Raw genomic sequence first — 243,793 nt, forward strand, 5'->3', positions numbered from 1 at the left:
TATGTGTTCGTATTGTTCTAAAATTGTGTTTAAAGACCTTCAAGAATGGTCAAGTACCATAAATTATATTAAAACTTGACTAGTGTGTATTTAAAAAGGTATTTCTACATTTAAATTATTGTGTGTTGGGGGGTGGGGGGGTCTGAAATGTTACCCCCACCCTCGAAGGAGGTTAGAATTTTGTATTCCTACATAGTTTGGGGACCTCGATTTTGAGGTGTGGGTCAAACTGTGGGTCAAAATGAAAATAAGAAGTGGTTGGCAGAGGTCAGGGTAGCAACCTTTGACCCTTAAACTCTTCTATGATTTCCACTTCAATGTAAAGAGAAAATTGAAAGAATTGATTCAGTAACATGTCTTACACAGTATATTTTGGACTACGTTTTACTTATTTGAAGTGAAAATCTGTACAAGAATTAAAAGCACATGCTCTGTTTTGATTGACACTGTGCACAAAGTCGTACTTGAACAATTCGATTGCAATTTGCATTGGCCTAACAGCACTGCATGCTACTGAAAGATTGTAACATCTTTGTGACCTTGTTGTGAGTCAAAATGTTGTAATATTAGACACAGCTCTTAATGATGAATGTCAACTCAAACAGCAATACTTGAAAAGGCCGAATTTGGTTGTTGATTAGACTATGCCAGTGCACAGTGCAGTCCTCAAACTGCATCCATATATTTGCGACACACGTTTTTTGGGTAGCCCGTGGCTTCGAACATCAAACTCAAGCCCCCTGGGTTTGATTTTGAATTGGCTCAATTATTTTAAACTAGCAATTTAAATAATCATAGCAACAAAATGTTTATTAAACATTATTAAACATTATGTAATGTGATGGGCCATGTATTAGGGTTCCCATTGAATATAGTATTTGGTAAGGGACAAGAAGCTAAGCGTGTGCATAAACAGACATAATGGGTGGCCATAATAATAATTATATATATATATATATATATATATATATATGTATTTTTTATTTTATTTTTTTTAAGCATCTTCCAGCAGCCTTTTAACAGACTCTTCTTGGCTCTTGAGAAAAGCAACAACAAATGCCAAATGTTTTTACCACATAATAATTCACTATTCAAAGTGTTCCTAAAAAGAAAACAATTAATCAATGTTTCATTTTAAATGTCATTAGCTCTGTTTTCGGCTACATAAGATAAGCTGCATGTTTTTGTTTTTTTTTGCATTTTCTTCACTTAACTAGCTGACTTGAAGAGACAAGAAAAATCGAGGGTGTCTTCATTTTTGATTTGCACTCTAATTGACCCAAATAAAGACCTAACAGAGCCAGCGGGGGCTTCGGGGACGGGCCTGTACAGTAGCAAGTTACAGTCACTGCAACGAGACGGTGACTCGCCTTTCCTGGGAAAAGCCCATTTGCTATTGTGCTCGTCCAATCACTGGATGGCCCCCAGTGCTTGCCGAGCGCGCGACTGCACCTTTCACTGTACTGGAGCAGTGCTTCCGTCGCTCTGTCCCTGCAGTAACTCCCCGAGCACAGCTAGAGCAGCGATGCGTCACATGCCTGCTTGGACTTTTTGGACGTTGTTTTAACGCTAAATGGAGACGGGATTGGTTTGATTATTGTTTTTCCTTGGCGAAATCCGGAAAACATGCAGCAGAAGATGACGGACAAACAGACTCCTCTGTTGTCATCAACGAGGGCGTCGTCTTTTTTCATCGAGAACCTACTTGCTTCGGGGCCACACGAGCGGGATTCCCGTTTCGAAAAGAGCCGATGTGGAGCAGCTCCGCGCGGCGTCATATACGCGCCGGCGCCCGGTGGCTGCAGCCGAGTCTCGTCCCTGTGCACGGAGCCGCTGGTCAACTGGTACGCCACCGGGAACACTGGTTTGCTGTCCGCAGCTTTGGATGCGCCCGGCAGTGAGTATCATTCAATTCACCCTTACAGAAATATAGCAGATTGAATATGAGGTTGGAGGTTCTAACATAAAGTAGATTTACTTTTCAAGGATAAAGCTGTGCAATCGGATATTGAATGGAAATTAGATTTTTATTTTAATCGTTTTGTGTTTACATCTCAAGAAAAAATAGCCAATCAATACACTCCCATATACATTTCATGTCCAACTATTTTTTGTATCCAATAAAGTGCACGTTGATAATACGATGGAGGTTCACGCGTGCGCCAGGGTGAGATTTATACAAATCGTTGCATTTTGATCTTCTATCAGGTCCATCTGTTCACACGAGGTCCGAGGACAACTGCTGCTCGGTGTCGACCAGTGACAGAAGTTCCCCCGCCGTATCGGAACCGATTACAGACGACAGCTACGAGTCGGACAGGAAATTAAGCGACGGCAACCTGATTGATGACCACGACGATGCTCAGGGTGGCTTTGACGCACCGTCTGACTCGAACCCGACCCGGAAGAAGAAAACCCGGACTGTGTTCAGCCGCAGCCAGGTGTTCCAACTGGAGTCCACCTTCGACGTGAAACGGTACCTGAGCAGTTCGGAAAGGGCAGGCCTGGCCGCGTCACTCCACCTGACAGAGACCCAAGTCAAGATCTGGTTCCAGAACCGGAGGAATAAATGGAAGAGACAACTGGTGGCGGATCTGGAGGCTGTACATATTCCCAACCCCAGTCAGAGGGTGGTCAGAGTCCCCATTTTGTATCACGACGGACCTGGAGCCGGTTCGGCACTGGCTTTCAACTTGAACGGACATCAGGTCTTCTCCAACTCCATCGCGTACCCCCTCTCCTCCTTGGCCCACTCCATGAGCATACTGAGGTCGCAGATGAGCGGCTTGGTGTAAAAACATATCAAAGTCTATTTTGTCATTGAATACAGTGCAATAACACGCAATCGTTGATAACATCCAAAGGAAACATTTGCCACAGAGTGAAGTCATATTTGTGTATTATCTTCTTCGTTTGCTCCTGTTAGCATAAAATAATCTATAAACCGCGAGTGCAGTGTGTACTCAGTTTGATAAGCAACTATTTTTCGCCAAACTTTTATACAATAGCCTATTTAAAAAAAAAAATTAAAAAAAAGCGCGCACACACAAGTTTTCAATATTACCATTTTTCCACTCAATAAATGGATACAAATACTGACTCGTTTTTTTTCTGTGTATGTCCAATGAGTAAAATATACACAATTTATAGTGTAAATATAAAAAATGTGGGGATAACTTTGAAGCAAAAATATGCTGTTGTTGTTGTTTAATGCTTAAGTAGGGATAATTGTTTTCCATTCATCTTTTTTTGGCTGCAGAATTAAAATTAATTACATTTATGCAAATTGCCTACTGGTAACAAATTACACAAATACGCCTCTGCATTGTTTTAAATAGACTAAGTGTTCTGATTGTTATGAATTAGGCTCAAATATATTCTTGTTAAACGTAAATATGTTTATTTAAAGCTGCAGTAACCTATGTATTGAGTATCTGGAGGTGCAGGCAAATCATTTTTGGGGTCAAAAAATAATAATCAAGCATTACAAAAAGAAAAAAAGAAAAACAATATTACTCGATTTTATAATATATATATATATATATATATATATATATAAATCTTGTTAGAAATTTTCTTTTTGGGGGGGGTGTTATGCCTTTAGTTTGAGAGAAAAAAAAGCACTCTATGCAAATCTCATTTTCAAAAATCAAACATATCGTATCCCAATAATTATATCTGCACTTATGGCATCGTTTGTGAAAAATGTATCAGATGTCACCAGAATAATAATGCAGTTTTGATTATCACCACCAGAGTCATGTGAATTTAATGATGTTTATTAATGTATTTTGCATAGACCTATAGCATTTTTCCCATAAGCTATTTTCAGTTATTTATTTTGAAGAGTTGTGCAAGTAGCCGGTACACAATTGCAAGCACAGCACGTGCAAATGCTTTTTTTTTCTAATTCTCCCCAGCAAAATCCGTCTGTGGAGAATTTTAGGGCGTGGAAGTCTAAAACAACTTACGTAACCGTCTGGTCTAAAATGGAAGGCCAATTAAGTTTATGCGCACATGTGCACCAGTGTGAAATGACACGTTAGCGAATAGCAGGTTTGGATGGAGAAGATGTAGCTTGAAGAGAGTAGTGGAGCTAGAAAACAACGCTCTCCTTCTTGTCGCATCCCTTCGCTGTGATTGGCCCACACCGCTCGCTGATTGGACCAATCAGCGAGGACCTAGCTCGCCCCATCCAACGTGATGTGAGCGCTGAGATTACACACCGAGCCTCTCCAGCCAAGCAGTGTGTGCTCAGTGGATGCTGCTATGGTGTGTGCACCATCGACACCTTTGTGGTGACCGCTTTGCGTTTATCGAAGAGGAGAAGTCAACAAAGGGCGATTTTACGCATTGGAGAATATGAGTAAAGTGGACGCAGCATGTCGTCCCAGCGCCTCTCTCAAGTTCACCATTGACAACATCCTCAACCTGAAAACAAGCGGGCGCGCCAGTGACAGCCGTCACCCCCACGGAGATCGAGATGGAGAGCGCCATGTGTCGGCCACCGCGACGTGTCAAGGCCGCATCCTGCAAAGCGATTTGGACGGTCCCGGAGCCACACACAAGCACGAATCGGACGAAAGTGGTAAGGGTGCGTCACGATGACGCATAACGCACAACTTCGGGTGACACATTGTGAGAGGAGATTCAAGCAATTGTCGTTTTATTGCAGACTTTCCCCGAGAGAATAACCAGGCCAGCGATGTTAACCGTCGTGCTGCGGAGGCGCGCTTCGAGAGCGGGGACAGCAGCTGCGACGACTGCAGCTCCACCACCACGACCACGGAGCCTCTTAAAGCGGACAATCCCACCAAGAAGAGTAAAATGATCACGAAAAAGAAAACGCGCACCATTTTTTCCAAGAGACAGATCTTCCAGTTGGAGTCTACGTTCGACATGAAGCGCTACCTGAGCAGCGCCGAGCGCGCCTGCCTCGCCAGCTCCCTGCAGCTCACCGAAACGCAGGTGAAAATTTGGTTCCAGAACCGCAGGAATAAGTTGAAACGACAAATCTCGAGTGAAATCGACGGACCTGTGAGCGACTTCCCGGAGACGGTGAAGCCGGTGGTAGTGGGTCAGCTCCCCGCCTTGTACAAGGAGAGCAGCCTGCTGGGGAGGTGCCTGATGCCCATGCCGTTGCCCGTCGTGTACCCGGGTTCGAACACGCCTTACCTCTGTTTCTCCAATACCAGCAAGTACTTCAGCCTCTATGATGGGGACGTATGACGCTGCCAGCAAGCCTGCTTGTGTAAACAGACACTTTTGTTAGTGCCAACTGGAGCATTTATGGCGTTACGCCTTTACAGTTCAAAGGGCCGGACACTGCTGTCCCTTTAGTGTTTAAAAGAAGGCTGCAAGTAGGAACATATCACATTCAAATGAGCTGTTCTGGGTATTATTTATTTATTAGCCTGGCTTTTGTGTAGGCCTAACACTTAACACCGGAAAAGAGAAAATAGCAGGCCTAGCAAATGGTAGCCTGCTTGGCCGCGAATGGCCTACATCTTTTTGTTTACATGATATAGTCCATTATCATTGTTATTATCATTCTTATTATTATTCTCAACAACAGCCTATGCCACCAAAGAAATTAATATACCTTGCATGCATTTATAATATCATATACGACTTTTGGATTACAGAAATTATATGTATTTAAATGAATGTCATTAACATTTTATTCACGCATGTCTATTTTTTGTCCTTACGTATCTTACACTTACGTTATTCTTACATTCGCCTTTTAGGCTCATTACAGCATTTACTGCAACTGTAATTAAAAACTCTTTATTCAAGAAAACCTTTACAACTGATTCAATAATTTCACGTGACTTGTTGTATTACGTTTTGGATTTTACATGACGATACAGACTAGAACGACAAATTCAGTATTTCAACAAAAACAGTCAACGGACAAAAACAATTGCAATATATATCTTTTTTTGTTCTGTAATTTATAACAGTAGTGCACGCGCACTTATGAAACTGGCATATATAGGCCTACTGTAAATAAGAAAGAAAATGTTGAAGTAGGTACAAAAATAACATAATAATAAGTAATATTTAAATATTAAAAAATTGACTCATAACATCAACTTTTATTAACCTTACATGTTAAATAACTTGTAACCACTGTCTTTTATTTTCACGCATTTTAAAGAAAAATAAAGGCCAAAGTTGTTACAGTTCTATAGTTGGAATAAATTATTGAAATAAAAATGTAAGCATCATCACTGATAAAATAATAATAATAATAATAATAATAATAATAATAATAATAATAATAATTATTATTATAATAATTATAATAATAATCATACATATTTACTCCAACTAAGCCTTATTGAAAAAGCACTTTTTAAGTGTCTTGGAAATAATAATAATAATAATTATTATTATTATTATTATTATTACATGTTTAAAAATGCTGGATCAAAAATTGGACCAACACAGTTTCTTGGGTCAAGTTTACCCAACTTTGATGACCCAATTTTGGTTGCTTTGTACAAAAAATAAAATTAAAATTAAAATTAAAAACCCACAATGAGCAAAAAAGTCAAATAAAGTTACTGTATTTTGAACTCAGAAAGTTGGGTCAAATTGATCCAAGTTAGCAGGTGGGTCCAATTTTTGACCCAAATTGGGTTGTTTTTAACCCAGCTAGCAGTTTAAAGAGTTATTATCATTATCATTATTATTATTATGCAGACAGATTAACCTCCTCAATATCTCTTAGACCCGTCCTCTCTGTTTTTGTCTCATATTCAATCATCCAGGTAATCTTCGCAGACATACTGCCCCAAAGCCAACATAATATAAATACGTGACCTTTGACTCTAATGAGAGGCCATTCAGTAGGGAAAATATATGAATGGAGCTGAAATACTTTGGGCAGTAGCCTTGCTTAGCCAACAAGGCTTCTATATACATTAGTATAAGGATACAATTCAAACTGTAATTTGTAGCCTAGCAAATACAGTATAAAGTATTATCTTTAACATATTATGGCAACAGAATATTTTTTCTGAACATAAAAAAAAAACATCAAAGTACTTGATATTTTTTTTCCGAAGACCTCCTGCCTTGACATGGAAGTCAGTTGACCCCATCAGTGATGTCCTTTGACCTCCAGTGCACTTTGCCACAACAGTCACACTCCACATGTGCCACATAAGATAGTTCCACTCTATTCTATTGAATATGCAATCAATAGGCAACAAGCACGCAAGTAATATAAATCATGCTATTTATACCATGAAAAGATTGTATCCTGCATTTAAAAAATATAAGTCACATACAGTATAGTGTGTAAATCAATCATTTGTTTTATGTTGATCAACTGCATCCATACATGAAGTGACAGTATGACCAAAACATAACACTACCTTAACGTTGAAGTAAACAAAGCTAAAGTAACAGTTATGAAGGAGAAAAAAGTGCCAAGTGTGTACAAATATGTGTGTGTGTGTGTTAAGTGGAAAAAAGGAGGTCGGCTATGTCCGGCAGGCTGTCTCGAGTTTAAGAGCTGCAATGCTCACTACCCACAATCCTTTGAGGCTATCCACTCAGACAGAAAAAAAAAATAACTTTTAAGGGGGAAAAAATACTTCTGCATTCTAATATACACGCGACTACATTATGATAATTGGCTATACCTGGCTTTTGTGAGCTCTACTAAATTCCAATTAAAATACCACCAAAATACAATATTTAGTCACGACATCCTTTTAATCCCAGTTTGTTTTCGTGAAGTGTGCTCAGAGCCCTAATTTCATATGTACTTTATGACTGAATGCGAGAAAAAAAAAAGAAGCGTAAAAGGGAGGGGGAGCTCAGTCAGAACCATTTGATGAGTGTGTGTTTGTGTTGGAAATAGTACGATCCCGTTTGTATTCCTGCACGGGTCTGCGCCCCTGTAAAGCTGAGGTCTGGCTTTTCACAGGCAAGGAAGTGCTGTTCCTAATGGTTGCAGAGTGTATCCAAGAGTGACCAATTCTCTGTGTGTGTGTGTGAGAGTGTGCACATTATGTCTATGTAAAAGTTTCTGGCAGCCTCTTTCTGCATGACTAGATGGGGGCCCCACTCTCAGCTCGGCCGTTTCTTTAACCTCTGTTGACCTCTTCTAGTCATCTGACAAAGGTCGTCACCCAAGACAAATGGAGAGATTGTTCCCTAACATATGTCTGACAGGCAATAATATTCTCACCACAACCCTACATTGGGCAAGCCAAACCAAACCAAGCCTAACCTTTACGACACACTCCACAACAATGGCAAGTCTTGTCGCAACACACCGTACTGTACTAACATGGTGGACGCGATGCAGTGAAAACATTTGGCTTAACCTCTGACGTCAAACACAATCTCTTCGGGGACGCTGGTTCAATCTCATATCCATCCACATATTTTTATTTGAATTTTGGATTATTTTTATTTCGATAAAAGTCACAAAAAATGGCAGCGGATGATGAAGTAAGTTATTATTGGGGGAACAAAGGAATTGAAATATTTCTGGAATTAATAATAGAAGTGAACATAAATAATCTGAGACGCTCACATATGACATCATTTCATGGAGCAATCTCCTCCTCTCAATATTTGAAAAAATGATAACAAATGGAAACGTGCATAAGTGCAGAGATGGGAAAAGTACTGACATTCTCTACTTGAGAAAAAAGTATAATTACTTGTGTAAAAAAAACTTTGGTAAAAGTAAAAGTACTCACTCAAAAGTACTCACTCAATTACTCAAGTAAAAGTACAAAAGTATAGGCTCTGAAACGTACTTGACGAGTAAAAGTAAAAAGTATTATTACTTTATTACCCTATGTCAATTTGAACGATATTAGCTCAAATGGAGCAAAAATGGGGATACATCGGTCAATTGATTCTCTAACTTAACTCAAGTTTAAATGATCCTCTGTAGTGGTGGCGCGCATTGGCCTCATATTTAGGGGTTGTTGTAATCTAGCCAAATGCACGTCATGTGATCGCGTGTTGTAGAGCCAATCACAAACTGGGATGTAGGGGGCCGTGTGAAACGCTTCATATGATTGGCGGAGCCTGGAGTCATTGGCGCTGCTTTTTCTTCCAGGTCAAGTTTTCACTTTTAACCGTTTTCATGCATTTAATAACAAAAGTAACGACCTTGTTTTGAAAATGTTTGAAGTAAAAAGTACAGATAAGACAATGTAATCATGTTAAAATGTAATGGATAAAAGTAAAATGTAGTCCAAAAAAACTACTCAGGAAAGTACAAAGTGCTGAAAAAAACTACTCAAGTAAAGTAAGTAAATAAAGTTCCCATCTCTGCATACTGTAAGTGGCATGTTCGTTTTGCACATTTTTACTAAACTCGCTTAAAAATGTCAAAACATTTGGATAGAAACTAGAAATTAGAGTTTCACACATTTTTGTGAGCCAAGGGACACATTTTACATGAGAGGAATCTCACACCGCATCACCAAACAAAACGATCCCCAAAAAAATATATGTTCTGAAATGATTGATAGATACTGTAGATGGATATTTCATTGTCATATACAAGATGGCGTTAATACAACCAGTTTTTTAGCCATATGTATTCCTCCTCTTTAAGCACACCCGATTCTAAAGATTAGGATTGTCATCAGGCAAGAAAAACAAAAAAAAAACACTAAACTCATTGTCCGCTTAACCAAACTTCTGCAGTAGAAGGCAGAAGGTTGTTGAGTGTAGACCAAAGCCCCCCCCCCCCCCCCCCCCCCCCCACACACACTCACACACGTCTTACCATCTTCACTCCTCGCACCTGACTTGCGCATTCAATCACAAATCCGGCAGCAAAGTGCTACATTTGTGATTGACAGTTAGTGGGTGTAGATTGATCACATAGATAGAAACTAGGACTAAACACAGCATCAAAACCAGTAGAACCTTTGGCAAGATATCAGCGGAACAAAACTAAGCGTACAACCGCCATTTTGTATTTTGTCAGCACATTGACGGACGGCCCCATACGCTAACCACTGTTGTGCCAGCTGACTTTCCCAAAACAAAAGGCTGCTTCACAGAGTGGCGGCACTTGGCATAATCACTTTGACTCCTACGCGTTGCCGTGCAGTCAAATGCTCATTCGCTGTTTTTCAGTGGACTGCACCGCTCCAGTAATTCATCGACATCATTATGATCATTGTTGACATACTGTATATGTACACATTCTGTACATTGTGTACTTACCTGCAAGCTGTTTTTAGCAGACCAGATTTTCCCAAGAAATGGTGGTCAAATTTTGAATTGCATGACTTTGGCGGCATTCAACTTTACAGGTTTTACTGTACAATACTTAACTCTTTCTTTGACTGCCAGACGTTTTCAGAAAAGGGATGCTGTCAGTGCCAGCCGATTTAAGCATTTTGACTGATCTTTCAAGGTCCACAGAAAATTTTGTGTTTTATGGAAACACACATACTACCAAATGAAAGATTGAACTCTCATCTTTCATCAGAAAAAAGTTTGTTGATTCAAGTTTGTGAAAACGCATTTAAAATGACAAAACACACAAATTTACAACTTATCCAATATAAAATTATTCACAGAACATACATTACTCAATATATGATGAAGAAAATGGGACTCTCAGACTCCGACATTTGTCTCCAATGTTTACAAAACACTACAGACACTTATGTTCATGCTTTATGGTTATGTACGCCGGTTATGTATTTCTGGACTAAAGTCTTAGAAAAACTTTCCGCTATCTTGGACTGTAGGACACCTTTATCTCCAAACTTGTGTTTGCTAGGTGACCTAACAACAACTGACTTACCACATAAACAATTTCAATCTACACTTGTAGCCCTTACTATCGCTAAAAAAACAATTCTTGTTAACTGGAAAAATAAACAAACGAATATCAACCAATGGTCTAACCTCCTCATAAATCACATTTTAATGGAAAAAATATCTGCCTCAAATAAAAACCAAATATCAAAATTTATAGAAACATGCTCTATGTATATAGAATTTTTTAACCTAATTCTGGTTACTTAATTCTGTCTGTTAGCGAGAGCCACTACATCGTGATAACTTACATTGATGTTTCTGCATTTGGCAATTTATTATTATATTATATTATTAGTATGGGATTTTTTTTAATGGGCTTTAGGTGAACTGATGAATACACACACGCTCGCACGCACGCGCGCACACACACACACGCACATACACATACTCACCCATATACAAAAAAAGTGTATATATATATATATATATATATGTGTGTGTATATGTATATATATGTATATATATTTAAAAAAAAAACCTTTTTTTTTAAAAAAAATAAAAATAAAAAAGGAGAGCAATGATGATGTCAAATCGAATGAACAATACTGAGCTCTCCTTAGAGAGAAAAAAAAGTTTGTTTCTACCTTATTCCGTTTTTCAGTAATCAACAATAGAAAATGGTTAGTTTCACCCAAATGCTCTGTTTTGAAATAAAAAACGGAGAAATCAAGCTTTTTGTGAAACGATATTATTTCATGCACTCTAGTGAATTTGACACCTTTTTTTTTTTCCATGAATGATGCCACAAACACCTAAACAGTGCTTTACTTCTGTAAAACACTACCACCAACAATGAAAAAGTGTTTTTTGATAGCAAAATACGTTTATTTACATTCAACAGTGTAACAATTTGACAAAACAATTTGGCAAACTATTTACAAATGTGTGCAACTGTGGTACTATTTACAATTGTGTGGATGTTTCAAATACAGTTTTTCTTTTTGTAACACTCCCCTGCGTGCAAGTGGACGCAGCAGGATTTGCACAACAGATTAGTTTCACTGCGATGGCTCCTTCGCGTGCAGACGATACACTTTCTTGCCGGCCTTTTTTTCCGGGGAATAGCAAGTATATACTGCAGTGTGTGTTTGGCCATGTTGCCATCAAGTCTACTCTCAGGATCATGATACGGTGACGTTACGGTGGTGTTACGTCTGGCTTCCTCATTGTCCTTCAGTTCCTATACCGGGTGGTTGATCCATCTTATCCGCTCCATTCATGGTGGCATCGTAGTCCATAACCAGTGTCTTCTCCGTGATCAGACTGTACCCACTCCTCCGATGAATATGCATTGGACTCGGGGCACTCTTCGTCGTCCGATTGAACGTGCGCCTGAGCGTGCTCGGTTGTGCTCCGCGTTTTCCGGCGTTAGCATTGCTAGCCGGTGAGGCTTTATGACGTGATCATAGCCGTCGCGTCAACGCTTCCAACTTCGGCGTCAACCTCGGAGTCACCATCATCATCATCGTCGTCATCAATGTGCTCTTTAGCATTAGTCGATGCATTTCGTCTTTGAAAAAAATGCTCAAGCGTGAGCTGCTTGCAACCGGTCGCCATTATGGCTTCCTCAGCCATTGTCCCCTCAACACTCTACCTCCGCCTCACGTCTTCTACTGACGCCTACCCAATCTTGTCCAAAGAGAGTCATCGCTGCCATCTAGGGGCCAAAAATAGGCATTATACTAACTAGATCTGCTTGATACTTTCAGCACAGCTGGCCAAGGCTTTCCTCCACCCGTTTCCAAAAAAAACAAAAAAAAACTTGGTGAACGTCTTTTAACGTCTTTGGCGCTCCTCCGTAGGTTTTTACTAAACGTTATTTAACGTTTTTGGCAGTCAAAGAGTTAAATAATAAAAAAATAAATAAAATATTTGTTGGAGTTAGATAACGTAATTCTTGTGAATTTAATTAATGATACAATACATGGATTGTCTTCTCAGCAATTATTGTGCATAAGATATGTTCAGCAAACTAAAAAGAAATATATCTCATAATCACTAACAACCAAGGATCCATTGAATGGATTCCCCGGCGTGTCCCAATACACCAGAGGGCGACCCGAGAACAAAACTACGAGACACAGCATATTGTAAAGTAAACAACAAGGCTATTAGTTAGAGGAGGAAACCTGACACAGGAGCTGCGCGTATGTGTCACACTTAAAGAGTGTTTGATGGCCTATTGATCTGCTGATTTATGCCCCCCCCCTTCTCCATAATGCAAACTACTGGAGGAAATTGAAAGATAGCAGAGGGGATGGATTTGGATGAAAGCAGAGTGATACAGAGACGGGCTTGGACCATGGCCAAATGCTAATTGCTGAGAAAGCTAAGTGAGGAAATTAAGGTACATACATTTCAAATGGAAGTCAACCTTGAACATTTTCTTGACAATAATATGTTATATGTGAGTAGTCTTAACATGACATTCTGATTAACATTATTTGTGGAATATGAGTTACGAAGCAAAATGCAGCCGTTTTTATCCATCTCAGGGGCGGCCATTTTGCCACTTGGTGTCGACTGGAGATGACATCACTGTTGCTCAGGGGTTTAGGCAACGACCAATCACAGCTCACCTGTTTTCTGAAGCTGTGCTGTGATTGGTAGTTACCGAAGACCTAAGCAACTGTGATGTCATTTTCACTCGACAGCAAGTGGCAAAATGGCCGCCTTCTAATATTGATAAAAACTGTTGGATTTAGCTGTTTAAGTCTTATTCTACTAATGCAATATTAACCAGAACACCGTATTTAGACTAATATTCTCAAGAAATTTTTGGGGGGGTTGACTTTCCCTAACTAAAAGTAGAGTTATACATTTTCCAATAATAATTTAAAGAGAAAGTGCATTTTTCTTAAAGGGACAGTGAGATATTTTTAGTTTCAGTTGATTATGGTTAACTTCCACATTTCTTGAGCGATTCCAGTGGTTTAAATTTTAAACTGTTCAGCTCATTTACAAGAGTCAGCAGTCCCATTCAAAATTTCCGCGGGAATTTTTCTAGTTTAAAGATTTTATCACTAGGTCCAATGTTAATAAGTTTGATTGTATGCACACAGTTATTTGAATTCCACTACATAATTCCCTAGAAAGGGAGTTTATAGGAAATACATTTGCTAAAAAAAAGAATAATTATTATTAGTTAACATTTTTTGTTTTTAAATACCGTACATTATAATTGAAGCCCATTCAAAATAAGTAGAATTAACAATGTATTTTGCCATTTAATTTCCTGTCTCAGTGTCAGTGACGCACATGCGCATGCATACACACACCAAAGTTGCATATCAATTAAACAGCATCGTGTCCAATGCCCTCCCTCATGTCCTGTCCCCTCAGACACCCTTGTCAGGATAATGTGCCATTAATCTACCACTGAAAACACATTATTGGCCAATCAATAGGTGATATGGGGGGAAAGGGAACAGAGGAAAGAGGAGAAGCAAGGAGATGGACAGGAGGCAGGGGAGGAATGCTCTAAGTCTGGGGGGAGGCGTACCAGCTCCACTATGCAGACACGGAATACTCAGTGCGGTTTCATGCTGAATGTCAATATAGGTCCATTAACAACAGATAGCGCCGTCGAAGTGCCCGAACTCTTACAAGGAGTGGAGACAGGTGGAGCAAAGATCATTAAAACTAGGGGTGGGAATCTTTGAATGTCTCACGATTTGATTCCGGTTTTTTTCAATTCGGAATTGATTTTCGATTACGAACGATTGTTGTAATGTAATTGTAATGATCTACTCCAGTCTGACTCGCTAATGCTATTCAGCGTGCTACTCGCGGCGCTTTTATCACTCAAAAGATCGACTCCACGCGGCAAAAAAACTTTTATTTGAATAACTTGATCGGGACTTTTTCCTTCTACTCTCTAATCTGGCTACAACTTAACAGTGTATTAGACCGTGTGGAACCACACTGCCCCTCAGTGGCCAAACCGGGTACAACATGAACAGCACTCCAAATAAAGGCACACACAGACAAAAGGCAAGACAGTATAAAATAATTTAAATAAAATCGATTTTGGGACATTTAAAATCGATTCTGAATCATGAGAATCGCGATTCTAATGAGAATCAATTTTTGGCCACACACCTAATTAAAACCACTAGATGGATCCGTTTTTGTAATAACTAACAAACTAGGAGATAAAAAGATATTTTTTGTTCAGATGTAGAGTATGTCAGAAGAGTGCCAGAACTCATGACGAAATAGATATATTTCAAATCCAAAATGAGTTTTCCTCTTCAATGTAATCACCAGGATCATTTATAACTATGACCACACCACCACCCGGAGACCAAATGCCAAAGTCTTCAGCGGATGAGTCCAATGTCACCAAGGCTGAAGAAAGCAAGACAGTCAAAGTCATGTTGCTGGGACATCGTCCACTTTGAGTTTTTGCCACAAGGCCAGATGATCATCCAGCAGGTCAACAAAGAGATCCTGCTGGTTGCTTCATTCAGTGTACGAGAAGAGGCGACAGATGTGGAAAGACAACTCGTGGCTGCTTCACCATGATAATGTGCCTGCTCACAATGACCTGAGCATCTGACAGTTCCTGGCTGAGAAGTCATGAAGATGGCTGTGACAATGGCGGAAGAATCCTTCCAGGTGTGCATCAAGGTTTGGCAGAGAAGGCTGGGAAATAGGGCTGGAACAGTTTTTGAAAACCATTAAAACCGATCGGTTAAATAGTCTCGGTCCGTTATCTCATGTTTTTATTTATATAAAGATGACATGACTTGACTTGTTATAAAAAAAAACATAAAATAAATCTCAACAATAAAACCAATATATTAAAGAACAGCAGACAATAAAACCTTTTTTTTTTTTTTTTTTTTTTAACACTATAAATAAGATAAAACAGTCATAAAAATCACAGTTGATAGGTCTTTAAATTCTTTCTGTAAAAAAAAATCCACTGTCTGAGGGGCCCTAAGGTGGTCCGGAGGGGCGTTCCACAGATGAGGTGCAGCTTCAAAGGCCCTATCGCCCATCGTTTTGAGCCGTGTCCTGGGCGAGACCAGACGGCGCTGTTGGGCTGACCGGGTCCGAGAAGAGGTGTGTGGTGTGAGTAGTTCAGTGAGATAGGTGCAGACAGTGGTGGGTATGTAGAAGAAACTTGTATTCTATACGGGCGTGAATGAGGAGCCAGTGCACAGTGCAAAGGATGGGAGTGATGTGCTCATGTTTCCCCAACCTCATCAAATAAGACTTATTTAATAATTTAATCTAATAATTCTAATAGTATAATTCTAATTTGCGGCCGAGTGTGAAGCGGTTGGGATGAAAATCAGTCTGCAGTAATGCAGACTCTGTATCGGTCCGTTGTGGTAAAGAAGGATCTGAGCCGAAAGGCAAAGCTCTTGATTTACCGGTCGATCTACGTTCCTGCCCTCACCTATGGTCACAAGCTGTGGGTCGTCATCGAAAGAACAAGATCCCGGATACAAGCGGCCGAAATGAGTTTCCTCCGCAGGGTGTCCCTTAGAGATAGGGTGAGAAGCTCGGTCATCCGGGAGGGACTCAGTGTCGTGCCGCTACTCCTCCGCGTTGAGAGGAACCAGTTGAGGTGGCTCGGGCATCTGGTTTGGATGCCTCCTGAACGCCTCCTTGGGGAGGTGTTCCAGGCATGTCTGTCCCACCGGCGGGAGGCCCCAGGGACGACCCAGGACGTGCTGGAGAGACTACGTCTCTCGGCTGGCCTGGGAACGTCTTGGGATAACGTCGGAGGAGCTGGCTGAAGTGGCTGGGAAGAGGGAAGTCTGTGGTTCCCTGCTAAAGCTGCTGCCCCCGCGACCCGACCCCGGATAATCGGTAGATGATGGATGGATGGATAATTAAAATAATTTGATCTGAGAAAGAGTAATTTTTAGATCAGTGTTTGAGACAGTGTTTTAATAATAATAATAATAATAATAATAATAATAATAATAATAATAATAATAATAATAATAATAATAATAATAATAATAATGCATTTTATTTATAATGCAATTTATAAAATAAACCTCAAAGTGGACAGTACAGGCAACAATAAAAGTAATGAAAGCACACAGTAAAAAAAACAAAAAAACAAACGGTCATTTAAAAATAACAGTAAAAATAAAAATTAAAAATAAAAATCAACACAAAGCTGATATTTTTGCAGGTAAGCATGACTTACAGACGAATACACACAGGTTGGTTTTACCTTTTGCCATCCAATTTAAGAGCAGTTATTTGTTACGCATGGCTCTATATGTCACTGGCATAAATATAATAATAATAATTTAAATTATATTACAATAACAAAAATGATAATTAGCTGTGAACAATATACAATTTCACTTTTAACTCCAAGACATAATTTGATTTTTCTAATAGTCACTGCATACCGAACTGAATTGAAAACCGAACCGAACCGTGGATTTTGTGAACCATTCCACCCCTACTAGGAAAGTGTGTTAAACTCCAGGGAGATTACTTTGTAGGAGAAAACCTGTATAGTATTTTGGATTTCAAATATATAATTTGTGACACCAGTCCCGGAACTTTCAAATATTATTTTAAGTACTATTAACTCATTCACTGCCATTGACGGCTATAGACGTCAAAAATTAATTTGAACTATATTAGTTTAAAAAAAAATTCCCCACGTTTATTAACAAGAGTATGAAAACCTATAATTTTTGTTATTGTGCATTTATGACATATATTACATTTGTGATTAATCGATTAATTACAATTTAAAAAATTTAATCATCTGACGGCCCTAATTTTTTATAATCTTTTCTTCTTTTTTTAATTAGGGGGATCAGGTGATTAAAAATTTTCATTGGAATTAATCACATGGCTTCACTAGTTAACTCAAGATTAATCACAAATTTTATATCTGTTCTAAATGTACAATACAAATTTCCTAGGTTTTCATACTCCTGTTAACAAAAGTGGAAAAAAATGTGAATCAAATAGTTCAAATTCATTTTTGACGTCTTTAGCTGTCAATGGCAGTGAATGAGTTAAGTGAAAGCAACCTTAATTTTTGTCCCAAATTAAAAATAAAAAAAATTATGTTGGACCATAAATATAAAGTAGTGCCTGATTTAATGTTCAGTGCATTTTGCAGATGCTAACCAGCCTACAAAAGATACAAAACTACTTTGAGAAGACTTCTACACACAGAATTTTTCTTAATACAAAAAAACTGAAGCGCTGCTTGTTCTTATTGGCCAACTCGCACTCTCTCGATTTCCGAAATTGTTTGCCGATCAATAAAAGTGACATCAAGCAAACCACTAAAAGCTATCTCAGAGACCACATGCTTGTAAACACAAACATGCACACAAAGACGGCAACATACAACTTACAGAACCACAATTTACTTAGCCAACACACCTCGACAGTCATGTACCACAGGACTCGGTCATCCAAAGATAAGGAGGGCAAAGCAAGTAATGTGCATGTTTCTCAGCTGACCTGCATGCGACAAACTGCAACACTCAATGGCTCCTGTTGCAAAACAAGATGTAGTGAGACCGAGTGACCAAACTGTGTGCTGACCCATGAAAGGGGTGCCAGACACTACCAAAAAACAATCATCTTAAATTGATCACAATTGGTCACTAAGATTAACCAAGTGCATATTACAGTAACTATATTATCTCCCCTAGGACATGCTGAAGTACGCTTGAGCAAGAAAATGAGCCTCTAATTGCTCTTGATGAGCTCCACAGGGCTCAGATGGACAGCAGAAGGATCAAGGCAGCAGCATTTTGGCAGTAGGGTCTTGTGAAACCCAGGAGACTAACTGATGGTAAACCTAGTGGTGTTATTGGTTGCCCAACTAGTAGCTTATGAGAGACCACGTTTAGTCCAAATATGGGTGGAACGTTCCTTTCACATTTGTGATTTTGGCTACAGGCTGGGGGGGATCGTTGTATCAATGTTTTTAAAGCTAGTATCCTTACTTCCATGATGAGTTGCTCATGTAAACAGATTTACTGTAAGTAGTAGTGATCAGATATGCTATTAACTCATTCACTGCCATTGACGGCTATAGATGTCAAAAATTAATTTGAACTATTTCTATTAGTTGATCATTTTGTTTCCACTTTTGTTAACAAGAGTATGAAAACCTAGAGAGAGAAAATATTGTACATTTAGAACAGATATAAAATGTGTGATTAATCATGAGTTAACTAGTGAAGTCATGCGATTAATTACGACTAAAAAATGCAATCGCCTGACGCCCCTAATTTTTAATAATCTCTTTTATTGTATTTTATTTAAATAAATAAAAAGATAAAAGAAAAAAAGATTATTAAAAATTAGGGGCGTCAGGCGATTAATTTTTTTAGTTGTAGTTAATCGTATGACTTCACTAGTTAATATTTTTTATTAATTAAAAAAAATAAGAAAAGATTTTAAAAAAGAAAAAAATATTTAAAAATTAGGGGTCTCATGCGATTACATTTTTTAGTTGTAATTAATCGCATGACTTCACTAGTTAATTAAAAAAAAAAAGATTAAAAAAGACAATAATTTGTGTTTTTTAATTAGGGGCGTCAGGCGATTAAAATTTTGATTGTAATTAATTGCACGACTTCACTAGTTAACTCACGATTAATCACAAATTTTATGTGTTCTAAATGTACAATAAAAAATGCTAGGTTTTCATTCTCTTGTTAGCAAAGTGGAAAAACAATTTAACTAATAGAAATAGTTAAGTGAATTTATGGCAATGAATGATTTAATTGAATGAATGAATGAATGATGAATGAATGAATGAATGAATGAATGAATGAATGAATGAAACTTTACTGTCATTGCACATGTATAGATAACAAAATTGACTTAACAGGCACAACTCGACCAAGAAACATGAAAAACAATGACCAACAGAGAAGAAAAAAAGACAAGGTTTGAACCATGCTTCCAAAGGGGAGCATAGTGTGAGCCTGGAAAAAAAAACCTCACACATTCAAAACATTAAGAGAGAAAAAAAAGCACTAATACAAAATCTCACTAAGCATTTCATGGTAAAGCCCTACTGTATGTACAACGCACTGCATGTTGCACTCTTAATCTTGTGTTTAGCTAAAGCAATTTACAGATTAACTTCGGATTCAGATCAACCAGGAGTTACCAGATGAAACAACTACCCACAAAACCCACATAACCGTTAGTTAACCTTTAAAATGACAACTTGATTCGACCACCAGTCAATGTAATGCTTAAATTCTAAATTAACAGCACTACCTTTGTACTGTACGTACTGTACATATGTGCGTATAAGCTTTTTAACCAACCATCCATTTTCTAAACCGCTTAGCCGCTATCCCGGCGGATTTTGGGTGAGAGAAGGGAGACACCCTGGGGTGGTCGCCAAAAGGTTTCAGTGCCTTGCATTCCCAGGCAGTCTCACATCCAAGTATTAAGTAGACACGACCCCGCTGAGCTTCTAAGACAAGACAGGAGCACGATCTCTCAGGTAAGTATGGCTAAAAGGCACCCCTTCAAGCAGTATTTAATACTGTTGATAGTGATGGATTTTTCAAAATGACTGCCCACCACCCTAAATTGGCTTATAAAAGGGGCATTAAAATAAAAAAAAATAAAATAAAAAAAAATAAAAATAAAAAATATAAAAATAATAAAATAAAATAAAATAAAGCATTTCCTCATAGCGGATGGCCTTTTCTCATTTTTAAAACAGCTAATTTAATTATTTTTTGTTGTCGTCATAAACTTCGAGTCAGACCTCACCTGTGAAGCTAAACCATCTAAGAAAAGTGCAAAGACTTGATGAAAAAGTATTCATTCAACAAGACAGGACCCATTTTGAGAGGAACTTGTGCAAAAGCATAACAGAATTCATAATTACGCTTTATTTTAGTTTGCTCTCTCACGCCGTAAGGTGTGCGTGTTTTTTTTCCACACACTTCCTCATACACAACAAACACACCTTTTAGCCCTGAAGTGAGTGGATCTCTCGAGGATTGTGTTCCCCTCTGGCCAGTTCTAGGGATGCTCTAAGTGCTCTGTAATAGCCAGCAATCAGCGCTGATGGATAGAAACCAACGTCCAGCCCTCAGGAAAGAAATATAAATAAGTAAGATGAATAAATAAAAGCCTCGTGTCCTCACAACCGCATATTGCATTGGGCATGTGTTTTATAATGAATATAGATTGAGAGGTTGAAATATTTATAGTTCAGGGGCGGTGTGTGCGCATGTGTTTGTGCATCCGTGTGGTAGTCGGGTGTGAACTGACATCCTAAGTGGACAGGAATGAATAAGGAAAATTCTTCCTGCGGAAGCTACCGAGCAATGTTCGTTTGTGATCGTCAGTTGGGACATGTTGTGAGCATGTTCAAGTTTTCCAACCATTCTGAAACCCTCCATGATGATATCCTTTCTGGTTTTCGCTTGAAGTTTGTCGTTCACCTCGAATGACGCCGTATATAGTTTAAGTTCTCGGCCGGTCAAATGAGAAGTGTCTGGCTAGTCATGAACTATGGAAGACCAAAGCTGACAAAATTCAAAATAAATAAATGACTAAAAGTAAAGATAAAAATGGATATAAAAAATATAAATCGAAAATTTAATCCCAAAAAGTAAATATAAATTGAAATAAAAACAACAATATGTCAAATGATGTCAAGCAACTCAAGTCACAAGTTGTTGTGACAGTGGACAAGATAGTCGTCCATTGCTGGAGTTCTCCAATGCAAGCCTGCGAGACTTCCTTGTTCGCGACCCGCCCACTCAACCATTGAAAGGCAGTTTGCAATGGCGGAGTCCAACACATAACACGCTTAAGACTGCCCCCTCATTTCAATAACATTTCGTCCTGGTATGGACCAAAACTGCCAAAATTAAAAATAAATAAATGACTAAATAAATAAATATGATAAATATAAATAAAAATGACTCTAAAAAATATAATTAAAAAATTCTATACAAAAGTATTTATTTCTGTATATATATATATATATATATATATATATTATGTTTATATATATATATATATATATATATATTTGTTGTTTATATTTCCATTTATATATTTTTGGGGGGATTTTCAAATTATATTTTTAATATCCATTTTTATTTTCACTTTTAGTCACTTATTAATTAATTTAGTTATTCATTTATTTAAAATTTTAGCAGTTTTGGTCCTCCATAATGAACAGCGTTGTTGAAGAATAACTCTGAAGACCACAACAACGTTTTTTCGACTATTAATGCAACCTATAACCTGCACAATTCAATTGAAAATAAAATAAAAATATTTTTTGCTAAGGCAAGTACAAATAAGAAACCGGGATAATGTGGTTGCACTTAATTGCACACACTCTCCTATAGTTATAACTGGAGATTTGGTTGTGTTCAGAATTAACCAATCACATTCAAATTGATGTTAAATGGGAGTCATCACACACCTGCCACCATTTAAAGTGCCTTTGATTAACCACAAATAAAGTTCAGATGTTGTAGTTTGCCTTTCGTGACATTTGTTAGGTCACATCTTACACCACAAGCACTGGTCTGTAAATGCCTTCCACACCATTAGACGGATTCTCATTGTTTAATGGTATCAGTCTGGTGAAGACTAGAAAATATTTTCCAAGGCATTAAATATCGTAAAATCCTGTGAATGAAACAACGCACCAGTATAAATCATTCAACTGCAATTCAACTTCAATTTATTACATAAGCATTCCCCAAGCATTCATCTTAAATTCGCATTCAGCTTTCAGCATTCACACGTAATCTCCAGAAATTGCACTTTGTGGAGTTTTAGTAAGCTGTTTTTTATTTCTTTACTTTTCTTTTAAATCTCTTTAACTCTGTAACTAGTAACAAATACGAATTGCACTTCAAATCAGTGATTTATTATTATTTTATTTTTATTATTTTTTACAATTCCAGGTAAGTACTGGTAAACATCTAAACAACGTGAACATTTATGTTTCTTTTTACGCTATATACTGTACACTCCCATCGATTTGGGATGCCCCCCCCCCCCCCCCCACACACACACACACACACCACCCCTCCGCCAAGTGTTATCCGCAGGATTTTACAGTATACCATGGAACAGAGTGAAGACAATAACAATATCAAATGGACAAATATGGCACAACAGTGACATTACCAAAAACTGGATGTGGCTCCAAAATTTATGAAAATTTAAAACGTGAAGAAAACAGCTCAGCGAGTCTGAGAACAGACCAACAACCAGCATTGAAGTGTGACAACCATCTCGTGTGTTCTTCATACTGTACATGTGATGAGTGTGCTTTGGGTTGGGTCACTGGATTTATAGGTGACTGTGTTTCTGTTTTGGGTCATGGGGTCATTGTGCTACGGGTGTATTATGCTTTTGTCAGTTACTATGTCCCTAATGATGGGTTATTATGCTCATGAATATTAGGGGATCATTGTTATAGATTTATTATCATTATGCAGTTACTATGTGCCTTATGACAATAATGTGGTGGTGGTGATGATGATGATGATGATGATGTTTTAGCCATATTAGCCACTCTTAGTTAGAAAATTGGTATGCAGTTACTATGTTCCTTATGATGATAATGTGGTCAGTTGCTATGCAGTTGCTATGTGCTTATCTTAGTATGTCCAATCACTCGTTTTATCCTATAAGCCTTCACTCAGTCATATAGTATTGTGCATTACTCTAGCGAGAGTTACTGAATGACAATTTTGTCAGTACATTGAGGTTCCTTAGTCAAGGTTTCTCAGCACGTTGAGGTTCCCTATCCCTACTTTTCCACGTAAGCGGTTCTTGCATGTGTTCAAGGTTCTCAATCGAGGTCCCTCTGCATCCGGCCTGCTCAAGGTTCTTAGCCAAGGTTTTCATCAAGGCCATCAGAATACAGCCCTGCTCTCTGTTGTTACTTTGTATTTTGGTATATAAAGACTCTCTGTTCGCCAACTCCTTGTCTACATTTAGAGCCTAATTCCACATGTCACGTGACAGTATGTCCAGGCTATGGGGTAGAGTGGCAAGTTGTAAGACTTACCTCACAAAGAAAAACTTCCAAGTTTACCTATCTAGCAAAAACACACTTGAGAGCTACTAATATGTGCATGGTCTAATGAAACCCAAGTTCAACTAATTTAGCTATAGTCTCTTTTGGTGCAAACCCAACACCAAACAACACCATAGCTACAGTGAAGCATGGTGCTGGCAGCATTATCCCCTGGGGCTGTTTTTAGTAGTAGCCAAGGGGGGGTATTATGAACTGTTCCAAATCAGCATCAGCACAAAACCATTTGTCTTCTGTTAGAAATAAAAAATAAAAAATAAAATAGGGCAGGAAAAGCCTACTAGAACATCTGAAATGTGTTTGTGGTTAAATGGTGGCATGGATGTGATTTTACTGTTCGCTAACCTTAAATCCCAACTGTTTGTTTTACTTGGGGCAGCTTGCTCATCGCCTATCCCAGAGGTTGTGGGTTCGATCCCATGCCATTGTGACCACATCGAAGTATCCTTGAGCAAGATACTGAACTCCCAGTTGCTCCTGATGCTCCGTCGTGAGTAGTAAAGCACTTTGAGGGCCTTGTAAGGTGGAAAAGCAAAAGTGCCATTTACTAATTAATCCAAACATCAATTCAGATACGCTTATAGTAGGACCTTGCACAAAACCTGGACCTTTCATAACCTTTTCACTTCCAAAGCAACCTGAAGCGCAATTTTCATTGAGATCTAAGTTGACGTTAACAACTTTTTACCCTGAAGCATTGAGATTGTGTTTCAATAATAACGTGCATCACTCATGAAAGCTACTTGCTCTTGTGGCAATGACAAAAGAGCACATCGTATGAGATCTCTCTTTTTTCAAGGCTGTACAACTCCCGGCGCTTTATCTACTTAAGAGGAATAAAGCTGGCTTGTTGTCACATAGGAAAAAAGAAATGCCTGTCGCGAAGTAAATATTTTGTCCCGCATTTGGGGCCAGTTTCAAGACTAAGTGTTTTAAAGTGCCGTTTGGGGTTAGGGGCCTTAAATGAGTGCTAGAGAATATTTCAAAGTGGCAACTTCTGGCGGCAAGTGGAATAAAAAGTTGATAGTCTGTTGGGAGGGTTTAATAATGAAAGGAGAACATGTGGAGTTGCCGGAGTTAAGTACACTTAGGAGTGCACTCAGAAGTGTTGTGGAAGAGATAACAGATGACAAGATGGAATGAGGAGGTGCCAGGATGATGGTTAACAAACCTTTGAATCTGGGTCGTCTCTTGGTCAAAGTAACAGATTTGCTGTCAGTGAAATTAAAAGTCCGGATGCTAAGACACAATTAAGCGCAAGGCTTTTGTACGACTACATCAAAAAAAAAAAAATCCTAGAGGCACTTTTAATGTGAATGTATTACTTTCATGAGGTTACAGACAGAGCAAGTGTCTGGTTGTGACAATGCAGCAGACTGAACAATGCGCTCAAGTGCATTCCCCTTATTTGTGTCTGAACATGAATGCGTGTGTGTGTTTTTGCATGCATTTGTGTGTTTGAGCGCATGGATATGTAGTCCCGCTCTCTCTGCCATCAGGAGGTTTTAATAGAGTAGAATATTCCTTTGCATTTTACATGACTTTAGGGCAAGCTACTCTCGCCTGTCTGCTTTGCTCAGATCAGATGCTAAAATGGGAACACAGAGTGGACTGCAAGTCTTCATATCTTGCTTTGCAATCTTTGTGTGTGCCTCGATGATATATTCTGTATAATTATACACTTACAAACTCATGCCGTGTTTGTCAACAATGTCACAGAGCTCATTATTTAGGTTGGGTGGGTAGTAGTGCACTATTAAGTGAACAATATGTTTGACCTTCTATGTGTGTTAAAAGTGATGATGAAAACTATACTATATTGCCGCCATATTAGCAAAATGTATAGTTTAGCTCAGGGATGGTGGACAGGCCACAATTTTTTTTCATCAATGCTGCTGGGAGCCACACAGGACCACACACTTCCTATACAGATGCATCACAAAAATGCTATTTTATATATGTACATAATATGTGCTTGCATTACATTTTTCAATGTATGAATAAGAAAAATCTACTTTCCAAACCTAACAACAAAAGGTTTGAAGCAAACAAAATAACCACATAATGTGCCCCCCCACCCCATGTAAAGGGTTCTCTTGCATTAAAACAATCATTCAAAAATTTCTCAAAACCGCTGAAGAAACCAACATTATGTGCCACAACTCATTTTGTAATTTTTTTTTTTTTTTTTACAAAAACCAACCAACTCAATATAGGTACTACAACATTTTTGCCCTGCATATCATTCCAAATCTGCAAAAAAAAAAGAACAACAATATTATGCCTACTCACATAGTATATAGTATAGTATATAGTATATAGACCATCTAGTGGTGAATAGTAATATTACAACTCAAAACTACAGTTGACACATAATGCATATTCGGATCTGAGAAATCAATATGAGAATATGAGAAAATCAAAGTCTACTGCTGCTTTTACACGACAGGGCATGATGCCTAATTCAGATTTGTGTGTGTGTGTGTGTTGAATTTGATCTGTGGTCATTCACATAATTTAAAAAAAGAAAATAATACAATTTCTAATGTGAACAGAATGCATCGGTAAAGTGACACGCATGCACAAAAAATTGGACTTCACGTGGCACAGTGTTTACAGAAGTTTTTTTTACCGCCCTCTCGTATACAGGGCAAAGTGTTATTTTTCACCCGTTACTTAAAGGGATACTTGGCTCATTGAGCCATTTTCAGCAGTAAAAAGTTAAATATTTTGTCCAGAATAAATTTGGTAACTTCATTGTTTTACATGTACAATTAATACCTAAAAATACAAATTTTTCCACTTGCTGTCGACTGATGACATCACCTGTGCTGAGGAAGTCAGTAACGGCCAATCATGGCTCAGTTTGCTGACCAAACCCATAAAACAGGTGAGCCATGATTGGACGTCACCTAATTCCTCAGCACAGGTGATGTCATCTTCAGGCGACAGCAAGTGGATACATTTGTTATTAACTCATTCACTGCCATTGACGGCTATAGACGTCAAAAATTAATTTGAACTATTTCTATAAGTTTAACATTTTTCCCACTTTTGTTAACAAGAGTATGAAAACCTAGAATGTTTTTATTGTATTAGAACAGATATAAAATTTGTGATTAATCGTGAGTTATCTAGTGAAGTCATGCAATTAATTACGATAAAAAATTGTAATCGCCTGGCGCCCCTAATTTTTAATAATCTTTTCTTAAAAAAAAAAAAAAAGATTATTCAAAATCAAACAGAAAGAAAAAAATATTAAAAATTAGGAGCATCAGGCGATTAAAATTTGTAATTGTAATTAATCACATGACTTCACTAGTTAACTCATGATTAATCATAAATTTTATATGTGTTCTAAATGTACAAAAAACATTTCTAGGTTTTCATACTCTTGTTAAAAAAAATGGGGAAAAAATGTTAAACTAATAGAAATAGTTCAAATGATTTTTTTAAAGTCTATAGCTGTCAATGGCAGTGAATGAGTTAAAGTTATTAATTGTATAAGAAAAGTAATGAAGTTATCAAATTAATTCTGGTCAAAATATTACCTTTTTACTGCTAAAAATGGCTCAATGAGTCAAGTTTCTCTTTAATAGAAAAATACATATTCATTTCTTCAATTTCATCAACAGGCTAGTCTTGGATCTACAGAGACATCTACAGAGACAGGGAAAATGTCAAGTTGTGCCTCGCATGATGAGACTTACACTTCTTTACAAAGCACCTTTGTTGCTTGACTACAGCATTGTCAAACACGGCATCCAACAAAAAAAACTTCCTCCAGAAGACATGCACATCGGGACCTGTAAACATGAGATTAAATAAAATCAAATAGATGACAACCAGCACTTGTCAGTTTGGAAAAGTGAACACTTAACGGATGCGTGTTGACGAGAACAGTTGCCAGGTTCAAAATATTTTTGAGTATTCCTTGCCTAAAAACAAAGTTGCAGCATCAGTAGAAGCTCAGAAAAGACCTAAAAATATCACAGGCACAATCGCACAAAACTCTCCATCCTCTGCATCTTCACACTAAATTGAGATGGCGACCCCAACTCCACTCAATTCACAGACTCAAAGTAGGCTGATAAATATTGGATGGGTTACTTTTATTTCAAGAAGCTTGTCGTGTTTGTTGTTGCTTACACAGCAAACCGCGGAGACAGAGGAAAAGGGAGGTACTAGTGAAGATACAAAACACACAAACAGATAAACAGTTAGAGGAACACGCAACAACAAGAAGAAAACAAAATGCTTTCTGGATTTCACCTGAAGCAACCAAAGGAGTGTTTTCCATTTTGTAGCTCCAAAGACCCGATGTTGTGGAATCTTCTGCTACAATCAATATTTCAAGGGTGTTATGGGGATAGATAAATAAATAAGTAAATAAAACACATTTGGAGTCTGAAATGCTCTTATTGTCGGAATGTTTCCATGTATGCCCTCTGGCCAAGTAGGAGAAGAACATGTGTCCTGTCAAAGAGTTGTAACGCACTGAGTAGACAAACCCGCAGAAAACTTTCAATAGATGTCAATACCAACAATATTTATACTGCGACATTATACTTTCATACGGTTAGAGCTCTAGATTTATCACAATTACACCAATTTCTTCTTTCTGAGCATTAAGGTACACTTAAGCGGATATTTCCACACCTGGATCACACACTCAACTTTGAACTTAGAAGCACCATATGTAAAAAACACAACATTTTTCATGTTAGCCAAAGCATAGGAATAGATAGACTTAAAGGGGAAGTCAACCCCAAAATTTTCTTTATAATATGAGAACCACTCCAGGAAAAGCATCCACATGTTGGCGGGATGTTTAACAAGTTAGACACGAAAATATACAGTTTGCACGAAAATGTCGATTTTAAGATTTCTCCACAAATAGCCTCCTGGAGGTCTCTAGTTTCATTTCAAAAAGGTCCGACATGTAATAGAAGTGTATGAAAATAAGCAATTATTAGACACTATGCATCATAACTAGTTGGAGTGTTTTTAGCCTCGCTGTTAGCTTGCACCGCGTCAGGCAACTGTTTATTTAAAATCAACCCCGTATTTCCTGCCCCAAACATCATTCACAAATGATTTATATAAATGTTGTGAGGATAAGAGGTTGTGATAATGAATGACTGGATGGACTTAGCAACCAAAAAAAGTCAAAGTCAACCATAATCAACGTATGAATGAATGACTCGCACGTCATAACACACCGTCATACCTTGTCGTAGAAACGCGTCGGCGGTCCGTTTATCGTGCTTTGTAATAAGGGATCATTTTCCTAATGAATCGATTTCGAGTTTTAATCCAAATGTCTACATTCACACTAGTCTAAGGCATGTCCGCTGACGAGGTGCAAGCAAGGAGCAGTCAAGCACATTGACTCGCGGTCACTACTGACATTCTGTTGAACCATTTATTTCCTTTATGTGACCAAAAAGCATTTAATTTGAGACATACTTCTTACTTGTCACAGGACACACCAAATCGCTAATAATCTTTTAATTCACACAAAATTATTCAATCAAATTTCCCACTGCGGCATTATGACCTCATTTAAACAAGGAAATACCACAAGGAGCAACAATAAAATTGTGTCTGATGCCTCAGAAGCTGAATGTGATCTTCAAAGTTGAGGCAGATTTTATCTGTTGAGAGGTCAAATTTCTAAAACAAAACTTACTTGCGATTGGAATTGACTTTCCACTGATATTTTAACAGTTCCTGAGAATTTCAGGTTCATATCTTTTTCCTAAGGTACTGCTTGCTATGGACATTTGAAAGATGAACGTACCAAAATTTGAAACCCGATTTTCTCAAAACTAGGGATTTCAACCTTCCAACATTAAAACTGCTGTAACTATTTTTGAGGTACCACCATGTATTATATATAATTGTAAAGGAAATTAAGTGCAGAATTCGAATATATCAATATCTCAACTTGCACATGCCCTTTGCCAGAGGTCACATTATGTTCTATGCAGCCCCACTAGTGTATACACAGTATTGTGATGAATATTGTGTAAGTGAAATATAAGTTAAAGGTATATTTGACTTATTTAGCCATTTTCAGTATTTTGTCTATATTTCATTTGATAACTTTATAATTTTCCATGTACAATTAATACCTTTAAAAAGAAAATTTTCCACTTGCTGTCGACTGAAAATGACATCACAGGTGCGCAGAGTTCAGGTAACGATTAATCACAGCTCACCTGTTTTCTGGGTTTGGTCATGTGACGCTCGCAATCTAAGCCACGATTGGGTCTTTACATGAGCCCTGAGCACACACAATGTCATTTTCAGTCGACAGCAAGTGGCAAAATGTGTTTTTAAGTGTATGCTCAAGTAAATGTGCACATTAATATGTATGTGAATCGTTGTCTGTCACTTTGTGCCCTGTGATTAAAAGGTGATCAGCCTGATTGTGTTTCTCCTGTGAATTGGATAAAGAGCCTTTTGGCTTATTGGCCAGTGGTCATCTGAGTCAGCGTTTTTTGCGGTTCAGACATGTTATTTCCTAAAATTAAAATAATTCTACTACTTAGGTCATTTTTTAGTATAGCAGTTGTTTTACACATACTTCATTGTGTAAGTAACTGCGGTTACTTGTCAGCACGTTTAATACAACTCAAACTTCACATTGGGAGTCTTTATTCTACGCACACAAGCACAGGCGTGCGTGCGTGCGGGCGGGCTGGCGATCCTGCATGTGCGCCAAAGACAGCACGTATGAGCCTAATAGAGAGGTTAAATGTGTGTGCATGTTGATTTATGAAGCTTTATTGGTAATCAATACGTTCTTTTTGGTCATTTGGATGCAGTGATTGATACTTGGAGTGGTCAGCATATGGCTTTGGAACTCGAGCCGCGCGTCTGACCATTCCCATATGGGTAACACTATCTGCACTACAGCAAATACATGTATTGTTTTGTGTTCAAGCAAATTAATAAGAAATGAAAAAGAAAAGAAAAAGAAAAAATGTTATTCCTATGCTGGGGTTGAAACTAGTTTAGTTTTTGCTAATGTTATTCAACTGAGCTTCATAGTAGATGGTAGGAGATGTTTCTTGTCTCTCCATCATGTGCAGCTTAATTTGACAGGAGGGCAGATGAAGATAAGAAGAAACAAAGCCCTCTCTTTGCTTGTCTGTCAGCAAAAGGAGACAAGAATCCCTACCATCTTTTTGATTGGTTGATTGATCTTTGATTAAATCCTGTTAACAATGCAGAGAACAGGTCCGAGCCTTTTCTAAAGAAGTTAGACTACCAAGAAATCCACCTTTTGCAATTTTTGTTAACCCCCACCCAAAAAAAAAAGACTAGTTTCTGCATCAGCATCGTTTTTTTCTGCAAGATTAAACAAAATTAACTGCATTATGCAATGTATTTAAGAAAAAACAGACTTTTAACAATTACTTCATAGATTCTCAATCGGTTTGAGATCAGTGAGTGTTGGTGGTCACACCATTTATTTTTTATTTTTTATTCCTTTCTAAGACATTTATTACATCATGTTCCATGTGCAATTACAACTCTGTCATATAACTTAGATTTTCTCTACAGTATTTGATTAATATTGCTATTATTATTTTTCCTCAAATTATATATTTTTTCTTGTCAACTTATTCTGCTTAGTTTTTTTTTTCGCATTAACCTCCTGTTTATAATCTAATTATATTGCCCATAATGCATACCTGTTGTGTCCAGTGAATGTAAATCATGCAGTGAGAATAAAATTCTACTTAGATACAAAGTCAGACATTAATAGCTTTACTTCAGATCACAATTACTGTAAATAAATAAAAAATAAATACAAAGGATGCAATTGGTGGGGGTTGTTGTTGAGGCTTTTTTTTTAATATGTGTGTATATATATATTTATTTATTTACCTATGTGTAGTGTATATATAAGTTGAACCCTTGAGAAGTGCAGTCCACGTCATTCATAAAACATGAAAAGTTGAAGTGCCGCAGAATTGTTTGTATTTTGTTGTAATCTATTTTATGACTTACTGATTTATGTGCTTCATGATGACTATGTATGTAAAAAAGAATACTTTTCTTCTTCTTTTTAATTAGTTGCAATAAATCAACATTAAATAGACATTATCCATTGTAATACAGGTTAATGTGTTTTGCTTGTGTCTGTTCAAATATACATGGGAAGAGGACCTTGACAAAAATCAATCACATATTAAATCACAGTAATCGGGAAAAAAGCTAAATCACCATTAAATCATTATTATTTTTCAAATCGTTCAGCCATAAATGCAAGTCTCAAATTTGCTCTACGTTGCCTCACGCAATTCTATTTGGTCTTCTGAAGAGCCTCTGAGGTCGATCCAAAGTATTAGGAAAGAATGTTTCATCTGAAGTGATGAGAGAATTCACCTACTCTCGTCTTATCAGCTCTTGATGATTTGGGCGGAACATAAAGGATCAGGCAGGATATTATAATGCCAGGCCTCAGCAGACGCCACATTCAGACGCACACAATCACGCACACACACAAATTACTCCCCAATAAGATGATGACAGACTAAATAAGCCTGAGGAGAGCGCATCTACCACATAATGAATCTGTTGATTTTAAAAATGTCTCCAGTTGAGTGATGGCTTCTGATTTACATTGCGCTTAACAATCGTCAATATGGCATTGGGATTGAAAGGTTGTTGTTTTTTTTTTATATGAAGACGTCCTAAACACAGAGCTTGACTGCAGCCACAGAATAAACAAACACGTTTTATTTGATCTATTAGGATTGATCAATATTTTAAGCATGATAGGAAAAACTTAGCTTTACACGTTAACATGCAACGATTGATGCTCCTGTTTAAACTGTACCTTTGTATACCTGATTTTAGATGGAAAAAAAGTTATGCAACACAAAGAAATCATAATTTCCTAAATAATTATAGTTTTGATTATACATTACCTTTAAAATTCCAAATGTTGTCATATACACACAGCTTCTTTCTCTGTCGCTCTCGCGCACACACCCCTCAGCCGTGTGTATTTCAAATCCAGTGCTGCCCTGATTGCAATAGGTTTCAGATGAGGATCAACGAGGACGACATGACCTGAGGGCAGAAAGATGTAAAAACAAGGAGACCGAAAGATGGATAGTGAGGGACCCAAAAAAAAAGTGTGCATAAATAGCACAGAATGGAGAAAGAGTTGAGAGAAGCAAAGAATATTAGACGGATGAAAATCCGCTGGTCTGCTTGTTATGTCTGCATGTAATAGGAGTCACATTAAATCATATAAATAGCCCTGACACATTCACGCCTGCTTGTGTGTGCAATCGAAGAAAGATGTATTCATTACTTAGCGTTCATAATCCAATCTGTGACTGATTTAGCTGTCTGCTGCCCAGGAGCCAGGCAGGCGCGATGGGATACCCCATCCAGCACTCCATTTTCCCACACCGGGAGAGCAGGACACTGGGATACCCCCACGGGGCCACAACTGGGTCTGAGCGGACCGATCACCTTAGTCTAAACTGACACGTCTGCTTAACACACACGCATGCACACTCCAGGTAGCGTGCAGCACAGAGATTTGGCGGCACTACAACATTAGGAAAGATATGCGTTTTGGTCTCTGGTATAGAATATCATCCCTGAGGGGGCTCGCAATGTGTTTGTTTGATCTGCTCAATGTAGATCCTCTGACTACGTGAAATTGACCATTATGTATTTTGGCATGATCCCAGCATGTAACAGAGACAGAGAAGAATATACTAACTGTAACAAGCGGCATGTAGACCCACATACACACACTTGCACACACTTTATGTATATATATATATATATATATATATATATATATATATATATGAACACACACACACACAAAATATTTTGTAATTAATTAAATTAGGCTAATGACCCAGTGGCCAGAAAAAGTCACAATCAAATATGTGGTTATCAGTGTTGGGAACGTTACTTTATAAAAGTAATTAATTCTAGTTACTCATTATTTGCTCAGTAATTGAATTACTTCATAATGAAAATAACTTGTTAACTGGTAAAGTAACTATTTTCACTGCTTTGAAAAAAAATAAAATAATTAGAATTAAAATACATATTTATTATCATATTTATATTATTATTATATTATTATATTTGTATTTTTATACAAGGAATTCAATTTTTTTCCAGGCTAGGTTTTCATTGATTTTTGTGAAAATCTATGTCACACAAATGTTTCACCCCATAATGACAGATACCATACCCTCTTAAATAATTGTAATAAATAATAGTCTTTTTTTTGCAATTTTTTTGCATTTTTTTTTCCAAAATCATCTTCTCATGATGCAAATGGTTCAATTTTTTGTTTCCTAAAAAATCTGAAAAAATTGACTTAGGTGATTATGTTAAGAATGTGTCAGTATGATCTCCCACTGCCAATTACTACAGAAATCAGAATATAAATAAACAAATAAACAAATAAATATACTGGACATAAGGTAATTTGTGGCACATACATCACCTGTTTCATTAGTGTGTCACTTACCTTTTCTTTATAGCTGTCATTGTGCTTGTTAAGTCGCAAAGTCCCGTAATGGTTCTTGCTGGAACAGAATTGTCAGCGAATCCGTCCTCATGGCGGCCGTTTTTCGGCAGATCTCCAACAATGTTATTTTGATCAACGTCAGTCTTCTCAAACGAACCCCGGATCAGTTCCAGGCTAGGGATGCGGATTCTTGCTAGAACGCTAGCATGATCATTGTAAAGGAAGACATGTCGTGACACGCTTCACGCGGCACCTACAAAATAAAAGTCACTCCACATTCCAGCTGTCAAGGCACCTTTATTGTGACAAGGTGCGACAACAACAGTGTCTCTAACTGTGCGCAAATTGCATTTTTTTGAATGGACCTGGAGCAAGCTTCCCGGAAACTTATTTTGAAACTAATAAATCTATTCTAACGTAGCGCATTTAACATACAATAACAATAATGGCAGCGCCTTTGTTTTTTCTTTGCGTCCCTCAAGATCCTCCACTTTTCAAGAGCCAATCAGATGGCCACTGGATGTGCCAAATATGTTAGCTAATGCTAAACACTATTGCTAGGTTGGTAGTTGAACAACTGTAAACAAGTAAATAAGCAACACTTACCTAGTCAATTGGCAATCCCGCAGTCAATTGGCTGCCGCGAGGCGACGTGCAAATAAAGTTGTTTTTTTCAAATGATTTTTAATGACGTCTTTCAAATGTTCTTGGCTGTTTCTGCACATTCCTTTTATACAGTAGTAGCTGTCACACAGTGTTGGATATTTTAAATAATCACTCTTCCGAATCCCGTGAGACCAAAACTGTACGGAATGATTGAATTGTCATTCAAGGTCTGGAAAGCTAACCACCAAAAACCAATAGAAAAACATCCCGTGTCTAGAGGTCACGGTAACTAAGCGGGAATTGTTGTTCCCGAGATCTCTTGCCTTCTGCCCTCCGTAATGAATACGCAAAGACTAATAGACCCCGAGTCTGACCTCCAATAAGTGCTCCACACTTAGAAACATGAATTGCTGTCTTCAAAGCAGAGCCACTTCCTGAATGTTGGCCTTTCATTAAACATGTAGCGTGAAAAGCGAGTGTGTGAGAACTTCAGCGTACTTGAAACCAGTGCCGAAAGGTGACTGGCCCCTCTAGCAGTGAGGAGAACCAGGGGAATTCAGACACAAACGCACACACATTTCAACGGTCACAATTATTCATAATTGCAGAGGAACTGGGTCTGTGAGTGTGTGTGCAAAAATATGTGTATATATACATGTGTGCATGAAGAGAAAGTTCAGAGTCCCACAAACTGACAAACTCAATGAAAGGCTTTGAAGAAGTTGGGCAAAATTGCGGGAAAATACTGAAAGCAAGATGGTGACATTCTGAAGTTTGGCAAAAAAAAGTTAAAACACAAATGTCAGTTCCCACTTGCTGGAACTTTTACAAAATAAACTATATTTATTTAATGAGGAGTAAAACGCATACACATCATATGACAGAAATGATAATGATGCCCTAATTAAAGTGATACATATTTGGCTACAAATCATAACCAAAAGCATACAAAAAACAGAAGCCCTCAGTGAGTGAATGGCTCGTATTGTAAAAGCTTAAAAAAAACAGTGACGTTTGACAGGTAAGAGCATATTGCTGCCGTTGAGCCCAATCATTTTATCTGCAAATTCATCGCTTTTCAAGAGATCCCAAAAACGGTGCATTTGTTCAACCATTAACGTTACATCATCGTCAAAGAGAGTTTTTTCATTTTACACTTTATTTTTCACTTCATATACATTTTTCAGAATAACAATAGAGGTATTTTTTTTTATATTGATGATTTATGTATGCCATTATCAACAATCAGACATCCCCAAAAATAATAATCAGCAAGTGAAAATTGACAAGCTTAACACAAACACCAACGAAAAAGACAAACAATTGCTAATAAAAACAATCTCCTATTAGTGAAGGTAGAACTTAATGTGCTTCATTTTAAGCCTGACTTAATTTAAGCATGTACTTTTGCAGGCTTCCTCAAACAGGACACAAGCAAAGGCAATTAATCTGATCAATGGAATGTTAAATGGCGTACAGGATATGCCGCGGCAATACTAAGAGCCCTCAAGGCCCATCGAGGATATTCGACCTGATGGAGAAAAACCATGTTCCCGGCTCCTTAGGGGGCTAAATCTCTCCCATGTTAGATAAATTAGTCTGGCTTAGTACCTGGACTTCCTATAGTCAGCTCGCAACCTTTTGATCTCTAACCACGGCAAAATGGATCCAGGCTGATGAATTTGTATTCCCCGGTTATGATTGATTATGCGGGTGCTCGGGACCGAAAGGGCTGTTTGCCACTTGAGTGAAAGTGGGTTTCTTTTCGTTTTGGAGGATTTGGAAAGAATTTCATTGGGAGAGAGGAAAAGAATGAAGCCGTAAAGGGAAATAAAAGCAAAAACAAACAAAAGGGGCTGATCATATGTCGTCATTTCTGGATGTCCATGCTGTGTCTGACTGATGAACCAAAGTGAACAAGACAGACATCTAATGAATCAGGCCTGTAATAATCTCGGTTCCCATACAGGCCAGGGGAAGAGAGGCGAGCTGGAGGCCATCACACACGCTCAAAACAGAAACATATGGTGAGTGTGTACATGGTGGGACACACAAGAGAGCATGCACACAAAATGACTTCACACCCACCAGTCACCGCTGGACTCCTTTTTACTCTCAGGAATTAACACCAAACAGCAGTATGTTGCCTCCTATCTTGCAGTATCATCTTATCTTCACAAATGAGCAAGTTTTAGGGTCAAAACATAACTCGTGAATAAATCATAATGTATGATTCGCAGAACTCATCATAAATACAGTACATGCAGATACATGTATTATTTGGTATATGGTTGTTTCTTACATGATGCTACACATTGTCTCACATTTCTGGCATTTATTTGACATTAATTCAAATCCTGTGGATTGTGAACAGAAGTAGATTTCAACAAACCTTTTGTTCATAAAAGACATGCCAAGTGTCGGGCATGATACTGTTTCCTGCCAGTGTGTCACAAATCTCTTTGAAACACTAAAAAATAAATTAATTAATTAAAAAATTTAAAAAAAAAATTTTTTTTAAACATACTCCTAGTGCATTTTAAAAGATGAACTATAGACAAACTGAAAACAAAAGATAGGCATACAGTATGATGCTGTCTTTATATGTCCTACACCAGGGGTGTCAAACGTAGGGCCACGAAGGGGTTTAATCCAGCAAATGAGATGATCTTGTAAAGTAAAAAAAAAAGAGAGTAATATTGGACCAATCAATCAGACAGCCAAAATCAAAACATATAAATTAATTAATTTCACAAGCAATCCTCAAATGAGCAATGCAACTTGTAAATGGAATTAACCAGGATGTCATTATTTTCACACAAACTTAAAGTTACGGTTTATTTAAAAAAAAAATTGAAAAACATCCATCCAATAATTTTCTTAACCGCTTATTTCTCACAAGGATCACAGGGGGTGCTGGAGCCTATCCCAGCTGGCTTCGGGCAGTAGGCGGGGTAAACCCTGAACTGGTTGCCAGCCAATCGCAGGGCACAGAGGGATGAATAACCAGCCACACCTATGGACAATTCAGAGCATCCAATTAACCTGCCATGCATTATCTTTGGAATGTGGGAGGAAACCGGAGTACCCGGAGAAAATCCACGCAGTCACAGGAAGAACATGCAAACTCCACACAGGAAGGCCGAAGCCCGGACTCACGTCCTCTGCACTGGGAGGCGGACGTGCTAACCAGTCATCCACCGTGCCACCCAAAATATAAATAAAAAACAGAGACCAACATAAATCAAACATACACGTGCAGAATATGACACACATCCAGCTACTGGTAGCACAAACACATATGTATGACATTAACATTATGTTTCGGTTCTGTTTGTTTTTTGTTTATTTTAGGTTTTGTGTTCTTGGTGACTTTTGTGATCAGTGTTTTGTTATATATTCCTTAGCCGTTTCTCAATCTGCATTCTTACGTCCTTGTGACGTCTTGAAACATCATCAGTCGCAGCTCAAGTACTGTTCCAATTGCAAGTACGCAAAAGGCCATAAGGGTTGAGCAAAGAACTAATGGAATACCCGGATATTATGCTTCCTGATTCTGACGCATTGCCGTAATATGTTAAAGAAGTATCATTTGAAATTATACACGGGATTTATCCAATTTAGGGTTATATTTGGGGAAAAAAAAGTTCTGGAAAGACACCGATGTGAGTTGCAGGTTTTGATGTGATTCTCCTGAAATTGTGGTACATCTATAAAAATTATCTTTGAATGTGTAGTAAATCATATTTTATATATTATTATATATAATATTGTAAATTGCAGCTGTTTAATTAAGTTGTGTTAAAAAAAAAAGGACTAGATTTAATAAAGTTGTAAATTACATGTTAAATATTTTTTTATTATTTACACGCTCATAAAAGGGGAGGAAGAAGAACAAATGTGAAGTACAAAATGCATCTTGGGATATTTTCTCAGCCAAGCCTTCACCAAGCAACAAGCGATGGATCCTTGGTTTAAGCTAGCTAAAGAAGAAGGACATCTGGGAATTCCGTGTGGTCTTGGTTAATGCATACTTCTGATTGGAACAGTACTGATGACGTCTCACAAAATCACAAGGACATAAGTAAGATTTTTAAAACCCGTGTATCTTGTACAAACGTAAAAATACGTCAGCGAGATATGCGTACTTGATGTTGTGTAATTAGTGTGTGTGTATTTAGTCCCCAGTTTAGTTTTGTCCTTGTGGGTCCATTGTGTGTTCTTGTTGTCAGATCTTGTCGCTGCCTCATGTCCTGCTGTCACCTCATCTAGTTTCTTGCTTAGTTCATTGTTTTTGATTGCGACCTTTAACCTCCCCATTTTTGTTTAATTGAAGAAATCTCCTTGGACTTAATCCCTGCCTCCCTGCCTTGCTTCCCTGCACTTGGGTCTACCTTCCCTCAATCCTCGCTACAAATTTAACATTAGCATCCTATAACTTCATTAATTGTGCCACGCAATGCATTCTGGGAAAAAAATATATGCTAAACAGGTAGATATACGTACGGGCAAAGTGTTGCATTTGTGTTATTTTTTGGAACAATTTATTTACAACTGAACCCCGCTATTTAGGGTTGGCCTCCAAATAGTGAAAACCTGTGTATAACCGAACCATTTGTTTTTAAATTATACTGGTACACCACGATTCTACTGGTCCGGCCCACTTGGTAATATATTTTCCTCCATATGGCCCCTGAGCTTATATGAGTTTGACACCCCTGACATACCCATTATATAAGTTAACATTTCATTTACCTTATTTGTTGCAAAAGTTATATTTGAAAAACATACAGAATTAGCAAACACATTTTAATCCAGGATGCTGGTAAACTGATTAATTCTTTCCATTGTAAATAATGGAAATTGAACTAATCCGTTCCAGGCTCAAGATGTACTCTGAGCCAGTTTTGCTATGTAGTCATCTGAGCTGTCGTATAAAACCCTTTATAATGTATATATTTCATATAAATTAAATATTTCCTCATTTCATTTTCTATACTCTATATGGATAAACTCAGTGTCAAGATCAGCTCCTTTTAGATATGAATGTGGTCTATTTTATTCTGCTTGAATACGATCAAACCTTCACAAGAATATGAATCTGACAGCCAACTTTTGGTATAAATAAAAGGCGAATGTGTTATGCACAATAATGGATAGAAATTGTTTTGCATAATCTGGGGTCCACATACTCTAAGTGGTGTGCAAATGTGTATGCAGACTGAAACTATTTTAAAAACACACCAGATTCAAGTCTGTAATTGCATACCAAAGATCTCACAGTAAGGAATTTAAAATAGTCCAGATTTTCTTGGTTTAATTATTTAAGGGAAGAATTGAAATGTTTTTATTGCTCGTGGTTTACCCGTTTTTTGTTTAGTTTTTTGTCTTTGCAGCGGTACACGTTGAATCGTTTGGTTAGTGGAATTGTTCAAAAGGTGCTCTGAGGTAGGGTGGCTCTCAAAACACGGATATTCTTGCGTCTTCTGCACTTTCGGCTTTTATTGTTTGCTATGTGCATTTATCAATAGTGAATTCGAGGTGAAAAATCTCGGGTTAGCTAGTTTCCCGACCGCGCTAGCTACGCTAGCTGTGCTAGCACAAAAACAACATTGTTGATTCATCAGTTATTTTTCGTACACTTTAACAACAATTTCAACTTTTGGGCTGCTGGTAAAGGAAAATAAGAGATCTTAAGGAGGGTATTTGGAAAGATCTCAAAATCGAACATCTTGACCACCAGATCTTTTTTTAGCCAGAGCTAGCTCACATGTACCACGATCGCATTATGGTAAAAGCATTTTTACCATCTTACAAAGACACCTTAATCAAAATGGTCAAAACACACGTTGGTAGAATTTGCCGGTTGGAAATCCTTTTGATGTATTTTGCAATTCCGGACACTTCTTTGTCGTTCCCATTCGACATTCCATTGACCGGCACACAAGGTGGGGCAAATGACCCGGCATGTGAATATTATCTGGAAGTTTCATTTCACATCTTTGTTTGCCCAATTTGGCACCCGTGAGCGGCACACGTGTGCACCATTGTGAAGCGGTTCATGACAATCCGGAATGAATGAACAAATGAATGAATCAAAGTAACTTGTAGTAAACATCACGAGCTCTCCTCAGCATTTGGTTGCGTTGTCGCGCTGGATGTTTGCCCCACGAAAGGCCTGCTGGATCGATAGGTCGGGGTCGGTGATGTCATGTGAATACTATGTATTGGCTCTGGATGATGTGGAACTGTCCTGGTTGACACGCCTCTGCAACATCGCATGGACTTCAAAGACAGTGATTCTAGTTTGGCTGACTGGGGTGATGGTCTTGGTTTTGAAAAAGTTCAACCAGAGGGTGTGTTCCAGCTATTGGATGTCCCAACTGCTTATCCTCCCTGGTAAGGTCTATTCAAGGGTTCTGGGGAGCAGAGTCCCTTGGGAAGTCGAAACTCTGATTCAGGAAGAGCCATGTGGTTTTCGCTCTGGTTTTTGGAACAGTGGAACAGCTCTACACCCTTGGTAGGGTTCTAGAGGGTTTATGCGAGTTCGCTAGTCTACATGTGCTTTGTGGACTTGGAGAAGGAATTCAGAAATGTTTTTGTGGTGGGGGTGCTCTGAGTGTATGGGGTATCGGACCCCCTAATATGGACCCACAATTTAGAGTCTTCAATTAACCTATAATTAGCACGTTATTGAATGTCCACAGTAGATCGGATTCAAACCCACGACCTTTGCACTGTGAGTCGGACGTGGTAACCAGTCGCCCACCGCGTCGGCTTTGGTAAAATTATTTAACACTCGCTGTATATCTCCTCATCTCGTTCGATTGTACAACCCATCTCTGATCAAACAACACGTGACGACTTTCAAGTATGAGATCATTTTCTGACATTTGTTTGGCTCGAAGAATGAAAAAATGGTTGGCTAATGGTTCAGCCTGTGTGACCCACAGGCACTATTAAAGACATACAGTAAGTAGAAAGTCAATGTTGGACAAGGTGCTGTGGTACCAGAGGTCGATTTAGGAGTGTCAGAGTACCAAAGACCAGTTGTCTCCATGGACAACAGTTTCCTTTATAGCCCTTTTGACTCTGAATTGTGAAGGCAAAAGTTAATGGCTCTTCTTGTATGTGTCAGTATGTTATTGTTTTGTTTTTTTACTCCACTATATGTGCGCTGGCATCGACCGATATCCTATAACTGAGTTGGATGTAGATTCAAGTGGAATCCACTCATATGGGAGTCAGTCAGGAGCACATGAACAGTGTGTGTGTGTGTGCGTGTGTGTGCACATGCGAATGAGCAAATCTCAGGTCTGTTTCAATGACTACACCTTTTCATCTTTCTATCTTTGAGCCTTCTTCCCTGCCCCACTAATGTTACCATGGAGATGACCAAATGCATATCATATGCATGCATGAGCTTGTGTAGCTTTTGCGCTCAGGGCTGGGCGGCAAGCAGAGGGGGAGGCTGAAGCAGCGCACGACACACAAATGTGTTCTACATAAAATGCTAATTTTACATATTTAATGCCACGGAGCAATTTCTATTGGGAGCTGAGCAGAGAAGCACTGAAGCAAAAGGTGAAAGGAGAGAGCACTTATTGCATACACTCGGCTGTCCGAAGGGAGGGGGGATGACAGCACAAACTCCCTCCTCTCCACTTAACTCATTTATTTATCCGTTTGTACCCTCGTCTATCTCCCACCGTCATAGTGTTATGAGCTTTCTTATATAATGCACAGACTTCGAACGAAGAGCGAACGAAGAGCGAACGAAGAGCGAACGCGACGATTTGCTGACACCATTTGGTGTAAGAAAAGAAAGCATTTTTTTTGACTTGGGCCACATAAGTGGAAGCATTACGACTAAAAGGAAACAATGTAATCATTTCTTACAAACTGTAATTATTGATGATAATGTAGATAAATGTATTCACCAATTGCAACAAACATATTCAAGTGTTGACATCACAGATCAAACTTTTGAACATTAGTTCAATGTCGTCGTGCTCTCTTAAGGTCTCTTACCGTTGTTCTCTCTGACCTCAAGTGTGGTTTCATGGTTGATTTCAGTTGTTTCTGCCATAATCCTGTGTTGTTTTTGGGGCTAAAGGTAAAACCAGATTAACTCCACTTTGGATATGTGAACTCAGCTGGAAGGCCGGAGGGTCAGTTCTCATGGAGAGAAAATGGAAGGAAACGCACACACACACACACACGCCTGACCACACGGTATGCACATCAACACGAATAAATGAGAAGCCGACATAAGCTTCATTATTAAAGTGGAAGTCAACCTTAAACATTTCTTGACAATAATATCTTATATGTGACCTCACTAGTCTAAACATGACATTCTGATTAATATTACATTTGTGGAATATGAGTTATGAAGCAAAATCCAGCCGTTTTTATCCATCTCGGGGGTGGCCATTTTGCCACTTGCTGTCGACTGAAGATGACATCACAGTTGCTTTTCTGAAGCTAAACCGTGATTGATTGTTACCTGAGACCAGAGCAACTGTGATGTCATTTTCCCTCGACAGGAAGTGGCAAAATGGCCGCCTTCTGATGTTGATAAAAACTGTTGGATTTTGCTGCTTAAGTCTTATTCTACTAACCCAATATACACCGGAACACCGTATTTAGACTAGTGGGGCGATAAATGACAACGACAAGTATCAGCATGATTTCAAAAGATAATCCTGTCATTTTATAACGAACTGATACAAATGGAGATATAACCAATGCCAACAGTTTGGGCCAATTAGAACTACTCCTAGTTGAATTAGTTCCAGATGATGAGACAGCAGGATCATTCATTTTTGTTTTTGTTTTTGTGAAAATTAATCCACAGTTTTTTGTTGTTTTCCACATTTGCATAAAGTTCTCATTTCTATATTTTCCTCCATCTATATCGCCCAAAATACCATCTCAAATTGAACCATTCCCTCGAAATTTGTCGTCTGATCTCTGAACACCAGAAGCCTTCTACATCATGCGGAAACGTTGCTGCTTTTCATAAACTCAGCGGAGTCTCGGAGTCCTTGTTCTAAAAGTTGATGATACCCATGGCTGGCTAGAGCTATTGACGATCCCCTTTACCGACAGCCTCCCATTAGTGTGTGCACTTCATTTGACTCAGTCATCTGACAATTTCCAAAGTGTTTTGTGTGAAGATGTGTGGTTATTTTAACCCTAAAGCCCCCATCACTTGGACGTTGACTCTGGAGAGGGGGTGGTCTTTCCTGGTTAAATACTGAGTCAAGTTAAAAGACGGGCCACATACAGTGGATATTAAAAAAAAACAACTGTGCGCTAAGATGTAAATAAAGTGAATATGCACACACGACTATCATCTTATTAGGAGCTTGTGGCGTTATTTCCAAAGAGTGTATTAGCGACTGAATAAGATACATTTAAGCTATGCACCGTTTTATAGGGCTGGGTTTTAAAAAATCGAATAATCGATATTTAATTGATTTTCCTTTTCGAGCTCGATATCGATCCATAAAACCATCAATCGATTATTTTAATATCTCGTTTTCCCATGAATTCATAAGCAATAAAAGAAAAGAACATTTTAAGGCCATTTTGGGGGGGTATCTAACTGTTTTCTTGAAATTTACTGTTCACATAAATTAAAAAGTATTATCTCACATTTATGAAAGACCTGACTTATTGCACTTTAGGACAATTCAGAATCTTTTTAACTCATATTTACAATTATTGAATTTCAATTATGAAAATATTTTCGTCTCATTCTTTCTGATGTCAATTTGTAACACTTGAAAGGGATACTTGACCTAATGAGCCATTTTCAGCAGTAAAAAGTTTGTATTTTGTCCGGAATGAATTTGTTACCTACATTATTTTTGGTATACAATTAAAAATAATTTTTTCCACTATCTGTCGACTAAAGATGACATCACCTGTGCTGAGGAAGTAAGTAACGACCAATCATGGCTCACCTGTTTTCTGGGTTTGGTTAGCAAACTGAGCCATGATTGGTCATTACCTACTTCCTCAGCACAGGTGATGTCATCTTCAGTCGACAGCAAGTGGAATAAATAGTTTTTAAAGGTATTAATGCTGCATTCGAGGATGGTCAGAAGTCAAATAGATCCGAGATGTTTTTTCCCAGTTCCGACCTGAAAGCGTTTGAGGCGAAAGTAAACAACCAAAATGGCGCATAGTGATAAATAGTTTTTTATTTTGGTCCTCAAAACTAATTTGGACCTCCAGCAAACTTTCTTTTTTGCAATTTTGCTTCATTTATTGTTTTTATCTTATTTCATAAGCATTCCATACAGTTGAGTAGTTCACCGTATAATTTCATGCAGGGAGATAGCGACATAGTGTCAGGTACGTTGTCTTAAATGAAATTATGAATGAAGAAAGCTATCTAGTTTTTAGTTTTTAGAGTGACGTCAGGATCCTTTTTTTTTCTCGACTTCGCAAGTGGAATTTCCTAGTTCAAGGGGGCGTTCCCATACACACTTCCCGATTTGAACTCGGAAAAGTCCGACTTCCCACCAACCTCGAATGCAGCATAATTCTACATGAAAAATAATGACGTTATCAAATTCATTCTGGACAAAATATAAACTTTTTACTGCTGAAAATGGCTCAATGAGTCAAGTATCCCTTTAAGTGATTATAACACGTTTCTTTCATTAATAAACGAAATAATTTAACCAGTTACTGCCGTTGTAAAATTTACATTGGAATTTGAAATGTGTGGAGTTTTTATCACGTCCTTGACATTTAAAAATAATTGATGTTCCATAATTAATCGATATCGGATTGAATTGAAGGGAATCAAATCGGGAAAAATCTAAATTGAATCGAACTGAACTCTTGTGAATCGAAATCAAATTGATTAAAGAAATTAGAATCAATACCCAGCCCTGTTTTATAGAACTTAAAAATATCTCTCATAATACTTTTATCCAATTCTCTTGGCAGTTGAAGAGCGAAAGAGAATATTCTACCAGTTTGCAGATTACTGTTGAGAGCCAAAATGCTTCACGGGTTAGAGAAATACACATTAGCATTAGCAGCAAGCTTTTTGGAGGGAGCAGTCACCACTAAGATTCATCACAGTTTTGACGCGTGCCGGCCAAATACTGTCTGGGCTTCCTGTTCCAAACAGTCGGATTTGGTTGTGGTGTTATTCTAAAATAAATATTTTATGTCTTTTTTTAAATTCACTTTATTTACTTTTTTATTTTACATTTTACTCTCTCTCTCTCTCTCGCTGTCTCTCTCTTTCCATATATCTTTCTGTGTGTGCGTGTATGTATGTATAAAATTTCTTCGCAGTAAATAAATGATAACTCTCTTGAAAGCCTCCTAAAATAGCCAATGCTGCGTGGATGGGTGCAGCGTGGTCTGTTGCGATGATGCAAGAGATTGTGCCACATTGTCAGTCACTAATATCCAAGGCAGGAGAGAAGTGACAGGTTAACCTTTTCAATTATCTCGTAGCCCGGAGGGAAAATGATGGCCACAATTAATTAGATGTGGCATCTGTACAATTGAAATATCATTGTTCCCTGGGGCCTACACACACACACACACAGATTCAACATGATATACAGCACAAAAATGCCCAAACAAAGCAGCTGGAATTCTATTCCAGAGTATGCTTGAAAAGTTCAACTCAACAGTCAGTGGACTCACTGTGTTGTACATCTCAATACAAACAATCAGCCTCACGCACACACAAATCTCAGTGAGTGGCTGACTAGACTCACACAGTTTTCCCAATCCCCCCACAGGCACCAGTCCAGTCCATGAGGTCATCGCCTGCCGAGACCCAGGATTATAACTCCAAAGGAACCCTTGGAAGCATGCGGTTATATGTTCTGACAGCTCAGCAGCCCGATTAAGCTCCCTGTTTGCTAATGCTAAGCTAATATTAGCTTTGTTGCCAGACCATAGTTGCATTTCTTGGTTGAATAAGATATACCTTTGCGAAGTTCGCCCGCTACATCCATGTATTTCCAATACAAATGATTGAAGTCAATGTGGGGGATTTATCTTTGCGCATTAAATTTGATCAAATTCAATGAAACAAACAGAGGCCGACCACTAATACTAGATTAAGGTGGGTCATACGCATAGGATTTGGGTTTAGCTAGTTTGGAGGATCAAGGAAACAAGACTGGAAGGTGTTATTGCTTGCCTTTGGGATAACATTTGTTCAAATAACGGAATGGCCTTAATGCAGTATTCCAAGTATAAAAATAATAGCCTGAATCCTAAATAGAAATGCCAACGTAACCTTTATTTGGAACTGCAAACTTCACAAGGATATACATTTGAATCAAATGTGAATTTAAGACCTTGAATCCCAACAAGTTTAATTGAAGGTTGAAAGTGAGACAAGAAAAAGCATATGAGGGCATTTTGTTTGGTTTTTATTTTCTTGTACAGTACAGGGAGTCCTCAAGTTACGGCGGAGTTCCGTTCCTACGCTGGCGATGTAACTTGAATTTCGACTTAAGTCACATTTCCCCGTTAAAGTCGATATTTACATCAAAATACTTTGTACAGTATTTTTAAAAAACATTTGTGTGAACCAAAAGAGCCAAAGCAATCATTCATGTATCGGCACGGACATTCATTGCTGACGGACGGCAGAGCGGAAATGTGACACGCCTGATGGGAAGCCGACCTGCTGATGGACGTCCGTTGCTGGAGGTGACAACAACGCAACTTTAAATAACTTTAAAATGACGTGATTACTGTGGGAAATTAACGAAAAAGAAGGTGCTACGGACGAGGCACGGGTGCCGTAAAGTCGAAACAACGTCGATCGCGCACAACGTAACTCAAGGACTCCCTGTACTTGAAGATACAAAATTTATGAGTGGCATCATGCAGAATCCTCACATCTCCAAAACCGTCATTATTCAGGAAAACGTACAAAAAAATAAAACAGCACGTTTGTTAAGCCTTCAACGACACCAAGCCATTTTTAACACTTTCGATTGGACGATCATTTGTAAAAATAACAAACCCTTGTGGGGACATAAAACTAACAAATAAATAATATATATTTATTATAAAAATATATAAAAAATATTATAAAAATATAAAAAATATATATTATAAAAATATTATAAAAATATATTAAAAATATATTAAAAATATATAAAAAATATATAAAAAATATTATAAAAATATATAAAAAAATATTACAAAAATATAATAAAAATAAAAAATACAAATATAACAACATAAAATATATAAATATAAAAATAAAATACAAATAAATAAATACAAAATAACAACATTTTGTGCTCTACCACTGGGCCATGCCGCCCCCATGTACAAATTTTCCATTCAGGCAACAGTCAGCTGACATAGGCTTCAGCTCACAATGCTCATGAGGATAAGCAGTATAGAAAATGCAGACGCCTAAATTTACATAATATTACGAGACAATTTAGCGACAACAGATGTCATTTACTATTTTACTTTACTGGTAATAAATGCTATCTTTGGTTCCATCCTGTGCAATAGTGCATTAGCTTGTACATCACCATAAAGCTGTAAAAAAAATAAAAAATAAACGTGCTTGTCTGCATGCTCATTCAACGCAGCACATTTCATTCATGGCCGCATAAACAAACACAATTAGCAGATCATACGATTTGGCAGAGAAATCAAAGAGAAATTGTCGTTACGTACAAAGAGGGAGGGGACAGAGGGACAGACTTGTGTGAGAGAAATCAACCATCATCATCTCCATCCATACGAGTTCTCCGCTTCATTCTCCCTGTCCCAACGCATCGACCAGCAAAAAAGGCTGAGGCAAAAACGGCTCAACTCAACGCCACCACGCGTTATCCCTCAGCGTCCGCTTACGCCTCTCTGGATTTAATCAACTCTGACAAACTAAATATCTCTGGAGAGTTTACACCACCACTTTGATTTGTCACTTGACTTCCAACACGACAGCAAACTCTATGTCTTTGCGGTCAGTCCGTTCTCCAACTGTCATGTATTGGAGGGAAGCTTAAAAGATGCATGGGCACACTAAAGAAATCTAATTGATGGAGCCACAGCAAAATGGATGATTTAACAGGTTGCAACAATAAGTATTCTATTTTATTTATTTTTTTTAAAGATTTTTAAAATCTTTTCAGTTCCACTAAGTTGTCTTGCAATTTTTAGAAATATGTATTCTTTAGTCTGAAATTATTTTCAGCTCAACCATCACTTAGGTCACATGTTTCGTGTGCTCATTATTGTATTAAGTGATTATTAGTGTTGTTCTTCCAATAACGATCCAAATTATTTGTAATAACCTAATTTGGTGACATTTCAGCTGTACAGATAGTATTCCCAAAGCTGTGCCATTAACAAGAGCTGTATACTGTTTGCTATGATATGAACAGCTATCTAATACGTGAATAATCGCAAAATTAATCGCATGGCTTCAATAGTTAGCTCACAATTAATCGCATATTTTTATGTGTGTTCTAAATGTACAATAGAATGTACAATAAAAAAATTTAAGTTTTCATACTCTTCTTAATACGCAAGAAGATTAGGGCCAGTGAAGAGAGGGGCAAAAAAAAAGTTTGGCAGGATTCTCACTTTATTCTCAAAATTATCACTTTAAAGTCAAAATTCTGACTTTAAAGTGATAATTCTGCCTATAATCTCAGAATTCTGACTTTAAAGTCAAAATTATGGATTTATGAGTGCTACTATTGTTCTCACTTTAATTCTGAGAATAAAGTCAGAATTCTCACTTTAAAGTGGCAATTCTCACTTTTAAATCAGAATCCTGAGATTAAAGTCAGAATTCTGAGATTAAAGTCAGAATTTTCACTGTAAAGTCAGAATTCTGAGAATAAAGTGAAAATCCTGCCAAACTTTTTTCTCTCTCTTCACTGGCCCTAATCCTCCTCCGTACGTTAACATAAAGTGGAAAAAAGTTTAAACTAATACAAATATGGCTGCATCTTTTAGTCATTGACAGTAATTTCATAATATTTTTTAAGATTGAGTTAAAATTAAAAAGATATACTGTACTGTAAAAAAAACATACAAATAAAAAAAGTTATATTGATTTGTGTTGAGGTCATTTTTATGCCACTAGATGGCATAATTGCAATTGTAAGATATTGGTGACAATGCATTTTTCTTTTTATATTTCTAATCTTTAACATGAAGTAAACTCTGCACATTTTTAAAATTGTAAAGTACAGCTTGACCTCAGTCTCTACAAATATGTGCATTATTATTTATTTATTATTTATTGCTGCTCAATTTTGACGTGGACGTGTCTGCTGTGTTGCGACTGGAATTTCCCCAGTACAGGTTTTCCAAGTCAGGGGCGGTCATTAATCTCACATTTAAAAAAATTGTAGCGTTAAAGGAACTTTAACTTTAACCTAAAATTAACACACTAATTTTGATACACCTATTAACAAAACATATATTTCGGCATGGATTCATATAAAATTAATTGAACTGCATATTTATTTCTCAATTGTCATCCAATAATTTTAACAAAGCAGTTGTAGGTTTCATCAGCATCACTATGGTTGTCTGTGTATAATGTGTTCACTGATGCTGACTGTGTGCGTTCACTGGTGCGTTCACGTACTCTTGCATGACAGCTTAAGTGGCTCCGTCTAACGGCACTGATGTTGCCTGCCATTTGCCTTCAGGGCTTTTCCTCATGCTTTCTCTTCCTTGCTGACTTTTAAAGTGTTTTTATACCCACCCCCCTCCCCCCAAACCCCGTGGAAGTACGACAAACAAAGCATGACTTTAGAGAGAACAAGGCCACTGATCTCACAGTGTCTCTGTTGAGTCTCCCACCATGCTTATCCATTTTTCTGTCACTGTAGTTGTGACTATGAAATAATTAAAATTTCTTAGAAAATGAAAATGTTTTTTCCCTCTCTTGGAACAGCAAACCTTCTGTCCTGATAAGAATACCTGTCCCGGATGAGATACAGTTCAGAGGTCATGAGTTCAAATCAGGCTTTGGCCTTCCTCTGTGGAGCTTGCATGTTGTTTTCCCGTGCTCCAGTTTCCTCTGACCCTCCAAAAACATGCATGCTAGGTTCATTGAAAAGTGTGAAGGCTTATTTGTCTATGTGTTTTGTGATTGGCCAGTTAGGTTGTACCCGCCTCTTTCCCAAAGTCAGATGAGATACGCTCCAGCTCACCCACCACCCGAGTGAATAGAAACGGCAGAGGAAATGGATGGATGGATTGACCAAATCATGACACCAATGTCCTATGAACTGTTTTAAATTGTGCAAAAAATGTAATTGTCTCATTTAGTTTAAACTGATGACCAATGACAGACATGATGGGCAAATGCAGAGGGAGAATACTGATTAGGAGACGAGTCACTTCACTTGAAGACTTCATATAAATACAAGAAAGTTTGTCCATAATGTTGAATTTAAAAGGGTTTTTGTGGGTTAATTGTACTGTACTTTAAATGTGTAATCATAACGTGTATGTGATCCCCTATGAGCAACTGTTTTGCTGCTACATGTAATTTTGCATGGTCTACTTCTCAAGATTGCATGAGGAACAGGAGGCAAAACAGGCCTCGGGGTAACAACAACCAAACAGAATTTCATTTTAATGCTCACATTCCATAAAAGTAAAATGGGCCGGAAATATTGAGGTAGGAGAAATAAATGATTTTACCTACTCTATATGTAAAGATGATTACGGATCATACTGTGAGGACAAAGACAACTCTAACCCACATTATGTTAAACAGTCTAACATGCCAAGCAGCTTCTATATTCATTGAAAACTTTGCTTAACTTGTTTGCTCCCAAAGACATATTTATACGTTTTTTATGTTAGAGCATACAGAAGGTTTTGAAGCAGCCTCTGAACTGAAAAGAATGCTTGAAGCAATGGTAGTTATTACAAAAACGCCCAGTAGGTGGCAGCAGAGTATACGAGATCAACCAGGGTCATGTTGCAAAAAGCTCTTTACCCCACTGTTTTAAACAGATTTGTGAATAATGATGAAACGTAGCTATATTCTAATGCTAATTGCTGCAAAACGGAAACAGATAGAAATGTACTTTTTTTCCTGATGAAAGAAGAGACAATTTTTTCCTTTGGTAGGTTCCATGTTTTTAATAGCAATAGAACACAATATTCTGTGGACCTTGTAAAACAGCCGGGAGTGAAGGGGGTTGCTTAGGTGAAAATGGCTGGGAGTGAATGAGTTAAGGTGGCTAAATGCTATTTATTCATGAGCGGGGGCATAGATCTCGAGAGGGAAAATAGTAGAAATTCAATACAGACATGCAAATTAAAAAAAGAAAGAAAGAAATAAAATCCAGTGTTTTACAAAATCTTAATATTGTGACAAAGCTCAATATTGTAGGCTTGATGTGTGCCAATCTTGTCAGCTAGTTAATGCAAAACAAATCCAGAGGTTTTCCTCAACCTTTGAACAGTCTCAGTCTGGTTTTGTAACCTTCAGAATCAAGGGCAAGACTGCTGACTTGACGGTTGTGCAGGAAACCATCATTGACACCCTCCATAAGGAGAAAAGGTCTCCCCCCCCAAAAAAAAAAATGCAAAAAAGCTGGATGCTCACAGAGTGCGTATCAAAGTACATGAACAGAGTGTCGGGGAAGGGGAAATGTGGCCAAAAAAGGTGCACAAGTGATGGGGATGGAGAGGATGTTAAGCAATAGTGAGTCAGAAATCTGGAGGAGCATCATAAGGAGTGTACTGAGGCTGTTGAGTTTTGAAGAGATGGTGCTCGTCATGGTGATATAGAGACAAAGGTGAACCCAAGCTCAGGGAAGAAGGAGAGGAGGCAAGTGGTTAGGGTTAATCTAGAAATATATATATATATATATATATATATATATATATATATATATATATATATATATATATTGATTTACAGAAGGAAAACAAATATGTCAACTTTTATTTCAAGATATTTTCAACCTGGATTGGATCCACAATTTACAATATACTGTAGCACTTTTTGTTTGAACCCATTCATGTGTCATGTGAGCAAAAATATCGGATGTGGCAGTGACTCACAGTTTGGACTTTAGTTTTTTACATGTAGTTAGTTTTAAAGCTGCCGCGTGCCATTTAAAAGGGTAATGTTAAAGCTTTTTCTACATCATGCACGCTTCACCAATGCCCAGATGAGTATGAAGAGCCTTGACTGTTTTACTCTGACTGCATCCATCAGCTTTTATCTTCCTTTTATAGTAAAGTGTGCGGACCCTGCTCACTCCACAGTTTCTTTGTAGAGGGGAGGGGCGGAGTTTTTCTTACCTCATTTGAAGTCATGTCTTCGTTTGTCAACTGCGACTGCCGCTTTAAGATCGTGCACGTACTGAACACACCTCTATGAACGAGCCTGACACAGATGCTGCAGTTACGCTTTGGGCCAGAGGTGGCAGTCGCGAGTAAAAAAGTGACAAACTGCACAAAGATCCTTAAATTAATTTTAAGAGCAAGTTTGGTAGTTTTGATTATTTTATATTTTTTCGAAAATGCTTTATTTCAGCATTATTTTTTTCAATTTGTTTTAGTATTAGTTTTAGTTATAGGGGTTTTTTTGTACTAGATTTTAAAAAAAAGTAACTAAGTATTGTGTAATAAAGTAAACTACAATACTCGACTCAAACAATTGTCTGACCTTTCTTGCTCTGTAGCTGAATGTCCAGCAATACCAAAATAAATAGCCTACATTTAAAACGAACCTCGACAGCTCATGTATGAGATTAAATGACAAAGACGAAAACAAAACCTGATTTCAACTATAATTATAGTTACTCTTAATTAATATTGTAAACGTAAGATGTAGTCTTTTTTAACACATTTGCATTATTTATTTATTTAAGAAAATATTTTTTTCAATTTTAGTTGTAGGTACAAAAATAACCTTGGTCCTGCTACAGTGATTTCCATAGAGCTGTCTGAGTTGAAAAAAACAGCAACAAGCAATTGTGAAGCTGAGAAACATTCAAATGGGGAAAAATCAATCAGCCGTAATGCAAACATTGGCCATGGACAATAACGACAATTTTAGAATGCCCTGCAGAAGAAACTAACCACTGGTGTGTTAAGTAACAGACATGAATGGGCAGACAGAGCTAAACAACAGCTGTTCGTGACAGAAACAGTTTGAGAACTGTAAAGAAAGATGCTAAGAAAAACAATCTGCCCAACATACTAACACATCTGGGAAACATGATAGAGACAAAGTCATGGCTTGTATTTTTCTGCCTTCTTCCGGGACTGGCTCACAAATATTCACTGATGATGTATCACATGATGGCAACACCAAAATAAACACAGAAGTTGAAACAAACATTTAATGTACATATTTAAAGACAGACAGAGAAATCCTTCATGCAGCAAGACAATGGGCCGAAACACACAAAACGCTACAACAACAAAGGAGTTCATCAGGAGAAAGCAGTGGAATGTTTTAGGATAGCCAATCGGCAAACTTAAACCCTATGGAATATGCATTTTACCTGCTAAAGAGGAGACTGAATGGCAAAAGCCTCCAAAACAAACAATAACCAAAAGAGGCTGAAGTGTAAGTACAAAACAAGGATGCAAAAGTTTGGTGATGTCAACGGGTCACAGGCTTGTCGCAGTTATCAACAAGGAATTCATTCGATTTGTTTACATGTATTTATTATCATCTGTTTGGTGAATGATATAACATTTCAAGTGTAGCTGTCTTCTAAGTCAAGTTCGACGTTTCACCACTGAATTGCTCAAATGACTTTGTTTCCCCTACCAGCTCTCTCTCTGTGCTTTGCGATGTCATGCACACAACAACTCGGAAAGAAGCAGTTCACGGTTTAATGATACGCCATGATCAAATTTCAACAGTTGTTATAATTATTGTTTTTGATTATTTAGCCGTATTTAGTGTCATGTTTGATAGAGAGTGATGCAATATTGCCAACTCCCACGATTATTTTTTAAAAAGTGACCAGCAACAAAAATATACTCAGGGCTCTATTTTCATGCCCAGCACAAGTCTACAGACGAGCGCAGGTAGAAGAGTGCATTTGCGCCATTGTCTGATGGAACGCAGCCGACTCCCGGCCAATCGAAGTGGCTCCCCTCATTCTTTTTACAATTTGGTCGAGTCGAGGTGCATGCAACGATTATAAATTGATTGCCTGTATGGAGCGGCAGCCTTGACTCTATAGCCCATGACAGGGCGGGGTCATGTGACTACAGGAAATGTGAAAAGTGGACACTTTTTCAAAATACTTCTATTTCAAAAAACACCTCATGAGAGCGTAAATCTGAGCGTAATAGAAACACACTTATTGAGGTGAAAAGCGCCACCCAGCCTATCAAAATATGTTTACTAGCCACTCGCTCTGCATCAATGCATTTTTCTGAAATTGATTTGCCTTGACTTGGTGAGCTGAGTAACCAATCAGGTGTTAGGACCTGCCTATCAAACTTTGAGGGGCAAGTTTGACTGATATATATATACATATATATATATATATATATATATATATATATATATATATATATATATATATATATATACATATATATATATATATATATATATATATATATATACATATACATATATATATATATATATATATATATATATATATATATATATATATATATATATATATATATATATATATATATATATATATATTTTTTTTTTTTTTTTTTACAAAAAATCATAGGTAATTTAATAAATTTATGACACATTTAATTATTCAATGGTGTATTCATTTATTAAATTTTGGCACTTTTGGTCCTCCATACTATATAGTAGCAATACAATACATTTGATAAAAAGTGCTCCACGCTCAATCGCAAATATAAACATGAAAAAAACATGAGCAGGTAATGTGTTAAACATGCAAAGTTCTGCGTATTTTAATTTTTACATTTCAGTGTCTTTATGTGATAGCTTTAGACAGCGTTTGCCCTCGGAAATCAGCTTAATCACACACAAATGGTGCATAGCTGTGTCCAATTTCACACGTACTTTTCCTGCTTACGGCAATACTGCCCTGACCCCTGACCCTTCGGCAACCAGACACTAGATGTTGCGGTACATCAATGGCTGCAACATTCAAACCAAATCAAAAGCAGGTACTGTCTTTTAGCAACTGTTAAGCAATTTAATTAATATTCATGAGGCTATATAGAATATATTTATAAACTGACAGCCAAAACAGACCTGCAGTATGCACTGAATGAAATGTTTTGACAATGTAAAATTAAGTAAGTTAAAATGCAGTATGTAAAAAGTCAAGCATGCCAAAAGGGGTTCTGAAAAGGCAAAGGAAGAAGACCTGCAGATAAAAAAAAAACTTTCATTAGCCATTAAAAAAAAAAAAGAATGGAAAGAACAAGGTGTAAACAAACTCACTACTGGTGAAACTGTCACTTGTTTAAAGACCTTAAGCTGGCAAATTAGTTGTGGGGTCAGACCCCAACTAAGTTCTATTGTCTGCTGTGACACCAGTCCGTCATGCTTCTGTAGAGAAAATCAAATAAAAACAATAGCAGCATAACAGGAAAGATCAGTCACTGCTTTAGTAAATCCTCGTGATGTTCATTGTTAGGATCATGGATGGGTAACCATGACAGTGTTTAGTAAAGGAAGTGAATCACACAGAGCTGCTCTCACCCCAACATTTGGGTAAAGGAGTAAAGCAATATATAAATATTTATACTGTAAGACTACAAGGAATTTTTGACAATAATATGTTATATGTGACCTCACTAGTCTAAACATGACATTCTGAATAATATTACATTTCTGGAATATTAGTTATGAAGCAAAATCCAGCCGTTTTTATCCATCTCAGGGAGCGGCCATTTTGCCACTTGCTGCCGACTGAAGATGACATCACAGTTGCACAGGCAACGACCAATCACAGCTCACCTGTTTTCTGAAGATGCGCTGTGATTGGTTGTTACCTGAGACCTGAGCACCATTGATGTCATCTTCAACTGCTTAACTCATATTCCACTTACGCAATATAACATATTTAAACTAGTGGGGCTGCATAGAACATATTATTGTCCCCCAAAAATGTGGGGTTGACTTCACCTTTAAAAGGTTGCCGTGAAGCTTTGCTCATTGTGGCCTGAAAAGCTTCCATCAAATGATGCTAACATTGCTAACATTCACAGCTAACTAACACTGAAATGAACATAATCGGCATATGCACATTTTCCTTTCCCAGCGTTCTCACACACATCTCTTTCAGTTACTTGTTCACTCCTTAACTTGCCGCCCCCGCACACAGTCCACTGTTCCCCTGCACACTTACTGTGGAAGATCCAAGCCTGTAATTGCTGCCTCTGTGGCGTGGACAGACAGGCGGTCTGGGGATTGGAGATGACACGCACCCATTATTAGTGAACCAAGCGCTGTTTTTGTAATTACCGTGGGTTTGGCTGAGCACAGTGAATCGGACTCTGAGATTCTCTATTCAGGAGCCGTTTCAACTCCATCTGGCTGCACAGCTTCTGTTGGCCCCGGCCTGAACAGTGCTGGGCTGTGCCTGGAGCCTGAAAGAATCCGCTTGATGGTGTTAGGGAAGGGTAAGTGAGGGCCTTTACTTTTCCAAAAGTCAATATTTTATGATGTAGAAAGATAAAGTATTCAAGCAAAAATTCCGGCTGTCTCTTAAACAGGATTCATGAATACTGCAAATGTGTATTTACAGTGCTTCACTAATTTATCACATGACCTGTCATAAAAAGACTATCTACAAGGTTTGATTTTTTATTTTATTTTTTTGCATAGCAGCCTTGCAAATCAATGACTTCATATGAGGAGCAACTTTCTAATTTTGTGGAGCAATTTTTTTTTTTTTTTTTTGCAGGTTTATCCCAGTGACCTGGAGCAAGGACTTTATTAAACAATTAAAACATATGACAAAACGAAAAAAAACAAATTAAAATATAATCAACAGTTTTTATTTCTTAGATTCACATTGTGTATAGCAGTAAACCGTATTTTCTTGTCTTGGAGAAAAAAGAAAGATATGATCTACTGTAATGTAAATTTGATAACATTTGTGCCAACCTCAAAAGTCTGTGAAAGACTGTGAAAGCAAACAAATAGCACTGCTAATATAAACATTTTATACTATATTAATTTACAGTTAACTGACTGACGTGCAACGTAACCTACCATAATTAATTCTCGGTTCCGGCTGTGTTAGCGAATAGATTTTCTCTCCAGAGGCTTTTTCCTGTTATTTTGCTGTTCTAAGTTGGACGTTCTCCGCTTTAACATGATCCCTCCCAGATGTCTGTGAAAAGTTGACTCGATCAAACAAGTACTATAATTTCGGTGTTTAACGTGCTAGCCTTGTCAATCTTAGGTTAGCTTAGCAATTAGCATGGATTCTCCCTTTGTCAGCACAATACTAATCTGACTTTTTCGCCGCCATGGAAACAATTATTTCTGACTTGGGAGTGAGTTCGCAACTTTAGATGCTAGCTAGCTAGCCGAAGCTCTTTGCTAGCTAGTAGCGCAAGTCGCACCAAGTTGTGCTTGGATACCCGTTGTGGGTGACCTGAGCGACCCAGCGGTTTTGCTGTTCAGTGTGTTTTAATGAGGCACAAACTGCAAACTTTGCCTCACAAACTGCTATGCAAAAAAAGATGTGACATAGGATGATAAAGTGCTTTAATGCTGACTTTTTTCAATTCAGTGAGCTCTGGGTGTGTTACCATGTTGAACAGGAAACTTTTTATGCCCAAAATTAAACTTTTTATGTCATTTTTCCTTTTTTAAATAACTGTAATGGTGGTCTAATACGGGGTAGCCATGCAGTGTAGCCTACTGTATGTTCAGGTAGACAAGTCTAGACATACGCATTAGTTCTGCCCAATATCTCAGCAAGAGCTTCCACTGAGGCACGAGGAGTTGAAACCTCGTCTACACCGTGGCACTGCACTGGGGTTGGTGCTGCTGCGCCGGCAGCCAGTGGCTGTTGCGTACCTGAAATCTACATGATAGTAATGCAGCATGGCAGCTTCGAGGCCGGAGCCCATACAACTTTCTCAGCCCTCTTCGGGTAATTGGTGACCCCCTGAACCTGCCCTTCGTATAAAAGGAGGAAAGGAAGGGTGACACGGGGGAGGAGGGGAGCACAGGACAAGGAATAGTCAACAGAGACATTGGAAAGGGGAAGCAGGCTTGTAAAAGAGGAGAAGGGGAGACAGAAGGCTGGAGAAAGAGAGAAATTGAGGAGACACAACCTGGGAGGAAAAGGTTAATCTCTTTTAGTGTGGATAGTCTGAAAGTTCAGTAGAGACAGAGAAAGCCTGTGTTTCCAGTTGTGTCCATCACACTTCGGGGGCAATCGGGGGAAACCTTCAGCTCATGTCTGTCCTCACTCCCCATAGTCTTAAAGTTCAAAGGCTCAGAGAACGTATTCAAAATATCTCTGTGAGGGATTTCACAAGAAAATTTACATGCTTCATACACAATCCGATATAATTATGAATGTACATTATTACATATCATCCTCATTTTGTAGCGTTTGTATTGGCTGCGTTGCTTACACTACATGTGAATGTTATTTTATTTTATTAGTATTATTATTATTATTATTTTTTTTTTTTTAATTTGCAAATCCGATATCAGTATGTGCTGCCATATCAATCTAATCCGTCCATGGCCTTCAAATAATCAGTAGTACTGGCCATTGTAATTTTAATTATTTTTTTAACCAATCAGATTCCAATTTCGTCCGCACAGGGCTACAAAGCTGACCCTTGGTGATGTCAGCATTTTTCTACCTCTAAGTGGTTGTTAAGAGTAAAACCAGCAAAACACATTTGTAGCAGTATGCACACATTAATACAAATATGGTGAGTATGATTTACTTAATGTAAAAAAAAAAAAAAATTGTCACTTTATTAGATAGACATTGATTCCAAACTGTATAGATTACTGCTGCGTTCTAACTGTCATGTCATTAGGCCCATGCCATGATTATCAATAAATGTTGCATAATATTAAGAGGAAAAGGAACCAACGACTTTTCACTCCTGTACTGGAACTGACTGTGATGTGATTTTGTGGAATCTACAATTAGTGATGGGAAAATGAGGCTTCATGAAGCACTTGCAATATTTTTTTTCTCCTTTAGATGGGGCTTTTGATTTAAAGATAAAGATACATTTAAAAAAAAAGATACATCATAAAGTAAATAAAAGATCAACATTAAAAAAATGTATTACATTTCCACTGCATCTTTAAACCAAGAGTGCCATAAAACATCACAAGTGCTTCATGAAGCTTCATTTTCCCATCACTACTTACGATGTTGGTATTCTTCAAAAAACAAAACAGAAACATTAGTTCTAAAGGGGAAGTCGACCCAAAAAATGTCTTTACAATAATATGTTGTATATATATTATGCGGCCCCACTAGTCTAAACACAGCATTGTGATTAATATTGTGTTGGTTGAATATGAATTAAGCGCAAAATCCACCCGTTTTGATCAGTGTCAGGTGGCGGCCATTTTGCCTCTTGCTGTCGACTGACAATGACATACAGTTACTCAGCGCTCAAGTAACAACCAATCACAGCTCAACTTTAGAAAATAGGTGAGCCGTGATTGGTCATTACCTGAGCCCTGAACAACAGTGATGTCATTTCCAGTCATCAAGTGGCAAAATGGTCGCCGCGTGAGATTAATAAAAATGGTTGGATTTTGCTACATAACAAGACAATGTTTCAGGTGACTTTCCCTTTAAGAATAAATATTAAACAATAAGCAATAACAATGCTCATGAAGCTTATTAGACCTTAAAATTTACATAAATGATTCAATTCAGTAAAAAAGGTTGTCGCTATTTTTGATTCATCAATTATTTCACCCATCACATACCACACATTGAAATAATAATGAAGGAAATGTACATGGTCCTTGTAATATATTGTTGTCTGTTCAGTGTTCAAGCTAACGGTCCCTCACCCGAGTTGCACTGTGCTCCTCATCTTTGTCTTTATCTGTTGGCAGTGCACATTAGTCTGTCCCACTGCATTCACCGCTCCAGCACCGTCTGTGTGGGTTTTTCTATGCAGTATGAATCCATTTGTCTCCACTGACGGAAAATAATTGCAAAGCAAACAAATCATCTCTGCCACATTGAGCAGGCCTCTACTCCTGGGGCATAACAGCTAGATAGCTACAGGAATGAAAGACTGAGAGCAGCCAGAGAGAAAAAGAGTGCGATGGACGGAGTTCACAGCAAAGTGGTTTGGCATTTGCATTATATATGCTGAGTGTTAAAAAGTGTTAAGTTACAGAAAGTGATGCAGTCAGATTGAAAGTGACTACATGGTGCTTTGGGGAGGCCGGGGAAAGAGAGAGAACGTCAGTCGGAGTCTGCCCGACGGAAAGTCACTCCAAGAGCATAAGGAGGAGACATCTGGGAACGCGCTGCCTTGGAAAGAAGATAATTATAGCACAATTCAAAAGCAAACGCACAAATGCCGCATCACTTCCTGTGCTTGCTCCATTACAGGCAGTAGAGAAGAACACAATTCTATTTTCAAAGAAAATATGAAGCAGATTAGCTCATGTGCGACGTGTCATTGAGGTTAGCCACACCTACTGTATATATGTGCATCATCATAACCGCTGTAAGGACTGTGCGCATTATTCATTCGGCCAGAACCCATTGTGAAAACACCACTTGGCATCTGCTCACCGCAATATTCACAGGTCTGTATTAAAAATAAAAAGTAAGATGGATTACTTTGTTCTGCTGTTTGGTCGTCAAGCCCATCCATGATTGTGTTATGTTGGAAAAGGACTTCCGAGCCCCTGACAAAAGATTAAAAGATTTTAGACTTGGCAAGGGGAAAAAGGTTGGGTGACATAGACACATAGAACAAAGACTTAGACCAGACTTGGAACACTGTCAACACATTCAGTTTGACTTTTCAAAGCCTTGCTGCTAGAATGGCACAGATTTGTTCCGCAGTGCAACTTTCACTGTGATGTTAATGCTGGGACTTTATCAAGGTTTTTTGTCAAGCATGAAGTAGTGGCAGCAGAAGTTGAAATTAAGCCAGTGTTGCGGGATGTATTATAATTGACACTTTTTGTTTTTGTCCCTGGTATTGACTACAACAAAACAGTTTGGCTTTCATGTATTGGACAATCTTAAACAGCAATAATGACTTCTTCTTGCAACAATTCTCTTTAGGGTTAAAGATTAACAGCAGTGGGTTTGAGAATTAAAGCCGAAGAAAACAAATGTAACAAACTAATTCCAGACAAATGCATTGCCGTGCGCAAGTATTTGAAAGCCAAATTGTAGCTGTATTAGGTTGAAATAAGGTAATAACACTTTATTTTCTTAGATATGTAGTGCACTTGGTCAACCCTGCAGAGCTCAAATCTTATTGCAACTTTTCCGACACCATTTCCTTCTCACGGATATCCTTACACGTTTTAATAATGCTAGCCAAAAAACTAAATATGAGCACTTTTTGTTGGTCAGTCATTTATCAATTCTGAAACTAGTAACCCCCATTTTGTACATGGTTTTGAGATAAATGAGAGGCTTGTCACATCCCTTCTGGATTAATAGCATATTACTCGCTACATAATATAACTGGATGCAACGATTGCAATTTGCGTGTGTGTGTGTGTGTTAGTCCACATATTCTAAAATATGTGCAGTGAGAGAAGTAATGTATGTTGTTAAGCCTGCTTGCTGATATTGTTCAGTACACAGCACTACTAATGGTTTCATGGTGATAAAAAAAAAATCACTTAGGCTATTGCTTGTAGCCTAGATGAATTGTGTACAGTTCCAATTTAGCTTTCATTACAGTTGCTCAAAAAAGTCAGCAGCTACCCTTTGACTCCTAAATCATGAGCTAGATACACTAACTCGGTAAAATAGTGTGAAAGTGTGACCTAATAACCACCGGTAAACTAACTCACGAAATTATTCGCATTACTGTCCGACTATATTGTAACCCTTTTCCTTCCTGGCCAAATCTTATTTTATTATTTGCTAATGTGGTAACTTTTGCATTAATTCTGCTTCGCTCAACTGATAACATGTCTAGCCGCTGAAAATTAAACTTGTGACGTATGTTCCAACCAGCGCAGAGATAAGCAAATTTCTGCCTGAGAATGCTCGGTGGTGCACCACTTCCTCATTGGATGCACAGACGTGTTCTTCGGCTAAACATCCGAGGAGCGCCAAAGTAAAAAAATAACGGGTATTAATCTCATTTTAGGGGTTCAATAAAATACGCCTACTTTTATTTCTTCTTTTACTAGTTCCCCCCCAATATATATTTTTTTAATTATTATTAGTGTTCGGCACCTGTAGATTTGTGCTCAATCCGCTCATATAATTATCATAAACTATTACTGTACATACTTACCTTATCTACTGTACTTCCGTAAACTACATGCACAGTATTAGCACACTTACTGTACTGACATTAGAGAGGGGGGGGGGGGGGTCGTTGGCTTGGTAGAGGTTGAGTTGTGCGTTACATGTACACTGGCGCCCTCTATTGGTCAAAGTTTGTACAAACAAGACAAAAAAGAATTCAGTACTGTAGCGATTGACTCGCTGTGATGGGATAAGCTGAACGTCACAACGATTGCTGTATTTGCACACAATTTCAATAATTCTCTTATATAGGTCTATGTATGTATTTATATTAATTGTATTTTACCCCTCTGTTGGGACTTTAAGTAACTAAAATACTTGAACAAACATCTGTCAGTATGATACAATCGGTGGTAAAACTGCAACACGAAACATTGTTTGAGGAAAGCAAACAATATCATTATTTTTAACAAATTTCAGGTATCTTATAGCCTATGTTTATTTTTTATATAAAACAAAGCAAAGCATCTTTAAGTGGCACAACATTACGACTAAACCATGTGTCAGTGTTGTGCTCAATATATATATATATATATAAAAGGTTGTTACGTTTCCAGGCTTTTGTGATACAAAACATAAGAAATAACCATTAGACTTTAAAAATAAAATGAGCACATTTTATGCAGCTGCCTTTACTTGTCTGTCATCATACAGTAATAGTGCATGCCATTATTTTTGGATGTCATCACCTTCAAATGCTCACTAGAATTACATGTGACGCCTGGGAGAAAATAGTTTTGTCAAGTCCTTTTAAAACCATTAAAGTTGTGTAGGTGTTGTTGAAGTCGACATTAATACATCTCAGCTGCACCAAATATGCATCCAAATAGTTTTACAGTGGTACAATGAGACCTGTGTTGTCCTCAAGTGAATTTAGACATTTCGCAGCAGCCAGTTTGGAGGCGCGATGCCAGACTGGGAGAAGTATGACCACCACCAGGGTTTTTCCTGCCGCTCGATCCCCCCCTCAACTACATCTGGCTCGCTGTAGCGTTCAAACTGATTGTAAGGGTCGAATCGATCCCATGTGTCTGTTGTGGGGAAGAAGTGGTCGTCAATATCAGGCTTCCGTGGAACCTGCATACAAGATGGAGAGGAGAGTGGCAATAGAGGACGAATATCACACTTTAACAATCCAAGTAGCAAAACAGTCGACGGACCTTCTTCAAGACAAAGTCCACACGTCCGGCCTTGTTCAGGTTGTGAGGCAGATGAACCCGTTTGCTGACCCTGGAGTAACCTTTGGCAGTAGCCGTCAGGATGTGAGTACCAGAGCTCAGGAGACGCCAGTAGTCTCCACCTTCAGCTGAAAGGTGCACAGAGCGAGAGCGTTGATGTCAGGAAAATGAAATCAGAAACAAGGTAACATTGCAACTGGATTTTACCCGTGGTAACATCTTTCCGAATCCCCCTGACAGAGATGGTGGCGTCTTTGATCCCATTGCCATCGACATCCTTCACAATACCTTTAATCCCACGATGGACCTGTATGAGCAGGGAAAAAGTGGAACTGTGTTTCCTTTTCCATCACATGCAGCGGCAGCAGCTTCTATCGCAGCTGACTTAGCATCTTCCTGAACGTTAGCTATGTGAACCACTACTAATGGCCCTTCTTCAGATAGATGTTAATCCATTTTTTATAGGCAGTTGGCATGCAATCAATTTTGCCAAGTTAACAAAATATTCCAATATACTTGCCGACTCTATAAAACTGAGCAACGCTTCCTTGTTCCTCTTCCATTCTGGGTAAAGCTCGACCTCCGAGGGGAATTTGTCACAGCCCAGCTCTACTGTGATCTCCAAACAATTTGTGTGCAGGTAGTTAAAGTCTGACATGCCTGCAAAGGAGAAATGTAGAATTAGTGTTTTTGTAATCAATAATGATTTATATCACTTTATTTTTTCAAACACTCTTACAAAAACAATACAAAAGCAAAATACTAACAGTTGTATGACACTTGTACACAGTTACACAAGTCAGGGCTCTAAATTAACACTGGCAAACCCGCCAAATGTGGGTTAAAGTTCATTTTGGCGGGTAGTCATAAATTTACGCCAAATTGGCTAGTAAATTGTTATGCCACTCGCTTTAATTGGGTAGGTGGACACTTAATTTCATTTTTTAACATCAAAATGGTTTAAAATGTCACCTCATTTAATCATTTAAATAATAATCAATAGTGGTGGAATAATGCCAAAGACATCAGTGTATCTGACTACAGCTTTCGATACTGTGGATCATGAGATTTAATTATCACGGTTAGAATTATATGTTGGAATTAAAGACACTACTGACATTTTTTGTGAGCGTTGGCCCTTTTCCGTCAGCCAAAATACGAATCAATCAATCAATCAATCTTTATTTATATGGCACCATTCATAAATTAAAATGCAACTCAAGTTGCTAAAATAAGACTCCCCCAACACACACACATACACACATACAAAAAAGGGGACAAAAAAAGAAAGAAAAAAAACGTGGCAGGGCACAGAGAAACCATGTGAGGAAAGGCACCCAGGAAACACTGGAACTATAAACTAAAAGACAACAAAATAAAAACAGTTAAAAGCTAAAAGACAACAGAATAAAAGGCAAAACAAAGCTAAAAGACAATATGATAAAAGGAACTGGGAACTAAGGAAATAAATAAAAGGGGTTAAAAAGATCATTTAAATGCCAAACCAAAAAAGAAAAACTGCCTCATATGTGGTGTGCCCCAAGGTTCTATACTAGGCCCGGGTTTGTTTTCCTTATATATGCTGGCTCGCTCTGCAAAATTTTTAGGAAATACGGTTTGTCTTTTCACTGTTTTGCTGATATACAGATATTACGATGATATGACTTTGGGCAGTGTTTACTGTATTTTAAATGTGCACAAGTTGAGCTAGAGATTTGCATTTAATTGTTTTAATTTGTGTCTTTTGTTCTCTATTTTGTTTTAACTTTTATAATAGTATTATTTTCAATATGTGCAGCACTTTGGTCAGTGTTTACTGTATTTTAAATGTGCTATAGAAACCTTGACCTCTGACCTTGAAAATTTGCCAAATTGTTCCTCTAAATGTGTGCTATAATATAAAAATATAAATACTTTAGTCAGGGCAAAAGCGGTACATCAATGTAGAATTCAGAATTCATGTGGGCATTGGAAGAAAAAAAAACTCAAAGGAATGAATAACGTCACTTTCTCACCTCCAGGAAAACTGTACCACAGCGCCCCGTTGATGATGCCCTTAGTTCGGTTAAAGTGTGCCCCACATCGGTCCGTGTCATTGTTTGACATGGTGGCATGGGCATCAGCGTAGGTACGAGCCAGTTGCTTAAACATCTGCGGGTGGCATGGTTATTGAGAGAGCTACATCAACAAGTATCATCCACTTCATCCTTCCGCTTCATTCATCCATTACCCGTTCATCCTGAGTGGGTGAGAACATCTTCTCCTCATGGAGGTGTCTGGAGTAGTCAAAGGGATAAGAGACGACCAGCTCACCTCCATGGAGGCTGGCTGACTGGACGAAGGGAATTGACCTGGTCCACTTCATCACTGCAAAGGTCTCTGGTGCCACCTACAGTTCATAACATGTACTGAACTGACTCTATAAGTGGCGTATTACTAATAGTTTTGACCCTAAATCACTGGTTTATTTACCACATCCCAGCATGAACACACATTACAGAAAATAGTCAAATATGCTGTAATTTCATTCTACCTTCTCAAACCAATAGCCATCAGGAATTGGGATGTGGTCAGTGCGGTAGTGTCTGCTGCGACGGTTTCGGTAGAAGACAGATGTGAGGTCAGGAAAGTTGCGATTCAGGTCAATGTTCTGGGCGTTTGTGCGGCCATTGGTCCAACCGTTCAGCAAGTGACCCTGAAACGTTTATATTCAAACAACTGGGAGGGTTAAACTATGTGAGAGAAAAAATGTGAGATCAATATATATATCATATTGATGATGATGATGTGTAGATGTTAGATGGAGCAGGCATCATGGGAAGCATGTGGTGAGAAAAAACTATTTAGATATTAGTCTAGAAAATGTTAGACTATGACTATGACTAGTCTATGTAGACAAGACCATGTATCCGACAAGAGAAGCCCCATGTCAAATGGCATTGAAAAGACATTTGAGCATGTGATCAGTCCATTAAATACAGTATATGCATGCAGAGGAAACACTGAATAGGAAACCCCTAAATGATCATTTCCTCAATAACTTAATTTATGATGCTTGTGCTAGTCTTATATGGAGTATTTGTCATGATCCGTCCTTTTTTTAAAAACATTTTTAGGTTTTTGTCACCACCTATTCTCATCAGCCTTTTTCCTCGTGTCAGCCAATTAGCTCACTCCAAAATTTTCTGTCATGTTCATCGTCCTCAACAGTTTGCTTGCACTTTGTCCCCCGCTTTCTTTCCGTCTGTGGCGGCTCATTGCCGCTGTTGAAAGTCACATTTCCCATAGTATTGTTAATATGTTTTTCATGGTCAGAATTCGGTTTTGAATGTTTGTTTGTTTTTTAGGGTTTCCCCCCTGCCTTGTTTGCCTTTTGGAAATGAATTACTTTTGTAGAGGGAATTTTTTGTTTGTTTTTTAATTCATTCTCCCTTGCCTCCATGCTTCCCTCCATCCGGGCCAGCCATTTTTTTTTTTGCCACAGGTCCAACAAGCAAACCTAGCTACCCACAGCTTTGACAGAAAAATGGAGGGCCCAATCACAGGGAAGCAAATTCCCCCCCCCAAAAAAAAAAAAAAATATATATATATATATATATATATATATTTCCAAAAACCAAAAGGCAAACAAGCCACTGGGAAAACACACAATTTTAAAATTTACAAAAGGAAACAAAACACTCAACATGACAGGAAGGATGACAAAACTAGGGAAACATTCCTTGCAACAACAACGCAGAAAGCAGGGAACTAGATAAAAACAAATTGTCGAGACAACGAGGCACACCTGGAGAGAGTTGATTGGTTGACATAAGGAAATTGGCTGAGGAGACAAGGCATGAAAAAAAAACATGAAACAAACACAATTGAGAAATGGCTCTCTTTCAGAATGTTTACATTTCTGACAGAAAATGCGCTTGGTGGTTGGAAGGTTACAAAGGCATAATAGGATATAGAAAAGGAGGATGATGATGATGATGATGATGATGAAGAAGAAATGAATTAAATGTTGGGTTGCTTACTGGTTAGTAGGAAATTAAATGGTTAGAGTTCTCCCACTGCCAGGTAGTTTGTGATGTAATAAGTCAATTCTGCTTGCTAGCTCGTAAATCTAATATAACTGATGACTCAATCTGGTTGTGGGAGGGCCTGAGAATTTAGACAGACAAAAAAAAGATTGGAAGGCGGAAGGTATGACTACTGACGTGAGTCAAATGATTTTCACTTGTCAGATGGTGTGGACTAGCTTTACTGTAGTCACACTTCAGCAAGGTGGGAGAGTTCCCCGTTAGCTGCATAATGTGCTATGCTAATCCTATGTAGTCATGTCATATTTCTGATGAGACTACAATTACATGACATTTTGACTTTGCACAACATCGCGCCCAACACCACCAGACCCTCACATTCCAATTTGCCAAGAAACTAAATCATCAAATCAGTACTTATTGCCTTCACCCCTCCTCCAGAAAGACAAAGCAAAGTGGACTGACAACGGATAATGGCGGTTTGTCTTGTTTTTGTACTGTTAACAATATTTACTTCCTGGTTGATGAGCTCCGGGTCATTGCTATCCTCTACCTCTGCAGCGGCGAGCTCGTAGCCGTCGGGGTTCATGGAGGCCAAGATGTGAATGCGGGTGGTGTTTATGATGGCTTGAACCCGCGGGTTTCCCAAGGTATATTCTGAGCACAAGTACTGAGCCAAGTAGATGAGCAGTTGGCGGCCCAGTACCTCATTGCCGTGCATGTTGCCAATCAGCTTGACCTCCGGCTCCACTAAAGTAGTAAGACAGGAGGTAAATATTGTGAGACATTCTACCGGACGAGAGCCATTTTGAGTCCACGTTTGATAACGTGCATAAGTCACACCAAAAAAAGTGTGTTTTTAAAGCTTAAAGGTTTTAATTTCATTGCTGTTGAGTAAATATTATATTTTTCAAGAATGACTATTTTTAATCACTTTCATAAGTACATGGCCATTTTCACATGTCCGTATTGACCAACATAACATTTACATTACATTACAACATAATATTTGCATCTAAAATATCACCAAATAGATTAAAGATGTTTATCAACCCTTTATTATGTTCACGAATTATAAGTGTGTCACTGATTCCATAAGTTATTTTTTTAGTTTTTTAAGTAAAACATTACATTTAAGTAAAAATGTTATTATTTGTGTGCGTCCCTCAGTTTGTCTCACCACCCCGTCACACTTAGTTGTCTATAAATTACTGACTGCTGCTTTAAAGTGACATCACAAAGAGAAAGTGAAACCATTTGAACCTCTGGAGCAGTCAGGAAGAAAAAAGGCAAGTTCTGACATTCAGTTTTATTCTTTTTTGTTGTTGTTTTTTTTAAATAAAATAAAAAATGACAATCTGTTTTATTCTTTTTTGTTTTTTTTAAATAAAAAAATGACATTCTGTTTTATTCTTTTGTTGTTGTTTTTTTAAAACATTTTTTGGACATTCTGTTTCACTCTTTTTTGTTGTGGTTGTTTGTTTTTTTTTAAATTAAAAAAATTGACATTCTGTTTTATTCTTTTTTGTTTGTTTTTTTAAATTAAATAAAGTTTGACAATCTGTTTTATTCTTTTTTTGTTTGTTTTTTTAAATTAAAAAAATGACATTCTGTTTTATTCTTTTGTTGTTGTTTGTTTTTAAAAAAAAAATGACGTTCTGTTTCACTCTTTTTTGTTGTGGTTGGTTGTTTTTTTTTTAAATAAAAAAATGACATTCTGTTTTATTCTTTTTTGTTGTTTGTTTGTTTGTTTTTTAAATAAAAAAATGTGCACTTTTATTGTAAAGAAAATAATATTTTCAATTGTAAGTAGGTCAGGAACTTGAACACTTGAAAAAAAAAAAAGAGAGAAATGGAGTGAAATGCTTCATGAATTAATGCTAAATAATGTTAGTTTTGTGGACTAGTCAAAGGACTGTAGGTTTTTTTTTCAAATTTTGAAATCCATAAATATTTTTGGAAAAACGATGTCACCGATGACAATGAGCCTAAAAATGAAAAAAAAAAACTGATTAAATTACATACTGATGGTTTAAAAAAAAGGAATTTTACAGTACATTCTATTTAATGTACCATCACTTAAATAGTGTACATACGGTCCGTGACTGGGTGGTACAATATGTCTACAAGGTCTAAATAAAAATGGATATTACTAATAAACATTTTAAGCCTGAGGTGGGAAAATATGTTTTTGGGAGGATTAACACGTCTTTCATGCTGCATGAAAATTTTACAAATTGCAAGGTGGAAATGTCACCCGTTTTGGAGAATAACTCCTGTAAAAACAAGCATGATCTGTGAACATTACAGTGGTACCGTCTTCAGAAGTTGTGGAAAACATGTACTTGGTCCTTATCTGAGCATCCACTGGTTCCACTGAAGTGGAACAGTCTTCACTTTGAAGACATAACAGTTACCACTCCTGTGGGAAAGACTATGCAATATTTTGGTAACTCAAAAACATGTCGTACTTACCTAGTTCATGCTGTCCAGGATTGTTGCTGAATTCGATGACCAGTAAATCTCGGCCCTCAGTGCTGCGGCCGATGCTGTAAACGTGAGAGATGTGGGAACACTTTGCTGCCGTTCTCTTCAGCAAGCTGTACATCTGACTGTTGGTGGTGTGGGTGAACTGGATGATGGTGCTGGCTTCATCTGGTGAGAGGCTGGACCTAGCAAGCTCCTGTCTGGCTGAAAGGGGTGAGGTGATGATTGGAGGACTACAATTAGAATTGTGTTGGAATTGTCCAAGAGCTCAAACTTTTTTTTCTTTTTTTTTACCTCTTAGCCCCGCCAATGGGTCAAAGCAGCCCTCTCGATCACTTGCAAAGAAGCGGTCACAGTCCAGGAAGTATGGCCAGGCCATGTGTATGGCCTCAAAGGTGTGGGCGCAGTCCTTCCTCAGGGCCTCGCATGTGCTGCGACAGGGCTTGATCATCTTGTTATCCCGGCAGGGCGACGCCAGTACCGAGCAGCCCACAAGACGGATGTCAGGGGAGCACTCGCCGTTAAGCAGACCGTGGATGACACTCAGGAGGAGGTACTCTGCCCCCGACTCGGCATCCATACGAGTCCGGTGGCCGAGGATGTTGGGAAATATTGTTCTGGGGTAGCAATGGAAGATTGAAATTTTAGGTTGGAGGTTGTTACCTCCACCAAGTGGGGAAGTAGTAGTTGTTTTGATTGCAGTTTGTTAATTAGCTAGCACAAGCAAAATCTATAGCCTACACAAAGTCTAATCTAATGATTTATACCACTAAAACAAAAACAAAGTAGGCAACGCTTTATCACAAAGTGTAACTTCAAGTCAATCACAAATAGGAGTATCAAATATGCGGCTCGAAATACGTAATCAGGCCGTCAGGGGGTTCAAACTAGGGGTGTGCCCAAAAAATCGATTTTCATTAGAATCGCGATTCTCATTTAGTATGATTCAGAATCAATTTTAAATGTCCCAAAAACGATTTTATTTCAATTATTTTATACTGTCTTGCCCTTGTTTGTGTGTGCCTTTATTAGGAGCACTGTTCATGTTCTACACGATTTGACCACTTAGGGGCAGTGTGGTTCTGCTCGTTCTGATACACTGTTAAGTTGTAGCCACATAGGAGCAAAAAGTCATGATCAAGTTATTCCAATAAAAGTTTTTTTGCAGTGTAGGATGCTAAGATGCTTCTCTGTATACATTCCTGAAGCGTTTTGTATGAATAGTCGTTCTTTTGAGTTATAAAAGTGCCACGAGTAGCGCACTAATTAGCATTAGCAAGTCAGACTGGAGTAGATCATGACAATTATTTGCATATCTATAAATTGAAGCAGAAATCATTGTCAATCAAATATTTTTTAATCTAAATTTTTTCTGAATTGATACTCGATTCTGAATCGAATTGCAGACCCAAAAATTGGAATTGAATCGAATCGTGAGATTCCCAGCCCTAGTCCAAACTGCTGTTTTTCACAAAAATGAACTGTTGTTACTAATTTTGTCCACTGGAGGGCGCAAATGACTGCAATTTGGCTGTTACAGTACTCAGGATTTGATGCAAAAATTTTGTACTCATTTTTGTTCAGAAGTTTCAGACGGAAATGTTTTCAGAATGTGCTTGTGATTATTTACACAAAAAACAGGAAATATTTTTTACCTGTTTTTAATAACTTATTGGGTCACGGACATACTGGTCTGGCCCACTTGAGATCAAATTTGGGTGAAAACGGCCCATGCATGGTGCAGTGGGCCCTGGTTTCCTTCAGCATGCCCAGGTGTAGGGAGTGCATACGTTCAAGTGGAGGCCACACACTGATCCATAATTTGAATTGTCTTCAGGGAATTCGCAGGTGTTAAAACAGCCTATGAACTTTGTTTTTGTAAAAAAATTTAAAAAATAATAGTGCCAATAATAAAATGTCATTTAAATAACATTTAGGAATTATAATAAGATTTTAGAGTTTATTTATTTTTGCTCTGTTGTAATTCTAGGTTGTTCACGGGACACTAGTCTGCATTCCTGAGTAATATTGCGTTTGTTAACAACCAATTACATCTCAGCTTCAGAAAACAAGTGAACTGGTCATAACCTGAGCAACGGTGATGACACTTTCAGTCGACAGCAAGGGGCAAAATGGCCGCCCTAGTTTAAGACCCATGTTATTGTGAGATTGTTGTGTATAATGGCTTTATTTACTGTGCTGCTTAATGTTGATTGTCTTGATTTCAATAATTTTTATTTTTTTAAATGGCCACCCTCTGAGATGGGTAAAAGCGGGTGGCTTAACTCATATATTACACAAACACAATATTAATCAGAATACCGTGTTTGGACTAGTGGGGCTGTAAAGAAAATTTTTGGGTTGGCTTCGCCTAAGGAGCCTTCTATATAAACACTTAGTATAAACAAATAAGGTCAATGTTGTATAGAGGACAATGAGACTAATTTCTTTGCTGAATTTATACCAACCTCTAGAACCCACCTAGTGTATCCTACATCATTACAGTAGCTCAGATGCATCTCTGTGCAGGTCGCTGTGGGGAACAGAAATGTATGTTATCACACAAAAGGTGAAAATCTCATCATAGGTTATAATATATTGTTCCATGCATGCATCCATGCATGCATCTACAAAAAACGATACATTTTTTTGCATATGTAGGTCACATTGCAATTAACAGTAGGCTATCAAGATCCATGGTCAAATAAATAAAAATGTACACTTATTTTACTTACGTTTTGCTTCGGTCACACTGTTACTGCATCTTCCTGTGTGTGGGAGGTCAAAAAATACCACACATGAAGATGGATGAAATGAAGGCACGTAACATATATATAAACGCTAGGGGGCGCTATTTGTCTTTAAAAATATATATTTTAAAAAAAAAAATAAAAATAAAAGAGAATCCTTACTGATGTGTTTTGAAGTGAGATTTTTAGGTGGCAATTTCAACGTTTTGGATTATATTCAATTGGAGGGGGCTCTTAAATCTACAGTAATGTAGAGTGTTGTTAAACGATAGAATAGTGGATTAAAGCACAAATAACGCTGCATAATGCATAGACAATCTTCTAATGATGCGGTCTTTGTTGCTAAAATATGTGGGGAAAACATTCAACTCACCCAAAAGTTGGTCTCCTGGATGGCAGGTCTGCTGTGGCGCGCACCAACAACTTTCCGTCAAAGCCAGAAACAGCCCCAAAAGTCCCAAAAGCATGTTTCTTTGCGTAGTAGACAACACAGTGCGATGTGGCAGCTGCGAGTGGCGAGTCACAACTTCTTGAAAGCGGGATGGTAATTACAACCCGCTGCACGGAAACCTCCTTTCTTTGTTTGTGCAGCGCATCCCTGACCCGAAGAGCTGAGTCTGGCCAAGAGTAGCTTTACTGCTGACTGATCATATTTCACTGCACCGCTCGCTCTGCGTGTGTGCTGGGGGGTGGGACTAGAGAGAGAGTGGTTCACGTATCTAATTAGATCCAAGAACACAGTCTTAATCATCGTCTCAAAAGCTGACATGATCTATTATGGCATGTGATTCATAGGGGGCCAAAGATCTTTCTATACTGCACAGGTGTCAAACTCAAGACCCGGGGGACAAATTAGTCATTCATTTGGCCCACATAAGAAATTAAAATGATTATGGTAATGGTTGTGGTCATTGTTTTTGGCAGAAAATCTAAAATCTAAATTTAAACTCTACTTATTTATTTTCATTTAATATCTCATTAATTAATAGTTGCATACTTACATATTTGGTTGCCATTGCTTTCCATGACTTTTATTTTCAATTTTGATACCCTGGAGAACCCAAGGGGTCAAATTTGGCCCCTGTAAATTCTGCTACTCAAATAACAAAGACCTTTTTTTTTATATATACAAATTTAACTTCAAAAGTCCAGAGTGCCACTTCTGACCCCTGCATGGGGCCATCTAGTGGATGAATATTGCACTTACATGAGCCAGAGTGGTGATGACAAGATGGCTGGCAATATGCTGTTTTGTTGAGCTGGAAATCAATCCAAACAAAAACATCTTCTCAGCAAACCATCAGATGGTAAAATTGTGTTGTTTTTTTTTTGTTAATCTATTTCATATCATGTTGCAGAATGCCTAGGACTATCTTTTATATATATATATATATTGATAAATTAGCAACTCTGAGCTAGTTAAAATAAAAGGGTTAAAATTGAAAAAACATATTTTGGTGTTCAGTGAACGTATAGCAGTCATTTAATGTATAATTCATAATTTTCCAAAGAAGAAAAGGTTTCTTGGGTTCTCCAGGGTTAAAAACTTAAAAAACACTTTATCAGAGCACAGCACTCACAATATGACCAAAATTGTTAAATGTCTGATTTTCTATCTTTATGTGTGTGGTCCGTCACAGATTAAAAAAAAAAAAAAATCTTTCATGATTTCAAAAATCCTTTTGTATGTGTTAGCTTGATTAGCAAAAACAAAACAAAAAAACATAAGCTACATGCATGAAACTTTATGGAGAGGTGAAATAGAGACCCATCCTTGATTTATATGCAAAATGCAGGTTGAGAAGTTTGTTTCCATTTGCCATACCCTCGCCATGAATGCAAAAATAGCATCACATACTCAAAGAAACCAGAAAATGTATGTAGTTATTCTTGTGTAATCTATTTATGTTGAACGCACTGGCTATTTACTTGTAATAAAAATATGAGTTTTGCATTACATCATTAAATAATAATACAAATATTGGGAGTATTCAATATTATTTAACAAATTCTAGTTGTCACAGTCATTTAAGAAAATGAAGTTGGTCCCAACGCACTTTCTATCCTGGCAATTCGGCAAGAGGAGAGTGGCCACCATTGATTTTGTCAGGCACACATCTAGACAAACATCTAAAGCATTTTAGTCCAGTGTTTGGCACATTTTGCACAGTGTTTTTTTTTCTTGTTTGTTTACATGTAGCCTACTGCAACTATTTTCCAGACTGACAGACATAGACACGGAGAGACAGGCAAACGTATGGACAGACACTCAAAGCAGTTGGGGCCTATAATTGACATATTTGGCACATGCCTTCTTTTGACCTGTATTTCAAAATAAATTCACATAAATTCACTTACCAAAAAATTATTATTTTTTGATGCACAAGAGCGTCTCTCAACCCATTTACACACACACACAGTAATTCCAGGATTGGTATGTTTTTACTGCATTAAAGTGACAATTTATTCTTTGAACATGTATTTGTGTTGTCATGAAGTACAATCAAACCATTTCAGACGCATGGCACTGAATACAATATTTCATGTCAATTCAACTTGTTGTCTGAGTCCATGTAATCTGATTTGACAAATTCAACGTGAGTGGAAGTGTACAGTACAATAACATTTATGATGTAAATGCACACTGTATATAATGTGGTGTACTTTTGTTTGTGTGAAGGAATCCTTGGCAGTGCCTCTGCAGGCAAACTGATCAGCCCTGTGGAAATCAACAGTCTCGCGTTTCAAAGGATCTTTGGCACACATCACAACAACGCGTGCCTGCATTCAAGCATACATTGTTCAATGTCCTTGACCAAAAAATAAATAAATAAATGGCCACGAAGCACGTGACCGAGCCCTCGGTGAAAGTGTCCTTGCGCAAGGTTCCCCATCCATCTGCTCTGCGTCGACTTCCATTTCAACATTGAGCAGAAGGGGTGCGCTTGCCACCTCGTTAGAAACAGCTGCACACACAATTCATGTTGCTCTAGCGCAGTTGTCTTCCGTGGTGTCAAATGTGCTGCTCCAGCTGCTGGCGGACAGCAAGTAATGATCCTTTCTCAAAAAGCGGCCGATGACACGGACCAGGACCTTTCTGTACTGATGCCGCAGCAGGCAATAGACAAATGGGTCGCTTGAAGCCTTGGCGTAGCACAGACATTTGGTGGCGATGCCCCAGTATCGGGGGATGTGCACTGAGGGCAACAGCTCCACTAACCTGCAAGAGGAAAAGAAGGGGCTTGTATTGTTTTGTCATTTGCACGGGTCGAGCATATATTTGTAATATTTTGCTTCAGTAAAAATGGCTGCGAGTGAATGAGTTAGTACACTTCTGCATAACATTGTAGCCTTTCTAACTTTAAAGAAAAACATTTAAAAAAAAAAAATTAAATATAGATAAACTTAGAACAAAGAATAACTTTATTAATTATTTTTTGGTCAAATATTATTTCATGGTCTTTCTTTATTATATTATATAGAACTGCAAAGCTATGGTATGTTTATTTTCATCCCCATATCCTTTGCAGTGGTGTCCAACATATGGTCTGGGGGGCCATTTGTGGCCTGCCACCCATTTTTAAGCGGCCCGCGCCATGTCATCTGCTACTAATACATTTGTTTTATATACTGTAGAGCAGGGGTGCTCAAGTCAGGTCCTCAAGAGCTCCTATCCAGCCTGTTTTTCATGTTTCTCTCCACCAACACACCTGATTCATGATCAGAATCATTATCAGGCTTCTGCAAATGAGCTGATCATCAGATTCAGCTGCGCTGTAGGAGGGAGACATGGAAAACAGACTCTTGAGGACCGGACTTGGGCACCTTTGCTGTTGAGCTTTTCTAAATATGCAATTCAACTATTTACAATTAAACTAGTGATGTTAAGCAATTCATTTTTTAAAGCTAATTAATCGCAAAATGTTCCATAATTAATTGTGATTAATCGCATTTTTCTACAAAGCTTCTAACTATATTTATTGCGTAAATTATTGGATTTAATGTAAAACCATCAATTAGAAAGTATATTTAGAATCAAATACTGTTCTAATAGCTTTCTTTGATCCTGCAATAGAATTACTCCTGTAAGAAAAAAACAACCATTGAACAAATCGATCCAAATGGACTCCGCTTTACTTCTAACTTTTTTTCTCACAGAAACAATTCTCAAAATGTATTGCTTCCAGGTTTAGTTATGCTCACACACTTCAGAAAGGTTGATTTACGAGGCTCTGTGGAGGGAACTTGAGCAGGGTATTTACTCTGAGATGAAACACCAAAGGCATACAAATAAAATGCTATTTGAATTTGGCGGTGAATTCGCAAATTTCTCGAGATTTCTCCAACAAGCGTTAACCAGCAAAACTGAAAGTAAAACTACCTCTAGTCAGTGTTTGTCCATCTTCACGCAAGCGGCTAAGTTTGGCTGCAGGTTATAGGCCATAAGTAAATAGGAGTGAGGAGTAAATAAAACTGAGTTAACTGAGTTCATTTTGTTAGCGCTTTAAAGAATTTAAATTCATCTCCAGAGTTAACACTTTAATTTTGGCAACCCTAAATTAAACAAGTGACAACGTTTCTCTTGATAGCACTGCGGCGAATAAAGATCATTTTTACAGGCACAAATGGTTTATTCCACATCTGCTCTGTGTCAAGGTCCGAATTGTGAAAGTTTCACATGACCGATTCCCAAGTAACTTCTTCCGAAATAGCCAGTTTATGACAGATCGTTGCTGTATAGGTTCTGAATGTACAGATAGGATTGGGATGCTGTTCAGTGCAGGGGCTGATATTTAACTCTTTGACTGCCAAAAACGTTAAATAACGTTTAGTAAAATCCTATGGAGGAGTGCCAAAGACGTTAAAAGACGTTTGTTTCAAAACAGAGGTGAAACTAACCATTTTCTGTTGTTGATTACTGAAGAACGGAATAAGGTAGAAACAAACTTTTTTTCTTCTGATGAAAGATGAGAGTCCAATCTTTCATTTGGTAGTATGTGTGTTTCCATAGTCCAAACACAACATTTTCTGTGGACCTTGAAAGATCAGTCAAAATGCTTATAATCGGCTGGCACTGGGGACAACCCGTTTCTGAAAACGTCTGGCAGTCAAAGAGTTAATTTCCAAAATTTTGTAGAAAGCTGTTCAGGTAGCAGTTTTGCAACAAAAAACAAAAAAACTAATATATACTGTAGCTGATTTTGGTGAATCAAAGTAGTCCTTGCATCCTTTAATTTTTTTTGTATATGGCCCTCAGAGGAAAAAGTTTGAACACCCCTGCTTTATAGCCTGGCCGAACTTTAAGTGAACGTGAATTTGCATTTGGTGAACCTTTAGGCTGGAAAGGGATACAAAACAGACATGGAGAAGGTTGCCTACTAAAAACTATATATAATTAAATGTTTGTTGTTGTTGGTCATTTACTATTTTAAGAAAACATCCTTTTGCACAATAAAGTATTCTGGTACAACTTCCATTTTAATTAACTGTCCATTGGGTGTGACTATATTGAGAAAAAGTATGAATAACTGTGGACATATGGAACCTTTTGTCACTCCGTCACCCCAGGTTCGGTACTTATAGTCCTGAGTGATGTGGAAAGGAGATTTGCATCAGCAGAATGGTGGGGGCGGGAAGGAGAGTCGTAGAGGAGCAGGTTGTGAGGTAGGAGGGTGCGAGGTTGTGGAGGGCGTGGGACAAGGAGTCGGTGGGAGGTGTTGAAGTGCACAAGTAATATGGTCATATGTGCGTGTGTGAGTAAGGAGGCGTGCACCTGAATTTTCTATGTACTATACTATATGTTATTTTGAGGCTTTTTATAGATACGTGTGTTGCATGGAGTGAAATGCACCTTAGAATCGTTGCAGGTTTACTGTTTTAAAGGGGAAGTGAACCTTAAACATTTCTTGACAATTATATGTTATATGTGACCTCACTAGTCTAAATATGGCATTCTGGTTAATATTAAATTGGTGGAATATGTGTTATGCAGCAAAATTCTGCCGTTTTGATCTATCTCAGCGGGCGGCCATTTTGCCACTTGCTGTCGACTGAAGATGACATGACCAATCACAGCTCACCTGTTTTTTTCTGAAGCTGAGCTGTGATTGGTTGTTACCTGAGACCTCAGCAACTTTGATGTCATCTTCAGTCGACAGCAAGTGGCAAAATGGCTGCCTTCTGATATTGATAAAACTGCTGGATTTTGCTGCTTGACACATATTCCACCAACACAATTTTAACCAGAATACTGTATTTAGAGTACAGTAGTGGGGCTGCATAGAACATATTATTGTCAATATTTTTGGGGAGTTGACTTAAAATATGTCACCTTAAATATGTCTAAATGACTGTTGCGTCAATCAAAGATGAAAAATAGGGAGAGCAATGATGATGACATGTCAAATCGGTAAAATTACCGAATGAACAATACTGAGCTCTCCAGAAAAAAATAAAATAATAAAATAAAATAATCAAAGATGAAAAATAGTGGTGTCATACGACTTTTGCAAAGTATTGTATATCATCCATCCACTATTCAACTTTTCCTCAGAGTTAAGGGTAAAGTTTGGATAAACTAATTAATACAAAGCTGGTAATTACCTTGTTATAACATATGGCGAATAGCAGAAGATGAAGGAACCTATGAAGATGCAAATTTTCTTGGTAGCCCTCCGTCTCCTCTTCTTCTGTTCTGCCAAACATCTTTCTTTCACACTGGCAACACAAAGAAAAAAAATTAATACACATATATTAAATATTCACATGCTCATTTAGTCTGAATGACAAGCAATTAGACTCCAACATGCAACCAAATGTTACACTTGTGCCGTACCTGGGATGAATGTCAACCAACAGAAGCAGCGTCTGCACTGTGATGACATCAATCCTCTTGCAGTGGGACTTGGCCACTCTCAAAACTTTGAGGTAGGAGAAGCACAGCACGGCCAGGCTGCAGGTGAAGCTGCTGCAATGGAGCAGCACGGTGAAAGTGGCGTAAGCGGCCAGCTGCGTCCGTCCCTCTGCGGCCAGGTGAACGGTGCATGAGGCGTACGTGTGGCTGTAGCCTCCCCAGTCCATCAGCAGCTGAGTCAGAGAGAAGGCGAGGGACTGCAGCCAGGAGTAGACCACCATCAGGATGGCATCCCGGTAACGCATCTTGCTGGAGTAACTGAGAGGGAACATCACGGCGATCCACCTGTCCAGGCTGAGGGCCGCCATGCTCAGCATGCTGTTGGTGGTGAGGAAAGTCTCTGCAAAGCTCACCAGTTGGCAGAAGAAGGAGTTCCCGAAGGGGTCCTCGCTTTTGACCACCCCGAAAAAGGTGGCAGGCATGTTGATGAAAGCGAGGAGGATGTTGGAGAAAGACAAGTTGAGGACAAAAACTCCCGGCACGTGGGACCTCAACTCTGAGCTGTGGGTGAAACACAGCAGCACTGACATGTTGGTCACCAAGGAGACGACGGCCATCACCACGATGGACACTTCCAGGAGGAACTCGGGGATGCTCATCATTCCAGGCTCCACTTTGCCAGCATAGAGTCCTACATGTTTGAGCGTCCCATCAGCTGAGACTGATTGCCGCGCAAAGCGCTCAAGTGGAGAGCTGTCCAGTGCTGAAAGCTCAAAACGGATCCCATCTGGCATGAGCCGCCTCCAATCATTGTTTTCCCCAATGGTGGACTAACTGCGAGAAAGACCGGAGGAAAAGTATGTGGACGGTGGTTTGCTCTCTCTCTCTCTTTCTATCTCGTGGCTCTCAAACATGCGCACTAGCCGGCGCCTCCTCTCACGCTGGAGATGCCGTGCGCCCTGCACGTGCAGCCTCTTGCTGGCTCATGTGACGCTTGAACAATATTCATGCAAGCAGCCCTTAATATGGGCTTGTCAGGGCGTTTGCACACTCATTTGGGCTGTTTTCTACCCAGAAATGAGTTGACTCCCTGAGGAGTGCAACAAGAAGCTTTAATATGAGGTATGCATATAGAGATGTATGAAAAGCATCTGATCTGCCTTTGCAACAGTAATGATCTTCAAGGATGACTAACATTGATGCTAATTCACTGTGTTTAATACTTACAGTGGCTAGACTTGCCCTGCATCGTACTAAGCATTGTTTCTAATTAGGGATGGTTGAGTAGTATCGGTATCGAGCCGATACTGACCTTATTTCAAGGTATCGGGTACTCAGGATGGCGGCCGATACCAGTATCAGTTGAAGGAAGTTGGAAAACCACATGTTTCGATTGGGCCTTTGTCTGGCTACTGGGTTATTTGTTTCATTTTATTTTATTTTATTGGTTGTTCTATAAAAAATGGATTTTCTAAACAAATGGACAAAAACACAATAGTATTATACCATGAAGGAAAAATATTATATTGGAGATGTATAAGTATTTCTTTAAAATTATCTGTCATTGGTTCAATAGAAATTTTACATATGAAAAGTACTAGTGATATCGGTACTACTAAAGAGTTGATTACTCGTAATGGTATCAGTCCAAAAAAAAAAAGTGGTATCAACCATCCGTGTTTCTAATATTTTATCCCTGTCATGTATCAAAACAAGGCAACTAAAATTTTGAAATAATGATACAAAAACATTACACAATACCTCTCTCTGACAGTGTCAATAAAAGTGTGCAAAATTATTTTAGAAAGGCACAATCTTTTTCTGATCTTAATAGCTCATGCAGGGGTAACATTTCTTGACAATAATATGTTATAGGTGGCCTCACTGGTTTAAACACAACATCTGATTAATATGACATTTATGGAATATGAGTTTTAATGCATCTCAGGTGGCGGCCATTTTGCCACTTGCTGTCGACTGAAGATTACATCATAGTTGCTTGGGCTCCAGGCAATGACCAATTACAACTCAGCAAGGTGGCGTGGCTCAGTGGTATAGTGGTCGTTTCGTCTGGCTTTGGCTGATATTAATAAAAACTGCTCTATTTTGCTGCTTAACTCAAATTCCAGTAACGCATTATTAACCAAAATACCATATTTACACTGCATAGAGGGGCTGCATAGAACATATTATCGTCAAGAAATTTTGGAGGGGTTGACTTCCCCTTTAATCGGGTGCACGTTCTAGTCCAGAAATTAGGGTATAGGTCTTTCTGTCATTGTTTTTCGGGAGGAAATTTTCTGTATCAAAAGCCTACTAGGGTATCAGTGCTTGATATCGGTATTGATGACTAGTCAAGAGTTGAGTACTCGTACTGCGTTCGGTCTGAAAAAGAAGTGGGATCGAACATCCCCACTCCGTCTCAAGCCTGAATTTAAAAAAAAAATGAGAACATGGCGACAACCTAAGTGTGACCACGCTGACAGATTGAGTTCAGGAAACAGCAGGTGAAATGTGGGAACGCGCTCGTGCAATCTGTGCTCCTTCTTTTGGCTTTGAAGAGAGCGTTTGGTTTCGCAACGACGTGCGCTGAGCTCGTGCATCACCTCAAGCATGCAAGTGTGAGCGTGCTTGAGCATGTGACTGTTTGTGCAGGTTGTTCCTTATGCTACAGTATGTAGCACATATGCTATATGATTGTTGGTAGGTATGAAGCGCCTTACCAAGAACCTGCCCAGATGTTGTTTTTTCCCTCTGGTCCTCCCTTAGGGTGCCATTTATATGCAATCATTAACAGGCTGCTACCAGATTTAGTCTTTCCTTTTTATTTTTGTCAGCCACAATCCTCAGTGGCGCTGCCGTCCTTGTGCACGTCAACTTAATAATTGGAGGAAAAACTCCCTTTGTTGCTGAGATGAAAAATATAGAGGGAAAAATGAGGGGATGACAAGAAATACCCTCCCCCTCCCCTCAGTGGGAAGGAACCCTCTCTGTGGTCACATGTTTCCTCTTGGTTCTCAGAACCGAGGATGCGGTTGTGCAAGCAACACAAGCACTTAAGAAATGTTGTTAGGACGGCGAGGAGTCCAAACAAACTGCCCATGGCTGTATGACTCGATGCATATGCTGAGCGTGCCGGGCCATTACATAACCGCGCAATTCCCACGGTCGCCACCACAATATGGAACTCACGCTTCACTTTAGTCCGTTGCTTGACAACGATTTCACGCTGTCCACCTGCCCTGCACACAAATCACTCTAGCTGCCCTCACCCATAATTTGGCACCTGAGTTACGCTTTTTTTTTTTTTATAGGAGCACCCTGACGTGTCCGCTCAAGAGTGAGGGCTTGGAAAGATGTGATTGTCATGTGGGAGGGGTGGGGAGGCGGCTGGGGTATTGATCGACACTAATAGCCTTAGATGAGCGTTGGGGGTGTAAGCAGGTCTGCGCAAACGCTCTGCGCATGAACCCCAACTCACAGAGACATTACTCACATGTGCAGACATACACAGACGCACTCGTTTTCAGCCACGCTCGCTGTCACTCTCGCTTGCCCGCCCTGCCTCCCTCTCCCTCGCTGCATCCCTCCCAGTCACGTGCTGACTGTGGAGGAGTGAGTCTGGCTGTGGAGAGGCTGTGTGATGCTAATTTAAGATGAAAACAATAACATGTACAATGCTCTATGTTTGCTGCTGGTATTGACAAATTGAGTCTTATACTATCTAGCTATTTATCTGCAGTAACCATCAAAGGTGTCCAAAGTTCGACCCACGGGCCATAAATGGCCCTTTCTCTTTAGCATACTAAAAACTAAACTAAGCTAAGCTATTTTCCTTTTTGCTCACAGCACATACAGTTGTGCTTGTGATTATGATGAGGAAAAGGTTTAATGCCCATAAAATCCAAAATATTGTGGCAACTGTTCTGATGTTTTCAGAGATTGAAGTTGACATGAGTAGAGATTTGCATGTGAATTTTGGTGATGATTCATAGCATTTTTGTGCCAGTAAGTAGCGTTTAGCTTTTTTTTAATTTGCAGTCATGCTCATAGGTTTATATAGTCCAAGGGGATGTAAACTTTCAAAGACAATTGAAGCTGTCATTTCACAATTTTATATATATTAATATAACTATAATCAGGGGTGCAAACATAAGCAGTGTGCTGAAAATATTCATGTGTGCACAAGATTCAGTTGCGTTATGCTGCATTCGAGGAAAGTGGGAAGTAGGACTTTTCCGACTTCATACCAGGAAGTGAGCATGGGAATGCCCCTTTGAACTCGAACATCTGTGTTGCAAAGTCAAGAAAAAAAAGGTCCCCGACTTCACTGGTTTTAATCTGACGTCACTCGACAATGGCGAGCCCCATGGAGACACAGACCATGAACAGCAAAACATTATTTCAAAGATTTTAAACAGATATTTATTTATATTAACTGTATTTTCCCGACCATAAGGCGCACCGTATTATAAGGCGCGGTCACAGTTACTGGTGCTATTTCTGTGTTTAACACACACATAAGGCGCACCGCACTATTGGGCGCAGCTCAAAACATATGGTAGCATGCTATTATGCTAAAACATATGCTAGCGCATGTTTTTAAAAAGGCAATCTGATGTCTTTAGTATGTGGTGTGATCTGTTTAGCGACACCGTGTAGACTTGCACTACTTCAAAGTGACTTTTGCGATGTCTGTTGATGTAAGTGCACGTTGTTTAATAAAGCATTTAAAAAAGAAATGAAAAAGGAAACAATACACTACTGTATGTAGTACTTTAGCCCGGACACTCCTTTACATTTGGTATGTTCCATCTCCCTCACTCCCTGCACAGCAGACCACTCTGTTTTGGAGGGAGCTGTCAATCAAACAATTAACTTGTAAGTGGCTCGTTAAGCGTCCTCAGTCAGGTCGCCTTTCTTGTATATAAGCAATGTGTGCGGGAAGTTCTCTCTAACAGTCAGTCAGATTTTGGATCTTGGTCCACACACAAGGCGCCTCACTATCAGGCGCACCGATGTTTTTTTTAGAAAATTTAAGACTTTCAAAGTGCCCCTTATAGTGGTGAAAATACGGTATGTAGTTTTCTTAAATTAGTCATTTGAAATAGATTCACGTAAACACATGATTTGGAATTACATCATTAACCAGAACAACAAATAATTTATCGCATTCAGCCATCTTTGTTGTTTACATTTGTCTGGAATGCTTTGAGGTCGGAACTGGGAGACTCCAAGTGGGATACAGCATTAGTGTGCATTAATTTGCGTCCTAAGCATATAGCAGTTTCGTCAGCATGAAGTCAAGTTAGCTACCACAGCAAATGCCAATTTCAAAATAAAAGCCTAATAAGGCCTTGATGTTCATGTCAGTATAACATGTTGGACTTTTAGCTTGAAGTCGTGCATTGCATAGTAACCTATGAACAACCTGTGGCGGCCTGATTGACTTGGCTGCCTAGCCCGCAAATAGCTAATAGCGGCTAGCCCGCAAATAGCTAATAGCGGCTACACTCGCAGGTGACAAGAAGGCCTCCAACCAGATAGTCATCTCGGTCTGGCTGCGCTGCACCTTTGATGGTCTGTCAAATATGACTTTATGTAAAAACGGCCCATGATGCAAAAAAGATTGGGTGGCAGACCGCTGGTCAAGAAAACTGTGCTAAATCAGCTAGCTGATAATGCGGTCCCATAAGTGTTTGACCATTCTAAGCACTCCCAAATCTCCCTCCACCGCTCAAAAAATAAGGTTGTTCCTGACTTGAGGACCACAGTTGGCTTTGGTGTTATTTTTTCTTTTTTAATAGTTGCCAGAATGGTCAGAAAAGTCACAAAATATGACAATATCTTGTAAGACAGAGCGCGTCTTTGATTTGCTACATTCCGTTAATGTCATACTCCGCAGGGTCAAATAGCGCAAGAGTAGTCGGCTTACAACACATACTAGGAGTAACACTGGCGCAACGTGTTTTGTCGCAGCAGTAGCCAGCCGAAGTTTGTTGCCAACTACCTGGTGCGGCATAATGAGCAGTATTAAAAAAAAAAAACAGTTTTGCTAATCAATCATGCTTAGATGAGGTGCAAATTTTTGCCTTGCAAAACTGTTTATTTCAAGCCTTGCTTACCAATCAAATAACAAATACTATGAAAAAATTCCAAACTTAATGTGAATGTCAAATCGTTCCGTAGCACAAGTTTTAAAGTACAAGGTAGAAAGAATGACCCATCAATTCTCATAAGTTTCTCAAAGCTAAAGTGAAGCCTGCAGCCTATACAGTATAGTGATATGATATGGTGTAACACCGCAAGGATTATCCATCAACAATTACATGACTAGTTAGGAAGTAAAGGTAATGGTAATGTGTTCTTTTTTCCCTATAGTGCTTTAGTCTACTTTCATACAAAGAGCAAAACAGGTGGAATAACATACCAAACTTCTAAAACAGTGCCACGGACCAATTATATGAGATTAAGATATTTCCTTCTAGAAAGCAGTGTGGTCTTATTATATTTTCTCAACTATTATTGTCACTGCAGTTTGGTTAGGTATGTTTTGTTTCCTCACCGCCCACCTCTTGAGTTAAGATAACACACTTTTTTGAAAGGGGTCTGTCTGCCAAATATTTTCACGAGTCATCTCTGCATCTGTTTCTTGTCTTGAGCCTTCTGGTAAATTTGTCTTGAGGGCCTACCAAGAAATAGTACTACTATGACGAAAAAAATACAGCCAGCAAGAGCGTCATATGTTCCTGGTCTGGGGCTAGAAAAAGCCAGCAAAAAAAAAAGAGACAGGACAAAAAATGCAAGAACACTAGTTTGAGCCCAGCATGCAGTATATGGCAATTATTGTGTTTCTTTAAACACTCAACTCACTACACAGGCAGCAGAGATGAACCCTGGTTACCAACACATTGCAACATACCCACACACATCTAATGAACTTAACCAACAGTTACAACAATATTGCTTATGCAAATGCTTGCACGCAGCCCACGCAGAGGTCACATGATAAAAATGTCACTGAATAATCTCGAATCCTGCGAAATGCATGAAGGAAGGGGTGTTTAGGAGAGAGATGATTGGGTTTTGAAAGAGAGCCATGACCGTATGGAGAGCGGGGGAGAGAGAGATAGAGGCATAAAAAGCATGAGTCAGCAGTCAGCCAGAAAGAAGGAGTTGAGAAACAGAGGAAGGCCTCCCAGGATTTGGTCATATCGGAGCTCTGACAAAAGAATTTCTGGCTCTCACTCTACACTGTGTGCTTGTGCTTGTGTCATTTTGAGGCCATCCAGTTTTGAGGAATTTGTTCAAAAGCAAAGCACTGGCTTGTTTCAATGTGAAAAGATTGTTTAGCTCAAAGTAAAATGAATACTTTGACATCAAATATACTACAGTATTTTGGGTGCACATTGAGAATTAGAGCAGGCATTCGGGATGTTTACAGGGCAACGCGCTGGACTGGATGTCTGATTTACAGTTTGAGGTGTGAGTATGAATGGTTGTTTTTCTATACTGTATAAGCCCTGCGATTAGCTGGCGACCAGTCCAGGACATCTCGTCCAAAGTCATTTGTCAAAGACATACTTCTTAAAGATTTTTGGAGACACTGGTTTTGAATAGAATGATGGTGCACTTGCAGGAACATAATATAGGGCCTACTGTTTGACAATCAGTATGAGTTTGGGGGGGAAAATACTTGGCTGAAATAGATATACTGCAATTTTGTTGACTAAGTTCATACTGCATTAAACACCACATGAATTTGCTCTCTGAGTTTTATTTTTTTAAATGTATCTAAAGCAGTGACTCTTAACCATTGCGCGAGCGCCATCTAGTGGGCCGCAAAGTAATTTCAGTTTTGTAACTCTCGGCCGCGACGGCCACAGGCTTTGTACACATGTAGCAGGGTTTGTTTGTTTTTTACCAAATATTTCCTCCATTTCCCATGTAGAAAAAACAATCTGTAATATTGTCCGTTAGTATTAGTACTAGTAGTAGTAAAAGTAGCTAAATTCATTCATAATTCTCCACATTCTGTTTAGCCACGCTGCTGTCATTATGTTGTGGGGCGGGGCAGCGGAGTGTAACAGCTCCTTAGAGTTGCTGCAAGCAATCGACAAGGGTGTTCCAAAATTAGAAACATCGTTGTGGAACCTCCGTTGAATGAGCTGCTCTTAATGCTCGCAAATATCTTGCATCTAATAACGCCAAAAATATGCAAGGAGGTAATTGCAGCCGACCTTTTTTAGGTCGGACCAATCAGGCGTTGTTTGGGCAGGACGAAACCAATCGAAACAAACAGACGAATGGGTGTTGCAATTCTCGCAGGATTACTCACGTTTCCTTGTTTAATTTAAACATCAAGAGGCGTTTTGTGAATTTTTATATGGTAGAGATAAGACGAGACGGAAGACGGGATTTTCAACCGTTGCCTTGATTGGTCAAAACAAATGTGCAGAGATGCGCATCGTCCAATCAGCTCGAAGCAAGTCCCGCCTTTCCCGAACGGGTCTGCCTAGTGAAGTACCGGATTGATAATGTGAAGAACTCCCTTGAGTGAATAACAATTATCATTCAGGCTGGCGAGGTTACATCAAACCCGGGTCGTCTGGTCAGAAGACAAATGTTTATCTTACTCTGCGAACAGGACGGTAATGGTCTTAGTGTCCTATTTTAGTGCTGACTTGTATGTCAATTCGCCGTCTAATGGGGTTAGCATTAGGCTTTCAGCGAGGTTACACGTTATGTCTTTACAAGGGACACTAATGGTTGAGATTAGGAAAAGGCACAGTGATCTTGTAGACCATTAGAAAACATGTAGTCAACACTAAAAATAAACATATAGTCAACGCTAAAATAATCACTGGCCAAATAGCACAGTCAGATAAACACTTGTCTTCTGACCAGACGGACCGGTTTCGACTCTCACTTTTGCATTTTTGCGCTATTTAACATGGCCGATAGAGGTCGCTAAATTAAAATATGTAACACTTGGTCGTAATTTGGCACCTTTTCAAAATGACCTATGTGGCCATAATTATTGGAGGACTGTCTCGACAGTGCCACCCTAACATGTGGACTCCCACATGGTTCTATTCTGGGACCTCTAGTATTCCTTATATATTAATAACTTGGTAGTGGATGACACTCTATTTTTCTTTCTTCTTTCAAAATGTTATCTCGGTTTAGTTTTTTACGCCATTGGCTTTTCATTATAATCGCTATCATGCTTCCAGAAATGGAGAGAAAGTGTAGGAAAGAGATCAGTCGACATATGGGCTCACTTTAGTCTTTTCCAAAACTAATTGAGCAGTCATGGAACCACATTTTAAAGAGATAGTGCGCCTTTGTCTTCATTACACTGTGAGCTATAGGAAATCGTGTGTGTGTGTGTGTGTGTGTGTGTGTGTGTGTGTGTGTGTGTGTGTGTGTGTGTGTGTGTGTGTGTGTGTGTGTGTGTGTGTGTGTGTGTGTGTGTGTGTGTGTATATGACTCACCCAATAGCGGCAGATGGAAGTAGTTTAGGCCTACTGTATTGCTGCAGCTCTGCCTTCATTCTGTCATGTCAGATGTCTCGGTCTGTACTGTAGATTCAAGATGTTCCATCCCATAATTGTCTCCCTGAATAATGTTTCCTTCCACCAGGTTACTGCTGAGTGCCATGTGTCTTGGAGGAAATATTAATTAGCATAAATTTAACTACTGCTGGTGGTCAAAAGAGGAAATTTGAAAACATCCATCTATCAATTTTTTACCGCTTATCCAGGAGTCATCCTAACCAAATGTCCGGGCCACCTCATTTGGCTCTTCTCCACCACCACCTGGATGACCAAGCTTCTCATTTTCATTCACAAAGGGCAGCCTTGGTGCGAAGTCCGACCCTCACCGGAAACAAATCTGAGTTGCTAACAGAAATGTGGACCAAACTGGCATTTGCCGTACGGGGACTGAACAGTCTATATCAGGGGGTCCAGACCAGTACCCTATACTCCTGAACCAACTATAGAACTCCCTGAGGGACGTGGTTGTGCAAATTCCAATGCACCCTCGAGGACCTTGCTGAGACTGTAGAGCTGGTCCACTATTCCACGGCTCAGACAAAAGCCACATTGCTACTCCTAAATCGGAGATTCGACTTCCTGACGGAGGCTCCTCTCCAGACATCGACCATACCAGGGAAACTGAGGAGTGTGATCCTACATACCCTCCGGTCTTGTATCTTAAAATGGGGGGGACAATAATCACCCCGGTCTACCAATCCCGAGGCATTGTCCCCGATATCCACGGACCACCAACCGTTTTGAAGCTGAGAGCTATTTCTTGGCTACTGACGAGGGTAAAGGGGGACCAGATACACAATTCTGAAACAAGAAATGTATGCAAATTACATGTTATCATATGTTTTTATAAATCATTGTCATTTATGTGAAGACACTGATCATATTAACGAATACACTACTCACAATATTTACGAAAGAGATACTGTAAATAATTATAATTAAAATTTCCCCATAAATCTCTTCCAGTGTTCACATTTTAAAGAATCACTTCTACAAACCCAATTGTAATTAAGTTGGGGCGTTGTGTTAAACAAAAATAAAAACAGAATACAATGATTTGCAAATCATGCTCAACCTACTGTATATTTAATTGAATACGCTACAAATACAAGATAAGCAAATAATCATTAACTCACTCACTGCCTTTGACGGCTATAGATGTCAAAAATTCATTTTCACCATTTCTATTAGTTTAACATTTTTTTCTCTTTTGCTAACAAAAGTATGAAAACCTAGAAAAAAATGTTGTACATTTAGAACAGATATAAAATGTGTGATTAATTGTGAGTTAACTACTGAAGTCATGCAATTAATTACAATTAAAAAAATTAATCGCCTGACGCAATTAGAAAAAAAAAGGAAAGATTATCAAAAATTAGGGGCGTCAGGCGATTTTTTGTTTTATTGTAATTAATCGCATGACTTCCCTAGTTAACTCACGATTAATCACAAATTTTATATCTGTTCTAAATAAATCTCTAAAAAAAATTAAACTAATAGAAATAGTTCAAATGAATTTTTGATGTCAATAGCCGTCAATGGCAGTGAATGAGTTAACTTAGAATTTTATGGCTGCAGCACGTTCCAAACAAACTGCGACAAGAAAATCACAATGTCCCATCACTGGTGATCTGTTTTTGCAACAGACCCAGGCGGGTACCAGGTAGCACCAGAGGACCACATGAGTATTCCGTTGGTGACCCCTGTCCTAGGATCATTGGAACAGACAAACCCCTCCACGACAAGAAGGTGACAGCTCAAAGAGTGTTTATTACAGTGCATTCTCTGCATCAATTTCATAACTTCATACAGACACACTGCTTGTGAATGTGATCCTTTCCTGGAAGCAGATTTATGGAGGAAAAAAGTAACTGTATAATTTGACTCCCTGAGTTATAGCCACGTCAGAAAGTGGTTTGCACGTCCAATATGCCATCTATTGGTTACTTTGGGAATGATGAATTGCACTGTGCAATGTGGGCTTTTATTGGACCTATGCCTATGCAGTACTCATTTTGGTGTCTAGATGGCGGTACATTCATAAATCTGAGCCGAGAGGCAAACTTCCACATATAATAAGGATCGTAAACCACTGTGCAAAAGGAGAATTTTCAAATTATATGGCAACCCTTCCATGATCATTATAGTGATATATTTGATGCAAACTCATTAGAGCAATAGCCCACTCTCACTCTTTCCCTTGGCTTCATCTCGTTTCCTTTTTTTTTTCTTCTCACGTTTCTACTAAATTTCTTGTTATTTGGACATGTTTTGTATTTTGTTTTAGAAATGTGTGTCGTAAGTAGGTACGCCTGTGGGCTACAATGTCATTGAGGAAGATATATGTGAGTCAATGTATATGTCCCTATGCAAATTGTTCTGAATGTTCATGACGTGTACATTTCCGTGTGGAAAAAACATAAAAACATTTTGAAATAAAAGAATAAAGATGGTAACCTAACTTAACTATATGAGAGTCAAACTAGAAACACCTCTCGGTGTTATGTAGGTCAGTTACACACCACCGCAAACTACATCTACAACGATAAGTCTCTCTGACGGTGGTAACCAAAACAAACCCAAGACTGCTGTTTTCAATGAATTAATAAATAAATAAAACCCTTGACTGCGTATCATTTGATTGTGCGATGCACCTTATGCTGTGGCTGGTCAAAGGATTTCGTCTGTCAAGTTATGTGGGGGGGAAATATTGTGGATCTTTATAAGTAAGAGTTGGTCGCCTGTTTGCTCTGGTGCTCCACTATGATTAGATGTCTTTTGCCACACCAAAAACAACACCACAAACACACGCTCACAGCAAAGGGTTCCGAAGCACACACACACATAGCAGTATTGCCTCAGGGAAGACATACAGTATAACATGGAAAGTCCTACTGAGCAATGTGGTAGCAATTTGTCCAGCGTGGGATAACCTACCCCCTGCCCCGGTTTCTAAGTACTACTTCCCTCTGTGTTTATGATTTACATGCAACATTTTGGATAATAGGAACGTGGCACAATGCTTTTTCAAATAAACTGAAAGGATGAAGATCACTGAGGCCAGTTATGAGCTGGGCAAAAGCTGAACTAAGCTACATATCGCTGGTGCCTTTTACCTCCAAAATCATCACTTTTCAGGAGACCCCCAAAAACGGCATGTTTACTCAACCATGAACATTGCATCATCAAACAGAGCAAGACAATTTCAATTTTAAACACAGTAGATTGGTCAATAATTCGTAAAAATTACACCTAAACGTAAAAATATTAAATTTACCCAATTGTGATTCTTGTGGTTTCGTCCGACGCCAGCGATATGTTGCAAGCAAGTCCCAAGTTACTGTCAGGGGAAAAATCAAGCAAGTCAAGTCCAGACGTCACGAAATTGAGTTAAAGTCATTGCTTTGTTCAAGCAATTCGTCATAAAATCTTGCTCAGTCACAACATATTTTGGAGTGATAATATATTTTTTAAATTATCGTAACACATAAATACATTAATACCTTGAAAAAATTAAATGACCGCACACAAAAAAGCATGTTTACTTATCTACAGATTAAACAAACAACAAGAGTATAAGACAAATGTATATTATTTAAAAGAAAAAATGCATGTTATTTTTTCTAACGTTTGCATGAGTGGTGCTTATAACGAATAATGACTGTGACGATAAATATTGAAATATGCTGTATGTGGAACAGTAAACGTGCAATCAACAGATTTAAGTAGTGTTGTTCCGATACCGTTTTTTGGCCAATTCCGATGCCCAGCTTTGCAGTATCGACCGATGCCATACCGATACCTAAGTTTTTTTTTCTCAAGATGAAAAAGCTGTCCTGCTATTGGTTCAGAGCATTCAAGGGCCAATAGGATATCTTAGCTCGGCATGAAGTGAACATGTCACACGTCGTGATTGAGCAAGACACAAGATGCTGCATCCAAAGTCCTATATTAGCATCAGAATTAATGGTATCGGCATGTTACTTGTTAGTACTCCCCGATACTGATACCACTGTTTTAATCAGTATCGGGGCCTCTGCCGATACCAGTATCAGTATCGGAACAATACTAGATTTAAGGAGTACATACAGTATTGTCTTTTTTCTTGCCAATCTGTTTTTCAAATGTGTTAGTGCAAATGGGTGAAGGAGTGGAATTAACATTGTGCATTCTGGAGGTTGTTGCTTCATGAAGTTCAGTCAAGTTGACGTGCATTGGTTTACGGATCAGATATGTCTGACACACTCACAACCAGTGACCACAAAGGCAACTCAAAGTAGAGTTACATTAATTATAGTGCTGTTAAAGCATTAATTGATTAATTAATCACAAAAAAGTATCGCATTAATCATGAATTAATGCAGATTAATCACCCTATTAATTTTTACCATAGATTAGCCTTTAGCGTGACAGCGGATGGCTACGTTTAAGGTAGCACAGGTTGTGTTTGAGCAATAAACATAATTTCATGCATTAAAGTAAAGCATTTAATGAATGTTTGCGTATCACATTTAGAATATTTGTTCAAACAATTGGGGTCATTTTTTTTCCATTTTAAATTATGCAAATAATTAACTGATTAGAAAAAGAGGAGGATGAGCGTGTGCAGTGGATCAAAAAATGTTGAAGCCTCATAACATTAAATGTCAAAAGAATTAACACATAACCGGTGCTCTTCAAATATGGCGGGGGGGGGGGGGGGGGGGGGTAAATGCTGATTTTAAAAAAAGCCTTTTTTACTAGGCGATTAATCGAGATTAAAAAAAAAATAATCATTTGACAGCTCTAAGTAATTAGTTAATCACAATCACTTATTTAATTGTATAGTTTCAAGATTACAACCAGTTCAGGGTGTACCCCGCCTACTACCCGAAGCCAGCTGGGATAGGCTCCAGCACCCCCGCGACCCTAGTGAGGAGAAGCGGTCAAGAAAATGGATGGATGGATAGTTTCAAGATTACGGTCTCTGTTGTGTCTAATTTATTACTTTGTCATCTCAGTGAAAGGCTTGACTGACATGAAATGTTTATATTTGACCAGGTAGTGGTGAGCTAAACTGTCAAGCTACCCTACCTAGCTTAGCTTCACAGTACACACAGCTAGCATCCCATGCGTCTGACAGGTGAAGAGTGTCGTAGATGTTGTCTCTTACCTTCGAGTTGCAAACCTTGGATGTTGCTATTGTTGTTTTCTCAATTTCATCATAGATCACCCTTATCCAAATCAAATGTATTCATTTTAGGAGGTTCCGCCATGACCCTTGCCTCAGCCCTCACCTCATGCCACGGACGGACAGGAAGGTAGGTAGGTAGATAGATAGATTTTATACTGTACACAAATATAAATTTTAAATACATGTAAAATATTTTATTATAGTTAATTATTGGGGAGGGGGGGGAGCGAGGGTGTCTTCAAGAAAAGTAATGTGTTGACCGTTGTTAGAGATGGTACAGTACACAGGTGCCCTCTATTGACGAGCCGCCGCCACTGCCTCAAACTATTTCTGATGGTGGTGGCAAAATCCCCATGAGAATAAAAAAGAAAGAAATTAAAAAAAAAAAATGTTTTTAATAAAATAAAAAGAAGCCAAATTACACTTTATTTGTTCAGATAAACTTCACATACTGTCATCATGTGCCATTTTCCAGAGACTGTATATGGTTAAGTGCCAGATTAAGATTCAGAATGTGTATCCATTAAGAGGTGGGATGAACTAAACAAAAGAGGCAACTTTGTTATTTTTACAGGCGGAGCGCAGCTGTGGTTTCATTTCCATGTACAGTATACATTATCCTTTGGAAGATGTAAAAACAATGCATATATTGCAAAAAATATACATCTTTTTTTTATCATGCATTAACATTATTGAAAGCTGGCATCATACAGTAGGGCCTGCATGCACTCAATTATATGAAAATACATGTAGAAAATAGTTCATCCTTTTTCAAAATCCATCCATTTTGTATGGCGCTTGTCCTCATTAGGGTTGATTTCGGACAAAAGGCGAGAACAACCTGGACTGGTGCCAACCAATTGCAGGCACATATAAACAAACAACCATTAACACACACGCTTATGAATGATTTAGAATCTTCAGTTCAGCTAACATGCATGTTTTTTGAATATTGGAGGAAAGTATCTGGAGGAAAATCCACACAAGCTTGGTGGGAAGACACAAACAACACAGGAAGGCCTGAGCCAAGATTTAAACCTACCTCTCAACTGTGAGACAGATTTGCTTCACATTATAACACCACTATGGCACCAAACAATGTGATGTGCCTGAAGTAGTGAAAGCTACATTTGTAATATTGTTCTTGCTCAAGGTTTATTCTATCCTGTGTGAGAACATATTTTTCTGATTGCGTAGGACTTGCTGCACCAAAAACACATCTGCTGACGTTGGGAGAGTCTGACTTGTGATATTTCCATGCTGCTGCTAGACTGAAGCAAGCAAACATACGGGTAATGCTGCAAAATCCACGAGTAGAAAATATATTCAGTTAAAAAAAAAAATCATGTTGTTTTTGTTGTGTGGTCAGGAAATGTCAAATGTCAAAAAAAAACTGCATATAATCCAGTATGACATTACTGTATATCTACACACTTAGCTAACTATGAGCACTCAATTGCCTAATAAACGTCTCATCCCTCCAAGAAGCCCTGAGAACACAGTACAGTAATCAATTAGTAAATGCTTAAGGACCAAATGGAAGTTTCAGGCGTGTGGATCTCACCTGCTTCTGACTCTGCCATCTCTGTCAACCCATTTGAAGGTGTAGTGGTATCTGTCACAAAGGAGGTGACACTCATATATACAATATACTGATTCCTTAATTAGGAACTGATGTACCTCTTCAAATTTAATTTATTTCTTACCTTGGCTCTCTTCAGAATTGGACTCATAGGAATATTTAGTATGTGACTCTGCAAGAAAACGTCTAATGCGATCCGAGGGTATGGCAAAGGAGATGCCTGCTGTCACTTTCAAAGTGTTGATGCCGATCACCTCGCCATCCTGGAACAAATTCAAACATGCATTATATCACGTGGATGTAACCATATACATTCATCTATTGTTATCTATCAGTTTCTATAGATATAAAGTTTCTTACGCAAATGTGTGGATTTGTATTAACAGTAGAATTCAGGCTTTCTAAAATCACCCATACAATACTCACCAAGTTAACAAGGGGCCCTCCAGAATTTCCATACTAGTCACAAAGGTTTATAAAAAGGAGAGACAACCACAGTAATTATTCGGGCTTGTGTGCAAAACAATCCCAATGCCATGTTATGTAATGAGTCTTGAGTACACTAACATTAATGATAGCGTCAGTCTGGATGTAGTCGATGTCTGAGTCGTAGATGCCCAGTTCCTTGCCATCCCTCTGTGCTGTGCTGACGATGCCAGTGGTGACCGTGTTCTGCAGGGCAAAGGGGCTGCCAATGGCCACCACAAACTCACCTGGTCTCAGATCAGCTGAACGGCCCAAAGGCAGCACAGGGAGCTTCTTCTGCTCACACACAAAGACACACGTTGAGCAAGCAAGGAAAGGCAAAGAAGGAGAATGACACGTGGGAAATGGCAAAAAAAAAATGGTGGGGAGAAAGATGAAGTAGGTGAAATATGGGTGTGAGAACACCCACGTCAGTGTTACAGTCTTGCTGTTTATGGACACAGTGCTGTTAGCTTTCTGAAGGTCTTGCAAACTCCTTTCAGAACCTGGCAGCGTGAAGCGTTATATACACAGGCGGTTTCCAACCACTGGGGTGTGGACTAGTACTGATCCATGAAGTCTGAACACGTCAAAGCGCTTGTTTCAGTCACACAATGTGCTAGTAAAACGTAAACCCACAAGCGAGCAAAATGGAGTGCAAAACAAATATATTTGGAGAGATTCGTCATAAAAATGTAACAGAACTTGACTAGCGACTCTTTTTTGGTATTCTTCAGTTGTTTTTCTTTTTTTACTCACTTTTTGCCTCTCCCACGACGTTATTCCTCTCTTACAGTGTCGATTACTATTACATGCAAGGTGCCAAATATGCTAATTAGGTAATTACGTCATTTAGCTACTTTCCGTACTGGGGAGTTGGCAACACTGAATGACAATAATTATGGTGTAGAATCAACAAAATTTAGCGGTTTTATTCACACTTAGGTGTCATATTGTCTCTCATTACCCCAAGATTAAAAAAATGTATCATAGAAGAGAAACGAGTGTAGCGCTCCCACTAATTAGAACGACATTCAGCATCATTTTGAGTTGTATATATTTGCAATCATTTGTTATTTGTTTTAATTCCATCCATCCCACCAAAATATCACTTTACATGAAAGCGGTTTGTAGTGCAAAAAAAACGTTGGAGACTACAAGTTCAAACAATACTGATTTGCATTAAAGCCCCAGTGTGTATTATTAGCGCCCTCTAGCGGTGAACTAATAATACAAAACCATTTAAAAAACACTATTGATTTCTATAATATGCACACACAAAAATGTTTCATCATATCAACGTACATGTTTTATATAATCGTAGGTCTAGTAATCACTAATTATATTATATGGCTGGAGTCTCACCTTATAAGAGGCTGACATGTTTCACCGCCCCTTTCCTGCTACGGGTGCCCAAAGGGCAACTTTGCGAACGAAGTTAGCCCTGGCGGTGCTTGCATCGAGTGTTGGACCCAATGGGTCGACCGCCGCTTATCTTCCACAGCAGGGGCTGCAGGTGGTTGTCACCGAGTCCCATGATTTGTCGCTTGTCACCGTCAGCTTTGCCCTTGCAAGTTTTTACTAAGGTTTTGTTATTTTTTAACTAGCCACTCTTGTTAGCCACTCCAGCCTATGGCTTGGACTAACGCCCACTAACTGATCTTGTTAGGCTGCTCCGCTCTGCTCACGCAAAACAAGAATCGGTGATAGGCTTGCGGAGTGTTCTCGCTGAGCCACTGAAGTTTGCGTGCTTCGAACTGCATGCACTTCGGCTACATTCTATGCTATAGCGACATCTAGTGGTGACTTATTCCACACTAGGGCTTTAATAGTCTGTTTCTTTTACCTGGGGGTTCACCTTGATGGCGGCAATGTCAGCCTTCCTGTCTACTTCTCTGACCACAGCCTCGTATACGTCACCATCATGGAGCTGAATATGCAAATGGAGCTGCCCCATCTCCACGACACTGGTGGTTATCACGTGAGCATTGGTTATGATCAAGCCGGAGGGGGTCACAATGAACCCTGAGCCACTGGAAAGATGTATGTGGTGACCAAAAAGAGGATGTCTGGGGAAAGAACAAAGATGGAAAGGACTAATGATGAAAAATGTATACAATTGAGTGATTTATTTGACCGGCAGTACACCGGGGTTTGAGGGTGGCGTGCTATAGCCCATCAAAAATTTGTATGGTCCCGAAGAACTGATGTCGGATACAAACTCACAATGTAATGTATAATTGCACACACCTTAGGAACAACTCAATATGGACAACGGCTGGTGCTATTTTCTCCACCACATCAGCGATGAAGTTGAACTTGTAGCGGGGGCTGCTGGTACCTACAGTGCTGACATACCTATCAGTCAAAATGTTAATATTTACATGCATTAACAGTGCAATACAAATCATATCCATCATTCATTCCCAACAATTAGGCTATGCGATGATATAAATAATTAATTAAACTTCTGTGCTGTAATTAATAGGATTGGATGGATGGGGCCCAGAATTTGGTACTATGCACCCAATGTGGTTCTTCTAGTGCGCCTGCCCTTTTCTTTCTATTAGTTTGCAGAACTATGATGTCATACAGGAGTGGAAACCGTTATTAGTGGCCTACTAGTATATAATATATATATATATATAATATCAAACAAATGCTGGAACTGCTTGCTACCTGCACTTGAAAGGGCACACGGTCCATCGTGCACTTGTCGAACTGCAGGTTTCCCCTTCCTCTTGCGGTTGGCTGCGCTCATCTTGCAAACATTTCCATACGTTTCCCCATCGCTTCCACACACCAAATGTCCCACCTTACAGCGGCAGACCCCCTTGGAGCCTCTTCGCGCGCGCACCATGCCGTCCCTGCAGGGCACTGGTGGATTGCGGCTGCAGGGGTCGCTCTCGCCATCTCCTGGAGCGCACACCGTGCAGCAGTTGCATCGATCCAGGAGGTATCCAGTGGCACAAATGGGGCTCGGACAGGAGCTCGGGTCGCACGGGGAGCTGGCACGGTCTACGGCTCCGGTGAGGTCGAGAGCACAGAGAAAGGCTGCTGTAAATAAAAATTGCTGCAGATTCATGCTGGTGACAGTGGTGAGTGACAATAATCAGAGTGAAATACAAAATATATCAAGTTCTTAAGCCCTGGAAAATTGCTGCAGATGCGATGAAGAATCAGGAACTTGCAGTCATGGGCGTAGTTTACAGGAGGGCGACAACAACCCACCAGTGAGGTTCATGAGTGCAGGCTGTGACTCCTCTGGACTCAGATATACAGGTTTATGAACCCAAAAAAGAAGATTAGCCTATTTTTCATTTTTGACCTTAATTGAAACATTTCAAATTTCAATTAAGGTCCAAATTGAATTTTTGAATAGGTAAAATCTAATCTTTTTAAAGCTTTTTTTTAATGTTTCAATCAATTATGCTTAAACAATGAGATAGCAAGAAAAACAAATGAATATTTAAAATAAGGTCAAGTTCACTGTTGTTATTTGTAGTTTATTTGCTGATCTCTCTTTAAAAATGCTCTTACCTTTATATGTAATGTTAAGTCCCAATTAGATTATAAAATACGTCTGGTAGCCTTTCTTAAATGCATGTCTGTTTCTAATAAACCCATGTTATTAGTAAAGAATTTGAGTTATTTTTCAGACAACTTTTTACTTTTATTTATGCCGTACTTTCTACACTTTATTTTGACAAAATAAGCGTGTTACTTTTTTCTTTTCTTTTTTTCCAACCACCGCGAATAACATGACATAAACAGACGCCAGGTATACTGTAAGTCAACCACGGTTAAACTCTGGTCCGGGCTTAAGGAACCCTGATCCTCTAGAGTCCCTTTCTTGCCTGTTTTGGATATCTCCCTCCTCCAACACAGCTGACTAAACTGATCAGCTCTTATATCCAACTAGGCAAGCGCTGTATAAGCATGATAATGACCCTGTTAATCGAATCAGGTGTGTTGGTGGAGGGATCATCGAGCCATTAAAACAGGCAGGATAGTGGCCTTCTCGAGGACCAGGGTTCCCTGCCCCTGATCTATTCTAGACTTTTGACAATTCCAAACATCCGGGCCCTGTGACTATCATACAAACCAGGCAGATTTTTATAGTAGTCAAACGACACCTCATCGCATCTTGAAATCAAAATAATGCTCAGGAATCAGGTTACTATTGGACCAAAGTCTGATGCTTTTCAATGAGCGGAGAGCGCCATTTCACAGAGTTGACTGCCATTTTAACTTGCGATGTAAACTCGGAATTGTCAATAGCACCTCTTCAATAAAAACACATGCATGTTTAAATAAAAGTTCAGAAGTGATTGGCCTGATTACACTTGCACACTGTAGCTACTTACTCTGGTTTCCGCCCACATCCAAAAATATGCTGCTTTCTTGTGTTAATTGAAGCCTCTAAATTCCCATGGATGTGATTGAAAGCGTCACTGAATAGTGGGCTTTTTAAACTGACGTTCACATGCACTTATTGTGGCTATAAAAACTATACTTGAAAATGATTGATCCCAGTATGTTTGATCCTGAGCGCCACCTAGTACTCATAGAAAAATAAATCATATCTATCAGTATAAGCGCTGTAACTTTGATTTGTTCATTTGATTCCTTTTGTATTCTAAAAGTCACTAATTTTACATTAATTTGAAAGATATCAGATTACAAAGTAGAAATATAGATATACAGTGCTGAGCTGAAGAAGACACAATAGGAGTGAAATAGCAAAAGTAGACTGTACAGCAGAGGTGGGCAATCTCGGTCCTCGAGGGCCGTAGTCCTGCAGGTTTTGGAGGTTTCTCACTTCCAACGCAAGCTGATTCCAATCAACAGGCTCATTATCAGGCTTATGCAGAGCTTGCTGATGAGCTGATCATATATCAGCTGTGTTGGAGAAAGGCAACCTGCAAAACCTGCAGGACTCTGGCCCTCGATGCCCACCTCTGCTGTACAGCATTTTGGTCATGAAACTCGTATAGCCACAAGATGGCGACTGCTACAAACTGAGGTCATATTATAAAGGCGATCCATTTCCTATACCACTTCTACCATGGCGAGCGCCACATCACCATATTGAGGAGCTAGTGAAGAACAAAACCTCCAGCATCAGAGATGGTTTAATATTTAATTTCTCGCTTAATACGAGTGTAAACCCAATTTCCCTTGTGGCACAGTAAGAGTCTTCATGTTTTTCTTCTTCACCAGGATGACACCTAGCTCGAAAAAAAAAAACACGACAAAAATACAGCCACAAAATCCCACCATAGGTCGATTAAATGCTCCCACAGCTCATTGTGTTAAATATACAACTCTGCTTATACAATCATGTTGGAATACAAATATCAAGATGCATAAATAAGAAAAAGTCCATGGCACTGACTTTCCTCTTTCAAAAGTCACAAAGTGGGGTGACAGTGGTGCTATTTTTCCATGCCGTGAAATAAATAAATGCCAAAAAACAAATACATTCAGTGTTGTGAGATTGTTTTTGACCGCATTCACTCCCTGTGAAATGTTTAGGAAAAAGAGTATAAACAGTAAACATTACATTCAAGCAATGTGGTTATTCCAAGTCCTCTTCCTACAAGGCTCAAATTCAAGTTTAAACAAGATTTTTTTTTTTCCTTGAGGCTTTTCAAGAGTCCTTCTGCAGACAAGAGTTTGGCAGTAGTACTGTAAGTGTTGAAGACACTGGCTTTGTGTTAATTCAACACATTTTGGAAAGGAACGCTGGGTTCATGAACTTGAGAGGAACTAATCAAACCTCTCACATTTCATGTAGAGCCCTACAAAAGGCAAAGTGACTATTTTTTGGATGTTCTTCTAGAAATGCACTTTTTGGAGAAATATTTTATAAGAATGTCAAACACCGGACTACAGAAGTGTTGTGCCTGTTTTTAGTCATTTGGTCACTGGTAGAACCGGTGAATAGTATATAATTGTTATGTGCGTAAAAAAAAAAAACAGGGGGCAAAAATTCTTACTTAACAATACACAAAGCCCATTCTTGCTGATTATCCAATCAAGTTACCATGTCAAAACCCATATAGGTCAAATCTCTCTGGCAAACACTGGAATGTCATCCTCTCCAGCTGTTATATTCTGATCATTCCCTGCCATCACAACAAGCATTGGGAAAAAACATTCATCTTCACTTCTTCAAAATATTACCTCATGAGGTTAAATATCAACAACAGGGAAGATCCCTTCTTTCCCACTTCCTGCCTTGAGAATCCGAAACAACACCGGTGGCTGACGTTGCCTTGCTACCAAGAGGAGAAAAAGGGTCGCTTGCAGTGGAAGGTCTGAGTGAAGGCGTTGCCCAGGGTGACCACGCGGCCCTGGCCACCTGATTGGCTGCGCTCCACCACCACGCGGGGCATCTGCACCAGCTGTAGAGGGCTCTTGCCATCCTTAAGAGCCTGGGTGAGGTTCAACACCTGGTGCAAGCAGGGTTGAGGAACAATGGAAATCATCAACAGACAATACTTCATGGCGACAAGATTTCAGTTATTACCAAGTTGTTTACATTTCTCATGCTGTATGCTAGCGTGTGTAATGTCAAAAGTGATTCTTTATTAAACCACAAGCCAAACTCAATGCAAAACAATTGTGGATCAATGAAATGGAGGGGAAAAGAAAAATAGACTAAAGGCTGAAGAGAGACAAGCGGAAACTCACCTGGCCCCTCATGACTGACATCTGTTTCTCAAACATGGTCTTGTCAAAGCCTTTGTCTCTCTGACGAGGAAGAGATTAACTCATGTTAGCTGCTGCGAGACACACTGTAGCATATTTCTGCTGATCTTTTACTGTTACACTTAATTCAAAAAATTCATTAAAGATGTGCTGTCGCTCTGTACCATAAACATCTCATAGAGGTCCTCACTCAGGTCCTGCACAAAGTTCATGTCCGAGAGGCGAGACAGCACCAGCTCTCTGGTCTCCTGGGAGAAAGCCACCTTGGCCTGGGGAAGCCACGCCCAGTGAAAGGGGTCTGAAGAGAGAACAACAGTCACAAACTTTTTCTTGAAGTATATAGCAGATAATCACATGTGAAAGTTTTATGATTGAGATAACATGCATGTACACCAGCAAACAAAACTGACAGAAAAGGATCTCATATTAATAAAAAATAAAATAAAAACAAGCATGATTAAGGATGGGAATTGATGCAAATTTAGCAATTCCAATTAAATTATCAATATTACTTATCAATCTGTTTCCTTAATCATTCTCAACTAATACAAATGACATAATTATCTTTTATCATTTGATTTATATACACAATATATACTGGATACAAGGCTTGAAATAAGCAGTTTAAATTTGCACTACATCAAAACACACTGAATTGCAAAAATTAAGAGGTGGGGGGGTAAATAAGAGTGCTTAAGTGTTTCCCACAGATTTGAAATCTATTTGAGTGGGTGTACTCGTGTGTGTGTGTGTGGGGGGGGGGTGGTTTTTACCTCTACTTGCATCTTCTCTAACCTCATGATCCACAAGTGAGTGGCGGCGAACAAATGTTAAATGCGGTATATCTGGTCGCGACACTATTTATTTATATTTATATTTTAAGTATTTTTTTTTTTTTTTAACTTCTTGGGTGGTGGCCAGTTTACTTGGTGGGCCACCCAAGTATTAACATGGTGTGGAAAACACTGGCTTTAAAAAACAAAACAAAAACAGCTGTGACGATCACAAAATCACATTATCTGAGTTCATAATTTCGATGCTAAAATGATAAATCGTTCAGCCCTACTGATCAACCAATAGAATGAAAGAATACAGATGTGTGACTTTTTTCTAAAACACTTCTTGTTTTATTCTTGTAATAAACAAGCCAAGAAGGAACAACACGAAATGCTGAGTCATTGTGGTGCTTTTTGTTCACAGAGTTGGATTGCTCTTGTTAAATAGTCACACTATTTCCATAGTTATGCCGTCACGCGTAAACATCCTGCAGGTGAAACGGAAGTCAGATCAGTTTTGCTTTCCCAAGTATGCATGCAAATTTTAACTGTATGCCTCGTTGCAACGTATTATTAGTATATACAGTATAGCCCCATAATCAAACGGCTGTAACCTGTTGGTAAAGATTCTTGAAAAAATAAATTGTTGTAGTGCAATTCCTTTTAATCATATTGTAAACTAGCCTAATCACTTGATCATGAGAAACCAGTTAGGCAAATCGTCATCAGGAAGCGATGCATTCATTAAAAAGCGCCAACTTACAGGCTCTCCATTCATCAGGGTGTTTGAAGGGAAACGCCAGGCCATTGTCAATAGCTGCGATCTTGATACAAGGCTTGGAACTGTTCTCTGGCCACTCCGCATCCTGCAGCGAGGAGAGTCAATGATTAATGACTGATGCTACCATCACTTATTGATCGCTGTCCAAAGGCCTGATTAACAGGCCAGAGAGATGACAGCCCTGTGCTTGCTAATCGATATGTGGATAATAATGACTGATAGCAAGTAGTCTGATGACACTGACATTTGCAACATTCTGGCGTATTCCAAGCCTTTATGTTTTTATTGTCGGTCATTTGAAATAGGGAGGGGCATACAACTAACGCTATTGAATTATGATCATTCTCAAATGTAGAAGAGCATATACAAATCCCCAGACATTCTTAAAATGTAAATGTTTGGTTGATATAAATTTATACATTTAATTCTAATGCCATCAGTTCGCCTGGATGCACATGATCAATGGCCCATCAGCTCTATTATTAGACTTACTTTTGGTCCCTCGCACACTCCTGGCTTCTCGTACTTGATCAACCAGTTATCGTTTCCTCGATCTGACAAAGAGGGAATTTCAGTTAGGTGTGTTCATGTGAAGATAGAAAAAAACTGTGATTCTCAACTGGTGTGTCAGTGAATAGTAGAGGTCCACTGTACATCAAGAACATAGAATAGCAGCGCCGAAAGAGAGGGATAGAAAAAGAGATGGAAATGGACTATTGTGCTGTAATGTTGCACTCTAACACTCCTCATGGACAACCCCTGGTCACCTGTGTTTCGGATTACATAATCCAGCACCACCAGCCGCTCAAACTGTGACTGCAATTGTTTTCTGATGTTCTCTGGCAGAGGTTCTGCCTCAAAGTGCCTCAGCCAGTGGTCGGCCTCACGATAACCTTCCACAAACAGTTGAAAAGAGCCCACCTAAACAAAGATATTAAAATGTCACTGTCCTTCAGCATTTGCATGACAGCATTGTTGCACAAGCAAATATACTACAATTTGTGCTGAATTAAAAAAAAGTCACCCAAACAAAAGACAGCAATACTGAAAGGTATTGTATTTGTAATTCACATTTTGGGTATTAAGAATAAATAACAGCTCAGTATGATGCACCACAGTTAACTACAAACGCAATAATAAACATACTATTAACTAACTAAATACCTTTCTCTGAGGTTTACATCAGAAAAAGGGGTGCTGCAATAAATGGGAGGAGTTGGGTGTTACCTTCGGTGGCAGGCCCACTCTGTGGAAGCGTCGTCCCACTTTGGGCACCTTCTCTAAAGCGTACTTCTTCCCTCTGGATTTGGCTCTGTCTATGGCACTGTAATGAAAGGTCTCACTGGCCAAATACACCACCTAGCAAAAGGGGACAAGCGCTCAGCTCACTTACTGTAGCTACAGCCAGTAAAGAAAAGAACACTATTTAATGCATACAGAGACACAAGAGAGAGACTAACCTTAGTTTTTGGCACCACACCGAGCCCCAGTTTGCTATCAACTAGCGAAGCAGCAGCCTCTGAGAGGTAACCCTGGTTTGGCAACAAGCAGCCTCGCCCAAAACAACATGGACAGCACAGCTAAAGAAAGACAGTAGTGATACATTTGATTTGCTTACACATGCCTGCAGAGATCATATGAGCAGATGAACCTGGCAACATGAATACCTTGTGAAAATATTTGGTCCATTTGGGATTCAGGTGACCATAGGGTTCCTCTGACTTTGGTTTGAAAACACCGATGACTTTCTGTTAAGGGCGGAATGATTCAAGTTGACTTCCAAATGGCAATTTGTACAGGGTGGAATACATGTTATTTATTTAAAATAATAATGATAATAAAAACAAAAAGCTAATATATATATATATATATATATATATATATATATATATATATATATATATATATATATATATGTATAATAAATATAGAGACACATGAATGAATGCCTTTCTTACCCCTTTTGGGTCTTTGACAAAGTAACTCCCACTGGAGCCCTGTGAAATCCTCTCTGGAAAAACACCGCCTTCAATGGCTTGATCGGCCCTTTGGATAATATCCGCAAACTCGGGATCATCTGAGAAATGGTTGAAGTCCCCACTGCTGATACCTAAAAGGAATCAGTACCGATGGAAATGTGCATTCACTTTCACGTTTCATCATATCAGAATTTTATATTTCTGAATTTTCTACAAGACACACCAAGTTTTGTTTGGATTTTTTACAGAGCAGAGTGAGGTTCCCAGTATTGCACTGTATCATACAGGTAGGTGTGTGTGAGCCTGCCTATTCGTTTGGGGATATTGAATGACATGAAGTCTCATATGTGAAGACAACTGTTAAAAAAAAAAAAAAAGACAAAACGACGTTAACGCCTACCGGATAAGGACGTTTACCTGTAGCCTAGATTTGAAGCCCTAGTAAACTGTGCTTGAATAACATCTTAGCACACAGAACAATAAAAGAGAAAATAGATGGTTACAGAATATATCTGGCATCACTGGGAGAGGTGTTGCACTAAAAATCTGAAGTTAAATCAATACTGGAAAAAAACCTTGAGAACTTATTTTGTGCACTCCGAGCTGAAGGGACTTCAGGTGTTCAAGTAAGGAGGCAAAGTTGAATCTTATATCAGTGGATGATAACATACATGATGACCATTACATCAGACCGTGTGAGTGGACACGACTGAGTAAACATTGTACTATGCTAACACATCAGCAGTGCGTGTTGTTACTCTGCAAGCCTTGCACAAGGGCACCTCAAAAGTAGTCCGGAAGCAGACTATCATCTCTCCCAAAATGTATTTCGAGTTTCATTTTAGTCTACAAAGCAGACTCGAACGGTGACCCTCTCCTCCGGTCCTTACAGATGAGCTACTGGATGAAGCATTTCAACATCATCAAAATGATCTTCTCATGTTTGGGAAAATACTGCAGATTTAGAAAAATATAGAATTGAAGTGACGTAGAAAATTGATGGTACAGAATCTGGCGTGGTTGGGTGTTGGTGATAAAAACATGAATCCACCCTACCTTGTTCACACAAGGTGGTGATGTAATATTTTCCAGATATAACTACTGGAACAAACAGAGAGCATCCACTACTGGTAAATTTCACAATCAATCTGAATGTAACTACTGACCAAGTCCACTCCTACGGAAAGTCGTTGAGAAGAAACAAATCTAGAGCGACAAACTGAGTATAGCTTGTCAACCTCTGAAGAAACCAGTATCACCGGTTATCTCTGCTAGGTTAGCGCTATCCATTATTACATCACTTGTAAACAAATGACTATTGATTAATGGCATAATTATGACTAATGATCTCAACTTCCTAACTCATCAAGGAAACATGGCTGGCAGAAGGTAGCTCTAGTACTATTCTGAATGAGGCAGCACTGACAAAAAAACAGTTCCATGAACAAATGCCGCATTGACAAAAAAAATAAAATAGGGGGAGTTGCTGCCATTTTAAATCATTTTTTTCATCGTAAAGGCATTTTATTGGGTGACTAACTCCTTTTAATGTCTGTTTTGTTTTTTGTAATAAAAGGTTAGCGATGGACCAGCTCAGTGACCTAGTGGTAGAGTGTCCGGCCTGAGACTGGGAAGTTGTGGTTTCAATCCCTGGCCAGGTAATAGAAGACTATAAAAAAAAAAGGGACCCATTGCCGCCCTGCTTGACACTACGCATTAAAAGGGTTGGAATTAGGGCGTTAGATCACCAAATGATTCCCAAGCGCGCCCCCTTTGTTTGGTGATGAACTCAGTAGTAGACCAACGTCCATGACCCGACTAATACATTTAAGCTAGTCTTCAATGCAGGTGGACTGGGTTTGTTTCCTGTTCCATTTATTGATTTTATTTACATGTTTATACATTATTTTTAAAATAATTGGCCAATTAATTGGTTATTGGGTATGTTTTCCCTATTAAATATACTCAGCCTCACAAACCTTATCTCCAGCCCTAGTTAGTAGTAGTACTAGTAGCTCGCATATGACTAACAGATAACTTCTGCCTCACAAAGTTGTTGCACTAGTGTGCCTAGTTGTGCTACTGGTGCGCAGAACTGTCATGCAGTAGTGTAAGGTAGAAGTGGAAACATTATGAGTAGGTAAGACATGGTCGTTCTACTACTAGTGGGCTGAAGTGTAAGTCTTCTTCCAGGATAATGCGCCATGTCACTAAACTCAGCATTTCAGTTATATCCGGGTAGCAATTATGTGGCTATTATTAAGTGCCACATCCTCCAAACTCTTCTCTCTGTTGCATACAGCATGAGCATCTATAAATACACAAACCTGACCCATTTACGTAAATATCCAGAAGCACTTATTATGATCACGGTGGTTACCTGGCGAGGTCAAAGTGTCTCTATCCGACGACGAGCTGTGTCTGTTCCGCCTGCTCTTGTCTCGGGCACTTCTCGGCGGGGACGAGCTTCCAGCAAAGCACGGCAACAGCAACGCGTCTTCGCCGGAGCATTCTGCCTCGAGCTCGGTCAAGACGCTTTCACACGAGTCCGAAATTCGAACGGCAACGCCGGGGTTAGACTGGAGGCCCAAGCCCGCTGTGTTCTTGTCAAAAAACACTCCCGAACGATGCACGGTGAGCAAATTGGACTCCGGTTGAGAAACCGCGCTTGTCTCGGCGTCCAACGCTGGTTCGGAAGTCTCTGTCTGGTCGCATTCTGACATCATTGTCGCGCACTTATTACCTCTTAAATTTACACGAATAGAATACCACACTTTGATGGCGTTGTCAAGAATCCATTATCGACTGAATGTTGTCCCTTCGAGCGCACACAGACGCCAAATGCCTTATTCCATGACGCTTACAGGCTGTACATGACTGCATTTGCCGACCGCTTAACTTCCTGGTTCACTCTGTAGGCATGCGCACTAAAGGTTTGCCACAGTTACCTTCACATGCTGCTCGTAAATCGAGAATGTTTCCGAATGGTTACCTTTCATAACTGCTATCAATCGAAACAACTCCCGCACACACTTTGTTGTAGTAATAGTTTTAGAATCCCGGTCCAACAAACCTAAACATAACACTTTGCGCACTAAAGGTTTGCCACATTTGCCTTCACATGCTGCTCGTAAATCGAGAACGTTTCCGAATGGTTACCTTTCATAACTGCTATCAATCGAAAACAACTCCCGCACACACTTTGTTGTAGTAATAGTTTTAGAATCCCCGTCCAACAAACCTAAACATAACACTTTAAAAGTGAACCGTAGTCAAATAGACGTGTATAATTATAGCACACAATTAACAATCAACTAAAAGTCAAACGGATCTGATTTTTTTTTCAGTCTGTCGCAGTATTGCTCGCTGTATAAATGATATACATTATATAAAACATTTAAAGCCTAAGCTTATACCGCAGCTGTGAGTTTAGTAGCAATGGATTAATCGAATCAAATTTTTGTAACTCTACGTCACCACTAGATGTCGATAATGATACACACACATAAAGACAAGGCCAAGTGGTGAGTTTCGGCAAAACTGGAAGCGTTTTCAAATGTTTTCCACACACTTCATTCTATTCTTGGATATGAGATCATAAATAGTGCAGGCATACGAGTAGCTCTTTCACAATGCAAACATATTGTCCATTGCTCCATTTTACGTTCTCCTTGTTCATGTTGATTCCAATTTACATTCACAGGGTCTCTTCCTGGCTTTGAAATCCAACTGTGTTGGGGCTTCAATCATGATCCAATGCTCACCACAGCTCCTGGCTAACCCCTGGCTCCTCTTCACATAAAGCTATCTGCCCCTTCATCACCACCACTCTCTAATATGGCAAAACATGCAAATGAGCAGTCAACCAGCTGGTTTCACAGCAGTCATGTGATTTATCAAGGTAGGAGGTTATGGGTGAAGGAGACACAGAGAGAGGAGACAGAAGAGCAGGGAAGGAGTTATTGGGATTGAGCAAAGGGAGGATGAGTGAGGGATCTTGGTGGATGAGAGGAAGACAGTCACATTCAAGGGCATTGTAGACACAAAGGCATCATTCATTCAGCTCCAGTCTTGCTTTGTTCTTTAGGGATTTCTCCTTGATGTTTTTTTTTTCATTAGCGTAAACCAGGAAACCAGGTAACCAGGTAAGAATGAAGTGTGTAAAAATGATACTGTAGCGAAGCTCATCATCATATTGCTCTATTTATGTCGGCCATACACATTAGACTCTTTTAAGATTTGCCAGCAGTTACCACTTGTTTCCGTCCTTTCCGCCCCTGTTTCCATACGTATAGTTGCCTGATGAAGGGGGCACTCCATTAACCCACTGTTCAATGCATTTCCAATGGTGCACTGTTTAGTTGTTGTTTTGTAAATAAGCACCACGTAACCCTCTGGATTTGTTTTTGATGGAGTCTTAAACCCAGCTTTGGTGTTAGGAATTTTTAAAATGCATTTATTATTAGTGTCTGGATGAACAAGACAATTTTAAATCAAATGCATTGATGTTGCTTAGTCCATCATTCTTTTTTGTCTCCTCTTCTTGTCAGTCAATAATGGTAAATCAGTTGGTTTCAGACTGCTTCTAATCCTCACCTGTTACCTGTTGAGAGAAAACCATATGGGGAAAAATAAATAAATGTCAGTATAGCAATTAGATGCAGAACTCAGTTAAGTTCAAGTGTGAGTTGTTGGGAACTACCTCTTGGACCAAACATCTTCATGTAGCAGTATGAACAATATGGTTTCTCATCATACTGAAACACAATCATCAAGAGTTTGTTTTAACTTAATTGTCTACCTTTCGGATGGGCGGGGGTCACACATTTCCAATTTAGTTACCTCAGCATGTTGTCCAGCTGTTAGCTGTCTTCTACACTTTTGACATTTCAGACACAGTGGATGGTAATCTCTTCCTAAAGACCGCTTCTTCTCACCTGCATCAACAATGAGTGATGAAGGTTATGCTGAGTAAGAGGATGTGCTGTCCACTATAATAAATTGTAAATGATTATAATACTGTAACCTACTTCAAACAAACAAGATACAGAGTTTCTTTTATTTTTATTTTGTTTTGCAATAAACAATTCTACTTCCATGTAGGGTGATTATGTCAAGCAGTTTTAACTTAATTTCTGAGTGCTTAATAGACAAAAATACGAGTATACTTCCTGGCATGCTTTAAGTAATTTAATTTTGAGAAGTCAGAGAAATAAGAAACAGAAAATAAAGAGAAAACTGTGACTATTATGCAAACTTGTTTGACTACACCCACATCCTGTTGTCGTTATAGATGGTAACAGGTAGGGAACAGGGTGATGTGTATGCCACAAATTAGACTTTGCAAACCTTTTCAGCCTTTATAAAATGTGTGTTCAGGGCAGCTATCTTTTAAAGCATGTACTTTGAGCTATTATTTGGGGGAAAAAAATAAAAATAGTTTTCCTTTCATGCTGTTGACCGCAAGATCAGTGAGCGGCAGCAGAACAGAATATAGCCCACTTATATCATTAATGCTTCAAGTTTAACCTTTCTTTGTAAAAATGTCAACTTTAAGAATGATACTTTTATACTTGTCAGATATGTTAAAATATACAGTACTAAAACTATATAATATTGTGTAACTTCTTCAACGTGTTTTGCTTCTGTTGAACCACAAGACTAAAGAGCTGGTGAGAGAGAAAATGTCAAAAAAGACACCCGTCTGCCATAGAAATGTAAGAGGTCATATACTCACCAAAATAGACAGGCTTCCCACAGATTGGACAGTAACTTACCATGACTGTGTGTAATTATTGATTGTCTAGCGCATGTGACTGGTGTAATGAGAATGAAAGAATATGCTGTGGCTAAAGGGCGACGTGTGTGTGTGCTCATTTGAGAAAAAATAACAGTTGCCAGTATACCGTTTGAAGCCGCAGCCAGGATGTGGTTACTGAAACGTCACAGGAAAAGAGAACAGTGAGATTTATGAAAAAAAAGTAAAGAAAAAAAGAATAGACAGTCAACGTGGTTAAGGTCATTTTTAATCAACAGGACAGAAGCATTTGGACAATGGTAATGATTTTGCAGTCTCCTTCCGTTGCTGTTCGTTCGTTGCTGCTGCCTTCAGTTTTCATATTGTGAAAAGCTCATTTCTATTGGCCTGTAATTGTTACACTGGTATAGGCTCTACCTCTTAAATTAAATCAGAAAATCTACAGTTTAATAACATCTTGGATGTTTTATTATTTCAAGACCAGCGTAGCGACAAAAAAAAGGCAGAAGCTCAGCATATACTGTACCTTACGTACTTGTCCGTGGCTAAAACACAAATGTGATTACTTTGGGATGACAAAAAGACTCTGAGCAGCTTTAAACACAGCAGCCTTCTCTCCTACTCACATTTTCTTCAGACTAAAAAGGAGGCAAGCCACTGAACTGAGAAGGGAAATCAGACACTCGTGCCTTTCTTTCCTTCTGTCTCTCTTGTTCTCATTTACTCGACACTCATGCGCATGCAGCCGGCGAGCACTCACAACCACACTCATGTACAGACCGTTTTCAGTGACATCACAAGAGGTCGCAGCCAAAAAGCAGGAGGAGAGGAAGCGTGAGACCAAGTTGGGAGAGGGAAAAAAAGAGTCACACACAGAGCAGCAGACTCTTGAGTCAGTGTGGAGGCGGTTAGTCCCTCAAGATAGTTGTTGGAAGTGGACCTCTGGAGGGACATTTGTGAAGGAGGGTGAGTGAAAAAAGATGGACTCTGATTAACTTTTCTGAGGTAGTATATGCCTCATCGTTGAAAAACTATTTTGTGTGTGTCAGTCCGGGGAAGCTTGGGGACCCAAACGCGGGAAGACAAGGCGAGGAGGCAGAGGCCCAATCAAAAAAAGGATTTAATTTCTATGAAACAAAAAGATCTTCCAAAGTACAAAATAAAACAAATCATAAAACAAAACATGAACCAAAACATGGGCGGTACCAACAAGGGGGAAGAGGAAAAACCCGAGCAGCATGACATGGGGGGGGGGGGGGGGGGGGGGCAATAAACCTACACAGACAGAGGGGAGACAGCAGACTAAATACACAAACACTAACGACACAACAAGACACACCTGGGCAAGACACAAGTGGCTGAGGGCACTGATTGGATAACACGAGGAAGGGCAGTATCACACTTAACAAGACAAGGAAGACACACAAGGAAAACAGAAACTACACATGACAGTGTGGGCTTGTGTTAAATGTAGACTGCAGATATTCTTTCACACACACAAAAACGCATGATATGTATGAACTGCTGATTGTATGTGCTACTAAATGACAATAAAGTTTGATTTGATATGTGGAATTTAGAATATGTTTTCCCTTGTCTGACACATAGCGATTTGTTCATCATTTCAATAGCTGGCGAATTTCAGAAGGTCAGGAAATATGAGGGATGTCAGCATTTGCATATTTTCCAAGAGCCCTCTCCAGTGCGTCATGATTTGGAGATGTTGGAATACCAAATAGCTTCTGTATCACTATCATGTTTCGCTATTAGCATTCATGTGTGTGGCAATGTTATATAGTGAATGTGTTTTGATACAAATACAATTGTCAGGATGGGGCAGGGAGTGAATACAAAGTAAAAACAAAGCAGGGGACTAGTGTCATTTGACCAAAATGCATGAATCAGTGAGGGGTCCAGCTGGCTGAAATAGGAACAAATAAAGCACACATTAATGCACATTAATGCATAGTACTATCAAGGCACAGTCACACATTCTTAAGCCTTGGATAGCCTAGTCTTTTTCTATTCAGCCGTTCACATCAACTCATCAGCAGGTTTTAGGTCTTGGAACCCTCCTCACTGTTCTGACTCAGGTATATGGCATGGCTTCGCATCTCTGTACAATAGTCATACAACCACCCTTACGTATGTACTAAAACACATGGTAAATAAGTTGAAAACGCTTTTAAAATAATTAACTAACTAATCGAAACAATAGAGCAGCACACTTATCTTTAATTTACAGCACTGTATAATGTTTTAGCACAAATAACAAGTGACAAACTCAGAGTACTGTATTTACCATTGGAAAGGCATCAATCAAACTAGTTTATTTTATTATACAAGTAGCATCCACAACAAAATGGGGTGTTTTTCACTATACCCCCCTCTGTGACAATCTAAAGACTATAATCCTTTACTTTGGCTGCCAACGGGTGGAAAAGTTGGGGAAAATAAATCCTTGTTTTTCCATTTTAATCTGGCAAAGCCTATAAATCCCTAGATTCTTATATGTAGTGATATTATCATGGGACTGAGACTTTATTTGTACATATGAGTGGCTGGGTCATTTAGATTGTATTATGGGATGCAACTGTACTGTATGGAATTTTGCTAACTTGAAAGATACTTGAATTTTTTGTGCAGTGCTAATATTAAAGTTTGAAATGTTTGTCATCTGTTTATGTCAGTTAAAGTAAACACAAAAACATGTCCATCATACAACTTACTGTACATGCAACAAATGAGTGTACATCATGGTTGTCATCATCTCTCGACTCCCACCACAATTTTTAATCTAATACAATCAATTTGAATAACAGACCTATTTCAAAGGAGTTTCAGAGGCATGCAAATCTCATAAAATTACTAACTTGCCTTATACAAATTGTTATATTTGTTAACTAAAGTTAATGTAGTTATTCCTGAAAGATATTTCCTTTGTGAGACCTAAGATAGCATCCAGTCAATATTTTGGCAAGGGCTTAAAATTGATTCGTACATAGTATATATGTGTTCTAATGTCTACTGTTCATATATTTGTAATATTACAAAGCATGCAAATTGTTAAAAACAGTGGATAATCACTGTATTAATATTATGTTTCTCATTCTGACAAGTTTTATATTCTTAATGGCTTTTGATTAGGGCTGGGTATCGATTCTAATTTCCTCAATCGATTCGATTTCGATTCACAAGAGTTCAGTTCGATTCAATTTCGATTTTTCCCAATTTGATTTGATTCACTTCACTTCTATCCAATATCAGATTAATTATGGAACATCAATTCTTCTTAAATGTCAAGGACATGATAAAAACTTGTGTGTGTGTGGGTGTGTATATATATGAATATATGAATATTATATATATGAATATTATACTAATGAATTATTAATTAATTAGTATAACTATAAATTAAAAAGATTCTGAATTGTCTAAAAGTGCAATAAATCAGGTCTTTCATAAATAAATATATTCATGTGAACAGTCATTTCAAGAAAACTAAGATTAAAAAAACATTCTGCCTTTACAATTCTATTTTCTTCAGAATTTATGGGGGAAAAAATAGATATTAAAATAATCAATTTGTGGTTTTATGAATCGATATGGGGTTTGAAAAGGAAAATGTATTCAATATTGATTATTCGATTTTCTAAATCCAGCTATTTTGATGACTATATGGATAAGTAAGTCCCCAGAAAAAAAAGAAGCAGGCCTTATATGCTTAGTATATATAGGTTGGAAGTACATAGGACACAAGCAGGACAAATTGTCAGAGGGGCCTGATCAACCAAACCGGTAATGTCAGATAATGTTGTTGTTGAAGTGTACCATTACACATTCTTTAAAGATGCAACTATTTATCATACTTAAAATGAATGAATAATGATTTTAAAACTACAGTGATCAGGCCCAAGCTGAGTGTAATTACACAAAATATAATTCACAATATGCAGAGTGGCTCTAACCAACTTCAACAGTTTGTTCCAACTTCCACATTTTCTTGGCTCTTTTCTGACCGCCCGTCTTATTGTTTAGCTCTGCTTGGGGAAACAGAGGGGCAGGCAGAAGGAACAAACGTAATGTGTTGCTTCATGCCTGCACATTCTTGGCATTACTCTTTACCTTTTTTGTTATTTTTGAATATGAGATTCTTTTCCTTCTAGCTTCTTTAATAGTGAAGCCAATGTTCTACATCCTGCCATGGCTAATTCACAGAAAGCTGGGATTTTTCTCTTATAAAGACTACATGTGTTGTCAATTCTCAATTCTCTTGCTTGTGTCTGTAAGTATGTTTATCTGTATAATTTCAGAGGTTTTTTTTGGTCGTATTAATTTTTCTTAATTTGTTCTCTTTCTCTTCAGCAATTAACATGCATGCAGCAACACACTCTATTTTCCATATCTGACACTCATTCAAAGTAAGCAGACTGGTTTAGCAGGCGGACTTCAACTGGCCTCCTTAAACAGCTTCCAATCTGCCTTCTGCTGTTTGTGGAAATGCCATTTGTTTTTTCCATTACAGTTTGAGATATGTGTTTGTTTATTTTTTCATTACAGGTTGAAATTTGTGTTTACATTTAATTAAATTATGTTGATTTGATCAATATGTTTAAATATGGCATGTTGATGCAGACATCTGAAATCCAGTTTTTAATTTTTTACATTTCTAGCATTTCTGCACATTTCAAATGGAATTTTATTAAACATTTTGGGATGGATAGTATGGTGGTAAGTACACACAGCAGACTTTCGGACAGTTACCATGGGATCGATTCCTTCTCTGTGAATATAGGTCAGCAATATAGTTATTTGTGTGGTGCACCTGCACAACCAAATAAAATTCACAACAAGAGATGGCAATAATTAACACAACGTTGTGTTTGGTACTAATAAAGAGTTGCATGACAGATTGTTGTGTGATTTTGGTTTCCATATCAATCTACATTAGAAGGTCGCTCGTGAGTATGATACAGTGTGGTTGGTGCACATGACAACAATTGAACAATAATGAACATGTATGGCCTATTTGATCTGAAAAAAAAATTAATACAGCTATAGCTCATGACATTGTCAAAGTGCACCTAATGTTGCAGCTGGTTGTTATACAGTATATAAAATTCAGAACAATATTACAAATCGTGAAACAGTGTTGGCAATTTGCGCTTTTTTATCTCTCAAATAAATTTGAATAATAGATCAAGAATTCATGCGTGTGCAGAATTCTTCCACTCAAACAAAAGCCTTTGTCTCTATATGACTTGGATCTGATAAGCACCATTCATTCCGGAATTTAATTAGACCAGAATATCAACATTAAAACATATCTCTCCCCCCTGCCACACTCTTTGTTTCTCATCACTTCCTACAGCTGGGGAGAGTATGCTTTGTGGCTGCCCCTCCCCAAGCTTTTGAACAAGCCAATAAGAGAGCACGTCAGCAAAATGGACCCCCCCAAATACGCACACACAACACACATCCCTCGTTTTCCCTTACCACCCCATCCATTCCCTACCCCATCCCCCAGAGTCCTCTCTACACCCCCATCCCCCTTTCCTACTACCCTAACCCACTTACTCATCCTGCATCCACCCATCCGCGCACCCGCGAGATTTCCCTCACATTCACCACTTTCTCACCCGTGTATACTCACAACTCCCTTTTCTTCCCACTCAGCCCTTTTTCCTGGACACCCTTTCCTCCGGCTCCCTCCCCTTCATTACACCCACTCGCCATTTTCCTTACTCCCATCTATGCAACATCCCCCTCCTTCCCCTGCCTCCCTCTCCATGGCCTTATCTTATGAATATCGGTAGCACACTGGGTAAGAAATTGATCCTCCCCGCCTGTCTGTGGCCACTGCCACAGCGCATTAGTCGGTGTGTGATGTGTGAGTGTGTGCATGTGTGTGTTGTTGCTTGAGGCAGAGAAATGGGAGGACGGGGGAAGGAGGGGGCGGGTAGGTGGAGGGTTATTTGCATATCATCAAAGTCGGAAAAGGGAGCGTAATGAGGAGAGAATGTCTGTGCCGTGGATGTGCGTATTAGGAGTGGCGCTGATGAGTGTGAAATTACGGAGTAAAACCATGAGAATAATGTTGAGAGTTAAAATGGGTTGGTTCGGGGTTAAGTGTACGCACTCAAAATTACACACACCAACGCATATACAGCCATTTATAATAAACTTGACTTTGACTGGAGAAAAAAAGGGGTATTTCTTACGCTCACATTTCATACATACTCTCAGGCATGTAAAATAACTGCAAAGCGTGGCAAGAAAATAAACCTGTGACCTGATCTTAAGTACATTTGTTTTATTGTCCAGCAACGGGAAATGGCATGGAACTTTTGCGAACAAAGCGAATATCCCCGGCAAACTTTCAGCACTGGATGAAACAGCTGCAATCGGTAGGCTTGGTATTTGTAAATAAATAATTTAAAGCCCCTTTTAGCCTGCCTCTTTGCCATCCAGCTTCTGATTTAACAGACACCGCTAATCGAACAGTGGTCTAAGTGCCCATTCATTTGGTCTCACGCGTTCGTTATTTCAAAAGAGAGCAAATATGTCAAACTATTGTGCACACTAAAGTCGCATTGCTGAGTTCAATCGCAACGTGTGAGCATGTATCAGGATATGTGGTATAGGTAATGAATGATGCGGTAATCTATTGCTCTAGTCTGGTACAATCCGACTTGAGCGTTGACGGTCTGTCACATTTCACGCTGACACCAAGCGAACACACTGAGAGCCGAGACGCACATACACACACGCCGTACTATCGATAGATTGGAGTCCGCTGGATCACGTTGCAGGTTGGTAGTCGGAAAAACTCGGAAAGATTAGAGAACGTGGTGTACTAACGCCAGACCGTAAAAAGCGTTTGTTATTTCTTTGTAATTTCAGGCTGTCGACTTTTTGATTTCCATCTTTTATGGTTTTGCCTCTGTTCAGCGAAAAAACATGATCGGCGATTGCGGCTGGCTCGGCAAACTCAAAAGTTTTTATCCTAATTTATCTTTTTCGCTCACAATCATGCAGTTTAAATGTATTCTAGGCGTGGGTGGCAAGCAACTGGATTTTCCCCTCTGTGTTGGTCGCAGTAAAGAGGAGGGGTTGCGATATCTTCTCATGCTAGCGAACCGCAGTACGCAGGCACGCTTAACAAGTTTAATTTGTTGCTAAAGTGGTCAAAGTTGTTATAAAGTCACTAGGGGGATCAAGTAAGATGTGGAAAAAACGACTGCGTAATAATAGTATGGAATATATTTAGAACGCGATACGTTCCGCGCACTTAACGTTAGCATACCGACAACAACATCGCAGGCTTGTGGGAGCTAGCGACCCACAGCCAATTGATACTCAATCTCATGTATATGTTTTTAAAGTTGTTGTTTTTTGCGTGTATTTTAGCGTATGTATGGCGCTGTGTGATTGTTTTAGTCAACCTTAATCCACAGTAAACTTTGATTATCGATAGAGAACGCTGTGGTAAAGTAGTAAATGGTCTTTTGACAGTGTGCTACAAAACTGTGATGTTAACTGTGTTACTTTTATTTTATATTTTAAATAGTGTCTCAACTCCGTCAAGCATCCTAAGTGCGTGCAAACCAGTCGAAAAGAGGAAACCGAGGAAATCCCCCAAAAGGAAATGCCAATCGCAGCCACTGGCCAGCCGACGACTCAAGAGCCCAGAGTGTGCCCCCGGCTGCCTTCCACCCCAGAGCCGGTCCCTAAAGGGGCTGATTTATTCGAAGAGGCGGGGGCGGCGGAATCGGCGGAGCGAACAGAGTACGGGGGCGCGGAGGGGGGCAGAGGAGTCGGGGGCTATAGTTACAGCCACAGCGGCATTCGGAGCATACAACCAGCATCCACCAACAGCTCTCCGCCGCAGTCCCCAGTCGCGTCCTCCTCGTTTCTCTTCCACTCCCTCCACGGCCACCAAATGACAATGGAGCCCCCCAGGACTCGATCGCGTTCCCGGTCTGGATATTACCAGCAGTATAATGGTGGGAATGGAATTACTGGCAGTGGAGCAATAGGAACTAACCAGCAGCATCTCCAGCAGCAGCAGCAGCACCACCAGCACCACCACCACCACATTGCCGGTGGTTGTACTCTCCTTGGGGCTCATAGCAGCCACGCAGAGAACCAGCAGCAAACCCTGGGAAGTAACGCCTCTCCGGGTATCCAGAGACTTCCCTCTGTTCCTGGAGCTCTCCGCATCCCAACCGAAGGTAAGTTGTTGTGTATGTGTTTATGAACATATAGACATACATTACCGTATACAAAGATAAATGTTTTGTGAAATATCTCACTATTCTGTTCACTTAAGTCCGGCTTTACTTTAGTGCAGAAGTGTAAAACTAATTATCATTGCGGACCTTTGTGGAAAATCATATAAATGTATAATCACTTCATCATGTTATTGCTTGTGTACAATTGCACCGGCATTTCATTGTTGTTTATATTTTCAACAGAAAATGTACTTTGAAATAAATCATGTAAAATAATGACAACCAAATATATTCAGTAGGCCTTTATCCATACATCCATTAATTTTCTATACTGTCTATCTAGACCATAATTCTGTTTAGGGTTGCGGGAGCCTGGAGTTTATCTCAGCTAAATTTTGGCGAAAAGCAGACTACGCCATGGATTGATCGCCTGTCAATCACAGGGCACATAGAGGCAAACAGTTATTTGTAACTGAACCCTCGTTGCCTGCGTGTAAGTCAGGCAAATGTGCAACTACATCAGTAACGGTCAAATATAAATATTGCAGGTCAATTTACTGCAATTGGCTACTACAAGTCCAGGGTTATCCCACCTCTCACTTAAAGTCAGATGGAAGGGTCTCATAACCTGAGGATAAACTGTATAGAAAATTGATGGATAGTTGAATTTATGTGGGTGGGGGAAAAAAAGCTTGTAATGTCTGTACAAAGTAAAAATAATTTTAACAATTTTGGATGGATTTTCTGCCAAAATGAAAACAACTAAATTTCGCAAGAAACATGAAATAGACACTTGAATTGCTTTAGTGGGCCACAAAAAATGGTGTAGTGGGTCGGATTTGGCCCCGGGCCATGACTTTGACATTAGCTTTAGTGGCGTTTTTAAAAAAAACTTTAAAAAACAACAAAAAAAAAAAACTCACCTGTACATTGACATGGCTAAGCGTGCGTATTGTATTTTAATTTAAATACAGTGGGTTTGTGTTTTGCATAAACGCTGCAGTTTGTGTGGCTCACTGTTACCAACATGGAAGGCAAGTGAACCACAGCAGTCTGTATAATGTGAACGGTGGTAGCCTGAAGCTTATTGAACCACTGTGCTGTGCATTACATTGCTTCAGGGAATGTCATTTGGAGAAAGTCATTCAAAAAATACTGATACCATACTAAGCCCTTTCAAGATGTGATTTTTATTTAACCATTTTAAACCAATGGTGACAGCTTGTGAAAGGCTACAAACTACAAATCAGACAATAAATACTCAACTAATATATTTTTTTGATATGACCAAATTAAATTGTATTCAACAGTTATTTGAATGTTTATCAGCATTTTCTTTAGTTTTTTTCTTTCCTAAAAAAAAACTTTCCTTTTTATCAGGTTTACAAAATAATGATAATAATAGTCCTCGAGGGCCGGAGTCCTGCAGGTTTTGGAGGTTTCCCTCTTCCAACACAAGCTGATTCCAATCAACAAGATCGTTATCCGGCTTATGCAGAGCTTGCTAATGAGCAGATCAATATATCAGCTGTGTTGGGGAAGTGAAACATCCAAAACCTGCAGGACTCCGGCCCTCGAGGACTGAGTTTCTCACCCCTGCTCTAAATTGTCCCTAGGTGTGATTGTGAGTGTGAATGGTTGTTCGTCTCTGTGTGCCCTGCGATTGGCTGGTAACCAGTTCAGAGTGTACCCCGCCTTCTGCCTGAAGACAGTTGAGTTAGGCTCCATTACCCCCGCGACCCTTGTGAGGAATAAGTGGTTCAGGAAATGGATGGATGGATTTAAATATCGGTACACCTTAATGGAGATACTGTGTGACCTTGCAGCCACCAGAGGTGACCAATCATTGTGTGTGTATGTGGGCTTAAAACCTGGAAATGTATTTAGATCGTGTGTGAACGCTTACGTTGACGAAGCCATCCTCCACGAAAACACAGCAAAAGTCAGGGTTTGAAATACTTTGGAGATTGTTCCAAAATAAATTGATGTAGTTTCGTCTTCAACTCCTCTTCTGCGATGGACAGCTAGTACAATTCTAGCCGCCATGCGTTGCCGCCGTCATTTTTGCTGAGCTTAGAGAGAGTGTTGTAACTACGAAGTGGGTATGTATTTAAATAATAAGTAGCAATTTTACATCACAACAGCGGCAAATTTAATTCTGCTAATTTCTGCACCTCTTTGCCTTTCAAAGGCTATTTCATGCAAACAACAAACCGTATAGATATCACACTTACAAAATATGTCACAGACTAGTTTTGACATGTTATTCATAAAACAGTGGGGAAAAAATGGTTATTTGACCTTTTACGTGAATAAAAAAAAAATAAAAAGTACAACTGCTTACCCTTCGAAGAGGCCTGAATAATACCATGAAGAATAATTAACAGGAATATTGTTCTTCGCTGTTTATTTTTATGCTTGTTCATTAGTCGTTATGCTATTAGCAAATATTCAAAAGCTTACAAAGCATACATCTTTTTCATGGCATTTGATGGTATTGTAGCTGGCTGGTTGTCTCTTTTTTTCCGGCCTCTCCCCACTCCCAGAATGAGCCATGCTTGTGTGGAAGGTTGAGAGTGAAGTAGACATTCCATGTCCATTCATTAAGTGCTAGTCATCTGCGTGAGGCATGAAACCAACAGTAATGTTATCCTGTTGTACTTTTAGTTTGTCCTGCTCTTCTCCAGTGACTCAAATTTCTCTTTATATAACATGAAAGTATGTTTTCCCTAACCTCTTTTTTTTATTCTGTCATATAAGAGTTCAGTCATTGTTGGTGTAGTGGTACATATGCTTGACTTTGGTGTCGGCAGACTGCAACGAGGGTTCAGCTCCCACTCAGTCATGGTGTGAATGTGAGTCTGAATGGTTAGCTGTCTCTGTATGTGTCCTGCGACTGATCAGCAACTAGTAAATGGTGTAGTCTGGCTTTTGGGCTAAAGTTAGCTGGGATAGACTTTGTCTCCCTGCGACACAAAGCTCACAAAGCTGCAGAAGTGCCAAGTGTGTCTGAGGCTAGAGCGCTTAGGCCTGTCACAATAATTACTATATCCACTTGTCACTTGTTAAATAAAGTGGTCATGATACCTTTTTCCCGGACTCGATAAATAGTTATTTATATGCCTATATGTTTACATACATCATCAGCAGTCAGTTGCACTGTTTCATTCCATCTTCTTCAGTCACAGTAGAGGGGCCACCTATAACCTTCTATTGTGGCGAAATTCTTATTATTATTATTGAAAAAAAAAACGTGTAAATTTATCCCTGTGTTGTAATTAACAATCACATGCTATGGCTCAATTTTCTGTGTCATATTCTGGCTCGGCATGTGTTTTCACTGTCACATTCGTCTCTTGGTTGCCTTTGGATCAGGCAACCCTTTCTGTGCCCCTCTGGTCTATTTTTGCTGGCCTCCTCATGCACATTTGTTTAATGGAAAGATCGTTTTAATGGACTGCCGGTAGCTGCAGCATAGGGACAGACCATCGTGCCACTCTCTCTACCACTCATTGTCTGTCCTCTCCATCCTTCTGTTTGTTACAGAAGTGAAAACATGTACTCTGTTTTGTACTTTATTTGTCTTGTCACCCAGGAAACCCCCTCTGGTTTTGGGGGGAAAAAAATCTCATGTTTTGGTTGACCAAGTTGCCAGAGTTCCCGTCAACGCTTTAAATAAACAACAAAACACTCTCATTGGTCAGTCAAAGAGCATCACAGTGGAGGATGCGAGTGACCCGTAAATTAGCCCCCGGTCTAAGGTATAGACTTTGATCTGGTTTGGGAAAATAACATTTTTAGATGGACTGTCATAGGGAATGACAAAAAGCCTTAAGCAAAATGGAAGGTGGAAAGACGGAGGTAAAAAAAAAGAAGTGGAAAAAGCAGTAAGTGCAGTAATAGCATCAAGAAAGGTGGATGTGAAAGCGGTGACAAAGATAGGAATGAAAACGAGTGTTAAAGATGTAAAACAAAATTAATTACATTGCAGTGTTCCCTTGTTACTTCACGGTACAGTTATTTGCGGTTCTACTCAATCATTGCAGGATTTTCATTTGTGACCAAAACTTCAACCATTGCAGTTTAACCTGACTATTTTGCAGATTTACCAGCTATATTTACATCTAAGTCGGACCAGCCAATTAATTTTGATTTTATTTGTAGTTTTTTTATATAGGAAATTTGTTTTAAAAAAAGTGAGACCATGAACAGCTTGTTGCAGAATGCAGCCTACAATCAGCAGCTCTGTATTTATTTTAAGTTATATTTATTAAAAATACAGTGCAATATTTAGCGCCATCTAGTGGTGAACTAAAAATTGGGTCAACCACCACTTACCTTCCACAGGTGAGGCCTGCAGGTGGTCATCGCTGAGTCCCGTAATTCGGGCTCGCCGCTTGTCGCCTTCTGCTTTGCTCTCACCAACTTTTACTACCTTTTTTTTCTCCCGCTTCTCCCGCTAGCCGCTCTTGTTAGCCACTCCAGCCTATGCCTCCGCCTAACTCCCGCAAGCCATTTTTGTTAGCTGCTTCGGCTAACTCCGGCTCGCTTGACGGCTGCCAAGTCACCATCGCTTGCCAAGATGCTCACTCATTCCAAATAAATAATGGGTGGTAGGCTTGCGATGTGTGGTCTCTCTGCGTGACTGTAGTGCGCGTGCTTCGAAATGCACATGTTTTGGCTGCATTCTATTACAGTATTTAGCAACATCTAGTGGTGAACTTTTGCACACTGTACCTTTAAGTGTAATAAGTATTTATGTGTGTGGGGGTTCGTAATACCTTTAAAGGCAATACCCAAAGAAAAAAAACTGTACTCTGTGGATTTCGCCTGCTGCAGATATTTTTGGGAACGTAACCCCCACAGTAAACGAGGAACACTGTGTTGCAGTCACCGTAACCAAGAAGAGAGAGGAGTGTCACTCCTCGAAAATAGTTGAGCTGTTCAGATACTGTGACTGGAGGGAGTTGAAAATAATTTGCTGGAAGCAAATATACAAGGGGGAATAATACTGATGGAAAGAGACCAGAAACTGTAAGGAAAGGCATGGATAAATGTTGCGTGGGTAAAAATGTAAGTGTTGTGATTACAACAGTTAGGAAACTTAGAGTTCACAGTTTACCACATTTTAGACATTTTAGATCCACTTGTTACAGTATGTGTTGATGGGCAAAGGCATTCATCTTTTCCCTGCTTTTCAAATGTCATAATTGATAACTGATTTTGACGTTTCTGTGTGTCCTTTAAAATAATTGTTGTAGAATGTATAAAGCTATCAGTTGGTGATCATCATTCGTTTTATGAAATGAATCAATTAATAGTTATGTACAATTCAAGAGGAAATAGTAGGGTTGCTTATGAGTGTGTTTTCTCTGTATGCCTTTTATTAGCTGTGTTCCACCCTTTGCTTATTGCGTGGTTGGATTAGGCTGTAAAGCACTGTCGAACAAAAACATACTTGCGTATGAAATTACACAACAGCAGAAACATCCTGTCTGTGCACGTTGGCCACCAGCCTGACGGAAGGTGAAGTAAGAGTACGATGATAGTTGAAGTGTAATAAGTTACCTAAAGGACACACCAGTCAAACAAATCTAATCAACAATAGAATTTAGTTGACACTGAGACTTACAATGCAGTCAGACAGGTAGGTGTAGATCACATAGGCTTTCCAATTCAGTGACATTGCTAAACAAGCACCATGTTTTGCAGTTCTAAGCCACAAGCTGGCTGTTGCTGCTTCATCCAGGAAGTGGGTTTGGTGTAGAAATTTGACAGCATACGTCAGAGAGTAAATTATTGCAATAAAGAGTCATTCTATGTTTAGTTTAGCGTCTAGGATGTATAGCCTTTTTCATAATAAATTCTTTATTTTCAGTTATAATTTGGGGTGAGAAGGTGGGATTCATGGTTAGCCAGGTAACGGCTGGGCAGACGTTACTTAGCCACCTATTTTGAGCGTGTCCACCAGCTTGTTACTTGAAACTCTTTTGCACCAAGGTGTGAAGTGTGCCTTGACATGTGTTCAGGGGTGAAGTGTGTGGGTGTGCATTTGTGCTTCTCATACATATGCTTGCTCAAAATCGCCGCTTTATGTTCCATAAATCTGATATGTAAATATGGCAGGTGACATTCTGTCCAATTTCTAATGATTAAGATGTTTTGATTTTGGTTGCTTTCTTTTTTTTCAGTGAATACATAAATGACAATATTAAAATATAATTTGGTTAAGGTATTTTGATGCTGATCCAAATTCGAATTCATGGTTGGCACTGGGTCATCAAACCTCTTAGCCCAATGTGACTAAAAAGTATAAAAATCATCTTAACACGTAATCGATGAATCATTTGGGGCAATTATTTTACTTAAAATATCTTTGTAATTAAACAAAATATGGCATTTGCTAAGTTTGTTTTTACTTTAGAAAACAATGATTAACATTTTCCCCTATTTTCTGACGTTACAACCCAAACCAATAACTGAATCATAATCAGTTCATGAAAAGAAATAGTCAATTTACTCTCATTAAGGAAATAATCATTATTTGCAGCCGTAGAATGAATAACATGTGATTGTCATGTATTGTAGGTGAACCTGAAGCAGCCTCTGAAGTGTATATCAAACTAGCCCTTCCTCCGCATTATTCAGTACCCAAAAAATAGTTCTCAGTTTTAAAAAGGTTGATAAGTACATCACTCCCTCTCGTAATATTACTTAATGTTTTTAAATAATTAAATGAAGAAAAGTAATTGGTTAATAAACAATCGGGGGAAATGATTTTGCAATAAACTTTAATGCATTTTTTTTTTAATCTGATAATTGATTTGATTATTTGATGGAATAATCAATACAATACTGATTCTAAAAATATTTAACCGGTGACAACTGACAACCCTAACCTAGTCATTAAACAGGAATGAACTTCACCATCTTATTTTCCATCTAGCTTTGAAGTCGGAGCTTGCGAGTTTCGAAATGGTGTGATTTTGATCAACCAAACTGGCTTTCATCAGTTTGATGGCGAACATGGGAAATATTCACCTCGACACACTGTGTTTCAATTCGCCATTGACAATGTGGCGAGCGGGCAGTGCGAACTGCGAACCCTGGAATTGTTCAGCTTTGGCTGAGATCTACTCTGCGCTCTACTTGAGGCCATCGCAGTTATCTGTGCAAAAGCAAACATTTAATTCTGGTAAATCGCATACGTTTGTGCATGTGTACCTAATGATGTGGATTTTTGGCCACCAAATATCTGCTGCTTGTCATTGACCTTAAAGGACAGGACAGTAAGAAGAGGAAAACTGTAGGAGAAGTGGACACAGATGATGTAATAGTGCAAAGCATAGAAATGTGGATGTTGTGAGATGAAGCAGCGGGGGTGCATGGGAGAGAGAGACAGGATGGCAGATAGGGGGAAAAGGGGCTGGTGTCAGGGAGGGAGGGTGATGGAGTGATGGGGGTGTCTGAGGGAAGAGCAGAGTGGGATGAAAAAGGGTGGAGAGGTGAAGGAAATGGATAGAAATAGCTGATGCACTCTGAGGCATACAGAAAATCAATAGCAGTCAAGAGGGGAAGCCACATCCCCCATCCAGTGCCCCCGCTCTTTTCTCTCACCTCGCTCCATCCTGTTTTTTTACTCTCCACCTCTCCTGACTTTTCCTCTCCATTCGTCACTCTTTCATGTGCATTTTCAACCTTGTCCTCTGCCCCTCTATGGCAATCACATTTGCCATTCCCAGAAACTGTAAGAGTTCAAATTTGGAGATTGAGAGTTGTAACTTCACACTTGTGGCATACAGTAGGATGGATGTCCATATCAACTTTCAGGGATGTTTTTCCTCTGTAATTTGACAATCTTTTTGAAAACATTGCTTGCTCTTTAACTGTAAAACACTTGGTTAAAAGCTGAACAAATTCTCTTGCCAGTGACACACAGGCTCGACATGGGCTTAAGTGAGTTTGCGCTGGGAGCTGGCAGCACTAGTTTGTTTTTCTGAATTGGATCACATTTGTTTCTCTAATGGCGCTCCAAGTCGAGAGAATAACACAGACATGAGATTGCAATTTAAAAGGAGCTCAAGACTGCAGAAATTGGACAGCAAAAATGACGTTAGATTTAAAATGAAAAAATATCCACTGTCGTAATTCTTAGTAGATTCCTACTATGCTATACTCCCCTTAGCAGAGAATCAAAAGCAGTGTTTTTTTAACCTGGATTCGCTCGAACCCCAGAGGTTTGGTGAGTCAGTCTCTCGGGTTCGGCAGAGGTCAAGACACTGACCCGACTCATGTGATTCGTGATGGCACACTCACTTGGCCATCAGGCTGCAGGTGATCACACTACATTGCTTGGCCTTTCTGTGTTGCAGAGAATTGGTGCGCTCAGTGATTCTGATTTCTTTATTATTGTAATCCCTTCATACTAACTGTTGAGCAAAAAGAGAATAGTCTGACTAATTTTGTGCAATATGAATTTACATGTATAACAGACCGTATGGTGTTCCACAGGGTTCAATTCTGGGCCATCTGTTGTTTTCATTGTATATGCTGCCCTTGGGTTCCATCTTAAGAAAACAGCAGTGGTTGTTTTGAAGTGCTCCATAAATATAGTGTTGAGTTGAGTGATGGGAGTCAGCGTCCTAACAGCATGATTTGCACTGCCAAGTTGAGCAAGTCTAGTCGAGCGCAACGAGCTATCGAGCAAAAGTAAAGGAATCCTTCCTTAAGAATAGAAGAACAGAGCACGTTCTGAATTCAAGGTGAACAGTCAGATTCGATGAAAAGGCTGCTCTTCCTGTTCATTTTGTTCACCAGTAAACACCGTCTTGAATTAGAAAGAAAAAAAATCTAATTTTATTTTTCAAATAAAAAAAATGGGTTCAGTGAATGCGGATAGGAAACTGGTGGATTTGGGTTCCTTCAACAAGGTTAAGAAGAACGACTGATCTGAAATGTGTGGCGTTTGCAGTCGTGTTTGTTCATCCAACAGGGGACATAATGTCATCTAAACATTTGAAACCTGTTCTCTAACTTCTATGTTGTGCTCCCAAGGGTGACTGTGACTGAATGACTGGCCTCTGACTCAATTTACTGGACTCTGACAATGTGCAAGTGAGCGCCTATTCAGGGAGAGAGCAGCGTTTTTGCCCATTGTGAACGGTGAATGAGTGTTCCGCACATGCAGCCACTGAATCCCATGAATACCTCACCAGTCCTCTGGCCCAGATCATAGTCTTTTAACTGGGTTCCTCTACTCTAATGTTAGCTTTACTTACCTCAACCTTTTCCATTCATTTACCTTTTCTGCTCCGGGGTGTGGAGTATGAGCGGAAAGGCTCTCTTAAGGACTAAAGAATTCAGTGGTTCAAACCTCAGTCTGCCTGCCTCTTTGTTGTCAATCATGGATTTTCTTCAAAGGGGAGCGCTGGAGTAGAAAGACTTCTGCAAACAAACTGCCATTAGGTGAAAAATGTCCTTTCTATTAAAAGCCATTTTTGTGTATATTCCCCTTTTAGTTCAATGTTCTCAATCTCTATAGCAAAGGTAGCCTTGTGCGGCGTGCCCTTGGGAGTGCTTACCCTTGGACTGTATACTAATGCCACCATCTGTGGCGAGGACGTCCCCAGCTAAAGACACGCTCATGACAAAGGCAAAAACAAAAGTCAGACCGACTAAACAGACAAGACAATAAAAAGATGAAAGGGTTGTGGAAAAACAAACGAGTAAAAGTCTTAGCCATGATGCAACTGGCGGTATCATTAGAAAGCTCCTCTAATCTGGGATTACTGTGTTGATTTTGCATACGTGTGCATGTGTGTGTGTTTGTGTGCGCATCTGTACTGTCTGATCTGAGACAAGACCATATGTGTTGTGGTCACTTTTGCGTGGCACAAATGTTCAATATGCACAAACAAGTTGTTTTCCCCCCCTGCGATCATATGATTCTCCACTGCATGAGAACAAAAACAACAAAAGGATTAAATGTTCAATTGTTGGTAGAGATAAACAAGAGAGTGAGTGATTGGTTGTGACTATACCATCCATTTTCAGAAATTGTGTCATCATGTTGATTAATTTTATTTTTTATTTTATATCTTCTGCGTAACAACGGGTCCTGTTTGATTCTTTTTGGCATATAGCCTCACCATGCGCCTATGACATTTCATATGAACGTGTGAGATGAATTTAGTAAACACCACGTTGTTACAAATTAAGCTTCGTCTCCCACTATGTTGAATAATTCTTCTTTTCACTTTGTGTAGGAGCCTCAGGTGGGTCTTACCATTGCCAGCAAGAGCATGCTTATGGGGAGAGTGACAAGGTAAGATGATATTATTTTTTAGTTTGTTCATGAAATTTGATAACAAACAATGCTGTTTTGGCTGATCATAAACAACTACAGCTTCATTTAATTTGAAAACGCTTAAAAAGCAGTCTCTTTTTTATGTTTAAAATGAAAAGAAAAGTTGTTGTTTTTTATTTTGACGCAAATATTTTCTCTTTTACTGCAAATAATTATCGGCTTGAAATATTGGTTGACTACTAATAATCGGTATCGGCCCTGTTAAAACAACATCGGTCTATTACTAGTTATTGTTAACTAAACGCTGAAAATTGTACTATCGTAGCTAAAAATAGAAGACATGAGCATACTTGGTGTTTAGTCTGCGCAAATCTGACACAGTTGTCACACATTTATGCTTTTAATGTTTTCTCAATAAATTGTATTGCACTACATTATATTGTATTTAGAGCTGTCAAACGATTACATTTTTAAATCAGATTAATCACATCTTAGAATTTTGATTAATCACGATTAATCGCTTAATAAAAAACACATTTTTTTATCTAAATTTTTTCCCCGCCAAATTTGAAGAGCACCGGTTATGTGTTAATTCGTTTGACCTTTAATGTTATGAGGACGTCTTCAACATTTTTTGATCCACTGCACACGCTCATTCTCCTCTTTTTCTAATCAGTTAATTACTTGCATATTTTAAAAAGGAAAAAAATGACCCCAGTATTTTGACATGAACAAATATTCTAAATGTGATACGCAAACATTCATTAAATGCTATACTTTAATGCATGAAATTATGTTTATTTCTCAAACACAACCTGTGCCACCTTAAATGTAGCCATCCGCGTTGTCAAAATTAATAGTGCAATTAATCTGTGTTATTTTATGATTAATGCGATATTTTTTTGTGATTAATTAATCAATAAACGCTTTAACTTTGACATCACTAATTGTATTACACTACTGCACCCGCAGTCTTCATTCACATTGAACAAAGATGGTGAAATCCACCTATTTTCCATTCCAATTTTCAAGAATTGTGAAAGTAAACCTGAATGGAAATGCTAGAAATTGTGGGGGATGAAAAAGGCCCAGAATTTCGCAATTTTTTTTTACGCTAGTGGGTGTGGATTTTTTTGCATATCAATAAAGGGAAAATTTGGCTATGGAAGCAGGTTTTGTGAATATTCGATGATAGGGAAGTTGCACGCTTTGACTGAGTATTACGTCACACAGACATATTGTAGTTGCAACAAATGGTGGCAGACGATAAAGTAAGATATGTTTATGGAAGAAATGAAAAGTTTCTGGAATTAATAAAAGAAGCGAAAATGAATCTTTTTGTTGACAGTCAGCTGAGTGTTTTGTGGCAAAGAGACGCTCTGATATGATGTAATCTCATAGTGCAGTCTCCTCTCCTATAAATATTTGCAAAATAATACCGAATAGTAACGGGCATAAGTTTGTTTTTCACATTTTCACTAAATTCACATAAAAAATTCCATGGAAAACCCATCATAGATGTCACCAAAGGTTATTTGGAGGACAAGAGCAGTAATTTACTGTTTCTCTTATACAAAGTACCAACACACTACTGGTCTGGCATGCATATTATAACATATAACCCAAATTCTATGCTTTCTAAATAACACATTGGATGTCTGTTTCTCCCCTGTACTCATGTTACTCTGTAAGCAAAAGGTCAACTTCTTTTACATTTGAAAAGTTATTCGTAGCATTTAATAAAACTACATCAACATAAATAAAAAAAAGTCGAATGTGCGTATTAAAAGCAGCAGATTAGTTGCAAAGCAGTGGAGGAGAGAGGGGGGGGGGGGGGGATGCTGAGGAAGGTGTTGCAAAGAGCTTGCAGGGAGGGGAGGGTGGTCGCATGAGGCCAAAAGCAGGGAGGGGGTTTTGCTAATGATTTCACTTCCAGCTGTGGGGCTTGCTTGGAGTGAGAGATTGGAAGGAAGAGAGGAACAGTGGCAGATGAAACAAAATGAGCTTTCAAATCTCGTTAATAGAAAGAGAATAAGTGGGGGAGGGATAGGTGTTTGTGGAAACATGCCTGCAAATATTAATGACTCTGTTCAAGCAAATGACCGTATTTGCTTTCTGTGCTACACACCCACAATTCTAGACTGAAAAACTTGGGCCTTGTTCTTTTCTTAAGGTGTGTCTCAGCCTTCACTCTAATTTGGATCACAGCATTGACAGCGAGGTCTTAACAGCTGCCTGCCGCAGTTAGTCCATGTATGCAAGTGTGGACATAGCCAAGCAGAACATGGCGGGGTGTGTCTGTTCGCGTGCTTCAGGATATCATTCCTGCCTGATGTTTGCTCTCAGCCGAATGTGGACAGAGCAAAAAAAGCAACAAGGGAGCATGCTTGTGGTCCTCTCATTTTAGAATGTGCTGTATTATCAGCCTAGTGCAGTTCACAGTATTTCTAAGCTGTGCTGGAAGGCACTGCGTGCGTTCATCTTGTGTCAGCAGGGTTGTTGTTTTGTTTTTTTCCCCCTTCCTGTGTGTACTCTGGTATTTTGGGCTGAGTGGAAACATGTTTGGACCAGGCTTGTGTGTTCTAAGAGAGTGTTCTGGTCCAACATAAGGCCGCATAAAGCCATATTGCTGGAGGACACGTGCACTCTCTCGCTTTCTCTCTTTGTCTGACGAGACTTCACTCCCCCCCTAACATTGGTAGACGAGGCCATCAAACTTTCATGCTAATGGGCAAAAGTGTGTGTGTATGGCACACCCATGTTATCTAAAAACCTCCTGTCGCGTCCCCTCAAATTTCAGGCCAGGATCTTGGACAGGAGGGGTAGGTGTAGCAAAGGGGGAAGGAGCAAGGATAAGGGGAGACGACAGACGAGTTGAGTGGTAGTGGGAGGGATGGGGGTGATGGAGTAGGGTTCGGGAGCGTATGTTGAAGGAGGGGTATATGTCAGGCTTGGATGGAAGAGGCTTGCTTGGATATGAAAATGGGCACAGTGGTTGTCCCAAGGGTGTTCTGGTTGGGGTGAGCTTAGAAAAGAGGATGCAGAGTGTTGGGTCAGAAAAGAGGGGGTTGGGAAAGATGCACAGGGAGGTTTGAGTGTGGGTGTGGAGTGCAGGTGTCCGCCGTCCTGTGTAAGACGTACAGTAATTGAAGTCATATTGCACGGTACATGTTAGGTAGCATTTGGAGCCATCTTTGTTTTTTTGTTTTTTTTAACTACAAGAATGTTGCCTACATAGCTACTTCATACTAAATAGCGGTAGGGGAGCAGTGTACCACATTTTTTGTTTTTGTTTTTAGCTTTTGTAGAAATTCTCGATTTTTATAATTCTGTTTTTGTGTGTGTGTGTGTGTCTGTGCCTTTCAGATGAAGAGCAACACACTCACTTTTTTCCTTTGCAGTGCTCTTGCTTGACAATAAGATTTTCATATTATGTACACATGGGACAGTTAGTGATTTCAAGGTATACCGCGTTTTTTTAAAAAGTCATGCTTTCTAAACTGCACAAACGTTCCATCAACGGTATGAGCTAGTTTTTTTTTTTTTTTTTTTAAAGCTGTCACCAATACGGAAAAGTGTGTGGCACCAGCAGTGTGCAGCCAAATGGCCAATTTCCATTGTACTTGCGCCATCCTGAAACAGTCTGGCTCCAGCTGGTGTGGTCGCTTTTCCATGACATTTTTTCGGGGCCGTGCGGTTACAATGGAACAGTTCCTCAGAGCTTTTTCCAGCCTGTTTCTAAAACGCAGGCTGAGCAGGGCCATGATGTCACTGTTATCTGGTTGACCAACAGATGTGTAGGTGTTTCTTTAGCGATGGCAGCACTCAATTCCAATTTCCTGCTTTTAAGTGAGCAAGGCAGAGCCATCGTAAAATCGGCAGTCATAAAAATGCTGTATAATACACAGTATGCATATATTGTGTTTTACAACAATACGTATGCTTAGTATACACCTATACTAAATTTACAGTTTCATATGTACCTGTGGATGAAATAAGTGAAGAGGTTGTAAAAATGTTCACAATCCGTCTGTGCATCTCTGCCGGATACGTTCAAGTGAATGGGTACGCGCAGGGTCCATTCAGGTGAATGAGAAAATTCATATATTAAAAATAAAACTGATTACAATAAAAGGAAAAAAGTTATTTCGCTAAGCATTGCAAAATAATACATTTTAGAACTGTCATTGCAATACCACAGTGCCATGAATTACAATATTTTTGCTCAAGATTATCATACCATCAACATCTGACACCATCCAATGCCAATTTCCGAAGCAAATTCATTTGATTTAGGTATACAAATTCACAGATGCTAATAACATTAAGTAAAAGAAAAAAAGCAAGTGACTTATTGGTTCCAAATTCAAGCCACTGTTTTCCACAGCAGTATTGCATGAAAATGCTTCACAACAAAGAATATTTGAAATGGGTAGTAAAATTTAAATAAATAAATAAATAAAATATCACTACTTCTTTACTTTCATTATTGAAGATGCTACCCACTGTATGACTACAAATCTCCACCCACACTAAGTAACACCAATGACTTACCTTACAGGCTTCCACCTGCTGTCATAAAAATTTGGGCTACTGTGGATTAATGCATTTTGTTTTTTTGCTATGTTTGAGCTATTGCTTGTAGTTGTATAGACTGTGTCTAATGTATGTAGGCCAACATCATTCAGAAAGCGCACAAGCCATCCTTTGTATTTCAAAGACCAAGTCCGATTGATTGAACTAGTCAGATTGTGCTATGAACATTCTGATGTTAAGTCTATGAAGTGATTTTGAAGATGTCAATCACTGAAGGGCTGTCACTTTTATTTATTTATTAAATTGTAGCATGCAGTACTACATTATCATATTGATCATAAGCCATTTTATCCGTGCAAAACATAACTTTCATTATTCTTTGAATTTACTGGGACCTCGGGTATCTTATTTCATGCCATAGCATGTGGAAATGTGTTGGAACGACAATAAGAATTCATTGAATCCTTGAAAACATAACTTTAAATATAAGGAAAATAAAGGAAATACAATCTGATTATACTAAAATAATAGCAATAAATACTGTAAAAGTAAATATCGTCTCTTCCTGCTATGGCCTCTTAAGGGCAGTGTGGTGCCATGCATGCATGGAGTATACACTTGATAATGAATTCAGAAGAGTAGAAGAAGCTCTTAATATAAAACTCATTTTTCACAGATTAGGAAGAATATTTGCCTTTGAGATTTGTTATATTACCTGTCTGTATGTGTACAGCGTTTGTGCGGGAATATTTGAAAGAATATCACACCTGGAAGTTGTCAATGGGATTTTACATTGACATAAGCATTGGCGATGTTTTTAAAACTGTGTCTCTTGTTTCTTTTCTTTCTTTTTTAAATTCATTCATTTTTTCTTTTCGGACGTATCACATCAACCTCCAACACTGCAGACACCACATCTTAACATCCGGAAAGAAAAAAAGGGCTGATGGGATGAAGCCATGGCATGGTCTCGTATTTAAATATGCAATGTGTATCATTATTTTTGTTGTATGCTTAGTTTCACAGTAAACTCCAACCAGGGTGTGTTAAACAGTAACAAGCACGCTTAGGGAGGGCAGAATCACATAAACGTCACTCGCTTGCTGCACAAGCAACTTGGTGCATTCGGGGAACGCTAGGGCGTGAACTTGCAAAGTTGCAAACGCACCATGCCCTTTGATACATTCATCGATATTCTTAGATTATAATGTTTTTGAGATCCTGAGAAGCCATAATCAAAATCAATTGCCTAGCCCTATGAGGGCAGCTTCACTTAGAATCAAAACTATTTGTTTGCAGTGACCCAAGTTTCTTGCCTCTAATCAAACCAGCTGCCTGTTTGTTTTGTGCACACCTCTTTTTGTGCATTCCAATCATGTTTGTTCATGAAGACCTCAAGGCATTATAGTTATTTGTCTTTGTTATAAGATGGCTGTGCTCATCTCTCATCCAGCGCAACTTGCGGCTGACACTGTGGTGTCTGATTCTTGAGTGAAAATACGTTCAGTTCAGGCTTGTTAGAACAGCGCTGTGGACCTCCAAGAAGCTTCAGTAGGTATTGTTCTATATAGGCTGTTGAACACAAACAGTGGCAGCTGTCCATATGTGTCTGTGTGGAGGCGTTTCCATAGTGTGTGTGTGTGTGTGTGTGTGTTTCTCTCTGCAGCCTGCTCTCCAGCTGTTTCCTTTTAGCTATCACACTGCTCTCAGGGTTGCTGAGCTGTGTGTGTGTGCGCGCGTTAAAAGTCACAGCCACTGAGTCTTTTTTTTTTAAATCACACTTTACCAACCTGTTTCTCATGAAGAAGGTAACTCACGGCAGGGAGACAGGGGGTGGGGGGCGGGACGCGGGGTTTGGGTTGGGTGGGGGGTAGTGCTGGCTGGCCCAAATCTTTCAAAGGTGATCAAACCCTGTTGTACCTGTTGCACTCAAAGTTCAGTAGTCAAATCATTTCTGGGATGTTGTTCCACTGTCATTTAGCTCAGTGGTCCCCAACCTTTTCCCACCACGGACTGGTTCATACAAGTCCACAACTTTCGCGGACCAGCTGGTTGGTTGGTTGGTTGGGGGGGATATGTATGTATGTATGTGTGTGTGTGTGTGGGGGGGGGGGGGTGCTTGGCTGTTCGGACACTGATTAATAAAAGGCTACAACAACAAACGCAGATCCACTATGTATTGCTATGTACCTGAATTAGCAGCACCATAACAAGGGTAACAACAATGCTTTAATATGGTGAGGTCACTATGGTAATGCTTGTTATGAATGATACGAGCTACACAAAAACTGGGGTATTTTCTAGCTATAAGAATAAATGTGAAGCCACATTTTTATGTAAACTATATTAGTAGTCCCCTCCTTAAATGTGCCAACGTAACAAGGCACCACAGAACAAATCTGAAGTCCATGAGTAACTCACTCACCATAAACGCTAAATTAAGAGCCGCTCGCCACAGAGAGGGCCATCATACGCGGGAATCACCTGTAGCTGTAAATCCATGCATCTTTCTTTTTCTTTTTGGTCATAGGCTCCTGTGTTGTTTCATCACTGTTCCTTTTCTCCGTTGCAATAAACTTTCCAAATATGTCTGTTTTTTTTTACTAATTTTGCTAACTTGTCGATTAGCTACGTAAAAAAAAATACATAGTGGATTTGCGTTTGTTGTTGTAGACTAGTTAGCACTATTAACTGTACAGGAGATGTACTTGTGTAATATTATTGTATATTGTCGGAAATTGATTTGTAAATGTAATGATTCTTTTACATCCGCCCAAGGGACTGCCAATGAAAATGAGTTTGATTTAGCTAACTTGTGCACATTTTCATTGTAAAATATTGATTAATGTGCATTGTCCCTTTTTAAATAAATACATTCAAATTCAACATCAGCGCTACGACTGAGATAATTAGCATCTAGACATGCGTCAAGAGTCCCTCGTAAACAGAGACAATCCAGTCACTTTTGAAAATAAAATATTTTTAATCCTCGGCTAATCAATTAACCAAAAGTACAGTAAGTTGTTTTATTATTATTCTTTATTATTTTTATTCAGTGTGGCCCGCCCCCGTACCGGTCCGCAGCCCGGTGGTTGGGTGCTATTGATTTAGCTAACTTGAATATGCTTAACAAATGTCAAATTACCACTGTAGAATGTTCATGTGCTTAATCTGAAAAGATGAATGATGGTGACCGGTGAATTGTGTAGTTTAAAAAGTAAACTACCGTTTATAAAACTGTGCAAGTCATCATGTGGTTCACACCCACGCACCAGGAATTCTGAACTGCTCCACGGGCACGATAAGTTCCCCCTTTTCCGTGTGTGCTTGCTGTTTTCCTGATTTTGGTGGCCTTGTGGCACATGACAAGTTACACAAATTACGATATACAGATCAATAGTCAATTAAAGAAACTCTTTCAATTAGTGATTAGGTAGTAAGTACTACTTCAAGCAGCTACTTCTTTCAACACCTTAATGAGGCTGGTTCTTTTGGAATAAGTCAGGGGGAGTGGGGGCAAATAGACACAAAAAAGAAAACATGCATTATTGATTTATTGTATTACTTGATTTAATTGCTTGAGTGATCTTAATTGGTTGAAACCTTTTGTGCAAGATACTATTGTCCTGTACTCCCCCCCCCCCCTAATTCTCAATGGTACAACGATAATGGTGGTTACTTTAGCGATTCCCCTGTATTTAAAAGTAAAGGTATGACTAAACAATCTAGTGAAGTGTTGTACTCCATGTGGTCTAGCTAGACTGGAGGATGACTGGGTGCTGACACATGCGCTTGTATGACTGAGTGAGAGTCATTACCTTACAGTAAGTGACGTGACTCACCAATGACTTGACAGCGCTGACTGAGAATTTATACTCCAGCTTAACCTGGATGACTATTCAATGTGTGTGTGTGTGTGTGTGTGTCAGTTTTTTGTTTACTCTTTGATAAAGTAGAGCCAGGGTGTGGATGAATGACTCCCTTATGGGCCTGTGAGTGCATGTCTTGCCTTTTTCCTCATTTCCTCACTGTGAGAGGAAGTGACTGTGGACCCAGAGGGCCTCTGAGCACTGGTGGTGCAACGTGCTCGCACTCTCACACGCCAACAGAGGTGTGCACATACAGGAAATGCCATGAGTCACAAAGACGCTTAGTGTCTAAGCAGTTGTATAGATTGTTGGCCAGAGGGATGGAAGAGCACAGTGAAATTGATTTGATTCGAGCGCCATGGGTCACTAACCGCAGCCCCCTTTCTCTCACCCTCTTCCTTTCTCACTCTCCTCCTCCACTTTTCCACCCCTCCCTCTCCAGAGTGAGGAAAGCCCCAGTCCAAAGCGCCAGAGGCTATCCGGTCATGCTGTCTTGGAACAGCTAACTTCTTCCGCCCCACCGCCATCCACCCCTTCTCCCCCCATTCGCCCTTGGGAGTTGGGACCTCCAAGCCGGAGACAGCCTCACCCCCACTCACACTACAACCAAGAAAGATCCCTCACACCCGTTCGCCTCAGACGCAGGTAGGCAAGCTTTGAAGCTGGTTTCTATGTCTAGAATTGCTTCTTTACCTTGTTGGAAGTACTGAACCCTCATCATTGGAAAAATAAAATTTTCCTTCAAATTCAAACTTTATTCCAGATGCACACAAAAAAAAGTCAGAATTTGACTCCATTTTTTTTTTGCCACCAATAAATGTGACTTTTACCATTGCCTTACAAATTCAGAAATGCACGGCTTCACCTTGGCAAGTGCCACTCATAACTTTCACAACAAAGTATTTTCCTTGTCTCCATTTTTATGTCTTGGATCCCTGAAAAGGATTGTTTGCAAGGACAATATGTATTGTTGCTAAACCTTTACACTGGTCTGCATAAAATAAAACAAAACAAGAAATGTTTCTGTACTGAAGATAGTGGTACCATTACAGTTTTTGTGTTACACTCTTCGTGCTATTTTTTGGGCCGTTTTCGTAGGCTATTAGGTACTGCACTGGCCCAGCCACACAGCTTAAAGGGAACACTGCACATTCTACGAGCTTTTAAGCTAAGTTCCAAGAACAATACCTGAACTGCCAATGGATTCATAAGAACATACTGTATCTATTAGACTATTCTAAGAGGAGATTTCACCTCATTTTACTGCAAGGATGCCGCTTTTGTATTTTTTTGGGCGGGGGACCACTTTTCTCACAGCCATTGGCTTTGAACAGGTGAACATTTATCAGGAGCCTTCAAGGACCAGCTAAAGTTAACCAGTACAGGATAACTGTACTGGTTGTAGCCTCAACAAGGCTCAGTGTACGATCTGCTAGACTTTCTGAGGCTTAGTTTTGTAGGTTACGGTATTTTAGTGGCCAAGCATTCTTGGTTTAAATTAGACGTGCACAGACATACACACATGTAGTGACTTCCTCCATAGAATCGCTGACACTGACTCACCGAAAGCTTAAGGTTAAAGTGACAGTGTGTGATCTTTAGCGCCATCTGGTGGTGTTCTAATAATTAATTCAATCAAAAACTCACTATTGATTTCAATAATATGCAAAAAAAAAAAGTTGCATTACGTATATATTTTTATCATAATCGTAGGTCTAGTAATCACTAATTATACAGTATTACATGGCTGGAGCCTCACCTTACAAGAGGCTGACATGTTTCCTCGCCATCTTCCTGCTACGGATGCCCAAAGGACAACTTGCAAACATAGTTAGCCCTGGTGGTGCTTGTTGCTAGCCGCTTACCTTCCACAGCTGGGGCCTGCAGGTGGTCGCCGCCGAGTCCCGTGATTCCGCTCCCGCTTGTCACCTTTTGCTTTTGTTCTCGCAACTTTTACTGACTTTTTTTTTTTTTTACTAGTTTCTCTTGTTAGATGCTCTGGCTAAAGCTGGCTCGCTCTGTCTTTCGGCGTCACTCGCCGAGCTTCACACTGACTGCCAAGTCGCCGTCGCTCGCCAAGATGTTTGTTTGCTCAGCCCAAATCACTAAATGTAAACTCTTGCTCCCACTCCCAGCCCTCCTATTAGGCGTCAGCGTGGTCGCCTCTCCAGACCGTCTCGCCACTTGCCTCCCCATCATCACCCCTCGATTCAAGGCCCCGGACCTCACCTGTTGCCATTGGAACACCAGGATGAAAACTTCCAACGCAACCCACATTCCTCGACACACCAGACGTACCCAACGCACACCTACAGTCAGCCCCTCACACATGGAAGTGGCGGTTCGGAGGATCCCCGAGCATTCCATCCCCCCACCTTGTCCCCTCGACTACTCCACCCGGCTGCACATCACCACCATCACCATCAGCAGCAACAGCATCATGCAACGTCACAGCAAGGGGCCATGGTCCTGGACTTGCATGAGCAGGTATGCTTTGGAGCTGCTTGTGTTTGTGCCTGTTCCTGTGCGTGGGTTGTAACCGTTCTGTTGCTTATTTCCAGCTTCAGCATGGCAGCGTACCAGTCTCCTACACTGTGACCCCAGTCGCGCCTCACGGCCTAGCAGCACCGCTGTGTAACGGTCAGCACCTTCCCCCCAGCTGCTCTTCACAACAACAAGTTCCTGCCTGTAGTGTGGTATTCAGCACTGGACAACACTACCACCCGGTGAGAGCACAGTCATCTGTGGGAGTTGGCGGGCTGCTTTTTTAGGACGTTGGGAATCTGCAAACTGCACAGATTGTTTTCTTGCCTGACATTGCCTCCTTGTGGCAGAATATGGCATAACAGGATCTCACATTGACCACGTTTTCCTTTTTGTGGTACCCATTTTTCAGATGCTACAGGCCTGTTCAATGCAACATTTGCCAGTGCCCTATGCCTTTCCCTCTCTGCTGTCCAGCGACCCTCAGTTTCTTCTTTCCCCTCAACCCCATCTCACTCATCACCCGCCACACCTCCACGCACACAGTCAGTTCTTGCCGTTCCAGACACAACAGCCACGATCGGTAATAGATATACCTTATACTTTTTATTGTTCCATTTTATCTTTATATTGTAAATATCCATTTGCTGTTTTTTCTCAGCCCTTACAGAGGATTGAAAACGAGGTTGAACTTCTAGGAGAGCAGCTCTCAGTTGGTGGAGGCTTTGGCTATGGCCATCACCACCATCACCACCAGCCTCCCTCCACCCTACCGCCCTCCACGCCACTCCAGTTTCTTTCACACCATGACCCCCTTTCACAAGAGCTCTTCACAGTGGTGAGTTACAGCTTTTTATATTGAGATTATTCATATATTTTTGTGGTGGGTTAATTTTTTGGGCTATGATCTTCCACAGCCCTATCCACACTTTATGCCACGGCGATTCACCAGCCGGCGCTATCCAGCTCGTTCACAGCAGCCTGTGCCCCCTTCAAGCTATCACCCGAGCTTCCTGCCTTACTTCCTGTAAGTGTTTTTAACCTCTTTTTTTTTGTTGCTGGAGCAACACAGAAGAAGACATCAGGGAAACTTTTCCCTTTTCTTCTTTTCAAACAGGTCAATGCTCCCCGTCCCGCCAAATGTAGCTCCCGCCATTAGTCTGGAGCTTGATGTTGATGATGGAGAGGTGGAGAACTATGAGGTGCATTGACTTTTAACTGATATTAGTGTTTCCAGCATTTCTGTGCTGTTGTAGGTGCAACTGGTGCTTCATGAAAGCATTTCCTAAACATTTTCCTCTCCTGTTGTTTATCAAACTTTCAGGCCTTGCTGAACCTTGCAGAGCGTCTTGGAGAGGCCAAGCCCCGTGGCCTAACTAAAGCAGATATAGAACAGCTCCCATCGTACAGGTTCAACCCCAACAACCATCAGTCTGAGCAAACACTGTAAGTGTTTCAGAAGGGATGTGTTTGTGCAAAAGTGCTGTGTGAAATGATGCCAACCTTGTTGTGTAGGGAAATCAAATACTGGAAATAGTTTTAAAAAATGTAAAAGCTAAACATCCAAGGATGGTAATATATCGTTTTGCATATTAGTTAAATAGGTCATCAAGGGGATTTCTAAGATATTGATCTACATCACCAATTAATTACAAAACGACAGTTTCATTACTACGACAATTGTCAAAAATAGTAGAGAAAATATTCAATAATAGGTTAAATTAATTTCTGGTTAAATACAATTTCCCTCATAGAGGATCAGTTCTAGTTCTGATCTAACAGATAAATGGCACATGCAGTAATTAAATTAACAGAAGAAATAACACGAGTTTGAGACAATAGAACATATGCTATTTGAATAGATATTAATCTCAGAAAAGCATTCAACACCATCAACCATTGCGTATTATTAAGTTAGAGAAAATAGGTATTAAATATTGTATTGGCATAGGTTTAAAGTAGAGCTGAATAATTTTGTGTTTTTTTTTCTTAAAAAATACCAAATTAATCTGTATTACCAAAATCATTAGCAATATCAGATTTATTTAACGTGACTGTTTTTGTTTTATAGATTAGATTTATGCTAAAATAAAGGCAAATGAACTGTGGATTAATATGAAACAACGTTTATCTACTTCAATTAGAGTACTTAGTGAATTTACTAAACACTTGTACATTGCAGTCTTTTTAGAGTTCACTATCACAACTTCACAATTTTTTACCAAACAAGTGCCAAAGGCAACTCATTTAATTCAGTCAGCTATCCTCCATGTATTTCCTTCATGTATGCATAAATGTACTGTTTTCTTTATACAGTGGATCTAAAGAAAGTCTACACACCCCTGTTCAGATGTCTGTTTTTGTGATTAAATAAAAATGAGACCAAGATTAATCATTTAAAAAAGAAAAGAAAAACAAACTGAGACAAAAACAACTGAGATAATGTGGTTGCACAAGTGTGCACGCTATCTGATAACTAGGGATGTAATTGTGTTCACAATTCACATTCATGTCGATTGGTAATCAGCATATCTGTTGCCGTTGAAAGCGCAACCTCAAATAAAATTCAGATGTTCTTGACATTTTTTGTAGCCACAACTTATAGCACAAACAATGGTCTGCCGTGATCTTCTACAACATCAGAGAGATCTCGTTGTTCAAAGGTATCATTTATGAGAAGCGTATAAAAGAATTTGCAAGACATTAAATACAGTAGAATGTAGAACACAGTGAAGACAGTCATCATCAGGTGTAGAAAATATGGTGCAACACTGACATTTTTCATTAAGAACTGTGCATCTCTCCAAAATTGATGAAAAGCTAAAAAGAAAACGTAAAAAAAACAAACATCAAATTGTGAAGTTTCAAATATCAGTCAGTATTGCTACAAACTCTTCAGTCTTCTGAGACTCCCACCAAAATGACTACGTGCTGTAAGAAAAGCCACAAAGCGCTGTAAGTGCAACTCACGTTTTGTTTGAGAATGTACATATCTGTGCAACCAGGTTAGTATACATTTCTTATTTTTCCTCTTAAAATATTTCAGTTGTTTTTTAATTGAGTTGTACAGGTCATACAGTGGGGAAGTATTTGATACATTGCCAATTTTGCAAATTTTCCCATTTCCAAAAATGGAGAGGTCTGTCATTTTCTTCACCGAACAAATGTCTGAAAGTGTATACAGTATACTGAAATGATGATCTTGTCTCAATTTAGGCACAAATTTACTTAAATCTAAGACAGCTTAGTTGAACACAAAGCTGATATATTTGCAGGAATTGGAAGAATTTTCTGACCAATTAAGTGAAATTGTATTTTTATCACAGTGGTTGGGTATCACTATATTATATAGTATGTACCTTATATCTATTTGCACTTTAGGACTGATAAATAACCTCAAGTAATGGTAGGGTACAATTTTAACAAGTTTTACTACTTTCTACCCATTTTTGGAACAGCAGGACCATGTTTCGATTTGGGATCATGTATTTGTTTTTTCGTTACTGTGTGTTAAAAATAATTAAATCACTTACTCAATCCATCAATCTCCCAGGTGTGTGGTCTGCATGTGCGACTTTGAGACCCGCCAGCTCTTGAGGGTTCTGCCCTGCAATCACGAGTTCCATGCCAAGTGTGTAGACAAGTGGCTTAAGGTGAGTAGATTTTCAAAATGATCAATTGAAAAATAATAGACAATGACCACGGATGATAATGAACATGCTGGGATTTATTTGCATCTAGTCTAACATGCATGTATTAGTTGCTTTAGATGTAACTGATTTAGGACCAACACATTTCTAATCTAACCCTCATTTCTTGTTTCTGTGCTATGTCCAGGCTAATCGTACTTGTCCCATCTGCCGAGCTGATGCATCCGAGGTCCAGCGGGACTCTGAGTGACTCCTTGATTTTTATTTGGATGCGCCAGGCAAATATTGAACTTCTCTCCAGTCACCATGCACATAGATGGACCAGTATTCCTTCGCCGCACATTCAAAAGGACTATGAGCAGTACACTTTTCTGCATATTGCTTCAAATTAGGAATAATAAACCCCTCACACTGCTCCGACACCTGTGCACTCTTTACTAAAAATGGCCTTTGAAACATGCACAGCACAGACATTGTATTAGTAGAAAGCAAAAGCTTCTGTATACTTGTAGTAAACTTTGCAGGAGGAATTGCAGTCCAAAGATTTTGTCGTTACTGTTCTGGTAGAATATTTCCACCTTTTAATAGCACAGACTATCTTCTCGGCTCATTACAGTTGGTACAGTCAGCTAATTTTCATTTCTGTATATGTATTTTAACATTCCTCTGTGTAAGATCAGCCTGTATGGGGTGGAAACAATATATTGTACACTGTGATTTAACCCTGAAGAGACAGACTTTGGAACATGAAATAATAATATAGCCTACTTTATGCTCCGTAAGCGTGCGTGTTTTTCTGTCCCTGTAGGTATGGAGTGTGCTACAGTGCAATAATCTCTTCCTTAACAACCCTGACACACACAAGCTGCTCTCTGTAAGACGTATGCCCAAATGTCATAATGTAAATCTTTATCACAATTGATAATTTGGCTCAGTATGACAACCAAACATAATGCTTTACAGAGAATGCAAGTGTTCAAGTGCATCGTTTTTTGTTTTTTTTTCCACACATCACATTGATGGATCAAAACTAATTTTGGTTTCCCAAATTGTTGATTATTTTTTTAACCTGATACACTATTTTCTTCTACATCATGTCACATCCATGAAAATGATTTTTTGTTTTTGCTCAATGGTCAAAGGGGGCTGGATGTATAGTGTTTTTGAATTGTGTTCTGTTTTCTGTTGCTTGGTTCACTAGCGATTACCTCAATCCCACTATTTATGACTTTCCAGACAATATTGCAGTTATATGAGTTAATGCATTTTGCTGGCTTTTCCCCCATGCAAGTTCATTATTTTACTATGTAACGCTAACATGGTGTCATAGTAGTTAAATTATGTATTATATCTGTAACCAAAATCATTTGAAGGTCTGTAATGATGATGATGAAATTTTTAACAAACATTTGTACATTTTGTATGAGAGTTATTACTAGTTATACTTTATAAAGTAGTGCAATGGTTCCTTAATCCCTTACCTGTCTTTTGTATTGCAAAGGCTGGTTCAATAATAAATGTATAACTTTTTGTAACGTATTCTGTCTTTAATCTTTCATCCTGTTTTAGTTGAATTGTGCTTTTTACAAATATCTGGGAGGCAGTGCATTAATGGTTATTCAAGAGGTTAGGACCGAGGTTAAACCGGATACATTCTGTGTATAAACGAACGATCATAAGAGGGCGCTGGCGCTATAGTCTTCTTCATGCAGTTTCTTGTGCTTTCTGCGCTGCAAAAAAATATTGTAGCATTAAGCAATGATGAAGAGTATAATTCATACGATTCACCAACTCTAAAATTTTAGATCAAAACTATAAGATAACGTGTCTTCGTTTGTTTTGTCAAAAACGTCAAACGTGCTGTTAGGACATCCCTTACTACCATATAAATGTTCGTTTTATTGTTGTTGTAGGGCCAATTTGAAGCCACGCGTTGATTACTTAAGATGTTAACTTGTCTGTATATGATCTTAAATAGAAAGCTGCTTGCTCCCGCTATAATAAATGTATGAAAATCACAACAGGTCGCCAAATGGCGGAGACGCAACCAAAGGTGTTAAGACAAAAAAGAGACGCTCAGTTGGAATTTAACAGCCACAGGATGCTATCTGCCTGATTTTGTAATCTCTTCCGGTAATTTGGTCAGAGGCATTCACTGGTTACTTGCTCTGAATGTGTCAAGTGATAATGTTGATGGCGGCAATGTTATTGACATGATCGTAAAAATTGCAATCTCTCGCTTTAGACTGTTTTAGACAAGCGCGCAGGTTGGTGACGTCAAATGTAGGCGACTCGTCATCAATTGCTAACGACAAAAAGGTAGCGACGTTTCAGTCAGAAAGGTCGACATAATAAACCCGTTTTTCTTTTGTTGTGAAGGTAAGCCGTTTACACCCACACCAAGTAACAATTATTCTAGAAATGCGTTCATGATATAATAATAAGAAATTGCTTTATTTCAGAGCAACTTGACCACGATAGCCGTGATCACAATTAGCCAGCTAACTACCAACGCCAGTGCTACAAACGCTAGCCTAGCTAGTTTCGAACTATTTGAAGTATGCTTTTAAACAAACACTTTTGGGGCCATCGATGTTTTGATTTACACGACGGTTATACTAGTACCGAACAACTACTGCCTTTGGTTTAAAGGAGGAAGAGTTTCCAAACACAGGCGGTAGCTTGGATCTATGAGACGTGATACCATGGCGGTCAGATGGGACGAACACCAGGCTTATGATGAGCTTCTGCACTGGGACAACCTCATCCAACAAGGCCTCCGGTTACTGCCGCACGAATTTGACAGGTACCCTTAAAAATATGTTTTGTTTTCGTGTTTTTCTTTTTCTTCCTGGAAAAGAACACGATGATATAATGTTGCGCTTGTGGAGTGTCATCAATGCAAGCAAACGCACGACCTCACCTCTACGGTCGTGCTACATTCCAGGAAAGTAAGAAGTCTGAACTTCCAACTTCCGACCAGGAAAATAGAGTCCACTGGAACGCTACTCAAATTGGGAGGTCCATATTGCGAAGTCGGAGAAAAAATATCTATCGCAACTTAACCGAGTTGGTTCACTTCAGTGTGACGTACGTCTCTACATTGGCGACCGCCATGGAGAAGGCAAAACATAATTGATCCATCCCTCCATTTTTTAAACTGCTTAATTTTATATTATAAGTTTAATAGAGCTGTCAATTTTAATCGAGTAATAGATTATCAAATTAATCTACAACTGTTTTACTAATCGAGTAATCATTTAGAGCCATTGTTTAAATCCAAATTGTCCAAATCCTCCAATTTCAGTCTCTCAACAGAAATTATTCTCTGATTTATGTAGTCCTTCATCAGAGTAGACTGATTATCTTTCAAAATAAGACATTTGCAAAAATTTACCGAACCAGTGACTGAATTTGTTTCAAAAAGGTCGATGAGTACAACATCAACTCGTCTCATTGATATTGCTGAATTGATGTTTTGTTGGTTTTAATCACAAAAAAATACTAAAGGAACAATAATTTGTTAAACAGTACTTAGGGAAAACATGGTTTTGCATTTTATCCGATTAATCAATGGAATAATCGATAAAATTGTTGATTCAAAAAAATAATCAATAGTGACAGCCCTAAAATGTAATAATATAATAATAAACATTTATTTTTTTAGAATAAAATGAGTTAGAAAGTGGATATTTTGCTGTAACGGGCAACTCTCCTGCTTGCGCTATTTTGCAGTGAACAGCTCTTATTAGATTATCGCCACGTGGAGGCATGCACTGGGCCTGGCTCTTGCCTTGCATCTCCACCTTCTGTGTCTTTTCACGAAGTTTTCATTTGGTTTTGCAACCAAAGATAGGCTGTTACCCTGCATTACCCGACTAACCCCAACCATAACCGTTGGAGCATAGGCTGTTATCGGCATTACCAGCCTAACCATAACCCTCAAAACATATAGGCTGTTGTCAAGAAATAGTTTTAAAAAAAAAAGTATAGAGTGGGAATTGAAACTCATGATCTCGCACTTTCGGGGTAGTGGGTACACTCAATACTGACTGAAAAAGAAGTGGGTATACTCCATATACCCGCCTATACCCTGAACTACACCGCTGCCCACTGCCCAGTAGTAGTTCCTGAGATATACGTTTTCAAACTCACTTACATTGATCTACAAATTGAGATTTAGGGTTGCATATCACAATCAACAAGTACAGCAAGTTTCATTAAAAAGCCGCTTGATTAAAATTTTCAGATTTTTATGTATTTACATTTTTGGGGGGTTGGTATGGAATGACCCAGGACAGTGACATTGCTCATGCTGCATTCCAGGAAGGTTGGAAGGCGGATTATAAATGACGCTTTTTTCTCTCAGACATCTTGACTTGAACTTTCCAGTTTGAGTGCCGTTCCAGTGCACTTTTCCTTGTTAGAGGGAGAAAAACTCCAACTTCCCATCTTCCTCGAATGGCGCATAAGATATTGACTGTGTACTGCTTGCAAAGCTCATCTCTACAAAATGTGTGCAGACCTAGGGACGCACAATAATATTGGTGGTCAATAATTCTGGGCAATTATTGACCAATTTGACGTCATACAGAAAAAGCAGATAATAAAGAAATCCACCGATAATAATAATAGACATACCACGTTGGTCCTAACCCTCTAACTTGCGTGACCTCGTGTTCACAGAAGATGCATCATGGCAACCTGGCAGTCGCCAGTGTGGGCTTTCTTTACTGTTCTGTTATGGAAAGTAACTATTTAACACGTATTAACATAAGTTTATACTGTATTGTGGACGTCTGTATTTTCTTTACCAATGGTTCTTGTACATGAAGCAATATCAAAGTCACCTTGACTGATAAGCGTGCCTGAACAGACCGCTTGCTTTCCTGTCTAGCTGACCTTCCCTTTATTCTCCCAAAACCTAGCCAGGCTACATAAAAATCTTCCCATGATAAATTACTGCGCACACTCTCACATTACTTCTTTTATTCTGCTCTGTAAGGCTTATGTATATTTGAAGCTTCAAATATAAAGAAAACCCAAAAGACAAATTGTTTTTATTCATCTCGCCTAACTACTGAAAACCCCCAAAATGTTACCTTCGCAGTTTTTTGTTGCATTTTTACATGACGACTATTTTGTTTTGGCAAACTCAAAATGAGTTACTGGTTTTCTTTGAAACAGTGATATCAATAAAATTCAGCTTCATGGTGTGTTACACAATGTTTCACTGTATTTGTACACATTAGACTTATAATAGGACTTGAAAGTATATTTGTATTCAAGTTAGTTTTGCAAACAATTATCGGCTTACTTATCCGTTATCGACATCAGCACTTTCTAAATTATCGGTATAGGTTGAAAATAGCATTATCTTGCATCCCTAGTGCAGACTGTTGTTTTTACTAGATTTGTCATCTACATCTTGCAGATATGAAGAACTGCGTTACTGGTATGACTGCCGGTGCTACGAGGAAGAGCTGAGGAATTACCACGACTACATTTCTACAATGGAGTCAGTTGATGATAGTCAATATAAGGTTCCTATTTTACTTGTCCCTTCAAAGACTTAATGACCCAAATCTCGACTTTACATATTCATTCTGCTTCCTCAAAAATGGCAATCTCCATAATGATTGAAGGATGTTATCCTTCTGGTAGTTCGTAACCTTGTGCATCTGAATTGTTTTGGTGTCCTCTACCTAAATGTTTGCTCTAATATTCCACTCTTCCCAATTTTTTGTAGACATTGCGTGTTTTAGAAGAATAAATATAGCCAGCCTAACATTGTTCATTAGATGGAATGGTGGACCATTGCCACATTTCACACAATAGATTGTCCATCTATATTCTTAAACCCTTTTCCCATTTGGGGAAGCTGGAGCCTATCCCAAACTGACAAATGATCCGTTATGTCACATGCCCTCCGATCTGGTCCTTGAGGGCCTGAGTCCTGCATGTTCTCGAGGTTTCTCAACTCCAACGCAAATGATTCAGTGATCAGGATAATTATCAGGCTCCTGCACAGCTTGCTGATGAGCTTAAATACGAATCAGCTGTGTTGAACATGGGGAAACCTCTAAAACATGCAGGACTCAAGCCCTCGAGGACCGAACTTTGACACCACTGTCTTATGTGAATCACAGCAGTACTAGTGATTGTTTGACATGGGATTTTTTGCCTCGTCTGTTGGGATTGGCTGCAGCTTCCCAAGTGACTGGAACCGCAATAAGTGGTTAAGAAAAGGGACTAATGGATTGATGATGGATAATAATTGATTTGTGTTCCACAAAAAGTTGATTTTTTTATTCTCTCCATGCAACCCAAAAAAGGTCAGTGCGCACAACCAGATGCACTCAGGGCCAAACGATCGGCGTGTGATGGCCAAACACTCTGAAATATACCCCTCTGCAGAGGAGCTAGAGGCAGTGCAGACAATTGTGTCTCATGTGGAGTGTGCATTAAAGACTATATCTGAGAAAATGGACGCCCCAAATAAAGGAACGAAAGAGTCCAAAAGGTAAGTTACCACAATACTATATTTCCAATTGGTACACATGGTAGCATTATTCCTCTGCTCAATTCTGCTTTTGCACCCCACCCCTTTTTCTTTTGTTGAAAGTGTCAATGCACAAAAACGTGTAATGCATGGCATCATGAGGGTAGGCCTCCTCGCCAAAGGACTTTTGCTCAAAGGAGACCTGAACTTGGAACTGGTGCTGCTTTGTCTTAACAAGCCAACCACCACAATGCTTATCCAGGTGGCTGAGAGTCTACGGGCCCAGTTAGAGGTATAACTGCAACAGCATTGATGTATTTTAAGTTGTAATATCGCCATTCCATTAGATGGCAGACGTTCTAGTTAGGAAATGCATGGTTGTTATGTGAACCCCTAGTAGCGCTGATCAAAATTGCGGGCACAAACCTCTATCATTTAAGTTGACCATATCTTGCCCTAAAGTGTTGTTCCTCTTTGCAACAGATTGAGTCAGCTGAGTTGTACAAAGTGAGCCCTTGTCCAAAGGATGCAGCCATCTTAGTGGAAAGCACCAAGGCGTTGGCTCTAACTCTCACCCTCCATCTCACATCTCCTCAAATCAGGGTGGAGGCTCAAGAAGGGCGTGAGTGTACACTTGAGATGTTCTCTAACACAGGTCAAAATGGTTGTGCACACATCCTGGACTGTTCCACTGACGTAGTAATTAAAATACCTTCTAAGATGTCAATATTTCACGTTATTCATGTTGACAATGACTCAGTTCTTTATTTAAAAAAAAAAAAAAAGGGAAAAAAATCTTAATGCTCAATTGAAGTCTTCCCAGCGCGCTCTGTATGTCCTTAATCTGCTGATGTGCATCTGCGCTCACTGCAGCAAACCTGATCACCAAAATTGGAACCTTTGGAGTCTTGGTGTAGAGCATAAGCAATGTGAAGCATGACCTTTATTTTTGAAGTTTAAAGTTAAAGTGACATATTTGTATCGGTCTTAAAGCGTTGGCTGAAGCCTCACGCAAGGAGACTTTCTAGTACTGGTAGAATTTACCAAACAGCTACACTGTGAACTGTAAATGAAGTTATAAATTAGGAGCAATAATAATAATAATGCATCAGATTTTTAGAGCGTTTTTCTAGATACTCCAAGATGCTTTACAATGGAATGGATACACTATTCATGCACTCACACTTTCACACTGTGGTGATGGCAAGCTACTTAAGTACCTACTGCTGCCCTGGGGCAGGCTGATGGAAGCGTGGCTGCCAGTGTGCACCTACGGCCCCTCCGACCACCACTAAACATTCGCGCCTTGGCAATGTGTGTGAAGTGTCTTGCCCAAGGACACAACGTCACAAGACTTGGGGAGAGCGGGGATCGAACAGCCAACCTTCTGGTTACTGAACGACCGTCTCCACACCCTGAGCCACAGCCACCACACAATAGCAGTAATATTTTGCACTGCTGATGCTTCAATATGGTGGTTTACCTACAGCCCAGGCTGACCCTGATCAGTTGACCTTTCGCGAACCACACCCAAAGGACTCGGAAGGGGGCGGGGCTTTTTCTCTTCCCTCTTTGGCACCCCATGAGGCCTGCTATGCTATCTCAGCCCAGGAAATCCTGTTTTGCTTGAGTGTAAATGCAAATGTACATGTACGAACACAAATGTAGCCATGAACATTAGAAATTGGCAACCAGCTGCAAAAAAACCGAGATAAATAAATAAAAATAAAGCTTATTATACAAGGACAAATTTCAGCCATTTCTTAGGTCGCTAGAAATTGAATGGTTTCTCTCCTTTTCCGATGTAAACAAATGCTGTAGCTTTAAAATAAATGAAAAATATACGATATATGTGACCTGCTCCGGCAAAAGAGTCTGCATGTCGCAGAGATTGGTTTTGCGTAAATTACAAAATTAGATCATTTAAGCAAAAATGGCGATTTTGAGATTTCTCCAAAAATAGCCTCCTTGAGGTCTCTTATTTTCATTTCCCAGCAGCACAAAAGTTAAAATTGTAGTAGAAGTGTATGAAAATACGCAATTATTAGGACAAGTGCATCGTTAACCAACATGTTTTTTAGCCGACTTTAGCTAGCAACCCATCTCGGAAACTTGCCTCGAATAATCATGAACTCCTCGCCTCAAACGTCACTTCACAAATGATTTCTATAAATGGACATAGCTACCAATAAAAGTCAAAATACACCATCAGCACAAAAGTAAACAGAAGACGCACGACATAACTGGCCAAAACACGGATCCTATGTTGCATAGTAGTAGCGAATGCCATTTGGCACAACACTGTCATCGGTAAACACCGTGGCGAAGGCTTGTAATCCAAATCGACAACCTTCAATTCCGTAATCTCTTTCTTTGATGAATCTGTTTCTACTTTAAAGGGACCGCAACATGAAAAATCAACTTTTTGGAGCTTTTAGCCATGTTAAGATGCTAATTCCTCACCAAAAACATCATCAAAGTGGTGTTTTCTTCCATTCTATGAGAAATTCCAGGTCAATCTGCTCTCCAAGCACTAGCCCCTCCCAACCTGAGAAAACGAGTTGTCACAGTTTGATGTCATTAGGTGCGGAACCACCCCTGCACCGTCCCTGTGAACTTAAACGCACGCCCACTTTCTCTGAGACCTCCATGGGATAGTGACAAAAAAAGCCTTCATCAGTAAACATTCTGTCCAAATGAATTCAAAGCAATCAATTATCCTTCACATTTCCAATGCCAAAGTGCAATGACAATTGGCCGTCTAAGAATCTCCGAAAAGGTTCTGGCTGACACTTGTGTAAACTACAAGTAAAACCTTTGCGCTGTGGAATCTAACTGAACGAATCGTGTAGTGGTTAGCGCGATCAGGTCAGGTAGCAGGTACCCGGTCAAGTTTGGGGAATTTTTTCCTCCTCCTTCTTTCCTCTCTCTTCTTCCCACTCCTCCCCTCCTCCTCCACGATTTCTTGTGGCAAGGAGCCGTTTTGTTTGAAATATTTATTAAAGAATTGATGGCTTGCGTGGCCAAACGCAGCAGGCTGCAGCCGGCTGGCGGCAACCACACGGGGAGAGGCAGGGTTTTACTGAACCAGGGGTTTTACTTCCGTGTTAGAAAATTAACCAGCAAAACACCTAATATTTCATAAAAAATTACATTGCCATGGTGTCAAAGGTAAGATTTAATCATTATATGCCTATAGTTAACTGTGGAAGGGCTTCAAATACCGTGATGTAATCCCTTCAAAGTAAATAAAGCGCTTTTCACCGGGGAGACACGGAGAAATTCGACGTAAGCAGCCATGCTGCAGCTCTCCAGAGTGATGCAACAGCGAGTCGGAAAAGTGTAAAAGTTGTGAAATGCCTTGTATGTGATAATGTAGGCCAATTTATTGTAAATTTACTAAATAATGAAATGTTTTGATCACTCCTCAATGTCATCACATCTATGAAAGATGACACACTTCGACGCGTCACAGTCGCAGAATATCACCACAAAATTTCATTCTATGCTCTTTTAAGTGGGATGAAATTAAAATAAAATATGAACTATAAAATTAGATGAAAAATAAACATGAAGCGAGTCTTCCCACCCAAAAATGCACGTAGCGCATATCTGGAGTGACTTGTAAATCCAGTATGTATCATGTTGTGCTCCTATGTAGTATGTTCGGGAAAAAAACCTGTTGCTTAACCATCAAATCATTTTAATTTATTTATGTGACCAAATGCATTTGAAACATATCATCCATTAACTTGTCACAGACTACACCAAATTGCAAATAATCTTTTAATTCACACAAAATTATTAAATCAAATTTCCTGCTGCGATAATATGACCTCATTTAAGCAAGAAAATACCACAAGGACCAAACTTTGGCTGATTCCTCAGAAAATTAATTGTAAGCTTAATGTGATCTTCAAAGTTGAGGCTGATTTCATCTGTTGAGAGGTCAAACTTCCTAAACGTTTAAAGGGTTCAAATCTTGGATCCTGTGATTGGAAAGGACTTTCCACTGAGAGGTCCTGAAAATTTCAGGTTTTCTTTTTCCTAAGGTACTGGTTGCTATGGACATTTGAAAGATGAAAGTACCAAAACTAAACCCGTTTTTCTCAAAACGAGGGATTTCAACCTGTAAACATTAAACTTGCTGTTGCTGTAACTTTGTCAAATGTTGAGGTATGTCCATGTATTATATGATAAATGACTATAAAAGGAATGAAGTGCAGAATTCAAATACCATATATGAATATCTCAATTTGTATTCTTTGACACATGAGTACCCTTTTGCCAGAGCCGGTCACAAATAGAATATTTTACATAAGACATGAAAACTCTTGCACATCATATTGTATTGGTGGGTGAGTGTGTGTTTTCTTTCATGGTACATCATAAAGAAATGATGGATTTCCAGTGATGTACATAGTCTGTTACCGTGTATTGATAGTTCAACAAAGAAACTTTTTTTTTATTTTTACTGGAGGTAATAGCCATTTGAGCATTCCTCACAGACTTCTGTGGCCGTTGCACTACCTGATGGTTCTTTGTTCTTTGTTAGTTTTTACCATACTAGTGTAGTAATTGAGCCACTGTGTTTACTAAACAAAGACCAGGAAGTGTCCAAAATTTGCCCTGCCATCAGTTTTGCTGCAGAGTAGAGCAGACGTGGAGGTTTTGCTTGTGCTTTACCACTGATTGACTTGTAGTTTGTCAAGTTTTTTTTTTTAGGACGACTGGACCTTTGACCAACTGGACATGCTGTCTCAGGATGGGGGGAAAGCAGCCCACCTGAGCCACTGTGCGAAGGGAAGGAGGTCTTAAGCAAGTTTGCATTGGAAACATCGTCTGCTACACGCGAGCAAAAACATGCCAGGATGGCATAATTACAACGGCAATGTTATGAAAAGTGACAATTTCACTCCAAAATATTCTTAAGGCTATTAGACCTCCTCTCCTTGCTGCTCTGGGTTTGTGGAAGGCTGCTGCTCCCTAAGCTGCAAGACAGAATCAACCCCCTTGGTCAAACTGTACCTTTTCTTCTTATTCCACCTCGTCAATAGAATCGCAAACAGACGATCTGCCGGACGTTCTGGACAGACAGAAATGCCTAAGTTCCTTGGCATCTCTCCGCCACGCCAAGTGGTTCCAGGTTTGCATTCACGTCATTATTTGTACGCAACGTTCAACTGTATCTTTGAATGCTTTTGATTTTCTCTCCTTAAGGAGAAAAACAAACATTTTGAGTGTCAGTTGTTGTAGTCGATCATCTTTAAAGTGTCGCTTTGACTAGTTCAAGTTATGAGAAATGATGTTCTCCATCATACCAAATTACACACCTAGCTGTTCCTTTTTGATCACAACTGTCAGCGCATCTTAACCTTACCAGTCGTTCATTTGACAGTGATTTTCTCACCTCTCTGTGTTTTTCTCTTGGTCTTTGGAAGAAATGAGTAAAAGAATAGAAATGCTGCAGCTTTAACTCAACTATCGTTTTTGTGTCTCCAGGCCAAAGTCAATAACCTCAAGTCTGCCGTTGTTGTGATCCGGGTTTTGAGGGATTTGTGTATCCGTGTCCCCACCTGGGCACCACTCTCAGGATGGGTAAGCACACATCTTGACTATATAATACAATGGCTTGCAGAAGTATTTACCAATTCAAAAGGCCATTCATGCTCTAAATCTCTTCAGTGTTGTTGAATTCTGCAAAGATCATGTAGTATTTTTCCTTTAATTACATTTCATTGTAACACAACTGTTAGCATTCTGTACCACTGCGGCTGGCTCTGCAAAGAAATGGTGCTCAAAATCTTATGTTTATTCAGTATTTCAGGGCACTTTGCAGCTTTTGATAATACACTGCATATTGTATTAAAATGTAACTACTGCTTTACCTGGTGGACTTGTGTTTAAGAACCAAATTTCAAAATGTTTACCAATACCAGACCAGCTAGCCAAATCCAGTTTTAAAGTTGCGCTTAAGTTTGAAGCATGGGGGCTGGTCTTTGTTTTTGAGTGTTTGCATTGTGGTCCTGTGCTGTCTTTCTGCACAGCCTCTTGAATTGCTTGCAGAGAAGGCCATCAGTACATCTGAGAGGCCTCTGGGCCCAGGCGAGGCTTTCCGCAGAGTTCTTGAGTGCCTTGCCTCTGGAATCCTCTTGGCTGGTGAGCCTTGAATGTTTCCTAGTGACATCACTAAAATGAAGTTGGCTATGATATTGCTAATTTCGCTTTACATTTGTCTGACGATGAAGATGGCCCTGGAATTAAAGATCCTTGTGAGAAGGAACCCGTTGATCTCCTTGGAAGTCTTACCCTGCAACAGCGTGAAGACACAACTCAGAGTGCTCAGGTAAAGGGAGTTTGCCTATCGCGGTCAGTTTATATCCGCTCTTGTGATCTGCATCTGATCTTGTAAAAATGATTGGTTCTCTTAATTTTCTGAGCTTTTAAAGGTCAAAACCTGACCAAATGATCCAAAGCTATAAAGACCTTGTCAAATGGAACAGTAATAGCTTAAAGGGACCGTTGAATGGGCTGAGCATTGGCAGCGTGTATGTATAACCAGCTGTGTCCATCAATCTCCGGGATTGAACACACACCGCAACCATGTCTCTGGTTTGGGAGCGCAGAGCACTTCCAGTGAGCTAAAATTCGGCCCGACCACACAGCTCAGTGTCTCATTTGAAGGGTCACCGAAATACTTTTTTTTTTTTTTTTTCATTCTGACCTGATAGCTGGATATGGTAGACCTTTACATACTACACATCAAATTATGATGAAATCTTTCACTGGATGAAGTTAATTGTCAGAATTATTTACTAGAAATCAATGAAGAAGTTTTTTCATTATTCCGAGTACCAATTTCATACCGTTGCCAATTACTACAGCGATCAGAAGAGGTTTTTTTTTTTATGTTTTGTGAATATTTTTTTTACATTTTCTGTCAAAGTTAAAGCGTTAACCAATTAGTTAATCACAGAAAATGATCACATTCATCTTGGATTAACGCAGATTTATCACACTATTAATTTGGACCACAGAGTATAATTTAGCTTGACAACAGATGGCTATGTAAAAGGTAGCACAGGTTGTGTTTGAGCAATAAACATAACTACATAAGCATTTAATAAATGTTTGCGTATGACATTCAGAATATTTGTTCATATCAAAATTTTGGGGTCATTTTTTTCTCCATTTTAAATTATGCAAGCAATTAACTGATTGGAAAAAGAGGAAGATGAATGTGCAGTGGATCAAAAAATGTTGCAGACGTCCTCATAACGTCGAAGGAATTAACACATAACCGGTGCTCTTCAAATTTGGCGGGCAAAAAATGTTGATCAAAAAGCCTTTTTAATTAAGCGATAAATCGTGATTAATCAAAATTCTAAAATGTGATTAATCTGATTAAATAATTTAATTGTTTGACAGCTCTAATTAAATTGCACTCAATTTCTTCATAATGAGAGAGATCATAGTTTGGGCTGTATTAAGTAGTGGTCTACCAATCTTCAATTTGATGTGTTTCGCACATCCATAATTCATGTAATTTATTGTTTTCTATCTATAGTTGGCATTAAGACTGTGTGCTTTTGGGATGATGTACAAAGTTTTGGGGATTGAAGCAAAACCTGGCAAGCCATGGAAAGTGCTAGGAGCCAGCGCAAACATTTTCCCAGGTATTTTGCTGTGTTTTATATCAGTTCACAATTGTATCTCTTATTTTAAATGTGTGCTCAATGTATTTCATTGTGTGTTCTATTCAATACAGACCATGCAGACCAGGTCAAACCCTCTCCACCGGTTAAGAGACCCTACACCGAAATGGCAAAAGGAAAAGATGTGTCCTCATTAAATAGCAAACAGAGGAAGTTTCTCAAATTCCAGAAGCGGTTTCCTCGGAAGTCATGTAATCTATGACCCACTGTCCATGCACTCTTAAAAGGAACCCCGACTGTCATGACAAGTTTGCTCTATATTTATTTGGTTGCTACTAACATAACTATGAGATTCATTTTTCAAAAATACTTTCCAATTTAATACATTTTGTAGAAACATTATTTGGACGCCATTGTTATTTACGTCGCAACGCATTGAGTGCGTAGTGACGTAGCATGCCGGCAGGCTCTCTGCCGAGCAATGTGAAACACCTTTAAAGAAAGCAAGTTAAGCCTCCGTAGCGTTCCTAAAAAAAAATGCATTTGGGAGAGTCACCCTCCTCCACACCATGCTCTCATCTAGCATTCAAGAGTTTTGATCGTCCCTTTAGGAACACTTCGGAGACTTTCATTGCTTTCTTGCTAAGCGTTTTCACATTGCTCGGCAGAGAGTGAGCCGCCATTCTATGTCACTACGCACTCAATGCGTTGCAACGTTAATAACCAAGGCGGCGTACGCCCCAAATAAAGTTTCTACAAAATGTCTTAAACTGGAAATGATTTTTGAAAAATGAATCTCATAGTTATACAACCAAATAAATAATATAGAGCAAACTTGTCGTGACAGTCGTCGGGGGTTCCTTTAAACAAAACAAAAACATAAGACATTCTTCTTACAGTACTTGAAGTGTTCAATAAAAAAGAAAAGAAAAACAAAGCATGATTCATTTTTTGGTATGTAAGCTATTGACCAAGCATTTCCTCTAGTGACAGATGATTTGACGATGAATGCAGTGATGCGTCTGAACCAGTACCGGCCAGGCCTGGAGTACTGCCTCACCTCTCAGACAGGTCCAGTCCACGAGCCAGTATTCGCCATGGCTGTAGATGTAAATGGAAAAACCTATGAGTCCACTGGGCCCTCGAAACGAGTGGCCAAGCTTAATGTAGCCACCAAGGCAAGTTTCTTTTAACTTAAAGAATGTAAAAGCAGCTCTCAGAAGCTAAATTGTTTTAACTCGTTTGTATTTCATAGGTCCTGCAAGATCTTGGTCTTCCAACAGGCTCAGATTCCAAGTCCGAGGCTAAAGCTGAGGATGGCCAAGAAGTAACTTCTACAAGTGCTTCCACCGCATCAGAAGATGTATGTTGGAGCTCTGTCTATTCAGTACTCTTTTCAAAATATCTCTTCACAAAAATGACACAAAGCGACTTGGGCTAAAGACGTTTTCTATGCTTTTTGATCTGTTATAAGCAGAGTGCTCAAGGTCCTATCTTGACCAAGAATGGGAAGAACCCTGTCATGGAGCTAAACGAGAAAAGACGCAGTCTCAAGTATGAACTGTCTGACGAGACGGGCGGCTCTCATGAGAAGTGCTTCGTCATGGAGGTGATCTGCCGGCATCTCACAGTCGCACACAACCCACGTTGATGCTCCAAAGAATGAACCATGGGCCATCACACCTGTCCCTATCTTCCAGGTGGAAGTTGATGGACAAAAGTTCAAAGGGAGGGGCTCGAACAAGAAAGAGGCAAAGGCCTATGCTGCTCTCGCCGCTCTGGAGAAGTTGTTCCCAGAAACGCCTCTCATGCCCAAGAGAACAAAGAAGCTCACTTACACTGACATGGTAAGATGCAACCGACACACGAGAGCCGAGTAGAAATTGGATTTCCCTTTGGAGATAATCTGTTCCAGCCTTCCCTCGAAACAAAATAAAAATTGTAATATGTATTTCTCCTTTTTTATTGTACTTCATAAGAACATTGAGTAGTAATTATGTCATTAAATAGAACTTCTGGTGTTCGTAGCCACTTGGGGGCAGTGTAAGATGGATGGATATTCTGTTCATTGAGGTGTTGTTAGGAATCCTACTGGAGCTCTAGCAATCCTTGCCTCTTTGCAGTAGCAAAGCTAATTAAAATTAGCTTTTTCACTCTTCTCTAAGATCAACAGTACAGCAGTAATATTAGTCATTCTACTCAGAGGATACGGAAGACTACTGTTAAATTGACTGGCTGCCTACATGTTACTGAACCATTTATGTTCATTCCATTCTCAAACCCGAGGCTTACAGCATTTTATGTGACCTGCAAAAGCAAATTGTGTGTGAATCTGTCGAATCATCGATGGTTTTGTTTTCAACAGCACATCCCCGGCTTCGGTATTATTCGTGGGATCCCGTCAGATTCCGTAACTCCTAACTGGAGCCATGGCAGAGGTCGAGGGAGAGGCAGAGGCAGAGGCTTTTCTTCGGCACCAGTGTACAACAAGAGTAAGGAATTTTACCCTCTCCCTTTTCAAATACTTTTCACAGCTGATAAGTGAAGTGACTGATGGTGAAAATGTTCCCTTCATTTTAAAAGCCAACTACAGTTATGAGAGCAACGCCGCTAAAGGCTATCGTGAGTATCTCCCATCCGTCTTCCCTCATTTTTGTATTTTGTACCACCGAAGGTAACATTCTTATACCAGTGCTCTGCAAATCAGTTAATTGTGATGCTATGTCAAATGTAACAAAACAAATAACTGAACAAGTTTGCCATGTATTGCAACATTACAATATGTGACGTCGTCAAGTGTCATAACAATGTGTAATGTGCTTCATTCAGTACAAGGTGATTGCACATAGCAATTCTCTTCTATTGTCTTGTTGAAGTATACATGGCTGTCTTTGTGAAAGATGTCACCGTATGTGTGCATGTGTTGTCTCGGGTTATGACACAAAACCGGGTATTACAATGTAGTCAGGGCTCCAAGTTTTAACATGCCGATATTGTATGTGCAATGCTAATGTTAATGTTAATAACTTACCCTGTGGCTGAGCTTTAGATGCTTTAATATATCGACGCCTTCTTAAAATAATTGCCTGTTATTTTTTTAGGAAACACAAAAAAATTAACCATTTGCATCATGAGGAGATGATTTACGCCCCAAAAAATTTGCAAAAAAAAATAAATGACTTAGGCAATTATTTTAAGCGGGTGATGATATGAAACAATGCCTCTGCCTTTTTCACAGACCACGTGTCGTGCTGAAAAACAATTGTCTCTTTAACTCATTCACTGCCATTGACGGCTAAAGACGTCAATTTTTGTAAGTCCACTGTGGCTCAGTGGGTAGTGCTGCGGAGCTTTGACCTGCAAACGTGAGGGTTCCAAAGACATCAATTTTTATTGGCGGTAAATGAGTTAATGTGACCAGATAGACGACAAGGAAACTCGTAGACACCCGTTCGCCTCCATTGTTGTTGCCGTGTCTTGTTCAATGTGGTGTGTGGTTTTCACACTCCGTTTGTATTCATTTAAGTGGAAAGCTAACCACCCTAGACTAAAGGAAAAGTTTACTCACGTACTTTTTTAAGAGCATGCTGTTGTTCTCTCGTCGTGATGAAAGTGGGTGGGAGTGGACTGTGTGTACTATATCGAAAGACAGAACCGCATTTGCGATGTGTGCAGACCTGTCATGTCATTATGACCACCTGCCAATACAAAAGTGTGTATCAAAAGGTATGCATTTACAAAAACATGGTCATGCTTGTACTTGTACTTGTAGTTGTCAGTGGAGTTGGAATTGTAGCGTTTAGCAAGCATCTTTATCGATTTTCAGATTAGTGCTTTATTAGCATGGCATTTGGTTAGTTTATTTAGCATAGCTTGCCGTAGCATAGAAATTAATTCAATCGTAGCTTTCACTGCTGCTGTCAATCAAAGCCAGACCACGCCCAACCCTCTCCCCCTCTTGCAAGCCCAACGGTCCTCCAGGCCAGAGGTCCCCAACCCTGGTCCTCAGGGACCGGTATCCAGCCTGTTTTCCATGCCTCCCACAGCCAACACAGGTGATTCATATCATCAGCTAATCAGCAATCTCTGGAGAAGGCGGATAACGATCTCCACCTGTGTTGGCTGTGGGAGGCATGGAAAACAGGCTGGATACCGGTCCCTGAGGACCAGGGTTGGGGACCTCTGCTCCAGGCAACACCCCAATTGAGCACGGTTTTCAAATATTAGTGAGGGGTACAGCAAGAGTCTGGTTGGGCGGTGAGTTACACTTTAAATGAGCAACTGTTAACAAAAGGAACCAGGTGTGTTTTACTACCATGCTAACGGAAGACTTAATTAAGAATGTTTGGATTCCTTTTTATCACTTGGTCTGTATACAGTATATGTTTGAAAGCTGAGAACCCACTTCACCATAATGCTATATTGATAGAGAGTCTTTGTCTACACCAGTGCCTTGACTTAGGAGTCTAATTAGTTCCATGACCAAGCTTGTAACTCAATTGTACGGTATAGTAAAGTTCAGTTCCCCCAAAAACACAGATTTTGTGGTGTGTGTGTGTGTGTGTGTGTGTGTTTTAAATAAAGAAAACCAGCATTGTATTGTAAAGTAATTAAAAAAGATATTGTAAAGAAATAAAGGCTCAACTTTGTTTTGCTTAAAGGGATACTTGACTGATTGAGCCATTTTCAGCAGTAAAAAGAATATTTTGTCCAGAGTTAATGTGATAACTGAAGATGACATCAACTGTGCTGAGGAATTAGTTAACGACCAGTTACGGCTCACCTGTTTTGTGGGTTTGTTCAGCAAACTGAGCCATGATTGGTCGTTACCTGTTTCCTCAGCACAGGTGATGTCATCTTTAATCGACAAGTGGCAAAATTAGTTTTTAAAGGTATTCATCATTCATGAAAAATAATGGTTATCACATGAATTATAGACAAAATATTCACTTTTTATTGTTTAAAATGGCTTGATGAGTTTAAGCCTCCCTTTAAAGATAAGTGTTAAGTTTTATGTTTAGTCTCAGTGAACTTGTATTGAGTGTAAAATCTTTAATAAAGTAGGGTCACTCGTATCTCAAGGCACCACTGTATCTGAATCTCGCTTGTAATTCGCAGCAAAAAAAATGGACTAAGCAACAGCTCGTAACTGTTAAAAACTGTTGTGCCGCTCGTAAGTCAAGGTAGACTTGTATTTGAAACGCCGTTGCATGTTCTTTTCTTCCAGATAAATTGTACGGCAACAATGAAACCGGAACCGGAACCGCAGCTCCCACCAAAGGCACTGGCACTGTCGGTTCTGGCAGCCCAGGAGGCAGCACCGGCTACGGCACATTTTACCCAGAGACCAGCGCCACCACTTTCTCCTCCCCACCCGTTTCCAGCACCACCACAAGCACAGCAACAAGTTACAAGTCGATGCCGCCACCTGTTGACCAACAGAGTCCCTACAGTTACGGCTACGGTGATGAAAAGAAGAAGATGCTTACTCAAGGCCACACAGAAGTTTCCACACAGGGAAGCAACTACTCCATGTACAGCACTGCTTACCCCAGCACAGCTGTGGGGAGCCAAGTGTATAATAATTATGGTGAGTAATAATAAGGCTGCCATCTTTGAATACCTTTCTCAGTGGTAGTGGTTGTCTCCCATCCGTGAGGTTGTGGGTTCGATCCTCACCCCCTGGTGACCATGTCCAAATGTCTTTGAGCAAGACACTTTGCTCCCAGTGGACCTGGCCGCGCTCTGCATGGCAGCAGCCGACCACTGGTGTGAATGTGAGGCTTTGCGAAGCGCTTTGGACACCACATGGTGTAGATAAAAAAATATATTAAAAAAAAGCTATATAAAAAGCTGTCCCTTTACCATTTGACCGTTTTTGTTCCAATGTGCTCATTTGATCTCACTCCACAGGTTGGTCAAACCAGTCCAATTGGAACAGTCAGCAGGGATATGGCTCGTACCAGTCCTACACAGGACAAACCCAAACCTCATATCCTGGAAACAGCGGCACAAATTACTAGTCACGCTCATGCGCTGCTTTTCTCGCCTCACCGGGCCACCGAGTTCTTGACAGGATCCCGACACACCACTTGCAAAGAGAAAAATCTTGAAATGTCTCTCATACTGGAATGTTGTTTTGTCAGCACAAGTCACTTGTGCGTTTGTTACATCTTGTCCCCTGACGTGTTTTTAAATAGATTACCGGTTCTTTATGCCTGTGTCGCCGTTCTGATTTAAAGCTGTACTATAAGCTTTCCGCATGCGTTTGTCCATTGGCGGCTTTATTTACTGTCAAAAACTGTACCAACCATTCTCTTAATAAACAACTTTGTTTTAGAGCAAACTTACTGCTCACCAGTGACATTTTAAAGTGTGTCGTTTGAATTTACATACTATTGTCCTGCCAGTAATGTGTGGCTTTGAGGTACAAGTTAAGCTGACACTATTTTTTTTTTTTTTTTTTTTTTTTTTTATTTTTTTTTTTTAACAGAAAAGTAGGTCAGGCTGTATTTCTGTTTCAAATGACAAACATAATTCCTCACCATTGGTGCCATTGGAAGTGTCTCGCAGCCGTTTCGAGTGCTTCTGCACGCTGCACTACATGCTAATGTGTCACAATAAGCGACATGATGTAACATGGTCTACATGTCAGGGCATGTTAGTAAAACATTGGGAGGAGAGGTGATTCTAAAGTCCACTAGAAAAATGAAAATACATCAATTTCAATTTCTTAGTCGTGACATGATGGTTCTTAAACTGGACTTTACCCATTTTGAAGTTGGAAGAATAGGGAGTTTTCGAGCACGTGATCAGTATTTGTTTGTCTGCCATGTTGGCTGTTGAGATTGCGAGGATTCTTTATTCAAACAATAAGCACCAGAACAAAATAATGTGTTGACCTCCAACATGGCGGTACGTCTCGTCACAGGAAAACTATCAAACACATTTTTGTATGGCTGTTTCCTTGCTGACTTTGTTTGATGGTTTTCACCTCAGCAAAACTGCACTCACTATGTTTTTAACAATCTAACCAAACATACTTTCTATTAATGTATGTTTTATAATACTGTATGTGGCGTTGTCCTGATCATTGTGCCATTTATTTAAAGCAAGGGTGTCAGACTGTTTTTAGCCGCAAGCCACGCTATCTTAATGGTTTCACTTAGTGTGGCGTAGATAGTTTTTGCCATGATGGAGCTTGATCCATTGTTTTGTTCTAGTGCATATTGAGTTAATAAAGAATCTGCAAATACTAATCACATGGTGTAAAAATAATATAAAGTATATCTTATATATCTAACATAACGTTGGCGTTTGGGCCAAAACCTTGCACCTCCAAAATTGTCACTTTTCAGGAGACCCCCAAAACGGCATGTTTGTTCAACCATTATTATTAACATTGCATCATCAAAAAAAGCAAGCCATTTTTGAAAGTTGGGGTTGGTCAATTTGTCAAAATGACACTCCTGTGGATTGCCCAAAGATTTTTTTTATATTTGCCACATTGTGACTTATGAGGCAGTAGCCAGTCAATCGCAGAGCACACACAAGTCAAGTCACCATAGAGTAATTAATATGTTCCACAATATACACACTACACTAACAATCATACTGAGTTGTGACCGAAAATTTTAACTGTAAACATGGAAAAAGGCTTTTGACATATGGCAACAGTGAAGGAAATGCACAATTTGTGTACATATTTTCTTCCAAAATGAAGTGAACAAACCCATTTACAAAAAAGAGGAAGCACACGCACTATAAGCTCTAATGGGCCACAAATGTATAAATAAAAACTGAAATAAAAAAATATAAATCAAAAATAAATATAAATGGAAATAAAATCAACAAAAATATATATTCCTAACTAAATAAAAGTAAAAATAAAAAACGAGATTCAAAAAAAAAGATGTAAACATAAATACACAAATATATAAATAGAATTAAATATCAATCAATCAATAAAAACGCTCTGCTCTCAAATTTATTTCATGCTGCAGACTCCTATTCAAATGAGGGGGCGGTCCTAAGCGTGTCTTGGGTTGGGCTCTGCCGTTGCAAACTGCCTTTCAATGGTCGAGTGAGCGGGGTTGGCGAACAAGGAAGTCAATATCTTGTCCGCTGTCTTCACGACTTGTTGTCGAGCAACTCAAGTTGCAAGTTGTGGTGACAGTGGACAAGATAGTCGTCCATTTCTGGAGCTCTCCGTGCAAGCCGGCGACGGCGGCGAGACTTCCTTGTTCGCTGACCCACTCACCCTCAGGCAGTTTGCAACAGCGGAGCCCAACACATGACATTCTTAGGCCCGCCCCCTCGTTTGAATAACGTTTCGACTTGACAGCGTCTGCAGCATGAAATAAAAATGTGAGAGCAGAGCGTTTTTATTTATTGATTGATATTTAATTCTATTTATATTTGTTTTTGTATTTCGACTTTTATTTTTTGAATCAGTTTTTTTATTTTTACTTTTATTTATTTATTTAGGGATATATTTTTGTTGTTGTTTTTATTTCCATTTATATTTATTTAATTTTGTATTTATATTTTTGATATCCGTTTTTATTTTCACTTTTAGTCATTTATTTCATCATTGATTTATTTTTATTTTTGGCAGTTTTGGTCCTTCCAGCCTTGACTTTGATACTTGTGAGAGCAACGTGTGTGATTCCAAAGTTCAAAAAGATGGAAGTGCAACTAAAATTGACAAAAAAGAAGAAGGACGAATAGTGAAGTGGAAATAATGGCGTCTGGACAGCCTTGCGACAATAATAACCATTGTAAATCACAAGGTCTAGGTCAGTCTCCAATCCCAAGACTGGTTTTAGACAGTCAGCGTGTGAGCAATGGTCATGCCCCTGTGGCGTGGCTCAGCTGATAAAAAGGAGGAGCAGGGGGAATATCTGGACAAAGGGTCCCATCCTGAGGTTATCCACGCCGCTTATCAGTTGTGAGTTATTCGATCTGCTTCTTAACTTGACACGCTCCTCGCATGCAAGTTTGTGCTTACGTCAGGCAATGTGCTTGAATAGACTGAAAATGCGTGACCTCCTAACCCCATCTGCCTCAAAATATTTGTGATTAGTGGATCAGCTCCAGTTGAAACATGTCAAGTTTAGGCTGCAAGCAACCCCAAGACACCGTGAGGCAGTAAAGTCAACATATTGTTGTAGGCAGAGCGAAAGTATGGTACAGGAAGTGTAGGCGTGCCCAGTGAGCTTGAAAAACTGCACCTTTGTTTTCCTGTTTTGACTTTTGCTTGTGCATGTTTTGCTTCTAACTTGATGGCTGTTGTTTAACGCCTGCTGCTCAATGATGATCTGATCTGGTTTGATTTATTTTTTTGACATTTCTGAAGATGGCACCGATACTGGTTGCCTTTGTGCTTGCTGCAATTCCTGCAGCCTACTGCTATCCTGCTACCTTCCAAGACCTGGATGGGGGTCAGGGTAAGTATAGCCGCACAGTCACAGGCACTTTTGAAAGTTCTTGATAAGATTTGTTTTTTCCTGACAGCTAACAGGACCTCCATTAAGTTCCTGGCATTGGGAGACTGGGGAGGTGTGCCTTACCCCCCATACATGACTATGGTGCAAAGGGCCACGGCTCATGAGATGAGTAATGTAGCAGAGCAGATGGGAGCGGACTTTGTTCTGGCCCTTGGTGATAACTTCTATTTTAAAGGTGTGGATAAAGTGGAGTCTCCGAGATTTAAGGTCAGGCCATGAGACATGGAATGCGCTGACAAACCTTACTGTATGTGAAAATAATTTCTTGAGAGTTACTGGATCTGATTGGTTGTTATCTGAATTGGAAAAAAAAAAACAGGACACCTTTGAGGCCGTGTACAAAGGAAAGCCCCTCAATGTCCCCTGGTACGTTCTCGCTGGCAATCATGACCATGCAGGGAACGTCAAAGCCCAGATTGAATACACACAGAAATCGGCAAGATGGTAAGAATCTCTTTTAAGACTACACATTTTCAGTTCATTTTAAAGGGTTGATGGCCCTTTGAGAATATACAGCAAAGAATGAATGAAACTCAAAATGTGTGAAATAAAAAAAAAAAAAACTGTATATGGACTAATGGGATTTATGTTGCAAAAAAAAATGACACCAGTAAAGCCAATGTTTTGTTGGTATGCTTTGACAAAACAAAATGTCCAGTGTATGTTACAGATTGTGAAATTAACTGAAATTTCCTTTTAATTGACCAAATGCTCCATCCTGCTACAACCTGAGTGCTGTCTATAAGATAATAGGCGTGGACGAAAAGTTTATGCTTCATACTAGGAAAAACATCAGTTCTTTAACATTGAAGCCCTCAGACAAATCATTTGCATTTGATTATAAAACGTTAAAGGAGATGCATCAATGCAGTTCAACAGAAATATCTTTCCAAACATGTCACTTGTTGCCAGGCAAGTTACAAAGTGCTCACGTAAAGGTGCCCAATGGGGAACAGAATGAATCAGACTTGCACCAAGTACATTTAAGGAGTTTTTTATTTATTTATTCATAAATACAAATATATATTAATTTTGCAATTGTCCCGCTGCTAGTCTGTAATGAATCTAAAACGCATGTGCTAAAGCAAAGAAATCTCTACTGTCGTACTGCCCCACCCCCAAAATTATACATGTAAACTACTGCAGTTACTGATTTTTTAAAAATGAGAGAAATTGCAAGCTGCATCTGCCCTCACTCAACTTGTGTTTATAAATAAGCATTAGGGCAAAGTTTTAATTCATCCTAGACCATCAACTATCGATATTCCTGATATTTTATGTATCGTATTCTATTTTAATTATTTTCTTATGGCATTTAGGAATTAATAATAGAAAACACTCAATGGAATAGCATAAATACAGTATTTACAATAAGTGTTTATTTATATGTACTGTCATATGTTGTTTCGTCTCTAAAAGCTTAAATCTGTTTGTTTTCGTTACACAATGGGTTGGTAAAGTATGGCCCGAGGGCCACATGCAGAATGCTCTGTTCTTTAACTCATTCACTGCCATTGACGGCTATAGACGTCAAAAATTAATCTGAACTATTTCTATTAGTTTAATTTTTTTTCCACTTTTGTTAACAAGTGTGAAAACCTATATTTTTTTATTGTACATCTAGAACACATATAAAATTTGTGATTAATCGTGAGTTAAATAGTGAAGTCATGCGATTAATTACGATTACAAATTTTAATCACCTGATGCCCCTGATTTTTCACATGACTTCAATAATTAACTCACGATTAATCACAAATTTTATATCTATTCTAAATGTACAATAATTTTTTAAAACGATTTTCATACTCTTGTTAACAAAAGTGGAACATTTGGAAAACTAATAGAAATAGTTAAAATGAACGTTTGACGTCTATAGCCGTCAATGGCAGTGAATGAGTTCATTTGTCCCATCGTTATCAGGAGTTCTGTAATATTAGATGCTTTTCATTTAGCTGTTATAATTCTAAAAATAGTGTAAAAATCTTATTTAAAAAAATATGTATACATTTACATGGGGAGTCAGCAAAATTTGTAATTAAGGGGTTGTCACCATGGAATATTTTGTAGAATCAATTATCCCAGTGGCTGTCAAACTTTTTAGCATTGCTGTGGCGACCCCTGACGAGATGTCATTGGCTGCAGTATCAACATTCTATCATTGTAGAGTGCTAGTAGACTGTGAAAAATTCATTACTAGACTTGGGATTCATAGAAACTGTGTTTCCCCAGGATTTAGTGGTTTAGTCTATAAACCGGAAGGTGGTTGTTGATTTTAAATTTTGCTGTAGGAACTTCCCTTCCTACTACTATGAGCTAGATTTCCGCATCCCCAACACGGACAAGACGTTGACCATCATCATGCTTGACACGGTGATGCTGTGTGGCAACTCTCTGGACTTTGAGGACGAGAAGCCCAGAGGCCCCTCGAGTGCAATGGATGCCAACCGGCAGGTGATGTGGCTGAAAGAGAGGATGGCTCAGTCCAAGGCCGATTTCCTCCTTGTGGCCGGTCACTACCCGGTGTGGTCGGTGTCCGAACACGGGCCCACCGATTGCCTCCTGCGCAGGGTTCGCCCCCTGCTACTTAACTACAACGCCACTGCCTACTTCTGTGGCCATGACCACAATCTACAGGTAACTCCAGGAAGAAAAATAATAATAATCTTGACAATAATGTGTTCCATACAGCCCAACTAGTCTAAATACGATATTCTGGTTAATATTGCCTTAGTAGAATATGAGTTAAGCAGCAAAATCCAGCCTTTTTTTCCCCCATCTCAGGGCGGCCATTTTGCCACTTGCCTGAAGATGACATCACAGTTGCTCAGGTAGGTAACAACCAATCACAGCTCATCTTCAGAAAACAGGTGAGCTGTGATTGGACGTTGCCTGAGTCCCGAGCAACTGTGATGTCATCTTCAGGCAAGTGGCAAAATGGCCGCCCCCTGAGATGGATAAAAACGACTTGTTTCACTGCCATTGACGGCTATAGACGTCAAAAATTCATTTGAACTATGTCTATTAGTTAAACATTTTTTCTACTTTTGTTAACAAGAGTACGAAAACCTATATTTTTTTATTGTACATTTAGAACAGATATAAAATTTGTGATTAATTGGGAGTTGACTAGTGAAGTCATGCGATTAATTACAATTAAAAAATTTAATCGCCTGACGCCCCAAATTTTTAACTCATTCACTGCCATTGACGGCTATAAACGTTAAAAATTCATGTGAACTATTTCTATTAGTTAAATTTTTTTTCCACTTTTGTTATCAAGAGTATGAAAACCTAGAATTTTTGTTGTACATTTAGAACAGATATAACATTTGTGATTAATCGTGAGTTAACTAGTGAAGTCATGCGATTAATTATGATTAAAAAATGTAATTGCCTGTCGCCCCTAATTTTTAATAATCTTTTTTTTAAATAATTTATGGCAGTGAATGAATTAATAATCTTTAAGTCGCGTCAGGCGATTACAATTTTTAATCGTAATTAATCGCATGACTTCACTAGTTAACTCACGATTAATCACACATTTTAAATCTGTTCAAATACAATTTAAAAAATTATAGGTTTTCATACTCCTGTTAACAAAAGTGGGAAAAAATGTTAAACTAATAGAAATAGTTAAAGTGAATTTTTGACGTCTATAGCCGTCAATGGCAGTAAATGAGTTAATAACTCATATTCCACAGTTGTAATATTAACGAGAATGTCATGTTTAGACTAGTGAGGTCACATATAACATTATTATTATCAAATAAGATAAGATAAGATTGGCTTCCACTTTAAATCAAATGTCACTCCTGATCTCAAACCCTTATCCTCCTTTGCAGTACATTGAGGAGTCTGGTTTGGGCTACATAGTGAGCGGCGCTGGAAACTTCCTGGATCCGGATGTCCGCCATTGGAACCATGTCCCCAAAGGTTCCGTCAAGTTCTTCACCGGCAAGGCGTCCACGCTCGGTGGCTTTGTTCATGCAGAAGTCACGAAGAACAAGATGATACTCACCTTCTACCAGGCTAAAGGCACCTCTCTCTATCGCACGGTGCTTTCATCAAGGAATAGCCAATAGATGACAAAGGAGATTCACTTTTGCGTCCAAATTTGGAAAGGTTTTAATCTTCTTTTTAAATATATATATATATAACATTTTACAATCTAATTATGTAGAAAGAATAAACGTTTTGTAGCAGATCAAACTTCTTAAAAAGATGAATGGAACCCTGAATTGATCTGAAAATAAATTGCCTTTGCTCTCAGGCTGCAAGGGTTCCGCATGAATGACCATTGAGACCGATTTCAACTGCTGAACTGTTTTTGAATGTAAACACATTTCATTTCTACTGTTATGACCAAACAAAAATATGACTTGCATTATTTGTCATCTGTTTTCTGGTGAAGGTATGCAAGATAATGGTGATTAAGTGCTTGAATAATGAGTGGCAGAGAAGGCTCCATGATTTTTTATCTTTTGTTGGGGAGGAAGCTTGACTGAAAAAAAAATATAAAAATAAATAAGTATTTTAGAATATCAAATAAAATGCTGGAGGGGCAAGCCTCGGTGTAGCGTCTTCCCTGCTGACTGGATAAACTAATTGCTCTATGTATAGACTCTTCTTATTATAGCCTTAATTCTCTTATGTACTTATAGGTATGCATGTCATTACAGGTGGCATGTAAACAGATTTGGCTCTTATAAAGGTTTGTGGGTGAGTTGGTCTCTACTTTACAGTTACACTTGCAGACAGGCCACGCCCCTTAGCGAAATGGCTATTGTTCAAGTAGCTTATTTAAATAAATATATCCATCCATCCATCCATTTCCTTAACCGCTTGTCCTCACAAGGGTCGCGGGTAAATAAATAAATATATTCACGATGAAGAAATGTTTTTATCTTGTGTGCTTAAATATCCACGTCTATTCACCTTTTGAGTGAAGGTTCAGGATGAACCTTAACTCATTCACTGCCATTGACGGCTATATACGTCAAAAATTCATTTGAACTATTTCTATTAGTTTAATTTTTTCCCCACTTTTGTTAACAAGAGTATGAAAACATAGATTTTTTTTATTGTATTAGAACAGATTTAAAATTTGTGATTAATCATGAGTTAACTAGTGAAGTCATGCGATTAATTACGATTAAAAATTGTAGTCGGCTGACGCCTCTAATTTTTAATAATCTTTTCTTTAAAAAAAAAAAAGATTTAAAAAAAAAAGTTTTTTTTAAAGATTAAAAATTAGGGGCAGCAGGCGATTACAATTTGTAATTGTAAATATTCGCATGACTTCACTAGTTTAACTCACAATTAATAACACATTTTATATCTGTTCTAATTGCCCCCCCCCCCCAAATCTAGGCTGTCATACTCTTGTTAACAAAAATGGGGGGAAAAAATGTTAAACTAATAGAAATAATTAAAATTTATTTTTGACGTCTATTGCTGTCAATGGCAGTGAATGAGTTTTCGGACGGACGGACGAATTAAGGACATCCACTTCCATACCATTCTATGACTCTTCCCGTTTTTCATTGCAACCTGCTGACTAGTGTTGCGATACTAAGCTCAGTGGCTACTTTGCTCTGAGAACAATGTTGATGAGTTATTAGGTGTCATTTTATTCTCGTGATGTCAAATTGTGAGCAGTATAACGAAGTTGAAAAGCGAAATCAATCCAAATATTTTCTTTACAATATGTTGAAGGTGCCCCCACTAGTCTAAACATGTCATTGTGATTAACTCACTCACTGCCATTGATGGCTTTAGATGTCAAAAATTATTTTTAACTATTTCTATTAGTTTAACATTTTTTCCATTTTAGTTAACAAGATTATGAAAACCTAGAAAAAAGTTTTTACTGTACATTTAGAACAGATATAAAATGTGTGATTAATCATGAGTTAACTATTGAAGTCATGTGATTAATTACAATTTTAAAAAATTAATTGCCTGACGACCTAATTTTTAATAATCTTTTATTTTGTTTGTTTTTTGAATAATCTTTTTTCAAAAAAGAAAAGATTATTAACAATGTTGGCGTCAGGCAATTTCATTTTTAATTGTAATTAATCACATGACGTCACTAGTTAACTCATGATTAATCACAAATTTTATATCTGTTCTAAATGTACAATAAAACTTTTTTCTAGGTTTTCATACACTTGTATGATTGACGACCTAATTTTTAATAATCTTTTCTTTTCTTTTTTTTAAATAATCTTTTTTCAAAAAAGAAAAGATTATTAAAAATGTTGGCGTCAGGCAATTACATTTTTTAATTGTAATTAATCACATGACGTCAACAGTTAACTCATGATTAATCACAAATTTTATATCTGTTCTAAATGTACAATAAAAACTTTTTTCTAGGTTTTCATACACTTGTACGATTGACGACTTATTTTTTAATAATCTTTTCTTTTCTTTTTTTTAAATAATCTTTTTTCAAAAAAGAAAAGATTATTAAAAATGTTGGCGTCAGGCAATTACATTTTTTAATTGTAATTAATCACATGACATCAACAGTTAACTCATGATTAATCACAAATTTTATATCTGTTCTAAATGTACAATAAAAACTTGTTTCTAGGTTTTCATACGCTTGTATGATTGATGACCTAATTTTTAATGATCTTTTATTTTTTTTAAATAATCTTTTTTCAAAAAAGAAAAGATCATTAAAAATTAGGGCGTCCGGCGATTAAATTTTTTATTGTAATTAATCGCATGACTTTAATAGTTAACTTATGATTAATCCATTTTTTTTTTAATGTGGTCTAAATGTACAATATTTTTTCCCCTAGGTTTTAATTCTCTTGTTGACAAAAGTGGGAAAAAATGTAAAACTAATAGAAATTGTTCAAATTAATTTTTGACGTCTATAGCCGTCAATGGCAGTAAATGAGTTAATACTGCATTTGTGGAATATGAGTAAAGATGTGAAATCCACCTGATTTTATCCATCTCAGGGGCGGCCATTTTCCCACTTGCTGTTGACTGAAAATAACGTCACAGTTGCTCAGGTAACAACCAATCACGGCTCACCTTTTTTCCTGAAGCTCACCTGTAAGCGTTAAGACTGCAATTTCACACGAAAGCCGAATATTCCGAACTTTTTGTGATTAATAGAGTACAACTTAATGTCCCTCTAGGTGCATTATGCAGGATATCATTGTGCTAACTAATGCCAGGATCTCTTTTCATGGTCTCTGCTCGCCTCCACATGGCAAGACAGATAAGGATTTGGCAAATTGGCACAGATACAAAGGATAAACTCAGTCCACCAATGGCTGTTCCTGTCAGGGGCAACAGGCTTCATTTATAGTACAAAGTAATTAACACCGTTCTTTCTTTGAATATTTGCAGCTATTTCATTCACAAATTCAGTTAAATAGTCAATTTCACCTGCAGCTATGTTGTTTATTTTCCTCATGTTTTTTTGTGATTGTTGAAGAGTCCGATCAACGTGGGTACAAGCCTGTTGGCGCCACGCCTGCCGAGGTCAGCCATAAATCTGGTTAAGTTGTCAAGTGTGACAAATGGACAGGTGAGGATCGCTTAATCCCTGTGATGTAAAGCCATGACTATACAGTACACGCCTCCTCGTGTGCTGAGCACACACTTTTATCTCATTCACTGTGCCATGTACATTATCGGAAGCAGTTCAGAATTATTTATCTAACTGTACAGAATATTCTATCTATAGACCAATTTTAATTCTGTCTAAATTCTCAAAAATATTTGATAAACTTCTTGCGAATGGATTATTCATTTCATTGAGTGTCATAAGATAATGAGCGAGCAGCAATATGGATTTAGATATAATAGGTCAACTACTATAGAGAGCAAATTGTTGCTGTCATGTGATTATATATATACATATATATATATATATATATATATACACACACACACACACACACACACACACACACACACACACACACAGTTTCTGGAATGAAATTGAATTCAGACATCCCCAAAATGTTTTTCACAGGACAGGACAAAATATGCATTTAACAATAAAGATGAAATCGCATAGTTGGGGTCTTCATTGACCTCAAAGGTCCTTTGATAAGATTGATCACAATATACTGATAAGAAAATTGAAAAGGTATGGAACATTGGAATTAGAGGAAAAACTTTATGGCTAACTGACTATCTAGCAAATAGAAAATAGTATGTATATTTAAATGAAGTCAAATGAATAATATGTGGAGTTCCCCAGGGATCATTTCTTGGGCCAATAACATTTATTTTGTTTATAAATAATATATGTATGGTAGGCCTGCAGTTCTTTAGATGTTTGCCCGTGACTCTCTGGATGAGTCATTGCTGTGCTCTTTGGGTCATTTCTGTAGGTTGGCCACTCCTGGGAACGTTTACATTTACGGTGTATATAATGGCTCTCACTGTAATTAGTTGAAGTCCTAAAGCTTTAGGAATAACTTTGTAACTCTTTCCAGACTGAGAAATGTCAACTACTTTATTTCTCCTGTGTTTTTGAATTTCTTTTGATCATGGCATTTTGTTGCATTTTTTTTAAAGATCTTTTGGCCCACATAATTTTGTCTGTTTAGGTGATTTCTTGATTTAACAGGTCTGAAGGTAATCAGTCTTTAGTGTCATCAGTTAAAATTAACATCAAAAAGTGATTAGGCACAGTGAATTCATGATTTATCAAGGGGGGTATTTAATTAAATATTTTTTTCATGCTTTTTATCTGTCCTTGAAATAGCAGACTAATCAATGCAACCCTTGCGCGAATAAGTGTGTGTGAGGCGCATCATCTCCAAATGTTGTCCGATGTTTTAATTCCACAGCTCAAAAGTAAGAAAACGGTGCCGTATTAAGGCTAAACTGCTCTTCTAATCTTCTCTGCCTAATCTCTATATCCTTTACTTAATGTAGACACCCATGTTGGTGCCATGAGCAGTGTGACCTTGAAGACTATTTATTCCACTGATTAAATGTGACAACAAAAAGAAAAAATGGTTTATGATGTCATTGTATATGTGGTCTTTGCATCATATCAAATGAACTTTATGTGTGATATGAATAAATGAACTACCACTTAAAAAGATAAGAGGGCCTACACAAAATACATAGTATACACCATAAATGATCAAAATTGTTATTTTTAGATCAATCGCTAATACTGTAGAATACAGTATGTGGTACCGCATCCACCTTTGCCTGATTAGGATAATCTACTTTTCCATTTAAGGTATCACCTTGTCACCTTGTGTTCAGCGCTGACCTCGTCTAATTGAATTAATTCCACCCTCTTTAGATGTTAAATCTTGGTAGCAGATATACACTTGGCATCAAACTGCACCAATCACACGATTGCCGCTTACTGGTTGTGGCTCCACCCACTCCGGCCTGGACTCACACTGCAGACGGACCATCTGAAAGCGTTGTCTCATTTATTGTTAGCTTGGCAGCAGACAACTTTTTTTTCTCTTCTTTTTATTGGGGTACCTTTATTGGACAGAAGAACCAGATTTTGTGTATTCATAGAGTTAAAAAAAAAATGCAGGATATAAGAAGGTGCCAACATGATCCTTAGAAAAATGAATAAATCCTCAGCGTCTGCTTGAATATTTCTTGGCTTATGTACATAGTTTGCAAGGAGCAAATGAGTCTACATTTTATTAATATTATGTTTGTTCCCATTTAACTCATTCGCTCCCAAAAACATATAAAAACGTTCTATTTAAATTTTGCCATGGTTGCAAAAACATATTTGATTTTTAAGTTTTTATGCTAGAGCATACTGAAGGCTTTGAGGCAGCCTCTGACCTGAAGAGGTCGCTTAAAGCCACTTTGTAATGTAGGTATTACAAAAAACGGCCAACAGGTGGCAGCAGAGTATAAGAGAGCAACCAGGGCCATGTTGCAACGAGCTCTTTTCCTTAGTGTTGTAAACAGATTTTTGAATAATGATGAAACTTAGCTATATTCTAATGCTAATGGCTGCAAAACGAAGGGACTCTTTTGGTAGGTCCCATGATTTTATAGCAATAGAACACAATATTCTGTAGGCCTTGCAAAATCAGTCAAAATCCAATAAAACAGCCGGGTGCGAAGGGGGTTGCTTCAGTGAAAATGGCTGGGAGTGAATGAGTTGATGTAAAATAGATTAATGTCACTTAATTTTAGATAATCGTGATCAACTGCCACCAACATTTGTGTGCACATCTGTACTAATGCCCACTTCAACTTCTGAAAATATAACAATTGCAAATATTTGAACAATGGCAATAAGATTTTCTAGAGATTAGCTTGATGTCACTTAATGAGCAAAACGTCTAATGATCATAAAATCCATAATATTGAGGCAATCATTCTAATAATTTCAGGGGTTGGAGTGGTTATAAGTTGAGATGTACATGTAAATAGACATTTCCAATATGCCAAAGACATTCCTTCATGCATCACTTTCCTTTGGGATTGGCTGATTGTAGGATGGGCTGCCACTGGTAAAGTTAGTGGGAAAGAAGGAGGGTATGTACGGAATGACCGCCATCAGTGGGCTGGTCGTTGGCGTCTCTAAAGAGGGTGTCATGGGGATGATAACGCCATCCTGGTCCCACACGTGGAAGGCATTGGGGTGTGAGTGGCTGAGTGAAGGGGGCATTTGGAGTGGGCTGACCCCCTCTGTTACGCCATCCTTTTTCACGTCCTCGTCAACTGGACCCAGTAAACAGTCTGTGGGCAGATGACAAATGGCAGGTGATGAACGCTATTCAGTGATGGCAGGGAGCATTGAAGGGGAGGTAACGTCAAACATTTTCTTCCTGATTAATATCGCGTTTGTGGAACATGAATTAAAAGGATACTTGACTCATTGAGCCGCTTTCAACAGGAAGAAGATACTGTTGTGTCTATAATTAAATCATTCACTGCCATTGGCGTCTATAAACGTCAAAAAATCGTTTTAACTATTTCTTTTAGTTTAAAAAAAATTCCCCACTTTTGTTAACAAGAGTATGAAATCCTATACTTTTTTTTAATAATCTTTTTTTTTTTAAGAAAAGATTGTAAAAATTAGGGGCATCAGACGATTATTATTTTTTAATTGTAATTAATCGCATGACTTCAATAGTTAACTCACAATTAATCACAAATTCTAAATCTGTTCTAAATGTACAATATTATTTTTTCTAGGTTTTCATACTCTTGTTAACAAAAGTGGGAAAAAAATGTTAAACTAATAGAAATAGTTCAAATGAATTTTTGACGTCAATAGACGTCAATGGCAGTTAATGTGATAACATTATTTTTAATGATGAATTAATACCTATAAAAAGTCATTTTTCCACTTGCTGTCGACAGCAGATGACATCACCAGTGTTGAGGAAACTGGTACTGTACTGACTGGTTTTCTGAGTCACTCATGTGATATTTTGTATGTGGAAGAAGATCTTTGAGTTCATCTCATAAAAAATGGGGGCAAAAACAAAAGTGTTGCATTTATATTTTTGTTGAGTATAATACTGTAATGAACATCTTTGACTTGACTTACTCTTTAAGCGGTCAAGTTGCTATCTACGGCCTCCTGCTTTTAATGAGTCAGCGTACATCACCAAACTTCTGCATTCTCATCTTTAGAAATAAGTGGCCAGAGCCACTAAAAATGATGCTCACTGAATTGAGACCTCAGAGTACAACGGCAGTTTTCTAATTCAGACTGTATAGAGACCAGATATGCCAGGAAATGTTCATGTAGGTTAATATCTCCCTCCATTCATTTTTCTACACCGCTTATTCTGCTCAGGATAGCGAAGAGCTGGAGCCTAGTCCAGTTGGAATTTGAGCAAACAGCAAACTACAACCTAGACTTTATCTTGGAGCAAAGTTGTGCTCAAACCTTTTTTTTTTTATTGGGGAATGGGGAGTCTAACAAGGAGACTTATGAGCTGTTTCTGTGCAGCTTGAAACAGAAATGGATGTCATTTTGACTTTCATTGAGGCATATTACCTGTGATATCCAGCAGGAGGTCTTTGATGAGATGTCCCACAATAGCGTAAGCTACAGCGACCACCACCACGGCAGCCACAAACACGTAAAAAACTGATTTAGGTAGCTGGACCAGGTCCCTTGAAGGAGGCTTGTACTCCTCATACATAGGCTCCACATCCTGGACAAGAAACTGGAAAGGATCTCCCCCTTCTTGTTGTCTATTGTCAAAGCTGCCCATATTCCCAGAGTAGGAAACATCAAAATGACATCAGCAAATTCCTAATAAATCTTGCAGGTGCATGCCCGCCTAGAAGGGAAAAAATATATATCTTTAGTCAAGGTTAAAATATAGGGAAACAAAATTAAACCCACCTTTCCAGAATATAGGTTTTGGCATTTGTTGGAGGTTCAGATGTTTCTTTACAGTGTTTTCTCATTCTTGCTTCATTCTGTACCAAAAAGAAAAGACATCAGATTTCTTTCTCCGCCCCCATGCGTCCTCAACACTTGAATAATCCAGACTGCAGGCTACATGGCACATGCACACACAGAGTGAGCGAGAGCAAGGACGGGATTATACTTCCAATCAGCAAACCTCTTTTCCCTTCACATTCACACAGATTAGCCCACTTAATCCACCACAGACAATAAGAACGTGTCTGTATTGTGTCATTCACTGAGATAGTAGGAAAATAATAATCATATTATAGCAATAACTTTCAGTTTTGACATGGATATACAGTATTGTATATACTGTGTATAAATCTCTCTCTCTCTCTCTCTCTCTCTCTCTCCCTATATATATATATATATATACATATATATATATATATATATACACATATATATATACAGAGAGAGAGATTTATACACAGTATATATATATATATATATATATATATATACAGTACATACATACAAACATACATACCAAACATTGCCATCTACAGGCGATAAAGCATAACAGACTTCTGGCAGTGTAAATAATAACAAACGAACAAATAAAACAATCAAACCAATTCGTTTAAAATATATGTTTAAAAAAAAACGACGAAAGCAGCAGATACGATTTATTTATTTTTAGCAGCTCGCGCCCAAGTAATTTCTTATTCACGGGCATGGTAAACACTTCTATAACAGCATTTGCGTGATAATCTTTAATTTATGTAATTTCTTCATAAACTATTTGTACATATTGTATGTTTCGACGTGTATATATAACGTGCACTTTAAAGAGTACACGTTTGAAGCTAAAACTTGAGCTAGCATAGCGTGTGTTAGCATCCGAGCTAGACTCCAGAATATTTGACATTAACGCCAAAGGACCACTACAGTCAAAGCTACCACAATGGACTTTTGCTTTGAAGAAGCACCCGCCTCACATTCCACCCAGACCGAAGGATGTGACGAGGACAAACAAATGGCAGAATATCAGGTGAAATGTTACTTTTTTTGCCTTTAAGAATTGGTTATTTTGCTGTGCCCGGGTATCAGTAGTACTGTATATCCACCGGTATTGTTGACTTGTGTTGTACATGCTGGAACAACACAATGACGACATGCTGGTGATTTCATATTTTCGCAGTGCCAATGCTGATCTACTGTCATTGTCTTTGGTACAGGTTGAAGACACAGAGGCCAGTTTTAGCATGAATGATGTTGAAGACAATTCCAGGTACGTATAAGGCACTTTTCAGCTCCACTTAACTGAACTGAACAACTGAAACCAATTGAGAATTACTCATGTGTTCAGATTTACACCCCTTAGCCACTTTGGCCAGGGATTTCTGGTGGAATTAGACCTTGGGATGGGAATAATAAACGAAATAGGGCCTATATTGATACCATATATTTTGATCAACGATTGGAGATGAAGACCCACAATTATTTTTTTTATGGTTTAGATGTCTTTTTACCAGTTTATTTTACACATAGCCTACACTAATCTTACAACACCCCAATTTCTCTCTCTCTTTTTTTTAAATGGAAAATTAAGCAGTCCAAGTCAATTGAATAGCTCATAGTATAAGTTTAGATAAGAACTTTTGAAGAATATCTAAACATTTTTGATTCAAAATCCACAAGTGTGTTCAACTGGTGGTTACTTTTAGAGGTGCAACGATTTTAATCGACAATAAAAGTTATCAAATACATTGATGAATATTTTTTACGTTGAAGTGTATAGATCTTTTTTTAATCAGAAATTTGTCCAAATGCTTGGAATTTCAGCTCCTCAACAGTAAACATTCTCCAATTTCTGTAGTCATCCATGAAAACGGACCAATTGTCTTTGAACTAAAATAAAACAAGTTGCTTTTACTTTGGAAAACAATTATCAACATTTTTGCCTATTTTCCTCACTTGCAGACCAAACAAGTAAGCAAGTTTGTGCTCAGTCGATTTGAAACGGAAATTTAAAAATATATTATTTTTTAGATCGAATTAAATTAATTGAAAAAAATAAATCAACAGATTAATTGCTTACTGAAATAATTGTTAGTTGCAGCCCTACTTTTAATGAGTTAAAAGTGTAGCTGTCATCTCAAGTTTGCTCTTCATACTGATGGCTGCGTTGTGCTTGCAGCTCCAATGACATCACAAGAAGAGCGCAGGAACTGGTGGAGAAGATTCACAACCGCCGCACCAGTGACGAGAAAGAAATTGAAAGCTTTCAGCACAGTATGATGGACAAGGTAGAGGATTTTTTAAAATATATATTAAAAGCTTACAGCTTTTGTGGTTACCTGCGAACCTAATGAGACTCCCACCCCTGTGGCCTGCCAAAGGTGACGGAGGTGTGCCAGCAAATGAAGCAGGACTTGTACAAAGTCTATGAAGAGAACAATGGTGAGATGCAGGTGAAGCTGATGGAGTTGAACAACGTGCTGGATACGTGCACCAAGCTCCACAGTGAGCTCCTGGAAGCCAGCCAAGTGCTGGCCAGTCTTCGAGACAACCTCCCCAGCGTTGCCATCAGCGGCACAGATGAACATGTGACAGACTAGATTGCGTTCAGAGTCACACAGGCAACTTCTTTCCTCCTCTTTTTAGAGTTGGTCACTTGCTGATCGTGTTATAGACTTGGAGCAATAGTTCAGAGTTTTCGTATTCAAGTCAAAGAGCACAGTAAGGTTGTTTGCCCCGTTTGCGGTTTCTACATTGAAAGTTTTGTGTATGCAGAGTTGAATGCAAAAAGTAAGACGAGACCAGGATGTGCAGGATAGCAGTTTTATTTGGTGCTTTTCTAATGGAAGATCTTAGCCACCCTCGTTTTGCAATATTTAAAGTTAGAATAAAACATTAGAAAAAATATTGTGACAACCTTTTCATGCAACATCTCAAATAAATTACAGTATTTATGTTCAGGCATTTTAACTGGGCAAATACTATTCAGTATCCAACTTGGACCCAATGCGATTGGTTATCGATTAGCAAAAACAAATGAAAATGAATACAGCGGGTCCCAAAAGGCGCTATATGCTTCCTCTCAGGTATACGCCCCCCCCCCATCATTTCAGGTATTTTGTCAGACATGAGGCCATCAGTGTTGCTTGGGCTTTACAGTTTCTGTAAGTCACTTCCTGTGACTCCCCAATTGACATTAGGTGGGTTTCCATCCACCTATTTTTGTTTGAATTTTCAAGAATTGCGAAAAAGCAACTTCAAATTCGAAAAAAATTTGCAAAAAAGTTTTTACGCTTGGAGGGGGTGTTTTTTTAAGCCTATCGGAAAAAAGGAAAATGCACATTTTGGCGATGGAAAAAGGTTTTGCGAATAAGCGACTACAAGATCAGATATACGTCGCACGTTTTGACCGATACTACGTCACACGCACGCTTGTAGTCACAATAAATGGCGGACGATAAAGTAAGATATGTTTGGGGAGCTGAATCAACACAATTCTTTTTACAATTAAAGAAAAAACATGAATGCCATTTTAGATGTAACGACACACTTCACTTACACGCGGGAGGGAAGCCAACAAGACAAACTACTTCTGTTCAGTCCGTCAAAACCAACATTCCCACCTGGAACTCCCCATTGTCCCAAAGTTCCGTCACTACAACGTCATCTCACGGTGCTTATTCGCAAAAGAAGAGTGGATGGAAACGTGCATAAGTCGCATGTCCGTTTTGCACATTTTCACAAAATTCGCAATCTAATGTCAAAACATTTGGATGGAAACCCGACTATTGGAGCAGCGTCGCTAAAATCGCTGTCCGGCAAGAAGTTTTTCCTGTTAGCATTTGAGAGCTACGATGCCCCTAATCGGTCAAATACCGATGATCACATCTCTGACAGAATGATAAAACGAAAATATTAAAAAAAAAGGCAGCCCATAGTGACATTTAAGACACCCTCTATTCGTAATATAATCCACAAACTAAAGCACCTGCACAAATGGCAATAAAGTGCTCTAGTTTTGACATCCAATAATCCCTCGTAGGCATTCTCATTCAACCTCTCAAAAGTTTTACTTTTCGACTGTAAACGATTGCAGTCCAGTAATTGCTCTTCCCAGGATCAAGGCGTGGATGTCGTGTGTTCCTGGTAAGAGACAAAACACATTTACAATACCATTTTTTTGAACAGCAGACCATAAACAAAGTATAAGATACGCTGCTGACCTCAAGTGGCGGATGCACATTGCTGCAGCTAATACAGTAGTACTGCTATTGTAACCATATTTCCCCATTATCGATGTGCGGGTGCTTATTTACTCAACTACAGAATGGGACAGTTGTCCAAATAAAATCTATACAAAGTGCAAGTAGCTTTTGAAAATAAAAGGGACTACAATGGAGAAATGGAACCTTGGCCACATGCACAGAAAAAGACTGGACAATTGTTTCGCAACCACTGCAGCAACTGGAACCAGAAGCTAAGTCATCATCATATTATTCAACATACTTACTAGCTGCCCCCCCCCCTCTCTTGCAGGAACAATTGACTTACCTTCATAGGTGTTAACAGCCTCCAGGTTCAGTACATGACGGATGATGTGGTACTCGTCCGCAATTCCGTTGCCTCCCAGCATGTCTCGGGCTTGCCTGGCGATATCTAAAGCTTTGCCACAGCTATTCCTCTTCAGCATGGAAATCATTTGTGGAGCTGCTCTATTTGAACCAGAACAAGCGCGTCGTTGGAAATGACATCTTGCCGTTTGGTACGCCCGAGACAACTTACTTATTTTCATCAATAAGCCTTCCCAGGGACAAACACGACTGCAACCCGATGGTGATCTCCGTCAACATGTCAGCCATCTTCTTCTGCATAAGCTGATTTCTCGCCAGTGGCACCCCGAACTGTATTCTGATTGGAGCATGGAAATATTTCACATCGTGTGAAGAGTGAAATACAAAGTACAAGTTCTTCTTGAGGACATGGAGGGACAACAAGTACCTGTCCAGAGTGTACTGTCTCGCTGCGTGGAAACAGAATTCCGCTGCTCCCAGAGCTCCCCAGGCGATGCCATAACGAGCGTTGTTGAGGCAGCCGAAGGGACCCTGGTGACAACGGGCCCCAACAGGGCCCCAACATTCACTGGCCATTTCATTAGGTACTGTTAATCACTCAATATCATTTTTATGAAGACATTACATTGTGAACAGGAAATGAAGTTAACTATTTTGGAGATGACCTCATATAACAAATGAGAAGATGTACTTACGGCCAGACCGGAGACATTTGGCAGAAGGTTCTCCTGAGGTACTTCCACTTCGTCCATGAGAATCATGCCAGTGGCGGAGGCCCTCAGCGAGAACTTGCCGTCTATCTTCGGGGTTGCCAAACCTTTCATTCCACGCTCGAGGATGAAGCCGCGCACCTTTCCATCTTCGCACTTGGCCCAAACCACCGCAATGTCTGCTACAGGGGAATTGGTGATCCTTGAAGAGGAACATGAACAGAGTTTCTGTTAGCATTGACAAGTTCACTAAGAGCTTGACAACAACAATATTTTTTTTTAAAAAAAGCAACTGTTTATCACATCGATTACCACAATGTCTCAAATGTTTGAATAATTAGGTCATTGTATTTAGACTGCTCTATGAGGAAAAGTAGACGTGTAAAACTGCCAATGTGAAGTAAACAATTCTGACTGGCAAATACATTGGAACATATTAAAAAATATGTTCATATGTATATGGAAATATGTATACATGTATTTACAAGTACGTTTGAACATACTTGCAAATACGCTTGAATGTACTTGTAGGCTAAATGCTAAAAACTTAGCATTCGCTCCCATAATCTCATTGGGTATTTACTTGCGCATGTGCAAATCTATAAAAATGCAAATTTTTCACATTTGACTTGTATTAAACCAATACATTAAAAAAAATTAAGCAGGCATTGTTTATTCTTAATTGTTATGATTTTTTAATTATGTATGCAATGCGTGATTTCAGTTTGTTATTTTTCCCATCATGCCACGGGGTTATTGACTTCCACATGTGCAACTTACGGCATGATGGGGGAAAAAAACGACAAACAAATGATTCACCTCGAACATAATAATAATACATTTTCTTTGTATAACACTTTTCAAAAGGCTCAAAGACACTTTACAAATAAATTATAATATAAATACATAAATTCAAAAAAATTAAAAAGTATGAATAAAGAATGTTGTCTAAATTGTTTAACATATTAGGTACATTGTAGTCAATACTGTAAGTCAATAACCTGTGGCATTGCGGGGGGGAAATGCTAAGTTTATAGCATTTAGCCTACAAGCACATTTGAACATAATTAAAATTTGTTTAAATGTACTGTACTTGCGATTTTCATTTGAATGTACTTATTTGCCCGACAAAATTGTTTACTCCACATTGGCTGTTCCACTCTTCCGTAGAAAAGACATACTGTATTGAGATGTCAAGTTATCAACATCCAACATGTCCACGATTCATAGAAGCTAAAAAAAAAAAAATTGATACATGTTACTTTCAACCCACCATGTTTTGGCTCCACTGATAGTGAAGGTACTACTTGATGGGTTGTATATGGCCTTGGTCTCCATACTGCTGGGATCGCTGCCATGGTTGGGCTCCGTCAAGCCAAAACAACCTAGGATTTCTCCACGAGCTGGAATATTCACACACACACACACAATATGCAGAGGTCAGAATACATACAAAGTACATCGTTTATCTACACAAAGTCAAGTCTTCACCAAGCCTGGGAAGGTATTTCTCCTTCTGCGTCTCTGTGCCGTAAGCGTTGATGGGATGCATGACCAGTGACGACTGCACACTCATGACTGAGCGATAGCCACTGTCCACTCTTTCGACCTCTCTGGCAATCAAGCCGTATGCCACATAACTTGTTCCCGCGCAGCCGTAACCTGCATGGTGGGGGCAGAATGTGGGAACATGTAACACATGGCAATGAGATTGGGACATTTTGAGTACCTTTAATGGTGGGGCCTAGGACGCCCAACTCTCCCATCTCGGAGACAATCTCGCGGTGGAAATCTGTAAAATGTGGAGGAAATACAATCACCTTAACGCTGATATATTGATGTTAAAGGGAGCGTGGAAAATTTACTACTTCTGTGCGTTTTCCCTCACGCTCATGTCTGTTGGCCATGATGATGCGGGGCATGAGTTTTTCCTGGCAGTAGTCGCGGAAGGAGTCCCGGATCATCACCTCCTCCTCTGTCAGCTGACCCTCCAAGTCCAGAGCGTCTCGCCAGTTGAATGCCACCTTGGCTGAGGGTCAGAACATACGCATGCTCAACCGTTACGTCACTGTCACATGTGGGCAAAACAGGTTGAACTCCAAGCATTACATACTTCCCTTGGCAGCCTTTTTGACTTCAGCATCTATTGGGAAAATATACATCACATTAAACATGTCCATTGTATCCTTTTTCGAAACTATTTTGTATTCTTAGGAAAATAGCCCATGATTTCATTTTACCATTAAGTATGGAGGTGGCGGCAGCAGTTGTACCCTGGGCTCGGCACGCACTGGCAGCTGCACATTTTGGGGTGCTGCACAGCAGACGAGTGACACTCCTCAGAGCCATATTGCACTGAATATAGCAGGGTAAACAAACATTACATTATTATATCCCTCTAAAAACAACCAATACACGGTAAAAAGCACAAACTGAGACAAGCATGCATATAGTAATCTTATTTATGTGAACAATGCTGTCAAGCGCAAATAGCAAAAATTAAAAGTCTGCATGCATCAATTAGAAGCTACTTCTACTATTGCAGGTTGTGAACAGCCACTGTTCGCATCCACGTTTAGTTTACCGTTTACTCCTCCTCGGTAAGTTAAGTGTCCCAGGCGCACGCTCGAAAAGTTGGTTAAGTAATGGTTCGCTTTGTGTTACGTCACTTTTGTGTCCCGTCCTAAAATGGGCGTTCAAGTCCGCCATGTCAGGTGATGACAAGGGCCACTGTTGTGGCGCTGGTTTCGAGGTATGAAACCAACAAACCACGTTCATATAGACTTGAATTGACGCTGGTGATATTATTCTGCAACAAACCTAAAATAGTTTTATGTCGTGCGTCTTAAATAGTGAATGTCCCCAGGCTTTTCCACACACAAAATGGCGAATGCGGCATACCGTTTACTGTATTTGTAAGTGGAGGGCGTGGCTTCACGCCCTGAATGACCATTGGCTGGTTAAATCAGGCTCCGCAAACGGAATGTACGTTGCGCACTTGTTTAGGTCATGTATGCAACTCCCGACAACAATAACACTGCAGTATTACGTAATACTGTACAATAACATTGACGTTACTGGACTAACAGTATAAGTACTCCTCACAATTCTGTCAAGATTGTTTTATTTTATATTATTGGCAAAACACTGATGAATTTAGCTATCAGCCTATCACAATAGGTGTGCACTCTTGTACTTGTATAACAGCTTCACTGTTACCTCAAAAACAACCCAAAACACAGTCAATAACACTTTTATTTTCACACCAAGAAAAGTGCAATGCAAAAAAAAGAACATATTTCTTTGCACTAGGGCGGGCCTACATAAAGGTCATTTTATACCAGTATGCCCAAATTAGACAGTTCTGAGACATCCGCTGAAGTCAAACTGCAAATCCTACCAAAACCCTTCCAATTTCCAAATTTACCCTTTGGTTGGTCTAAATGACACCAAGAAGTAGACTATTTTACTTTTGTCCTCCCCCAGTCTTCCCACTCCCTAGTAAGCACAATGTGTGCAGACGTCAGAGGGAGAAATAGGGAAACGCAACAAACAAAATAAAAAAACTAAAAACCCCTATATTCTTACTACAAACAAAAATGTGAATCCAAGACAAACAAAAAAAAAACAGGAGAAGATTAGAAGACTGCAGGTGAAGAGTTAAATAAAAATCTAATAATTACATTATATTATGGCTCATGCTTTACATTGATTCTCTTTTTTAGTCCAATAATGAATTTCATAATTAAAATAGCTGAATTTGCATATTTCCTGTTCAAATACACAATAGTGCCTCACTGGTCATGAACCTCATCACACAATACTGGCATACTGGACCATACACAATGGTATCCTTACTATGTAGTACAAACACACAGTACTAAGATGGTATCTCTCCGGATCTTTCATACAGTGCTGGCAGCAGGATGGCACGTACAAGAACAACAGTTGGTCAAATTGGAAGAAAGAGAGCTGAGAAAGACCGACTGAAAACACAAATTTCTGACACTTTTCTGGCCAATCTCATGGTGGCAATGAGACCGGACAAGCCAACCAGGTCCCACGTCATCTGGATCCCGACACACCTGTTGCAAATCATTGGTTTAATTACTTTATTGCAAATGTTATTAAAACATTTCAGAAAAAGAAAAATGTACTAAAAGGGAGATTTTTTTTTTAATTTTTGTTTAGAATTCCCTGAATTCATATTGCACTACTAAAGATTTTAAATGTTTTAAAATATTGGTCATGGAGTGATAATCTTGAATTACTTTGTGCACTATATTTAAGGGGAAAAAATCCAGACAATGACAATTTTCTATTTAACAATAAACTTTGTCCTAATTACATTATGTCCCGGATTTTAACTGTTAAATAATAATAATGATAATAATAATAGTGCTGTGCTTCATACAAAGATCAGGAGCCAGACAAAGTCACATCATTTATTTTTGACAATTTGGCATGTAAAAAGGTACTTACTACTTTCCCTTCAAGTTGTGTACTGAGTGGCTCGAACATGGACAGTGAGCCTTCACATAGGTCTAAACAAAATACACACGTGGCGGACAAACCCGCAAATCCACAATACTTTTCACTTGCACTATAAAAACAAATGTGATACTCTAGCACAAAAAAACACATCAACGCAAAAAAATCAAAAAACGAAATTGCACCTGGCACTGCAAACAGCAAAGCCCTATGATCGGCCCCACTGTGGCCAATCGGGCATCAGTATTGTAAAGGGAAGTACACTTGAGAATAACAATCCATAAACAATGAATTTTATGCCACAGAGGAGGCGGGACTTCTGACTTTTCACCCATCAACTTTGTTTCCGTTTGCGGTTTGCGTAGTGTGGGTCACGTCCCAGTACTTGCGCTTCGTTGCGCGTTCCCGTCGACGGGTGCGAGGCTGCTAGTGTGTAGTGTCTGTGTCCAAAGCATTTTAGATAACAGAGACGTCCTCCCGCCAATGAGCCGGAGCGCGCGGTTGGGGGGCGCGAGTGTTGGAAGGCGGCCAGCAGTGGCCGGAAAAGGCGCTGATGTGTAAAACCCGGAAGTCCGTGGCATCTGCCCCATGACAAAAAAAATACAAAAATAAGCTAGCCCACCCTTCACAACCCTGCCAGCCCAGCTAGCATTTACAATCACAAACAGTTAAAAAAAAACTTATTTAATCAACACTGAAAAGCATGTAAAACAATAAAAAGTTATACCTGTGCACAGCTCTGCTTTACAAACTTCCGAACGACAATTCTTGCGTCGGGTAAATCTTAATTGGCACCAAAGCCTCATGTAGTCCTGTTATACAAAAAAGTTATTAAAACTAACATAATTGCTATCCACATCACACACACAAAGCATCAAAGTTCAAAGCAGTCACACACAAAAGAATCACTCACCAACAATTTCACTCTTGGTGAGCACTTACGCGCTTATTACATGCTCTCATTTAGACCCAATTTGGACTACAGCGACCCCTTGCGGTGCCACTTGCTACATAACAACAAAAACAATAATAATAATAATAATAATAATAATAATAATAATTAGTTAACATCATAAAGCACTAAAAATGTCCTGAAAAATTATTGAGATTTGGCTATTCCATCATGCTTTTCCCTTAATTAATGAAAGCATATTGATATAGATGTCAATATCGCAGTTCAACGATATTGATATAGATGTCAATATCGTCGAACTTTCTTAATTGGCACCAAAATGTGTTTTGACTAGTGTTTTTTATTTCAGATTAATACTTTTTAAAATGTAAAATAAATACTAATACTATAAATATATTCAAGTAGATGTGATAATAATAATAATAATAATAATAATAATAATAATAATAAAAATTAGTTAACATCATAAAGCACTAAAAATGTCCTGAAAAATTATTGAGATTTGGCTATTGCATCATGCTTTTCCCTTAATTAATGAAAGCATATTGATATAGATGTCAATATCGCAGTTCGACGATATTGATATAGATGTCAATATCGTCGAACTTTCTTAATTGGCACCAAAATGTGTTTTGACTAGTGTTTTTTATTTCAGATTAATACTTTTTAAAATGTAAAATAAATACTAATACTATAAATATATTCAAGTAGATGTGTCAGCATTAAACATACATATTAAAATAATACTAATTTTAAAGTCACTGGTATTGAATTGTGCCCTTTTGGAAATTATATTGTAAACACCACCAAGGCACTTTTTTTTTCATGCCCGCTGAGTGGCTGTCGACGCTGTCGCTCATCGCGCTACTCAATCCTATTGGCCTCGTCTCCTCTCAGTAGGCGTGGACGAGAAGTGTGCGTTTGCTTTGGGATGGTTCATTTATGATTCGCTCCATCACTAATCTGAAACCGAATCGGTCCACAGATTTTTTTTCCCCCCCTCGGCATTTCCATGGTAACTGTCCTGTGTGAGTTGTGATCGGGACAATATGGAACCGGAGGTAACAAAGTCGGAACGTAAATACGGTAAGGGCGTGTTTTCCCCTGTTAGTCTCGGCTTTCTCTTTATAACAGAAAATATTGAAACAATGACTGCACTGGATGTTTGGGTGTGGACCACATGGCACCTGCAGAGCTGGGGGCATCGTTATCCTCCACGACCTGCTAGTCATCTTTCCCTTTGTGTTTAAACAGTACGAAAAATGTCATACATTCAACTGAACTGTGAGTGAGGCATTCGTGGATGTATTTGTGCTGTTTTTGCTGCACATAGCTTCACGTAAATCAAGATGACACGCCCCTGCTTGCAGCCATGGTAACAAATTATATCCACCTCTTTTACACACGTTAAATTACATCCTTTGCAATACTGAATCAAACAATTACACGTCTGATGGGTTCACAAGTAGCTCTATCACGTAAACGAGGAAGAAAGAGAGAGAGAGAGACAAAAAATCGGTATTATTGCAGCACCACAAAGCAGCCTGGCGTGTTCCTGGCTCTGTCTTCTGGTTGCTGTGGCCGCCTTCACGCTTATGGGATGGTCCAAAGAAGACCGTGGTCTTTTTGTTTGTTTGTTTGTTTGTTTGTTTACAACGTGTGATGTTCTTGTTCTCATCCACTAAGTAGTCACACCGGCAATGCAAAGGCAAATAAGCTTTATTCATAGCACATTTCATACACAATGCGCCTCAAACAATGAAATGTACAACAATTTTAAATATTTTGCAAAAAAGAAAGAAAGAAGTTAAAAACATTTAAAAGCAACAAATATATATATATTTAAATGCTTTAAAAGACCTAAATCAAACGACATCACTACACATGTCAAGACTGGACGCAGATTGAACTGTTTACATGACGATTGTTCAGACTGGCAAAAGGCAGGGGTGCCGCTAGGTTTTATGGACAGGGGCGGATGGCCCCCAGGGGATGCATTAGGATGTAGGCGAGTGCAGCATGCGATTAAAAAAAAAAAACTGGAAGGTAAGGCTGGGTGATATGGCCAAAACATATATATATATATTCAGTCTTTCTGGACAACTAATCAAAGCAATAAACTCAACAAACATTTATTAAAGGTTTCATTGATTCAAAAATAATTCCTGTGCAAAATGTTGAGACAACATTAACGTAAATTTAACATTCTTAGCTTGTGCTTAGATGCCACAATTAAGTAGTCTTGTAAACGACCCATCCAGCATTCTGCCATTTGTAAAAAATTACTACTCACAATAACGTTTGGATATAACAAAACTTAAAGTTGCTCTCTGTAACAATTTGCCCAACAATATCTATTTATTTGCCCATTTGTGACTGGAACATGTTCTAATTAGTAGATTAACACCTTAGCTTCACAGTGGGTACTCCTGCAAACCTCTCGCCAATAGTTATCAGACTGGATTCGGGTTCGAATTTCCTGTCCTTTTTCTGCGGATGTGACGTCATATGCATATTGTGTACGTGAAGAAGGGGGTGTGTAGTTGCATTTTTTGGCCACAGATGGCAGTAGCGATTCTAAATAAAATTTTCTGGGTTCATATTACTAAGAAAACAACTTAAGAACAACCCCCAGAAGAAAACGAGTGTATTTATTTGTATGCACTTTGATTTTATGATTTAGCTCATTTTCAACGATTTGATTTTTAACTCATTCACTGCCATAAATTAATTTAAAAAAAAAAGATTATTAAAAATTTGGGGCTTCAGGCGGTAAATTTTTTAAATCGTAATTAATCGCATGACTTCACTAGTTAACTCACAATTTATATCTGTTCTAAATGTACAATAAAAAAAATCTAGGTTTTCATACTCTTGTTAATGAAAGTGAAAAAAAATGTTAAACTAATAGAAATAGTTAAAATGATTTTTTTTTTTTATAGCCGTCAATGGCAGCGAATTAATAAAAAATTTAAAAAAAGATTATTAAAAATTTTGGGCTAAATTTTTTAATCGAAAATAATCGCATGACTTCACTAGTTAACTCACGATTAATCACAAATTTTATATCTGTTCTAAATGTACAATAAGTTTTTTATATCGTTTTTTTTTTTACTCTTGTTAACAAAAGTGGGGGCATGTAAAACTAATAGAAATAGTTAAAATGATTTTTTGACGTTTATAGCCGTCAATGGCAGTGAATGAGTTAAAATAACAAATTCATTTAATTAATTCAGTTTGTTGCCCAGTCCTACTGGAATGAAAACGGAAATTTCGTACACAAACAACATTGCCCGTTAATCAACTCTCAACCAACAGTTCCGTGGGGGGAAAATGCCCCAAAACACTACAGTAAAATACTGCATTGCTTTGACTTTTAGATGAAGTGGACTCCATCGTCACGATTATGGGTTGACTTGTTTCTAATTTATAAGATGATGTTTATCATCAATAAGTGTCACCAGAGACCTATATTTGAGGGCAAATGTTATCATGATTAAGTATATGGCCTTGAAATAATCGCATGTCTTTGAGACCTCTCTGCTTTGTGACCAGTCACGCATCACGTGACCTAATAAAGCTCTTTATTTACCTTATGGGACAAGTTAGACCTATCCTTGCTATGGCATTGCTGGTCACTGCTTTGTGACCAGTCACGCATCACGTGACCTAATAAAGCTCTTTATTTACCTTATGGGACAAGTTAGACCTATCCTTGCTATGGCATTCGGGTTTAAGTGACAGTGAGGTCTCAGATATGAGACTTCTCACAGCCATTACAAAGAAATAGCTGCCAGGACGCGAGGAGAATCAAGTGAGACAGCGTCATCAAATGAGTGAGAACTGACGAGACAATGTTGCCTGTCAGAAAACAAGGTAGTTGTGCGTTTTTGTTTCTTTTGTTAATGAGGATTTAAGGCAGGGGTGTCAGAAGTGTGTTTTTTTTTTTTTTTGCGGGACACTTTGTGGTTGCGGCTTCTGTTATGATGGTGAAACCAAATGTTGAATCATCCTGTTGCATTATTAAAATGCACAACAAATTGATTACTAGTTTTGAAATTAAGAAGTCAATATTTTGTTAAATTATTGTTAAAGTTACCTTAAAAAGGGTAACAAATAGGCACATCTTGCAAAACATCAAGGTTCAAAATTTTGATTGATGAAATAAAAAATTGAAGTTAACATTTTGGTACAGATTTTAGCTATCCAGCCTGTTATCCATGTTTTCTTCCTGCAGCACAGCTGAATCTAATGATCAGCTAATCGGCAAGCTTTGCAGAAGCCTGATAACGATCCTGATCGTGAATCAGGTGTGTTTGTGGAAAGAAACATGGAAAACAGGCTGGATAGGGGCTCCCGAGGACCGAACTTGAGCACCCCGGATTCAGAACATTGATTTGCTGCTTTTCTGTGCTTTGGTGAAGATGATATCATGGCGCCTGTCTGGCGCACTGCACAGTGCACAGGTACTCTAAAGGGAGCCATTTTGTTTGTTGCTAGGCACAGCAGAAAATTATGTTTTTGTGATGATGCTTATGGACTATATGCCACAGAGGAGACGAGACTTCCGACTTCCGGGTTTTCACCCATCAACTTTGTTTCCGTTTCCGGTTTTCGACGTGTGGGCCATTTTTTTTCAGGTTGGGTTCTTGTGTTTAAAAAAAATAATAACAGAACATGAATTGAGATTTTATTGCAATTACAGTATATTTAAGACCATGGCATTTGATGTATGTTGACAATTTTGTGTTTGTTGGCATGGGCCTATGAAGAATTCACACTTGACCAAACAATTTTGTATTAATATGCCATTATCTGCAACTCATACATATGACTGACTGCAGGTGTGTAAATGTATTGTTGTGCACTTTAATAATCTATGTAGTAGATTCAATACTACTGTTTGGCCAAATAAGAGTAAAATTATCAGTAGTTGTACATTTTGGAAAATTTAAATCAACAATCCAAATTTCCAGTGTAAACATGATTAGTGATGATGATCATGTTTTCTTTCAGTTTCAGGGGCGGTCCGGAGGTTTGACCCGAACTTCAAGGGGCCCCTACGCGACAGGTATAAAGCTAACTTTCAATCAGCGGTTCCAAAGTTTCGGCGCAAAATAACTGATTATTGACCAAGATCTTTTTGTTCTCAGAGGATGCACGGATATTGTCTGCTGCTTTCTCTTCATCGTTGCCTTGCTGGGCTACTTTGCTGTGGGAATTCTTGGTAAGACTGACTAGCCATAATGCACTAAGTATATGATTTGGATGAACACTAGTATTGCCATTCTTTTCTTTCTCTTCTGTTGTCATGCTTTGTTTGTTTTCAGATTTCATATTCACAATCCATATTCTAAATACAAAACATGCAATTAGTCATACAACGAAATCCATTACAAGTACCTAGATCTGACGTTTAGCTTCACTCGAGCCAGCTGCTACCAACTGCTGGTACACCACGGCGTACGTTGCTAGTGGTAAACAGGAAGTGATCTAATCGTGCTCTAGAAGTTAAACGTAAATGTTACCCTTTTTATTAACCCTGAAGAACCCACGGGGTCAAATTTGGCCCCTATAAATTCTGCTACTCAAATAACAGACCTTTTTTTTCTTTTTTTTTTTACAAATTTAACTTCAAAAGTCAGAGTGCCACTTCTGACCCCTTCATGGGGCCATCTAGTGGATGAATATTGCACTTACATGAGCCAGAGTGGTGGTGACAAGATGGCTGGCAACATGCTGTTTTGTTGAGCTGGGAATCAATCCAAACAAAACCATCTTCTCAGCAAACCATCAGTTGGTAAAATAGTTTTTTTTTTTGTTAATCTATTTCATATCATGTTGCAGAATGCCTAGGAGTATGTTTTATATATATATTTTGATAAATTAGCAACTCTGAGCTAGTTAAAAAAAAAAGGGCTAAAATTGAAAAAACATATATTTTGGTGTTCAGTGAACTTATAGCAGTCTTTTAATGTATAATTCATAATTTTCCAAAGAAGAAAAGGGTTCTTAGATTCTCCAGGGTTAAACTTGCAATCTAATTATTATTAATAATATAATCCTACAAATTAGACAAATCGGAAAATAAAAACAATGCACGTAATAATGTTGCGCACATATTAGCCTTTCAATTAGAATTAGTGAACCAACAACTTCTCCTACTGGCGAAACACAAAGTTACAGGCAGACTTCAACTCTTACAGGCTGTATCAAAGATAATCCAGTTAATTATTTTTGATTAACTCTTGAGCAAACTTTTGTTTTATATGTTCTGTTCTTTTCTTTTTGTTTTGAATTATTCTACTTGTCTTTCCGTAAAGCCTGGACCCAGGGTGACCCCCGGAAAATCATCTATCCCACTGACAGTAAAGGCAACTTCTGTGGGCAAAAAGGAACACTCCAAGAGTGAGTTATCAGGCATTAATAGCGTAATGTAATGGTGCCGTCAGTAATAACATGTTGCTATCCTCCGCATATGACATAGGGACAAGCCTCTTCTGTTTTACTTCAATATCCTGATGTGTGCCAGTCCCGCGGTGATGGTTGAGCTCCAGTGTCCCACCACACAGGTTAGCTACGAGACAATTAACATGTTTTAAATGGTTTTCTAACAGTTGTTTGTCACCTGTTTCAGATATGTGTGAAACGCTGTCCTGACAGGCATCTCACATTGAAAGGTGCCCAGGGTAACAAAATAGACCGTGAATACTACTTAGAGTATTGCCAGGAAGAGGCACAAAGTAACCAGGTAAAGCACCCACAAATCATTGCGCAACGTAATAATCTTGTACAAACCCCAAAACAAAAAAAGTTGCGACACTATACAAATTGTGAATAAAAACTGAATGCAATTATGTGGAAGTGCCAAATTTCAATATTTTGTTTAGAATAGAACGTAGATGACAGGTCAAAAGTTTAAACTGAGAAAATGTATCATTTTAAGGGAAAAATATGTTGATTGTAAATTTCATGGTGCCAACAAATCTCAAAAAAGTTGGGACAGGTAGCAAGCAATAAGAGGCTGGAAAAGTCAATTGCACATTAAAAAAAAAACAGCTGAAAGACCAGTTACCACTAATGAGGTCCATTGGCAACTTTATTGGAGTATAAAAAGAGCTTCTCGGAGTGGCAGTGTCTCTCAGAAGCGAAGATGGGGAGAGAATCACCAATTCCTCCAATGTTGCGCAGAAAGATAGTGGAGAAATATCAGAAAGGTGTTTACCAGCAAAAAATTGCAAAAAGGTTGAAGTAATCATCTACAGTGCATAACATCACCCAAAGATTCAGAGAATCTGGAACAATCTCTGTGTGTTAGGGTCAAGGCCGAAAAATCCTACTGGATGGCCATCATATTCGGGCCCTTAAACGGCACTGCACCGCAAACAGCAATGCTTACTGTAAGGGAAATCACAGAAAGGGCTCGGCAATACTTCCAGAAAACATTGTGGGTGAACACAATCCACCGTGCCAGCCGCCGTTGCCAGATGATGAAACTCCACAGTACAAAGAAGAAGCCATTTCTAAAGCAGACCAAGGAGCGCAAGCGTTTCTCTGGGCCAGGGGTTATTTCAAATGGAGTGTGGCAAAGCGGAAACCTGTTTTGTGGTCAGACCAATCACGATTCGAAGTTCTTTGTGGAAAAAAACCCCAAAAGAACGACAAACCAGTAAATGTAGGATAATAGTTTGCATCCACTTCAGTTGGATACGTTTAAATATTGTAATTAGCTTTGCTTGGCGCCCAAATTGTAGGGAAAAATGCTGAACGGAAATCATGCACTGCAGACGTAATAAGTAGGTCTGGGTATCGATTGTAACTTCTTTAATAGATTCAATTTCGATTCACAAGAGTTTAGTTTTGATTCAATTTAGATTTTTTTTTTCTGATTCACTTCAATTCAATCCAATAGTCATTAATTATGGAACATCAATTATTCTTAAATATCAAGGACATGATAAAAAACGCACCAAGAATAAATTCCATATTAAATTTTGCGGAGGCAGTAACTGGTTAAATTATTTAGTTCAATAATAAAAGTAACACGTGTCACTTAAGTGTTACACAAACATTGACATCAGCAAGGATCAGATGGACATATTTTCATAATTCTAATTCATTAATTATAAAGTCAGGTCATAAGTCATTTTTTTTGGTATATATATAAATGTCAGAAAATAATTTTAAATTCACGTGAACAGTAAATTTGAGGAAAAAGTAAGATAAAATAAAATTGGCCTTTAAAATTCTATTTTCTCACTCAGAAATAAACACTACATAAACACTGGATGCATACACATGAAATCCTTCTCAATCAACACCTTCTGTTAATGTGTGTTGGTGAGTTTGCCGTCATCCAACACCCCTCGGCCTGTATTTTGCCATTTTGTTGTGTTTTGCCATAAGAGGAACATTTCTGGGCGGAAAGTCAATGTTTACCTCTCCAGCCAATCACAGAGCCGGGGGCGTGTCGCTGAAGGCAGGCGCCATGTTGACGAGTGCGGTCAGAGGCAGGGGTGGGAACGTTGAGCTAGTATGGGTTGAGCCATGGGAGGAGTCTGTTTTGAATTGTTTATAAACAAACGGTCAAAAATTAAGACCCCACCTTTAAAATAACCGATTCATGGTCTTAGAATGAATGTATAAATATCCGTCTCGAAAAGGAAAATCAATTCAATTCTGATTATTCGCTTTTTTAAAACCCAGCCCTAATAAGTAAAAAAAAAAAATACTTCCATTTACAAACATATTGGTATCATGTTGGCCAAATACTAAAAAAAAAAAAAGATTTAAAAAGATTTTTAAAAAAATCTTTACACACAAGCTAATACAGCGTGGCATTTAGCCTGAAAGTATACTTGCAAAAACATTCAAAAACACTTACCAGTCAAAAATGTTCAATGATACTGTGTCCTAAATACCATGTCAAATTTAACTCCAGGTTTGTTTTTGTTTTTTTTGTTTTTTTTGAATATTTAGAGTGTCGCAGAGAAGATACGCTTCTGCCCTTCCATGATCATGCCCAGCAAAGTCTGTGAGTGACGAGCACGTTTCATGCATCAACTAGCGATGCCACATTCCAATTGTGTTCTTCTGCCGCTTTGTGTAGTCACACGGCGCTGCCTTCCATCCCTGGCAACATTAAAGGATGGCAGCGTGGTGGTTGGCAATGACAGCGTTATTCAAACCGGCGGCCCAGAAGGCATTCCCGCCGCACAAGTGCTCAATGCGACCAAGTGAGTCCTTTTCACACAGTCACCTCAGTCACCTTGTATTATGTGAACCACATCATTGTGCTAAGTCTACATTTTGTAACCAGGTTTAACATGTGTATTTGAATGTTGTTTTTGTTACAGGAAGTCCAACATACTTTTTGAAGCTCGCCAGTTGGCCATGAAAATCTTTGAGGATTACACTCAATCCTGGCACTTTATAATAATGTAAGAAGTTGAACATGATTCAATGATTCAAAATGCAGCCGTCTATGGACAAAAGAAAAATCTCGATGGCTATATTTTTCAATGCAAATGTTTTTACTGTGACCCTCAAATTTGTGCCATTTTTAGAGGTCTGACGATAGCGATGGTTAGCAGCTGGTTCTTCATAGTCATGCTGCGCTTACTGGCAGGCATCATGGTCTGGATCATGATTGTTCTCGTCAATGCAGTCACAATCTACGGTAAATCTCCTTTTTGACTCTTGTGACATCGGGTACATGAAAAGGACTCAACCTTGGGTGTGTTCTTAGGTATTGTACATTGTTACCTGAAGTATCAAAGTTTGGCTGTGGAACCTGGCGCTGATCTGACCGTCCGTGATCTGGGAATACAGACCGACCTCTCCATCTACCTTGAGATCAGACAAACATGGCTTGCATTCAGTACGCTACAAAATGCTCCCCAATAGTGTGTTGTGTCCGTTTCAATTCCTTCCGCTTTTGCAGCAATCACCCTCGCTGTTGTGGAATTCCTCATCATTGTGACGCTCATCTTCCTTAGGAAGAGGATTATGATCGCCATCGCCCTCATCAAAGAGTCCAGCAGGTCAGACTCCTTCCAGACATATAACGTGTCAAAGTGAAGCAGTCACACTTTGGCGCCTACAACGTTTATGCTCAGTTTTGACTGTTAGAGAGGAATTAGATTATTATTGTAATTGTGGTTCTATAGGTTGAGAGCTGTTTCTAACAAATGTATGTCTCTTGTGTTCCTTAATAGTTTTCCTTCTTCTCTTAATTCCTCTCACTTTTTAATTTTTCTTCCTCCCACTTCCAAATTGTTTTCATCCTACTTCTTTTCAGGCCAGGTTTTAATTAAGTACTCATTGGTAAATTATAGGGGTGTCAGGCGATGACAATTTTTAATTGTAATTAATTGCATGACTTCAATAGTTAACTCATGATTAGCTCATTCACTACCATTGACGGCTATAGATGTCAAAAATTCATTTGAACTATTTCTATTAGTTTAACTTTTTTTTTTCACTTTTGTTAACAAGAGTATGAAAACCTAGGGAGAAAAAATAATTGTACATTTTGAACAGATTTAAATTTTGTGATTAATTGGGAGTTAACTAGTGAATAATAAAAAAAATTAATTACATTTTTAATTTAATTAAAAAGAAAAGATTATTCAAAATTAGGGGCGTAAGGCGATTACATTTTTTAATTGTAATTAACCGCGTGGCTTCACTAGTTAACTCACAATCACAAAATTTAAATCAGATCAAAATGTACAATATTTTTTCCCCCTAGATTTTCATACACTTGTTAACAAAAGTGAAAAAAAAAGTTAAACTAATAGAAATATTTCAAATAAATTTTTGACGTCTATAGCCGTCAATGGCAGTGAATGAGTTAATGGCAAATTTTATATCTGTTCTAAATGTACATACTCAATTTCAATGTCAGTGTTAAAGTGCAATCTGCCCCATGGCCAAGCTAAGCTAATGCATGTTTTTTTTTCTTCTAACCAGAATAATATAATTATTGTAACTATGTTATTATTTGTGGAATTAGGTTGGGATCAAGCACTGCCACTGAGTGTTGCTGAACAATATATTGCAATGTTAGCAACTGTTAGCATGTTAAATATCTGCCACGACACTTTTCTCTACACAGATGGCTAACTTGCTATATGTTAGCATTTTTTTCTACTCAGATGGCTAACTTGCTATATGTTAGCATACCAACTGCTACTTTACCACAGGTTGCTTTATTGTTATATATAAGAAAAGCAATGATTATCATTATTGAGAAAAAAAATGTTTTCAGGGCTATTGGATATGTGACATCATCATTATTCTACCCATTGCTGACTTCTCTCCTCGTGGCAGTGGTGATAGCTTACTGGGCGGTCACTGCGGTGTATCCTTTCACTTCAGATGCTAATCAGGGATCATACAGTATGAATACATATGGTTTCTTTTTTGTCACCTTAACATCTTCGCCATTCAGTTATCTTGCCACATCTAATTCCGAAGTGTACAAAGTGTCCGCCAATGAGGATTGTGAATATCGTTTCAAAACCTGCGATCCTAAGGTGATAACCAATCCTGCGCATCATCACGTCTTCATGTTTCTCCTATCAAACTGTTGAATTTTTTTGCAGACATTCAACATCTCCAATATAACGTCGGCGTGTCCTGAAGCCGAATGTAACTTTGCCTTCTATGGTGGGGAGAGCCTGTACCACAAATACCTCATCGTGTTCCAGTTTTACAACCTCTTCCTCCTCTTCTGGTGCGCCAACTTTGTGACGGCCATGGGACAGGTCACGCTAGCTGGGGCCTTTGCCTCATATTACTGGGCTTTTAAGAAACCTGATGATATGCCACCCAACCCCGTCTCGTCCTCTCTGGGACGAACCCTCAGGTTAGATTTGTGAAGTTGATGGGCTGACTCAGATTCGCATTTGTAACAACTCATTTGTGCCTGCCAGGTATCACACAGGCTCAGTGGCACTTGGTTCGCTGATCCTGTCGTTGATCCAGATCATCAGGGTTCTTCTGGAGTACCTTGATCGCAAGCTGAAAGGTAGGCTTTAAATTGAATGTTTACACGTGTATACAGCCATGTTTCCAACTTGCAAAAAACAACCCAAAGAAATAGTGGGCAAAAATAGTGATCAATTCTCACAAATATATGTATTTATACGTTTTTTTTTTAATGCTAGAGCATACAGAAGGCTTTGATGCAGCCTCTCAACTGCAGAGAACGGTTGAAGAAATGGTAGCTATTACAAAAAACGGCCTGCAGGTGGCAGCAGAGTATAAGAGATCAACCAGGGCCATATTGCAAACGAGCTGATTTACCCACAGTTCTTAACAGATTTGTGAATAGTTATGACACTTAGCTATATTCTAATTTGCTGCAAAACGGAAACAGATAAACTTTCTTCCTCTCATCTTTATTTTGGTAGGTTCCATGTTTTTATAGCAATAGAACACAATATTCTGTGGGCCTAGCAAAATCTGTCAAAATCCAGTAAAACAGCCGAGAGCGAAGGGGATTGCTTCAGTAAAAATGGCTGCGATGAATGAGCTAACAACGGGGCCCGTTGACTCATGACTATGGTCCAAGGTGTATTCCGCCTTTTCTGCCAGGATAGTAAAAAGAAAACAGACAGATGAATTACTCCTACCAAAATTTGTATTCTCCTTCATCCTCCAGGTGCTAAAAACAAGTTTACAAAATTTTTGCTGAACTGCATGAAATGTTGCTTCTGGTGTCTGGAGAAATGCATCAAGTTCCTCAACAGAAATGCTTACATAATGGTGAGTTTCCGCAAGTACAGATCACCATGGAGTGGAGAGATGTTAGTATACTAGTTATACTAATTAATGTGTGTGCCCCGTCTGTCTCAAGATTGCCATCTATGGGCATAATTTCTGTACATCAGCTCAAGACGCCTTCAATCTTCTGCTGAGGAACGTTGTCAGGTTGGAAATGATATACCTTGTTACATTTTACAAACATTTGCTCTCATTGGAGACTTCATCTAAATTTCTGCCTTGACAAGTATACACAGTAATGTTTGCACATTAGGATTTTACCTGAATATTATTCAAAGGCAATGTTTTTCTTTTGTCTTTTTATTTTAACATTCTTAAGTTTCATTCTTTATATTAATCACTGGCAATAAGATGTGTTGGAATTTGCATTTGAATTAGATGTAGGACTTTGCATGGGTAGAGTTTCCTTTTAGTATTTATGTATATTTTGCTATACCACCTGCACCACAACTTAGACCTGCTTTTAGCTAGCCTAAATTGTAATCCACTTTCAACAAATCAGCTGCGAGGGGCGTGAAACAGAAATAAACTTCCTCTGTCTGCTGCAATGCCCAGATTTTTATGCCGAGTGTTTGTGTCTACGAGGGCCCAATATGTTTTTGTGAATAAGTGTAAGTAGTAACAAACATATACAATTTGATTTCTATAACAGCCTTGCGTTGACTTTTTCCACAACAAATGATGTTGTCACTGTTATTTTAACTTACTAGTTGACAATCAAATACATGTTCTTAGTGACATTTAATAGATTTTTTTTTTAATTAGAAGTTCGATCATTCCATATTTTTATTCAAGTCATGGAATCATGTAAGTGCAACAACTACTGACATAAATTTAGAAATACACTGAAACTAACCCAGCCACTCGGACTTAATTCAACGCAGATGATGCACAAATGCGATTAGTTTATGCTTGATGCTCGCCCGTTGTTAGCTGATATTCTCCCAGAGTCTGGGATAGACAAGTTCGGTCCTAGAGAGCCTCAGTCCTGCATGTTTTCCGTGTCTCCTGCCTCCAACCCAGGTGTTTCAAATCATCAGCTCCTCATTACGTTCTGCAAGAGCCTCTCAGCTGTGTTCGAGGAGGGAGACATAAAAAAAAAACTTGCAGACCCCAGACTATAGGAGGCAGTAAATAGCGTCAGAAGCAGATGAACTTTTTCTTATGTGTCCTTTTCAAAACAGGGTGGTTGTCTTGGACAAAGTGACTGACTTCCTGTTGTTCCTTGGAAAACTGCTCATTGTTGGATTTATTGGTAAACGCGCTCTCATATCGCTTACAAAAGTATGGTATGTTAAATGTAATTCATGTGTACTTGTACTACAATTTTTTTCTGTGCAGGCGTCCTCTCCTTTTTCTTCTTTACTGGAAGAATTGATTCTCCTGAGTGCGCTGCTCCTTCTTTGAACTTCTACTGGGTGCCAATACTGGTGAGTCCAAAATGGAGCAAACATTCACAATGACGATCGACCTCTACTGAGGCTTTAACATTTTACATTTGTGAAATTATTGATTCCTTTTGTTGTATAGCCGTGACCCACTTTTATAGATTTTAGGAAGAATAAAGAACATGTTTTGTCTAAAATAGCCTGACAACACGTGTGTATTATATTGTCAAGAGGAGTTTGATGGACCGCTAAAAAGCATGTCCCTCGCCCCAGAATGATATCCACTAATTAGAACCTAGTTGCATTGGATTTGCTTAGAGGAACCAAGTAACTAATGTAGTTACGCTTCCTGTCGCTTGCATATATATAGTGTTGTTAAAGCATTAACTAATTAATTCATCACAAAAAATTATCACATCAATCGCATTATTAATTTTGGCCACAGATTATCCTTTATCGTGATAGCAGATGGTTACGTTAAAAGTAGCACAGGTTGTGTTTGAACAATTATAAAAAGCATTTAAGTAAAGCATTTAATAAATGTTTGCGTATGACATTCAGAATATTTGTTCATGTCAAGCTAGTCAGTTTTTTCCCCCCATTTTAATTTATGCAAGTAATTAACTGATTAGAAAAAGAGGAGGATGAGCGTGTGTGAAGACGTCCTCAACATTAAATGTCGAAAGAATTGACACATAACAGGTGATCTTTCATTTTTTGCAGGCAAAAAATGTTGATAAAAAAGCCTTTTTAATTAAGCGATTAATCAAAAATTTAAGATGTGATTAATCTGGTTTAAAAAATGAATCTTAGAAAACTTAGAAAAAAAGATTTTGCTGTACATTTAGAACAGATATAAAATTTGTGATTAATCGTGAGTTAACTATTGAAGTCGTGAGTTAACTATTGAAGTCATGGAATTACGATTAAAAATGTTCATCGCCTGACACCCCTTATATATATGAATACAGAAATGTTTTACTAGCTGTCTGCTACCCATTTAAAATTGACCTGTGACCCTCTTTTGGGTCCCCACCCATCAGTTGAGAATCACTGACAAATCAACCTCAAGTGAATTTAACATTTAATATTTGGTGGCTTTACCCTTACTTGCAATAACTGCATCAAGCCTGCGACTTGTTGACTTCAACATTCTGTTGCATTCTTCATTTGAAATGCTTTCCCAGTACACCAGTAGGTTTACAAATTGTTATTTTGGCTATGCCCAATGTTTGCTGCATGCATTTTACTTCCTGACGGGGGGATTGATGGGAGAAACACCCAGAACAGGAACTGAAAAAGACTGCAGTAAAGGCCTGGAAAATAATTTCAAATGAGGAATGTAACAGTCTGAAGACATCACTGGGTTGCAGGCATGACAAATGTATTGCATTTAGGGTTTTATGCCGCCAAATATTAAATGTTACTCACTTTACTTGAAAAAGGATCGTTCCAATACATTTGCTTCAAATGAAAACTCAAAACTTTAATCTTGCTCATCTTTTAACTCATTCACTGCCATTGACAGCAATAGACGTCAAAAAACAATTTGAACTATTTGTATTAGTTAAATTTTTTTCCCTATTTTTGTTAACAAGAGTATGAAAGCCTAGAATTTTTTTGTAGTACATTTAGAACAGATATAAAATTTGTTTAATCGTGAGTTAACTAGTGAAGTCATGCGATTAATTACGATTACAAATTTTAATCACCTGATGCCCCTGATTTTTAATAATCTTTTCTTTATTATTATTATTATTTTTTAATAATCTTTTCTTTTCTTTTTTTAAGAAAAGCTTATTAAAAATTAGGGGCGTCGGGCGATTACAATTTTTAATCGCATGACTGCACTAGTTAACTCACGATTAATCGCAAATTTTATATCTGTTCTAATACAATAAAAAAAATCTTGGTATTCAAACTCTTGTTAACAAAAGTGGGAAAAATGTTAAACTAATAGAAATAGTTCAACGTCTATAGCCGTCGATGGCAGTGAATGAGTTAATCTGAAATGTCTTGTATGCCACAAAATCAAAGAAGTGACCTTGCCGTTCCAATACTTTTGGAGAGGGCGGTATCGTGTTGTGCTGATGGAACTTGTTTGAATACTGTTTTAATTTTTATCTGTGGTGCAGAATTTTTGATGTCAAATTGTTTTGCCCCCCTCTAATTAGACGAATGTAATTGGATCCTACTTCATTGCCCATGGTTTCCTCAGTGTGTACTCCATGTGTGTAGACACAATCTTCCTGTGCTTCTGTGAGTACTTTTCATTGGCATGGTCTCATTTCTCCTTGTATTATGCTACTATTGTGCTACTTTCTATTTATATTTATTACTTGTCAAACTGAGCTGCTAGTTTCGTGTTTATTTGTTGCTGTCTCACCCCCTCTAATATTTTCCTTGAACCCCAATGAAACTCTGCTCACCGAAAGGCGAAGACTTGGAGAGAAATGACGGCTCACCTGGAAGGCCGTACTTCATGTCCCCCGAGCTGCACGTTCTCCTCGGCTTAGGGATGAGGTCTGAAGGCGACGGAGACGACGCCCACCAAACAAACCAAGGAGTTGTGGAGGAAGGCGACATTGAACTGAAGTTGCAGTCTGTCGGCCCGCCGTGGAGGGAGGATGGGCAGCCTCTGAAAGCTAATTATGAAGAGGCCGATGAAACGAACGACGAGCAAATAGCCTGTGAACAGGAAGCCAGAGAAGCAGACGTGAGGGTGGTGCTTAAGAAGCAGGAGAATTTGCGGGCGGAGACGCATTCAAATGAGGATGAAGAGTAGAAAAGCAGAAGAATCCAACTGAAAACATGTTGCCGCTGCAAAGGAAGAGATGCTTGGAGAATTAGTAGAATGTTGTGGCTTAAAAAACGTGCGGCAAGATTTGTGAGCTGGAGGTTTGTGCTCATAGTTTGGGGCCCGGTGTGTCGATGTAGCTTGAAAATTGTGTTGGTGCGAAAATGCTTACGCCGTGCCTGATAATTAAATATTAACGCACTACACGACCTCTACAAGCTGTGTTTCTCGATGGAAGTTTGATTTTTCACGATTTACGACACCAGCTCATGCCAAAAACTTAACTATTTATATACAGATTGTTGGCTTCAGTCTTGAAACCCTCGCGATGTACAGTATTGTACTGCCACCTACTTGCCTTGGCGAAAGTGCTGTGATGTTCTGATGCTGCATGATGTTGGCATGACCATATAAGGCAGGCTACGTTCACACTGCAGGGCGTGATGCCCAATTCAGATTTATTGTTTGATCTTTGAAATGCTCATTATAACGTTGGTGTACATTGACTTTCTAACATTTGCTGATGACATTCCTTTTATTGTATTAGGTTATTGTAATTGTTCATATCTGTTGTTGATAAAGAAAAAGGTCATGTTGAATAAAAAGAAAACATGCCATTGGAACAGAGTCCATCTATTTTCCCAGGCCATAAAATGAGAGGATTATTCATTTACATTTTAAAAATACAACACTAATCAAATAGGCTAACAAATTGTCAAAATTAATACGTAAATAACAGGTGATGAAATATATAAAATACTGTTCAGAATAAAAATACTGCAGCGGTGTATCTGCCACATTACTCAAGTTAATGTTTTGTTTTGTTTTCCCCAGATTAGACTGAGAATTTTTGGATGCTAAAAACTGATGGTTTTGAGGCTGACACAAGACAATTCATTCCATATTAACTCATTCACTGCCATTGACGGCTATAAACGTCAAAAATTCATTTGAACTATTTCTATTTTTTTCCACTTCTGTTAAGAGTAAGAAAAAAAATAGTGTACATTTAGACCAGATATAAAATTTGTGATTATTCATGAGCGAACTATTGAAGTCATGCGATTAATTACAATTGAAATTTTTTTGAATAATTATTTTAAAAACAAAAAAAAGATTAAAAATTAGGTTTTGGAAAAAAAATTATTTAAAAAAAGACAATATTACTTCAATTGTTAACTCACGATTAATCACAAATTTGATATCTGTTCTAGATGTACAATAACAACTTTTCTAGGTTTTCATACTCTTGTTAAAAGTGGAAAAAAACTAACAGAAATAGTTCAAATGAATTTTTCACGTCTAAAGCCGTCAATGCCAGTGAATAAGTTAACAACCCTGGAGAATTCCCCATGGGCCATAATGCTTTATGGGCCACAGGGCCAGGCTACAATTTTCAAATGTCACACATCCTATTGCTTGCCAGTAAACCATGGCATGGTTTTGAGAAACACCCAGCCATAGCCAACATAGCAAATGTACTATTAACTAGCACTGGTACGTTATTAGGTATGAAATATAGCAATAAACTCAGTCACATTTGGCTGATACTTTAATATGCTTTTCAAGTTCAGCGCATTCGAAATGAGTTTCAAAACAACTCCAAGTTCAAACAAGGATGTGAGATGACTGACTGGCTTTGCTGCGCTATTAATCTCACTGCTGGTACTCGGACTTGTTGGAGAGGAGATGGACATTTTACAGGGAAAGCAATATGTCTGCACTCTAAGATTGTTCTGTAACAGTGGTTCTAATCTTTTTTTTTGGGGGGGGGTAATGTACCCCAAGTGAAATGTTTTTTTTTTTCCAGCCAAGTCCCCCCTAAACAGCGCATATCATTTTTGGTTGAGAAAAAAAAAAAGACTTAACCCTTGTGTTGTCTTGCAGGTCAAAAGTGACCCACTACCATGTTTAGCTGTAGAAAAAATACCTTATAAACTACAGTTTTCCAACTTGAAACGTTACGACTTTTCCTAAATGGACCCCATCATCAGAAAAAGTGTCACTTTGTTTTTGCTTATCTTTCCATGTGGGTTGTACACCACTAGGATACAAAGATTGTCTTATGGGTCATTTCTGACCCATTAATTATAAAAGCATTTAAACACCTTTTTTTTCCTGTACATCAGGAGGCGTAGACAACCTGGGCAAAGCTATTAGAACATAAAGCTGCAGAAGGATGACTGCATGCTGACCCGTGGTCATCTTCCATAACATCATTGTCCTGTTTGTCATATGGAAGGAGCTCAACCAGACCTGGATGTCAGGGAAGAAAAACAAGAGAAGGCTGATCCTTGAGCAAATTGGGAACGGCTCTTGTCAACCCATGCTTTAAGCCAAGGGAGCACCTGCCCTGCACAGAAACGTCTGCAGCTATTGTGGAAGCTGTTCAGGGAGCTTGTCCTTGTTAACCTGAGGCTGCAGTGGCGTCGGTAAAAAGAAAAAGGTGACAATTCTGCCAATGGAAGAAGGAATGCAGGACAAAAGCTATGTCTTGCACATGTGAGAAATACAGTACATCCACAAAGCAAATTCTTACATTTACGCATACTGTCTGTCCTACATGTCCTAAATAGAGTTGATGTTGAAAATTGTTCGCAGTCAAGCAACATTTTCTTGTTTTTTTGTGATATGAGAGAAGTCGTTTTATAATTCACTTCCTATAAAAAATTAAATAATAAACTGTTGACGAAGAAGTTGAATATTGTAGACTGTCCCCCGCCCCCTTTGAATATCATTAATTCAGCAATAATCACTTCATATTTGTATAACAGCAATAATAAACCTTTATTGTGTAAAAGAAAAGTTTTATGATGGTTGTTGGTTTAAAAAAAAATGAAGTGCAATAATGGTCACTCACTGCTGATTGTCTTTTTGTGTAACAAAAAATACATAATAAAAATGATTTATAATTTTTTTTATTAAATGGAGTTGAATTCATAAATAACAGATTATTTCATCATTTTGGATTTAAAGTTAAAAAAATGCTGCTTTATTTTGGGGCTTTGGTAGGGCAGGTCCAAAATGACCCGTAGGACAAGGGGAGTAAACAGAATGTTAAAACCGCACAAAACAGTGCCGTGCCATTATCTAATTTAATAAACTTTAGAACTTTATTTGTACCTGGTCTCTCTGTAACTGTTTGTAAATAAATCAAAAGATATATCTAAAAAAAGAAAAAACAACTTAATTACAAATTAAGATTTGTGCACATAAAAATGATCACCAATAAGTGTCCTCCTTTGAGATCATAGTAAAGATCTGTTCTCAAAAAGAAATCATTAACTTAATTTTAAATAAGATTTTCAAATGATTAATAGGTGATGCTAGATGGCATATGACAGGATGGGTTGAACCATTCTGGTTTGGGGAGATTGGGTTTATAGGAAAATTACATTTAATAGCCTACTTATATAAAATAAATGTATGAACTTATATTTTCTTGAAATATTGACAGCATTTAATAATTATTTATGAATGATTTTTGCATCAATACTACTTTTTACATTTATTTTTAAAATCTCACCCACCACTCTTCTATAAAATAATCTTTAGGTCTGAGTTGTGGTCCTACGGAGACCTCTGGTACGGAGCCCTTCTGGTGCCAGGGTATGAAAAAATATGTTTTTTTTGCTAATCTGTACCCACAGTTTAGCATGTCAATAACAAACAAAGAAGAACACTCGAATATATAGATACAAGTTTGATTTATTTGAAAACTAGAGTAGTGTTGAGTGTGAAACAGGTGAGAAACTCCATGCCATTTTGATTTTGTGGAAATGAGAACAGGTTAAAATCTGTGTTCTTTGTTTGTTATTGACGTACTAAACTGTGGGAACCGATTACTAAACTGTGGGTACAGATTAGCACAAAAAGAAGACGTTTTTTTTTCATTCCCTGGCACCAGAAGGGCTCTATTGCATATAAAATTTCCATCTATTTGAATTACTGACATTAACAATATCAAAAGATTTCTCAGTAAGGCTATGTATGGATGGGAATGGGGGATGTCCTTGTTTTTGGGAGACTTTATAAAACCCCAAGATCTCAACCAATCAGTCAAGTTCGCAACTGTAGGTGACTTTGCCCCTTTGCTTTTTTTCTTAATTCTGTTGTCATCTTTGGAGTTTTTTTTTTAAGTGTTCTTTGACAACGTATACTATTGAGTACAAAATACACTGCAGGTCTACTGTTTTCAAGAGTAAAAATGTCATCAGAAAAAAAAATGCTCAAGTGAAGTACAGATGCCTGAAAAATCTTAAGTACAGTTGCAAAGAATTTGTACTTAGTTACTTACTTCCTAGCACTACATCATTGTTTGGTCATTTTAACTATTTAACTATATAACTAACGCATGTTACCAAAGTTAAAAATGAGAAATGACATCACAAAGTCCACACTCAACTTGTCATCAGAGGAAACTGAACCGGTAAATAGTATTGTTTACATGTTGCTAAGCAACGTGGCTCGGCACTGTGCGCGATTTGTTGGTGAGCCCCTCTTTGGCCTACATGTGACTTTTCTTTGCCCAACGAGATTATACCGAAACCATGTTTGAACCGGAAAGCACCAAACCCTCCATATATGACCAAATAGCGGATTTGCAGCGTAAACTCCAACTTTTAGGTAAGCTCGTTTCGACTTCCGACTTCCCACTTCCGACTCCGATATTTATGAACTCCCGATACTTGCCGCCGGCCAGAGAGCGACAGGAGCGCCTTCTATGAGAGCTCTAACTCGGCCTTGGCCAAGAACCGCCAGAGCATCCTGCAGCTACGGGAGGAGAACAAGGAACTGCAGAAGAGAGTGACGGAGGCCGAAACAGTAAGGACGTGAAACACTTCACTCATGAAATCTCCACATCCTCACTGACATTATATTGATCTCTTGTCTCTCAGGATGAACAACAATTGGTGCAATCGGCCTTACATGGCCGAGGCGTGGAAAAGGACACTGGGCCAACAATATCCGGGAAGGTTGTATGCATTTAATTACTGTACTTTGCTAGCTTCGTCGTTTTTGTGACGTACGGCTTCTTGTCCCTGTACAGATGTCGAGATACTATAACAGACCTGTCACACTTGTTTTTCTTTGAAAACATTTTTTTTAATGCAGAGTACTATTTTCAGCTTTCAAAATGAAACCTAAAAATAAATAAAATGTAGTCGAGAGTGTTTCCTTTGTGTGTCCTTAGGCAGCCCTATCCAAACTTGAGCACCGGGTAGCGTCCAAGATGAAACGTCTCAACGCCACTAGGCACACTACTCTTGCTCACCAGCACCGCCTAGAGGACCTAAAGAAGGAGTGCCTCAGATTGGAAGCGGTGGGCTTCAACCAAGTACTAGCAGAAAAGGAGGATATTACTATGGTTGGTATTACTTGTTTTTACATGCAAAAACGGACTGTTTTATGGCACTATGATTGAAACAACATCTGATAACAAATAAAACACTACACTATATTTGATTATTTACCTTTGCTTTTCAGTGATTTCTGCAAATAATAGAAATACTCGATTTAAACTTTTTTTTTTTATGTCTTGTTCTCTGCAGAAATTGAGGTCACTGCAGAACTGTCTGGACAAGAACCAGCTCAAGTGCAAGGAAGCTGCAAACATCATGACTAACTACCTAAAACTGAAACGCCACTTGCAGGTTAGTTGTGGTGAACCTCAAGACCAAATTCAAGTGAGTGACCATGCTTCAACCATCCTTTTCTTCCCATTTTTTTTTTATTATTGGCAGGAGGAGAGTCTGACTTTCCAGGGTCAGGTAGATGGTCTAGAAGCAGAAATCGCGAAGTACAGGAAGGAATTGCAGGAAGTTCAGGATATGAACAACAAAGCCCAGCTGTCCAAAGAAACCGCAATTGTAAATTATGATGTTCTTTACATAAACTGTCACTCTGCTATCAACACAAATTATTGAGTGCAAATGTGGTCTGTAATTTCAACTCTTCACATGTCTTGCTTTGAGGTTTCCGTAACGTACTTATTATGTATCATCATCCATACATTGCTGCAATTTGCAATTTACTATCATATGACAGTTTTATGTCACTCGTGCACTCTTTTCCATTCTCCTAGACAGAGTTACAGCAGCTGGAGGAGCTGTACTTCAAGGAGCACCAAGAAAAAGATTATCTTTTAGCCATCTACCGAAAAAGGGTGCAGGAGATCAAGGCCCGGGCTGAAAAGTTGGATGTGAGTACTCAGCATGTGATTTTTTTTTTTAATACTACCCTGTGAATCAAAGCTAAAACATTAATTCAAAGCTAATTAAATGTGCTTAACTCGAACGCTGTGACCTGCAGGCTCAGAGGAAAAACGTGCAACAGGATGAGCTGAACGCTGAAGCTGAGTGCGGCGCTGCCAAGATGGCCGCTGAAATGGAACAGAGCATCGGCATCTTTGATGAGACCCTCCAAAGTATGAAGGATGCCACCGGTTACACGGATACAAAGGTAGCAATGCGGAAACGGGATCGTTTATATTGTCCCTCCATGTGATTTGTGCAGGTTGCAAATGTGACCTGTGACCTCCCTAGGTCAATTCACGGCCTGGCATGAGTGGGGCCTATTAAATAACTCGCACCCCACTTTGAAATCACTTTAAACAGCTAAAGTGTCCTTTTGCAAGGAAGACAAAGATCATTGTAATTTAGAAGAATGGGCTGGAGCGACTTTATCTTAGTCAGCTACCTGAAATGAATAAAGGTGGATTTAGTGACTTGCTGGTGCAATTTAAAATCACTGCCCAATTTAAAACCCAAGTTTAAGACTGAAGGCTTTAGATAAGACTCCAAGTCAACAGAGTGGCATGTACAGCAAGTCAATGTCACAAATTCAGTGACATCCACGCTTTGATTTAATAAGTCTCCTTCGTGCTATAAAGAAGTCTGCTACTTCAGCCTCTTAATGGTATGTGCTCGCTACATTTATTACGGCTGGGCTAAATACAAAGGTTAAAGTCATGTGAGAATGTAGCATTAGAAAAGGTCTTCTGTTTTTTCATTTCTTTTTAAAAAATATTTTATTTAAGATTTTTTTCCCCCTCATACAATATAACAAAGAGAAGAAGAGAGAAAAAAACAAACACAAAATAAAAACAAAAAACAACAGGTGGATTGTCATCATGTTCAAAAATGTGCACACACAGGGAAAAAAATGTAAATGTAAAATATAAATATATAGACAGCGGCAGAGCTTATAACACTAGTGATAAGCTAATCAAATAGTTGGTGGTCCATAATTAGTGACCGAGTAGTGTCAAAAAGGGTTCCCTGCACACTTTTACAAAATTATTTCTTAAATTCTTTTTTATCAAAACAAATCCGCTCCAGCCTTACATAATGTGTCATTTCATTAAGCCATCTCTTGACGCATGGGGCATGTGCCGTTTTCCAATTTTGGGTCTCGGCCAAGTCAGAACAACCGAATATTGCCAGTTTACAATCTGGTTGAACCACTATTTTACATTGTTTAGAAAACCATTTATATATTTCAGACCAAAAAATATTCAATACAGGGCAAAACCAAAATAAATGTGCAAGTGAGCCTTCATTACCACATCTATCACGCAAAGGAGACACAGATTGAAAAATTCTACTTAGTCTGGTTTTGGAATAATGAATCCCATGTAAAACTTTGAATTCAATTAGTCTTTAACTGAAGTTAACAGAACATGTTTGTATGCTAACCAGTCCCTCCTTCCATAACTCTTCTGAAACATCAATACCTAAAAAAAAACAACCAAAAAAAAAAAGAAGAAAAGGTCTTGTGTACGAGAATGTGTGTGTGTCGTCCTGTATGCAGGAGGTCACGGAACGATACGTCGCCCAGAGAGACACTCACCGACATCTGGAAGCGCTGAAAACAGAAAATGAGTATATTCTCCTGCAGCAAAAGGAGCAGAAGGAGAAGCTGAATGAAGAGTTTGAGGCCATGAAGTATTCGGGAGAAACACAACTGTCCAGGTGAGAAAGTCAGCGTAGTAGTATAATAAGCATACTGTCATTTTTGAGAAAGGGAATGTATGCGCCGCCTGATTGTAACAACCTTTCCTCACACTCTTAGAGCTTATTCCCTTTTCTCCGTTTGTAGTGAGCAGAGAATGCTGGACGAGTGTGAGCAGGAACTGGTGGCTAAGCAGCAGAGCTGTGAAACAGCTACGGTGCGTCTGTCTGCTCTCGGCAAAACCCTCAGCACCATCCAAGCTGGAGTGGAGCACCTCGCGGATCAACTTAATCACATTTCTCTGGTGAGGAGGGGGTGGGAGGGCTTGAAGTCATAATAAAGTGAAAACAAAATGTCTTGTTAACAACACTTCAAAAATATCATCAAGTATTCAAATGAGGCTTCAAAATGGTGAAAAGTCAAGCTGTTTGCTCTGCGTTTTCCGCCGAATTAGTTGAAATCATGCCCCGCCCAAATGTCAACTCTCAATCTACTGTACAATGACCTGGAAAAATAGATGCTACATCATCTGGGATTTTTTTTTTTTACTGCCTACTACACAATGAACAGTGGTCCCTTGTTACTTCATGGTCCACTAATTGCTGATTCCCGCTATAGCCGATTTTTATTTGGGTCCATAACTCATATATTGAGGGCGGGGTTTACCTCGGGTTTTTTTGCAGGTTTTTCAAAGCCACCCTTTATTTTCAATAGTGAGTACCTCATAAAATTCTTTATTTATGCTGCTATTTCTGTCCTTTTTTGTAATATTTAAGTAAATAAAAACAGCTCCTGCTTCCATTCAACATAATCTATTACACTTTAAACAAAATATAGAATGTATGGTAAAATAAGAAATGTAAACCATGATGAGTTTTTTTTTTTTAATGTTGACATTTTTCTTTTAACTCTTTCACTGCCATTGGCGGCTATAGATGTCAAAAATAAATTTTAACTATTTCAATTAGTTTAAAATTGTTTCCACTTTTGTTAACAAGAGTATGAAAACCTATGAATTTTTTTTATTGTACATTTATAACAGATATAAAATGTGTGATTAGTTAACTATTGAAGTCATGCGATTAATTACAATGAAAAATTTTAATCGCCTGACGTGATTTAAAAAATAAGATGACTAAAAATTAGGGGTGTGAGTCGATTAAAAATTTTAATCGTAATTAATCGCATAGATTCACTAGTTAACTCACGATTAATCACAAATTTTGTATCTGTTCTAAATGTACAATAAAACAATTCTAGGTTTTCACACTCTTGTTAACAAAAGTGGGGGGGGGGAAATGTTAAACTAATTGAAATAGTTCAAATGAATTTTTGATGTCTATTGCCGTCAATGGCAGTGAATGAGTTAATTTTTCCTAGCCAGTCAGTATCCCATCACTGGTGAGCTATTTTTAGAACAGACGCCATGTTAATTGTACATGCTGGCACCTACACAATAGAGTGTGTGTCTCATTGTTACGCCCAACCCCACCCCCCGCACCCTCCTCTGGGCACATGCACTCAGGAGAAGTATGTATGTAGTCAATTCTGTAGAGTAAATGTGACTCTATTTAGAATGGGACCAAAGAGACTCAGTTTTAGAGTAATATTTACACTTGGAAGAGAGTAAAATAAAAAATAAAAGTCACTCAAGGGCTAAGGAACAAACTCACAGTCTTCGACTTGGGAGACCGCCACGCTACCAGATGAGCTATGCCTCTCCTATTGTTTGTTTATATCCAAGAGGAGACCAAAAAAATTTTGGGTCTTGGAAATACGATTCCAGCTAACACGAGTGATATACTAACACAGAGCAGAAGCTGCGTGGCTCAGGAAGAAGATCAGCTGTCTCCCAAGTTAAAGTTTGTGAGTTTGTTCTTCAACCCTTGAGTGACTTTTATTAATTTTATTCCAATTCTTTATTTTACTCTCTTCCAAGTGTAAAGTCTATTTGGTCCCACTCAGAGTCAAAATTTACTCTACAGAAAAACAAGTTAATTGAAGGCAGTTAACTTCAAAAAGTTATTAAAGATTTTTTTTTTTTAATTACGACCACTACTTCGCAGAAATTCACCTATTGTGGGATGGAACATATCACCCGCGAAAAGTGAGGGAACACTGTGCACGTTTAAACCATGCGCACACTCGCGAATTACGGCCGACAACAAGGCGCTCTAAAACGGGTATACCAGCTGACTATCGAAATGGAAGTTGCATTTTCGGGCTGTGGGCATAACTAACCAGGCTTGATGGGGTCTTGAAATGTTTTATTCATGTCTATCATTGTCCTCCTCAGTATAGCATTAAAATAATGTCAACACATAGAAGCTGAAATCTGATTGGACAAAAAATAATAATAATAATAATAATTACTGTATTACCATTTCATGTATAGATCCGCACTTCTGACAGTGTTTGACGAGGCAAGCAAATATAACCTATGTATACCGTTTGATGATTTTCATTCATGTGTTGCCTCTTCTGACATCGCCGAAGAATGAACCACCATCAGATGTGTCTCCAAACTCTGAAGAGTTTGTGGTGCATCTGCTGAGCCAGTGTGAACGGAAGGTGCAGTTACTGCAGAACAAACTTCAGGGAAAAGACCTTAATGAGATTGCAAAGGACATGGAGGAGGAGGAGGTGAGACATACTGTAAAAGTTAACATTTTCATGAGGGCATGGGTTTTTCTTTTTTTTCTTTTTTTTCTTTTTGCATCTATGTGGCCTCAGCTATAGTGTCCAGTATGTGTTGCGAATTAATACAAAAGCTAATCTTGATCAACGGTAAAGAAAATGTATTGGTCAACAAAACAAAGGAAAAACATAATCTAAAAAACAAAACAGTATGGATGGATGGACAGACAGAGAGAGATAGGCGGATTTTCACACTGCATTTTCTTGCTTAGTTCTACTTTATGATTGAGAAACAACTGCCCACTTACAACAAGCGAGTCACCGTGTCTGAGGACCAAGAGATGAGCCTCTTAACCAACGGTGAGATCACACACACACACAGATGCATGTGCGCGCACGGTACGCGCTAACTCGTAATGCTGGTTTCAGAGGAGGAGAACGAAGAGGAGGAAGGTATCCTCTCCCGAGAGGCGCTGAAGCGCCGCTCTCAGGCTATGATTGATCTCATGTCCAACAAGAAATCCTGGAAAATGAAGAAGAAGTAAATAAGAAGTGATGAAAGAAAAGAAAAAGGAGATCTCGCCAGCACACCTCCGAATTTTGCCGCAGACCACAACTCCTCCGCAAGACCCCATTTATGCTTTTTCCTTTTTATTTTTTCCTGCCGTCCTTTTTCTTAAAGGGATACTTGACTCGTTTAGACATTTTCAGCAATAAAAAAATATTTGGTCTCGATTTAATTTGACAGCATTATTTTTCATGTACAATTCATACTTTTAAAATCACATTTTGCCCCTTGTCCTCGACTGAAAATGAGATCACAGGTAGCTCAGGTAATGACCCAGCTCACCTGTTTTCCGGCTCAGGGTGGCGGAATGGTTACCGTCACTTGCCTTTGGTGCAGGTTGCCGTGAGTTCGCCTCCCTGCCTGGGAGACCATAAATATATGTGTGTGTGAGTGCAAAAAAAACAACCTCACCTGTTTTCCAGGTTTGGTCATGTGACGTTCGCAAGCTGACCAATGATTTGTTGTTATCTGAACCCTGAGCACTTGTGATGTCATTTTCAGTCGACAGCAATTGGCAAACTGTGTTTTTAAAGGTATTAATTATACATGACAAATAATCGAGTTATCAAATTAATTATAGACAAAATATGACCTTCTTACATCGTTGCGCATTTGCATTTACAGAATTGACCAGATTGTGTACAAGTAGGTGCTTCTAAAATTGGAGTGGTTATAGGTTCACCGTCTGAGATCCAGGTTTGTCTGACGAGAAAGATTTCATCACCTCATGCAAAAAACGCCTATTTTTAGTTTAGTTTATTTTATCCTATTAAGTACTCATTCTACTCAACTGGCAGGTAAACAAGGTCGTTACCTGCCGGTTGAGTAGAACCCCCTGTGGATAATGCCAATCTGTGGCATGGTTTTTTAGGAGGGGTTTATATGGTGCCTGTTTATAAAGTTTGTTTGAAGGTTGCTAGGCAGAGTGACTGTTCTTACATTAAGTTTAGAACAATAGTTGAATACGAAATGGCTGAGTGCAACCACACTAATGTTCTGTATTTAATTGAATGTATCATACAGCTGTCCTGGAGTCAACCAGACACACGAGTTTTGAAAGTAAACAAAACCAGTTTACCTCACTGAATGAGTCACTAGTGCAAGTGACCAGCATTTGTTGTATTTTGTTTGTGCGTGTCTGCAAATTAGAAGGAGAATAAAATCAAGTATTTTTGGGGGGAAATATGGTTGCAGCTATAATTTCCACTAAATGACAGAATAAATGTGATTAGCTTCATTTACCCACAACCCCAATAAGGACAAACAATATAGAAAATGGATGGATAAAATTGTTGCATACCAGTATACTTTTATCAGTACAGTAGTTATTTTCAATTTAATTTCACCTTTACATAACCAGGCTGGTCTCGCTGAGATAAGAACCTCTAATTTTCAAGAGATTACAGACATTCAAAAGAAAGAGACAAAGTACAATTTACAAGGCACAACAGATACAGGTATATCAAAAAGTGAACCTGAGGCATTGCAATTTGCTTTATTTCAAATCAAGGTTAGTTGAACAGACTTCATGTGTCTAAATGTGATTACAACCACCACCACTATAATTTATCTATAATCAGTATTAATAACAATTATACAATAATAATAATAAAATCAGAATGAAACATTGCCTTTGAGATTTAAAAAAAAATGAATACGTACAAGGATTTCCAATATTGATCACGCGAGGAGGTTCCCCGAATCCCCGCCCCACCTCTTTACTTCCTGGTTCACAGTTTGAATGTGTCGACTGTAGTGCGTGTGAGGGTTTTGTTTGTCCTCTGTCAATTTCAACAAGCATTCGTGCGCTTTCTGCATTTTGAAAATGCGCGATGCTTAACACAACTATGTAGAACGTAAGATTTTGTTAAAATCAGCTTCATCAAACAACGATCTTCTAAAGCGGAGTTATTTAAAAATAGACACACACAAAAAAACGCCCTGGCAGCACTTACGCACATTGGGGAGAATGACGGGGAGCTTTTTGTTAATTCCAATTAGGGAAGCGCTGGCACTGAGCTTAAGTCATGCGATATGAATGGAATCATAATGGTGATGTAGGAGTGTTCAGCCAAACGGGGAGGAGACCATTCCAACACAGAACATCATCCACCCACAGTTACGTATGAGCGTCAGTCCACAGTCCCACTCTTGCTCTACGTGTGGCTACGCAAAGCTTCAGGAGTTGCCATCTGTAGAGGATCGGGACGAGCACGGTTACAGTAAGGTGAATAGAACTATTACCATTTATGTAAAATCATCTTATTTGTGTTGACTTTTCATGTGTGGGCTATATGGTTTTCTAATTATTTTGTGCTTCATATGTTATATATTTCTTTCATTTATTTACACTAGTTTATATTGTTTAGAACCTTATGTTAACTCTAAACATGTAAGATGGTCAGTTTACCGTATTGGTGTTTGTTAAGTGTCTTTAGTTAATTTTTTCCCCTTAGGTTTGATTTTGCATTTACAATATGTGTCATGAGTAACAAATCTCATTAGTATTATTATATAATGATTATTAGGTCAGCACTGTGTAAAAAATAGCTTAATATATTTTTTCATCTTATTTTAATGGTTCCTGATTAATTTCCCACTTTTGAAAAATATAGAAGTAAAGTCCAAAGTTTGAAACCTCCTGAAAATAGTGGACTTTTTCTGCAAGATAACTAATTATGTTATCATGGCTTTACCTGATGATTGTAGCGTGTAAAATAGGTCAGCAAGCTTCTAGTGCAGTGATCCCCAGCCATTGTGCTGCAGGACATAGTGTGCCATGCAATATAATTAGGTGAGCTGGAATTTATCACACTACTTAATTGATCTGGAAAATACAGTATTATTTATTAACAATTAATATACCATTGCATATTTGCCTGTCCATACCAATACCGTATAGTGACTGTAGAGTAATGAAATGTGTCGGTCATGTTTGTAAATGAGAATTAGTTCTCAAACATTTTACCTGGTTGAATTAAGGTTAAAAAAAAATGTAATACCGCCAAAATCATCACTTTTTAAGGAGACCCCAAAAACACCCAAGTTTGTTTCAATCCTCAACTTTGCATAGTCAAGCCATTGTCAACACTTTTGATTGGACACAAATTTGTAAAAAAAACAAACAAACACGTGTGGACTGACCAATTGGGACATGACAATATGTGCTCATCCACAATTTTAGAGAGGATTTCACATTCAGCCATTCATTTTAGCATACACCTTGGCTGAATTTAACATGAATGTTACTCACGCAGAGAATAATGTGCAAAATGGTGCCACAGGGTGTTGACGTTTTTTTTCCCTCTCCGACGCAGATGAGACATCAGGTGTGGGTGAGATCTAGCAAGGCGAGTGAGCCTTAGTGTGTGTGACATAGTGTGGGAGATGAGAGCCGTTCTTCCGGTGAGTGGAGGCAATGATGGAGGGGAGTCCCGCAGCCTCCGCACGCAGGTGGGAAGGATGAAGAAGCTACTGAGGCTGAGGCCGAGTCACTCGGTGGACGCACATGTTGTGGACAAGGAGCATGGGGTGTGGCTGAGGAGCTTCCAGCTGTTGGCTTCTGATGAGCAGTGTGAGGTGAGCTCAACCTCAACTAAAACATGATTGATAAAGTATTGTTTTTATTTATTTGAAGCTACGTTTTATAGTACCTAACTTGCACTTGATGTGTGTTTTTGTGTCTGTATTGTAGAAAGGATACTTTTTACTCCAAAAGATGTACATTTGACAGTTTGGGTAATGGCCACATATGACTGTTTTGTTAGCATATGTGCAGCTTGTAAACTCATTATGAAACTGCTACTTTTTGTACACTTAGATGTAAACATTGCACTCAATGTAAAAAATAACCCAAATTGGGTCAAAACGGGAGTAATCCAACATTTTTGCGTTATTCATTTAACATAACCTAAAAAGTTGTGTCAAATAAATAACCCACAAAACAGCCCATTTTTTTGTGTTTTGTGCATAGGTTCTTCATTTAACCTAACTTTTTGGGTTAAATGAATAACTCAAAAACCTGGATCAGTCCCTTCTTGACCCTGTTTGGGTTACTTTTGACCCAACTATTTTTCAAAACTGTCATTCAGTGTGAATAAGAGCTGGGTAAAAACCGTTGTGTCAAAAATAAAAATAACCCAATTTGGGTAAAAAAAAAAAAGGGACCAATCCACTTCTTGGATCTTGCGATTAATCGTGAATTAACTTTTTAAGTCATGCGATTAATTACGATAAAAAAAATAATAATTGCCTGACACTCCTAATGAATAGATTGAAAAAAAATGGTGAATGAATGCAGCTCATTGGGTAAAAGTGCCTTTTCTTCATACTCGAGTAATAAGTATGTTGGATCAAAAATACTCTGGCAAGTAGAATTTATCCCAAACTATACTTTAGTACCCACTTCTGACTGTAGTGACCTCCGAACAAAATAGGGCTTTCTTACCAGCTTGGTAACAATGAGATGGTACAGCATTCTGCTAGATTGTGTCTCTAAATCTGACCAAATACTCAATTTGGAAGTAGCCTATTTAATGTAATTAACTCATTCACTGCCATTGACGGCTATAGACGTCAAAAATTAATTTACACTATTTCTAGTAGTTTAACATTTTTTCCACTTTTGCTAACAACAGTATGAAAACCTAGAAAAAAAATATTGTACATTTAGAACAGATATAAAATTTGTGATTAATAGTGAGTTAACTATTGAAGTCATGCGATTAATTACAATTTAAAAATGTAATCGTGATTAATCGCATAACTTCACTAGTTAACTCTTGATTAATTACAAATTTTATACCTGTTCTAAATGTACAATAAAAAAAATTCTATGTTTTCATACTCTTGTTAACAAAAGTGGGGAAAAAAATTTAACTAATAGAAATAGTTCAACTGAATTTTTGACATCTATAGCCGTCAGTGGAAGTGAATGAGTTAAAAACATCCCTGTTCTGTATCCTAATATAACTTTTATTAGAGACATATTGTAGTGCACAGTATATGTTGGGAAGCTAAAGCTGTCTTAAATCGTAAATAAAGTTTGAAAAACGCCAGCGGGTATGTCGTCACAGTATGGAGGAGTATGGTTTATTTTCAGCTTGCAAGCCTTGTGGGCAGGTGGAATTTTTGAGGAAGCACCCCTAACTTTGGGAAAGGTCTTTGTTGTTTGCTTGTCACCTCCTCAACCATTCAAGTGACTAATCAGTCATAATTGCGCTCGTTTCTGGCTCGGTGTGCCCTTTTGTTTGCAAAGAGTACATGGGCAACAGGAAGGAATGATGCTCGATGTATTGCCAGAATCTCATTAGGGCAACAAAAGGCTCATTGTTAGACTCACGTGTAGCCTGCCTGATCAACATTTCCTCTTGTCTGCTTGTTAGCGTTGTCATAATGTGAGGCTGTGCAGTGGTGGGTTCATTTAGACGGATGCTTTTTGGGTATGTTTACACAAGCAACAAGCTAGTAAAAAGGTAAAATACAATTTTCCGTCGTATTCTTGTACAGATTCACGTTCAAACTCTGAAAAATGATCCATGTTTAGTGTTACTAATAATACTAGCAGAATGACCGGGTGCACTATAGTACAACAACATGTTACCAGTGAGTCCAAACGGTGCACTACAGTATAGTACAACTAGTTAGTAGACATTCTAATATACTAGTCATCAAGCGCTAGTACTAAAGGATGTCAATTAGTGCACAGTTTTGCCTCACTAGTGTGAAGTAGTGTGCGCAATTAATCAATAATCAATTCCACACAAATAACGCAATTCTTCTGCCCATCTCTATAAGTGGCACTCTTTACATTTGGATTCTTTGGCGTGACGGAACGAAAGTTTCTTTCGCAGATGGCAGCATGACCTGTTTCATGCTGCGGGTGTTTCCCCGCCACTCCCCTCACGCCACAGGCAGGAACGCAAGCTACTTGCTGGTACAAAAGTGTCCCAACTGGATTCTTTGGAGGCAGCAGTGCACTAAACCTCGCATGTTGATGTTGGCCCGAGACTGGGATGGACAACTCCAATGATTATCTTAAACCGAGAAATTTTAGAGAATAGCTGTGCAAATTCAGTGTAATTATTTTCAAACATCGCATATTTGGTCATAGAAATTTAATACAGCTATGTTTTTATTTTCATATATGTTGTGGTTGTTGTCTTAGCTGTTAAATGCATTCGTTATAGCAAAAATTAATTGTTGGGAAGTCTCCATAATGTGGGAAAAGCGCACAGCACCTGACATACTAAGAACATTTAATTGTGTTGTCTCAGAATTATTATAACTGTTCTCCAATTAAAAGCAGAAATAGAGCTTTGGTTTAGTGTTTGATGCCAACAAATGTACAGTGTGAGCTCAGTACCGTAAACTAAAAAGTAGCAAGAAGGAGTTGTTTGTATTGAAACTTTGTTATGAACAAAAACAAAAAATATGCAGACATTATGTAATAAAGTGCATAAACATCAATATTTGTACCAGGTACATTGTCTTAAAAGGAATAAAACTATACAAGCATCAAACAAAAACAAAAAAATTAAAAAAGCAGTAAATGTAAAGGCACAGTGGGCTCATTTTCATTCAAGGTCTATATGATAAATGACTAAGGTATTGCAGCATACAAATACCTTAAATCCTTAGATTCAAAGTGTTTTTGTGTAAACATTAAATTATACAAGATTCTCATTTTTGGTAAGTAAAAGGTAACAATTAGCAGTATAAGGTGGATCACAAAGGACAAAGAACTTACAAATCTTGTAAATGTATCTTAAGACCAACTACTGTGATGGTACGTCCAGTTTTTTTATGCAGATAATTTTCTAAATCCCTCCAAAATGAGATGACCCACCGCGGTTACAAAATAAATGTGGAATTGTCTCTGACTCACAGAAGGTGCATTTCTCAATAGGAATAAGCGGTTCAGGAAATAAATGGATGGATGTTTGTTTACATTTTGTATTACGTTATCGGTGATGACTTCATTCCCATTGGTCGTCTGTGCTAGCCCCGCCCACACCTGGCACTTCCCTGTACCGCCCCCTCTTACTCTTGTCTCTTTTATCTTTTGGATTGTGTCCGTTGCTCCATTATGACGTGCTTCGAACTCATGCTGCTATGCATATTCGATGTATTTTAAAGTTTGTGTCTTGTCGGAGCATTGCGCATCACATTGTTCACTAAACGTGAGTGTCGCCATGCAAAAATGGGAACTGCGGGGAAATGGCAGTTATCAGTGGTGAGTTGAGTTAGCATCAATTTTCGACAACAACCATGTTTACACTTACCCGTAACTGTGCTTTATCCCAAGACTTTTTAATTCAGTTTTGCTACTGGTTTGAAGGTGCATATTATTTAAAATATTGCGTGTTGTTAATTTGACAACCTTGGAGTTAGCGCCTATATATATCAAGTATAATTTTGAGGTGAAACTTTATTGTCAGATTAATTAGAACGAGAGTGACAGTCACTGCAGTGACAGCTTGTTCCTGAACGTGTGCTTTATGTTGCAGTCATCGGGTCAGGTCACAAGCTAAATCACAATAATTGGTTGAGCATTGTGAAGACTGAGTCAGTTTGTCATGAGGTTTGTGCTGCACATGTGTATATTTGTCACCATGTTGAATTAGAGCTCACTTAGTGCGTAGAAATACACTGGGTTATAAAGTTATGAAAGAAGATTAATACCATTAGTATTGTGTCATGTTTGGTCGATGATATCCACACATTGGCTTGGGTGAGTAATGGTTCATTTTATCTCCAACTCGAGTTTACTACTATATATTTATAGGGTAAAAAAAAAAAAATCAAACATTTGCTAAAATTGCTTTAAAAAAAAATCTGAGGAAATACAATATCGTCGAGCATTAGTGTGTAGCCCGTACTTCAACAAGTGCATTTACCCCTACAGGACCATGTACAGGAATGGGGGGACGAAGAGGAGAACGGTGCTGTGTTTGGCATCACGCTGCGACGAGAGCCCGTCATGCCGAGCACAGACATGGCCATGGCGGCAGACGGCACAGCCTCCGGTTATGTCTACTACCACACAGTGAAGCTGCGCCGACTCAAAGCCGGCACCCTGGAGCACTTGGTCGCCCACCTGCTGGATCCCGAAAATCAGGAACCTGACTACGTCCACGTTTTCCTCTCTACCTACAGAGCTTTCATTTCTACCAATAATCTCATTGAGCTGCTTTTTCACAGGTGAGACTTTCCTTTTTGAACTGCATGAGCCAAAATGTCGGTTTAATACTTGTCTGCTAGTCTACAACTTTGGCTAACGTTTCTGCTAACGTTCAGTCAAGACTAGTGTTTGCATATCAATTGCTGTGATGAACAAAGCTCCTGGCAGTTTTATAGTTTTAATAACCACTCACCAAACACTTCATAGGTAATAACCTCAAAGATATGCGATACAGAATTCTCTTCTTTCATAACCAAAATATTCAGCAACATTTTACTCCCCCAATTAAAGTACAGTGGAACCTCCAAGGTCAAATGCAATCTGGTCTGGAACAATAATTTACGTCATTTGTTTACTTTTTCAAAACAGGTTTTTCCCCATAGCTAATATTTAGTTCCAGGGTCAAACTGCCTCTATCATAAAACATCTATTAACTACTATATAGACTTGCTTAACTGCTTTGCATGTGTAAAAAGATGTTAACAACTTGCCTTAAATACAGGAGGTGCAATGTCATGTCACAGCTTCACAAGTTGCCCACTAGTGTCATACATATAACCTGTCTTGAGGCCACTAGCCTGGTTGGACTGCCTGGCAGGTGAGTCATACATCAAGGTTGAAAGAGGCTATTGGACACCTAAGCTATGTGTAGCGAAACCTCTATTGAAATGCTGCATGTATCTGTGACATGTATTCTTTGAGAGTCAACAAAGATGGCTATCTTTCTCCTCACGTTGTATTGAGGCTCAAGAGACAAAAATAAAACTGCACTCTTAACATTCTAATTTCCAGATGGTTTGACGTGAACGCTTTAGCAAACAAATGTTCTTTTATTTTTCTCTCTACATGTGACTATTTGGCTCACATGCCAAATACAAGTGTAGATGTAATGTTATTTGTCAAACAGTCACCCTCATACCTGTGCTGCTGGTGGCAACAGGCTTGCCGTCAGTCTGAGAACACTCTTGGGACATAAACGTTATCCTTTGTTTCGCAGGATTTTGTTTCAGATCTGTAATTGAACACAACCTGAATTACATCCAAGTTTTGTATGAATCTTTTTTTTTAAGTGATGTCCTTGCATTGAGCAATCCTGCTATTGATAGAGCAGCGGTTCTTAATCTTGTTGGAGGTACTGAACCCCACTAGTTTCCCATAAGCATTCACAAATCCTTCTTTAATGAGAAATAAATTACAAATATATGTTTCTATCCAAATAATCAAACCTAACAAAGTCTCGTTCCCTTTTTCTCACAGAGATGACTCAAACACCATCTCCTTGCAAAGGTGAGTGCATTCACGTGATTCATTTGGATTTGCATTCAGTCCACAAAAAATGGACATTTCCAGGTTGCATATTGTCTCTGAATTCAAACCATGACAATATGAGAAAAAAATCTAATCGGATTAATTTTTCTCAATTTTTCGTAGTGCCTTGTGTCCGGTAATCAGGCTGTGGTTGGGGGACTACAGCGCAGACTTCCATGAACCCCCTCAATTCGGATCCCTCCGGTTCTTATGTGCCAACTTGCGTCGGCGCCTCTGCTTCAGACGCTTGGCTCAGACCGCAGAGAGCCTGCTCAAGTCACTCCAGGAACAAGGTAGAGGAAACTTGTAGTTTTGTAACCAACTGCTTATTCGCTCACAACCACAGCTATCAATCCAATCCACTTTATTTCTATGGCACATTTTATAAACAAACATTTCCAAAGTGCTGCACATTGAGATCCACACACTATCCTACAAATAAGATCTAGTAAAACCAACTATTAAAAACATGAAAAATCAGTCCATAAAATGCAAAAATACAACTAGACTAAGTGCAGTTTCTGAGAAATTGTGTGGGAATGCTGAAAGCTGAATGCTAATAGTTGAATGCTTATCAAGCAAATTGAAAGACAAATTATGTGAAAATTACTCATTGTTAATTGCAGTTGAAAGCTAAATGAGAAAAAAAAGAAAAGTTGAGCTGCAACCAGTCTAAGGTGGGATTCAAACCATCGAATGTGCTAAAATGTGGTCCAAGCGGTGATTGAACCCAGGTTCTTCGTGGTGGCAGGCAATTGCTCTAAGAACTGAGCATATTCATATTTAAAAGTTTTGTACAAAGCTGGAAACGATGCTGAACGGGGACACGTGTTTAATCATTTCAGCGAAATTACAATGCATTTCCTGATATGATAGTGAGTTGGTTTACTTGTATATCACTTAGCTTAATGGCCATGGATATATTTGCAATGTACAGGTGATATTCGAACCCGCGACCTCCTGGTTACTGGACAATGCACTTTACCAACTGCACCACTGAGCAGTATCAGAGAGCTGGTAATGATGATCAGTTGTATGTATGGAAGTGGGCGTGGAAAATGGGACTTAGAAAAAATTCAATGTCTGTCCCATTGAAAATGAATGGGGAAACGTTTATATTTAAACTTAAATTGTGCGAATACTGTAAGTGATGTGGAATCAGAGGATATATACCCCGGAAGGCGTGAATTTTTGAAGCAAGTTTTTTAACTGAATTTGAACCGTGTAAATCGGAAGCATTATCTGGGAGCGATTACACGGCAAAAAAGTGTGGAGAATAAAAATCACAAGAACATATGTGGCAATGCTTCATTTCCACAATAAGTAAAATTAAAAAAAAATTAAAAATCAATCAACACGCAGACTATAATCACAATCTGGTGAAATTCCACAAAAAGCCCGTGTCTTTCCTTTTTGTGAAATGTTATTCGTGTTGTCACCTCCAGAGCGCAGCCATCTCGCGTCAGTGGACGACAGAGTGCTGCTCTGCAAGGAGGAAGACCGAGACATCTTTATGAACTTCTCCGTCACTGATGTAGCGGAACAGCTCACCAGATTGGACATGGTGACTAATCTTACCATTTATTGCACTCTATTGACGAATGTGTATTCAACTTCCAGTATTGCTAATTCCTCTCCCCCCACAGGAACTCTTTGTCCGAGTGTTACCGTTCCACTGCCTTGGCTGTGTGTGGTCACAACGCGACAAAAAGGAAAACCGCAATCTGGCGCCCAGCGTCCGTGCCACCATTTCCCAGTTCAACGCCGTCACCAACCTCGTCATCACGTCGCTGCTTTGCCCGTCTTCTCCGAGCCCCTCCACTTCCTCTCCCATCTCATCACCCAACCCCTCCTTGAGCTTCCTCTACCCTTCAAGCGGCCCGGGCCTACCTCACTCCTCTCACAGCGAGCCTTCCTGCAGAGCGCGCATCCTTGAGTGGTGGATCGATGTGGCACAGGTCGGTGTGGTCAAACAAAGCATGCTTGGATGGCATGAATGACAGAAGTGTGCTCATACTGGATTTTTGCAGGCGTGCAGGCAGCTGAAGAATTTTTCTTCCTTACGGGCCATCCTGTCTGCCCTGCAGTCCAATGCCGTGTATCGCCTCAAGAAGACCTGGCGGGCTGTCAGCAAGTGAGCAATCTTCAAAACACTTCAACTGCTCTATAGGAAAACATGAAACAATACATTTAGAGAGGCTGAACATTTAAATTGATAATCCTTCAAAGAATATGCCTTCATGAAAATCTGATTACATTAATTTATTTGCTCTCAAAAACGTATAAAAATTCTATTTTAACTCATTGACTGCCATTGACGGCTATAAACGTCAACATTTTATTTGAACTATTTTTATTAGTTTAACAGTTTTTTTCCAATTATGTATGTATGAAAACCTAGACTTTTTTTATTGTACATTTAGAACAGATATGAAATTTGTGATTAATCGTAAGTTAACTAGTGAAGTCATGCGATTAATTACAATTAAAAACTTTAATTGCCTGACGCCCCAAATTGTTAATATTTTTTTTTTTCATTTTAAAAAAAAAAAAATCATTCACGGCCATTGACGGCTATAAACGTCAAAAAATTATTTTAACTATTTTTATTAGTTTAACATTTTTTCCAACTTTTGTAACAAGAGTATGAAAACCTATAATTGTTTATTGTACATTTAGAACAGATGTAAAATTTGTGATTAATTTATGAGTTAACTAGTGAAGTCGTGCGATTAATTACAATAAAAAGAAATAATCGCCTCTTGCCCCTAATTTTTAATAATATATATATATATTTTTAATGAATTTATGGCAGTGAATGAGTTACTATTGCCATGGTCCCTAAAACGTATTTATAGTTTTTTTTTATGTGTTTTTAAAAAAATGTATGCTAGAACTTTGATGCAGCTTCTGACCAGTTGCACAAAAGCTATTTCCCCCTGTGTTTTTAACAGGTTTGTGAATAATGATGAAACTTAACTATATTCTAATGCTAATTGCTGCAAAACGGAAACAGAAACAAATCTACTTTTATTTCCTGATGAAAGTAGAGACTCAAATCTTTCTTTTGGTAGGTTCCTCCATGTTTTTATAACAATAGAACACAATATTCTGTGGGCCTTGCAAAATCAGTCAAAATCCAGTAAAACAGCCGGGAGCAAAGGGGTTTGCTTCAGTGAAAATGTCTGGGAGTGATTGAGTTTAAAAAAAAATGCAGTTGAGTTAAAAAATAAAAATACTGTCGGTAGCCATTACCATCTTGGCGGAGGTCACGATACAGTAAAGCATCGTTTTGAGCTTGCATCTGACGGCTTCAGTCAAGTTGACTTCAGGGCACCAAAGTCTTTATTTCCTGTTTTCAGGGAAGGCATGGCTACCTTCAAGCATCTGTGTGAGACATTTCCTGATGAAAACTGTGTGCTGGCCAACCGAGAGATCCTGACAGAGGCAAGTAACATTGTGTACTTGGATACCACTACTTCTTATGCAACACATATTTTATAATATAGTTTGTTATTATACAAGTATAATAACAAAAATGAGACTTTTTGATAGGGATGGGCAAGTATTGATACCAGGTAGTGGCCTCGGTGCTGATACCAGGCTTATTTTAAGGTATCTGTACTTTTGGAGGCTGCCGATACCAGCCACCGATACTTCAGGCAAACAAAATCCGACATTGAGTAAATCCCCCTCAGCAGTACTTGCCGCCATTCTACAGCAGTTTGACACATCGGCAAGTCATCATCTGCTTCAGAAAAGTCTTTTAATGAATTTAATATATATATATCTCAAAAGTACAAGAGGTATCGGTGAGAATCCTCTTACTGGTATTGGTCTGAAAAAAAGTGACATTACACAATATGCATGTATTGTGCGCCTAATCAGTGTGGTGGACTGTAACTGTGTACACAGCGCCGTTGCTTGTTGATCCTCTTGTTCAAACAATAGCTTTTCTTTTTGACCTTTATTTCAAATCATTTGATGAATATCCAGGCTCCAGTTTCATCTGTTTCTCAGCCTCTTTTATTCTCTGTCGGTGCATGTGTGTATGAAGCCTAGAGTATTTATTGAGGTTGCCTTTTATCAACAGCCCATAAAAATATCAAGACTGACAGCACCACATGAGTCTCTTTCCTGACTCACCCTTTGACACGCAGCAACACCCTGTCAGCAGGTGCTCAAGCAGGGAACGAACACTTATGTAATATGTATATGTAATATGTCTGTTGTGTTGTCATCTACCACACCCTGCATTTTGTCACATGGGCTTCCTTAGTGCCGTCATGGTATTCAGTCAAAGCTGGCTTGTGTTTTGCGACAGGAAGGGAGTCAGCAAGAGGTCAATGCCAGCAAAAGGTCACCCCTGCTCTGTTCCAAACAGATGGTACGTAAGGGTGTACCGATTCGTTCACTCCATGGATTTATAATATGTTTATATATTGACTTACAATCATTTTAAAAAGTAAGCAATTTATTGTATCGTTAATGGGAAACAACATTATGTGATGGATGTGATTGTGTGACTCCAGCTTAGTTTAGCTTGCTAGCTGCTATCATAGAGACATGTTTGTGATCAAACACATTTGTAGCTTTTGACAGAACAGCAGAGTACGCTGCAAAAACGCAGGGTCTAAATATTAGATATGAACACTTATTTCAAGGGAAAATTACTTGGAATTAGTGAAATGATCTGTCCATGCAGCAAAATAATTTAGAAACTTAGATTTCTTAAAATAAGGCAAATGTGTAGATATATATTTATCTTTAAATAAGATTGACAAACTAATTCCAAACAACAAAACAAGTCAATTAAATCTTAAAATAAGCCTTAAACACTTATTTTAAACGGTTAAATACCCTTATTTGTTGCTTAGAATAAGCGAAAAAAACATTCTAAGCAACAAGTCAAGGACATTTTAATAAATAAATAAAAAAGCTTTAAACTAATTCTAAGCAACAAAACAGTCAATTAAATCTTAAAATAAGCCTTACCAGTCGTGTCATTTTTGCCGAAAACGCCCCCAAAAAAATGCACCCAAAGTAAACTTGAACTTGTTCTTGAACCATTTGGACTATCAGCATAATTTTCGTCTTTTTTTTTCTTTTTTTTTTTAAAGATAACACTTTGATTTTTTTTATTCCCAGCAGTCAAAATCTGTTTAAGTGCTACTGGCACTGAATAATGGAAGTTTGAATACAAAGAAAAATGATATTTTATGTTCGTCCAATTATTTTGTCACAAAATCTGCCTTGAAAATGAATGTAGAATGGTGTGCTGGACTGAAAAACACTACAATATGAACGTTTGAGGTCTTCCCTAATTCCAGTTCAAGTTTGACAATAATACTACAGAAAATGAGCATTTTACACAGGATTTTCCAAAACATGGGTTTAGGACTGACCAATAGAAGAATAAAATTTTAAATTGACCTCTAAGATGCCAACGATAATAATAATAATAATAAAAAAATGTTTTTAACTCATTCACTGCCATAAAATCATTAAAAATATATTTTATTAAAAATTAGGGGTGACAAGCGATTACATTTTTTAACTGTAATTAATCTCTTACTTCACTAGTTAACTCGATTAATCACAAATTTTATATCTGTTCTAAATGTACAATAAAAAAAATCTAGGCTTTCATACTCTTGTTGATAAAAGTGGAAAAAATGTTAAACCAATAGCAATAGTTGAGATTATTTTTTACGTTCATAGCCGTCAATGTCAGTGAATGAATTAAAAAAAAAAGATTATTAAAAAATTTGGGGCAACAGGAGATTAAAAATTTTAATTGTAATTAATTGCATGGCTTCACTAGTTAACCCACAATTAATCACATTTTTTATATCTGTTCTAAATGTACAATAAAAAAATTCTAGGTTTTAATACTCTTGTTAACAAAAGTGGAGAAAAATGTTACATTAATAGAAATAGTTCAAATTAATTTTTGACGTTTATAGCCATCAATGGCAGTGAATGAGTAAAAAAAACAACATTATTTTAAATCTAGAAACCATATCAAAATTGGCCCTCCTAAAGGGTTTCATATATGTTTATTGAATGTGTATGATATAGTGCATTCGATTTACTTTTAGTTTGTAGTTTGGATTTGAAAATCTTTTGTGACAGCAGCCCTGAAACTTTCCTGATGCATCCCGTGTACTAAAGTTATGCAGAACCTGTCCTTTATAGTTATTTTGGTGGACTTTATGTAAATGTTCACATCATCATACAGTATATTCTGTAATGGGTTTCATCTCTTCCGAGCAACTAAATGTTGCCTTGTTGTCTTTAGAAGCATAAAGATGGAATTGTACCTTACCTGGGCTCGTACCTGACCGTCCTCACTATGTTGGACACGGCTCTCCCAGATTCTTTGGAGGTGAGTGGGAATCACATATGCAAGACCACCTGTTCAGATGTAGTGCATCCTTTTCATCATTCTCTCTCCTGCTTAAAGGGTGGACTGATCAACTTTGAAAAGCGCAGGCGGGTAGGTTTTGCCCCCTTGTGGTGTCTGACGTTATTTATTTATTTGTTGTCAACTGGCTGCTGACTTGTTCATTTTTTTCTAACTAGTACTGTTGGTTTTCTCTTCATATTTCTTTAGGAGTTTGAAATTATCTCTCAGATTCGTCAACTGCAGGCTTCGTGTTCCCACTACCAGCTTCCGGCGAACCCTCGCATTACCAACTGGCTGCAGGCGCACACGCTCTTCCTCACTGATCAGGAGAGGTTAGAACACTTGACCGTGCCGTTAGTACGATGCAGAGACAAACGAGTGACACAGTCATGCGGATTAATCATCTTTTTCTTCTGACCTGAAGCTATGAACTGTCTCGTGAGCTGGAACCTCCCGTTGATCCGTGTCCCAATTCTCCTAATTTACGGAGCGGCCGATTGTTGAATAAGAAGCTCCCCTCGTAAGTATGATGCTAATCTTCACATCTGTAAAAAATAAATAAATAAAAGCATGACATAAATAGGGTTGGTGATCGAGTTTTGAAAATGCAAAAAATATCAAATTAAAATGATGCCCAACCCTAGATATCAACCATGTGCAGTAGTGTAGAAACCAAGAAAATTGCATTACTCTTCAAATCTGTTGTAGGTTTTGATTACAAAAACAAAACCTACATGAAAAAATGCTTCATGTCTAAACTTAAGTTTTTACTATCAGGCCAACATTGACCAGTTCTCAGACTTGTTCCACCAAGTACCACCTCAAAAAATACTTGGATGGATTTTTATATATATATATTTTTGGCCACCAGAGGGTGACATTGTTCTACACTTTGAGAATTGCTGGCCTAGACGGACAGAATGTCTTTAAGTTCTGACAACCTGAGCTCGGTGCATTAGAAACACCTCTCAGTATAATTCAGTGCAGTTTGACGTGAATGTAACTTGACATCTCAGTGTCAATCAGAACTGAGCTTTATTGTCTCTGTAAAAGTACAGTATTGACACTACGGTTGGTCAGTGTTTACTTTTGTTATTCTTCTAAGAGAAAGCAACTATGACCTTTTTTTTTTTTGCAGGTCACAAGCAAGCAGTGACGGTTCTCTTCGGAAGACTCACGCTGACCAGATTAGTGTGTCGTCTTCCAGCTCCAGCAGTTCAGACATGGATGACCTCAGTGTCCCGCATTCGTCCCCACTCAGACTCAAACTTAAGGTAGAAGCATAGACGTTGTCTATGTGTTGTTGTTTTTTTTTAACCAATTGGGAGACTTTTAATTTCTTCACAATTCCGAATCGTTTTCAGTAATAGGCAAATAAAGATTTTTTTATTTGGTTGATTAATTTCATAACAAATGGGCTGTCAGACACTCCAGAGACCCGGACAATGTTTGTTTTCCATAAAACACTACTTAGAAATAGTTAGGGATATTTTTGGGTGTAATTAAAAAAAATAATAATGATAAGCAATTTTTCCTCCCTCCACAGTCGCTCTCCAACTCAATGCACAACATCACCGAGGACTACACCTCCCTGTCCTCCTCCTCCTCTCCCTTCCTCTCCAGCTCCTCCTGTAGCTCCTCCCACCCCGACCTGAGCTGCTCCTCTTCGGGAGCCTCCTCCTCGTCCTTGTCTAACGTCTCCACGCATTCTGTGCTGCCCGTCTACAACAAGCAGCTTGCCGACTCGTGTATCGTAAGAGTCAGCGTGGAGTGTGTCAACAACGGCAACGTCTACAAAAGCATTTTGGTGAGGGAGAGCACACATGTTATTGTCTGCTATACAATATTGGACCACCACTATAGTAGCTTCTTGTTTTAAGGACCTTTCGCTGTCATTTCAGTCATTTAGACATATTAAAATAGTGAAGTAGAACATACGCTGGTAACAGGATTTGCATTAAATTTCCCCCGAAAAACAATGACAGGTCATTTTTAAGAAAGACGTATATATATAATATATATATTCCTTATTTATTATTTCTGGGTTTACATTCCAAAAAATACCCATAAAAGGTGAAATCCGCGATGTAGTCAGTTTTATTTTTTACATTTATTGTATATGTTTTATGACCGTAAAACCCATCATCACACATTAAATACTTTTCAAGTTCAAGCCTTCATAATTGTTTTTTTTTAAAAAGGTATAAAACTGAGGGGGGGGGGGGGGGGGGTAATGAAAAATTGCTCCCAAAAAAAGATCGGCAAGATGGCGAAAAATGAACAGCGTTATCGCAAGGGAACGCAGGATTCCAATATAGCATTTTTTCCTTAAAATTGGTTGAAATTATTTACAAATTGAAATTATTGACAATTTTATATTCTTCCAATTTGTTATTTCCAATTCCTGGTCGTTGAACGACCACAAGAGCGTCGCAAGTACCGATACCTTGACATAAGGCTGGGTATATCGGCCCGGGACTGATACCTGATATCGGTACTTGCCCGTCTCTTGTTTGTTTGTTTTTAAGCTAACCTGCATTTTCTGTGGAAAATGCTTATTGGAGTTTTATTCCTGATTTTTTCAGATTTGTTTAAGTAACGCATTTATAATGCCCGTCACTTATATGCAGACTTTTGCTATTTGCGGGCCGGCCCAGTCCCTTTCCTCTGTTTTTAGTGGGGTTCCACTGTGTTTAGTTAGCAAATAAAATAAAGGCTATGATGTAACAGCTTGAGCACAGAAATTCCTTGAAAGATACTGAACGCAGAAAATTGAATTTTGAATCGCTACTGCCACCTGTGGCCAATAAATGAAGCTGCACACTCCCTTTTAAAAAAAAAAAGCTTTTTTTTTTTTGCTCACTCCCTTCTTCACATACACAACGTGGACATGACGTCATATCTGCAGACTGTGGGCGGGATATTCGAACCCAAATCCAGTCTGAAAACTATTGACCAGAGGCTTGCAAGAGATACCTTTATGAAGGTGTTAATCTACTAATTTAAAAAAAATTCTGTCATAAATGGTCAAATAAAAACTGCTTTTGTAAAGATATTTGTTACAAAGTACAGTTTTAAGTTAAGTCGGGAATTCAATCAAAATCATACAATGCCGTGATTGCTGCAGAAGCTGAAATGTGTTGTTTTTGACCAAAAACTTTTTCCCTCAGCTGACAAGTCAGGATCACACGCCTCAGGTCATTCAGAGGGCTCTAGACAAACACAACCTGGAGGACGCTTTTAGCTGTCAGGACTTCAACCTCTGCCAGATGCTCAACAATGGAAATGGTACGGATTAATACAATATGATTAGTTCATCATCATTTCAGTACTGAGACTTTTTTTTTTGCTTTGATTTGATTTGAATTTTGAGGTAGGTGTAAGCTTCAGGACCTGCATTATAATAGTTTGGGATTTTTCATTATATTATTTAGTTTTAATTTTGAGAGTAGGTTTATTAGTTTTAGTTTTTTTTTAATCTAGTGTATTTCTTGTGTGCACGCTTAAAAAAAAATCACAGCAGGTTTAAAAAAAAAAATTATACTTACTGTGATTAAAAGAAAAAAGTAATTAAAAACAAACAACCATCAAATCACAAAGGTCAACATGACATCACTTGCGTTTCAGAGCTCCACGTCCCCGACAACGCCAACGTGTATTACGCCATGTGCACCACCTCCAACTATGACTTCGTCCTGCGCCAACGCTGGAGGAGCCACGGGAGGCGTCCGGGCTCCTCCCCCAGCCCCGGGGTTCCACCCCGTGTCCGCCGCAACAAGTGACAGCCTGCCATCGCCTGACCTGAATCTACGACGGCGAGCCTGAACTCACAGCGGCTTCGTTTTGAGCCGCCTTGGCACCTCTGAGCTTTCCTCCGATGTCTTCTGCCGCATTCATCCACTTCAGCAAGCTCCAACCTCTCACGAGGAGCTTTTGCACAAGTAAATGACGTTGTCTGAATGGGACGCAGCAAATGGACGCTCGCTGCTCGCTGCAATTGGAAGTCGTCCAACTGTTAGACAACTGTCTTGGCCATTGACTGCAGCTTTTAGTTTGTATTATTTTTATAACATCAGTATTCTGCTTTGCAGCATTGTTTTGTTTGAATTTGTATGTGAACCCCCGTTTAATTCCTTTATAGACACGAACCGACAAAATGAAGGACGAAAGCTAATGCGTACCATTGTCAAGTGAAGGAGATGATGTGTGAGTTTGCAGTTATTATGTATGGAAGATTGCTGGTTGATTGGAGGTGATGTCACTAATAAATACAAGATGGCATCCTTCATCTGTGTTGTTGTGGTACGCGTGAAGGATGAAGTGTCCCAGTAAGTCGAAGGACATGTCAGTAATGTTAAATCTTATCGTTTAAAACTCTCCATTGTGATTGCTGACCTTGTTTACAATGAAATTTGAAACACTGGTGAGTAGCATGCAGTTTTGTGCAGGATTTTGCATCACTGCCGGAAGTATGAAATGTGTGGTTTTTTTTTTAACTCATTCACTGCCATTGACGGCTATAGACGTCAAACATTCATTTGAACTATTTCTATTTAACATTTTTCCACTTTTGTTAACAAGAGTATGCAAACCTAGAATTTTTTATTGTACATTTAGAACATATATAAAATTTGTGACTAATCATGAGTTAACTAGTGAAGTCATGCGATTAATTATGATTACAAATTTTAATTTCCTGACGCCCCTAATGTTTAATAATCCCTTTTTTTTTTTAATCGCGTAAGGCATCTTAATTAATCGCATGACTTCAATAGTTAACTCACGATTAATCACACTGCTCTAAATGTACAATAAAAAAAAAAAATAGGTTTTCATACTCTTGTTAACAAAAGTGGAAAAAAATGTTAAACTAATAGAAATAGTTCAAATGAATTTTTGACGTCTATAGCCGTCAATGGCAGTGAATGAGTTAATGTGGTTTTGGCCTGACTGTTTGCACAACTTCTATTTAAGCTAATTTCTAATTAATGTTTAATTGTTTTTATGTTTTTCCCAAGCTCTTAGTAATGTGAAATACTGTCTAATAAAGATGTTTTTATTATTTATTGTACAGATTACGTTGTATTGACTATTTTGATCTAAAAAGAAACTGATTACATGACCATGACCACTGGTTAGGCAAAAGTAATGGGAAACCTGCCTATTATACAAACTGAAAATGGACTACATTATGATGATGATTACATTACTGCACTGCAAAAAATTACTTTTAAGAAAGTAGAAAAACATTTTTTTCTGCTTGGGATTTTTTTTTTCTATTTTCTTGCCCAAGAAGAAAAATAATCTTAAAATTAGGAATGAAAAAACTGATCTCAAATTAAGGAAAAATATATTTTTCTTAAGACATTGCAGCTAATATTAAGGAAAAAAAATATTGCGGTTTGCATGAAATGACCAGCAGATAATTTTAAGATGAAAACCAATTACACTTCTCAATTGAGAAATTAGGGAATAACGTGCCAATTAAAGTTTGAACAACTGTTTTTGTTTTCAAGCAATTTGCACATTATTGACATGGCCATGCAACAATAACATGTGGATGGCTGCTAAATCACAACTGCACTACTTGTAATTGCATTTCACAAAATTGCATTAGCAGTTCAGTGGCCTGTTGGTAGAGTAGTGTCTACCCTGGGACCAGGAGGTTATGGGTTCAATTCCCGACTGGGTCATACCTAAGGCTGATGGGACCCCTTACCTCCCAACAATGATACTCAGCATTAAGTGGTGAGCCAAATGTTCTGTTTAAAGAAAATATGTCCTAATGTAGCGGTAGCCTTTATTTGCCATGTAAAATTTCCAAGTAAATTGTCAATTCTCAAATAAAAAAACAAACAAATCTTTATTAATGAAAAGACACCATTTATTTTAAGTATTTGTTCTTAAATAACAGATTATTTTTTTATTTTTTTTACTTGTAATTAAGTACATTTTACTAAATCTTTGGGCAAGTTTTTCTAATATTAAGATCTGTTACTGTTTTACAGTGGCTAGATTTATGTTTATTATTTATTTATTATATTTATTTATACAAGTTTTTAAGAATTCTTGCCAAGAAAATTTTGATTACCCAATTGGCAGATTTTTTCTTTCTTTGCTTTCTTGCAGTGTGTATGACTTGGTGAGAATAACAACTGAGAAAAATATTGTTTAAAGTTGCATAACCGAAAAGTGTTAGCATACTTGGCCATTACACCGACAGGAAGTAAAAAGGAAAACATTTTTTTTTACTTGTTTGTGGAAAAAGTTGGCCATTCATCCAGAAGAGCATTTGTGAGATCTAAGTAAAACTGTGATGAAGGTTATAATCAACCTAAAGTTATTTGATGGGCGT

General features: G+C 38.7%; 16 protein-coding genes and 1 long non-coding RNA gene across 29 annotated transcripts; 10 read left to right on the plus strand and 7 right to left on the minus strand.

Moving 5' to 3' along the window:
- The first annotated feature begins 1,340 nt into the window (after window positions 1-1,340).
- On the plus strand, window positions 1,341-3,432 carry hmx1 (H6 family homeobox 1). The gene is made up of 2 exons (XM_077571115.1): window positions 1,341-1,897; window positions 2,209-3,432. The coding sequence occupies exons 1-2, from the start codon at window positions 1,627-1,629 to the stop codon at window positions 2,793-2,795; spliced, it is 858 nt and encodes a 285-aa protein (XP_077427241.1). The 5' UTR covers window positions 1,341-1,626; the 3' UTR covers window positions 2,796-3,432.
- Window positions 3,433-3,929: 497 nt separating this feature from the next.
- Window positions 3,930-5,792, plus strand: hmx4 (H6 family homeobox 4). The gene is made up of 2 exons (XM_077571083.1): window positions 3,930-4,588; window positions 4,676-5,792. Exons 1-2 carry the CDS (start codon window positions 4,363-4,365, stop codon window positions 5,227-5,229), a joined length of 780 nt encoding a protein of 259 aa, XP_077427209.1. The 5' UTR covers window positions 3,930-4,362; the 3' UTR covers window positions 5,230-5,792.
- A 51,627-nt stretch (window positions 5,793-57,419) lies between these two features.
- Window positions 57,420-77,116, plus strand: LOC144055292 (uncharacterized). Of its 2 annotated transcripts, none has more exons than XR_013294825.1 (5): window positions 57,420-57,647; window positions 71,185-71,405; window positions 71,494-71,587; window positions 71,660-71,745; window positions 76,623-77,116. It is a non-coding gene; the product is annotated as an uncharacterized LOC144055292 (long non-coding RNA). The 2 variants fall into 2 exon arrangements; XR_013294824.1 differs by having other exon boundaries at window positions 71,199-71,405.
- On the minus strand, window positions 63,921-74,558 carry cpz (carboxypeptidase Z). Of its 2 annotated transcripts, none has more exons than XM_077571141.1 (13): window positions 74,316-74,558; window positions 73,928-73,960; window positions 73,674-73,725; window positions 71,487-71,809; window positions 71,181-71,396; window positions 69,259-69,455; window positions 67,211-67,372; window positions 66,908-67,066; window positions 66,693-66,828; window positions 65,198-65,337; window positions 64,885-64,984; window positions 64,660-64,805; window positions 63,921-64,576 (listed from the first exon to the last, which is right to left on the minus strand). In XM_077571141.1, exons 1-13 carry the CDS (start codon window positions 74,407-74,409, stop codon window positions 64,373-64,375), a joined length of 1,962 nt encoding a protein of 653 aa, XP_077427267.1. In that variant the 5' UTR covers window positions 74,410-74,558; the 3' UTR covers window positions 63,921-64,372. The 2 variants fall into 2 exon arrangements, with proteins under 2 accessions (XP_077427267.1, XP_077427266.1); XM_077571140.1 differs by having other exon boundaries at window positions 69,220-69,455.
- Window positions 76,366-90,400, minus strand: gpr78a (G protein-coupled receptor 78a). 2 transcript variants are annotated; one of them, XM_077571143.1, is made up of 4 exons: window positions 90,293-90,400; window positions 80,778-81,356; window positions 80,546-80,659; window positions 76,366-77,162 (listed from the first exon to the last, which is right to left on the minus strand). In XM_077571143.1, the coding sequence occupies exons 1-4, from the start codon at window positions 90,349-90,351 to the stop codon at window positions 76,922-76,924; spliced, it is 993 nt and encodes a 330-aa protein (XP_077427269.1). In that variant the 5' UTR covers window positions 90,352-90,400; the 3' UTR covers window positions 76,366-76,921. The 2 variants fall into 2 exon arrangements, with proteins under 2 accessions (XP_077427269.1, XP_077427268.1); XM_077571142.1 differs by having other exon boundaries at window positions 80,778-81,629; window positions 90,293-90,366.
- Window positions 90,401-93,540: 3,140 nt separating this feature from the next.
- On the minus strand, window positions 93,541-100,803 carry htra3a (HtrA serine peptidase 3a). Its single transcript, XM_077570118.1, has 8 exons — window positions 100,255-100,803; window positions 99,826-99,916; window positions 99,422-99,644; window positions 97,678-97,872; window positions 97,537-97,569; window positions 97,235-97,373; window positions 97,093-97,143; window positions 93,541-93,695 (listed from the first exon to the last, which is right to left on the minus strand). Exons 1-8 carry the CDS (start codon window positions 100,658-100,660, stop codon window positions 93,541-93,543), a joined length of 1,293 nt encoding a protein of 430 aa, XP_077426244.1. The 5' UTR covers window positions 100,661-100,803.
- Window positions 100,804-102,704: 1,901 nt separating this feature from the next.
- Window positions 102,705-110,751, minus strand: pi4k2b (phosphatidylinositol 4-kinase type 2 beta). Its single transcript, XM_077571413.1, has 11 exons — window positions 110,209-110,751; window positions 107,808-107,959; window positions 107,517-107,597; window positions 107,310-107,429; window positions 107,077-107,208; window positions 106,617-106,770; window positions 106,342-106,403; window positions 105,832-105,934; window positions 104,457-104,590; window positions 104,275-104,334; window positions 102,705-104,033 (listed from the first exon to the last, which is right to left on the minus strand). The coding sequence occupies exons 1-11, from the start codon at window positions 110,552-110,554 to the stop codon at window positions 103,860-103,862; spliced, it is 1,518 nt and encodes a 505-aa protein (XP_077427539.1). The 5' UTR covers window positions 110,555-110,751; the 3' UTR covers window positions 102,705-103,859.
- Window positions 110,752-112,256: 1,505 nt separating this feature from the next.
- On the minus strand, window positions 112,257-113,843 carry LOC144055449 (cysteine-rich protein 1). The gene is made up of 4 exons (XM_077571414.1): window positions 113,566-113,843; window positions 112,671-112,765; window positions 112,531-112,585; window positions 112,257-112,431 (listed from the first exon to the last, which is right to left on the minus strand). The coding sequence occupies exons 1-4, from the start codon at window positions 113,606-113,608 to the stop codon at window positions 112,421-112,423; spliced, it is 204 nt and encodes a 67-aa protein (XP_077427540.1). The 5' UTR covers window positions 113,609-113,843; the 3' UTR covers window positions 112,257-112,420.
- Window positions 113,844-120,271: 6,428 nt separating this feature from the next.
- rnf38 (ring finger protein 38) lies at window positions 120,272-148,204 on the plus strand. Its single transcript, XM_077571742.1, has 13 exons — window positions 120,272-120,398; window positions 121,157-121,820; window positions 132,086-132,144; window positions 140,974-141,176; window positions 142,667-143,018; window positions 143,093-143,257; window positions 143,428-143,598; window positions 143,677-143,853; window positions 143,933-144,042; window positions 144,133-144,217; window positions 144,340-144,461; window positions 146,569-146,668; window positions 146,853-148,204. Exons 2-13 carry the CDS (start codon window positions 121,235-121,237, stop codon window positions 146,913-146,915), a joined length of 2,193 nt encoding a protein of 730 aa, XP_077427868.1. The 5' UTR covers window positions 120,272-120,398; window positions 121,157-121,234; the 3' UTR covers window positions 146,916-148,204.
- A 649-nt stretch (window positions 148,205-148,853) lies between these two features.
- On the plus strand, window positions 148,854-167,186 carry LOC144054958 (spermatid perinuclear RNA-binding protein-like). 2 transcript variants are annotated; one of them, XM_077570423.1, is made up of 20 exons: window positions 148,854-149,044; window positions 149,318-149,471; window positions 152,100-152,208; window positions 153,001-153,188; window positions 153,291-153,459; window positions 153,651-153,789; window positions 158,225-158,313; window positions 158,670-158,765; window positions 159,215-159,326; window positions 159,416-159,513; window positions 160,735-160,843; window positions 160,936-161,073; window positions 161,810-162,000; window positions 162,078-162,185; window positions 162,300-162,431; window positions 162,523-162,669; window positions 163,188-163,314; window positions 163,406-163,444; window positions 166,050-166,412; window positions 166,736-167,186. In XM_077570423.1, the coding sequence occupies exons 2-20, from the start codon at window positions 149,356-149,358 to the stop codon at window positions 166,843-166,845; spliced, it is 2,580 nt and encodes an 859-aa protein (XP_077426549.1). In that variant the 5' UTR covers window positions 148,854-149,044; window positions 149,318-149,355; the 3' UTR covers window positions 166,846-167,186. The 2 variants fall into 2 exon arrangements, with proteins under 2 accessions (XP_077426549.1, XP_077426550.1); XM_077570424.1 differs by lacking the exon at window positions 163,406-163,444 and having other exon boundaries at window positions 148,856-149,044.
- A 2,062-nt stretch (window positions 167,187-169,248) lies between these two features.
- acp5a (acid phosphatase 5a, tartrate resistant) lies at window positions 169,249-174,625 on the plus strand. Of its 2 annotated transcripts, XM_077572166.1 has the most exons (6): window positions 169,249-169,772; window positions 170,181-170,271; window positions 170,339-170,538; window positions 170,651-170,775; window positions 172,623-172,968; window positions 174,177-174,625. In XM_077572166.1, the coding sequence occupies exons 2-6, from the start codon at window positions 170,181-170,183 to the stop codon at window positions 174,414-174,416; spliced, it is 1,002 nt and encodes a 333-aa protein (XP_077428292.1). In that variant the 5' UTR covers window positions 169,249-169,772; the 3' UTR covers window positions 174,417-174,625. The 2 variants fall into 2 exon arrangements, with proteins under 2 accessions (XP_077428292.1, XP_077428291.1); XM_077572165.1 differs by lacking the exon at window positions 169,249-169,772 and having other exon boundaries at window positions 169,798-170,271.
- Window positions 174,626-179,715: 5,090 nt separating this feature from the next.
- On the minus strand, window positions 179,716-183,821 carry LOC144054793 (uncharacterized). Of its 2 annotated transcripts, XM_077570088.1 has the most exons (4): window positions 183,762-183,821; window positions 182,687-182,763; window positions 182,333-182,621; window positions 179,716-181,059 (listed from the first exon to the last, which is right to left on the minus strand). In XM_077570088.1, the coding sequence occupies exons 3-4, from the start codon at window positions 182,550-182,552 to the stop codon at window positions 180,779-180,781; spliced, it is 501 nt and encodes a 166-aa protein (XP_077426214.1). In that variant the 5' UTR covers window positions 182,553-182,621; window positions 182,687-182,763; window positions 183,762-183,821; the 3' UTR covers window positions 179,716-180,778. The 2 variants fall into 2 exon arrangements, with proteins under 2 accessions (XP_077426214.1, XP_077426213.1); XM_077570087.1 differs by lacking the exon at window positions 183,762-183,821 and having other exon boundaries at window positions 182,687-182,845.
- On the plus strand, window positions 183,379-185,673 carry syce2 (synaptonemal complex central element protein 2). Its single transcript, XM_077570089.1, has 4 exons — window positions 183,379-183,749; window positions 183,937-183,989; window positions 184,899-185,007; window positions 185,101-185,673. Exons 1-4 carry the CDS (start codon window positions 183,663-183,665, stop codon window positions 185,317-185,319), a joined length of 468 nt encoding a protein of 155 aa, XP_077426215.1. The 5' UTR covers window positions 183,379-183,662; the 3' UTR covers window positions 185,320-185,673.
- LOC144054791 (glutaryl-CoA dehydrogenase, mitochondrial-like) lies at window positions 185,529-193,518 on the minus strand. 3 transcript variants are annotated; one of them, XM_077570086.1, is made up of 13 exons: window positions 193,405-193,518; window positions 193,219-193,303; window positions 190,241-190,355; window positions 190,114-190,143; window positions 189,889-190,029; window positions 189,730-189,792; window positions 189,492-189,662; window positions 189,274-189,403; window positions 187,986-188,202; window positions 187,718-187,821; window positions 187,502-187,627; window positions 187,271-187,431; window positions 185,529-186,862 (listed from the first exon to the last, which is right to left on the minus strand). In XM_077570086.1, exons 3-13 carry the CDS (start codon window positions 190,347-190,349, stop codon window positions 186,789-186,791), a joined length of 1,326 nt encoding a protein of 441 aa, XP_077426212.1. In that variant the 5' UTR covers window positions 190,350-190,355; window positions 193,219-193,303; window positions 193,405-193,518; the 3' UTR covers window positions 185,529-186,788. The 3 variants fall into 3 exon arrangements, with proteins under 3 accessions (XP_077426212.1, XP_077426211.1, XP_077426210.1); XM_077570085.1 differs by lacking the exon at window positions 193,405-193,518 and having other exon boundaries at window positions 193,219-193,381; XM_077570084.1 differs by lacking the exons at window positions 193,219-193,303; window positions 193,405-193,518 and adding an exon at window positions 190,585-190,639.
- Window positions 193,519-194,324: 806 nt separating this feature from the next.
- Window positions 194,325-211,004, plus strand: LOC144054790 (choline transporter-like protein 2). Of its 5 annotated transcripts, XM_077570079.1 has the most exons (23): window positions 197,754-197,870; window positions 197,958-198,044; window positions 198,421-198,475; window positions 198,558-198,631; window positions 199,728-199,812; window positions 199,892-199,976; window positions 200,042-200,155; window positions 202,384-202,438; window positions 202,514-202,640; window positions 202,761-202,844; window positions 202,971-203,083; window positions 203,153-203,284; window positions 203,348-203,447; window positions 204,677-204,769; window positions 204,860-204,944; window positions 205,014-205,276; window positions 205,344-205,438; window positions 206,075-206,178; window positions 206,270-206,343; window positions 207,381-207,451; window positions 207,538-207,626; window positions 209,759-209,843; window positions 210,020-211,004. In XM_077570079.1, the coding sequence occupies exons 1-23, from the start codon at window positions 197,837-197,839 to the stop codon at window positions 210,367-210,369; spliced, it is 2,454 nt and encodes an 817-aa protein (XP_077426205.1). In that variant the 5' UTR covers window positions 197,754-197,836; the 3' UTR covers window positions 210,370-211,004. The 5 variants fall into 5 exon arrangements, with proteins under 5 accessions (XP_077426206.1, XP_077426208.1, XP_077426205.1 ...); XM_077570080.1 differs by lacking the exons at window positions 197,754-197,870; window positions 197,958-198,044 and adding an exon at window positions 194,325-194,490; XM_077570082.1 differs by lacking the exons at window positions 197,754-197,870; window positions 197,958-198,044 and adding an exon at window positions 197,041-197,280.
- Window positions 211,005-214,844: 3,840 nt separating this feature from the next.
- odad3 (outer dynein arm docking complex subunit 3) lies at window positions 214,845-222,722 on the plus strand. The gene is made up of 13 exons (XM_077572133.1): window positions 214,845-215,007; window positions 215,084-215,205; window positions 215,280-215,357; window positions 215,576-215,749; window positions 215,934-216,035; window positions 216,126-216,251; window positions 216,467-216,583; window positions 216,694-216,843; window positions 218,194-218,354; window positions 218,482-218,638; window positions 220,831-220,977; window positions 221,244-221,331; window positions 221,401-222,722. Exons 1-13 carry the CDS (start codon window positions 214,932-214,934, stop codon window positions 221,514-221,516), a joined length of 1,614 nt encoding a protein of 537 aa, XP_077428259.1. The 5' UTR covers window positions 214,845-214,931; the 3' UTR covers window positions 221,517-222,722.
- A 2,166-nt stretch (window positions 222,723-224,888) lies between these two features.
- rgl3a (ral guanine nucleotide dissociation stimulator-like 3a) lies at window positions 224,889-242,509 on the plus strand. The gene is made up of 17 exons (XM_077571272.1): window positions 224,889-225,118; window positions 229,446-229,741; window positions 230,979-231,008; window positions 231,153-231,322; window positions 232,475-232,593; window positions 232,676-232,987; window positions 233,060-233,163; window positions 234,392-234,476; window positions 235,354-235,416; window positions 237,331-237,417; window positions 237,496-237,528; window positions 237,646-237,770; window positions 237,863-237,958; window positions 238,577-238,712; window positions 238,985-239,245; window positions 240,609-240,726; window positions 241,066-242,509. Exons 1-17 carry the CDS (start codon window positions 224,927-224,929, stop codon window positions 241,218-241,220), a joined length of 2,382 nt encoding a protein of 793 aa, XP_077427398.1. The 5' UTR covers window positions 224,889-224,926; the 3' UTR covers window positions 241,221-242,509.
- The last annotated feature ends 1,284 nt before the right edge of the window (window positions 242,510-243,793 follow it).

The sequence above is a fragment of the Vanacampus margaritifer genome, chromosome 7, assembly GCF_051991255.1.
Source record: "Vanacampus margaritifer isolate UIUO_Vmar chromosome 7, RoL_Vmar_1.0, whole genome shotgun sequence".
NCBI classification, from domain to species: Eukaryota; Metazoa; Chordata; class Actinopteri; order Syngnathiformes; family Syngnathidae; genus Vanacampus; species Vanacampus margaritifer.

What these genes read in the sequence shown, in the direction of transcription:
- hmx1 (XM_077571115.1), top strand. Translation starts at nt 1,627, where the DNA reads ATGCAGCAGAAGATGACGGACAAACAGACTCCTCTGTTGTCATCAACG. An exon ending in AGCTTTGGATGCGCCCGGCA is followed by an intron (nt 1,898 to 2,208) that starts GTGAGTATCATT and finishes ATCTTCTATCAG; the next exon opens with GTCCATCTGTTCACACGAGG.
- hmx4 (XM_077571083.1), top strand. Translation starts at nt 4,363, where the DNA reads ATGAGTAAAGTGGACGCAGCATGTCGTCCCAGCGCCTCTCTCAAGTTC. An exon ending in GCACGAATCGGACGAAAGTG is followed by an intron (nt 4,589 to 4,675) that starts GTAAGGGTGCGT and finishes GTTTTATTGCAG; the next exon opens with ACTTTCCCCGAGAGAATAAC.
- cpz (XM_077571140.1), bottom strand. Translation starts at nt 74,409, where the DNA reads ATGCTTTTGGGACTTTTGGGGCTGTTTCTGGCTTTGACGGAAAGTTGT. An exon ending in TCCTGGACAGCATGAACTAG is followed by an intron (nt 69,456 to 71,180) that starts GTAAGTACGACA and finishes TTACTACTTTAG; the next exon opens with TGGAGCCGGAGGTCAAGCTG. An exon ending in CACCCACTCAGGATGAACGG is followed by an intron (nt 66,829 to 66,907) that starts GTAATGGATGAA and finishes TGCCACCCGCAG; the next exon opens with ATGTTTAAGCAACTGGCTCG.
- gpr78a (XM_077571142.1), bottom strand. Translation starts at nt 81,589, where the DNA reads ATGCCAGATGGGATCCGTTTTGAGCTTTCAGCACTGGACAGCTCTCCA. An exon ending in TTGGTTGACATTCATCCCAG is followed by an intron (nt 80,660 to 80,777) that starts GTACGGCACAAG and finishes TTGTGTTGCCAG; the next exon opens with TGTGAAAGAAAGATGTTTGG. An exon ending in TCGCCATATGTTATAACAAG is followed by an intron (nt 77,163 to 80,545) that starts GTAATTACCAGC and finishes TTCCTCTTGCAG; the next exon opens with GTTAGTGGAGCTGTTGCCCT.
- htra3a (XM_077570118.1), bottom strand. Translation starts at nt 100,660, where the DNA reads ATGAATCTGCAGCAATTTTTATTTACAGCAGCCTTTCTCTGTGCTCTC. An exon ending in CATATTGAGTTGTTCCTAAG is followed by an intron (nt 99,645 to 99,825) that starts GTGTGTGCAATT and finishes TTCTTTCCCCAG; the next exon opens with ACATCCTCTTTTTGGTCACC. An exon ending in GAGGGCCCCTTGTTAACTTG is followed by an intron (nt 97,374 to 97,536) that starts GTGAGTATTGTA and finishes AATTTGTTCCAG; the next exon opens with GATGGCGAGGTGATCGGCAT.
- pi4k2b (XM_077571413.1), bottom strand. Translation starts at nt 110,554, where the DNA reads ATGATGTCAGAATGCGACCAGACAGAGACTTCCGAACCAGCGTTGGAC. An exon ending in GTGTGGTGCCAAAAACTAAG is followed by an intron (nt 107,209 to 107,309) that starts GTTAGTCTCTCT and finishes CCCTTTTGCTAG; the next exon opens with GTGGTGTATTTGGCCAGTGA. An exon ending in TGTCAGTCATGAGGGGCCAG is followed by an intron (nt 104,034 to 104,274) that starts GTGAGTTTCCGC and finishes TGCTTGCACCAG; the next exon opens with GTGTTGAACCTCACCCAGGC.
- LOC144055449 (XM_077571414.1), bottom strand. Translation starts at nt 113,608, where the DNA reads ATGGTAAGTTACTGTCCAATCTGTGGGAAGCCTGTCTATTTTG. An exon ending in TGGGAAGCCTGTCTATTTTG is followed by an intron (nt 112,766 to 113,565) that starts GTGAGTATATGA and finishes TTGTTGATGCAG; the next exon opens with GTGAGAAGAAGCGGTCTTTA. An exon ending in CAGCTGGACAACATGCTGAG is followed by an intron (nt 112,586 to 112,670) that starts GTAACTAAATTG and finishes ATTGTGTTTCAG; the next exon opens with TATGATGAGAAACCATATTG.
- rnf38 (XM_077571742.1), top strand. Translation starts at nt 121,235, where the DNA reads ATGCCAATCGCAGCCACTGGCCAGCCGACGACTCAAGAGCCCAGAGTG. An exon ending in CTGGACAACACTACCACCCG is followed by an intron (nt 143,258 to 143,427) that starts GTGAGAGCACAG and finishes CCCATTTTTCAG; the next exon opens with ATGCTACAGGCCTGTTCAAT. An exon ending in CATCAGTCTGAGCAAACACT is followed by an intron (nt 144,462 to 146,568) that starts GTAAGTGTTTCA and finishes TCAATCTCCCAG; the next exon opens with GTGTGTGGTCTGCATGTGCG.
- LOC144054958 (XM_077570423.1), top strand. Translation starts at nt 149,356, where the DNA reads ATGAGACGTGATACCATGGCGGTCAGATGGGACGAACACCAGGCTTAT. An exon ending in GCCACGCCAAGTGGTTCCAG is followed by an intron (nt 158,314 to 158,669) that starts GTTTGCATTCAC and finishes TTGTGTCTCCAG; the next exon opens with GCCAAAGTCAATAACCTCAA. An exon ending in AGCTCACTTACACTGACATG is followed by an intron (nt 162,670 to 163,187) that starts GTAAGATGCAAC and finishes TGTTTTCAACAG; the next exon opens with CACATCCCCGGCTTCGGTAT.
- acp5a (XM_077572166.1), top strand. Translation starts at nt 170,181, where the DNA reads ATGGCACCGATACTGGTTGCCTTTGTGCTTGCTGCAATTCCTGCAGCC. An exon ending in AGACCTGGATGGGGGTCAGG is followed by an intron (nt 170,272 to 170,338) that starts GTAAGTATAGCC and finishes TTTTCCTGACAG; the next exon opens with CTAACAGGACCTCCATTAAG. An exon ending in TGGAGTCTCCGAGATTTAAG is followed by an intron (nt 170,539 to 170,650) that starts GTCAGGCCATGA and finishes AAAAAAAAACAG; the next exon opens with GACACCTTTGAGGCCGTGTA.
- LOC144054793 (XM_077570088.1), bottom strand. Translation starts at nt 182,552, where the DNA reads ATGGGCAGCTTTGACAATAGACAACAAGAAGGGGGAGATCCTTTCCAG. An exon ending in CCTCCTGCTGGATATCACAG is followed by an intron (nt 181,060 to 182,332) that starts GTAATATGCCTC and finishes ATCTGCCCACAG; the next exon opens with ACTGTTTACTGGGTCCAGTT.
- syce2 (XM_077570089.1), top strand. Translation starts at nt 183,663, where the DNA reads ATGGACTTTTGCTTTGAAGAAGCACCCGCCTCACATTCCACCCAGACC. An exon ending in AACAAATGGCAGAATATCAG is followed by an intron (nt 183,750 to 183,936) that starts GTGAAATGTTAC and finishes TCTTTGGTACAG; the next exon opens with GTTGAAGACACAGAGGCCAG. An exon ending in AGCACAGTATGATGGACAAG is followed by an intron (nt 185,008 to 185,100) that starts GTAGAGGATTTT and finishes GGCCTGCCAAAG; the next exon opens with GTGACGGAGGTGTGCCAGCA.
- LOC144054791 (XM_077570086.1), bottom strand. Translation starts at nt 190,349, where the DNA reads ATGGCTCTGAGGAGTGTCACTCGTCTGCTGTGCAGCACCCCAAAATGT. An exon ending in GAAATACCTTCCCAGGCTTG is followed by an intron (nt 189,404 to 189,491) that starts GTGAAGACTTGA and finishes TGAATATTCCAG; the next exon opens with CTCGTGGAGAAATCCTAGGT. An exon ending in GGCTGTTAACACCTATGAAG is followed by an intron (nt 186,863 to 187,270) that starts GTAAGTCAATTG and finishes GTCTCTTACCAG; the next exon opens with GAACACACGACATCCACGCC.
- LOC144054790 (XM_077570079.1), top strand. Translation starts at nt 197,837, where the DNA reads ATGGCGCCTGTCTGGCGCACTGCACAGTGCACAG. An exon ending in TCAAAACCTGCGATCCTAAG is followed by an intron (nt 204,945 to 205,013) that starts GTGATAACCAAT and finishes ATTTTTTTGCAG; the next exon opens with ACATTCAACATCTCCAATAT. An exon ending in ACAGAAATGCTTACATAATG is followed by an intron (nt 206,179 to 206,269) that starts GTGAGTTTCCGC and finishes GTCTGTCTCAAG; the next exon opens with ATTGCCATCTATGGGCATAA.
- odad3 (XM_077572133.1), top strand. Translation starts at nt 214,932, where the DNA reads ATGTTTGAACCGGAAAGCACCAAACCCTCCATATATGACCAAATAGCG. An exon ending in AGGACATGGAGGAGGAGGAG is followed by an intron (nt 220,978 to 221,243) that starts GTGAGACATACT and finishes TTTCTTGCTTAG; the next exon opens with TTCTACTTTATGATTGAGAA. An exon ending in GATGAGCCTCTTAACCAACG is followed by an intron (nt 221,332 to 221,400) that starts GTGAGATCACAC and finishes TGCTGGTTTCAG; the next exon opens with AGGAGGAGAACGAAGAGGAG.
- rgl3a (XM_077571272.1), top strand. Translation starts at nt 224,927, where the DNA reads ATGAGAGCCGTTCTTCCGGTGAGTGGAGGCAATGATGGAGGGGAGTCC. An exon ending in ATTGAGCTGCTTTTTCACAG is followed by an intron (nt 229,742 to 230,978) that starts GTGAGACTTTCC and finishes TTTTTCTCACAG; the next exon opens with AGATGACTCAAACACCATCT. An exon ending in CAAGTCACTCCAGGAACAAG is followed by an intron (nt 231,323 to 232,474) that starts GTAGAGGAAACT and finishes TGTCACCTCCAG; the next exon opens with AGCGCAGCCATCTCGCGTCA.